General features: G+C 38.6%; 2 protein-coding genes across 3 annotated transcripts; one reads left to right on the forward strand and one right to left on the reverse strand.

The window, feature by feature from the left end:
- Positions 1-40,777: 40,777 nt before the first annotated feature.
- CYTL1 (cytokine like 1) lies at positions 40,778-42,576 on the reverse strand (the record flags this gene model as incomplete). Its single annotated transcript, XM_080343974.1, has 4 exons — positions 40,778-40,861; positions 41,024-41,152; positions 42,282-42,326; positions 42,433-42,576. The coding sequence occupies 4 exons, from the start codon at positions 42,574-42,576 to the stop codon at positions 40,778-40,780; spliced, it is 402 nt and encodes a 133-aa protein (XP_080200100.1).
- Positions 42,577-69,734: 27,158 nt separating this feature from the next.
- On the forward strand, positions 69,735-237,749 carry STK32B (serine/threonine kinase 32B; the record flags this gene model as incomplete). Of its 2 annotated transcripts, XM_080344188.1 has the most annotated exons (12): positions 69,735-69,810; positions 97,287-97,342; positions 105,474-105,625; positions 159,941-160,114; positions 186,332-186,369; positions 194,901-194,990; positions 208,722-208,825; positions 213,327-213,443; positions 214,561-214,686; positions 218,695-218,826; positions 219,603-219,667; positions 237,611-237,749. In XM_080344188.1, the coding sequence occupies 12 exons, from the start codon at positions 69,735-69,737 to the stop codon at positions 237,747-237,749; spliced, it is 1,269 nt and encodes a 422-aa protein (XP_080200314.1). The 2 variants fall into 2 exon arrangements, with proteins under 2 accessions (XP_080200314.1, XP_080200315.1); XM_080344189.1 differs by lacking the exon at positions 194,901-194,990 and having other exon boundaries at positions 69,759-69,810.
- Between the last annotated feature and the right edge of the window lie 6,321 nt (positions 237,750-244,070).

Consider the following 244,070-nt stretch of genomic DNA (forward strand, 5'->3'; position numbering starts at 1 on the left):
GTTAAGATTAGAAGAACACATACAAGATTAGAGGACAGTGAAAGATAAATGTAATATTTACTTTTCAGATTCTAAAAGTGGTTGTAAAATGTTATTTCTTAAGGAAAGAAAAATCATTAATCACTTCAGCATTATACAGACAGAATGTCCTGCACATCTCTGGAAAAGGCAGAGTTGATGTTAAGCCTTGAGTGGGGAGGAGGACTGCATGGGCAAGGCTGGTGCTCAGATACTGGGGTCAGTTCAGGAGCTTCCAGTGAGGCTGGTAACAGACCAGTGAAGATCAGAAAAGATGCACTTATCCAATGTAATTATATCCTCGCTATGCAAGGTAATTATAATTGCACCAGAAGAAAGGTCTCTGACAAAGCAATAATAACTGGCTGTCTGTTCTCCGGCTGCCCATGTCCACAAAACAGAGCAGAAAGTGCAAATACTGTTGTCCAGTATTTCTCTTGGTGCGGCCAGCAGGAGAGCAAGAAGCAGGTCCTCACTGAGGAGGGGACAGAAAACAAAAATGTGTGATGTCCAGCTCTAGCAAACCAGCCAGTGTTATGTGAAATCTGCTGAGTTTTAGCACATTATAGGAAACAACAGATTTTGAGGCTATAAATTTAGGAGTCTGGAGCACTCATACTGCTTAGATGCTTTCAGGCTTTTCTTCAGTCATTAAGAATAGTCATATACTTTTTAAGGAAGGAAAGTTGAAACTCAAGACCACATATTTGTGACAAGGCATGTCAAATTCCCAGGCCCTCGGAGGAGAGGGGGCCTTGCCCGTGTGTTTTAAAGTAAGTCCCCAAGATGGCTCTGATGAAATGTGTTGTCTGTAAAACGTAGAATGATCTCCCAGGAAGCCTGGCTGAAGAATCCCTGGAACACTGCAGAATTCCTGGCACACTCCTGCATGCTACACACATTTCTCCACAAAGTGACCCTTCAGCTCCATGGTTGTCTAAAAGTTGGAATTCTTCTCTTCTGAACTTACAAGGTCCACAACCCTTCTACCATTAAACAGGACTTCACTGGCTAAAAGTAAATAAATACATTATAACTTAGAGAAAACACAGTTCTTAGCAGCTGCTCCAGAGTTGACTTGTCTCCCAAGGGCTGGCTCCACCCTGGGAGCCTCCTCTGCCTCTTCCCCATCGAAGTCTGGTTTGGGGTGTGCCCTAAAACTGTATAATAAAAGTATGTATTATTGCTGGCAAATTCCCTGTGAACAAACAATAATAGCAGTGGAGAATTTTAACCGTGCATTAGCAATGGGAGCAATTAGCAGAATTCAGTAACTTTTAAACTATTCAAGCTGTTTCACTATGTGCTGACCTGAATACGCGTCTTTCTGGGCAATTAAAATTCTGTTGTAGAAATGTTGCCTTTCAAGTACCCCACTTTACTGCGATTTTTATTTGACTCATCATGTATGTAATGTATAAATGAAACTAGAAATGAAGTCTTTTTATAGCAGCATTTGTAAAACTATTAAAAATAAATACTGTATAAGATACACAGCTGAATGAATCTTGCACAGAAGTTATAATTATTTGGATTCATAATACCACATCGGGTTAGCCTGTTTTGCTGTTTCTTGTTTGTTTTCCACTCATGTTAATAATTTCAGTTTCTGGCAATTTGGCAGAAGTAAAAAAAAAAGTCTTGAAAGTTCTTTTATGAATGGACGTTTCTAAGAAGATCTGCAGTGGAGGCACTTCTGTGGCCATGATAAAAATCTCTCTGAAGTCTCTGATCCTGCATATGGGTGCTTAGACATTAATTTTTCCATATGACTTAAGCGATGTTTCTGATGCTGATGGTAACAGATATTTTTTCTAAATTACTAAAAACTAACTGAAGGTGTGCTAGAGCTCCATTGCAGCTTGTAGTTTAGAGTGATGAACTAAACTATGGTTAACTCCTGGTCCTCTTGTTCACCAAGATAAACCTGAAAATGTGTTCCTTCAAGTTACTGAAGTTCAAAGACCAGCTAAAATCTCCCCGTGTTTTTATCTTAAAATCACAGATTAATCCTATTTTTGCTTGGTCTATGAATATTTGAGTGCTTGAGGCTGACAATACAGCCTAAGTGACCAGTTTCTCACCACACTTATTGAAGAGGGAATAGCTGGGGGCACAAACTAAGCTAATAATGGTTTGGAAACAAACCGTGATTTAAGATACAATTACATCAAGGGTTCTGCACATAGTGGCTGCTGAGCTTGGGAAACATTTTTTTCTCCCTGAGAAGGAATGTCTCCTAGGGTTTCCCTGGAGCAATGTGGCTCAGTGAGCCCTTGAAGATGAGGGTGGTGAGCCGGGGACAGCAGCACTGACTACCTTTCTCTGCTGTGTGGTTTGAACTTGGTCAGTGACTGGAGCATTTCCTTGTCTCCATAATAACAGTAACAGCAATGAAAGAAATTGCCCCCTTAGTAATTTCTGAAGAATAGAAGATATTTCTGTCTTTTGCTTGTGCATGGCTATATATATATATATATATGCACTCATTTCTAAATATATTCTTATTTGTATTATTATTTCGATTAATGAGTGACAAATAGTGGTAGACACATCTACTATGGAGCTTAATAACATCATTAATAGTTTTTAGAACACTGACGCTTTCGCATTCAAAATAGTTTATTATGTTAACCTGCCATGTTATGTTTTCTTCACTGTTGCCTTCAGCTTTTCTTTATCTTCTAGTCTTTTTCACAACCTGTGGATTGCCCTTAAGTAAGGCTTTGATCTTGCAAATGTGTGCAGTGTATTTACCTACCATGAGTCACCCTCTTACATGCAACGAGACTATTATTGCATGCAGAAATACTTGCCTAAATATTTGCTGATTCATGTTTTAGATTCGCCTTGGGGACAGGACAGTGTCTCACTATGTGTTACAACATGACCAGTGCGGTTGGATTCAGTTGCTGATCCTGTGCTCTAGCTACGCATGCACAAGGTTGAACTAATAATAGTGTACTAATGATAAAATAATTTACCCATCCATTTAGTATTTATTCTGAAGTACAATTTTTTATTATCTTTAATAGTGTTTTTTTGTAATTGTGGAATATGCCTGATGTTTGCTTGAACAGTATTAAGCATTAATGTACATCAAATAAATAGTTAAATTTGCTATTAAAATCAAAGCTGTAGATTCTCCTTAGGGACTTCAGATAGGTCTGATTTATTGTGAGTAAACACCCACAGAAGGTTTTCACCACAATTTACCTTTCCTAGAGAATGTACAAGGTTCTCTTTACCTCTTTTTCTAAGGTTCACAATTTCAACTGTTGATTGCTCACCTCTGACATACTGTCCCTGAACTCTAGTTCACAAGTTCCCTTATCTTCCTTTTCTCTTTCCATTGCAACTGGTAACACCAGCAGGGGATGACTATTAGCAGCTAGAAGTCTGAGAACGATGTGTATTTGCTTGGTGCATTTATGTTGGCTGCCAGAGGAACTGAAATGATGCACGTCCTTTGATGCCTTATCTTTTCCACGGCTCTGAAGAGGAAAAGGTGCTCTTTCTGCTACTTGAAGCTATGTGACATACATCATGTACTTTGAAGGACAAACTATCTCTGCACATCTATGTTCTCCCCATGCATAAGGTTGCAAGGCTTCTTTGTACTCACACCAGAGGTTTTATAGGTACAGCAAAAACAGATAATGGGGACACAACTAATCCATCTTTGGAACTGAGATAACTAATAGCAACCAAACTTTGGTGCACATATCTGCTTTTAGTTCTGTAATTAAATGGAAATCAATCAATCAATCAATCAATCAATCAACCAAACTTGGAGGTGCCTATGAATATGTCTAAATTTCTGAAGACAATTTTTTTCAGTTTTGCTGCCCTGTGGACTGGGTTGCAGGAGGGGGGGATAAAAATGATCCCAGACACATTTTCCTCATGTTTATTTTGGGTGAGTGTGCTCAGAGGGTGAGCAAAGGTGCTGCAGCTAGTGTCCGCTCAGTCAGATCTGGAAATAACCATTGTTATTTGCTTGACTGATGGCAGTGCCTGGCCCTCCCTGTCATGGATTAGCACTCTGTGTTGGCTGCTACACAAATGCCAAACAAAGAGATGTTCCTTGCCTCAAGAGCTTATCCTGCAAATAATAACAGATAGGTGTCTGTCATCTCTCATGATTGAAAGCAATTCCATCCTTTGCCAGCTCACTCCGGTTACATATTTGGTGGGGCCCTCATGAAATTACATACACTAAATATTTTGAAAACTCTCTAAGCATGCAAAGTGGCTAAATAAGTGAATTTATTTGCAGCCTGCTAATCCCGTCTGCAAAAATCATTTTGAAAACATTCACCAAAGCTGCAGACCAAGTGCCACAAGCAGATACAGGCGGCCAGTTCATCTTCTCTGGGAGCAGTGGGTGTGAGCAGCAGCTCATGGCACTTCCTGAAGAATTTCAAGAGGGAATATAACAAACAGTCCAAGTATTCATACCAAGAGCTTTGTTTTCAGTTTCACTGCAATAACAATTAGCAGCCAGTTGGCTTTTGGCCATTGAAAATTATATAGCCAACTGGCAAAAAGTATAATTTTTTCCTGGCTTTATGCTTGCAAGCTGGGTGGCATAAGAGGATTTTGTGAGTATATATAACACTAACCTCTGCAAAATAAAGTACTAACTAGTCAAAAGTCCTTTCTTCACACAGCCAAAGGCTAATTGCCAACCAGCTTCATTGACCTTCATCAACACTGATCTTTGTTAAACAGTGACATTTGCCAGCAGTTAGTCTTCGTCTTCCTCTTTTTGTCTCCTTCTGTCATGTTCACTTACTTTCTCTCTTCTAACATTTTTTCATTCCACATATTTGCACAAAACTCTTGTTGGTTTCAGAAAAATGTTGCAGATAGCTACAAACCTCCAGCACGAGGGCACATTTTAACAGCTCAGTGGGATCTGTTCATGGTACTCATAGATGGGTGCTACAGGAGATACACAGATAACTCATTGGACTCCAAAGCAGCCCTATACTGACTACCTAGACCTAAAAAGTGCCCACAGCTGGATATTTCCACCCCCATGACTACCAGGTCACCAGAGAAGACACTTCAATTGCAGCTTCCTCCTTTTGTAGTTGTACCCCTTTGCCTAGATTTCTCTGCTCCCCAAGGCAAAGCCACCTCATTAGTAAGCTGGTAGGTTTCAATCCATCCTCCTCAGTTCCAGCCTGAAAGCTGAAAACATGTAACAAGCAAATAGTGTTTTACGACATTATAATTGCAAATATTTCTTCTTTGTTTTCATCTCAAGGAGGAGAGGTTTGGAATGAAAGGAGAGCAGAGGCTTGCCAGTGTGTGAAGTTTTATGGGCTTATGTCCCAAAATTATAGGATCTAAGTCAGTCAGCTGGGAGCTACATTAGTGCTTTGAATTCTGCTTAAAACCAAATGAATTTGAAAATAGAAAATAATGAGTTTCTTCCATAAATAACTAATACTAGAATATATAATATAAACATTGCTGTAATTAACATCCCTGTAAATTTAAGAAGTGACAAAAATGGAAATGGTATGCTATCCATACCTTAGTAGAAGTGTGACCATTTGTGTGAGTCTATAAGTGCAGTCAAAGATTTGTTAAATAAAACATCTGAAAAGGAAGAAAGTCAGGTTGCCTATGAGTTGTAAAATATTCTCTAACTTTTTCTGTTCAATTAGCTATAAAGATAACAGCTCAGAACTAGTTTCAGTAGTCCCTGAGGGAGACTGAGTTGTCAGCTCCCCTGCTTTTGTCCCAGTCTTCTTTTTTTCCTTTAAATTCCTCAGCTCACATCATCGAGGACTGTGGGAGACCTTAATTTTTCCTTTTTTCCCCTGCTATTGAATATGGACAAAATTTGGGGAGTTTGAACTCAAAAGTGTTAAGAAAACTTTGAAAATGTCTGAGTTCATTATTTCGAAGCATCTTATTTATAAGGCATTTTTTTGCAGGCATGGCTTATACCTTATAAGGATTAATATTGCCTTAAACACTAGGAAATGTAGGTACTAGATCCAGCAGGCCCTATGTAGACACCAAAATAAAAGTGCTGATTTTTCACAGTGATTTTTCAGTGTGGTGAGAATTTGTAACTTCAATTAAATCAGTAAGCTTGTAAAGGAGGCCTGAAGCTATGTTTTCATTTTAATGGAATACAGGTTGGTATCTTGATATAGCAAGGCACATTAGACCTGTTTAATACTGAGACTCTTTTAATACCAAGATATCAAGATAGTTAACCGGAGAGCACTAATCTTGCGAAAATAGACCCAATATTTGCAGCGAGTGCACATATGATAAGGTCAAGATGGGAACTGAAATCCCCTGAGGCACTAAACAAGGCTACTTGCCATCAATTCAGGCTAAAAATTCTATTCTTTTGTCACCAGCCCATGAGATGAAGCTTTGCAAACTGTCAGGTCAAATCTTTCCAAACAGGCAACAGATTAAGTTCAGAGGAACAGGAATGATCTGATACCTTCAATAACCTCAGAATAACTGAGCTTGCATTCTGGGATCACTTTTCTGCAGGGGGCAAAGCTGCAAACAATATAAATTAAAAGTGGTAAAAATATTTATTGGCAACCTAAGTTTTTAGGAGCACAATTTTATATGTCTCTGTTTGCATAGCTTCAGCATAAATAGGGTAATATTAATACCACAAGAAGGTCTGTTTACATGCTGCTCCAAGAATTTTCTTGCAAAGGAAAAAAACCCTTGCCTATGCCATTCTTCTTTATGACCACAAATCCTGGTTAGATTAAAAAAATTAAGTCTCTTTTCATGTTTATATGATTCTATTTTTTGATCATGGAAAGAAAAGATAATTACTTGGAACATCTGATAAAGCTGTTTGTTAGGATAATCACATTACTGGTTTTTTGCCTATAAAGCACATCCTATCTGAGCTTGTTTTGCTTTTATATCATGTCTTACTGTGCTCACAGTGTAGCTTTAGTGGTCCTCTCAGAAGAAAAGAGATGGGGCTGTCTCCATTTTGGACACAAACATCTATTTCTGCAAGCATTTCTCTCTGACTACCTAGAAACAGTCTATTCTGCCACTAAATAAGCTCTAAGACCAAAAGAAGTAATTTCTTTGGTTTTCCAGCAGCCCCAGTTCCTTCACTTACACTACAAGTGTTGTGCGTTCAGTTGTGTTCCTGTACAGTCCTTGCCGTGTACAAAGGCCACCCGCCCAGTGATCCTTGTTCCACCACAGACACTCCCTGTCTCGCGTCTTTGTCCCAACATCCAGTTGTCCCCAGTGGAGTTCATGTCTCCAGCCAGCCCCATGGCCCAGCAGAGCACAGCACTCATTGTACTACTGCCACTTCTTACCAAGTCTAACACAGGAATTGCTTGTGCTGAGGTAGTTTGCCATTCAACCTCTTCAGCAACACATGAGTTCAAAGTAAAATGAAAGCAAGGGAGAATCATCTGCAAAACTTTTAGTGACAGTTTTCCGTTCTGCGCAGGTCCAGACAAAAATATAACAAAGCAAAAATATATAACAAAGCAGGGCTGCTGGGTCAGGAAACAGGATTTTCTTCCTTCTGTTTCAGCATCTGTTTAGAAGTTGAAAGGATGGAAGAAGACAATTTAGTGGTTCTTCTAATAGGCATGCTACTGTCGCCTCTCACAACTGCTACCCAGTTTCCGTATATAAGGCTCTCTCTACTTGGATGGAAAATAAAAATGGTTTGATTTTGCAAAATGCTGAGAACCCATTTCTCTCACTCATTCATCTAAACACATTTATTGCAGGGCTAATAATTGAACACAGGCCTGCTACACTGACTGTTTTCAAGCTTTTTCCTTGCCCGTTTCACCAACACTGGGAAAAATCTTTCTTTATCGTACGCAATCATGCAACTTGAAGATAAAACTATTGAGTTAAAAGAGGTTAGTACATATTTAGGATAAAAAGTTGTGACAGACCTAGGAGAGAGAAGACAGAGAGAACAACTGAGGACAGGAAGAAAAAATGGGGTGAATACAGAAAGGAAGAACAGAAGTTTATGTAGCTGGAGAAAATATGGAGTGGAGAGGATACAATACCAACAGCCGAGAAACATCAGCTGAGAAAGTCTTTGGAGGAAATGCCTTTGAGATCAGGCTTCTTTTGTGTTAATACAGTGTCTACAACGGGGTTGTACAGCTTCAGCTAGATTGCAGTATTGCCCTTGTGCAGATGGAGGCAGAGAAGTAAAAGATGAGAAACTGGGACTGTATTGTCAGGGTAGATCTACCATGAAGTCCCACCCAACTCTAAATCCACAACTCCTTGTCCTCAATGTCTTGTGGTGAGCCAGGGAAGAAACACAAATTGCCTAGATACTTTCTTGGCTTTAAGAGTCCCTGGGTTATTGAAATAAGGACAGGGAAAGGGGTGTTAAGAACGAAAAAAAAAAAAATTCAGCTGGCTGGAAGCATGTAGGCAATGCTGTTTTTTGGATGAGATGACATTTACAAATGGCTGAGGTTTCTGAGGATCCTGGGAGTAATTCAGCCTGTGGGTGGAGGGCTGGTGCTTTGCTTATGGTCTTCCTTGGCCGTGTCATGGCCAAGAAGTGGGATGCTTGATTTTTGTGAGCAGTGAGGCCAGCACTGCCCAGGGTTGGGCTGATGGAAACAGAGCAATGGCATTTTCCTCACATGTGCAGATGTCTGGAAGGCGAGGTGGTAGGAAGCTGAAGTCTCTGAATCACAGGATGATGAAAAGCCTTAAGCTACATCTGACCTGGCTGCCAAGACCTGTGCTGATGAGAACAGAGCTCGAGTGTTCAAGAAATCCTGCTGTATATCAATTCAGATGTTTATGCGCTATAACAGCCATTTAACTTATTCAGTTTTAAGATTTTTGGTTGTGAGATTGCACAGCAAAGGGTGGCATAGGGAAGATTATAGTTTTGACCCAAATAAACCATGGTGTTTTCTGTTGGTCACAAGAAAAGATTTATCTATGATACAGTTAATTTAGTCTTGTCTTAATGTGAACTGTGTGGATTTTTCTTAGCATTTAGGAAGAAAAAGTAACGCTTTGCTTTGGTCAGGATTAATCAACGGCCTCAAAATTTGGAAACAATATATTCTCGACCACACAAACTAATAAGGCACCAGTGTTTTAGCAGACATTATAAAACATAAAATTAGATGGAAAATTGCCTTAAGCCCCTGTAAATAAAAATTGCTCTTTTTACAGAAAAAATGAGCTTTATATAGCAACAAACAATTTTGTGATCTTCATTTAACTAGCCAATTTCATATGGCAAACAGTATTTATTCATCCTGCTCCAGTGACCTAACCAACAATTTACAATGTGATGCCTTGCATATTTTCACAGCATTGTAAAAAAATGAGGTTCTGTACATTTATTTGATCCCCGTTGAAAAATTATTTTTTTACCTCCTCCTAACCAGTGTAAACTGGAAATTGTTCTTAATGTAATCCTTTTGCTTACCATCCACTCATTAATCAGGAAACTAATTAGAGCCAGTTTGCTTGCTCTAATTTGAAAAAGTGAAAGTAACATATGTTGACAGTTAATTTGGATTTTTTTTTGTTGTTTGTTAACAAGCATACAAGTTTTTATAATGAAATAATATTTGATACTGATACAGAAGAACATGGACTAATAAATTGCAAAAGGCTGGGAAAATGCAGTATGTTAATCACTATGGGAATAATAACATAGATCATTTAGTACTCTAGTTTTTCTGCTGACGATTTTCCATTTTAGCTATTTTTATACGGTATTACAATGACTTGATTTGGAATTTCTCAAACACACGTCAATACAAGTTTTCAGCATTTTGCGAGTTTGTACAGGCCCAATGCGATTTCTGAGACCAAGTTACAAGAAAAATGTTATGCATCTAGGCTTCCATTTCAAAAACTTCTGTTGTCTTGGCTTTTAAAAAATGTCAATATGCATAAAAGGGTGTCAGCTGACAGCCTGCAAGGCTCTCGGTTCAAGCTTGATCTGAAGCCCACCCAGATAATTTGCAGTCTTTGCTCTGAGCTGCCTTGTCACTAGGGCAGATCACTGTAAGTGGCAGCAGGAGCGTCCCCATCTGAGCCACTTGTGACCTTTCCCCAGCTGGGAGATCAGGAGATCTCAAGATCTGAATGACATGCTCCATGCACAGCGCCATGCTGGTCGCCTGTGCTTTAACTGCAACCAGACAGAAAGCAAACCAATACAGTAGGGAAAGAAACATTTAGCTCTTCAAATTGCCTTTTAGCATAAACTCTGTGTTCCTTATAGCTCCATTTTGAATCGGTATATTACAATGCCAAGTGGTAGACAAAAAGCAGAGACACTCTTGACTGCACCAGCTTATCAGCTGGTCTAATAATAATTTTTACCTTTCCCTAAAAGGTGTTGTTTATATGCTCAGACCATATAGCTGCACCACTGTGCTGTTTGTTGGTATGATTTATTTTGAAGAAGAAAGTGTAAAGATATAAAATCTCTAAGGTCAACATCTATTTAGAGAAAACATTAAATTGTATTTTCATTTCAGAAGACTGCTTTTTCAATGCAGAAGTTTTTCTAGTTATTTATACCAAAGTTGCTTATCTCTGCTGACCTAATGTGAAGAGAAGTCCCATGCCAGAGGTGGACACTGGGCTGAGCTGTCGCCCTCTGTGCTCACTTGGGTTTGAGAGTAGGGTGAATGGAGGCAGGTCCTGTGGTTTGAAGAGCTTCTCCAAGCTGAGCTGGCCTTTGGACTCCTTTAGTTAAATCTATCTTTCTTACTGCAAAGAGACCCATGACTGGCATAGCTTCTGCAGAACTAAAGTTCTCCACTTAAGTATTTTCCAAAGAACAAAGGAAGTTGTTACGAACAAAACCGTCCCATCTCCAGGAAGAATGCAAGTGCTTTAAGGCTTTGTTTTTAAACGAATGTGTGAACAGAGACGTCTCAGACACTCCCACATCAAACGTGGGATGGCTAACATGTTTGTGGAAGTCTCTTCTGCCTGGATTTGATGTGAGGAGTAAGAGGAATAAGGCCATGGAGGGGTGACCGCAGGGGATCTCACACTGTGGGACTCACACCCAGTGCTGCCCAGCAGGCAGCTGGAGGGGAGCAGAAAAGTGGGAGGTATAAGAGCCACTTTTGGACTGATTTGAGCAAGAAACTAAGCTGTTCCCAAAGTAATAAGGCAATCTGGGCTCCTCCTTCAGCAAAGCAGCTAAGTTGCTGTTCATACTGAGCCCTTCCAGCCCTATCCAGGAGACCTGAGTGGAGTAACAGGCTGGGAATTGGGACAGATCCTTAAAAAGACGTAACTCCGTCTCATTGTATGTTATATAAATGGGACTGTAACCACCTGATAGACTAGACACAGGGTAATACATGAAGGTAGCAATGTGTTACTAAATTAATTACAAGATTAATTATTCAGTACAAGTACTGAATAGTGCCAGTGTATTGCCAAGTTAAATTACAAAATCGTGGTGTGGTTTACATGTTCAGCTTTCAGAAAATGCTCCTTCAGCAGCAGACCTGGCAAGATGATGTGCTGCTACATGAGGGGTCTTGATGTTACTACAGGTTAGGTGAGGTAGCTATCAGGAGGAGAGACAGCTAGGCATTGAGGATCTATTGAGAATAGTTCATGAAAGTCTTTGAGTATACATGGATTTCTTGCCACATGGTCTTGGCTAGATTTGATGCAGGCTTTTTTTCAGCTTTCAAGATTTGGGGAAGAGAGGAAGTGCTGTAACTACAAATATTTGTATGCATATATGTATTTTTTTACCCCACTCAGTGATATACATATATTTTTCAAAGTTTTAATGGAAAAAAATATTACCACCTCCTTATAAAAAAACTCCTAGGCAAACAAACAATATTCATTCTCATAGCAAAAATTTTGATTTTTATTGAAAACTACTTTCTGATTACTCAATTCTATGCAATACTTGGTAAGGTTAAATTGTGTAAGACAAATTTATATTGAAAATCCAAATTGTTTTGAATGAAATGGAAGTTATTGTTTAAAAATATGTTTTGCAAAAACTAGAAACCTGCACTTAAAATTTGTTTGATAGCAACTGAAAACATTTGAGTTTATTATTTTGTTGCAAAACTCTTGGATGCCATCTGAGAAGGCCTGGAAAAGGAAGAGAAATGTGTGAGGAAAAGGAAAATAGCCACTTCCTAGAGAATGAGAGGAGTAAAAAATCTCTGAATCTGGACTAAGCACTTCATGAGATTTTTTTTTCCCCATGGAGTATTCAAACAACTTTAATTTTGACAAACAGCCACTAGAGGTCAGCTGTGTTTTTAATTTAACAAAATTATTGCTATGTTCCATTCTATTTTGTCTTGGGTTTGTGTCTATTTTTTTAGATCAAAATGAAAGTCGCAAATAAAATGAATGCTGGACTTTGCTTTTGAAAGTAAATTCAAGAATCTACCATATAGTGGAAGCGATAGCAGGAAAATGTAGCAGTAAAACAAGGTACTTGTGCAGAAGTAGTTTTCAACATTATAGATGAAAGTCTTCACGGCTGTATGGAACATTGATGTAACTATGTTTTCACCTGCAGATATTGGTATAGATCCATTCACTTAAAATTGGTGTCAGTATTTCAAACCATAATGTGCAACACTAGTCTATTATCTGCCAAGCATTTAGGTCTATTTGAGAGCAGTCTGAATCTGATAAACTTTCAAATTTCAAATCTTTACATTCTTACTTGAATTATGTTTTACTTTAGATTTGATGTTTTCAATGGCCAGGGCATGTCTGAATTTTTTAGGGCTTTCAGTTCAAATGACATAAACTAATCCCATCTCCTGCATTTCAAAGTTCAAGTGATTGCTTAACTGTTCCATGCGAATCCACAAACTGACCACACTTCCCCCCCACCCCCCAAAGGCTCTGTTGCATTCAAAAAGAGTTGCGATTCCTCTCTTCCTGAGTAGGGAAATCAGGTCAGTATTGGGATACCGGAGTGGTGTCTAGGTGATCTTTTTTCCATTATTTCTTCTAAAGATTTATTCTTTTAACAGTCCATTCTAAAATAATTTGGGCAGAGAAGCAATTTAGAAGTTTCTAATGAGCTGATAGTCTTTTTAGAGGGTGGAAATACTGACTCCTCTCTAAAATTTGGGGTTTTACTTCAGTGCATTATCAGAGTGACCACACACTGTACAGTGTAACACTACTGTAGCTGACAGTAGAATTTGGGCCAAAACCTGTAACTTTTTTTTTTTTTAGTATAATGTACTTTAATCCTGAATTATTTAGTCTTAACCACAGCAAGACAAAGACTCAGTGAGGATTTAATGGCTGGTCCCCCTGGGAAATGCATGCTAGCAGATACTGATTCATTTATATCGGACACTGCTGTGAAACATCTTGCAGACAAAACTCAGATGAATTACTGTGCTTCATATGGTTTATGTCGTTTATTCATTGCCCAGATGCATTACTCTGAACCTGCTCCCTGGCAGTTTTCCCAGTTAACTGGCATGGTAGTTAGCAGGGTACAGAAAACCACTTTCCTGCTTTTGTGCCTGCTCCAGCCAGAGGATTACCTGCGACTGCTGCCTTCATCCTCTGCTTCCTTATGCTGAGTGACAGATCCATGCTTTACGATGTACTCGCTTAATTTAATGACTTGGAAGGATAAGTGTTCAGCAGGACAAATATCTGTAACAGCACAGCAAATGAAGCAATGGCACCAAACAAACTTTCCAATTCAAATTATTCAAGCATGGAGTGCTGTGAAGGTTTTGGTACTACTTGTACTACTGTATATTTGATCGATGCAGATTTTCAATCCATTCTGCCGTGCCGGTAGACCAGTAGTATTTACAGTTTTGCTTCAGCCTCTCTCTAATGTTTTACCATCTTTTCTACTTTCAGTTCTCATTCCTTAGCTAGGCTGGAAACCCAAGTGCGTGTACCATGCATTTATGCAGTGCTAGCGCTGAGTACAGACAAAGCTTGTGGCTGCCTTCAATGGAGCCCGCCTGAGGAGAGCTTTCCTGAGCTGGGAATGGAACGGAGGTGAGGGGAGAGAGCTCTTATCCTGCTCCCATCAGTTGTGTAGGGTGGCAGGGCTGGCCAGCCCAGGAGACCAAGTCAGCTCCACAGAACAAGTGGGGGCAGAGCCACTCACCTGAGATTTTGGAGCAAAGCAAGCTCTCATCTGCCCTTGTTCAGTGAAGCAGGACTCTGCATATTCTTTTTAGCAGAAATTACTCCAATAACTCACTTGATTTATAGTCCCTTATTTCTTATCCTAATCAAAACTACTTTTATTTTATTTATGAAGCCACAAATGCTGGCTCAGGGACGGGGAAAGGGAAAACACCAACACAACAATAATGATAATGAAATGAAAAGTTCAGCAGCAGGAACAATCCTGCACCAGTGCGTTGATCAAAATGTTCAATTTAAGAAGTGCTATTAACAGCAGAATTGATTTTATGTCTCAAAATCGTGAAGGCAGAACAAAAAGAAGAGGCCTGGGAAAGAAGGGGAAAGAAAAGTAATCATTTGAGTTCCTGCCTTCTCTGTGCTCTTGTGTACAATACTACATCCAAAGGCAGGACACTGGACTAGATCCAAGATCCTTTAGGTCTTTTATGACAGTATTTTTGTCACACAAATTCAGGGCTGATTCTGTGGTGGTGCTTCAAGTATGTATGTAATGTGCTTTCCAGCCACATTCGTGGGATTTGCACAGAGTCTTAAGATGAAATGTGATTCTTTTTACCCTAGATGTACAGTGAATTGTATGGTAAAATAATATGGTAAATAGTGTGTTATTTTCATATGGTCAGCAGCAGCAGCACCTGATAAAACTCGTGGTCAAGGTTATCTCTAGCCTTGGTTAAAGAATGCCTGATAAAAGACAGCCCAGCACAATCAGACCGGGACCACTGCAGCAAGGGCTGGAAAGGTGAAAGCTGGATGTAAAAGGAAGATATGAATGGTTTTTTACCTGATAGATTTCGTAGAATCTACAACATAATTCATCGTAGCAAATTATTTTTTATCAACTCCTGTCTGACGTTTTCTGCCACTTCTTTTCAGTCTTCCAGGAGCTAAGCTTTCCCTTGCCAGAACTGCTTCCCACTCTTGCTGTCCCCTCCACTCTCCTGCTCTGTCCTGACCTGCTTTTCCATTTCCATCTGACATGGCTGTGATGCAAAGTGAAGGGTATGTTGATTTACTTGCCTCCAGAACAATCACTCAGATGCTCATTATCAAAACAGATGTTCATCCTAGACCTGAAATGTCTTTCTTTTGCTTAATTATATCTCATGGCAGAGCCAGTATTACACAGCAGTTCGCCTTCAGATGCACATTTTCAGCAGACTGATTAAGACACACTATGTTTCCAAACAATTTTCCTACCCAAGTGTTGAAGCAATGCAAAGAAAAGCAGTTTGTTTAATTTCCCAGTGAAGCCTGGATTTGTCTCACTTCACAGCTCTCCTTTCTTCATTCATTCATTTTTGCATTTTTTTTTTTTTTTAAGAGATAGTAATGAGAGAATTCAAATACCTGGCACACAAAGAGTGGAGTGAGTTTTGTGGAGAAGTACAGAGAAACTGAAGACATTGAGAGAGCAACAGTTAATAGAACAGGATTAGACTCCACAAATTCCATTGTTTCATAGAACTGTTTCCAAGCAAAAATTACATTCTCATCATGTACTACTACACAGTGGGAGAAAGAAGAGCTTGTGCCAAACAATGGTTCATGCAGTATATTTAATATCCAAGAAAAAAGCAGAAGTCTGTATTAAGACAGGTTGCAGGATAATGTCTCGCTGATGATTAGTGGTTGTTACAGTAATACAGATCAAGAGTCTGAACTCAGGTTTGAGAAATGACAGTGATCTAATTTTCTGACAGATAATTCAATTTAAGATGTCATTTTTAAGTCCGGAGTACTAACTTAGCTCGATTTATGTCTGGTGCATTTCAGATTATGTATGTGGGATGAGTTGTCCACAGGCAACTTTATTATTCTTTTTAGTGGAATGGAGATGAGGACCTCTGACTGAATTGCTTCCTGATTACAAACCTTTTTTTTCTCTCTGTCTCTGAGCTAGAGCACAGAAGGGCTGTTCAGACACTCTTGCTGTTGGTAATGATCAGGCCGTGTAGTCACACAATAGAAACCATCTCATGTAACATTAACATTTTTTACTGTGAGGGCGACCGAGCACTGGCACATGTTGCCCAGAGAGGCTGTGGATTGCCCATCCTTGGATGTGTTCAAAAGCCAAGAGATGGTCCTGGGTAAATGACTGCAGGTGACCCTGCTTGAGCAGAGGGATTGAATGTGATGATCTCCAGAGGTTCCTTCAACCTCATCCACTCTTTGATTCTTGCTCTGTGACACAGGTGACTCACAGTAGCCACAACTTAATAGGAGGCCACTGCACCTTGAAGGAGCAATACCCAAAGGAAGAAAGGTCTGTAACCCTCTTCTACCTTATAACCTTCTCCACCCTTCATTTATCTCTGCAAATTAGCTTCTCATTTCTTCTTCCTTAATCATATGGGGTTAGACTCTCACACTGGACAAAAGGAACAGATTTCCTTCATGAATAGTAAAATGTACGGTATATAAAGTACACGTTAAAATGGGCCTCTTTTCCTAAATATATTATTCTTACTTGTGCTGGCTATTTAAGGGGAATGAATGTTTATACGACCACAGATTCTGTTGTCACAGCAGGAATGTTTAGTGTACAAACCAGCTGCATCTGGGATGATACTTGGTAGCCCTTGATTCCCAGCACCAAACATCTGCAGTTTCACCACTAGATAGCAGTATGTAGCAATGAATGCTGTTTCCACAGGTGGCTTGAAATGGCTTGGTAACTAAATGCTTCACAGTCACCCGGATTTGGGGAGCAGACGTGGGAAAAATGGCAGAAGGAGAAAGCAGAGAAAATATTTTATTATTTTTAAATCTCAGCTGCTCTTCTCCTGTCACAATTTTTGATTCATGAGTGTTGAATTACCTGCACTTGCTGAAAAACCAAGCACTTTCAAAACCAAACCACAAGACAAAGGTAAAAAAAGGAGTCCTTTGTTCTCTGCTACATGAGTGGGCACAGGGGTGTAGAAGGACTTTTCAGGGTACCTCAGTGCTTGCCCCAAAGGACACAGGAGACTTAGCACTAGATACTGTTTCCTACAACAGCTTAGTGAAGGAACGGGTCAATGCTTGAGGTGGGAGAAACTGCAAATGCTGCTGGTAGTAGTGTTGGCCCCGCAGGCTGTGGTCATTGCCAGCATTGCCACTACGACATCATCATGTCCTTACACCTGCTGTGTCCCTGCTTTGCTGTTTCCTCTATGGTAGTCCATTAAAACTTAGTCCTTAGTGGAGGTAATTGAGTTGCTTTTTTAGAGAAATGCAGTGATTTGCAGCAGGTGTGCATCTGTCTTAATTTACTGGTGATTAATTCATCTCACCTTGGCTAGGGACCAGGTTAGATTGACTGGTGAAATTTATTTGTGTAGTGAAAATTGAGCAGGGATTTGAATTCAAAACTAATCTGGTCCAGCAAAAGTTGCCAGACAGAGTAACAACTAGTAAACACCAGCACTGCTGAGTTGAAAAGCAGGTCAGAAATCTAAGGAGAAGGAAAGAAAGTGTGATGCCTGTAAGGTGATTATATGCCTCTCTTTGCAGAGGAAAAAAATTATATGTTTATTCTATGTAATACTCACAGGAAAAAAAATTTCAGAACTGTACATGTTCTTTAAGCTCTCTTCCTGAGGATAACCCCATACAATATCTGGTATTTTGTCCCTTGATGTCAACTTTAAAAAAAAGAAAAAGGTTGTTAAGGTATTTTTTCTTAAATGCTTTTTTCTCTTCAAAGATTTTATGTTTCTACAGACCTCTCTGTCCTTTAGGTAAATGTGTTCAGAGAGGTATTGAAATTAGGAAGGAACAAAAACCATGTAAGAAGTGGGAAGAAGTTGAGTTACAGCACTTCTTTGCAGGTGTGGTGGCACTTTGCAGTGAACATACTCAGATTTCCTGGGAAGGGGCCTTTTCCTCCCCCTCCCTCCCCTGGAGGATCCCCTGTGCTGTTCCCTTGTCCTTCCAGACCCTGCTGTGAGTGCGACACTTTCATGTTCCTGTTCCTCGCTGTCATTGCAGCTGTCCCTGGCAGCCCATGAAGCGGCATGCCTGGATGTGACACAGACCTTGTGTTACAGTTTTACATCTCCTGCTTGTCTGTCAGCGTGTCTTGAGATACTTATCACTGTAAGATACCAGAGTGAATAACTCTGCTCGCTTGCAGCACACATGAGCACATTGGTGGTATTTTTTCCCTTGCCACAATGAGGTCATTATGACCATCATGCTCAGAGTGTACAAATACATTACTCCATTCTTTTTAATAAGGTTTTAAATTATGGTTGCAATAAACATTTTCTGCCTTTATCACCTCTCATTTCACATGAAAAAGCTTTGATAGAAAAGTTGTATGTTTTAGCACTTCCTGCAGGTACTACATGGTACTCATTGGGTTTTTGGGTTCCAACTGTCTTGCCATTATATTCCTAATTTCTCTAAGTACCTGAAAACTTGGCAGTGAATTTAATATTTTTCTCAATGGAGATTTTGCAGATTTTTTGAAGGAGCAGACCATTAGGATGCTCTGAGCTGGACTTAGAACCATATCACAGCTTATGCTCTGTATCTTTTCAAGAACATGTCAAAGCTGTTGCTAGATGCTGTCTTAAAAGGTGGCGTTAATTGCCCTGGCCCTGGAAAGATTTTGGCTACTTATCGTGTAAAAGCCTTCCTTGTTGTTGCTTGCTGCTTGCAGGGTGAGGGAAGACAAACAAGCTGCTTCCCAAAAGGCACAGTAAGGGTGACTGGTGAGGACTCCAGGTTGCAGTGAGAGTGAGCAGCATAGATGCTTCTTGTCTGAAGGCCAGCAAAACTTGTGCACTGCAAAAGGCACCTTCTCTTCAAAGTAAGCAGATGGCAGGAGTTGGAGGGAGAGGATGTAAGTCTCCATAGGTAGGCCAGGCTTGCTCTCCTTGTGCCACAGGTAGCATCCCCCATGGTGGGGAAGCCCTGATTAACCCTCCTTTTCTTGCATAACTCTGTGCTGCCTGTATCATAGGGAACTAGGAACAGTTCTTAGATATGTCATCTCATGTTATCTGCAAACTGTCATCCCACATTATCTGCAGACTCAAGGAGACATCTTGCTACTGCTTATACTTCTACATTTTTACTGGATACTAAGACCTGGGACTTTGCACCCATGTCTGTATTTAACCTTTAAATACAGTTGTATTGCTGTGTTTTCAGCCTCATCACAGACATTTGATCTATTTCTATCTATCCAAGGATGACAGTGGGTCATATTCTAATATTTGAAATTGGATTGAGGGGAAAGAAAATAGGAGCACTTCAAATTCCTGTAGTGCCCTCAAATCTGTGTCCCTTTGACTTCCCAGTCTCGCCATGGCTTGTTGGAGGTGGTTGCTAGCATGATAGAGCTGATATGGTGACACTGGTGTATTAAAAAAAACCCAGGGAATTTCACTTCTGTGGATACAGAAAACTTGAAATCCTCATGGAAAAAAAGATTCTGTCCTCAAAGAGAAAGGGATAAGAATGCCTTTCTGCTTTCTACACTAGAGTATGACTTGTAAAACAGAGGTACATCTCACCGGCGCAAATCAAAGTAGTTACAAAGTCTCGTCTGTCAGTTTGTTTCTGCAAAAGGCAGGAGAAGGATTGCAGGTCTGATGAAGAGGCTTTAAGAAGAAATATTACTTAAAGATACTTCTGAGAGGTAGATTGCCCTCCTACACCATGGAGAAATGGTGCCCCTTTGCTGCAGGCTGTGCTGATTGCCCTGACTCAGCTATATGTTGAAAATCGAAGATAAAGTGCAGGGAGAGACTCACCCAGTCATTACCAGCGGTCACTCTTCTGCCTGGGCAGGGGATTAATGACAGATCTTCTGCTTAGCCTGGCCAGGTTCTTGGTAGCTAGAACTTATTTATTTCACTTTATGTCCCCTTATGTCTCACTTTATGCATGAGATACCTTTTAACCTTACGTAGTTTTTGCCTCTCACTTACTGTCAATTTAGGAAAAATCTGATTTGTTGTTCCAAAGGTCATTCAATATCAAAAACATAAAATATACTTGCATTTGAAGACAGTAGGACAACTTCATGAATCAGGTTGCCTTTCCTCAGGAGCATGTCTTCTCAGATTGCAGCTGCCACGATGCATCAAAGAAAAGGAATTTCCCTAACTGAAGCAAAACTTTTCACTGCTTTATGTAGAACATTCACTGCTTTCAGCTCTGCTGTAGGAACCTGCTAGCTCTGAGTGCAAGGAAATGTACAGTTAGACTTCCCCCTAAACTCCTGTGCTTAAAAGCAGCAACAAAATTCTGCAGGTTTTAATTTATGTCTTTCATGTTTATTTCTCATTTCTCCTTCTTAATCCTGAATCATCCCTAATGATTACAAGGGATTTGCTGTACCACTGTTCCTGGAGCTTGACAGAAGTATATGGTATTGATGGTTCTCCCTGGCCATGTCTGGGGGTGCAGACAGGCTTGTAAATCATAAAATAATAGAATCATTTCGGTTGGAAGACACCATCAAGATCATCAAGTCCAACTGTTAATCTAACACTGTCGTTAAACCATGTCCCTAAGAACCTCATCTACAAGTCTTTTAAAGGCTTCCAGGGATGATGACTCCACCACTTCCCTGGACAGCCTGTTCCAATGCCTGACAACCCTTTTCATGGAGGAGTTTTTCCTAGTATCCAATCTAAACCTCCTCTGGCACATCTTGAGGCCATTTTCTTTCATCCTGTCACTTGTTACTTGGGAGAAGAGAACAACACGGCCCACACTACAACCTCCTTTCAGGTAGTTGCAGACAGCGAAAAGGTTTTCCCTCAGCCTCCTTTTCTGCAGGCCAAACAGCCTGCTGGGCATGGGAAGAAGAGGGGACCACTTTGCTGCAATAGCTTAAAAGTCATGGAGACTTTTCTAGATGGGAGCAGTTTTTATTATCAAATGCAATGCCATTAATGCCAAAGCAAATAAGGGCTTATAGGCACTGTCTCTAAAGCAACAAAAACCATTTTTTATCCAAGTGTTTGCCACATTGAAATCAACAGGCATTTAAGTGTCAATGGGAGCAATACCAGAGTGTCTGAGCATAAATTGATTGCTTCTGGGTCTCAAATCTCTGGAGGTCCCTTCTATTTACAACATTTTGGATGCCAGTTCCTCTGAAGCACAGGGTAAGAATTATTACCAAGCATGAGAGGCTAGGTCAGATGGACTAAAAGTTAAATTCAGTGTTCTAAAGATTTTGATTGAGGTTTGCTAGGAGTGCTAATAAACAGCTATAACAGTGACTCTGTTTCTTAAGCAGCGGACATCGGTGTTTAATTTGGGCCTCAAATATGTATTTGATTTTCTAATAACATATTATCCTCAAGCAAATTTGTAGACTTTGTTTGATGAGGTGAATTCCACTTTTCATTGCTGACAGTATGCATGTAGTAGACATGGTAGCAAAGCCAATATGTTGGCTGGAATACTCTTTTAAGCAGTTCTGTGGGGTTTTCTCTTGCTTGGTTTGATGAATGAAGCTATTGAGGAGAAAGGAAGTAAAAACCTTGGGTACAGAAAACAGAAATTTGTTTGCCTGTTTACTAGCTTTCAGCTAGAATATTAATGTGAGTTTACAGTTCAGCTGATATGGAATGGAGGAAATTCTTGGGGAAAAATGTAGTCATTGCTATTGGGGATTCAGATGGGCTTCATGTAGATATCTCATCCACATCTTCTGCATCCTTTTAGGGACTGTTTAACCCCAAAGTTATCTAAATTCATACCCATTCTAGCCTTGTTACTTTAGCCACTTTTTTGAAAGCTTCTTGCATGGAAAATGACCTGCTCTCAAAACAAAACTCCACTTATGGAAGAGAAGACCAAAACCAAGGAGTCCTCCTAAAAAACAGGGGACAGACACGTACAATGCTGAGGAGGCAATGCCTCAGCTACTTAAATTACAGTCACTATTTTCCAGCCATTGGGTTCATTTGAAAGAAGGAGAAATGAGGTTCCAAATGCACAATTGTTGAAAATTCCCATGGAAAAGTACATTTCAAAATTACAGTCAAAAAAGATTGGCTGATTTGTTTCCTAAGGGATCTTTTCCAGTTATTATCAAAGGCTTTTAAGTCAAGCCTAAGTTTAAAGCTCTGAAAAGCTGGGCTATGGACGGTCTGCTTCATGTACCAGAGAGAGCAACCGCTACTCTCTTGGATGATGCTTTCCATTCCTGTAGAGGCAGGAGGAAGGTGAGTGGTTGATTACTTATTCCTCAGTCTGATGGATTTCTCAGTACAACCCTGATAGGGTCAGTCTTCAGGTCTCGTTTTACTCAGAGGTCCTGTAGCCCTCAGAATCAGTCAGGGCAGGATGAATATGATAACGGTTTGTGTGCCACAGTGGGTGTAGTTTATACACATAGGGCTAGGGCATGACAGTGCTTGAAGAGCACAAGATATGCCGCAAAAAGAAGCTATGCTATGGGTATGTCTGCATCAGCTTTAGCAGAAAGCATGAGAGTGGTCTGCCAGAGTGGACACATTTGCCCTGACTGCATGTAAGTCATACATCCCCATTAGCTTGACCTCAGTCAAGCCCCATTCTATTCTACCTGTCATCAGGGCTTGCTGCTTCCATCTAAGTGCAGCTCCACATCTCCTGGACTGAGGCAGCTTCTAAGAGAGGCAAGAACCTGATTTCCCAGCAGCTGATGTCAATCTAAGCTGGACTCCTCTCCCCATCAGCTGTGTCATTTTGCCTCCCACCATGTTACTAACACACAGGCAATTGTGGGCTGAGGTACTGCAGGAAAGTTGTCTGAAAATGAGCATCTTTTTGCAAAGGATGGGGTGAGGATATTGGCCTAGGCGGGGAGCAGGAGTGCAGGAGCCCCACTAGATCAGGCAAAACTGCCATGAAGCCTCTCACTTGCCTGAAATAGATGGAGGAGATGGCTGCAGGGCATTGCTGTCTGCTCTGGCATGGATGGAGGAGCAGTCGTGTAAACCAACATGTCTGTCACCCCCATACCTAAACCTGGGGTGAGGAAGGTGAGGATCGTGTCTCTGGGACAGATGTATGAGGTGAGCCAGATGACTTACATGAGAGCCTGCTCTTTCAGTACTTGACTTACTGCATCAGTCTCTAAAATGTATGATGGGGAGGAGGAAATGGCTTAGGGAGCCTGGGAGTTGGCTGGTTGCCTAGAGGAGAGCCCTTGAACGAATACAATATGCTTACATTATAGCTTCAGCTTCTTGTTAAACACTGACCAGATGGTTCTAAGTGCTGGCCTGTAAACCCCTTCCCACAACAAAATCCACTGCATATGTGGGTACTTATTTGTAGTTTACAAGTCCTGTGGTGCTCAACTCCTGGACTGATGGGAAACATCAGAGCTGGGGTATTAAATCTCAGCTGTGGCAGCATTTCACCCACACTGCTGCTACCACTGAACCACGAGTGAAAGAGTTTGCTCCACCTGGTACCAGCAAGTAACCATCTACTAGTCATATTCACCTCGTATACACTTGTATTTTAATTGCAGGCATCTGTGCTATCACCTTATTCCCCGTAGTCTGACAAGGAGTTAAATTACTTCACATTGTAAAATAAGGCAAGGCATCATGTCCAAAGTTAATATGCTGTTCTTGCTTTAAGGTCTTGAGGTGGACTCACATTCCTGGGGAGGTACATACTCCATAAATGCTTCTGGAAAGCTTTTCTCAGCTGTGAGGCTTTGGATCAGACTTAGTCTGAGCTTCCTCTGGGTAATTCTCAGAGGGTTGCCTTGCATCTGTACTGATGTTTTTGGGAGTGTGATTTGCCCTACTTCACAAACTGGAGTGGTGTAGACTTGAAGCAATGCCTCCGTCCATTCCACTCAGGAAATCCTAATTCCTGAGTTCCTTATCTGAAAGAACAGATAGCTGAGCTTTGTAAAACTGAAGAGCCAGCTGCCCACGAGAGCATGAAAGAGAGATGAGAATTCAAGAAGATGAGAATCTTCTACCTGAAATGATGTATCCATCCTTTCTGACAGCATTCAATCTCCCTTTGTCCCCCACAAAAGGAGGAATAAAGAAACTTTCAGTTGCTAAAGCTTTAACAAGCAGGCTAGTGAGAAAAGAGGAAGGTTCCAGTGTTATGCCGCAAGCACTCCCATTGCACACCAGAATTTTTTTGCTGGGGCAAAACTCAGCAGACCTCCTTGAGGGAGGGCAAGGAGATAACAGAAAGCAAAATAATAGCTGCTTCACTTGTGTCTGCTTGCCTGCACTGCAACAAGTTGGAATGGGTCATTGGGTTCAAAGGGAAATGAAAATGTGGTGATTTTGTTTCAGAATATCAAGTTTTTAATGATCTATGCTAATGGATAATGTGAAGGGCTTAAATCCTAATTCCAAAGGAGGAATACATGACCTCTTTTAATCCACTGATGCCTAAATATCAAATCAACATTCAAGAATACTGGCGAATTACTTTATTGCAAAGACACTGGCCTCTTTGGATACATTTCAAATAGAGCAGCTATGTAGCACTGATCTCTCTTGAATCCCTTTCCAAAGAAATAAATTAAGGTAAAGCTTAAGTCCTTCCAATTTCAGATAATTTTCTCAATCAATTTATAATTTAAGGTTTAAGAGGAGTGGGAGAAGTAACAAGAACAGAGAACTCTGAGCATGTTTGAAGATAGATTCCATAGGATGTATTCATCAAAAGAAAAATAAACAGTGGTATGACTGAGGATGACATAGAATTTTTCTTTTTTAATATATAATCTGAAGACATCTTAGCAATTTGATAATGCAGAAAGGACTAGACGTTCTTTGCAAGAGCTGGATTAAACCACAAAACCAGGCTGGCTTGTGAATACAACTAAACCACCTTCTTTAAGATTTAATAGGATTCATTGCTTGTTTCCACATTTCTTTCTGACCTGAATCCATTTTGAGGAAATGCAGTCTGAAACTGATGATAACAGGAGGATATAAATCTATTTTAATTAAAAATAGAGTCACAATCCCCTAAAGCAAGGCAATAAACTATTCTCTTGCACTGAAAATAAGCTGACCAGATTTCTGGATGACAAATCCAGGGTATTGTGGAGCAGGTGCTGCTTATCAGCAGCACCTTATCAGAGATTTGAGGAAGAATGCTACATTGACAAGAGAAAAAGTTTTATTATGGCTTTACATACAAGTAAGCAGCAATATCTGAACACAGAATGGCTGTATGGTAAATAATTATGTATCTCAGATTCTGAAATCTAAGGGCAATGCTAAGAAACTCCAGTTTCCACGGATGTCTATCTGAACAGTTTTAGAGTCATAGCTCATTTAGAGATCTAATAATATTAATATGCTTGATAAAAATACCAAATAAAAATCATTGTGTAAGCCACCCATGGTGTTAGGTGATTTGGTGTACTAGGAATGTTTTGACAATGTCTCTCAAGATAGGATCCCTCTGGTCTTAAAACTTTTAACCATGAAAGGATGTGGCTGTTACCAAGTGTGACTGTGCCCAAACCTGAAATAATAATGTAACTTGGGTATGAATTATCCTTCACACAACTTGAAAGCATACATGTCTGCACAGTGAGGATGTTTCTGTGGGGAATACTCCTTTCACAAAAGTATTTGTGGGGGGGAAATGACAGGGAAAAATTGCCAATTCATGTGTTGAATGAGGGGGTGTGTGTGTGTAGAAAGAACTGTTTAACATCCTTCCCTGCCTACTTACTGCTTTCATTCTTGATGTTGCCACAACAGAACAAAGCCACCCCGTGGTTTTGTTCTCCCACCCTCAGACTCTGCCAACGTGTATTGCAGCCACAGCTGCTCCTTGGCTGTCTTCAGCAGCTCATGGAATTGGGACTTAATCTGTGACAGGATTGTATCTGTGTTTGCTCTGGATCCAGCGGGCATTTGCACATGTGCTGAAGTGTGGCTGGTGGGAAATCCCACCAAAGTCAATTGGATGTACGGGCTTAAAGTCCACCACATGCACCAGTGCTCTTCATTGGGACCGATGCCTACCGATAAATGAAATGCATTGATCCCCTTACTGCTCAACATCAGCATACAGAAGATCTCCTCCTGCCATTCTCAGACAACTGGATAACTTCTCTGTATGACGTTGTCATAGTCTATTAAATCACAGTCTCTTCTGCAGCAGTCTGCGTGAGCTGTGCTGCCCAGGGCACTGGTGGGAAGAGGAGAAGCATGTGGAGTGGCATGGGGATGTGCGGGAGACCTTGGTGGCTCACCAGACCACAGAGCACTTTTCCCACTGTTCTTGGAAAGAGGTGGAAAAAGTGGCCTGGCAAAGGAATTGCTGGAGGCCAAAATAAACAACAAGGAAAGAGATCTAGCTTTGGGAAAGATGGGGATAGTGGCAGGAAAAGTAAGGGAAATAGAATTGAAGAAAGTGGAGACAAACAGATGTGGAGGAAAGGATCACTGATGTGGGCTGGAAGGTGACCTGGCAAGAGAGACCATGACAGGAATGAGACTAAAGGGAGGGTGAGACAGAAATGAAGGGGATCTGTGTAAGAACTTTGAAGAGGGGTTCATGCTGACACTGCCTGAGGTTTCTCCTTGGTGCAGAAGAGAGCAGACCTTTGACTTGAAGGACAAGTCACAGAGAGATAGAGACTGGGTAGGACAGCAAAGCAGAATAACTTGCTTCAAGCCATACAAGAGCTGAGTGACAGCTGAATATCCTGAGTGCTTATAAACATGCATGTCCTGCCTCTCCTCTCCATAGGGGCAGTGGAAAGTTTTGATTCTCTCTATCAATAACACTTTGTTTCCTTGGCAGAAAAGGGATAACTAGAAAGGCAGGGAGCAGATGGAGACTTTTTGTTTCCCCCCTGATGGTTCTGAGCTACTAGAAATTTGTAGCTGGATGTAAAATCAGCTCCAAGGAAGCTTGGAAGGGAAATACTGTTGTGAGCTGTGTCTATGTGGGGTTTTTTTTGTTTGTTTGTTTGTTCTTAGATTTCATTTAAAATGGATGAGACAATGCTTTATGGGACCATGGAATTGGAGTCATCACATTCTAAGTGATTAAAGAACAGTAATTTTTTTGTCTGTTATTGTGAAGCTTTTGTTTTAGCCTACGTCCATGCCAGGTGCTTGAGACTAGGAAGAAGTACCGTACGGGACACAGCAACAGGGAGCAGAGCTGATGTATTGTATGTGAGGGAGTGAAGAGGTATGAAAAGGGAGTGGGGTGGCATTTGGAGGCAGGAAGATCTGCACAGACATGTTTGCCTGGTCCAGGCAGGAGTGACTCCTCAAAAGCTCTTCAGAATCTGGCTGATGTCCACAAGAAAATTCATCCACAGATCTTGCAGGCCTGAGCACTCTAAGGCGCACGAGGAGGACACTGGTGGTCCCCTACATGGAAATGCCTGTAAGGTCATCTTCTTTCTCCACAAACCACGAAGAGGAGGGTTGCAGACCCTTTTCCACCAGAACCTGGGAGTTTTCTAAGCTTAACACTGTCTTGTTGGACAGATGATTCTTGGAATTTGTTTCCTTCTCTCCTAAACTTTATTTTTAGATAAGCTTTCCCCCTTCCTGCTCTATAGTTATATCCAAATCATCCATTGCTTAGCAAAAGGATGCTGCTAACACAAGCTGCTCTTCTTTGTTTTGCCCAGTATTTAGTACCCTGAGCTAGCTATAAATTATACATATTTTCCTTTTCTGTCAGATCAGTGCATGGGCTTGCAAGTCCTGACAAATTTCCTCCAAATTGCTAAAGCAATAATTTCATAAATCAAGATATACAGCAAATTAAGTCCTTAGTAATATGTATGATTTCAATAATTCAGGACTGTTGTTTTGCACAGAACTCTGTGAACTGTAATCACTTCAGTTGTTGCAACTTAAGCTTTGCAAAGTTTATCTGTAATAATTACATCTGAAGTAGCTTCAAGTTACTCAGTTTTATGGATTACAGGTCAAGGTTTGTTTTGTTTTGTTTTTGAAAAATGGAGCCTTTAATTCTGTCCATCTAAATCATGCTCTTGCCAAATCCATTGAGAGTTTGACCTTGTCTTACTTTGGAGCTTTGAACATTGATCATACTCAAATGATACAGTAAGACTCCAGGCTATGCGAGTATAAGCATGATTCCCACAAAATGGCAGGTCTGAAAAGAACTAAAGCAAGAAGAAGCTGGGATCACCTCCTGGCTTTGACTTTCCATAGTTTGGCCTGGGCTGCTGTTACCTCCTGTGATTTTGAATAAAGCATGTGTGTTTTTTGTTTGCTGTGATATGACTTTATTTTTCTCTGTGGTCTCTAACTCTGGGATGCCTGACTCACTGAGGTCACTGGATGTTGTGTTTATAGTTGCAGTAACAGTCTGTAAGTTTGGGGAAAAATACTGGTGCTGTTGTTACTACTACTACTATTACTACTACTACTGCTGCTACCAGTACTACTACTACTAATATATACACGTTTATATGATACACATATGTGTGTATGTACATATGTGTCCTTCCAGAAGTTGGGCATTTATCAGCTCCAGTAGACTGAGAGGAGTGTCTGGCATGGGGAAGAGTAGAAGAGGGAGCTGTTGCACTTGTGTTGTAACAGCATTGAATTATCCTGTTCTTCTGGATGTGGCCATCCAGAGCTAGAATTTCTAATTTTCAGAAATCAAACCTGTCTCAGAAAGCTCTAAAGTGGGAGTCAATCCATCCATTATGTTTTTATTAGATATGCTGTTTAGACCACCAGTTAATTTGATAGGCTCAGTGGGACTCTCATCTCTGTTGGTGATTGTAGAAACTGACGAAATAACAGTTGTGCAAATGACCTATTTCTTGCCTCACATAATATTTTTAATGCTAGAACACAAAATATTCTCTAAAACTTGTTAAGCTGTTTCCATTCTATTATAGTGGATATCGATTTTATTCATGCTTTCCAGATAGTTTCTATCACTTGGATCCAATTTTTGAGATGTATGTGCCCAATCTTCAAGGTATTTGAGTGTTTAACCTTTGGAGAGTTTAGCGCTTAGGCATACTAGATAACTTTTCTGTTCAGAAAAAATGCTTGAATTCAGAGGGACTAATAAACTGGTGTTGTTTATGCCTATATATCTACAAGGTACGGTTCAGTTGCGTGATTCCTCTGGTGTATTAGTCTGCAAGATATTGCTAGTACTCATAAAGGTTAATTTATGAATATGTCCCCATATGATTCCAGTTAGTATTTACACACTTGAAGAAACAAGATTTTGACTTCCCTAGATATAAAAAAGATTCATATCCTTCAGGAGAACACTTTATGTAAGCTTGCTGATGTTATTCTCATACTGGAACAGCATGAACCATTGGTTTTAATATGGGGATTCAGTAAAGTAAGTACACTTTACTTGGGTACATTGCCTGGGAACACATTTCCATACAAAACTCTTCTGGAAGATCCACTTAGGAGCTCATTCTGTGGTGTGTGTTTAAATCCATTCCTACTCAGCATAACATTTAAATATAGACTTAACGAATGCCTACCTGATTTTTTGAACCAAGTCCACAGTCATTAAACAAGGTGGTGACAGGTGACAATAGTTTGTTTGATGGGCCATCAAACCCTTGTGTTTCCTATGGAACTGGGGAATACTTATTCACCATTAAACTGTTCCTCTTAGTGAGGGAAAAGATCCACTCTAGGTTTTAGGAGCTTCAGAAGGCTCTTTGCATCTCTTCACATGATCCCACACTGTCAAGAGGTGGTGATAGTTGTACTTTCGATATCTCAAATCTCTTCTTTGCAGAGATTCAATTAGGAATTTAATTAAAAAAGGAGACAAAAGGAAATAGCTTGTCTTCCCTAGAGGAATATTCCTAACACTGAGTGTGTGGTCACAGAAGAGAAAAGAAAGCAACTGAGCATGGGAAGGCAGCAACTGCTGGAACGTCTGCCAGGGTACGGGCTGTTCCATACTATCAAGTGCTACTCAGCTCTGTGCCTTGCACAATAGTTGGGGTTTTTTAATTTGTTTTTCTTTTCTCAAGGAAGATTACTTTTCTTCAAATAAAGATATTATTCAGGCTCTCCCTTCTCCCTTCTATGACAGAAACAACTGTTTCTGCTGTTGGAAGCTGGACTTAACGGAAAACTGTTTTACAAGTGTAAAAATTACCAAAGAGCTCTTGTAAATGGAAAATCCCAGCTGAGCTGCTTAAAAAGATTGTCCCTCCATACTACTGAAACTATTCTTCTGACTAAGTCTGTCTTTGATCATTCTGTCACAGAAACTAAAGTTTGGGAGAAAAAGTTGCAAGAAGAAAAACAACACTATTAGAGTCTGTTATATAGACTAGCTTTTAATAGAGACCTTTCCCTGCTGAGAATCAAATAAACCTTTCAGATAGCACTAACCTGTATTCCTTAGTGCCGCTCAATAGCAATATGTGCCTGCAAGAACACATGGGTGTAATTTCAGAATTAAAGAAAGGTTCAGATTGGGAGAAAGTCTAGTCCACCCTATAGGCTCAAAGCAGAATCAGCTAGAGCAAGTTGCTCAGGACCTTGTCCACTTGCATTTCAAGTGCCTACAAACATGGGAACTCTTCAACTTCTCTGGGTAACTTGTTCTGGTGTCTGGCCACCTTCACAGCGAGAGTGATTGGGGGAAACAGAAGGAAAAGATCACTTCCCTTGAACTGCTGGCAGAACTCTTTCTAATGTAGCCCATGACTACCGTTTTGCCACTAGGGTACATCGCTGGTTTATGTTCACTTTGGTGTCCACCAGGTCCTCCAGGTCCTTTTCTGCAAAGCTGCTTTCCAGCCTCTTGGACTCCAGTGTGTACTGGTGCCTGGGCTTACTCCTTTCCAGGTGCAGAACTTGTACAACAGGCAAAAACTATTGGCCCCAGTATCAACCCTTGAGGTACATAATGAGTGACTGGCCTCCATTCTGCTAATCACAATTTTTGACACTGGCATTTCATCCAGTTTTCAGTCCAGCTCTCTGCTCACTTCTCTATTCTGTACTTCAGTTTGTCTTTGATGATATTATGGGAAACAGTGTTGAAATCCTTTCTGAAATAGAGTTAAACAACATCCATTGCTCTCCTGTCATCCACTATGCTCATCATCTAGTTGTAGAAGTCTATCAGGTTGGTTAAGCATGATTTCCCCCTTCATAAGTCCATACCAACCACATCCAATCATCTTCTTGTCCTTCATATGTTTGGAAGTGATTTTCAGGAGGACTCACTCAGGGATGGAGGTGAGGCTGACCAGCCTGCAATTCCCCAAATCCTTCTTACACTATTTGAAAATAGGAGTGACCTTTGCATTCTTCTAGTCCTTGGGAGCCTCCCATAATCACCATGGCCTTTCAAAGATAATTGGGAGTGATGTCACAATGACAGCACTTGTGGGTGAAACCTCTCAGACCCCATGGACTTGCATATGTCCAGGTTGTTTAAATGGTCCTTAAATAATCCTTTTCCACCCAGGGTAAGTTTTCTTTGCTGCAGACTTTCCTACTAGTCTCTGGGTCTTGGGATTTCTGAAGGCAGTTCTTCTCATTAAAGATGGAGGTGAAAAATACAGTGAGTATCCTTGCTGTATCATCTGTCACCAGCTTCCTTTCCCCTTTGAAAATCCATGCTGCTGTGGATTGAAGGTCCTGTACAAGCATCCACAGGTGCTTGCCAGATCCAGCTACAGCTTTGGCTTGCCTAGCCCTGTCCCAGCATATTCAGTGTCTCTGTATTCCTCCTGGATCTTCTGACCCCTATTCTACCTCATGTGAGCTTTCTTCTTATATTTGTATTTTGTCAGGAGCTTCTTGGTCAACTGTGCAGGCCTTTTGGTCCTCTTGCTTTAGCACCAGTAGACATCCTCTTTGAAAGACATGAAGCACAGGGAATGAAATTTTAGAGGGAATGGATTTACCATCTGCAACTTCCATAATGTAATAGGATATTTATAAATTGTGTTTTAGGGGGTTGATTAGTGGGAAATAACTAAAAGGATAAATGAACACAGTTTTTATTAAGTGTACTGCTTTCTGCATGCTCGGGAGAAATTTATCTCTTAGAGTTCATGCATCTTCCAGCAAAGATAAATTAAACCCAGCAATAAACTTCTCATACTCTGGACTTACGGAGAAAAAGCTGGTCCTCTTACCTTCTTGTATTACAGCAGTCTGCCTCTAATTTATCCAAAACTATCTTCAGCATCAAGTAGCATCAAAATGTGTCTGGCTATTGTTAATAATAAACCCTGAGTCAGCTGTAGAGAGGCAGATTTCAAAATCAATGAAGCTAAGTGGAGTGGAGAAGAGAAAAATAGTCCACACAGCAGGTTTCTGACTTTCCAATCTGACTTGGTGAGTAGAAGTCATAAATTTGTGGACAGATGGAAAGCAAAAACGTTGAAATGCCAATAGCTTGACTGTGAAGCCTGTTTGGATCAACCAGCACAAAGTCTCTGAAGGGATAGCCTAGGTTCACAAAAACCCTAAGGCGAAAGGTATAAGTTACTGTTGCCAACTTTGCTATTTTTACTTTAAATGTGCTGTTAAAACTTACGTTGTACTCATCCAGTTTCAAAAGTTGATAGCTGTTTTTCTGCTGTTTTTCTTGTGGTCCAGCTCAATGACTCAGATGCTGAGATACAGTATTTGCTTTCCAGACTGAAGCAGTGAACAGGGGTTACTTAAAGCTTAAAACTTGTTTCAAATAGCAATAATAAAAGGCTACCTAGGGTTTGTTTGTTTGTTTATTTATTTATTTATTCATTCTATGACCTATGCAGACTCCATGTGTAGGTTTTAGCATGCTGCCAGCCCATGCAAGAGTGCCCATGAGGGGAAGTGCAGGAAGTTTGTGGGTATATCTTCTGCTGTGGGTCTCCTTTTGAGAGTAGAGCCCTGTGAGATGGAATGGCCTCCACCACAGCATCATGCTGTGGCTGTTCAGCTTCTCAGTGGATCTGTAGCTGGGTATCTGTGATCACTGGAGTCAAGGAACTGACAAGTTGCAGCACAGGAATGCTCATGGACAGCAGCATGCCCAAAATTGCCTGCATCTTGATTCTGATCACTTCCTATGGACATTGCAGTTTGGGATGATTTAAGGAAATTCTGTGCTCTGGCACAGTGCAGAAAAGGGTAGAATTTAACCTCTGCTTTGAGGAAATGAAGAGAAACCAGTGTTTATTTTCTCATATCCTTGGCAGCAAGGGAAGAAAGTTGGAAGAGAAATATTGTCCTTGCTTACATCAGATAGGTTTTACAACAGAAGGTAGTAAAAATGAAGCACCGGGAATGTCCAATGAGAACAGGCAATGTAAACTGCATGGCATAAAGGTATTTTACCGCACATGACTAGGTACCCAACCTGGACCTAGGCTGACACATGGCCAGTTCAGTGGGGGTTCTATTTAATTTTCCTTTAATATGTTTCTTTTATGAGAGTTCCCCAAAGAATGCATTCTACAATGCATCCAGCAATTGCACTATGGCAGAATATACCATTAACTGCTCTGCATATTCATGCAAAATGCTGGTATTGACTGTTCTATGTAGTTGCATAAAAGGAAATACTACTGCCTGCTAGAGCTTCCCATTTACTGGCATCTTGACAGCAAACCCTGACAGTCAGTACGAATCCCACTTAAAATACTCGAGTTTATAACACTACAGTTAACACTTTGTGGAAATATTGTTTCCTTTCCTTTTTGGCACTGTCATCAATTTGCTGTCGGATCCTAGGCAAGATGTTTATGCTGCAGTGTTCTTATGTAGATCCTCAAAACCGCATTTAAATAAATAAATATGCAGTCTGATTTAGAAGCATCAATGCCTAAAATAAATAATCTCTTTCTGAGTTGCTGGAGGTATTATGAGGTGTAATTAATGTACATAAAACACTTCATGATCTTTTCTTTACCTGTCTACATCTTTATCCAGATTTTTATATCATGCTGATGAATGATTCTAAGTTGAAAGTAATTACTGTATTTATGAAGAGATGACTGAGAAAGCCTAATAGCATAATTACCCTTATCAATAGATTTTCTTGAAAGCAACTCTTTGTTGTCCTCCTTTGACGATAGTGATGATTAAAAATTATTTAGTTTGCATAACTTCTCTTCTGAATAAGATTTTTTGTGAGGACTTAAGTGATAAAATGCCATTAAAGGATACTGGAACAAGTCTGATGCCTTTGCAGCTGATTGAGGAAAACAGTTTTGCAGAAACTGAACATCATTCTTTGAACAAACAAAGGTGCAGGATGCTCTTGCCTGGCCCTTCTTCCTTCCCATCCCCACTCTCTTACCTCGGTTCAGTCAAAGTGACTGAGGAACCTTTAGAATCAGCTAAAAACCTTTTTATGTCAGGCAATAAGCTCATTTTTTCTTATAAGTACTGAGCAGGGAGTTGCGGGGTGGGACAGGGGTATGATGTGGCTCTGACATGCTGCCTGTGCTTTGTGGCTGTGGTGGAAGTTCACCGGGCCTTGCCTCTCCTACAAACTCTCATGCTGTGTGATTCTTTCTTTTTCCTGTATCACTTCATGACATTTTTTACCTTTGATGCAGAGGATTTCAAGGATGGTGTATGTACCCTAGACTGGCTGTAGACTCTCTCCTTACGTCCATGCAAGGCCTGGCAAAGCTCAGGTTGCGGGCTTCTAGGACTCCTCCAAGCTTGCACATTCAGATCCTTAATAAAAATGAGATGGTAGTGCTTAAAGAGGATGAAAGTGCTGAGTGAAGAAAGATGCTATGTAAATGCAACTGTTTGCTGTACCCACAAGCTGTGTCTCAGCCCAGCTCTGAACTGCTCTAGTCAGTCATAGTCCAGGCACAGGCTATACAACCTGGTGCTGTGTAAAGGATAAACAAAAGATATACTCATAACATACTTTAGTCTAGAACTGACTTCGTAGATCTTCTTTAAAAAAAAAAAAAAAACAACAGAGGTTTGTTATTAAAATTTTAGAGGAGGACACTAAGGCAAGCAATGCACTTTACAGCAATTAAAAGACAAGCAGAACTGCTTGGGGGCAAAAAATAGTTCCCAGATGTATAGCTAGTGACTGGGGTTATAAACTCAGAAACAGTTCCTATTCACGAGAAGAGGGAAGCTATAGAACAGCCTGAACGTATTTCTTTGCTTCCTTGACCTGGCCTCTGTGTCCTGATCAAGGAAAATTTTTTTTATAAACAGTCTGCTTTACAAACTCACATCTTCTGGCTGTCTAGCTGTCTTAAGAAAGCAAAAACAGCCAAGCACTTATTTGACCTCAGAGAACTCACATTGGAGAAAAATAACTTAAATTCTGGAACTGCAGAGACAGATTTCTCTGTATGAAACAGTGGAAAACAAACAAGTGAAAATAGTTACAATCTCCAAATAACATTATTTCCCTTCCGAGGTCATTATAGGTGTTTCTGTCTGACCTTGGTTTACTAAAAATTACATTCTTGCTTCCCTTTCTCACGCAATAGGAATAACACCTTTCTGGCTCATTTACCCAGTACTTATCTTATGGGAAAGTCATATAGAAACTGGGCAGGTTTGAGGTCTGCTCCCTGGACTACTTCAGGGTCTGTATTTTAATTCAGTAATAATGTGGAATGTGTTAACAATCTGCAAAGCACGTCTTTTCTCCCAGGAGAACAAATGAACCACCACATTCCCGAATCAGTCTTTTATTTATTTGCTCAATGTTAGGAACATTTCCAAGTATTGAAACATGCCTGGCTATACTTGGAAATTCTTATAACAGTTCTGCATACAGTGTTGACCTGGGGCAGAAGCCACTATTCCAAACAAGTTTTAGATGTAGGCTTTGAGATCACATGGATCAGTGACCATTGTCAAAAGGCAACCTGGCCACAGCCACCCTGGTCAGGAGGGCAAGTGTTTAGTAGTTAGGACATGAACTGTTTCATGTCAGAATGCGCCAGAGAAAGGTACAAAGACGTTAATGTGAGGATCTAAAAGTAACCTTGTATCCTCAGTCATGCCACAGCTTGATACTGGCAGGATTTGACAGCCTGGGAGCTGGGACAGTGTCCTGGGAAGCAGGAGGTGTGGGTCACTTGGTGGAGTCCATATGAATTTAAAAAATGTGATTCTTCATTGCACAGAGTATTCAAAAACTGACACTGACTCCAGTAGGCTTTATAACGACCTGTACATTGAATGGAGACTCCATTGTACTTCAATTGTATTTCGGTATCTGTTGCTTTTTGTTGTTGTCGGTGGTGGTGGGTTTTTTTGTTTTGTTTTCTCCCAAACATTTTCTTCATTATAGAGTAGTGAGGCTAACTTGTAGTTTAGCTTTCTACATTCATCTTAAAATTTAAATTAAGAAGTCTAACAATGTCTCAAGATTAGTGAAGATGATTTTTTTATTTGTAATCCACTATTATCAGGACATTATTGATTAATCTTTCTTTCTACACTACTTGACACTGATAAAACCTTAGGTGGACATCCGTATTTAACTTTGAGCACTATGCTTCAAAAAGGAACCAAGTGGATTGAGCTAGAAGAAAGGCAACAAGAAGGGTCATGTTTTCTAAACATGATCAATGAAGAAAGATTGAGAGAGCTGGATTTGTAGAGTAGGGAGAAAGAGACAGAAGTCGTCAAATGTACTAACATCTGCTGCAAAGACAAAAAAGAACAATCCAGTCCCTATTTATTTGCTGAAAGCAATGGGCTCAAATTTTGGGAGGGCAAATTGAGTACCAGGTAAAATTTTGTAACAAAAGGAGAGTCTGGAATGGATTGATTTAAACTGCTGTAGGCTTTCTAGCATCAATTTTGTCTTAAAATCTTTCAGGTGAACTGCCATCAGGAATGACCTAGGATAGCCAGGCTAGTCTTGGGCTCACAGGATGTATTAGGAAGTCTTGAATTTCTTTCTTGTTCTATGACTCTGGCTTTTTTTTCCTCTGTAAGGTTTGAATATTAATGAAATGATGTCAATATATTTCAATCTATTGCAAAACACCTTTGGAGAGGTTTCTCTTCCATGCTCATGTCTGTTTGGCTTCAAAATACTCTTACCTGTCTGTACACATCCTCTTTACAGACACGTGAACACAAAATAAGATTTCAGTGTATATACGTATGTATTTATCTGTCTTCAAAAGATAGATATTTTAGTTGGTTTTCTGTTCATTGCTATATTATTTGTCTGAGAATATACACTTATCCTATGCTGAGGAAACATAAACTGTGAAAAATCTTATCATAATGAGATCATGGCCTTTCTCTGGACATTGTTTCTGAATTTTGACTTAGCTGCCAACAGCTCCCTTGCGGACTGTTTTTTTTTTTCACTCTGTTAGGTTCGTAGTAAAATCTCAAGTGGCACAGGGTTCCTGACCAGAGAAACACTAAAAGAAAAGTATTAATCTAAAAAGTTGCACAAATAAAGTTGGTGGAACTTATCCATTGTAATTTTCACTTGCATTGCTGTACACTCCGAAATATTTTAATATGGAAAAAATTGCTGGTTTAAGTACACTGGTTAAACATTTTAAGATAACTGGACTGAGTACAGTTTCTTAATTATATGCTTTTAGTAATATTCTCCACTAATTAGGCAAGATGCCAATTGACAGATTACAACAAATATGTCTTTCTTAATCCCTTCACAGTCTCCCTCTTGGTGGGGGCCCTAATGAGCACGGGCTGCTGTGTTGCAGGAATAAATGCTTGGCTGTGTGGATGGCTCCACTCCTCCTTAAATACCTGATATAATGGTACATTATAAACTTAGTAAACTTACTGTCTTTACTGAAAGAAATGAATGATTTCTTGGCAAACAACATGTGGATTTTATATATATATATGGACTATGGCAACCTGGGAAAAGATGGTGTACATAAAAAGGGTTCATCTAATCACAAATCTCATTAAGATAGTGTGAGTGACAGCAGGTTACTGTGAACTGAAATAGCATAGCTTAGTTTTCAGCAGACTTTCCATTAAATATGACAGACAAGATGTGAAGAGAGTCGCAGCATAAACCACAGGGAATACACTTGGTGTAAAAGCGCACCAATGACCAGACAAATCTGATTCTGGGAATAAAGTATAGAGCATCTGCAAATGGAGGATAAGCTTTTAAAGTCCATTCAAGTATGTACAGTCCCCAAAGCACCCACTTGCTTTTCTCAGCTTCTGCAGAAGTAGGATGTAACAGTACCAAACTGAGTTGTTGGTGAGTAACCATGCTAAGAGTGTATTGCAGACAATGTGTCCTTGTCAGTCATGAAAAGGCTAAAGTTACTAACTAAAGAAATGCAAATAAAGTAATGATTTGTATTCTATTTCCAATTCCAAAGACATCTTGCAACAAATTTTGTCACAGAGAAATTAGGCTACATGTAGTCAGCCTAAAGCAGGAGAAATATATTTAGAAGGTCATTGAAAGAATGGGAACTTTATGGGAGAAATCTGGAGTTAGGATCAAGAGTTCTATCAAAATGGTCTAGGGAAGGCTTGTTTACTTCAACAAAGCAGGATAAAGAGGAGTTATAAGAAGATCCACGCAAAAATCCTCATCAAATACTCAAATTCAGAAAATGTGTGCCCATGCATCAGAAAGAAGCAGGGGCAGAAGTGCCATGGTTACCTGCGCAGACTTTAACCAAAGTCCAGCTGTAGGGATGCAGCTGAGTGGGCTTCTGTGGGAAAGAAAATGCATCTTGCTCTGCAGTTTGCTTGCCAAGTCACAAAACAAACTTTACAACAGGTTTGTGTTAAAAACATGTGACATCTGGAGATAGAAAAAATGGCAAAAAATTAACAGGTTCAGCTGCCAGCTTCCAAGCACATGTACCACCCAAGTCCCAGGTTAGCTCTGCAAACACCATGGCCCATCATGACCATACCACACTTTCTTTTAAGGTACGTCTACAGTTTTCTTTGTATAAAGGTATGAATAGTAGGGGCTGTGGTGTGGTTTTGGTACTTGTATGGAAGTGTTTAGGCCTTGATATCATCTCAGTGCTATATGTTTCCCAGGTGGTGGCTGAGCCTCTGGTTAGTGGGAGGAAAAACTTGAATGTAGAGTCTGACAGCAAATGGTTCAACTTCACCTGCATTTCTCTTTGAGCCAGGGAGCTACCAGTGCTTACACACTTCCTGTGTGGTTATTAGGCTCCCTGCCAGCATGCTAGTAGGTGCCCTCATTCCAGAATATAGTTGCTGCTGGAGGAGTTGGCCTTGGGTATGTCTAGATGACACAGAAAATATAGTACATTTTTTTCCTTCAAATTAATGTTATGATTCACTTATTTCCATAATGGTTGTCAATCAGTTTGGTTGACACCTTCAGATATTCACTGGAATGGGAGGGTGACAGAGAAACTGTGATTGTCACTTAATCCCATGATTACAGAAGATGGGGATTTTATAAAACGTGGTGAGACCACTGAACAAGTCACCAGAATTGGCTGTGCTGCAGATGAACAACCAGTGAATGCTGTATAGGAGAGGAAGGAGCAACTTGTACAGAGGGAAGGAAGGGACTTCAGGGTAATAGCAGATACTTCCAAGGATATGGGGAAGATCCTTTCTTTATCGGCACCAAAGAGCTGCCAGGTGTGAAAGTCTCATGTCCTGCAGATGCTGAAGGGACCGATGGCTCTGGAACTGTTTTCTGGAAATTTTGTTAATCTCGGTAGCTCAGTGTATGGACTATTTCTTAGGAACACAATAATCCGTCCAAACATTTAATGGGCTTTCTGAGCCACTGCCTCACAGTTTACATTCTCACAACAAAGGAATGGTATTTTAAAAAAAATCCACTAATTTTGTCAAATAAATGTTTTGCAGTAAGGAAAAATTCTGCCAGTAGAAACTTACCTATTGTCAAATCATGCACACACACAGCAAAGTTTGCATTGCTACAGAAATAAAGCTGAATATGGTTTCTACAGTGAAAACAATCTGCAAGTGGCTGTGAAAAGTAAGTTTGTAAGAATAACACCTTTTGGGCTGATCTTGAAAGACATGATGTAACACAAGCATTTTGGATAAGAAGGTTGTTTTTATTTAGTTTTCCACAGAGACAGGTTACTTTCATCTCTATTCTTATAAGTCTGACATAAAAAACTATCAGCACACATATATGAGGTATGAAGAAAGACATCTGCCAGTACAGAGTTACACTTCTTTTATCAAACACTTTAAGAAAAATAAATGTGGTTCCTTCCAAGCCCATCTAATGAAAGAATAACTGCTAAGTCAGGATGAAATATTGATCATAATGTATTTTCTTTATATGAATCTAGATATTCACAAAAGAGTAAAAAAAAAAAAAAAATCTAATATCTAATATTTAAACAAAACTTACTTCATACATAACTTGCCAAATGAAAAAAATGCTCTCTGACCATAATTTCCCTGGCAGTTCAGTAGGTATGCAAGGCATGCAGTTCATTTCCTGCCACAGCAGAGAAAAATGAGTAGGTCTGAGATAATATTGCTAGTGTGCTTGAAAAAGATCTTAGTTGTTAACATTGTAGTTGACTGTGGATACATATTTTGACTGTTTGTCTCTTTGAAAATTTCCCAGGTACAACTTTTGGGTTGACTCCATTTTAGCTCTCAATGATGGAGGGCTCAATGGGAGGCAGAATAGGATTTTCCAGAGCGCTGCAGTCATCAGTGAGGAACACCAAGTCCTGGAGAAATAAAGGAGAAGGCTAACAGTTATGAGGAAGGCAGAAGATAGCACAATGTTGAGAAGCTGAGGCCCTGATCCAGTTTCACTCATTAGGGGATAGGGTGGAGACAGAGTGGGCGAAAAGCAGAGACTATGTCCCTGTTGGTGCATCTTGACCTACCCTTCTGCAGTAGGAGATCATGATGGTGTACAAGCTCCGGGCTTTTTCCTTCAGCTCACTCACTTCAAGCACTCTCTCACATCTGGGGTAAGCCACAAAATCACGGAGTTTTGCCAACACACAGTAATTCTGCAAAGCATGCGAAAGAGGTAAGTGTAACCCTGCACAAACACAGATTTATGTTTCTCGTCCACCACTTACAAAATTCTTACTGCTTCTGTGGGAACCTTGAATTCCTACTTCTATGCATGTGTAATCTATGTAACCTTCAGTTAGGAAAATTCAGCATCAATATTTCATAACGAAGATGTTTGGTCCAAATAAGTGCTTGGAAAGGTGCGGAGACAAGTTTTCATTTGCCAGCTTATTTCTTACATGCTTTAGGAAACAGCAGTGCCAATACAATCAAATCTGTTACTGTAGTTGGTGGAGTTACCTACAAAATAGTTGCACTGTTCCTCTGTTCCTGTACAATAGGCAAGTCTGTGAACACCAGGCGAATTTTTTTTCAGAGTAATTTTTCTGTAGGGTCCTGACTTGCAAGACTTGATGGTGTAGTTGCCTCTGACAAAATGTGTCAGACATCTCTTGGTTTGCCTGATATTTTCTGCTTTTTAGTTACTCAGTTGAGCACTGGGAACAGAAGCAAAATATGTTGGATATCCCAGGGCAGAACACAATGACCTAAACAATGTGTGCAGGAGGCTATTTCGTATTTGCTGGGAGATAACTACTGCTGTCTTTTCTCAGTATCACACTTCCATATCCTCAGGCATACTCTTCCTTTCTGGATTCAACAAGTGGTTATTTAAAACAGGAAAAGCCAGCAAGGTATTCCTGTACTTTGTATTAAAACTGCAGTGCCAGAAGCCACTCGTGATATAAAATGAAGTAGAATAATAAGTAAAGAAACTTTCTCCTGCATTTCTGCTTTTAAACTAGTATTAAACTTTCATTGTACACATCTAACTTCTGAAAAACCTCTGTCACAATAAATTAAATTCAAATTGTAATCACTTCAAAATATTGATTTCCTCATTTCTGATTTTTTAAATAAGTAAAATCTCAGAAGATCCATAGGGATTTTATTAAGGCTCAAAATAGGATTTGTGTGTTTGTTGTCACTAATCTTTCTAGTTAATTAAGCTTTAAAAATTAATTTAAAACCACTTTCCTGAGGTACAATCTTAAGAGTTATCCTCTCTTTCCGTTAGCTGCTTTTACTGTAGAGCAGTAAGAAAGAAGTGCGAAAACTTACATGTATGTCCAAGTACAGGCTGGGCAGCATCTCCACACATGAGTCCTGCAGGAAAGAAGAAAGACCCATTGCAATTTTGTTTAGAGATAAACTTTTATCAAAAGCAAGCAACTCAAAGCATCTTTGCAGGAGCAGTTTTAGGTAGACTCACCACAGCTTTAGATGTCTGTAACTCCTTAAAGGACTCCGTGATTTCTTTGCTCAGAGACAACACCCTCGAATAGCAAGTTGGAGGGGCTGCATTGGCTATCAGGGCAGCAGAGAGCAGAGCAATCAGGCTCAGCAGCATCTTCATTGTGGGGAGCTTGCCAAAAGGAGGAGAAAGGGAGGAAAAAAATTAGTTAGTGGTTAGGCAGCTACTGGTGAGCATCGACGAGTAAGTTTGACAAGTCAGCCCCCAAATAAATACTCTCCTTCATCAATGGGGAAAAAAAAAATAAAGTGTAGGAGTGGTCCGAGCAGCAGCTTGCTGCTGTTTTAAATTTCCTGCCAACCTATGAGGCAGAGCTGCTGGCGCTTTCCTGCCCAGGGCAGGGAAGGGAGGGAGGGAATGTAACAAAAACAAACACTGCTGGCACTTTTCATTCCAGAAGGAAAACAACCTAGTGAGCATCTAAAGCAACAGAAATATGTGTAAGAAACAACACAGAGTTATCAGGAGGTCATAGATCCTGATCCTATATCTGTTTTGGCATATACACCTCTTTCTTGAGAACATAATGCACAGCTGTGGGACTGCATAGACTGCAGACATGTTGGCAGTATTGACTTGCTTATCATCCTTAGCAGGTATGAAAGATTACAGCAGTAAAGGAAACCTCCCAGGTCCAGAGTAATTTTCTCTTTTCGACTTATGCAGATGCTCATAATTTCTTAATCAAAACAATAGTGCTTGTTATGGCTACTTGGGGACACCTGTGTTTTTACACATTAGTGGTCTCAAACAGAATGCACACATCTCTATATGGCTGTCATAAATGTATAAAAACCATTTTGCTTTCTGAGTTGAATTTATGAGACTCTGTTGTTTTATTAGATACCAGACGGAGCTGAGAAAACCAGATGCTGGGATGCAGGCATGGGGCTGAACATATGCTGTTCTTACATGTTAATTGTCCTGTGGAATGGAGGTACCCTTGAAGGAAGAACTGGTTATTTCACAAGGTATTCCTTCCCCACCAAAAAACCCCTCCACACCACCTTTCAAATTCAGATTGTAGCTAGGTATTAACCAAAATAATAAAGTATCTGATGAAGTACTGCAATGTCCTGGCGCTGAAATAGGCCAGGAAGGTTCATCTGAAGGTGGGAGAAGGGGAAATCGCTGAACATCTATACATGAAAGGGGCTTCTCCCCAGCCATTTTAGAGAGAAAATCAGAGTCTTGAAAACTAGCTTTGGGGAAAAGGAAGCATTTATGTGTTGCAGAGGACTCTGACTTAAATCCACCAAAACACCTGGAGAAAACAAGGAAAGAAAGTTTCATACTACTTCATACTACTACTTGGAATACAATTATTTGCTTTCATAAAGAATGATTGGTTTAGTAACATTAAGTGCCCCTGAAGATTAAAATGGTAGATGCTTGGACAGGAAAGAAAAGTTGGCTGTGGGGAATTTAGGACTGGCCTTGCAGAATGGGCTGCTGGGTCTTATCTTCAGGAAAGGGAGTTGCCTAGACAAGTGAATTGAAGAGGACAAGAAACCTTCTGAGATGGCCCCAAGCAACTGGATCAAAGATTTAAACACAACTGCCTACTGGCTGTCCAAGGAAAGGATGCTACTTACTGTGGGCCTTGCCGGTAAAGAAACAGACTCTTAATCACCATCTCATTACTGTAAAGAGTAGCTGTTGATAGGAGTGAAATATTATCCTTCTATCACATTCTTGTTTGGCAAACTGCTAAAATGTGGTTACTCTGTCACAAAAGCAGTCTTCTGAACAGCTTAAATGGTTTCCCAGTACAAGAAGTCAGCAATCCAGCTCCTGCAAAGGATGTCTTCAAAATGAAGCTTCTTTTTTTTAAAATGCAAGCAACATTCTCTTTTTTGGTGTTTTATCTATATTAAGCCTACAGTAATGACTCCATTTCAATCTGCAAATACTATGGATCATGTTCTAAAAGATAGTTAGATGTCAAAATGGCTGTGACATATGTGACCTCATGGTGACTCTGACATGAAACACCAGCAAAACAATGTCCTGTGTCCTGGCCATATTCAGGCAGCTGAAAGCTATTTAAAAATCTGTCTTTAGGAGAATGTTGAAGGTGTCAACACTGATTTGGAATGACATTATGAACTTTGGTTGCCTAGGGCCAGAGAAGCATGTGTGCAACTTCCTGTGGCCTAATGCAATCCCCTGTCTCCCAGGTCAGGGTGCAAGCCCCATGACACAGAAACCTCACCTAGTGGCATGTTTCAGAGAACCTGCCATAAGTGCTGAATACTACCTATTGCAGTCACAGCCCTCAGCTCTGAGAAGGCATTCAGAAGAGGAAATGCTCAGCACTTGCATAACACTGAGGGCTTACAATCTTTGCCCCAAAATTAGAAGACCTGGAATTAATTTCTTTCCCAGTTTCTGAAGGTGCAGGGTGTTGGGTTGGGCGGCCATATTCTGAGGTAGTGACAAAGGGAAGGGGGAGGAAGGGACTGGCACCCGCTGCTCATGTTTCTGCACTTGAAGTCTGCCTGGCCCCACACTTATATCCTGCAGAACCATGACTCTTGTCTGAAGAGGTGAGATTTGCTCTGTCCTACAAACTTGCAGAGATGCTTTGCCACTGAGAGGCAGGGAAATGATCCACACCTCGGGTTTATTCCACAGAACAGGGAAATGCAATGACTTACTGATCCGCCAAGCTGTTCATGACCCAGACGGCAAAGCAAAGGCTGGATCCAGGCCTCACCAAACATTTAAACAAATTCAAAAAAATGTCTCTCTGCTTTGTGAATGGGCAAAATTGCTGAAGTAAATTGCTCTGAAGTTTTTGCTCAGTTGCAGTATTCCTGCCTTGTGGTTTCTCTCTGATCCCATATAAACCAAGTCAAGGAAAGCCACCTGTGATGGATGTCTACTCAAATAGGTAAAAAAATGAGCTACCCTCAGAAATGCTCTGCTTTTTTAAAAATTCCTTGTTGTTGTTTTGTGTTGTTCTGTTGTTGTTGTTGTTGTTGTTGTTTTTTGTTGTTGTTGTTGGTTGTGTTTTTTTGGGGGGTGGGGGAGGGGAGGGGAAAAAAAGAAAAAAAATTAAAGGAAGGACCAGAGTTTCATTTCCTCACCTAAATCTCCTCCCTGGGCCAGATTACATGCATAGTTGACTCTGACACAGATGGATATTTTCCAATGTCTACTACCTCATCAGCACTTATGCACATCTCAGCATGCAGAGTATACAACTCAGTTCAAAAAAGACAAGTACTTTATTCTCAGTTGTTTTCTGTTTGTAGCTCATCAGCAAGATTACCCTTGAGCTCTGAACACATTCAATGTATGGTTGTGATATGAGCAAATAACTTCTTTTTCTCTGAGAAGCTCACTGGTGACTTCAGGAGAACTTGCTATTAACACCAGGCACTGGGAGTCCTTCCAGTCTATGGTAGCTGGCACAACTCTGAACCAGATACACAGTTACCAAAGCCCTTCAAACCTCAAACTCTCTTTTCTCTGACTGTTTTTGTCCAATGACTTATGCAAAGCCACTTATTAATTCTGGTGCATACTCTGCCTTGGGCAGAGAAGGTCTTTAACAGGGAGAAACAAGCAGTTCTTCACAAAGGCTAATAGCATCTTAGAGGCAATATTCAAAATGGACATGGAAATAGTCTTTAGAACTGGAGGAAGGGAAGGGGCAAAGATCAAATTAGCTAAAGTCAAAACTCGCCTAAGGATTGCCTCTATGGAGAAGCTGCTATTTACAGCCTTTCCAGACTGTGGGACAATGTTCAGGCTAGCATTAGAAGGGAGCACAGCAGAAGTCAATCAATATTACTATATTTGTGATGATCACCGTGACATGGACATCTCCACCACAGACACATCTTTACCATACTCCGCAATTCAGTGAGAGTATGACTGGCTCAGAACACATACTCTGAGTTTTACATCAACTCTTGAGGCTAATGATGTCACTACTGCCCTAAGTGCTATTTACAGTGCATTTATTTTCTCTTTTATAAGGAATATTCCACAGCAAAAGCAGACACATGGGCTGAGAAGAAAATAAGAAGACTGTCATGACATAACTCTGTATATATATTTTTAAATATTTTTGAGTTATGTTGTCCTTTTGCTTCTAAGTTGCTGAAAACTAAAACAATAATATTTTTCTAATAGTCAAAGGACTCACTATGCAGGCAGAAATTCCTCCCATGTTTGAACAGTCTACCAGGGCCTCCACCAACTTTTGACAAAAGCCCTTTCAAGTTACTGACTTCCTAATACCAAAATCCACTTGTTTAATGAAAATATTTATTTTAAAGTACTTGGGGGCTGCCATGTGACACCTCATGAAATGAGCTTCTGATTATATTGAAAAATAGGAAAAGTGAAATGGTGCTTTACAGAGAAAGCCCTGTGTATTTAAGATGCAATTCAAAGTCCTGCGACTCAGCTGGCTGTTGTAGCAAAGGTGCTTCTACTTGCTTCAGATTAGAGCTGAACTGCCCTGCAAGCTTCAATTCCAGCACAAAAGAGGTGTTCACAGGCTTTTTGGAAACCTTGGCTTTTTGGTTGAGGTCTTGTCTGGTTGTTTTTCCACACTCTGCAACAGTGAGTGGACTTTGTTGAGCCTTTTTGTAGACATCAGCGCTGAATTTTGGGACAGGAGTTGTACCGCCTCACACATTGCCCTGGGTTTTGGAGGAGCTGGTACGCGATGCTGCCAGCTGCCCCAATACAGAAGGGAAACTGGGTACAGCAGCATGGTGTGCCTGCATTTTAAGATGGGGTAATCCAACATGTCTCCTCTTTCATGCTAGCAATAAATTTCTGTTGGTGATCTGCACAGCTTGGCCAAGCTGTGGGCAATAGACAAAGCAGGCAGGACCTGCCACAAGCCTGGTGTTGCAATGCTGTGTCCTTGTGAGAGTTAAGCAAGAGTACTTTTTGCTTACTCAGTGGTATGGGCTTCTTTTTTTCTATAATACTGTTGTTATTTTTAAAGATTTACATATATATTGAGGAAACAGATGTTACTGCTCAAAAGCCTGTCCTTAGATAAAATGATTATTGAAGCAACTAAGCCATCTGGGTCAGAAAAATTAATGAGATGTTCTGAAATCCGGAGGTCTTGCCAGCACAAACCTGGCACCGGGCACTTTCCCTGTGGGAAAACATATGGAAATGGGGAATCCTGTGGTCCAGGACAGAGACAGGACAGCCCAGCACGGCTGAGGAACAGGAATAATTTCCTTGTGTTGCCTCGGATCAGTGACTGAATTGTGGACACTTGCTTTGCTTACCAGCCCTCTCCAGGGGTGGTGTGTCCAACCTGCCTTTGCAGTGGGACACCAGGCTTGGGTGGCAGGCTCCTGAGACCCATGGGGTATGTGGGGCTCAGCATGATGGCAGTGTTCAGGGTGGCTCAGAGATGTCCACACGAGCGTCTGTTGTTGTGGTGCAGACGTAGCCTGCCTTGTCTGTGTCTTGGCTGCTGCCAGTATAATGGGGGTAATGGCATTTCCCAGGGACACTGTGGGAATGCAGCCATCAACACCAGGGAGACGGGAGATTACGCGGTTTTAGCCCTGTCAGTGACACTCTTTTCAGTGACTGTAAGGCTTATTGATTCAAGTAATGCAGGATTTAGAGTCTTAAGCCTTCACTACCTTGCTAAGAAAAAGGCAATTTTACCTCAGAGTAACTCGCAGACGTCTCCAACGAAATAACAGCGAAGCTTTCAGCCCAAATCCCTGGCTGGGCATGGCCTCAAGCAGAGCTGCCTCCTTTCCTCCCAGTAGCACACAAGTGCTTTGTCTGCCTTCTGTCTGGGCTTCGAGACCACTCACGTGCGTGAGTTACCTTAAGGTAATACCAATCTTTATTAACACTGAAATCAGGGCCTCAATAGCAGGTTTTTGGGGACAGAGCCCTGTTCAGGTTTAAAGCAGTGCTCAGCAGTAAAAGCAAATTATTCACGCTTTCCTGCCCTCCTCTTGCCCTCCCTCCCCCTCTCTCTCCACATGCCCATGCAAATGTTGCTGATAGCTCTAGGTCTTACTATTGCTGGTCAGATTCCCAACCTCCCTAATTACTCTCACAATGAAAAATGACATCAGACAGCAAGGAATGCATCAGAAGTGATACAAATAAATTAATTCATCTACTAAATTTGTCCCTGATAAAAGCCCACTGTGGAATTCAAGGGCTGAAAAAGCACAGGGACTGAGTTACCTGCTCTCAGAGGTTGTCCGTCCAAGGAGCTTGTGTCCATGCTATGGTTAATCTTCAAGGAGGTAAGTGACTTAATTTTCTAGGACTGGTATTCCCACACCTTTCAAAAGCATTATATCAGTAAGAGAAAATAAATGGATGAGACTGGAAGTGCAGCTCTGTATAACAACCCATTCTAAGCCAAACATCATGTCTCCACATTTCTACTTTCTTTTCTGTACACTGTTTTTCATGTTTTATATTTACACATAGTGGAAGAAATCCTCTATCACTGAAATCAGTGACAGAAGATCCACAAATCCACATTCTTACTTCAGGTTAAAACTTGTGTTCAGTTCATTTGCCTTAGTAGCACAAAAGCCCTGAAGCCAAAGCAAGAATGAATCAGATGCATTATTTCTTGTTTCTCAGAGAGACCATTGTCTTTCTGAGTCCTGTCTGTGGGAGACACAACACAGGTTCAAAGCTGTCTTTGCCAGAGCCCTAAAACCAGACCGTGTGACAAATGTGTTGTACCAGGTGTAAGTACTCCTCTACAGATCAAAACTGTATAAAATAGAGTGGAATAGTTGATGATCTGCTCTCTTAGGTAAAATCCAGAATTGATTAAGACAAGTGGAGTTCCGTTCTGTTTAAGAAAATAAATAATCTTAATCATTATATTTTTCTTCTGTCAACTTGCCTTGAAATAAAGAAAAAAGAAATATCTCTCAGAAACTGGTGTCAATACCAGACTGTGTTTCAGATATAATTGTCATCCAAATTGGAATTTCATTTTTTATTTCAACTTTTCTGTTTTAAGTCCTTTTGATAAAAATAAAAAGGGAAAAAGAATCTCCTTCTGCTTCTGGACCACATGTAATGAATTCCCAGATAACCAAGCATCCTTAAAAGTGTGGGTTTAGTTTGTGTTTGTTTAATTCAGGTGACTAAGAAAGGAATTAGTTGAAGATATGTGAAATGTAGCGGCGTATGTACATGGTATAGTTGATGTCTCTCTATGGTAGATGGACCGCAGCTTGCATCAGGGTCTTGTCTATACCGGGAGGTTGCCCTGCTATCCCAGCAGAGGCAGAGCTGAGGTAGTGTTCCCCTCATCCATTTGGGTAGTTGCAGGCAGCTTTCAACAGGTAGTTTTGAGAATGTCTGTAAGGATGAGGTGCCAAACAGCCCCTCTCCTGCCTGCACGGCTGGTTCTCAGGTGGCTTCCTGGAGAGCACCCAATGGTGCATTAACCCAGCCCACCTTGGCATGGGGTGCCCAGGGCAGCTGCTGCAAGGCCAGGGATGGGTATTCCTGATCACTGGCTGGATGAAAGGTGAGCCAGACCCAAAGTTGGCTTGGATGACTTTCTCAGCAACAGTGTGTCTACTTACTCTCATGGTTTTAGAAAGTTTCGTTTTACCCTTATAGAGAAATAATGATACAAATCTGACACAACATTACAGTTGGGTAATGTACTGAGGAAAGCGCTGAGAGATGGCATGAAGATAAATATTTTGAGTGAAGAAACACCCCAGATGCTGTGTTATGCCTTTCATGTTTAGAACAAGGCAAGGTCTTTAATGTCTATACTTTTAATTTTGGACCATTAAGCTAATTTCCATTAGAAGACTAATCAATTAACATTTATTTTCCTCCTTTCTATTTGGCTGCAGCTTTTCTTGTTTTGTTTTGTTTGTTTGTTTGTTTGATGTTTTAGAAGTGTTGTGGCTGGGGAAGTGAGAACTTGGCTTGATTTAAAATGCAAATGCAATTCTATCAATCTTCGCCTTTGCTACTAGGCTGCCTGGGCATTTTAAGGGCATATAGTGAAAAGGAAACTCTGACTGCTAAAGAAAAGCCAGCCCCCTGCTGTTCCTGTTCATATTTATTTCACAATCAGCCCATTGAAATGGTGTGATTCACACTCTGATGCTGTCGTTGTCTAGCTGGCAAAGTCACTGGTGAATTTAAAGAAGTTTCCCAAGCTGAAAACCAGGCAAACTGTATTTGGGGCAAAAAGCAATCTTATCAGCAATGAGAGCTAGTGAGTCACTGTAGTAATCTCTCTTGCTGAGAGCTGAGGCCATCCTTGCAAATGAGCAGCTCTCTTGAAATAAGAAGCCAGCTTCAAAAAACTGTGAGAAGTGTGATGCTTTTGAAATGTAAAGTGTCTGACTGATATATACATAGAGTACACAAGAGTAAAGTCATGCTAAAGTTTGCAGAGGCAATTTAAATGTTCTTTGTTAAAACATTGTTCCTCAAACAAATAGCCCCCAAAGGGTAAAAGCATGTGTGAGTGCAAAGGAGTGAAAGAGGTTGCCCAATTCCCCAGTAATCTTGGGTAAATAGTAAAGGAAAACCCTGTCTTTTTACCCTGAATTATCTGGAGTTACTACATTCATCACCTACTTTATAATCAAGCAGTTTGTCTTAATTATATGACTTCCTGGTAACACAAAGATGCACAGGGCCAAAGCATTGTTTTTACTATATTCATCAAGATCTATCTTTGTGACAAGTATTACCATATACCTTTCCATTGACACAACTTAAAAACAAAAGTTTAAGAGCTAGTATCGACATAGAAGTAGATCAGAATAGCCTAAATAAATAAGTGAACATCATCAGAGACTGGATTAATGGAAATAATTAAATCCAACAGTATTATGTGTTTGGCTATGAGTTTTGCATAGAATTTCCACTGTACTGAGAGAGCTCATGATATGGCAATGACAGAGGATGCAAAAAAATATGCTAAGTTTATTACTACATATTTTCTGATTAATCATGAGGCAAATACTAGCCACTAGTCGGAATTGCCATGAAAAAGGTGAGTGTAATGTTAGAATGTGCAGAGGAGTTATAGCCAGCAAGGACAAGGAAATACTGACACTGGCGTAAAAGCAGAGGTCTGCTAATCTGGAATATTACATACACTTTTGGCCACTCATGGTTGAGGAGGGTGAATTTACTTCATGGGGTGCAGAAAGAACAGTGAGAATATTCAGTGATTGGGAGACATGCAACAATGTGGGCATTTTTCTCTTCTATCTCCCTTTACTCATCACCTCAGTTACTTTTCCAACAGCTGGGTCCTTCTCCTGCACTCCTGGCAAAGCCAGCTGTTGGCTCCATGGCTCAGGGCACTCCAGCCCCATCACAGCCTGCCTTATTCACAGTCCATTGTCCCATAATTGTCACTGGGAAATTCTGTAATAGGGATGGAAAGGGAGGTGATCCCATAAACAGTCTCCTGATGCATGTACATCCCAGTTGCTCAAAGTAGAGATCCAGGCACACAAGGATGCAGAACCCAGGCAAACTGGGAACTCTGCTTCTGTGCTGCCCTTTGGAATGGGCACTGCCTTGATTGCTGAGCAGTAAGTAGCCTTTGCTTTGGCTCATATGAGAACTGAGACTGCAGAAACATTGGGCAATGGTCCATGGCTGTCTAGAGGAGAGCCCATAGCTGCCTGAAAGAGAGGCTGGAGGCCTCAGTGTACAGCCCAGAGAAGGATATGGTAATACACTGACCAGAGAAATACAGTTGCTCCACTGGACCCTAGTTTGAATCCAATATTAAAACTGTGTGCAAGCAGTACTACACAGCTATGTGGTGCTCTCAGAAAGGCTGGGTGTGCTCCTGGGGAATGTGCAAAGCACATGTACAGGCAGCACATCAGCTGCCATGCTATTAACTGCACTCAGAACATCAGACTGTTTTATTCATTAATTGTACACTAACAAAAAAGGTTGGCATCAACTTTGTTCATGTCAAAAAGACATAGTTTCAATTCTTCCTATTGCATAATTTAGGTACATGAGCTTCTGTAATACAACAATGTGCTGGGCAGAGAATGATAGCATTGTCTACACCATTTTCCCTCTGACACCAAAGAGAAATGAAACAAATAGAATAAAAAAACCTGAAAAACATTCAGGAAAGTATCAAAGTGATCAAAGCAGACTCTTTGATTCTGCTTTACACATACTTTTCAAAAAGAAGAGTTATATTTGCAAACACAGTGCATCAGTTCTTCATGCCAATAAACCAGCTCTGTTTAGCTTCATACTTTGAGAGGAGTAGAAACAAAAAAACTTTAGTGAGATATATTTTCTAAGCCTTTCTATCAAGTGTTGAACTTGCTAGGAAAAGGCTAAATGTATTCGTTGCTCTCTGAGGATGCTGAGTCCTCATTGAGAGAGACCCAGTGTCAGATCTGAGCAGCCCTGAAGAGGAATAAGCATTTGCAAGTATGAGGAAAAGCACTGAGATGATTTTTTTTTATCAGTATTTAATACACCTCTTAGTTAACAGACCAAGCCTCAGGGGAAAAGAGCAACTTACAAAGCATGTGGAACACATTTAAAGAGCAGTTTGGGAAAGGTGCCTGGTCATACTTCTTTTATAGCTAGAAAATATTGATTATTTTCATGTATTTGTCTTCCATTCTTTTCGCAAAGAGATAGGCAAGGTTTCAGTGCTCCTGATCTAAATGCACTGGACTAAAATATGATTTTTTTATGTTATAATTTGACCATTAATGATGTCAAGCATGAAGCTTTTCTTATATCCTGGCAAGATGTACTCTATTTCTCTCTGTGTAAAATCTGATTTTCTTTCTGTGTTGCAGCAACTGTAAAGCACAAGCTGCCCCCAGGGAGGTATTTTGTTTAGCTGTGTGGCCACATTCCTCCAGGAAATACTGAAGCCAAACCACACACACAAATACGCACACACAGGAACTGTATTAGAAGAATTCAAACCTTGAACAGAAAGCAAAACAGTACTGGCTCTGGAGTCTGAACTTCAGTGCATGATAAATTGTGTTTTTCACATTTTTCTGTGTTTTTACCAGCTGAGGCAGTGAACCAATATAGGCACTTTCCAAAGGCAGAGAACACTGCCCAAGGACAGCTCTATATCTAAAACTTGTTTTTCTCACATGCCAGGCAGACATGAGCAGTGGCGATTGTTGTCGTGAGTCAGAATTCACTGCAATGTGAACATCCAGCATGTGAGTCTGGAGGAAAATCACATAAGATGGGAGGTAAGAGAAGACATAGACAGATGTTTACTTTGTTTGTGCATTCTTTTATTTTTGCTTACTGAAGTTGGAGCCATGAAAACAGTCAAGATCTATTTTCTTCTGAGATGGAACCAGATGATGGCACCTTCCTTGGCACCTAGTATCAGGAACAGGACAAGTGATAAAGTAATGTGATTAAAATTATCGAAGTCTTATCCTTGCATAGGACTTGGCTTCTGCCCTGAAATGGAGCTGTTGTTACATCAGAGCTGCTCTGAAATTGAATGACATTCTAGTGCTTTCTTTTTTTAGCTTTATTTATTTAACACATTTGTTTATCTATCATCTATCTATTTATCTATCTATCTATCTATCTATCAATCATCTTCTTTATTTATTGAGCTTTTATTCATTGAGGTTTTTATTTATGTAACTTTATTTATTTTGTGGGTTCTGACCACAAGACGGAAAGGCAACAGGGAATTGTGGGCTGGATGCAGACAGCTCAAATGAGCTAACGTGAGGCCAAAGCATGAGAGATGCTTTTGCAGCCAGCCTCAATGATGGGCGTTCCACCTCTGCTGCCCAAGCAAAGTCCCTGAGGATCACAGCCCCTCATGCCAGTGAGTGCAAGGACTGTCCATTTTGGAGCTCTCCCATTGCCAGCTGTCCCAAGGGGCAGCTGAGCAGAGGAAGAGCCAGAAGATGGATGGTACTGTCTTAAATGGACAAAGAGGCACAGAGGTGCCAGTATTTGATGGTGGAGTGATAGAGAAAAATGGCTGCACTCAGAGATAAAAACATCACCAGCATTGCAATGGATTTTGTAGCTCATTTTACTGAAAGGCACTGCTGGGTAGAGATCAAGTTTTTGTAAGTATTTTGGGCAGTTTTGAACATACCATAATTTCTTAGAAAATGATTCTAATAATTAGAACCCAAACACTTTAAAACTGGAATGAGACGAATATAAATGAGGGTGTTTCTTTCACCTTCAGATTGTTTTGCTGCTTAAGCCGACATTAAACAGTAGGTGTGACAATTATATTCTTGGAATATTTTGGATTAACTTTGGATAAGACTGCTGATGGTGATAGATTCTTCATTTAGAACTGCTGAATAAAATCCTTGAATTTCCAGTGCAATCCATGAAGGAGTTTCAGCTGTTCAGAGCTTACCATCTCATGCTGACCCTTTTTTATAAAGAAAGCACTTGTTAAAAGGAGAAGATGGTATTATTCTTGGAGGAAAACCCAAGATCCACATCCAGCAGAACATGTGAATTTAGGCGTACTATCGAATTCAATAAGAGCTCTCTTCTACTTGAAACTGTGTGTGCATGTGTGCCTACAGCATACATGGTAAGAAAAATGCCCAGAAAAAATTGTGGACAAATACCTCCGTGCAACTAGCTAGTCTAGTGAGCTGTGCTTTGGTTGACTCTCTGTTGCAGTTTTTACTGCATAATTCAGAATCATCTTTAATAAACCATGTGGCCATTGGTCCTTCTGAATCACAGATGCCTTAGGGAGTGTAACTATTTGTGTGTGTGTGTGGTTTTGTTGTTGTTGTTTTGTTGTTGTTGTTGTTGTTTTGTTTATGCATGTGTTATTTTCTTAATTTCTTTTTTATTTTTTCTTTTGGCTCACAGCCTCCAGCAAGGGAACAAAGTCTACTGTTAATGTAACTTACTGGAGGATGTTTGAAGCACAGAATGAGAAGACACTAGATGTGATTATCTACTATGCTGCTGAGAGCTGGAGACTAATTTCTATATGACATATGTTATTATCATTGCTATACAGATTACAGCTTCGGGGGCAAAGTCCTAGATCAAGGCTCCCACTGAGCTAAAAGCTGTGCAAACATGGTGAAAAAATGATCTCTGGGTCACAGAAGTTTGCTATAACCTCTGCACACTTCTACATTCAATCTACTGCCATTTTTCTCCCAAGATTATTTCCTTACAACCATTAATAACGTTGTATTTTCCTTGTCTGGCAATTTCATGCCTTGCTTAGTATTTGTTTCATGAAATCAATAAACGAAAAACATCTGTGTTAATATTGTAGATTCCTTGCTGTTTCGTCTACTGGCATCAATGAATCATTCCCGCTTGAGACAGCAGATCTAGAAGGTAATGAAATTTCTCTCCAAGACACTCTAACGTTTCTGGTGTTAACCAGTCACACAGGCAGAACACACACATACATCTGGAAAAGTGTATATCTGGTTTGGGTACTGTTGCTGACAGGTTTGGGATTTTTGCATCCATGGGATACTCACACTGGCCAGCTTTTCTTCCAACAGTTCGCTTAGAAGTGCAAATCCTACTTACGGAGTTTATTTTATCTAGCAATATTTAGGATGAATAGCACGTTCCCTGTGTTCCTTCTGAACAGTTTCTCCTGTTTGGGTCTAAACCTAAAATCAAATATCTCCTTCTTATTACCACTTTGCTACCCCATCCAGAGAAGAGAGAGCTGTCACAGCACTCAAGTGCAGAGCTTGGCTGTCCTGCTCCAGTTCGTGTATTCGGCTTCAGAAGGCTTCAGCTCAGTCCCTGCAGTGGGTGAGCTGTCATGTCAATGTCCGCAATTCTTCAACAGAGGCTCGTTTGGTGTTGGATAGACAAGTTTTATGCCAGCCAGTGGACTGTGTGTACCACATGCTTGAGAGATGTTATCTGCTCTGTGGCGGCTTCCATCTTGATGACACTGAGGAATAAAGATGAAATATTGTGAGCTGATGCTTTGCCAAGAGTTAAGCTGAAAAGCCTGAGGACATGGGGAAGTGGGAGAGCACGGAATGAACCAGGGGGGAGCAGTCGTGCTGGTAAATGACCAGCAAGTTGTGCACTGACATGAATAAAGCAAGCAAGAGCAAGCTGTATGTTCAATACTGCCTGAAGAAAATATGTTGTCTTTTTGGCAAGAAAGTAAATGATTGCACAAAATACAGGAAGAGAACACACATTCAGATATGTTTTAAGTATGCACAATGCCACTTCATTAGAATTTATCTATTCAGTAACTGGACATACCATATTTCTTTCAGTTCAGGTAGTATGGAAATAAAAAAAAAAAAAAGGTTTAATCATTTCACTATATTTTACTGTGATTTTCATGATTCTGACTTTTTTTTTTTTTTTTCCTGTCTAATATTCAGTTTCAAAATCAGTTTTTAAATACCTTTGAGTTGTATCCAGTGCTCTGGTAACAGGTATCTTGGTGGATACAGTCTACGTACCAGGACAGATATTGCTGGAGACTCAGATTTCACTTGGTCAGTGCAGCATAGGAGAAGTATTCTGACTCCTCTGGACATGTTACCTTCCAAACAGGCTCTGTGGTACCCTTCCTAAGAAAACCAGATGCTTTCTGGTGTATTAATTTTCGGAAGAGAAGTGAAACCAAACTGACTTGAAACTAGTTAAAAAGTCTGATTATCTGCCTTTTTGAAAAAGGGGAGATTTTGAATGCCTTTCTGCTGGATTTCAAGAGATGACATATTCTAGCATAACTGCTTGTATGGTTGTTGGTGGTGTATATGTAAGACAAGTGTCCAAGCATCTCAGTGAAGTAGGTACTGTGTAGTTAGTAATCTGAAGAGGAAAAGAAGAGGAACAGAACTGTTGAGCAGAAAGTAAGCGTATTTGTTTGTTCCCAAATTACTGCCATGCTTGTGAGCCATAGTAGATCAACATGGGCTGGCATGGCTTGGCCCTTCACACACTTGCTACCACCCAGTTCTCAAGAGGTGACTCAGATGGAAACTGCCAGGACTTCTGCAAAATCCTGCTTTGTGAGTACACTCATAATTACTTTCCTCACCTGGAATGAGCTCTACTGCCTTATGTGAGAAAAGGTCACTGTTGTGTTTGTAGTAGGAACAGTTTATATAAACAACAAGCTTCACCACCAACATAATTTTACCTTAACATTTTCCCTTCTGTGTTTTTTATCTCCCTCCAAGTGCTGTTGGTCGCTCTATTGAAGATTCCCGTAATTTCAGCAGTAAGCCACAGCAGGCTCCTTTCAATCAACAGCAGCAGCGTCACAGCAAGCAACACCAGTAACACATTTCCCTCTGAGCAAGCACACTCTGACTTCATTCAGGCATACAATTGTGCTCCAAATCCCAAATCACCACCTCTCAGCCCAGCAAGACAAAGGCTGCAAGCTGAGTTGAAACAAAACAGATAAGCAAGTTGAAACATTTTTTTTTTTCTGCAGAAAAATAACCCAGTTATTTGTACTTTGCCTACCTGTGGGAACCTTTCCTTTCCATGATCTTGCTGCAGCGTTTCTCCTCTCTGGGCTGAGGGCCCAAGTCCTTTGGGTGGGAAAGATGACCCTTCTTTGACCTGTAGTTGAAAATTGCCCATGTTTCTCAGGAGATGTGAAGGTGCTGCAACTTTTGGGAACCTTGGTACCAAATGAAATAGTTTTGAAAAGCTGTCTTCAGATTTCTGCTTCAGAGCAACAGAAGCAGGAACCGTGTTTTCTTCAGCTTTATTTATTTAATTTCCAATTCACCATTTGCATCACAACTTTAGCCTCATTTTCCAGCTTGAAGGCACAATGGAGCTTTTGTTATAGAAAAAACACCACACATAGGCAGAAGAACAGATGCTGCAGGTGGCAGTCACTACTGAGCATTCGCATTTCTTGAGCAATGAGACCATTTGTAAATCACTACTCATAAATGTTTGTTGATAAGCAGAATCATAAAATCATGGAACAGAATCAGAGAATACCAGGCTGTAAAGAACCTCAAGGATCATCTGGTCCAACCTTTCCTGATGAAAGCACAGGAGACAATCACCTTTATATGCACCCAAAATGATCCTACCAAAAACTGGTGCCATTTCTAGAGTTTTAGCATGATTTATAACTGTCTGTGAATGTCACCATTCTCACAAATTAAGTCTAAAGCTATTTTTAAAAATTATCCTTAAAGGGAGGTAAAAATCACAAAATTAATGTAAAAATCACACATTATGTTGTGTCAGCAGTTGTAGAAAATATTTGCAAACACAAGGATGTACTATAAGCACAACTGTGAAAGTTACAGTACATCTGAAAAATGTTAAAATCCTAACAATTTTGTCAGCTGTCTCATTTTTGTATTAGAGAAGGTGAAATTGGGCATGAGCCCATTCTGTGTTGAGTGCCTTTGTCTTCCTCTATCCTGGCTGATTGTTTCCTGAAGAACCAAAAGAACACCAGATATATAAAATGACAAGTCAATAGATTTATATTTATTTAAAAGTTTAATTGACTTTTAATTATAAAATTATTTAAAAAAATATTTAAAAATGTTAAAATTAAGATTTTGAACAAAAATTATTTAAATGTGAATTTAAACCATTACAGTAGTTTCCTTCCTAAATTAAAATACATCACCACACAGATTTCTCAAAGGAAAACAGTTATATATTATTTGCACAAAGGAAACACAGCAGAATGATGGGGAAATTCTTCCTATAATAAGGACTTACTTATGGCAGTGTCAAATCAACAACATTTACAGGGCTGCAAATACTAGAGATCACAGAAAAACACAGATGTGATGAACAGAACTGATTTTCCACTTCTGCACTGACTAGTCTGTGCAGAAAGAGTTCCTTCCCTTCCTAACCAAGCATGACTATTCTGAACTGGGTGTCCAATTGTACTCTAATAAGAAAAAAATTGCTGCTGTGAATGCGTGTTATCCTGCAGGTTTACCTCTGGGAGTCAGGCTCATTTCTCACAGCTGACTGGTTGCTAAGGACAGCTGATGTGTACGGCTATAGTCTGCTTATTGTCTGTACTTATGCACTGTATTCAGGACTTCAATAGGATGCTTCTCTTGCTACTTTTATATATTTTTCTGTTTAAATAATTGCTTGAATGTAAATTGAGATAAGCTGGAGTGTAATATAGAGCTAAATGCTGAGCTGTCTGTACATATGGGACTTTTCTTCACCAACTGCTTTTTCCATAACCTATGTTTTGGGATTTTTTTTTTTCTGAGAAGGAAGAATGAAAGAACAGGTAAATTCTAGAAATAAGCCTAATGATATGCTGCTTCTTGTCCATGATACAATGGCAGAATTTTCAGTGGGGGTCAAAAAAAGCATGAAAGAGGGGCAATAGCCTCTGTAGAGGCCAGGCAGTCAGAAGTCTGGAGACATCTCTGTATCTATATTAGCGATTGTTTCAGTGCCATAGAAGCAGATCTGGAATGGGAAAGAGCTGGTGCTGAGGCTGTAAAGTTCACACAACACCTCTTTTGGGGGTTTCAATCAGACTAGCTCTAGTCTGAGCCCATGGGCTGACTGCCTAACAGCAACCAGGGTGAATTAGGTGCACTCCTGCAGAACATCTTCTACTGTTGATTCATCCCAAAGGAATCCAGATTATGTTCTGAGACTGCTCCATAATGCAAAGCCCAGCACAATAAATTGTCTCAGCTGTGAGATTTACTTACAAGTGCTCTCCCATGTCAAACCAAATCAGTAATGCAGATGCAGCCGGTACTGGGAAAAAAAATCAATGATCTAGTCACAGTCCTAGGGGCCATATTTAGGAGTCTTTGCGGTAGTTTCACTCCAGGGAGATCCTAGAGCTGCAAAGATAAACATACCTTCATGGAAAACTTTATCAGTCTCATTTTTGCTTGAACTAATTCATGATCTGGGGGTATGGGAGCTTAATTTCTTCATGGAAACATAATTCATAGAGACTGGTGATGGTTTTGGCCATATAACAAGGTTCTGTCAGATAACTAGGCTCTTGCATTAGTTGCATATGATTCCAGTAAATTCAATACCAATGAGCAGCAGAATGCTTTTCCGTGCTTACCGAACATAAATTACAAGGTGCCAGATACATAAATGCTGCTATTTTTCACAAGGTGCAATTACATGTCTTTAACTTTCCAAAGCCATGTGGCTCTCAAGCACCATTAGGCATCACTCACAGAGCACATTTAAACCTATCCCTCCTACTTTGTCTCTTCAACCATCTTATTCCACTGATTGTGCTCTGGTATGCATGTAATAAATATATGTGCAGCAAATCTCTTTATACAGGAAAAGAGAGACTTTATTGAAATCGAAGAACAGCAAACCAAACAAAACAGAGGAAAATATCCAGTTATTAGACATGTTTCTTTGGATTGAACTCTAATTCTTGTAGCTTTTCCAGAGTGTTTTCTACACCCTAAGCAATTAAGGTAGTGGAAAAATTGTAAAATTACTAATTTCAAGAACACTTACATGGCAACCTTCAAACTCTGTCTATTGATTCTGTAAATTCAAATGTGAATTTTGCCTCTTTTGCTACAAACTTGAACAGTTCATGAACACAACTATCAAGGCTTCACTCTGATAGATTTTAGTTCACAGCTTGAATGGGATATTCAGCAAATAATGTTTTTCCTTATTTTACAGATCCAATTAATTTTGATAATAGTTCCTTCAGGTGCCACTTCTGTGAACAATTGATTTCTTTTCTTTCATTGCTCAGCTACGTGTGTACCAAATCATCATGGCTCCTTGAACAAAGCACAACTCACATGGGCTTAACTTGTGACCTTCGGCAGATGATTTCCGTTTTCAAACCAGGAGTTTATATTTTCTTATCTCTCAGATGAGAATACATTTCTTGAGCAGTTTTAGTGTTTTATGTCCAAATAAAAAGACAGAAAGAGAAAGTGTAGCTATACTCCTGAGAAGAAAAGAAACAAGAGAGCTGTAAATCACCCCAGCACCCCTATTTAGTGTTTTGCCTTAATAGCCCAAATGCAATAGCTCTAAAAGAGCAGCCTCTTAACTATACTGTGAAGTAGGGCTCTTCATCACTTGAGCTACTTTACGAGTTCTTGAAAGACACTCTGCAGGCTAGGAAAGATTGGGAAGTCTATAATTTTACATCAATCAATACTACTGATAAATTACCAGTCGCAAGAAAGGACGTGACAAAACACAATAGGACAAGCTATTAACAGAGAATACCCAGAGCTCCAGATACAACTACATTACATAAAGAAGAGGAGAAAAAAAAAATCATTAAGCAGTAAAGCTTATTAAACAGCTAAGATTGAAGGGAACATAAACCACACAGGGCCAGTACAGGCTGTGAAAGAGAACAGCTGGGCTGTTACACTGCAGGGCAATGGTAGCACCTCTGAGCAGCAGAGCACCCAGTGCAGGCCGCTTGAGGTCGCACAGATCTAGTCTGACCTCCTTTGGAATATCTACTGTGGGAAGGGGCAGGAGGTATGTTAGGTTACTGACAGGATCTTGTGGCATTTGTGCTGGGAAAAAAAAAAGCCAATGCTGCTGCTCAGGAGACATCCTGAGGCTGTATCTCCCTTACCTGCTCTTGCTTGGCCCTGCTCTTCTCCAGCAACGCTTACTCAGCCCTAGTGCTGGAACCAGTTTGTCTCTCTAAAGAAAGTGAAGCTACATCATATGTTTTTATTTGTCCCATCCTTAAGTTGTGAGAACTCTAAAAAAACCCATACTTTGTACATGAAAACACCTGATGGAAAGACAGAGGAATGTGCAGTGGTCACAGATCATGAGCAGCAGGAGTGGAACATGGGAATCCCTGATCTCAGTTTCATGTGCAAGGTGAACATTGCCATGCTCAAGTGCATGATCTTGTGGTAAGCTGACCACAACAAAGTCCCACGGCCTCTGAAATCTTTTCATCATATATGTTTTTTGATGCTCTCAGCTGGTTTAGAGAGATTCATGTCTCACATCCTAAGTATAAAACTAAAATCTGTGACCAAACCTGTACAGATAGAAGTTTACAGCTTCCTATCAACACAGTGAAGAACTATATATATATATATATATTTTTTTTTTTTTTTTTCTTTTTACCCTTACATTGCTAATGGCTTCACTCTGCTTCTATCACAGCAGTTTCACATCAAAGTACTGCCATTGACATGAAAGTCACATGTAATTTTGCAGGGGGCTGACACTGTAACCATAACCACAACCATTCGGTTTTGCTTTCTCATACATTGGACTTCAAAACTTCAGTCATACCACAGAAGGAACTTACAAAAATCTTTCACAAGTTTTCCATATTATTTCTGTGCTGAGAGAAATACACAATGCATGCCACGTTGAATTCCACAGAAACAAGTAAAAGCTACAAAGGAACAAAATGCTCTGTATTTTGAAGTGATTTCTGCTGCATACTGCAGTGAAAATCGCTTAGGATTTATCAATCTGAAATTTAGTGTAACAGCGTTAAATCACAAGACAGGCATAATGGACCTGATCAGGCTGTGACTGAAGCCAATTGCAAAAACATGACTCGGTAGTAATATGTCCAAGCCAGGACCATAAATTGTGCAGTTCTCATCATTGCTGATCTTGGATCCAGTAACTTCAGGGGTTTTTTTGGACTTCTTGAATAAGCAGAGGAAGCTGACTTCATTTCTACAGACAGTCACATATTGTGAGGGACTCCAGTGAGCTGCAGACTGCTTCTAGAGCCAGTTCTGTCTGGAATGGTGTTTGCTGTGCATATGGGCAATTTAATCTGTTTTGATTACTTGGGTGATATCACAGTTTTGTGCAGATAAAGGATATATGATAAATAAGACTGGAACCTAGCTAGAAGCCCAGACCCAAAGATATGGTAATTTGGACCACAATGTATTCAGTGTAATGCAGAACCCACTCTCTCTTCTTTATCAGTTTAGGGTTCTATTCAAAAAGGTAGTTCTAGTTTCTCTCTAATATATTACTTACACAGGCATCCTTACTCCTTGTGCCCTTTATGTCCAATATCTTTTAAAGATGTTGTGGTAAAGGCTTTCTATGACATACCAAGCTTAGCTGGGAACAAACACTTTCTCTCCTGAATCAAGGCTGAGCATGCAGCAGGTCTCTGAGTAAATGGCCACAGTTGTGCTGCATTCACACTGATGCAATGCAAGTGAAGCAACTGACTGGCAGCCTTTTAAAAACCTAGTTGAATGCTACTAGTCTCCCTGTAAAATGGAGGATGGGAAAAGACTCACTCCCAATTTAACTGTGAGGTTTGATTCTGCACAATTTACCTATGGGTCTGTTCCATACTCCATTAACTCTTTTAATGGGGAGGCTACAGACCCTTTTGTCCTCACACAAATCTATACCTGGATGATCCATACTGGGATTAGTTCAAAACTGCATTATGCTTTAAGTTTATGCCTTCGGGACTAGAGACAGGACCACTGGGGCAAAAGCACTTGTGAGAGCAGATTGAAACTAACCACTGCCTTCCAGCAAGGTCCCAACCCTGGCAAAGTAAATGAAATTTTAATCTATGCTCAGACCAATTCTTGCACCTGTCACTTGCCTGCATATGCCAGATGATGCCAATTAGAGTCACTGCTGCTCACAGTAAACCTCAATAAATGTCCAGGTTCCCAACATTATCTTGATAGAACCTTATCAGAAACAGTTTTCTGCAAATTAATCCAGGGATGAAATAGGACTCAGTCAATTTGCACAAGCTTTGACCTTCCTTGGGAACAGCAACTACTTCTGCCTGAAGAGTGGCTAGAAAACTGTGTTTCAGGTTCTTGTGCCTTGCTGCCTTCTTTAGGAAATGCTTCCAATGCATAAGTTCTCAAAAATACAAATAAAAAAGGGCGGAGAACATGTTCCAACAATGAACTACAGAAAGAAGAAAGTTTTTTTCTGATTTCAACATCATCTGCCTTTTATGGCATCTTTCTGATCTGAAGATGGTTGGGGAGGGAGAAGATGTGATTTGTAGAGTTTCAGCAGATTTACCACTGCCTCAGCTGACACAAGGTAAATGGCCATAGTGAGCCTACCGTGGTCCAGTGCAAAGTGAAAGAATAGAATAGAATAGAATAGAATAGAATAGAATAGAATAGAATAGAATAGAATAGAATAGAATAGAATAGAATAGAATAGAATAATTTCAGCTGGAAGGCACTTACAACTATCGTCTTGTCTGACTGCTTAATTTGAAGAGTTGTTTTAAACCACAGAGCACATTCTCATGTCTGAACTGAGAACTTGACTCCAACCAAAGGTTTCTAACTCATCCTGCTTGACCTTTCTCCTTTTAACAATTCTGACCACATCACCAGTGGGCACTTCTTGGCAAGTTGGAAAAACAGTAAGAATTGTGTTCCTCTCTTACTGGTGCTCCCTTTGAAAATCCCACTGCCTTTTGATGAACATGGTGTGCCCTATCCTTGTTTCTAATGGCTGGAAGAATACACAGCAGCAAACATGGCTCTTCCCAGGAAAGACACAAGCAGAAGTAACCACCTCCATGTGGGGACCCTATCAGTTTCCAATGAGGGGACTATTTTTAACCCATCATATTTCCTTTTAAAGTAGTCATAATCGTAAATGTAAGCGATATCATTTTAATATCTTGTTTGTTAACTCCTGAATAGTATTCAAACACAAAAATGTCGGTGTAAACACTATGCAATTTACAAAAATTAGCATATCAACAGAGTATGCTTTGAAATCAAGAACTGTAAGGTCACCCTGTAAGTGTCATCTGAAGCATTTTAATACAAAAGCTGTAATCACAGAACTACTGGCTTTCAACTACTGAATTTCCTAAGGGAAGTTTGATAATGCAAAGAAGTGCAATCATGTTTGATTTTCTTTATTGCTAACTCTGCATGGAGATCTGAAAAAAATCACTATTAATCTAAGTAAGATAACATAGGCCTTAAATGAAAATGTAAAACAATGCCTTAAAATGATGTTCATGCTGATTGCAGCTTCTCCTTTGCAGGGAAAAAAAAAACTCTACTAAACTGTCCTTTTCCCCTACAGTGATTTCTGCATGGGCTATGCAGTGCTTAACTGTTAAGAATAAAACATGTTTTTAAAGTTAGAACTGGATTTATCTCAAGCAAAATCTGATCATCTTTTAGAACAGATAAACATGAGAAGTTAGATTTAGTTCTGGTCTTGCAAGAATTACAAACTCTGACTGCTTGTAGCTTACAAATCTCTGTCCCAAAAGAGTAAATATTTAATTGTTCTGAAAATGCTCAGGCTTCAGAAAGCTTCATTGATACATAGGATGTTCTGATACAGAATTTCAGACTTATTTCTGATTTACAAAAGCAATTGAAAAAACACATGACTAATTCTTCCTGAAGAGTAATTACTGAATTCTGAGCAGATGTAGTGGAATCCATGTTGTTCCAGGTAGTGTTAAAAAAAAAGATACTAAAGTGTTGTGGTTTAACCTCAGCCAGCAAATAAGCACCACACTGGCATTTGCTCACTTCCCCCTGCGGCAGGATGGGGGCAAGAGAATTGGAAGAGTAAAAGTAAGAAAACTTGAGAGTTAAGAACAGTTTAATAACTGAAATGAAATAAAATAAAATATAACAACAACAACAACATAATAATAATAACCAATTGTATTGAAAAGGAAAATAACAAAGAGAGAGAAATAAACCCCAAGAAAGAAACGTGATGCAAATGAAAACAGTTGCTCATAACTAACCAATCTATGCCCAGCCAGTCCCCAAGCAGTGGTTACCTTGCCAATCTTCCCCCTAGTTTTATTGCTGAGCATGACATCACATGGTGTGGAATATCCCTTTGGTCAGCTGGGGTCAGCTGTCCTGGCTGTGTCCCCTCCAAAATCCTTGTGCTTCCCCAGTCTACTCTCTGGTGGGGTGGTGAGAGGAGCCAAAAAGGCCGTGACTCTGCGCAAGAGCTGCTAAGCAGTAACTAAAACATCCCTGTGTTATCAACACTGTTTCCAGCACAAATCCAAAACATAGCCCCTTACAAGCTACTCTGAAGAAAACAAACTCTACCTCAGTCAAAACCAGCACATGAAGTTATGTGTCTATCCAGTTTTTAGCATATATTCTGGGTTGCAAAGGGCAAAGAAGAGTCCAGGACCATGTGAATAAGTAGGCTATATATTCAAGGCTTGATATTGCTCATACTGAAGATACGGGAAAATTGTCACTGATTTCCTTGAGTTTTGCTGGACCTTGAGCCTTTGCTGGACCTTGAGCATGTATCTAGCCTCAATGTCCCCTGTTCCATTGGACACCTCTATGAAAACTGCATTTGATCAAACTGCAGAAATGTTGATGCTCCCAGGAAGCTCTTAAGTGCAGTACAAACAATTATTTGTTCAGAGCAAAGGCACTGGAGCAATGAATATATTGTATTGCCTTCAGAACAGCAAAACTGAAAATTCTTGTCAAATAATCATATATAGAAAACGAATTAAGGATAAAGACTGTCACTATTCAAGTGCAGGAATTATAGAGGAATATAATGTAAAAAATAAACAAATCATGAATGAATGGCTCATAAATACTTTATTAATGTATGTTATTTTTTCACATCTCACATTAACATAGCATGGAGTTTATCTTAACTTCCTAGCTATGCGGATGTTTAAACATGAGCTGGGAGTTTTCCCAAACCAAGGACAAATGACTTGAAAAGCTGTGATAATCCATATAGAAGTTAAAAAGACATTTCAGTCTAGTAGGACAGACTAATTAATGAAAAGAGACAATTCATTGCTCTCTAAATTGTTAGAACTTCTTCAGTTTGCAGTGGGCTTTATCGTATGAAATCATGAAAGATATCTTAGAAGACTCATTAGACTACTGATCTACATGGAGGGATTCAGATGTAAAAAAGAAACAGTAATTATTTGAGACAGTTTTGAGTGATCTTTTATGAATTTGTATTTTCTGCATGCAAAGCCATCCCAAACTGCTCCTGCTCATCCCACATTTCTATGGATGTGTTTCTTGTGTGTAAAATAATCAACCTGGGGGTTTACTGGCAAACAAATTCTTCTTCCCATTATTTGGAAGGTCACTTTAAAATACTTTCACATCAATTGAAGCAATCACATTAACATGATATAAGCCCTTAGCTCAGATAGAAGGTAACTCTTATCAGCTGAAATGTGTTAAACTGTTAAGTGCAGTACTCCTTTGCTAACATAAAAGCAAATGGTTTAACATAAAGCATGATGTTGGTCAGTTCACCCAAAAGAGAGCTCAAAGGCTATCATTTGTATGTTACTGCTATTTCTGGCTGAAGGAACATAACTCCAGTGACATTATATTGTTTCTGCTATTTACTGGATGAGTAAATCTTCGAATGGGTGAGTAATAAATAAAAATACCCACAACAAACAAAGAGCAAGTGATGCTTTCCAGACTACATTTTAGAGAAGTACTAATTTTGAAAGCTTCCATATTTTGCACAGGTAAATAGTGGCGACCCAAATAATTTAAGTGAGGGATATCGGTGGGTGATACAGTCTGTCCATGTCTACTTATGGAAAAATATCACTGTATCTGAATTTCTTAGCTCTCTGGATTTGTTTGCATAAAACTCCAAGCTCTTGGCCACACAGCACAGGATTATTATTATTAACCTTTTGGTTACCCTTACCAAACAGGATTATTATTATTAACCTTTTCCCAAAAGGGTTCAAAGACAGGTGCTGTTAGTAACTAAGGAAGGTAAAAATAAGGCAAGAAAGTTATCCTACTTTCTCAGAATTTTTTCTTCAGCTTTTCTAATCAGCTTTACTGAAAGAAGGGTGGTGGATATACAGGAAAATACATATACTCTGGCTTCAGGCTCCTATTCCTTCTACCTCTTATGCCCTTGTAACAGTGGAGAAGCTAAAAATGCAACTTCTATTTTCCATTTTGTTTGTTTGTTTGTTTTTAAAGCTTCAGGTTTTCCCTACAGGAACTGCACCAACTTTGACTTGGATATGATAATAATGTAGATACATTTCTGACCTGTTTCCCTTTCTGAAAGTTTCACAAGTAATTGTTTCTTTTTCACCTCAAAAGTTGCTAATGGCAGCATTTTTGGCAATGGGACAGCTATTTCTGTGTTTAAATATCAATAGCTACTCTAGACAGACTTCACAACTTGATGTTTAGCAGGTGATTTATATTCAACCTTAACAGTTGTGGTCGTTAGGACTCCCTAACACATTTTTACAGTGGAGTCACTCAAGATACAGACACTGATATATATCTATTTGTGCATATATATATATAGGCAGACACGCAGGCACATATACTATATACTTACTCAACATCCAGAAAGACCATGCCCGAGTCCTCCCCTCCCTTTCGCCGTGACCCTCTCGGGGCACATCCCCATGTGGCCGGCAGGTGGCGGTATGGGGCCGGGCTGGGGGCCCCGCCCGCCCCAGCGGCGCCCCCGCGTCCCCCGCCCCGTCGGCCCAGGGCAGCCCCCGTTCCCCCGCCGCCAAAGGGAGCCTCGCTGGGCCTGTCTCTCCCAGAGCGCCGGGGCTGGGGGGTGAGGGGGAGGGAAAAAAAAAAAGGAAGGGAATTTCTCTCTTTTTCTTCCCTTTCAGAAACTCAGTGAAGTTCGGTCAACTGGCCACGTCCCTCCGCACTGCTGGGGGTGACACCCCAGTTGGGAGACAAAAAAAAATAATATTTCGACTTAAAGCAGCGCTTACCTCTCCCAGCCCATCACCCCACTCGGGTCCCAGTTTCCCCGGGCGGCAGGAGCAGGCCCGTCCTCCCCCATCATGCCGGGGTGGCGGACAGTGCAGGGCGCGGGTGCTGGCCCCGCTACCGGGGCAGGAGTGAGGGCTTCGCGCTCCCCAGCGGAGGTCTGGAAGGAGGAAAAGCGGAGGGAGGATCCGCGAGGATCCAGGTAGATCCAGCTTTTACCGCTTACCAAAAGCCATCAGCAGCTGGACCTCCGCCTCTTCCCTCCCTCCATCCTTCCCTCCCTCCTCTCCTAACGGCCGCCCTCCCCTGCCCCTCCGCGATGAGAGTCGGGCCAATTCGGTGCGCGCCAGCCAGCAGCGATCTCTGCCAGGGGCAGACGGATCGCTTTCATGTCGCAGGGTGACTGCTAGCTCTGCGGAGGCTCCCCCGGCCGGGCCGGGCTGGGGCTGGGGAGTCGGCTGCGGGCGGGCAGCTGCCCCGGCGCCGGGGTGCCTGCCGGCGCGCCCCGCGGGATGCTGGCGGCGGGGGATGCGGAGCCGGCCGCGGACTAACATGGGGGGCAGCCACTCCCACAGGGCGCCCGTCTTCGACGAGAACGAGGACGGTGAGTGAGGAGCTGTCCACGGTACCGCGCCCCGCGCGTCGCCGTCGTGTCGCACCTCGGGGCCGCGGGCAACACCCTCTGCCCGGGCAGGTGTCTGCGCCGCCGCCCCCCCCGCGCTCCCTCCGCGGAGCGGTTTGGAATCGGTCCTGCAGTGGGCTGCCTGCTGTGGGGTGAGGTCCCCCGGGGGAGGAGGAGGGGAAATCCCACCTTTGTTCACAGCCATTGCGTGGGTATTTGCTTTCGGGAGGGCTCACCTGAAGGCTAGCACACCCTCGCGTGGGGTTTACGCACATGGCAGCCAACTCCATACACGCGTTTATGAACGGGCATCATTTTGGAGATGAACGCCCACTTTGTTGTTGTCGTTTATGTTTGACTCTTTGCCCACGTACCCATTTTAAGTGGTGATGTCTCTCTCAGGCAGTATACTTTTTTCCATCATGTCTACTTTCTGAAACTTTTTTTTAGCTTCTTCTATTACTCTGAGATTTTTCTCCCTGCCCAGATAATATATCATAAGAAAGTGTATCTTGTAAAATTTTTGGAAGGCAATGGAAAAGTTTAAATAAAATACAGTGTTTCTTCACTGTTTATGCATTTCCATGTAATTTTCATATGTAGACCATATTTTACTGAAATTCTGTGACTGCATTTCAGTTACAATCATTTTGGCTTTTGAAGCAAAGAGAACACTGCACTGTTAAGAAGAAGATATTTGTATATTATCACTTGAAGTGTTTTTAATGTTGCTTATGGGATAGAGGATGTTGCCTGTCTGGACAACTGATGCTTAATTTTGAGTATATTCCTTTCCCAGTAGTTTCCAATATATTATAATGTGATTGTGTCTCAATAGACTATCACATTGTTTTGGCTTTCTGAGGTTCATAACAAATAAAAAGCATGTAGTCTCTTCCCTGTGTGTTCAGAACACACAGAGATACTTGTTCTGTTTTGCTAATAGGGAGGAAATGTATTAAATGCATGTGAAGTGCTTAAAAGGGTGAATGCACATTTACGTGCATTTAAGACACAGTTATCACTCCCTGTTCCTTGACAAAGCTTGATGAGGTATTTGATGAAGTTCCATTTACAAGACTCTATTGTCTGTGTGGAGAATGGGACAGATTGTTTACTATTTGTGTATTGTGGTGCAATAGCTATGATTTTCTTGTGCTGATACAAAATTGCAGTCATTTACCATAGGTCATGCTTTGCAAACAAGTGAGAAAGATCCCTCTCCCCTCCCCTGCCACCTCCCTCTCCCCCACAGTAAAATCTCGGTCATGCACAATTAGTCCTGTAAACCTTGAGGTAACTCAAGAAATACCCAAGAGTGAACACACGGTGTTAATTTTATCTGGACACCCTAAGCTGAAAAATAGCCATGTCTTTGCCTTTGTAAGACTTTTGATTTGGCACTCTTGAGTTAGCAGTTTCCATGAGTTATTACAATATTTTTTTTCCCCCATTAGACAAGACTGTCAATAGTTCAAAAGTAAATTACTGCAGAGAAGACTTCATCCTACTTAGTTCTTTTTCCCTCACAAAAACATTTATATAATGCAGCAATTATTAATATGTAATAAAAAATTGCACATGAAGTATTTATGGATTTCTATTAGGTCACTATTTATTGTTAGCCTGATTTTGTTTTGTTTTGTTCTATTTTTTCCCCATTATGAATGCTCCTAATGTCATTTTTTTTTTCCCTCTTAAGATATTATGCTTAGCACAACAGTCTAGTTCAGAAGAGTCCATTGCTTTTGAAACTCTAACATATTTCCGATTCTACTTACAAATTATTACTCAGGATGGAATTTTCCCAAATAATATAGGAAAACATATCCTATTTGAAAACATATTTTACTAGGTTTAATCCAAATTCAAGCTGTATTTTGTATTCCCACTAGCAGCTACAGGAGTCACTATTTTCCATGATATTGGACTCAATATGAAATTTAAAAAAAAAAAAAAAAAAAAAAGTATAGCAAGAGAAACTACATTTTTTTTCTTGAGATAGTATGATTCTGCTCCGGAGTGACAATGCCTATCAGTTCAAAGCTAACTGGAATAAGTGAGTTGTGTATGACTACGCAGACATAGTAGAAATTAAGCTATTTAGTGTATTGTGTGTAGTGTCACAGCTGCCTCTTAAAATTAGGAAAAAATGAGAGCAGAAAAAAGTATTGTCATTTTATGTTTATACATGTTAATGATGGATGTAGAATAAAATACAAATTTTGCAATAAGAGATTTAAAACATGTCATTGTCACTTTTCAAATCACAGAAAAAGTTACTTATCCAGGTTACAACATAACAAAGAAAGATACGGAGATAGTACCTGAAGAGCACCCAGGTACTGCCTGACAAGCTTATAGAGGATCTGCTCTAGAGTTACAACTTCTGCTTTCTGTCTAATGAGAATAGGTGTTGAGTGTATCTAAAAGCTATAAGTTGTATGTAGACTCCCCGCTGTGCTTAGGATAACTAAAAATGATCCAGGCAGAAGGCTGACTGCATGCTGTAAATATCCAGTTATCACAGATAGCAAAACACATCATTATTACAAACTGATCTTTTTAAAAGCCATAACACATACCATTTCTAAACTAGCTAGATTTGTTCTCTATGCTTTATTTTTGTTAGAAAGATCTCCCACAGCTTCACTCTTTGAATGGTTAGAAGCATTTGTTTTCCTGATTAAAAAATTCTTAAGTTATTTATAAGATTTCTATTTCTTTCAACTTCTTTGTTAGCTTAAACAGCTCTCCACCTACCATGGTTACTCCAATGCCTTGATAGACAGAAAAAATGTCCCCTCTCACTCATTGTTTTGTAAGAAAACCTCTTCTAGTTTTATCTTATTTCCACTGATTTTTCATCTCCTGTGCCTCCGCCTGCATGCATCTGAATTTGTCTTTGTTGCACAGAGATAACCCAAATGATACACAGACTTGCAGGTGAGTTTTCACCAGGACCTTCTGCTGGAAAGTATATTTCCTGATTTCTACTAGAAATAATTTTCCTGGTACAGCCTATAACTACCTATGCCCTTTTCATGGACATGTCATGTGGGTAGTTCAGTCACCTCATGATGTGAGCCCACCAGTGTTCTGTTCAGTAATTTCCACTGAGGAGCTCCAATCTACAGTAGAAATTACGGTGTTCCTATGTGCATGACCATGCATTTTGCATGCATGAACTTCAGTTTATTTCTATTATTCATATTCTCAAAGATGATCACCCACTTCTTTCCTTGTGATGCTCTGATTCTCCATTATTTTACCAACGTATTGTATTATCACCGCTCTCATCAGCTCCATGCTAGTTATCAAGACCACTGAATATTTTGTGTAAACAATCAGCTGCATCATTTCCAGACTTCACCTCCTTTGCTGTCAACCCCCATCAGTCTCATAATTCCCATTTCAAAATAACATTTTTTCCTGTGTTACTCACCTTGCATTTTGCCAGTTAATTCTCACCTTGTTCAGCTTTGCTTATACTTTTTTACATATCACTTCACCAAAACTGAGAAAAATGAAATTTAAGTCAACTCTACCACCTACAAATAAGTTTCTCATCAAGTATCCAGTAAATCTTCTGCAAACAACTTTTGGAAAAATTCAAGCTATATTTATCTCATTTTTAGTTCTTAGCCTAGATTAAAGCACAAGAGCTAAGAAAATTCACTGAACACAGTCCTTTGTTTGCCTACAGTTTACACTCTGGCTAAAGAAGCTCAGTGGAAAATATGTTTCATTTCTTGATTTGTATTGCTGTACAAGTTGGATAGACAGCTAGAGCTGGTGTAGCAGCATCACTACCTCTAATTGAAGCTAGTTACTTTAATGTCTTAGAACTATAACTTTTTTCAGACCTTTAGAAAGAGTTTTCAAGCTACATACTACACTAATTGTGTAGTCAATTCAGCATGCAGATAAAAGAAAAAAGTTTCATTTTGGCTAATACTGCTGAAGCAAAGGAATGTTGACTCTCTTTACCTTGAATGTTTCCTGTTCTCACAACAACTATACTCTCCTGAATATATGTATTGAGTACTAATTCCAGGAAAGCAAAGGAGTACATCTTTCCTCATGTTTAGCTCTTTAGAAACAATAATAATTTTATGAGAATGGCAATAGAAGGACGAGAGGAATATTCACCATTGGTAAACATTGTTTGCAAATTCTCAGCAAATATCGTAAGTAACAAATATGTTACCGATAGCCTGGTGACTGTAAAGAGTATCTTTCATTCTGGATTTGCCTGACCGTGCTCTCTTATAACTTCAATTATATTTAACAAGTGAAAGTGAAATAGTAGAATAGAGCCATTTAGAAAAGAGCTGACTCAGAAGACATATTACTACTACCAAATAGTAATAACATATTTGCCTATATTATGGTGGAAGATATGGAGGAAAGGATAAGAAACAGAAGAGTTAGAGGCTAGAAGCTGGTCCTGTGAACTGATATGGCAGTTGTGTTTGGTTATTTGGGGCTTAAAAAGTCAGTTTTGCTACAGTTACTTTTAGAAACAAGTGCACTGAACTTTTTAAGAGCTTGGTTTTATTTTTATAGTACATGGTTTTACATTTAAAGCAAATGGATCTCCAAATAACATTTCACTGAGCATCCTGAAGCTACAGAGCTTCAACACTCCTTTACGAAGTTCAGTGTGACATGCTGTGCTACAGTACTGTGGTCTTGTATGCGGGAAATGAGGCACAGAAACATGCCACATCTTATTGCTACATGGCCAGTCCCTGACTCACTGTAGTGCTTATGGATCTACTTAACTCTGAGCAAGTGCTGAAGTCCCACTGCTTTCCCTGAGTTGTAAGGCTTCATTCTCTTGTAGTGTCATTACTACAGAGCTCAATGGAAATCCTTTGTACTCCACAATAAAGCATCCATCCTCTGAAGTTAAACTTTAGATTCTAAGTTGTAATTTAAAATTGATTTCAACCTCTTCTGTTTAGAAAAACATTCAGCTTAAATGAAAGATTTTCAGCTGTCGTCAAGTTGCAGAAAAAGTCATTATTAAACAACCTGCTGCTGAAAAGATCATCTTACACTTAAAGCACAAAAATTAAATATAGATCCTAACAAAAAAGTCCTGCAATTAATATGGATCCAGATAGCTAAATTTGGAGCATAATGGTTGAGTTTATATAAAATGCAGTGGAAGCTGAAGAACTGTGAAAGTGACATGGGGAAAAATGGCACACAAGGGTTTCACTTAGAATCAATTTAAAGCAATGGTTAAATGTCAAAATGAGTCAGATTCAAAATAGATCATGCAGTGTCCAGTTATTGTCAGCAATACGATGGGGCTCATCAGCCTGCTGCCACAAAGCTCTAAAGGATAATATCCGAGGCATTCATATAACAACTGTGAAGAGCTCAAATCATGAGGTGAATAACATATTTTTTTCAAACTAATTGTTTTGTAAAATATAGCCCTACATAACAGTTAAATAAAATGTTAAGAATCTAAATACGTTTTGTTAGTAAAGGTAACAAACATAGGATAGGATTAATGTTTCTGCTGGATTTTTGGTTTGTTCATACAATTTCTATGGCAGGTTATGTAGCATTTTACTTGTTCCTTTGCAAAGATGGATATTCCCTTTTAGAACTCGATTGGGTAGTAATACCACATTGTGAGTAAAAAATGCTCTAAGGCAATTCTGTGTCAAAAATATGGATAAAACACAGCTGTTGAAGGCATTTTTTTAATGCTGGATATCAAGGTTTTAGATAAATAAGATCCAGACTATTGGATTTTATTTTTTGTTTCATGGATGACCATGTTTAATCACACATGACTCTATTTTCCATTTCTTGAACTTTAGACACAAAGTCATCATTATGTGTAGTGCAGTACATTTCAGAAACCCTAATGCTGGTGTCTGTACAAACACAGAACACAACAGTGATCAGTGTTGAGCTTGCAGTTACAGCATGGTATGAGACAACAGGAGAATATGGACAGAAATTAGAAAACAGAGCAATATGATAATTCCAAGCAGTCACAGAGGTTCCAACTGCCAAACTGTTGCTTGGTCTGTGGCAAAGGAGATTCAGAAGGAATATTGCAACCACCGTCAAACACAATCTTCCTGACTCAGTCTTCTTAAAGCTTTGATACAATGTACACAAATAATCTGTATGTCTTCAGACGCTGGATGATTATAGGTGAAGTTTAATATTAGATCATGGACTTCTCTTTTCTATAGCGAACTCTGAAGAAATGCAAGATGAATCTGGCACTTCCATCTTAGCTTCTTGCTCCTTGTTCCTTCAAATGAACTTCATGTCCAGTCCCTCATATGATTGTCTTAAAAATTTTGTGCAATATCTGATTTACCTTACACTTTTAGGATTAGAACCAACACTCAAGAGACAGCCAAAGTATTGACCAATTTTATTTTATTTTACCATCATTCACATTCAACAAAATTTCTGTCAGCAATGGCTTAGAGATGAATCAGATGAATTTTGGAGATCCTTCCTAAACATGTTTTCTACAATTCCAAGATTTAATTTTCTGCTTTGGTGGAAATATCCTTTTCAGGACCTCTGTCTTAAGCAATGGCATCAAGTCAGCCTCTGTTGCTGCTTTTGTAGCTTTCCAGAATTTACACAAGTGGTTGGCACAACACCTACCTCTATGTCAAGTAATTTTTCAGTGGCTTGTTATCTAGAAGTGTAAGTGCTCAGGAGAGGTAACGTTTTACTCATATTGCCATGTGTACTGTGCCTGGAGACCAAGATAGGCTTTTTGGGTAACTAAGTATTAATAATTCATGACTAACCAAGCATCAAGCAAGATAAGCTTAGAGAATCCCATCCAAGATCAAGGGAAAATCTGAATGTGAAATAAACTGTGAGGAAACAAGATTGTTGTCTAAATATCTATACCATTGCTTTTGCGATCCTTTACAAATTCATAAATTGTCTCTCATCACTGCCCATAGATGCTTCTTGCAGTGGAATTTACAAATGGTGGAAGAAGCAGCACACTGGAGAAGTAAATGCTTGTTTTTTCCATGGAAAAATCTTATTTGAATGTACAGATATATTAAACTGGTTTATATATTTAGTTTCACTTCCAGTAGAGTTCAGAAGATCAATCTTCCACTTCTGTCAGGAAGATCACAAGGCTGGCTGCACTCACTCGTCTTTGACACCTTCCCATAGAGCAAGGGGGAACAAGTCTGTCTCCTCCCTTTGGGCTCCAGTGCAACATTCACTGGGTCATTGGTTCCATCTGGAACCAATGAAAGTGAAAGGATTCCTTGATTCAGATGCATGGATGTGGGTTACAAAGCCAGCAGTAATGTGGGAATGTTTTGGGGTTTGTTTGTGAACTTTGAGTAACGTGCTGTCCAGTGAATGGAGAAAGTTGAGCCCAGAATGAGATACTGCAACTAACTGAATTATAAAATGACTGAGAAAGTATTTGGAAGCAAAAATAATGAGGAATTCTTATCTTACTGATGGATGCTCAAATAAATTAGGTCCTATCCCACCAGGACTGTCTTTATACAGTCTATTTTGAATGTGGGCTTAAGAATAAAGAAGACAAGGTTTCTGTTGGCCAAGCATGAGACTCTTTTTTTTCTAGCTTCCTCATTAAATAACAAAGCTGGGAAAGCAGAAGCACAAACCTTCCTGAAACTAAACCTAGTGAGCAGTGACATCTGGGACCAGGAATTGAAGGGCAGGAAAGAGGATAAGATTATCAAATTCATTTTGGAGGTTTCACAGTATTTTGACTTAGCTGGAGTGAGCTAATGCTGAGGTGGTGGGAAAGGTGTGGAAAAGAAAAAGGCACTGCTGAGATCAGTCAATATAAAGAAAACATTTCTGAGAGGATATTCAAAGGAAAAGGACAACTTCAAGCTCAGCTTGATAGTGGAGCTTCACAGTATCTTGACACAGTAAAACATGTGAGGGGAAGGGACGAAAAGCAGGGACTTTCTGGTGAGGAGCAGCAGTACTAAGCAGTGTGCACATCATGTGACCTGATCTCTCTCGAGCACAGTTCTGCTTAATTTCATGAACTAGTTAAATTGATTACCTTAAACTACATGACTGACTTCCTAATGCAAGCCTATGTTGAGCTGCTGCTGAATTTGCCGCTATGCTTGTGAACATTGTATGTGTGTACATGTAAGCTTCCCCATAGCAGGAAAAAGATTATTATTCTGCAAAGATCAAAACCTTGTACTAGCAATAAATGAGACATGAGTTACTTTCATTCATTCCACAGTTAAAGAAATCTTATTTTTAAATTGAAGGAACACTTCTTAGAAAACATTACTAGAGCTCAGTAGCAGCCTGTTACACAGGCTTTTAAGAATTTAATAGTAACTAAACATAGTTGATGAGTCTGAAATTTATTTTCCACATTTTATATCCCCATAAATATTTTCTTTATGGTATCATATCATAATATAAAAGTCTGTATTTTATATTTCTTTAATCCTTTCCTAACTTCTTCTATTTTGAAGATGTTTGTTTTGGATATATTCATCAAATTTACTCTACAGTTTGGTTATCTTCTAAGTGAAATCTGTGCTTTTTACCTTCACACTTCTATCTGGTAGACATTTTCTTGCCTTTTAATTTATTTCCACTTTCCAATTTTCTCCCCGCCCCTCCCTTTTTTGTTTTTTTTTTTTTTTTAAATTCCAATTCTTTGAAGTTTAGAAACTTTTAGATAAGTTCTACAGCTGACGTACTTTTCTGCTTTGCCATTTTTAGCTTGGTTCCATAGTGAAAAAATAAAGCACTGGCTTTGTCATTGTATTGGTAACACTGTTCTGTGTAAGAGAGACTGTGGTATTAAGCAGGATAAATATACTAAGAGGCAACATACTGCAATGGGCAAAAAAGGTTTTCTTTCTTTTTCCTACTTTTGGTGTGATAAGGGAACACCTGCTGTTCCTTTATTTAAGATCTAAAAATGTAGACTGAGTTAATCCTTTCAGTAGTTTTTATTTCCTTATGATTTCGTTCTACCTCTCTTGCTGAGCAATGAAAACTGCTCTTAGTCACCTTATTAAAACAGGGATGTGATATAATCACAAAATCACCATTAGCCTCTTGAGTGTCCTTCACACATTTCTGAAACTATCCTCTGCTTCCCCTTGGACTGTTCTGACATTATCTTGTGAAGACGTATTTATGCCTTTTGGAGTTAGTTTCAGATAAATCTTTGTCCAAGCTGTAAAGCCTGCAAACCCTTTTGGGGCAATACCACATCTTAGGCACTGTGATCTGCTACACAGAGCTTGAAGTCAAAGAACAAAAGCTGTTTAAAAGATCATTTCTGAGAAGCAGCAAATGTTATTAATTTAAGTCCAGCTTCATATTTGACTGTTTTAGCCTATGAAAACTACAGAGATGGCTACACACTCTTATGCGCAGAGAATTGCTATAAAACAAAGTAAGCCTTTTCTGAGTTTGGTTTGGACACAACAGGAGGAAAAGATTAGCCAGAAGTCTTTTGCAGCTTCATGAGATTCTTGTCTGCTCAGCCTTGGCATGTAATTTTTCAGCAACGGGATACCAATAATGCCATAATTTCCAACTTTTTTCCAGCCCAGTGCATGTCTTTGAGGTCTTTTGCTTAAGTTTTTAAGCTAAAGTGTTAAATTAGATTGTTATATGGTGCAAATAATAATAGCGGATAAAAATACCTTAGAAAGAGAAATACATTTTTAATGTGAAATTCTCTGCAAATATCTCAGTGTTGAGAGACGTTCTTGCAGGTTTTTTTTGATCTTTTGCTAAACCAAAATATCATCACTAAGTACTGTGAGATTTTGCTGGAGAAGTTCCATAGAGTAGAGAATTTTCCCAGTGATCCAAATTTTCAGCAGGGCAATCCTTGTTCTTTTGGAGTTAGGGAGCTCTCTACTGATGAACAGGAGAAGAGAGCAGCTGGAGAAAGGCTGCCTGGGCAGTTGTAAGCGTTGGCTGTGGGAGGCAGGATGTGCAAGCGGAGCTTGTCTGGTGGCTATGTAAATTCTAGCTTTTGCTAGGATAGCGTCTTCTCTCTGAATGGCTTTTCACAAAGCTTTTCTGAGAGTGAGGAGAAGTGACATCTGCTGTTTAGAAAAGATTAAGTAATATGCAGCACTGAAAAAATACTGTGTTTTCAGTGTTTTCAAGCACTTATGCTGAGTGCTGCCCTGACTTCAGATCTTTCGTTCTCCTAAGCCAGAAGCCATCAGTCTATCTCACAGGTGTCAGGGAGAGCACAGGCATGGATTTTAAATGTATTAATAGAAAGTGACCCTTTCAGTGTAGTTGCTGTCCCTTACAGAGAAAAGCTACCACTTGTGACAGTCAGTTTGCCCACTGGTCCTAGTGAGATGCAGTGAATTTTGATTGCTTCCCTGAGCATATAAATGCAAATGACTAACTACAGTCTGGGATCTCAGCTTCCTAACCTTTCTCTCGTAGGTAGATCACACACATCTTTTGATCCACAGACATGTGTGGATTAACGACATCTTGATGTTTCTGGTGATGGGATATCCTGGATGTTGCAAAGAACCTCCTGCATTAAGGAAAAACTGCTGACTATTATCATATGCACTATGATTCTTCTACTCTTTAGTGATATTAAGCTGATTTCCAGTCATTTTTCCCACCTATATTTGCTGATTAACATAACACACACACACACAAAAAAAGGATAGACCTGGTAGTGGGAAATAATTTTTTTCTTGCTATTTTGAAGGTTTTTCCATTCTGTACTGTGAAGCAACCAAGGCTGTTTAATATCCTTTTTGGAAACATCCAGAGGAAGCTCATTTTACCCTAATTGAGAAAACATAGTACAGATACACATATATTTTTAGAGGATAGTTCTCTCTCTCTTTCTTTCTCTCTCTGAATACATAAATACATAGATATTTTTATACGTATTTTACTCTCGTCAAAACAAACCCAGTATATGTGGTAGGGAACTCTCGAACTGAGTCAATGATATTCATTATTTTAATCTAACATCTATAATTAGACTTATTTGAGATTCTATTTCTGTGATTATTCAGAATTGGCATAAGGGCATTTAATACCACCAAATGTTTCAGGCGTTAAGACTAACAAACCTTCTGCTACACTGAGCAATTTTATCCCCTGCAGTTCACTGTATATTTATGCCTTGCAGCTAATAAATTCTCTTGTTAAAATTAGAAGTTATTTTCTTTCCATTACTATCTGTCAGCTACCCACCCTCTACATCAAACAAATCTTTTTATTTGTTCTTGTTGGGTGGTGTTACAAGGTAAATCTTTGTAAGTTAAATCGTGGCTGAGAGAGTCTACTGTTCATGCCAACCCCCAGCCGTAACCTGGGAACTGTGTCTGGTCTGTAGCCCTCCTTGTCCCCTCAGTCACCTCTGTGCCAGCTGACGTGAAAGCCTAGGAATGGAAATGAGGTAGATTTGGTTTGCTTTAAATCTTTCATGTTTCACTCCTAATCTTAGTAGTGGATAGATAAGGCAAAAGTCCAGATTTCCTTATTCATATTTACTGTTTTCAGCAATGTGTGGTCCTATCAGCTTTCGTGTAATTGCTTCTGGTATATAAATAAGCATACTTTTATCAGACTGAAACTCTTTTTGCTTCATCACTGGAAGGATTTCCCAGAGGTAAGTAGTGCAGTGATCAACAAATAAGTTATCAGCTCCTGGTGAAAAAACTTCTACGGTTAGGTGACCACTGTATGTACAGTAGTCAACCCATTTTTTTTCAGTCTCAATTCCATCATTAAATATTTATCTATAAACCCTGAGATGAAGAAATCTGAGTTGCACTGACATTCTGCAAGGTCTTTATGAATTAAATGCAGTTGTTACTATCAGGCCTTTTTTTCTACCCTTCTATAGGCCCTGAAGGAAAACAGTCACAAAAAGTGAAATATCAAAATAGAAAGGTGTTTTAATGTTAACTAGTCACTTGGGATATTGCTTCAACTGAAGCTGGGAAAAATCGATCATGTTGGATCAACAAAAGCTTTATTTTGAACATATAGGTAAAAAAAAAAACAACTTTGTGAGACCTGCTTTTACTCCGAAATAGTAGACAAAGTGAACTGATTTTTATGAAAATAAATGATTCACATAGTGAAACAGTAAGAATTCTAGTTAGAATCAAAAAGAAGCCCCTTTTTTGCTCCTAATAACTCAAAACATCAGAACTGAAATGCTAGGTTCAGGTCAGTCCCTCCAGAATCTCAGAGGTTTGGATTTGAGGTTCCATCCCTAAAATAGATTTTTTTTTTTTTAGAAGTATAACTTAGTTTTAAAAATTTATGAGACTGGTGGGTGAGATACAACTTGAGTACTGAAGTACATAGTGAAAGTAATTTGATTGTGGAGGATAGATGATTATGAGTGGGCTAAAGGATGGGGTTAATGGAGGAGGTCAGCCCTCCTAAAGTAAGTTCTTTTATCTAACTAGTAGATGGAAGTCTTGCTAGCATAAGAGGCATCTAGCTTTTGCTGGACTCTGAGGTTCTTTGTGGCCAGGCAGGAATGGAATACTTGAAATTGTCTTTAGCTATTCTGTACTGGATCACCGGCACTCAAATGTGCTTATTATGTGTGTTGCGAATTTAATTAAACATTGTCTTTTTCCATAATGAGAGGCAGTTTTTCTTGTTTCCCATCCCCATACTACCCTCAGCTACTGCTTTTCAACCTTACTACCTGCAGCTGGATCCCACTGCTGTAAAGCCCAGACTGTAACTCTGTCCCCAAGCCAGGTGAACAGAGCATGTCAGTGACAGTAAATGCGATCAGCCAAGTGTCCCGAGGGTATGGCCAGGCCTAGATGTACCTACAGTCTAGCTTGGCTGAGGACTGAGAATGGCAGGTCTCCACTAGGCTCCTCATGGCTCTTTCTCATTTCACAGGGGCCTGATCTGCAATAGGGCTCCTGAGGCCATGAGCATGGTTGTAGTGGTGGGGCAGTGGAAGCTGGTCATGGCCAGCAAGGTCAGTTAGTGCCCTCAAAAACCTGACAGACACAGGTTGTTTGTCAAGTTTCCATTTGTGAGCTTTTTTTCTTTTTATGAGGAAGAGCCATGAGACACAAATACCTGGACATCTTCACAAATTATGCTCAAATATTCTTGAAATTCTTGCAGTTTCAATACTATTTTCAAATCCCAAAAGATAAACCAAACCTGGACAGTCAAATGTATAACCTGCAGGTTTGCCTACTTCTTTTGAAAAGTTTTTCCTGAGGGAACATTGCTTCTATCATACTGATGAGATTTAATATTACAATGACAAACGAAAAATAAGTGTATTGGTCTGCACTTCAGGTGCATTTCTACTGCAAGTTAGAACTGGCATCATTCATTTGAAGCCCATGAGGTTAGTTATGTTTAAAAATGCTGAATGGGAAGCAATCCCAATTGAAATGTGAATCTTTCTGACCCTTTAGTGTCATTATTTTCCTGCAGTGTTTCATTTGTAGTTGTGGTTAACAATAGAAGAGATAATTCCTCCAGATCCAGTTTTGAAAGCAGACTCCTCATCTTTTGGGATTTGGATTTAGAAAAAAAAGAGAATGACTCATACTTTTTCTAGGTGTTTGGGTAAAATCTTATTTACATGGCTTCCTAACCTCCTATGAACGTAGCACCAAGACTCATTTTCTGAAATCCTGCTCTGCAAGAGCAGTGATCTTAGAGACACCACCCAAAGAGCAAATAAGTTTCTCAGCATCCCCCTGGCCTGTTTGGCATTATAGAGGCCTCCATGTGGATAAGATTGACAGATGCCTCACTGAGGTTTTTGTTGGTACCTTCATTTAAAGAATTTTCCTTCACCTGAGGATCACTCTGGTAAATTTTATTGTGGGAGAAAACAGTTAAGTCCACTGAAATTTGACATTTTATTACCTTAGCAACTTTCTTCAGAGATCCTTTCAGTTCAGCTACTGAGGGTATTCTCAAAGTAACTCTGAGGAAAGTGAATGTTCCCACTGTCTAGCTGAAAAAGATGCTTCATAGTCTATTATGTGTTTCCTGATCTCACAGGGAAGTCCATTACAGTTAAAGTGGAATTTAAACTTTCTGTATTTTAGCAATACATTTTCTCAAGGAGTATCCTTTCTGTTGGAAATATGTGTCAGCCTATTTCTCCTTGCAATAGATTTCAGAGATTTTTTTTTGTCAGCTCATTCGTAAGTAACCAACATGGTTAACCAGACATCATCTTTTTCTCAACAAAAGATGATTATGTTTTATCACTTGCAAAAGGTCTTAAAGACACTTTACATTTGAACAAGTCTGAAACTTTTCTCCTTAGTCTCAATGTCAAATTTTCCTTTCGAAAGGGCTATGAACAGCATGGAGTCTCACAAAGACCTCCCTGCTATTCAAAGGCTGTGATAAGGTCTCGTACATCAGTTCAATTGTTCCTTGATGAATTTTCACGTTTCCAGTGTTGCCACTAAGTTAACAGGTTTTCTGAACCAAATCTCTGTCCTCTCACAAAACAAAACTGTTTGCAGAGCAAGAAAAATTAAATTAATTAAAACTTTCACTGATCTTAAAAAAATAGAAATTTGCTGACTTGTGAGTTTATGAAAGTGAAATTTTATCAGTTATTGCTTTATAATAGGATACATGCATGAGTGACTGAGATAATATCAGAAGTTCCAATTACTTTCCACTAAAACAGATTAGTGTACGCAAAAGAAGCCTTTCTACTATAAAATAGGTTACTTGAATGCTATAGGCTAACAATATAGATGCAGTTAAATCTGTGGCAAAGACCTTCTGTTATGGTAAACTAATGTGAAGGTTTGCCACTGTCTGACTAAATCCTAATGATTTTGATATGGCAATGAGGTTAGGGTTGTGGACTTAAGTCAATTGCATTTTTATCCAGTGCATCAAACCTAATAATAACCTAATAATTTAATTTCTTCATGTCATATACCTTTAGTGTCAGCTAACTGGGTAGGGAATCATGTGCTTTCGTGTGGCCAGTGTACAATGAATCCTGTGCACAAGAAGTGAACAACACTAATATATAACTGTTTCCAGCTACCACCAAATCTTTTCTGGCCTTTAGGCTTCTGAGGTTGCCCAGGATCTGGCCCTTGATGGACACCAATGATGAGTATGTAGCAAAGGTGAGATTTTTTACAAGATCATCCTAAGTAATATCTGACTTCTGATGATATTTTTTGTAGCACTGAGTTATACATCAGTACTTAAAATCTCTGATCAGTCATTACAGGCCTTTCACAACAATCTGTGGCTACTTGCTGCTTGTTGAAAAATACATTTAACAGTGCAAATTCCTTTCACTTTTCTGTTAAACCTTAAAGTAAACCCCCTGTATTTGAAGTGCAATTATCTTTTTAGCTTGATGTATAGATGATTAACCAGTCATCGTAACAGAAGACTAACAAGATGCTGAGAAGGTTTGTTTCAGAATAATGCTGCTGAAGGGTTACACTAAACCACATGGTCAAGACCACCTAGGCTGACGGCCCATCATCAGCATTCAAGATCTTGCTCTCAGCCTATGGTACCACATTACTATTTTCAGACTGATCACTCTGATCACCTCCATGGGTATGGAAGTAACATTAACAGAACATCTTGTTTGTGATTCCCCTGCAAGGGATCAGCTTACAGCAGATAGCTCTTCTTAGTCTGTCATGGTTTAACCCAAGCTACCAACGTACAATCATGATAGCTGCTTACTTTGCCCCTTTCCCCCCGCCCCCAGTAGGCAAAAGAATCGAAAGGGAAGGGCGAAACTTAGATTGAGATAAACACAATTTAATAAAGTAACAAAATACTACTGCACTACTAGTAAATATATGTATGTAATAAAAGATACTCAAGGCAATTCCTCACGAGCACGCTGAGCAGCCAGTCCCAGCAAACAACAACTGGTCCCACAGCCAATCACAGAGAGAGAAAAGAGAGGAAAAAGGCAGAAAGGCTCAGAGGCCTCTGTAAAATGGTAAAAAGCTGAACTAAACATCCTGCACGGAACTCCACCGGCTGTGCCCTGGAGGGAGAGTGAGAGAGAGAAGAGAAGAAAGCGGAAGGCCCACCCCTCCTTACATCTGAAGCATGACGCTAATGGGATGGAATACTCTCAATGATCAGTCTGAGTGTCAGTTAAGCTCTGCCTCATGCATGCCCCCCTTCCTTGATGCCTCACATCTGTTGGCAGAGCACTCAGAATGTCCTTGGCTCTCAGACCAGACCAATTAAAAACATTAGCTCTGTGCTGGATGTTATCTTCTTGTTCTCAAACTAAGTCCAAATAATGACCATGCTAGCTATGAAAAAGAAAGGTTTCTAACTGCATGAAGAAAATTAACTCATTCTCAGTCAAACCAGCATATAGTCACAATCTGAGTTTCTTCTCCACTTTGTGCCTGCACTACACTGTAGTTCTACCACTTTCTGAACTTGTTGATGCCTTTTAGTTTAGGTGATATCCTAGGGCAGGAATTATAAATTGAGTTGCCCTTTTGCAGTGTCAGCCTTCATTCATGCTTATCACTACTATATTTTGTGTCTCTCTCTTTTTTTTTTTTTTTTTTTTAAGATGTCTCAGCCACTGCTATTTTAAATCTTCAGTACCTGTCAAGGGAGATTCACATTAGTTATCGCCTACTAGTCATCGTCAGGTTTTCTGAAGGCCTTGCATTATCCCCCCAAAAGACAAGTAAAACATGTCATCCTTTGTGCTAATTTTTGCAGCTCACATTGTCAGTGGTGATGTTAAACAGATGATAGTAATTCTTTCTTGTTTTATACTACACTGCCCACAAGGACATGCTATCAACTTGGGCTTGATCCCTACTAGATTGTCCAGCTGACTTTTTGCAAAGGCAATACATTTCACATTCCTCATGTTTTCTGCCTGGCTCTGTCAGCTCTAGTTGACTTTTTTCCCCTTGTTTATTAATAAGAAACAATGTAAAATTAATTATCTTAAATGAGCAACTTAACCTTCAAATAATAGCAGTTGTACTTTAGATTACATTAGCTTAAATCTTTCTTGCATAGGATGTTTGTTATTATTCCTACCTATTTTCAGTAAGCTAATTAGTTGCCTTCTTGGGATAGCCATCTAAGGCAAAAGTCCAGCTTAGCACATCATTTTAAGTTTGTCTTTACCTTTATTGCCTATGTTCGCTTATATTTGAGAAGGAAAAGCAAGTATTAGAGTCAGTATATTTTAGTGGGACAGGGATTAGAGTTTGATCTCTATTTCTGTATAAAACAAACAATTTCTGTAAAATACATCAATTATGTACTAAAAAGTATTATAACTCTCCTGGGAAGGTGAATATCTCATTCTACTGCTCTTGAAATTAGACTTCTAACAAAACTAGCCTTGTAGGTTATCATAAGGTGTCATGATTAACTTAATCCCATCTAAAGGTCCATATGTTCACCAAAAGGGGTGCTCCTGCTCTGCGCCCTGCTCCTGCTGCCAGCAGTGTGCCAGAGATGGTGTCCGTGTGATTACCTCATTTTCTTGTAAGGTTTTCAAAGAGCAAATCTTTTACTTGGACAATCATATGCTCTTGTCATTGCATCACTTGACAAGGATGATAAAAATGGAAAAACAGTGCCAGTGAGGTAGTCTTAGAGATAAGTTCGTTGTGTGTGTAAGCCCTAAATGCTCCTGATGTTGGGAAATATAAGTATTTTCTGCTTCTCATTATTAGACTGTCTAAAAATAGAAGTCTTTCCCATGAAAAGCTAAAAGCAAAATGAAATGTAATATTTATAGAAATGTACTGATTTCAGAAAAACACACAAACAAAACAATCAGAAATGCACACGCTCTATACATGGACACAGATAGACAAGAATCAATAGTGAGGGATTTTTAATTTCAGCTGAGATCAGTGAAGACCTTTTGATTTTATAATTCTTTCACTTCCTCTCCAGTTGAAAAGAAGTAAAATGGAAAGAGGGCACAAAGAAAAAGATAATAAAACCCCAAGTCTAAATAACTTTGTTTGCTTTCATTGGAATTGAAATCAAAATCTTAATCAAAAGATCAGAACTTACATAATACTTTTTTTATCCTTCAGATTAACATTATTTATTTAAAAGAGTAATTTTTTCCTTCTCACCTCTTCCCACATTTGCTCAAGCAAATCACAGCTGGCTAAAACTTGCTTTTCAATTGCTCCCTCTTTTATAGCCACCTCAAAGTATCTGTGTATGCCTTCTGAAACAGAGTAACCTGCCTGAGGACTGTAGAGACAGCACACTAAACTCTCAGATTCTTAATTTTTATGGTTACATTTTGGACTAGTTTTAAAGAGGCATAAAGCCACTAAAATTGACTTTATTTTTTAATCTAATGCTCCCAGGAAGGACCGTGGGAGAGATATGCAGTCATAAGAATTTGTCTGATCAGTACAGTTAACCTATGCTCCTGAACACCTATTACTGCACAATCCTCCAGAAAGGAATAGCTGATTTCATCAGATCAGTGTTAAAATTTGTGTGGAGAAAAGCAACAGCCAAACATTTCCACACCTTCCACAGAGCAATAAACTTTTGTTTCTCCCCAGGATAACAGTAACAACAACCCCTGCAGTCCCCACAGCTTCTGGTGAAGCCCTTACTGAGGCCACTGTAAGGGCAACCGTTCAGGAAACTTTTGGCAAAAACTAATGACAGTGTCCTTAGATTAAAATCCTACTGCAATTTACAGCTATAAGACTTTTTGTGCTGACTTCAATGTTTTGTCTCTGCTGCAAGTAAATCCCTCCCAGTGGCTCACAGAAGATGACAACCACATCCCTCAAAGCATCAGAGTGACTTTTCTTAGTTTTGTTTTGGTGATGTATCTCAAATTTCTCAGAAGAGGTATTGAGATTGTAGGATGGCACTTAGTAGTTTCAGTTTAAACTTCTCTCAAAGAAAAGCTGCAATGATTTGAAGCTTATTCTATTTTCCCAAGGAACAAGCTTTGTTTTACAGGTTTCAGCTTGATATCCTTTTCAGATTAGATGTATTTAATGGCAGTATGATTTTGTTTTGGCTTATTAGAGATGTAAACAGCTCTGGGGAGAAATTTTAATTTAATCTTGGGTTCAAACAGATTCTTGTTTATGAAGGAGTCACAGTTTCCTTTCCTCTGTGATTCTGTGAATTCAGAATCACATCTTCATTTTTTTTTACAGCTTTTATAGAATAGCATTAGAAAAGAAATTATTTTCTCTGACAGAATTAAAAGGAAAGCAAAGTTTTGAGAATCAGTTCTATCATCTTTTTTTTTTTTTTTTAAACCAGTCTGGTAGTTTTCAAATGTTAGTTTTCTTTGGGATTTTGAATTTATTTCTGCTTGTGGCAACACACGCTTCTTTCTCTAACAGTGGAAATCATTAGCTGATTTGCCAAATTATTTTAGTCTGTTTTTATAATTATTAGATTGGAAATTGTTAGATTGTTGTGTGTACTAATTTTAACTAACATATTCAGAAAATTCCTCATCCCTTTAGGAAAAAACCACACTTTTAATGATACCATGTGAGGTAGATTTCACTCAATATTGTGTAGAACTCCATGATGTTGGCACTGTTTTTGATGAACAAATTGTGTGTCATCTAAATATTCTGTGAATTTGATGTATAGTTAAATTGTATGTGAATCATAGATTCGTTAAAAAAAGAGTACTATCTTGTAGGAGGATTAACATAAGGAAATAAGAATTCCTGTACTGTATCACAGCAGATATTATTTAGCTCTCTCTTTTACCTATGGTATCATATATTTACTGATAAAGCAATAAGAGAGGTATGAAATTATACTTTTCCAGTACTATAGTACCGAGTTTTTTTCCCCATTTCTGGCAATCTAGGGAAGAGGTTGCTTCTACTTCATCATGTTTGAAAGGTGACATAGATGCAAGATAAGAAGGAACTCTGTATATATATATATATATATATATATATGTATATATGTTTTACAGAGCATCATTGTTAATTTCAGTAAAACTCTATTTTTGGAACAGACTTTTCCTCTGAATAACTTTTTAATGGGTAATGAAACTTTTTGCCAAATCAAAATGCCATTATTTTCCTTTACAAAAATTAAGCCTTATGCTGGGAAAACCAAGCTTGTTTGGAAAGTTTGAATGGAATTCAAGTTTGCCTTCTCAAACTGATGTTATTTTTGAGTTAGTTCAAAGCTTCACTGCTTTTCTGTGGTACAACACCAAGGTGCTGGAATCTGATACTCCTAGTCACTTCTGTAGATCCAAATCTTGTGCTTGTTTACATATCTCCCACCACCACCTCAGAGTGAACAAAGTGTGTATCATGTAAGTGCTATGGGTAAACCTACGTAGTGGGAGATATAGTCCAGCCAATGACCTCATCTTGTAGATGGACGTAGCCATCATCTTAAGGAAGCACAGTATAGTACTGAACTACTGTGAGAGAAACCACTTTGGATCAATGAAAATGTCTGAAATGAAAGTCTTTTGATGATGCAGAAATGTTTCACTTTGACTAAGGAAACTGAAGGATGCATTTCCTTTTGTAATATGGAAATTATTCTGAAATTATTCTGGAGTAGCAGCAGGGTGGAAGCTGATTATTGTTGTAATCTGCTTGTGATATTTTAAAATGAAAAAAATGGTATCAGTTCAAAATGAAATACCCTAGTTCAACTGATAAAGTAGGAAAAGTACATTGTTTGAAATCAATAGTAGTAATCACTTGGCTCCATTAAAAACCACCTTTTTTTTTTTTTTTTTTTTTTAGTGTAAACTAATGCTTGAGTATCAGAACTTCCTAAGAGACAGGAAATACATTTTCCATACATCCAGTCTGCAAACATGATCAGACCGAAAGACGTTCTAAAGTTCAAAACAAAATTAGGTGAATTTTAAATAAAACTTGTTTGGCATACACAGATCTTCAGTTATTTCTAATTGCAAATAAACTTTGGATAATGATAAAAATTATTAACATAATAATTAGAAACAGTTTATATTGAGATGAAAACACTCAGCTTAAAGAATTGAGGCATTGTGATGTAATTTAAATGCAAAACCCCTAAATACACTGAAAGAAAACACCATGGTACATCATTAATGTTATAAAACCAGCTCTGAAACTGTTTTTTTTTCCTCATAATTTAGTTATGTAACTCTTTCTAATTAGTAGATTCCCCAATCAACTAATGTATAGAATGTACCATTCCATTCAGAAAGCTAATGAAGCTATGCAGATCTTGTATTCTTTGCTCACCTCAACGATAGGCCTGACTTTATCATTCTGTCAACAAAAATTCATTTCATGCTTAATTTGAACAGCATCTTTCTTCTCAAGCGCACTTGAAGAGCATGATGGAATGTGACTGCTTATGACTACTCTAACTTTTTTTTTGCCCCTTAATGTGATTTTTAAGCACTATTCATGTTTGTCCTGTCTATATCCGTTCCAGCTGGTGACTCCATCATGAGTGCTGAATATATATGACTATGTCTATTCTGTTATTCATCCTCATGTTTTTGTGTGGAAGTACAGTAGCAATTTTAACAAGCACTGATGGCTGCTGAGACGCAGTGAAGTTCTGGCAGCACAGCCTCTTGACATTCTCTGGAAAAAGCTGGAGAATCTGAAAAGCAGACAGGCATATAAAGAAGACTGCAGAAGTAGTTTGAAATCCTAATAGCAGTGCTGTCCAACAGGGTTTGGGTCAGATCATACAGGCCAAATATAGAAGGAAAATCTGATTTAGTTAGTGCTCTGTTTTTCTGATTCACACAGAAACAGGAAAGATTAAAACACCCTGAAAAAGACCTGCAACATCTAAGACAGTGCTCAGACCTAAATGAAATTCTATTTGCTTGGCTGATGGCCACATCTCATTTCACTGTTTCTGTTTCTGTTGGGATCAGTGAGAACAAAGTTAAATGTTCTGAAATGCTCATTGTGTTAGAAATATGGCTTTACTGTAGACCTCCTAGAGTCTCAGTAGTCATGTTCTGGTTTTGGCTACCACTAGACAGTCCAAGTTAATTAGTGGGAATCAGCTGGAGAAGGACAATGTCTGGATTTAACTCTGGATGTTTATCAAGATCTTACTTTTTTTTTTTTCTTTTAAACTGAAAGGGCCCTAATTTCTTTTCTGTGATACAAAACATGTGTATGTCTGTCTTTTGGCCATGTTGGATTGGATATTTTCTCTTGGAGATACTAAGGTTTTTCAGGTAATGGTTATTGACTGTATTTAGAATAATCACATATATATGCCATAAATATTCATCAGCTGCAGTAAGAACAACAGATGTCAGCTCTATGTAGAATCCACTCAAGATACATATTGCACTTGAGCAACATGTAATTTACACTTGGACAAATGATGGGTAACATGAGAATATTTTAGATTAGCAAAACTACAAATGAAAGAGCAGAAATTTTGTATTCTTGTGTGATGTCATAATTTAAACATGTAATGAACTGCATCGATGCAACAGTTCATTTGGGGGTTTATTTTGATTCAAATCACTGTACCACTCATGAATAATGCAGCAGAAGAGAATGCATATAGAATACTTTACTGTCTTAACGTATATCATTATGTACATAAAGCTGGTTCATTTGTGTAAAAAATAATAGGCATTTCCACTAAAATTATCAAGTGTTTTTGCAGTATGATTGTAAAAACTCAGTAGTCTGTAGTGTGCGTATTTTCCCCAAAGTATACTTTATCCATGGGGAGCGGTGTCGCAAGAAATGTTTATTTCATCTTTTGCTAGAAAGCTTTATATCAAATGTTTGCTTTGTCAGTACTCATGCAGTTGGAAAGATGTGACTGAGAAATGGTGTGGTCTGAAAGGGGAGTTAGGTTCTGCTCTCAGCTCTGTGGTAACTCATTATACGGGATTGGAATCAATTATCTACGGATTTCTGTACCTCCACTTCCACAGTGGTGTACACTTTTCATACTTTGAAAATTGATTTCACTCTTTATAGTGGTTTTATAAAGTACTATCATCCAAATTGGCTGTTGCTACTCTTCTGATTACTTGAGTTTATCAGTACTAAACTACTTCCTGTACCTATTGTTTCAGCTGCTTAGAGGTGTAATGATTCATGTTTCTAGAGAAAGGTGCAGAAGATATTGAAGCACTTTCCTAAGGTCACATGAGAAGGCTGTGGCAGAAAAAGGATTCTTGTGTCCAAGTTGGTCACAAACAGCTGTGCTATCCTTCTAGATATTCCTGATACTTTTTGAGTATACTGATATATTTAATGAAGTACCTGTAATGGCTAGGACCACACTTTTTGTGTTTTGAAGGCAAGCAGGGTGTAATCTTTCCTTTAGCTTGTGAATCTCATTACCATAATCCAAGCTTTTATTAGTTCAAGATCAAACTACTGGAAAATGCTCTACATGAGACTACTTCAGAGCCATGAAAATAATCAAAATAAGGTATACTTTCACCTCAAGTTATTAACAGAGACTTGAAGCTGTGCAATGGAGTTCATTTAAGATTTATTTGAGCACGACTAAACTGAAAGAAACAAGATACTTTGATTTATATGCATATATAGCTCATTACTGAAATTAACAGGCATCAGTCAATTTAATACCTAATATTCATGCAACAGATGCCATAAATGTTGATATTTTCTCCCTTAGTTAGCTAAATATCTCTTTTATTCCATAATCCTTCTCAGTTTTTAGTTAATAATGACTGTTTTTAGGGATGAAGGTGGGAGATTATAATACTTTTTAATTTTTCCAACTTGATGAGAAACAATGAAGCTGAAATGAATCTCTCTCATACTGTTGTTAATCCTCAGTTTCACTCTGTGAATTTGCCTGTGTAAAAAAATTAGATGAAGACACTATAAATTAGTTTTGATTTCTGAAAAATGTCTGGACTCTAAGATTCAAATTCAGAGCTGATATCTAAGATCTCCAAAGTATGGTGTAGTAGCAAAATGAAAGAAGTACTCAAAAAGTTGGAAAGTATTTCTTTTTCTTCTTGAGTAACGGATACCAAGAAAGCTATTTTTGAAAGAGTACTAGTCACATTACCGTTACTGAAGAAAGTCTCCATTATCTCAGTGGGATCCTTGAACTGGAAAAATGTCATTAGCTACAACACCAGGCTCCACAAAAGTTAGACACATCATGTTTTAGAGGACAAGAATACAATACTTGTGATATTGCACAGAGGAAATGGCAGTGGCTGATCTGATACTTTAAATATTGGAAATACCAGAGGTCATGGTGAGCTGTTATTCTTCTCAGAATAAGTGGTAACCCTGTCGTGCTGAATTTTCACCAAAAGGGAGAAAAAGCGAATACAGAACCTAAAAAAATAAGTGTGATGAGCAAAATAAGCCAAAAATTTTGAGAGTGTGAGATTAAAAACACCCAAGGAAAACACCTGAGGAGAATGACTAGTGTAATAATAAGGTGTCAGTGAACTGAGCTTGACTGTTCACTGTTTATCAGGGCCCTGGTGCTAACGTGACTTCTGCATGGCTGATTTGTTGTTGATGGGACTGTTGCCTAAAGCATATTAGTTTGACTAAGCTGAATTTGGTATTGGTCTCAACTGCAAAAGTCTCCCTTTTATTATCCTTTCCAACATATCAAGGGAGGAACTTACCAGTTTTTGAATCTACAATGTTGTGTGTTTGAATGATCAAAAGAGACCAAGTTATCTCATTTTAGTGGATTAATCACAGTGGCTGCAAGTCTAGCTTATTACAAACGTGTTTGCATACTTCCACAGTCGCTTAAAATTATCTTTCTTTCTCTCTTGCACAAAATGTGTTGCAATAATTGTCTCTTGATTTAAGAAAAGGCTTGTGGGACAGAAAACTAGAAGGAAAATACTCTCTTTTTCTGAAGATCTGAAAGCGTGACATCCCACTTTCTATTCATGTTAAATATAAACATTCAGACAATTTGATCAATTATTGTGGCTGAGTGTTTTAAACACCTATTTGTCTTACTAGTAATCCATCTTAAATTCCATGGCCTAATACCTCATTTAATCATTTATTTCCTACAAAAGTCCAATTTACAATTAAATCCAATTGAAAAAAGTTGTTTTAGTCATTCAGAGCAATAAGCACCATTAAAGAAGGAAGTAGAAAGAAACAGAAATTCTATGGACAATGAAATTGTCCCTCTTATAGCTAAAAATAGATGCTTAATGTTAGTTTTACAAAAACAAAATAATTCATCAAAGTGATGTATTTCAAAACCAGGCAGGCTTCAGGGCAAGCAAATAGTCCAGTCTTACTGAAATGTAGCTTGACTGAAATTTAGAGAATTACAGACTATATCAACAGTTTTCCAGTTGCTTTTGGGAACTGGCCTCAGCTGAATGACTGCAAGGTAAAGAACAAACTCAAACTAAGCTTTCTTCAAGGAACATTTTTGTTTAAACATGGTAAAATAAACAGGAAATATCAGGTTTGAAAAACAATGAGTGATACAGACAACATCTGCATGCTAGAGAGAAAAATTGCTGAGTTTTCCCTATCCAAGAAATGAATGAGGTTAACACATTGTTTTGAACCTTTTTCAATGCTGTGTTGAATTCCTACTTTGAATTCAACTTTAAAGATCCCAGTCATTAAGCTTTCAAGTCCCCTGGAAGATGTACTTGCAAAGGATGACTTGTGGGAACAAGATTTAAGTTGACGTAAGTCTGAGTGGAATGTGGTTTTGCTAAACTGACCATGTTGTCTACCACATCAGTACTGATCAGCAGGAATTACGAGATGATGCCCCACATGTAAAATCTGTGGGCAGAGACTCCAGCTGCAGATCATTGATGGACAGTCTTGGTTCTCAATCATATGTGTAACCCTAATGTACATGATTCAGCATAAAAATTGTTTTCCATTTTCCAAGTAGCTTATAAATCCTTTCCATTTTTGTATTCAAATCCTAAAACTGCTGTATTCGGAATTACCATCTTTGTTTGCTAGTGTCTGCTGCTTTCAGCTCTGTTAGCTCTGGATTTGATTTGGTCTCCAGCAATTAGCAGGAAGATGGTTGCTATAGCTGCACTAATGAAAGGAGCAACCATGTTTCCTTGAAGACAATGTAAGCAAGCATAAATAAACAAATGCTTAAATATAAGTGGCATTAATAGTTTAAATGAGATATTTCTGCCAAAAGGAAAATAATATTTTAGCTCTTTTCAGTGTCTTGATATATATCAACCTTGCAACTTCCTAGTCAATGCTTAGCTTAAGCTGACACAACTTTTTGACAGATATTTAAAGTGTTATTAGTGTTATAAGATTTTCTTCTTCATCATGATGTGAGTCACATTTTTGTTGTATTTTTTCATGTTACCACATTTTTCCAGTTGCAGCCTGTCTCTATAATCTTTTGATAACTCTTATGGCAATAACAGGCAAGATAAATAGAGATGCGTGACCAAAGGCAGGAACATAAGAAAGTTTTAATTTTAAAAAAACCCAAACAGTTAAGTCGCACCGAACTTTGTCAACTCTGGTTCACTGAGTTCAGCTCTAAGTGTGACTCTTTTCTGACAAGTGACTGTAAAAACTGCATCACACATTGTCATGTTTGCATTTCAGTGGCTCTGTATCAATTTTGTTCAGGATGTTTCTGAATTTTTTTTTAAACTCTCAGACCTACCAATGAGCCAGAGATTTTAAGGTCATGCTTTGTTCGGTCTCAGGCAACACCAACAATAATGACATTTCTAAGAAATGAAATCTCTCATTCGTCTTCACAGCAAACCGCTTCAGTGTCTAGGGCACAATGTACCTTCAGATTTTCATGAAGTATGAGGAAATCCATTCTACTGCCAAGTTAAAATGAAATCTCCAAAACCAACTTATGTTACATCTATGAAACAGTCTTACAATATTAGTGTTATGTATTGTATTAAGGCGGGAAAGTTCAGAGGGGCTGATCTTACTAGCTCATCATTGGATAAGCTTCCATCATTGTAACAGAATATAGAATTATCCTGCAGAGTGATTTCTGTAACAATACTATCCTTATATTATTACATGTGTGTAAGGAGACGGTGTTACTTACTTGAATTATTCAGTACCCTTTTAATAGATCTTAATCTTTCTGGAAAATGCTGAGCAGCTTTTGCTAATGGCTGCATAATGCTAACTTATTGTCTCCTTACTTGTTTAGGACAGAGATATGTTTCTTTTTGGAGATACTGGGCACTGGAAACATCGAAGATGGGTTGATGAATAAAATGAATGGAGCGTATTTTAAAGCAAACCTTTTCTTTGCTAGATATTAAATATGTTCGGTGCTTTAAGACAAGAAGTAAATAACACATGGTAAAATGGCAGTTGGAAATGTTACTTATTTGATTTCCAATTCTGACTTAGCACTCTACAAACTATTTTCCTTTTCTTCTCTCCTTTATTTTGCAGTTAACTTTGACCACTTTCAAATATTGCGGGCTATTGGGAAAGGGAGTTTTGGAAAGGTAAGAATCAATTTTTTTTAGCAGTTAAAAATCCAGTGGAGAATTTCTTTGTGTATTTCTGATGTGACCTGACTAGGATAAAGGAACGTAGGTTTTGTAGCCTTTTGCTTCTTGAAGACATCTGATCATCTCTATGAACTGACTCTGACTATTCATTAAATAATTTATAGTACAATACATTCACTAAAATTAATTGGGTAAAAATGATTATAATAATTACTCTCCTTAATGGGGTTTAGCAGAATTTTAAAAACAGTTCCCCAAACAAAAACAAAGAAAAAAGTAGAAACAGGCTACTTTTTTTAGGCAGTCTATTAGAACGATCTCGTTCTTAAATCTCTGGATTTATTTGTGTCTTTAAAATAATTGCAGTATTTTAAAGGCACTTTACATAGATTCAATACACTTGGGACTGTATAAACAGGCATACACTGTAATTATGATCATTGAGTAAATGTTTGTTCAATTCAACAGGCTTTTGCTGACACAGAGAAGATTAATGGTTTGTTTACACATGAGTAGATGACCTTTCTTTCCTATAATAAAGACTACAACAAGGTTTTAAATTTTTATATGGGTAAATACAAGGCCATGCAGTCAGAGAAAATCATATTATAAAAATATGAGAAACCATTGCTCACAGGAATACATTTGACGATGAAATATAACTTCAGTAACTGACCAAGCAATAGCTATCTAGATCTTGATTTCAATAATTCTGGAGTATATGCCTGCTGAGTGCTGGTGAGCTACTTCTGTAGTTATACATTGAGCTCACACACAGGATTTTGATGGCTCTTGGCCTTCCCTGCAGAAAAATGATTTTCGTTTTACAGAGGCCTGAAATACTTCGCACAGAACATCATGGTCATTCATAGCATGGTCCTTATTCGGTTCAGTAGTTTCCAAAAGAAATCCTCTTTAAGTTCAGTAGGAGAATACATTGCTAGTGCAGAATGGTGCTCAAGAATCCCTCAAAAATCAGGGCATCTAGAGATATGTGATCATTTATTATCACAATACAATGATGGACTGTCATGTCAAACTAAATGAAAGTCCAGGAGTACAAGTGAGGTATAGGATAAGCAGTTAAAGATACATCCAAATCATGCTGACCATCACAAAGATCACCTGCACTCCTTTCTTTAAAGCTTCCCCATTTAAACCTCTACTATCTTTGCCCTTTCAAAGGGGCTCTCACCCTTCCACATCATGCAGAAAAATAAAACAAGCCTACATGTTTTCCAAAGGTTTGTTGGATCCACTCTTCTCCATGGCATTCAGAAAACTGGTGAATGTTTCTATGATATTTCTAGAAACGTCTGACTTTCTTGTAAGTTCATATGGCTGCAGTGTTCCTGTGAACCTGCTTTGAAGATCTGTGTGGGTGACAATAGAGTTTCACAACCCTGAGAGAACATGTTTAATGCAAGACAGGACTCATGCGTAAGTCCTCTCTAAACTTAAATACTTATTTTGCAGCTGTCAAATGCAATGGAAGAGTCCTTGGCGTAACAGGCTTATTTTTTCCCAAATGAATGCAAACTTCTGACCAATCACCTTGTTTTTCCTTTCACAGACAGAGAAAGGAAGAAACCAATTTTAAAATGACTGATTATACCATAGCCAAAAGCACAACATGGTAAATCAGTCACCATTTCAAGTGTCTTCCTCTGTGAGTCAGTCTTGCTTTTACCATTCATTTAGAAGCCTTGTTGCTAGCGACTTTTCCTATTACTGTCCTTCTGGAAGTACCTGGCAGCAGAAACAGCAACAAATGATGCAAGACCTCTAATCTCTATTGACTTGCTGTTTACTGTTTGGGCTCTATTGTGCTCTATCATCCTGCAACATTTAACACCTTGTTCTGTATCACATCTTCCTTAAACTGTGTTGGGTATCATGCTTTCCTTAAACTGCCTACTTCCTTTATGGCTGCTCTGTGGCCTTTTCTGCTTTCTGAGAGCAGAAGGATGTTTTAAGATGTGCTCTACTTTTTTATTTTATTGCTGCTGGTACAATTGCTCTCTCTCAATATTTCTTAAATTGCTGTGGTTGCTACAGCAACCTTAGGCCTCTGTAGGGTGTTGCTGCAGGAGGTATCTGATATGGCAGAGACTCCATGCAGCTCAGCTTGCTCTTGTGCACAGAGCTCAAGGTGATTCTCAGCACCTTCTCTCTTCCATCAGGGCCAACTGCTTCAGTAGCTATGCTCTGTCCCTCCCAGCTAGCTTCAGAAAGCAGCTCCCTCTGCCTTTTCTTTTGGCATTTTGAATTCACAGTATCAATATTTGCTGTTACAGCAATTCCTAGGCCATTTGGTGTTAAATGCTTTTTATCTCATGAGCTTGTCTTTTTTGAGGAGCGGCCACCTGCTTTAAGTCAGTAGACTCTGTTTCTTAGGGCCATGTTGAGAGCAGGTGCGGTCTTTTACACACTGTAGCATCTTCCCCAGAAAAAGCGAAAATACATCACAGCAGTTGTGAGAAGGGTCGGAAATGGGTATGGAGGGAAGAGAAACAAGGAGCATGCTCTCATTTCCAGAAACAACCAGGGTTGCTTCTTTTTTCTACCTTCCTTTGCTAGGTAGATGAAGGGAGCACTTTGCTTATGCTTTGATGCCCTCATATGTAAAAGGAAACAGTGATTTATTTTTTTTTAAGACTTTTAAGCTAGTTATGCTCGGCATGGTCCAGGTATTAGTATTTCCAAATACACTTGAAGTTGGCCAGGTCAGTAATTTTGTCCAACAGCTGTTATTCATATATTGAGTATTTCCCTTCAAATGTTAATTCAGAAGCAGACACTTTAAAATACTCAAACAAAAAATGCCCAACACTACTCTAAATATTTATTTATGCTGTATGATATCTTAAAAATGCTCTATCATGTTTAATCTGGCTAATTTTTTCCATTTAGCTATATGTAGAGCCATCAAACGAAACATTTCAAAAAATTATTTATATGAGGATCACCCTATAAGTACAAAACTGACTAGGTGAAATACAAGAATTATCATTATTTTTTACTGCAACAGTAACCATATAATTGCAGGCTTACTGGTGCAAAATAATTTGTATTCAGATACAACAACTCATTTTCAGGGATATTATAATACCAATTTTCTTCAAGTTCTCTGTTCATGGGAGTAGGCATATTGAACAATCTGACCTCCTTAGATTAAATTCAAATTATGATTTCAATGTTCAAACACTTTCTCCTATTTGTCTAACATGCTGAGACACAGGACTTAGTTCTGATTAATTCGTTTGTATACAACAGTGACTTTCTCTGCCGAAGTAATTGAAATTACCCTGGGGCAAACCAGATGGGACCCCAGAACCACATCTGCACTCATTGAGGGTACTTTAGTAAATAATATGCAAAGTATTTCAGAAAAAATATACTACTATCCTAAAAGCAACGTAATGCACAACTGCAGAAAATTGATATTGCTTGACAGTATAAACACCTGTTTTTTCTTTTTTTTTTAGCTTGAGTTGATATGAAGCTATACTAAACAGAGGCTTAACCCCTGCTCCAGCTGTCGTGGTTTGCTCATGAGAATCTGAGAGTGAATCCTCATATTTCAAGGAAATTCCCTAGCAGTCTAAAGCCAAACTTATGACATCCATTCTCCAGCTTCTTTGTGTAAATTTCCAAGTCTGCTTGTAGGCTGAGACTATGGACATTAATTTTTCAGAGTATTTGGGGAAGAACAGACAAGGTAGTAGTATTTCAGGTAGACGCTTTATAGCAGATTTGTCAATTCCCACACTGAGTATGAAACATACAGCTGATTTTTGTCTTGTAGTCTCCTATGTCTAGGTGAGTATCTCAGCTCATGCAGTGCCACAGATCCTCTGGTGGGCTGTGATTACTCATGGCATCTATAGGTGCCACATCTGATCTTCTGACCTGACGTACTTGATGCGTAAGATTGTAACCCAGGAGCACAAATGAGGTGTGCACATCAGCTCTCAGCTCTTCACCTAACAGTGACCTTGCACAGAGGAGCTTTCCCTGACTGCAGTTTGTATCTTTTCTTTTTTATGACCTATCATGAAACCATATCATGAGAAGCCTAAGTACTCATCTGCCAAATTCAGACCAAAATGGCTTTATTGAAACTAAGTGCTCCCACTCCCCGCTGTCCTCACTTGACAAAGCACACGGCAATTAGAAGTCATCTGAAGTTGGTGGGAAACAGGAGAAATCTGTGTTTTGCAGCAAGTCAAACTTTTCAGCCATCCCCATCTTCTGCTCTGGGAAGAGCTTCCCTGAAGCTGCCTGTGGCTGCTTAGCCAATGTAGCTGTCTGCAGCAAACCTTTAGCAAATTCTGCCCAGTTTTACTCAGTGGAACTCTCTTGCTTCACTTACCTAGCTCTTCAATAGACCACAGGGCACTTTGTCACTCAAAGCACTCTCAGTGGCTGTGTGAGCCATTAATCTGCAGATAAAACTTGATCTGTAGGTGCTCTATTTTCTGCATATGAAATCAGAAGAAATCCAAGAAGGTAGATTAGAAGTGGACTATAGCATATTTTGCTCCTGAAAAATGAAGTTTAACCCCGCAGTCATAATCTAGTGGTTTTCTTCCCCTCACTCCGAAAGTGACTCCAAGTCACACTGTGGTCAAATTTGCTTTAATCTGATAGTTTTGAGGACATTTCACTGTTACTTTTTCCCAGATACAAAAAAGATAGTAACAGCGAAGACATGTAGAAAACTCCTCTTTAGAAAAGGAATATTTTCACAAGAGACTTTTAAAAATAAGAATCGTATAACTCCAAAGAAAATTAATGGGGATTCATATTGCCTGGCTATAATCATGCACAGCGCAGGTGCTTACATCCAAGCTAGTCATCTACAGTCTCTTTAGAGGGGCTTTAGTAGAGGAACCATCCCTCTAGAAATGGTCCCTGAACCTGTTTAGACCCATATCGTAGGTGGAGATGCATGTGCCTGTCTGTGCCTGCTCACTGTGAAGCTGGATAGCTGTTGGGTTTGTGACACATATTTGATTTGAAGCATCACCTATAGAGACTGCTGAAGCAGTGATATCAGTACAAGCAGGGCACTGTCTGGGCTTTGGTAAATGATAGTCACAGAAAAATTGAAAGAGGATGTTTCAGTAACATGAGTGTGACAGGCGTCCATACTGATACATGTAAATAAGGCAATTCTGCACGTACTTCCACACTGATGAGTCATCATGGAATTTGTTTGTTGAGATGCCAGAGCACCTGCTTGTCGCTGCTTAAAAATGACTCTTTTGGAAAGAATTTACACCATGAACAACAACAACAACAAATATAACATTTCCCATTTAGACTGCACATGTGAGAAAAGCTTGAGGGCTTTTTCTTTCTTTCTTGCAGTAGTGGAAAAGTTCAGCCCATTCATGTACTGCTCCAAAGAAGAGCTGACAGCCAGCGGCAAAAGTGTTATGAGGATCTCCACTACTATTCAGCACTGCCATAGCAATGTCAGGTGCTTTTCACAATAATATCCATATGGATGCAGCTTGGATTTCCTGATTTTTAGTAGGGAGTAGCTTTAGTATGTTCATTAAAATCCTGTTGATTCCGAAACCATAGTAAGAGATGTGCATAGTTACACATTGCTAGAATATGTTTACTATCATTCTGTTCTAAAGCTGTGTGCTAGGCAAGCTTCTACTAGCAACAGAAGGCCTGTTTTGGCTGTGCTGAGTACCCTTGTCTTTACTGGCAGAAGGAGAACTGAGTGCCTTCTGGAGTCACAGCGGTGTTTTAAAACCTTTTTACATTACATGTTTAGGTGCTGCATATGATTGTAGTTTGCCCCATTGTTCAAACCTGTAATTCTTAGCAGAATAAACCACATTGTCTCACCAGTCCCACTAGCCAACAGTTCAATAGAGAGGTTTTTCATGTAATGGAATAGGAGACTTCTTCAAACACCTCAGTCTCGGCCAAGATTCATATGAAAAACATGTTGCAAATTCATGTAAGAGAATGAACTTCTGGATTCAGTTTCTGAGCCAAAATTAATAAGCATACTTTATAATGTGAATCACTAAATTGAAGTGTCCATGTAATCTCAGACAGGATGTGAGGGATTGCCCCTGCAAATTCTGCTTATACTCTTGAAGTACATGTGAAAGCTTGAACAATTAATTTACTTCCCTTCATTTCAGTTCAAACCCAGCTGCTCCTCTTCTTCCCCCAAAAGGCCAGCCCCAGTTCCCCATTGTTCAATAGCCTGGGTCCTTTCCATATGAGTTTGAACCTTTAGTTATCTTAAGGGCATCACAACATTCAGACTTTCTGTAACAGCCCAAGGAGAAAAATTAACAGAACTTCAGTGCTCACCATTTTGCAACATTGATGGATTCAAACCAAAACATTGACATCCATATCTTTCTTAATTAACAAAACATCTCCTGACTTTAAGAAAGGTAATTAGAAACTCTGCTTAATCACACCTTATCCTTATAGGTTAAAAGTACTCTATTAACTCCTATCTTTGAAGTAGATTTGAGCTCAAGGACAAACTTCGTGGAAATAGAGTTGCAGAGAAATAAACATGGCTTGGTTTCACTGGCCCAGTTCCTCTTACAGAGACTGGAAAAAGTTAGGGGAATTAAAATATGCTGATGGTATATGCCAGGAGCGTTTCCTCTACAGATAAGAAATAAGTGACCACACAGTAGATCTTCCTAGGATCCTTACCCTGGTGCTGGTCATTCATGACCAGGTCCAGAATCCAGATGACACCTTGCTAAAGTCAGAGGTTTCAGCTGTGGGAAGTTCTCTTAGCTTCTTCAGACTATTTCTGAATTTTGAGCATGCAAGTTCCTTAAAATACAACTAAAAATGTAAGGATTTGTTTTCAGTTGACACCATGCTCTAATCTGATCCCTGAGTATACATATGTATATACTGTTAAATGGGAGTGTGTCTGTGTGTGCATGTATGTATGCACAACTATACATATAAAATAATAGTGCCCGTATCAACTGAATCCTTCAGAATACCCTTGAATTTCCACACTACAGAGTTTTGATATCTAAACCAGATGCTTCCAGTACATAGTCTGTATATATCCTAATGATGAAAGATTCTAATTGGAGCCTATAGCTGTATCAGTAATATAAATGTTGCACCAAAATATTTCCAGCTAGTATTCTCCTGGCTGTGAAGACACACACAGACTGTCACTTTAAAAAGTCCTGATCAATTAACAGGAAAAACCCTTCAGAACAAAAGTCTACTGGAGTTATAGTTTTGCTCTATGTGAGGAAGTAGGGCTGTTATGAGGATGAGATTTACACCACCTTTGAAGATGAGCTGTGGAACAATCTTATATTTCAGTGTTAGTAGAAATTGTATTTAAAATGATGTTTCTCAGATGTGGTGGTGGTGACACTCTCCAACTTCATTCGCAAGTCAAACTACCCTAAGCAAAAACTATTCAAGTCTTGCACAGGAGTTCTCTTGACTAAGATTTTCTTCCTGCACTTACAAAATTGTTTGATGTTTGTAAAAAAAAGAAAAAAAAAAAAGAAAGAAATTCACTGCCAGAGACTAAATCATTGTAATGGTCTCTTGCGAATTCAAAAGTATTATGATGAATCTCTGTACAAAAATTCTTTTTCTTTTCAACAATAATTAAGGGAGCATAATTCTGATATTCAGATGAAATACCGAGCCTTGTGAATGTAGACTATGTTTATGAGGCAGTAATCAAGATGTCTCTATTGACTTGAGGGAATGAGGACAATGATTGTGCATTTTCCTAGGCTAGAGGCAGTACTTTATGTGACTAATGAGATAGTCTGCAATTCGAGCCATTTGAGCATGTTTCTCCCAGCTTTACCATGTAACTTCTGATAGTTGTGCCACTTTTCTGGGTGCCCATTTCTCCTTATGCAGGAGTGGCATGTTCTTTTGTAAATTTGTTAATTACAATGTATTATAAAGAATCTTGCAGAGCTGTAAGGTGGGCTTTCTAGAGCTGTTCCTAGGTTGTGGCATTCAGATCTGGATTACTGAAATATTGTAAAAGGTTCCTTTTTTTCAAAGGCACAACTGAATTTGCTTTCCATAGGTGTCACACTTCTTGTTTTCCTTTGCTGTCAATTAGGTGTGCATTGTACAGAAGAGAGACACCAAGAAAATGTATGCCATGAAATACATGAATAAACAGAAGTGCATTGAGAGAGATGAAGTTCGAAATGTTTTCCGGGAGCTACAGATAATGCAAGGCCTTGAGCATCCCTTTCTAGTCAATCTATGGTAAGCAAATCTTTAAAATTCTATCGAGGATCTCTTGCTTCCCTCCTTATTGCTGAATCAGTTCAGGCTGTGGAAGGCTGAAGGGCACAAATAAATTTGGTGAACTCCTTTTTTTAACGTATTTACATTTTGCAGAGGGCTTTATTTTTCATGAATATTTTAAAGGTACCCTTTTGCATCAGAATATTTAAACATCACATTCGTCTTTTCATTTCTGGTTTGGTTTCTCTCCAGATTGTTACAATAGTGTGCAGAAATGTGTTGTTCTTTCTAGCTTTATCATTTGTTTTTGACAATACCTGGACTGTAAGTCTGCTGTAAGGCTGTGGAATATAAAACCCAACAATTCTGTTAATTTTTTTTTTCCTTTACTCAGAGAAAATTCAAAACTCAATTTCTCTTAAAAAATTGCTGACATGGAACAGCAGAAAAGTATCCTTCTGTCACCCGGAATTTCTCTTATTTTCCCTGTGCTAACCACCGCATGCTTTGATCACATAAGACTGTGAGAAAATGTTGGTCAAGTAATGACTAGATTCAGCTACACCACTGACTTAAAATATTTGCCGGCTTTTATGTAGTGATAGTAGCAATGGGATGCAGACTTTTTCTCCTCTATCTAAAAATGACCTATATAGCTCAAAAAAGGGGACATAAACCGTGATGATAAGAAAATTCTTTGGCTCATGAAGAGTTGGTTTTCTGTGGATGGCCACAGTGCAAATAGACCTTCTGTTTTGTGAGTTTTAGCTGTCCTACTAGAGGCCAATGCCTAACCTGCAGTATTTTGCCCACCCTTAAACTCACTCTTGACCTGTACATGTGAAAAATTTCTTGCTGCCTGTTTAGTACCTTTCATGAATTAAAAGCCAAATTATATTCTGGCTTGAGTGAACATAGCTTTAGGATAATTGCAATCACTTATACCAGCAAAGGATTTGATACCAAAATTATTTCAAAATGGACCGAGGATGATCAAACTTGAGCTATCCTAATATCCTCTTGGAGGTTTAAAGAAAATATGCAAACACTGACTGTAATACAAAACTTTTCCCATATATTTTTCAAGGTTCCAGCAACCTGTACTCTTGGGATTTTTTCACCAAAGATGTGGTATATCTGTGCTTAAGAGCTTGTAGATTTTTCTTTCCAGCACTTACCTAGTCTCTTTTGAACTCAGACAAACATTTGTTCTTTAACAAGAGGTAGTGAAGATTTCTGCTGTGTAACTAAACATTGTACAGAAACAGTCATAGGTTAACATGATTTACAAGATACTTCAGTAAACATAACAATGTTGAAGGACGAAAGATCAAATATTTATTGTGAAACAAAAAGTACGCTAAATTCCAATAACTGAATTTTGACCAGCTAGTAAATATTCTTTCTTGTTTTCTTTTTTTCAGGCCAAAGATTAAATTCAAAATAAGCAATACCTTAAAGTGTCTTGTGTGTGATGACAATTGTCATTGTAAATAATTAATTTATTCATTTTGTGCTTCTGAGATACTGTCACAAGGTCCTAAGACTAAAATGTCATACTATATGTGTGTATGAGAAATGTAGAAAATGAAAGAGTAATGTAGTATTCTGCAAAACATTTCAGGCAAAAAGGACACTATTTGAAATGTGCCAGTGCAATAACAATGTTCTGTATACAATGTTTCTAGTGATGCTTATAGTTCACCAGTCTTATTAGAGTAGATGACAGAATTTTTCTTTGAAGAGAAGGCACAGGGGGAGCCTACCTGCCCATTAGATCACGTAATAAATGGCAGGTCATCTCCCATTGATGGCGCCTGAAATTTCCTGCTTGCATTAAATCTTGTGACCCAGCTCAGCAGACAAGAGTCCTGTCTCCCTGTCACCAAGGTTAGTTTTCAGGTCTGTGGTATGAGACAGAAGAAAATGGAATAATCTGAACACTTACATCTGGGTTTAAAATCAGTGTCCACAGAGATAGTCCTGTGAACACATGCGTTTTGCTTATGCAACCATTCAGCTCCTGGTGCCTTAACACCTTAGTACTTTGCAGTCTGAAATGTCCATGTAGACAACATACTTTACTTCTCCTTAGGGCCAAAAGATGAATGTGTGAAGGTAAAGCTAGTAGGTAAAAGAGCATCCAGGAACATTCTTGGGTGCTGCCTGATGCAGCTGGACTGGCCCTTGGCACATGCCTGTCCCATGTGAGCCAGCCCCTTCCCAAACAGCTCCTGGGATAGTTCCAGAGTCACAGTGTCCCGCAGATCAATGTGGTGTGGCCAGCAGCCTTCAGCTGCAAGAACTTTGTTAGGGAACAGACAGACTTCCCAGCAGAGGCATAAGCTGCTCCTTGCCAGCTGGCCTGAATGCTTGGAAATGCTCCCCAGTGTGTTTCATCTACTACAGGAACTGTAGTGGCTAACTGAGATTAGGACATCCTACTCTAGGGACCTTCATCCTTCCTGTTGAAGGTAGGCAACTACGTAGTCAAACCCCACGTATATGAGACTCTACTGAGATTCAGTGACTTAGACACACACAGCTGAACTGTAGAAAATTTTCCAAAAATAATTTCATTGAAACTTAGTATTTTCAGCTGTAGTCTTCACCTCAAACATTACACATTCAAATGTCTGGTGATTCGAAGCTCTGATTCCAGATTGAGCTACTGAACTGCCAGAGTATCTATATTTCAACCTGGGCTAGCACAGCAAAGTCTTGAACCCAAGCCTCCCCAAAATTAATCTAGCCTACCCCAAATAACCCGTTCTTTGTAGTCAGCCCATAATATGTTTCTATAATTAGCCCTGCACAATCCTAAATGAATTTGAAATAATTTCAGATATATTTCTGCAGTGTCTATACTTGCAGACTGCACTAGCATGTTGCAGACTTTTGCATGAATTTCAAGGTGTTATACACATAGTGTTGAAATAATGACTTCTGTTATTGAACTACAACAAGGGCAAACCAAAAAAAATCACAAGTGACTCTTACTATTAACACTAAGGCATATAAAGCTCTTAAACATATTATGTACATGTATTTATTTAATAATTGAAACTACCTTTTATTTGTTTAATTACTACCATGAAAAAGGAACACTGCAAGTACAAATGGAATATTCCTTAAACATATTTTATGTGTTGCCAGCAACAATCCCTTAGAATAACACATTTTCTTTGATTGTTGGTGAACTAGCAATCTGTTTAATGTATTTTTGCTTGCCATTATATACAATAATAATTTGCATCACATACATTCGCATTGTAGCTGTAACTCACATTAGATTATTAGCAGAAATTCATGAGATTTCCTCTTACGAGTCAACTCCTGGCATACTAATGGAAGGGAACAGTTGGAGCTCCATTTCTTCCATAGTAATTACAGCTAGATTTGTGTTTCATTTTTCTGAGTTAGTTTTCTTTTCTGTTCATTTCGTTAATCATACTGTAAGTGTACAAATGGGCTGTAACAGGAACTCTACCTTGCTTCAAGAACTGGAATATTATTTTGACAAGGAATAGTTATGTCATGGTGTATGGGTAATAACACAGCTGTAGCTTCTGTAAATGTTGAGGGGTTTTTGATTTGGTTGTTTTGGACCGGTCTGTCTTTCTAGGCTCTATCACACTCTGTAAGGGTGTATATCAGTTTTCAGAAATCCTGCCTAAGGAAATATTTTGGTGATTAAAACTCAGAAATCCCGTTAGCTTCCTAATTTTAATTGTCATTTCCCTACTTAGCTGGGGTATCTAACATTGATTTCCCAAGGATATTCAGCAGTAATTATTCTGAGAAGGTAAGTACCAATCTGCCATGTCATGCTCTGCTGCAGCCCCCATGTCGGTAGCCAGACACTGACATTCTGTTCACTTAACTAAAAAAATCACTAACCCCTCTAGACAAAGTCAGAAATTCAGTTATAGGCAGGACCCAGACTAAGGTAAAGCGCAGTGCACAGGTTTTTCAGAATTGTTTAATTGTCGTGTATGTGTATTTTACATTGGATTGTGATTGGATAAAAACTGAAAACAAACTTTGGATGAGGAACTGTAGTAAAGCGTGTTTGCACAAAACACTTTGTGGGGTTGTGGCTAAACAGTTATGTAGTCTGGGAAAAACTGAAGATATGGCTGCCCACACTAAGGGAAGCCTAGAGCTCATGTCTCCTGCGTTCCAGATGAGCTGACTCCTAGTTTTTTGCACAAAACATGATGACAGTGCCAACAGTTTTGTTGATACAAATTAATCTGTTTTATTTGCACCTTGCAATCTCAGTGAAAAGTAATTATCTGGCTGGATCAGTCTGGATGGCATTTCAAAACTCTTCAGAAAAACCTGCATTTCTCCATTGATTTGAAAGCAAAATTAGGTACTTCTTTTGGTTGCATTGTCCATTCCCCTTGATTCCTCCCTCACCTAATCCCCAGTTATAAGAAACAAGATTTAAGCTTAGGAAGGTAGTCTGGATCTGATCTGGTGTACTTTTGTCTGGAAGGGATACGCACGATGAAAAAACTAGGGAATTTTATAAGTAAAATACTTTCATTTTTTTACAAAGTACCATCTTATATTAAAATAATGTAGGTGTTATAAATTTTTTTTTTTTTTTGGCTTTTCAATTAAACAAAATATTATGTCTTTTAATTCCATATATTAAATCCCAAATCCATACTGAAAAACATATTTGGAAGAAATTCTACTAATTACAACTTTTTCATGAGTTTGTGGAACTATCCCTGACCAGAAGTGCTGATTTTCAAATGTTAATCATCTGGACCTTAAAGATATATAAAAAAAATAATATATTGGTAAATCTCCCAACAGTTCCTTGAACCAAAAGGAATACTAACCAAGCACATTAATCTTTCTTTGAGGAATTACATCATGAAAGAGAAAAGTTGGCAACTCAAAAAACAACATGAGGACTAGAAAGCCCTTTTGTTTTACACGATAACTTCACAAAGAATAAATGAGGTATAGGTAAGCCATCTGTCATCAGTTAAATTCCTGTGGAAAGAAAGAGAAGAGGAAAGAAAGTAAACCTTCTGTAGTGGGTAATTCTGCTGCTCTCCATCAGTAACGCTAGCATACACAAGTATACAGAACAGCTAATATAAAACAAGGGTAGCATCTCAACTCCAAAAGATCTATATTAAAAAGCTTTTTGAGGTTCATGCATCTTCTCTGAGCTTTATTAAATTTAGCTTCACAATCTCAACTTATAAATCATATTATTTGAAGTATGAACTGTCTTTCATAACATCTCACAGAAAAGAGTCATTCTTCTGTAAATGCTCATAATAGCTTGGAGGATAACAGCATTTTTCAGGAAGAGCTTGGAGTTGATTTATAACCTTCATTTTAGAAATGAAATTGAATAAATGCTTAAAGATATGTGAGCCTTGTAGCCAGTTTTATCACCATTACAGGCATTTCTGATAATAGCAATTCCTTCTTAAAATGAAAAGCAGTCCTTTTTTTATCAGACCTTTCGTATGTCATGTGTCTTTCAAACACAGATGAATGAGCTGTAGAAATGTCAGCTTCTAACATGGTCCCACCTTGAGACTACAACATGCCCCTCTAAGATTCAGCATTTTATCCATGTTTATCCTTGCCCAAATATCTGAGCATCCTGTGGGCAAAAGGAGTAGTGTTCCTGAAATAATTCAGATTTTAAATATCTTTCTCACAACACACATTAGGGCTGAGCCAAGAGCCATGTTACCCCCTATCTACCAATGTGGCTAGACTTTTCATTACATGACTTGTCTTCAAATATGAGTAGATCTACTGGCTTCTCTGAAAATAATACAGCTTACCACAGAAGACAGAAGTTTTTTGAAAAAAAAGAAATAGATATATATATATCTATATATGTGTATTTATATATATATGGAAATGGTTTCCCTGCTGATGTGGAACAGAAAAATCTGAAAAATAATTTGGACCATTCCTCAAAGCTTTTGGAACACAGAAGTGATCTTATTTTTAATAGCCTTGCTTAAAGCTGTTATACCCCTTCCAAATTGTCAGAACAATTTCAAAGGCAACAGAGGGAGAAGGATGAAGATTTACTTTTGTCAGTTTATAGGTAATTTTTCTAGTATAGACAGAACTATATGTTTGATATATTCAACAACCCATAAAGAAGTGTTAGCTGCATTCTCGATGTGGCTTTATATTTTGATGTATTTTTCTTTCTACTCATCAGTCTTTAGAAATTATGTATTTCATAAGACAGACCTACAAAAGTACATTATTGCTACCAACTAGAGTAAGACTAAGTTTCAAATCCAGTGAAAACTGGAACAAGTGAAGAACACACATTGTAGCAAAAATGTTAATGCATTTCTGAATTCACCTAATACCCCAAACTGTCTTCAGGTGGAAGGGCTTGTAAAAAAGAGAAAAAGCAATGCTGGAGTGAATAAATTATTTGTTCAGTCTCAAGTGTTGGATGGGTTGTGTAATGTACACACACACACACACAGAAATGGAAATTATCACTTCTGTGTGAAGTTGCCCTTTCTAGAATAGGCTGGGAGTAGAACTGCCCCACAGCACAGCTCTTCTCAGACTGGTGTCAGAAATGTGCAGAAACCTATAAACTCAGGGAAGCAAGCACATCTCGCCAAGTGTACTGCTGGGTGGAGCTGAAAATAACCAGTCAAGGAGCATTAATTACTCATCAGAGATACCAAGTGGAGGTGATTCAGATTGCTCTTAGGTGAGTTTGCTTAATGGCTGTGGTGTTGTGGCTGTGTAACTCACCTTGACACAGTAGGCCTAATCTGGAGTGAAAATATTTCATAGGAGGTGGAAAATTTCTTTTCTGATAGATAATATGACCAGCTTTCTGAGCTTCATGACACTCCATGCTAAAGGCTGTGAGTAAACTCCATGATCTGACAAAAAAATTACATGACATTTTTGGAAGGGAGTAGAAGACTTGTGGTGTTTCCTGTTAGGATGCAGGTTAGGTGCTTGCCATTAGCCTGACTGCCTCTTCAGCAGTAAGGTGTCCTGCCAAAAAGGAAAGTCAGGCTGTAATAATCTCGATTTTAATAGTATGTGGTGGATCCTCAAAAGGTCATGAAACAACAGATCCTGACAAATGTTCAGTTTTCCTGGGGAGTGATAAAGAAGCTCGATGTTCTTAGCTCTCTTTGGTTATACCCAGCTGCTCTAAGCCTGGTTTATGGGAAGCAAGACTACGATGTTACTCTTTTTGGCTATGTCTATGCTAGTAATTTAAAACTGGATTTTCTTCCTGAACATTTCTCAAACCCAATCTTTGATGCTGCTAAACATTTTTAGACCCACTCCTAGCCTAGCTGTGGGCTGGGGCATGAGCACCATCTCAGAGAAACTCCAGGAGCAGCCCACTTGCTCTCAGTAGGCAGCTTGCATGCCATCACCCTGTTTTGAAGCTGACAGTTTAGAAGTCCAGGCATAGACTTTTCTGTGCCATTTGGTCTTGGTGCTGGAGAACAGCCACTGTTTATTAATAAAATTATCATTTATTACTTCTTTTGTGGATCTAACTGGGGTTGTGAACCCCAGACCATGTAATCCTGGGTCATTCTGGATATCTATTGGGCTCTAAGATTCCTTTCCAGGCAAGAAGAGACTGTAAATCGAGGGAGAAAGATATATTTATTGTATCTTGCACAGAGCAACTCTTTTTGCTATAGAGGGAGCAAAGGTGAGTACTTTCCTCAAATAGCTAGATCAATTCATCACTGCATTAATGTAAATTTGGAACTGGTAGAGATATAAAAGCTTTATATCTAAGACTGAAAAAGACGTCTGTTCTCCTGAGCCTTAGGAGAGATAATGATAGAGGAAAAAGGGCAAGAAAAGGTGATGAGAAAGCAGGAAGGGCGAGACAATTGGAAGAAGAGAATATAGGAAAGATTTGTCTTGAATTGTAAATATTCAGGATATTATTTCTGAAATTACATTGAACTCAACATTGCCAGTTGGTAACCTCTGCATGCTTGTGCTAAATGAGTGTTAGCTGTAACATCTTCACTGATTGATGAATGCATGATCCAAGAGTTCTTTATTTTTGTGCTGATTTTAATACCTTAAAATACTAATTTCCAGCATTGGAACACAGTCACAAGTCTGCCAATATTGAAATTTTTTCTGGTGATTAATTGTCTTCTGTGAGAAATTGCTGTCACCTTGAAATATATATCTTTGGACTTAACTTTAATGCTTTCTCCATAAAAGCAGAAATTGGCCTTTGGCATAGTTTAAGTTTTGATCTTTTTTGCATTAAAAACTGCTGCAATAGATATTTTATCTCACATATGTCTCATTGCATCCTGGGACCTTAGCAGCCTGTCTTCCACATCATTCTAACTGAAACAGAAACTTTATTTGCTGACCCATAATATACTTTTTTTTTTTTCATACAAAGCTTTCACTGCAAAAGGAATTTTATTATAAACACCAATAAATATCAAACTACTGGGAAAAATAATCCCTTTTGCTTTGAGAATGTGCTGTTTCGGTCAAGTTTCTCTTATGAATTCAGGATTGTTGCCTCATTCTGTAGTCACAGGGGGATAGCTGCTATCCAAAGCAGATCAAAATGATCTTGGGGTGAACCTCGGCCATGTCTCAGGCCTGTGGTGTAGTCACAATAATCCCCTGCACATTTGCGGCAGGGATAAGTATTGTTACTTTTTGGACAGAAGCAGAACTCCAATCCTGTGTCAGGGATATGCTCAGGAGAGCTTGCAGGGGAGCAGGGTTTCAGTGCTTTCAGCCCATTGAGATGGGAAAGAACAAAGAAAAGCCCTTAAACATTGTTTCAGACTACTCAGTTGCCAATTTAGGCAAGCAGTGGGGTTTTTTTCCTTGTCTTTTTAATTTTTTTTTCCCCATTTTCTGCTTTAAAGGTTATGAATGCCAAACATGATAGCTGGAGTGTGTAATTAAGCTGATAACCAAGGTCCTGTAGGTAGAGTGGTTCTCAGAATCCATGACAGAGTAATGAGTTCATCATGCAAATCTACTGTTTTCAGGCACGCATGAGCGATTCTTACCTATGCTATGGAAACTAGGACTGTAATTAACCTGCACTAAAAGTTCTGCTAAAGGTAAACTATACAAGATGCAGTTCAGCACTACCTTAACAAGGTCCAACAACTGTGGGACAGCCATCAGATTGTAAAACTGCCTTGGATATACTTGTAAAATCATCCGTAGACATTCAGACAGTGAATGTAAAGTAGGTGATAATTACAGAATAAAAATAAGTGCTTAAAAATTTCATTGCAAAATTTTGATACTAAACAGATCCTACAAACCTACATCTAGTCCAAAAATGTTAAAGGTATTCTTGGAGACTATTGGTAGTGTAATATGGCTTGGAAATTATTCCTAGTTTTGTATTGTAAGAATTGTATCAAATAGAGTGGATTTAAAATGGCAAATAGTGGGACTGAACCAAAGCAGGAAGTTCTGTAATGCATTATTATTTTGTCTGCTTAGGGGACCCTTTGCCTTGGTTCATTGAAATTTATTAAAGCTTTTATTATTTTAAAAGTTGACCACAGATTTTTACAGCATAAGTGTACACTTAATTCTATTTTATTGAACTAAAATTATATTTATTGTATTCGTAAAGTGTAGTGAGAAGCTGATACTAAGACTACAGAAAATGATTAATGGTATCTTGTTTATAAATTAATTATGGTTTTGCAGTGTGAAGTTCTCATTAGAAGAGACTAACTCTCATGTTTCATAAGTGCACACCATGTAAAGGAGGATTTAAGGTTCCTTTTCTACTGATGTTGTACTTTTTACCAACTATGTCCTGACTGAGGAAAGTTCACAGGCTATGAAGAAGACTATTTAAATTCCTCTCCACCCAGTTCAATACTGAAAAAACACTGAACTTTTCTGTCAATACTGCTCTGCCACTCAGTTTGTATTTAATTTTCCCTTGAGCCCTTAAATGACTCTATACTGCACCCATCTCCATTCCTGATCAATCATATTAAGCCATTTTTTTTGGTCGGCAAGGTCTGTCACTCACTTGTGACATACAGAGAAATGCTTCCTCAGGTGCAGTCTCCTGGGTTTCCTCTCCTGTTCCTCTCAGTCCCATTCATCTCTGGAGTCATCTGTCTGGCAGTCCATTTTGTTGTATGAAGGCTGTTGATGTCTGGTGAACTCTTTAAAATGGTTTAATTTTGTTTCCTGAAATGTGGCTGGATAAACTAAGATGTTTTTTAATGTCTCTCTCTTTCCTTTTTGCATTTTTTTTCTTTCCTTTTTATTTTTTTCTTTCTGTCAATAATTCAAAAGTATCTTACAACCTTTCTAACAGTGTTTTGATACATCAGCTTCAGGATGCCCCATCAATAAATATTGAGTTTCCTGTGGCTCCTTCTATTGCTGTCTATTTAGTACAACCAATGCCACATGTACATTAAGTGCAAAATTAGTGAGAATGGCTGATATTCCAGTTCAGATTAAGTAATATCTTTAATTAGTGTTATCAAGTATAGCCTGCTTTCATGACATCCTATATTTATTATTCTGCAACTGTTCTAATGAACATATTCGCTTCACGGTCTAGAAAGTCTTTTTTTGTTTGCTTTTCTCTCTCTTACTCACGAGATATCTGAAGGCTCTTGTAATCTCCTGAGTTGTCTGTGCTGTTTCTGAGTGACAGAAGAAAAATGGGACCTTTAAAACTGTTGTCCAGCCTCTGTTCAGGCAGGGAACCCTGGCTGTACAACATCTCTGGATACTGTCAGGAGCTTCAGAGTAATGGAGCTGCCAAGCACCATCACACTGGGGAGCAGTGCTATGCATAGTGTTTTCCAGCCCCATGCACAGATAAGGGCAGGAGTCATGGCCGAGGCTCCTGGCCACACTGAGGGCACGGGGCAGCTGCACTGGGATCCCATCACAACCAGTTCAGTGCTGCATCAGCAGAAATTGATACGCTCCCTGCTTAAACAATTTTTCCCCCTGTTTAATCAGTTATGTGTGAAGTGATTCAGTTTAACCTTGGGAATATGCTTTGCTTTATTCATTCATAACTCCCAGAAGTGGAGAATGTATAGTTATATTGAAATTAAATGACAGTGTCCAATAAGCATCTCCTTCACTGAAATGTTTTGGGTTTTTACACTCTAGAATCAATGGGAGAAACAAAATCCTATAAGCATCCATTGATTAACCTTGGAAAAAAAGTATTACTTTCAATCTCTTGTCTTACTTGCAGAACTGGATAGATCATAAAAAGAAACGTACCAATTAAGCTTACAAGACTTTTACTCATTATATCCTCTACCCTCTTCCACATTCTCCATGGATACTGAATTCTTAACCTGAAGCTGCAGCAGGAGCATAAAAGCATCATGTGTACCATCATGCCTTCAGAGTCTTCTTCTAAGGACTAGTCTAGAAAAGTAAGGTATGGTGCTTCCTACCTTTTCAAACACTGAGTCTTTGAGGAAAAATCAGATTTGGAAGTAAAGTATAGAGATATCAGAGTACGCAGATGAATTAAAGAAGGCAGGTGACAAAGTAGTGTTTAATGACGAGACATCCTTCTTTCTCAACTATTTCTTTAACATCCTCACATCACCATCTTGGTGTTTCCCCCATCTATCAGTGCCCACACTCTGACATCTCCTCTCAAGGCAACCTGACAGGCTTTTGCTTCTAATCCATATTGGTTCTCGCTCTTGTGGAGAAACTGCCAGGCTTCAAGTACTAAATGAAAGGGCAGTTCAAAATGGCCTTATCTCCTTTAAATCTACCCCTCAAAATATGTGAGCCTGGGGGAAGAAAGAAGAGAGGGAGTCTCTTCTATCCATCTTGTGCTTCTGACTTCTTTCTCTTCATACATATTTATAATTTTATATGAATACAATTTTTGTTTTAAGCAGTAATAATTTACCTATACATTTGAAAAGTGTGTTGCAGGTGGTACCAAAATGTTACAAATAATCACCCAATACTTCTGCTGTACAGAAGATGCATGAGACATTAATTAGGTTCCATTGTTTGTTTGCCTTTAATTTAATGTAGGTTTCCATGACAGCAAAGAGAGACAAATCAGTGAAAGCCAATAGTTAAAACTGACAATTTGCATTCTGGTCACTAAAAATGTGATGTATATTTAAATAATTAGATTGTCTGAGTCTTTGGTCACGTTACACCACTGTCTCTTCATTTACAGGAGTCTTTTGTAAAAATGTAAAGTATTATGGGATGCAGATCTGCAATTCTGACTCTTTTCTATTTACAGAGTAGTCTATTCAAATCCAATAATGGTTTTTATCCTAACTAATTCAGTAACAGTAGTAATAAAAACAGAGTGGGAGCTGTTATGCTGTAACCTAACAACATATTTATATGAAAGTTGTATATAGAGATGGTCAAAAGTAGTTTTAACAGAATATTTAACAGAAGATGGCATATTGACTAAAATCTCAATTTTGTCTTTCTTCTAAATGTCTTCTACTAGAAAAAATCAGAATATTCAGAAACATTTTGATTCTCTAATGTTGGTCTCAATCCTGCAAATTATAGTCTGATGTGTTTGCTCACTGTTTCATTCAAGAAGCAGAGATGAGAGGAGTTTAGGCAAACCCAACAACCTAGTTTACATATTTACATACTTTTTTTAGAGAAAGCTTGTTGCTTGCTATAAGAAATGTTTTTTAAAAAACATATTTAAATGCATGATTTATATTGCTGTTCTTAATCATTAATGCTGGCCTGTAGCATGGGTATTTAAGATAGTTGTTGGCTTTGCCATGTACGACTGTAAAGAGGGGAAATAAGAAGTCATTGTAAATTTTCCTAAATGCTGGCAGAGGAGAAATTTGGTTTGAATACTCTCTTGCTGTCAAATGGATCTGTTCTACAAAATATGGTAGCCTCCTCCAAAATGGTCAGCTGACTTTGTATGAACAGTGTCTCCCACTTTAAACTACTATTTAAGTTTAGTGTGATGGAAAGCACTGACGTATTTTGTTGAAATGCACACACAGAATACCTCCTACCTTTCTGGAGCATCAGGTCTGTGAGTATATCTCCGAAAATAGCTCCAAATGCATTTAAACATGAGGTGTTGCATCTGTGTCTCATTGGCACAAGCCAGAGAAGTTGCTGTTTTTCCTAAGATAAATTTCAAGGAGCAAAACCTTCAAAATACAAAATCACATTTTATGAAAAACTGGGCAAAAGTGACAAATTCAACTATTCAGCATGTTCAGCTGAAAAATACATAGCAGCAAATGGAGAGAGCTGACTGAATGGTAATTCTTGGTGGTACACAGAAGTTGATCAGATACTGAAAGTTGTGTGCTCCCCTTCCTCCATAAAGGAGAGATCACATTTCAAATGGTAGAAAACTCTGCACACCTTAAAAAAAGCCACTGAAGAGCACAAGGATATATATTCTGGAGGGAGTTTAAGTGGCAAAAGGAGGGCTTGCTTGTTTCTCTTCAGCTTAGTTTATTTTAGAGTAATTCTGCCTCTCCCTCTAATCTGTGTCAGAGAGAAATTTAAAGCAGAAATCATGACAATTAGAATGATAATGAGGCTTTCTGGAAATAAGTAAGTCTCAGAGATGAAAGATGCATTAACTTTTTGGTTATAAAGGTGTATGGAAAGAGTATCTGGAGCCCTGTTCTGCTGGATCCAGGAGACTTATCTCACAGCGAATATGCTTAGAGGCTCTAAAAGATGTGGTAGTCTGGTAAATCTATTGAACTACCACAGAGCACAGAAGCCTGTGTAGTCCAACCACTAACTTTCCACAAAATCACAGAACCACAGAATCACAGAATGTGAGGGATTGGAAGGGACCTCGAGAGACCATCTAGTCCAATCCCCCTGCCAGAGCAGGAACACCCAGGTGAGGTTACACAGGAAGGTGTCCAGGCAGGTCTTGAATGCCTCCAGAGTAGGAGACTCCACAACCTCCCTGGGCAGCCTGTTCCAGTGTTCTGTCATCTTCACCGAGAAGAAGTTTCTTCTCAAATTTAAGTGGAACCTTTTGTGTTCCAGTTTGTACCCATTGTCCCTTGTCCTATCATTGGTTGTCACAGAATGGTTGCGATTGAAAGGGACCTTTGGAGATCATCTAGTCCAACCTATCTGCTAAAGCAGGTTCACTTAGAGCAGACTGCATAGAAATGTGTCCAGGTTGATTTTAATTGTCTCCAGAGAAGGATACTCCACAACCTCCCTGGGCAGCCTGTTCCAGTGCTCTGTTACTCTCAAAGAAGTTTCTCCTCATATTTAGATGGAACCTTTTGTGCTTCATTGTGTGCCTGTTGCCCCTCATCCTATTGCTGGGCATGACTGAAAGGAGTCTGGTCCATCCTCTTGACACCCAGCCTCGAGATACTTATAAACATCGATGAGATCCCCTCAGCCTTCTCCAGGCTGAACAGACCCAGCTCTCTCAGTCTTTCCTCACAAGAAAGATGCTCCAGACTCCTAATCACCTTTGTAGCCCACTGCTGGACTCCTCCCAGTAATTCTTTGTTATTCTTAAACCAGGGAGCCCAGAACTGGACACAGTGCTCCAGATGCAGCCTCACCAGGGCAGAGTAGAGGCTGAGGATAATCTCTCTCGACCTGCTGGTCACTCTTCCTAATGCACCCTAGGATACTGTTGGCCTTCTTGGCCGCAAGGGGACATCGCTGACGCATGGTCAACCTATTGTCCACCAGAACTCTCAGGTTCTTCTCTGCAGTGTTGCTTTCCAGCAGATCAACCTGTAACAAAGGAACAACGATGAAAAGGTGCAATGGCACAGAAGCTTTTGTGAATAAGTAAATACAATTCTAACAACTTTCAAGGCAGACAAATTATAGCAGAGACCAGTGCTATAGGGGCCAGGGAAATGGGATTGCTTCATATGAAAGCCAGGAGTGTATTTACTATGAATAGTAAATATGATACACAAGGAAAAAACATATGCCCAAACAGTTGGGAAGCAGCAGATACTTAACCACTCTGCAAAAGAAGCCCTTTGCCCCTGAAATAACTGAAATTTTATGGTAACTTGAGAACAAGAACAATCATAATTCCAATAAGTGCTACCTTCCACTGCAGTAATGCTGGTTTGGCCTTTTGACATAAACTAGTGCAAATATCTCTTAAAGACTATTTTGTCTCTATTCCCTTCTTGTTTACCGAAAAGAAGAGAGAAAATAGGACAGCATAAAATGCTATGTGAAATGTACCCAAACCCATAACTTCAACAGCTCCTAATCCTTGCAGAGGCTGCTGGCAAGGAGCACTTCTGCAATACCCCATAATGCTGTCTGTGGTGGAGCAGGCAGGTAGGAGAGTTGAGAGAAGAGCTCTTGTGGGGGAAGAAAGAAGTTTCTGGATTGAGCTGATGAGGAGGGAAAGTTGTGTGATAAAGCGAGAAGGGTATAGCTGAAGTCTAACTCTTTGCTTTCTAAGGTATGTAGACCACCTCAACTTGTATGTCCCTCCTGAGATCTACCTATCAAAACACCTCACTAAATCACAGGAAAAGCCACCTTAGAAAACGAGGCTGGGTTTCATTTGGGTAAAATATAGAGAGGACTCCTATTTTAGGTGTAGTGGGGGTTTTGTGTTGTTTGTTTGTTTGTTTGTTTGTTTGTTTGTTTTCCTGAGAGTTGTTAGGTTTTTTTGTTTGACTGGAATTTTTTTTAAGGTACTTTTGCAAGGCAAAAGATCTTGTTAAGTTACCTTTTCTAATCTTCTGAATTCTTAGTTTAATAAATGCATTATATTCTGCACGCTGGAAAGAAAATTATTCTACCCAGATTGGCAATGCAAATATCTTTCTGCACTCAGGTAATCATAAACTTTCCTTCATGACCCTGAAAAAAAACTTAGGTAGCTGGAGTTCTTTCTTCTCTTTTCAGTTTGAAGTTGTCCTCCCATCTGATTTGCAATGGATTGTTTTGCATGATCAGCTTTTTTTGAACTGAGAATTGAACTGAAGCTATCATCTCTTCCCTAGGAAACTGTGAAGGGAAAAAATTTCCAGTCCTTGAAACTGCTGGAATAGCATATTTTTAGTACAGAGGCCAAAGATTCAAGGTTTTGGTTTCCTTTAGCTCAGTTAGTCTCCCAGAAATCACGGGCTCATTAGTTCAGATCAGTTTTGGTGGAGAATGAACTGAAATGACCCAAACTGGAATGTTTTGGTCCTTATTACAGAAATGTAAAGTGTTCATGAAGAGTGGGTAAAAAGTAAATGAACTTATCCATAGCACAGGAAGTGAATGCCAGCCCTTTTCAGAGAAAAAGGAAAAAATCTAGCAACCAACAGTCAATAACAAAGAGACAGCTAAAACATGTGACTGCATTTTGTTAAGTTCTCTAAACCTGTGCCTTTATTATCAAGGAGCACACTGCTTACCCTCTAGGAATGTGTTTCTAGAGTAATGCAGTTCCTGAGGTTCTAAGATCTATGTTATGTTCATTTCAGGGTGCTTTGCTTCAGACTAAATCTAGTTTGGGCCTGTGGGCTCAGTCCCTGGTGGTTGCACTAGGCACATCTCTAAAGCCCATCTTCCAGTTCCTTACAAAATTCATTGGCTCTGAGACTGCTCTGGAAAGCTTATTGGACCAGAGTAACTGGGGCTGTGTGGAAAATCACTGTAGAAGTGTGCTTCTCATCTAAACTAGAGAGTTAATTTAGACATATTTTGTGATATCTCCTGAACCTCAGTAGTTCTCAATACAATTACTGAACTTCAGGTTTATGCCAATTAGGAGGCACTCAAAGCACATATGTAACACCTTGCTTAGACACTGAAATCAACAGCCTATCATAACAAATGGAAATAGCAGAGGTCTTACAAAGGACAGTCCAATATCCAAAGGAACATCAATATGTTGCACAAAAGTTGATATAGACTTGTACGCACAAAGCTTTGCTGGCAGGGTCCATAACTGAAGCCATACATTGACTTCAAATTTACTGGAGAGAGCAGGGGTGTGAGAGGTGGGAGCGTGGGAAGAAAAAGGAGAGGAAAAATAGGGAAGCGGGAAAAAACTCAGTAGTGGTCAACAAAGAGAAGTTATAGGACTCCTAATGAGCACATTTACCAGTTCAGAGCTGTTTCTCAACACTGTTCTGTGGGAACAGATATATAAAGGGTGAGTGTCATGAGGATGGAGCCAGGCTCTTCTCGGTGACAACTAATGATAGGACAAGGGGTAATGGGTACAAACTGGAACACAAAAGGTTCCACTTAAATTTGAGAAGAAACTTCTTCTCAGTGAGGGTGACAGACACTGGAACAGGCTGCCCAGGGAGGTTGTGGAGTCTCCTATTCTGGAGGCATTCAAGACCTGCCTGGACGCCTTCCTGTGTAACCTCACCTGGGTGTTCCTGCTCTGGCAGGGGGATTGGACTGGATGATCTTTTGAGGTCCCTTCCAATCCCTCACATTCTGTGATTCTGTGAATTTCATAGCTTTTGTCAGGACTCCCTCAAACTCCCTGTCAGTTGCTCTTGCTTACAATGGCATAAGCACCTATTGCAGCACACTTCTTCAGGCGCATGTCTTATATGCTGACTGACTGCTAAGCTCTGTACATCCATACTGTTAGTTAATATTTTGGGGTATGTAAATTATGTACTATGTTATCTATGGGGATGTAAAGTTAAGAAATAGAAGCTGCAAGGAGAATGTAGAGGTTACAGACTAAAAGCTATAAGACCAGTCCACAAACACAGAGCTGTACAAGCTGGCAATGCAGTTCCATGAAGGCAAAGGCACTGGGAATGATTTCCCTTGTGGTGAAGGCACTGCCACAGTGCCTTGGGGGTGTGAAAGTGAAAGGCTGTAAATGAAGAGTGGGCAGCATAACTGGAAATGAAAGGTCCTTCCTCAGTAATACAGTAATTAAAACACCTAATGCACACTGTAACAAATATTTTGGAATCAGTCTCCAAGGAACTGGTTCAGAGCAGTGAAAACCTTTAACCCTTATTAAGTAAGCACCCTACAGTTCATACCATAAATAATTCTATCTTTGTCCTTTCAGACATACGCTACAGATGTAAATGACACTATATTCAGAAAAATCTCCTGCTAATTGCTAGTCTTAAACATCTGCATTATACTACTGTGTGTAAAAGTATTTGATCAATATTTTATGGTGGTGGCTTCTTTAGAGGCAGAACCATTGATTCTAATAGTTTGAATCAAAGATAGAGGACTGTCATAATTCAACAACAATAATTACCTCATCGTAATGAGAGTTAGGTGCTTAGTAATAAGAAATAATGGTAGAATACAAAAATGATAACTGGAGGCTTTTATAATTGAAATTACTAATAATGAGTCACAAACAGCAGCTGAAAGGGAAGAAATGAAAGCGTCTGTGTGGCACTTTCAGCAGCCTGACTTGTTTCTGCTACAACAGGAAGCAGTCAGGTTATCAGAACAGTGTTTACATTTCATAGAAATATGAAGCCAGAGAATGTAGAATGAACTGGTACCTGTCCTTCCTTCAGTGAAACGTGTGTCTGTCTGATGAAGCTGACTGTGCTTTCCATTCACTTAAGTTCTTATCATAGAAGAAAAGAGAAGATAGATCTGTAATGCCAAAATTATTTATCCCTGGTGTAAATAAAAGATCAGGAGCTGACTGTGAAGAAAATAATTTTTACTTGCCCTTCTTCTAGACTTTCCCCTACCCTTGAATTTCTTGAGTTTCAGGAGTCCATAGGCAAGTGCTATCACATGCGCTGTCTGTGCATCAGGGGCATTTGCCTTTCTTCTAGAGATATCCTCTTTGCTGGGAACATCACACTTTTCCCCAGCCTTCTGAAGAGTATTCCAAGGAAAGCGTACCCTAAGGGTTATTTAGTCTCAGCTTCTACAACACCGAAAGTTACATATATATGCAACAAGGATGAAAATTCTACCACTTCAGGAAGAGTTTCTTGAGATCCCATTAATTTACTACTAGCTGTTTAGTAACTGCAATTTTTGTCTTGTACTAAAGTTGTGAACAGCACAGAATTAATTTAAATATGACAGACTTTTTTTGGCTGAAATCTCTGCTGTTTCAAGTTCTATGTACATTTCCATAGAGGATGGATGTGAAATGCTTTCATTCAGTTGTGACAGCACTTTTGCAGTAATTAGCAACATTTTTGCCTTCTTTGCGCTGAAGGAAAAGATCACAGCAGGTTAAAGGCAAGTAAGTACCAGACATAGCTACTATACATTTTGGTTTTTGTTTTGTGTTCTACTTGTATGGATGAGAAGATTTTGATTAAGTCTGAGTTGCATCACCAGATTTATACCACTGTAATTTTCTGAGTTAATAAGGCTACTCCAATTTTGCTTAGTTCAGAATATTCTTTCCAGTCTCTCTTTCCTCAAAATCTGGAAGTACTACTTCCCCCAGAGACACGTTTTCTATATGTTTTAAAGCCTTCTCTTTCCTTATATTCGTTGTGGTTTTTTTGTTTGTTTGGATTTGTTTGTTTGTTTTTCCCTCCTAAAGTTTGGCTCGGACAGACGTTGGTAGCTGTCACTACCCAGCCTTTCTCTGTTTTCAAGTGGTCTCAAGATTTTTTGGCTAGGAATATATCTGAAGTTAGAAGTCACGAAAAGTACAAACCTCTCTTGTGTGCCATTACTTGGAGCAGTCTTCAGAGGAGCCTCGGGTCTTCCAAATGTAACTATATCGTGCTCTGGGACTGACAACTTTATGCCTTCCTTCTTCTCATCCTTTTTCTGTCCTCTTTCTGCCTACTCCTGCCTCCTCATCTCTTTGCTGGTCCTCATTTGTTTCTCTGTCAGCTGTTTGTTCATCTTACTCTCCATTTGTAGTAAAATATTTTTTTTTCTGCTTATTGACATCAACTGGTCAACTGGTCTTTTGAGGCAAATGAAAGCAGCACAGATAATACCCTCCATTCTTGCATCTATTTGTAGTTATTAATGAAATATTTTATAGAATACAGGAAATATGACCCAATGCTGCAAATATCTTGCCACCCACGTATCAGCCTGTCATGCATACTTCCTAAATATAGCTATCTGACATAAATGTTGTATGTGGTTAACAATCAGTTCTATTAATATCACTAGCAAAGAATCTATTGAATGTAGGTACAAGGAAAGACATTAAATATCTGAGAGATCATTATTTTTAAGGATCCATTACTGTTATTCCATCATAGTGGTTGTTTCAGCCTAGTTTTAATATGGTTGACTCCAAGGTACTGCGCATGTGTGTGGACCATTGTTTCTGACTGTCCTTGCCTTGTAGTCAACACATAGTCTTTGATAGCTACATATCTGTGGGGTTTTTTGTCCATTTGCAGCTCATTTACAACCTTAGAGCCCTTATTGATAGAAACATTCAGTACCAAAGCAAAAGTGAGTACTATAAGCAAAGCTTCACAGAAATTTATGTCTTTAGTGCAGACAGGTTTTATTACGGCTAAAATTTTCTGAAGATCTTTTTTTTCACATAGGCCAGAGCTGTGTCTCTCAGGAACCTGTGATTGTAATAAACAGGAGGGAAAACAGTTTATTCTGACATGAACGTAAGAGGAACTGTGGCCTGTAAGTGGAAAATGTAAGGATCCCTTTCTATTTAAATAGAAAACAACAACTGAAAGTCCTGATTGAGCGAAACAATGAATAAACTGACAAAATTAGTTTTCTCAGATTTGAGATTTACTGATACTCCACTGTATGCGTAAGGCTTTAAGGTTGTACAAGAGCTTCTGGGAATAAAATTTGGTCATTTGGGTTGTGCTGTCTGTAACACAGATTATGGTAAATGCGTGCAAGTTATTGAAATGTCTAAATGTTTTCCCTCTAGCAGACTGCACGCAGACTTGGATTTTAAAGCTGATGCATCATTGTTATTACCTATGTTTCATTCTGGAGTAGGATAGGATTAAAATGCCCACTAAAATCTTCAGATCAGTGACTAGTTGGCAGTGAAGTTTTAGATAATCTTTTTATGAGAAGAATTCATTGAAAAACCTTCCAATAATAAAGTGTTAGGTCAAAGATAATTTGAATGTTGCATACTGAGATGTCATTCTTTCCTTGCATCAACACTACACAGAGAACACAGCATGGCATTAAAGCAGCCTAATAATACAGGGTTGCATCCAAAGTGTCAGTAGTGCTCTCCTGTGATTCATTAAATTTCTGTTCCTGAGGGCTATTGCAACGATACTTTTCATTTTCCAATAGTAAGATCATGCTGGCTTTGGGACACTGTCATTTCTTCTTGTACAATCAAATCCCTGATTCTGAAGAATTCTTTGTTATGCAACTGGTTTGGGGTTCTTTTTGCACTTTTCAATAAATTTAATTTTTATTTAGTAATTATTTCTTTAGGTCTCTTGAACTCCACTAGAAATTGTAAACCAGTATCACTTTAAAAAACTTGTTGTTAATGTTATTACTATACTATAACAGAATACATAATAACATAATATGTAGTGTTCTATATCATACATATCTATATAATAGCATATATAGTATTCTGAAATATGATATATATTCAGTGAAGAAATTTTTTTTTTTAATATATAAGAATAAATATCTGTGCGTATATTTAGTTGTCTTTGTAAAAACAAACAAACAAAAACACCAAACAAAACCAAAAGCAAAACAAAGCAAAACAAACCGTGAGAAAAAATGAGCATGAAATACAGATGTTTCATCAGATTTTTGCTAGTTTATAATATACACAGGTTATAAAGAACTTCAATAATTTTAAAATTTTATACTAACAGCTGAAATGATTGATTTTAGTTGCTTCTCAAAGCATTTAACAAAATTCAGAGATGTCAACCTTTTCTTCAGATTTTCAAATAAGAGAAGACTTTAACATCTTAAGATTACATATTACATGGAAAGCCCATTTTTCAGAAGTCATACTGCTCAGTTATTCCTCAGAGCTTATTTATTTCTTCTATATTTAAAATTGTATCCTGACACCATTGACTCTAAAATTCACTTCCATCCAAAAAACCCCCAGCTTGTGTCCAAGACTGTTCTAATGCAATACATGGTCCTGAACCAAACTGAAAGGGTAATGTAATCATACCCTCCACTAGGAGCTTTTTCATTTGCCAGTCATTTAAATAGAAAAATAAAGCACGTGGGAGTGAAAGTCCCTTTATATGTATTTTAATTATAATTCTAGCTAAATACTGTGACAGGTTTGCTTTTCAGAAATGAAAAGCTAATGACCCATGTAATGAATAAATTAAATGGTTTTATTCACTTCGCACATGTTTTCTTACAAGATGAATCAGAAATATAGAAGCTTGTTTAATGATGGAATGTCTCATTGAAGCAGATATTATCAGTCTCCCAAATGTAATATTTGCTGTCAAAGCTTCCATGTAAAATGTTTGTATATTTGACTTTCAAAGGAAAGAGTTGTAACTAAGCAGCCCCTTAATTAGTAGTTCGTCTCCTTTCTTCTCAGGCAATGTTTTTCTGGAACTGTGTTATTGCTATGCAGAGTATGAGAGTCTCACAGTTAATATTTTTAAGAAAGACTGGGAATGTCATATTTTCATTGGGGAAATATGTTCTCTACAGATCACCACTCTCATGAAGGAAAGAGCAGTGGTTTGAAAGATGTTTACCGTTGATATTTCCTTTGTTTAACAACTACTTTTGTAAGAGTTGAGAGACTTTGATATTAGGCTTAAAAACTAGTTGGACAGTGTTACTTACTCCTGCTGTTACTGTCATTTCCATTTTTTCACTTTCCATTTTCTCAAGATTTGTGTTCTTTGGAGCAGCAGGAGGAAGAGAAGGGTAAAGTGAAACCTTATAGGTAACTCCATCAATGTCTGTTTTGCCTTCAAAAGTTGAGGGGTTGATCAGATCATCCCAGCTTGGACTTTTAGCATATGAAAATCATATGGTTACTTGGCCTGATGCAATGCAGTCTGACACGTGCACTTTTTATTGCAGTGAAAGTCAGTGGGTTTCTCAATGTTGCTGGTCAGTTACTCAATTATAGACTTAGGACATCCCTTTTTAGAACTCAGCTTTGGTCAGATTGGTCTAAATTTCCTGATGAAAAGCAGTTTCAGTGGTGGATTTGGAGAGAAAATTTAACTTTGCATAATAACTTCATATAATTCTCTGTTGATGTTGTTTGCTGTACATGCCTAAATTCAATTTGGCTGAAAAAATATTTGCTTTTTATCTTCTTTTTATAAAATGTATATTGATCTCAGAGTATCACATAATATAAACTATGGTTTCATTCCATATTGAGCGGGAGCTTTTTCTGAGGTCTTCAAAACTACAAATTCCAGGTGGGTAGAGAACAATATATTAAAAATTATCTATTCTTCTTTCACTATGGCAGCCAGAACACAAGAATAAACATTAGTGTGGTCCTTTTTGCTTTAGGTTATCTTGATTAAGTTTTTATTTATTTGTAATAGGTCAATGTTTTTGTGAAAAAAGCTATGAACCTTTTCAGGGCAGGATGAACTCCATTGTATTCAGTTTTCACATCCTGTAGCAGAGATGTGATACCACTGATAGTCCAGGAGGGAGGATTTTTTAAGAAACAAAATGAAACAGGATGCTTCTAATTATTAAGTAAATATTATAAACTCATTGCAAGAACTTCCATTGTAATTATAAGCTTGTTTGTATGCACCGGAGAACTTTCTGAATTTTTTCATTTATATCATCTAACAAGTGAGCCCAATTTGTTTAAATGCTTGGAAGATAGTTTATATAATCAAATACATATATTAGGCTCAGTATATGAAAGCTTGAATAAAATTCTTCTGACCTGTGTTGTGCAGTAGGCTAGGAGAGACAACCCACTGGTTATTTCTAAGTTTAAGATATATGCATAGTCCAAAAATAATATAGTACATACATAATGAATTATGGCAATGGTATTGGAGAAAGTAAGTAGCTAGGCATTTAGGATGTTCTGTTTTGCTCTTGCACAGTTCTTTTAATTGCAATGAATCTGGAAAGCAATTGCTTGTGGTCAGAATCAATTTAATTCTGAGATTTAATCCCCAAGATACTGTGAGAATGTATTTGTATAGGAAGTCTGACCATTTTTCTTGACTAGGGGCTTTAGGATGTAGGGAAACATTTTGTCTTGGAGACAAACTGAAATGCTTTAATGTCTTGCCCACAAAATTAAAGAATACTCTCACAAACATAATGTGGCATGCAGGAGTACCACAAATAGTTATTGTGTTGTGTTCTCTTGATTGAATCTGTCCTGTAAATGTGAAAAAGTAGAATTTCAACCCTGCTTTAAATGCAGATCAGCACAGCAAGAGAATCACTACTGACTCTGCCTCACTTGATATGCATGTGTTACTGGAGGGAACAGCTATAGCTAAGTAGCAACTGTGTCTGTTCCCTGAATGGTTTTGGGTCTAAGACACACAGTAAGTACTGGCTGTAGGTGCAGTACATATATTCTGCTGGTAAAGAGGATTTAGCTCATCTAAGCTTTTCAGTCAGAAAGCCCTGGGTTTTTCCTCACTGTTACATTATTTAGGAACTTAAGAACTTCTGGTAAATTGATAGTATCTCTGGTTGTGTCTCAGTCTGTGTTTTTCACAGGATCACAGAATGTTAGGGGTTGGAAAGCACCTCAAAAGATCATCTAGTCCAATCCCCCTGCTGGAGCAGGAGCACCCAGATGAGGTTACACAGGAAGGTGTCCAGGCCAGTTTTGAATGTCTCCAGAGCAGGAGACTCCACAACTCCCCTGAGCAGCCTGTTCCAGTGCTCTGTCACCATCACTGTGAAGAAGTTTCTTCTCATGTTTAAGTGGAACCTCCTGTGTTCCAGTTTGTACCCATTGCCCCTTGTCCTATCATTGGTCTTATCATTTTTGGTTCTTCGCAGAGAAATGGGGGCCCTCCGGGGTCCAGTGAATCTGTCATTGGTGAGGCACTTGGTTGTACTAGTGTTGGCTTTTCTCCTGTTGGAGACTCATGGCTTGGGCTTCCTGGAGGTGCTGGGACAGACTGACTGTTGCTTTGCCCATGCAGATTGTCTAGAGCAGGTGCCCCAGGGGCTGGCTGAGCCCTCCTGAGCACACAGCAGCCACTGAAAAGCAGCTCAGGTATGGGGCAGTCCTGGTGTCCCTGGTTTGGGAAAATCCTTGTGGAGCTGAGGACTTGGTCACCTGTTCAGTGAAATCAAAATGACTGGTTGCAGCACTTTTTTTTACTTGGCAGTGGTTGAGTAAGTACATGGTTTTGTATTATTAGGATTTAAATAAAATATTCAAATGACAGGTCTTCTCATCAGCAGAAAACTGTGGTTTTTATCTACTCCCTAGTAATGATACCACCTAGCTGCAAACGAGGCTGCAATCTTAGGTATGGCTCACACGTATAGTAAAGCATGGTCTTTGTATCAAGCAAGTAAGACAAAAGTCTCTCCTAGAGTCTAGGAGAAACAAAATGTTTTTCCAGTTGTATCACATGTTCAGATGCAGAAATAAAACCAAGTTTTCAAATTCCCCCTCAAGTACTTGACTTCTCAAGTTGACAGCTCGATTTCTAGTGCATGTTTTCCTTGATCTTCCCTAAGAATCCATTGTGTTGTCAATGCATTTATAAGATCAATACTCAGTACTTCACTTTTTTATTAATCTGATGCTAAGGCTGCTCATATCAGTTCCAGCTATGTGAGCTGCCAGTTTTCAGCTGGTGGTGATAGTAACATTTCTTCCATTTTCACAAGACAGATCTCTTTCTTATAACCAGTTTACCACCAAAATTATATGAATTGTTGTCTTGGTATCTGTCTGTGGCTGCCTTGTTTATAGTTTCTCATTGGTCCACCTGAGTAGTTAATTTAGCCTCAGGGACTTTCCATGAGAGTGACCAAAGAGCAAGGAAGACAAGGGGAAGCAAAATCGCAGCAGTCATCAATTGACTAATGCAGTTCTGTTGCTTCGTGCTCTGTTTGTTGGCTCAATGATTAGGTCTGTAACAAGCTTTCCTGAGATGCAGCCTGGTAAGGTCTTTCATAATTAGGAATCTCTGTTAGTTTAGGGGTATCCTGGTTAATCTTTGTACAGCTCAAGGGGCATTGTCCAGTCTCTTCTTGAACACTGTCAGGCTTGGGGCCGTGACACCTCCCTGGGGAACCTGTTCCAGTGTCCAGCACCCTCTGGGTGAAGAACATTTTCCTAATGTCCAACCTAAACCTCTCCTGGCACATCTTCCTGCCTTTCCCTCAGATTCTGCCATTGGTCACTAAAGAGAAGAGTTTGGCACCTGCCCCTGCTCCTTCCCTTGTGAGGAAGCTGTAGCTGCCATGAGTTCTCCCCTTAGTCTTCTCTGCTCCAAACTGAACAAATGAAGTTACTTTAGTCGCTCCTCATACGGCTTCCTCTCCAAACCCTTCACCAACTTTGTAGTCTCTTCTGGACACTCTCCAGTAGTTTAATATCTTTTTTATCTTGTGGTGCCCAGACCTGCACACAGTGCTCCAGGTGAGGCCTCATCAGTGCAGAGCAGAGCGGGACATTCACCTCCCTCACCCGGCTAGTGATGCTGTGCTGGATGCACCCAGGACACAGTTTGCCCTCTTGGTTGCCAGGACACACTGTTGGCTCATGTTCAACTTGCTGTCGATCAGAACTCCCAGATCCTTCTCCATGGAGCTGCTTTCCTGTATCTTGTTCCCCAGTCAGTATGTACAGCCAGGGTTGCTGTGTCCCAGATGCAAAATCCAGCATTTGCTCTTGTTGAACTTCATGTGGTTGGTGATGGCCCTGTTCTCCAGTTTGTTCAGATCCCTCTGCAGGGCCTCTCTGCCCTCAAGAGTGTCAACAGCTCCCCTCAATTTTGTGTTATCGGCAAACTTACTAAGTAATCCCTTAAGTCCTAAGTCTAAGTAATTTATAAAGACATTGAAGAGTGCTGGCCCTAAGATGGATCCCTGTGGAATCCCACTAGTGACTGGTCACCAGTCTGACATAACCCCATTAACTAGAACCCTTTGATCCTGACCCATCAGCCAATTGCTCACCCGCTGCACTGTGTGTTTACCCAGGTGTGTGCTGGACATCTTGTCCAGGAGGATACTGTGAGAGACAATATTAAAGGCTTTACTGAAATCCAAAAAGATCACATCAACAGGCTTCATTTGGTTGACTAGGTGGGTAACCTTCTCACAGAATGAAATTAAGTTGGCCAGGCAAGACTTTCCCCTCATGAACCCGTGCTGGCTGGGACCCATGACTGTGCTGCCATTCAGATGTTTTTCAATAACTCCTAGAACAATCTTCTCTTGTCCTACCACTTGCTACTTGGGAGACGTCAGCTCTTACAGAAAGGTCAAATACCACAGTAACACCATGAGCAGATAGGGGCTTTTTTGGGGTGGGATGTTGTGTATTTTTTTGTTTGTTTTCTTTGGGTTTTGTTTGTTTTGTCATTTGTTTTTTGCTGGGTTTTTGTTTGGGTTTTTTTTGATCGTGTTTTGCTTCTTTGTTTGTTTGTTTGTTTTTGTTTTTGTTTTTGAGAGAGAAAGAGGGATTGCTGAGCTTTTCTCTTTTCATTCATTTTCAGGAAAGAAATCCCGCTTAAAATTCTTTGCCTGTGGCTCCATGTTGGCCAGGACCTTCTTGAAACATCAGAAGGTTCAGAGCAGGCTTCGAGTAAACCTCAAAAGTCTCATAAGTGTCACCTTCCTCTTTTAAGCACTGAGTAGCCTACTAAGAGGATAATCTTTTTCGAGAGGAGAATCTTCTTAATCTCTTCAAGAGAATCTGTAAGAGTTTGGTATATTGGGCATGTCTGAAAGCATCAAAGAAAAGAACAGGAGCAATATTTCTGAGTTGAGGAGGAAATCCCAGAGGCTTCTCAAGCTCTTTTATATCTTATATATAAACTGAAACATTAGAAGTTCATTTGAACAAGTAGATTATGGCTGGTTCAACAATCTTGTGATATTGTTCTTCCAAAAACATTCTCCTTGTGCTTCATTCTTCATTTGGAAACATCTTCCAATTGTTAGGAAATAGTTGACTTGTTTTGTGTGGCACTGCCTGACTAGTTTTGACAAATAACTGAAGAATTCCTTGCAGATATATTGTTTGCCCTCATTGCTCTTCCTTTATGTATTTTCATGTGTTGTTTTTCTCTTCAAAGTACTCTTCTAATATATAAATTAAAGTAATCTTGCTTGGTAAGTTTTGTTTTCCAATCTTCTATAAGAATTGAAAAGTTTACAAATTAACTTTTCCTGTGTACTTCAATTCCATTGCAGATTATTAGCTGCTACTTTGCCTTTCTCTTCATGCAAAGATAACACAGACAGCCATAATTCAAACCCCAGAGTTGAGTTTGAATCACATTCCACCTCCTGCTATAATTCTCTTTCATTCCATTAGGTACATAGTCAAGTAGAAAAGTTCAGAAATAATAGTACAACTATAACTCTGCTACTCTGAAGTTAAGTATGAAACTCTGGGGTATATTCTTTCTTTGATTTATGTGTATATGTCCTCCAAATTAAGGGCTTAGATGTTCAGATCAAAGTCAGAATAGGCAGTACTTTGTAATGCATTTTCCACATCAAGCGGAAGCTGGGTTTCAGGAATCAGTGACTGGTAAAATCGTCATGTTGACTGCAAAACCTGCAACCATAAAATCAGCAACCGCTTCAGTCAAATATGGTTCAGGAATATTTCTGATGCTCTTTAAATAAAACACTAGTGTCCAGATGCATTTATTGGCTAAACTGTGTTTGGACAACTTTTTCACCAAAGGGGATAAATTGTTGAGCTTCATGGATCTTTCAGAAGCAGTTCTAAATGGTCAGAGTGTTCGTAAGAAAGGAAATTAAATACTGTGGAATAAGGAAGACTGAAGCCTGCTGAAGTATTTGAGAAAATTTGAAAGATGGTGTTTATTTTTCCCATGTGTTGTTTTTATCTATTTATAAGTTCCTGGAGCTGAGGAACTGCTGCAAACTAATTCGCATCTAAAGTACATCACTTAGTGTGTGACTATCATGTAGCTGTGAGGAGCTCAAATATTGTTTCCAAAAAATGGAAGAAAATGAAAAGCTCGAAAATGTTTGTTTATTTTTTAAATCACAATATTTTCATTCAAATATCATGTATCAGGAGAACATGTCTCTGGTTTATCAATATTGTCAGTATTACCTACTGCCCGAATCTTACTGTATCCCCTGTTGGCTTAACAGAGTAAAATATTGTGATTAATGAATAAAATGAACTTTGAAAAAATGTTTTTACTAAATTTTATTCCAGTAGTTAAATTTCCTTAGCAGTTTAAAACAGCTTAGTTCTGAGACACAGAGAGAGAGAGTAAAGACTGAACAGGCACCATCAACTATACCTTCCTAAATACAAAAATGGATTTTGGAATAATTTCTACCACAGGAAAGTTCAGCTAATTAATTGCTTTCCATCTCCTCCTTCTCCCCTCCAAAAGTATGCAAAATACTTTTGCCTTTGTTGGGCTGAAGAGGTTACATGTGTATTTGTGTATAAAACGGGTGGTTTATATCACTTGAAATATTTGTTCCTTTAGTCTACAGGCAAACAGACGGTTTATTTCTGTGACAGACACAGCCCCTTGTATACCTGACCTGAAAGCTTTTTGTAAAACTTTCAGATACTCTGTAAATTAAGTGAAACATGTTGTCATTGTGCCAAATACTCAATTGCTTATTTGTACTGGCTTGAGATAATTTTCCTAAGTAAATTCCTCTTTTTTGACACACTCACATTTTCTGTGCTATGAAATCACTTACACATGAGTTGAGTGGTAAGAAATAACACAAAGTGTTTGTTCAACTGAAGGCAAGTGCCAATCTTAATTAACCACTCATGATTCAAAATTAATATCCCAACACCCATAAGGAATTATATTTGCAGATGCAATAACCCATTCTGGCAGAACAATACTTACATTTCTATGAGCATTAGAGGACAATTATCAATTCTACTGATTAAAATATCTGGTAATTCAGCTAAAGAAGCAGCATATTTTTCCATTGTTAAGTCCAACACATCTCTGATACACTTTCAAAATCATTTGTCTCCTATACTGCTTCTTTCAGTCAGGAATTCCAGATGTCCTGGCTCTTACATTTCATCAGTCTTTTAGAAATTTGCCTTAATATGCACATTATAAGACCAGGGTATTACAGCACTGATTCATATAGTCTTTCTGAAAAAGTATCAAAGTCTGAGGTTTTGGTAATTAAATTTTACCCATTTTCTGTTGAATCACCTGAAATATCAATATCCCAATTTTCTGCCAGAGTTTTTAAGAAAGAACTACACTTATGACATACTAATGAGCTGGTCCCTAATTAAAACCAACCATTAGAGAGAAAGGCAATTACATTCACTGAGTATTTTACATAATCAAGTGACACACATCCAGACACTGAAGTGCATTTTATTTCATTTGATGCTGGAGCTAAGCTGAAGTCTTACGGCAGAGTGTACCTACTGATAGGAATTGGAGGTGAACAGTTCTCAGCAAGTTTAGGTTTCTTGTTGTTTTGAAATGTATGGATAGAATGGAGATGTGTTACCCACATAATACACAGGGATGCTATGAACACATTTAGAAGTGACTAATCAGCATTGCACTTGAGACTTATGAATTCTTTAATACATATCAATGTGATATTCTTTCTCTTTAATGACACTGAAGATTTTTCCCTTTCCTACATAAAGATGACTGAAAGAGATTTGTCTTTGCAAGGAGCTCATATCTTTTCTTTTGAAAAGCTCAGTGTGTTTGTGCTGTAGCTTATGACGCCTCAGGTACAGGAAGGAACTTCTCTACACAGAAAAAGAAGGACAAGGCAATCACAGGCAACTTTTTTTCCAATATCAAGTTGAGCCCTGAAAAAAATGGCATCTCTGATGATATTGTATGAATAAACTGCTCACACACCACCACAGGTTACCACAATGATGGTTGGAAAATTTAGGTATTTTAAAGTTTGGAACTAAACTAAAAGTGACCAGTGTGGTGATTTAGCAAAACCAGTTTATTATTACTTTAATGTGTCATTTAAAAATTGATATTTCTCACTAATTTGACTTCAGGAAACAACAATTCAGCTAATATTAGCTGTTTTTCTTTTGTTTCTTACTATGCTTCATTTTGGCACTTGTAGGAGTAGCAACTGACATGACCATGAAAAAGGGAAGAAATGGTGGCTGCTAGAAAGTTTTATCATTCAGAGTTCTCTGAAGTTACAAAACTCACTTTCGTCAACAATGTACACCTGTGGCCAAGAAGGCAACAGTATCTTGGGATGCATTAAAAAGAGTGTGACCAGCAGGTTGAGGGAGCTTCTCCTCCACTCTACTTTGCCCTGGTGAGGCTGCGTCTGGAGCACTGTGTCCAGTTCTGGGCTCTCCGGTTTAAGAAGGACAAGAAATTACTGGAGAGAGTCCAGCAGTGGGCTACAAAGATGATTAGGGTCCTAGAGCACCTTTCTTATGAGGAGAGACTGAGAGAGCTGGGTCTGTTCAGCCTGGAGAAGAGAAGGCTGAGGGGGGATCTCATCAATGTTTATAGGTATCTCAAGGGTGGATGTCAATAGGATGGGACCAGACTCCTTTCAGTGATGCCCAACGATAGGATAAGGGGCAACGGTCATAGAGTGAAGCACAGGAGGTTCCATCTAAATATGAGGAGAAACTACTTTGGGGGTGCCAGAGCACTGGAACAGGCTGCCCAGGGAGTTTGTGGAGTCTCCTTCTCTGGAGACATTCAAGACCTGCCTGGACACATTCCTGTGCAATATTCTAGGTGTACCTGCTTTAGCAGGTGAATTGGACTAGAGGATCTCCAGAGCTCCCTTCCAACCCCAACCATTCTGTGATTCTGTGATTTTGACCCACTATGTTGAAATGCAATAACAGACTAAAACCAATCAATGGCTTCCTGTGAACAACTGGCCAAATACACACAAATGAAAGAAGGCTTCTTCTGGGAATCAAACAAATAAATACCAGTATAGGGTAATTACATATAGGCAAAGTCATAAAAAGCAGAATTGGGTACTTATCACTTGTCCAAATGTATTTTTTTTTTTTTACACAGTATAAATGCCAAAAAAAGAGAGACTAATCCACTAATAAGGGAGGTGAAATTGCAGTCTAAAGCATTGCTTTATTCCTCCCCAAATCCTAACTGTGGATAACTAGAAAAATGAGAAACAGGCTTACTATAGATGGGGAAAATGCATTTCTCATCATATTTGAAAAATTCAGATGTACATATGTCAGCAGGTTTGACAAATGTCTGAGAAAACCATCAATGCAAAGAATTTGCTACACAGAATTCAGTCATGCCACTGAGTTGGAAAATGGCTGGGGACCTGTAGAAAGTAAAGAAAATATAACTTTCCCAGCTGTCAAACTGTTGATCTGGAAACATGAGGTGGAGATGTCCACTGGCCTTTTTGTGTGCTCTCTGATGCAGCCCTGGTACTTCAAAGGGCTTCCTTCCTTCCTTCCTTCCTAGCTTTTAAATATTAATTTCATACAAAATTTATGCCATTGACATGTAGACCAAACTTCAATACTGCTGATACCTTGATGACCTCCAGCTGCCACCAGCTGATTATGCAGTTTTTACCCTTTTAACATTTCACTAATTGCTGGTGTTCCTATTTCCTTGCCCATTCCCACCACATCATCTTTTTGAGAACTGCTACATCAGTGGTGCCAATGACAAAGCAAGCTAGTTATAACAGTAGCAAGGAAGGAAACAAATGGTTCATGATTTCTTATAGGTCTTTTAAAAAGATCTTTTAAAATCAGGAGTTTTTTTCTTTTGTAGTAATTGCTTTCATTGTTTTTATCAAGTTCTGTGGAGTTTTGTGCAGTGGGTGGGAAGGCAATGAATATTTTTATAGTTAATTATTTTTCTTCCGTATTGTGACCTAAGCCTTGAAGCTGTGAGATAAGGTGATTTACAGTCTGGTATTTGGGAAAATAATTGTATTAGCTCTACTTTTCTACTCAATATTGCTCCCTTGATGATTCATTTCAGGTGAATTTTTGATCTCATGCTCTGCCCTTATCTTCCTGAGAACAGACCATCAGTACATATGCTTCATTATAAATATTACATTACACATGTGATCACTGTTGAGTTTTTCTGATTAAATACTGATTTCCTTTTCCCATTTTATAAGTAACATTTTATAAGTAACTAAATGCCAAATACTCAAAAAGTATTTGGCTTCTTTTTGAAAGACCTGCCTATCAGCAGGTGAGAAGGCTTACCGTAATGATCTGCTTTTCTATACTAACTGATGCAAATAGTCAAGTCACTGTTCAGTGATTAAGTCAGAGATGGTTCATATGAAAGTAATTTGGATGGATGTGATCTGGTGCAGAGCCAAAATGGGAGGTGCTATAGTACAAAATAACTTGATGTAAATCTCTACAGGCAGAACTCTGGGGTGGGTATCTTGTGACCTGTGTTAATGCCAGCAGGGACAGGGAGGAGATGATTTGGACTCTGCAGGTGGGTGTGTAAGACTCAGCCAGGCAGTGTCACAGGTCAGACTCCTCACCTGCCTGTTGGCAACTGGATTATTTTTTTCAGAAGTGAAACAAGGATCACCTGGTCCTTTTTAGTGATGGTGGTGCAAAAATGGCACTTATTCTCCTCTTGCTATCTAATAAGCTGGTTGGTAAACCCAAGGAAATTTCAGATTGGTTTCCTCATAAATACCCATCTGAAGCAGACTTCTATCACAAACCAGTGTTGACTGATTGCTCCTCCACTGGGAAGCCAGACTGCAAAAATCTCTGACGCAGAGATCTGCTCCTGCATAGCAGAAGAGTTGCACTTGTGTTAAAATGAGATGTTGTTGACAAAAAAGACAGCAGTGACAGAAGGCCAGTGTTTGCCTTGCCCATGGTTACAAAGCCACCTCTTCGTTTCTTCCTTTTCATTTCTGTTTTGCAGAGCAGCCATACCTACAGCCTGCATTAAAATTTACTTGCCTGAGGCACAACCAGAAACCAGAATGGTAGGCTTATAGTCTCGATAAGATGTACAGGATGCTCTGCCCTCATCATTCCCTCCTCATGACAAGTCTGTGAGGCTGCCCAATATTGTCATTATTATGGAGAGAGGAGAGATGACAGAGAGATTTATCCCACTAATCTAATGATCAGGGTTGTATATAGATGACTCCATGTTTCCACACAAATGAATCTATAGACGTAAACAACTTCCTGATTGTTTAGATACCTATTTAAAGGTGTGGCCTAAGAATTACAGAAGAATATGAGATTAAGAAAGAAATTAAGATTTTATTCTTGCCAGTCTTGTATTTAGGTGGTTACCCAGCTTCATTCTCAAAATTTCAGCTTTCTTGGTTGCTTTCACTGTCTTTCTGAACCTGCTGTCAAGAAAATAGTTAACACATGCATTCACAAAAAGTTGATTTCTACAGCTACTTGCATCCTTCTGTCAAAGGATCAATTCACAGCTTCAGTCTACATACTTGTATGATAAAACTATCTTTCCATTCTCCTTTGCCACAGCATGTAAATTGCTCTCAGCCTCTGTTAGATGTTTTGGTTAATGTGAACAACAAAGCAGTGTTTCTTTCTTGATCCCAGTTCCAACCCAAGATGTTTTTCAGCCTCACACTAGCTTATTAAAGGAATGCATTGTTTCCATTTTCCTGTCCAATTTAGCTACAGCTGCCAGCCTTAGCACCAAGAGTCAGATCCACTGCAATTATTACTTCAAATAAAGACAAATACAACTTGGACAGACAGCTTATAATGATTTTCTCTTAATGTGCAGTAAGATAAATTTGATGTTTTTTGAGCTGGATTAAATTTTTCCAGGGGAACTATTTCCTATGGAGGAAACCTCAATTAAAGTGAATCAAATGTTCTGAAGATGTATGTCAATTAAGACAAAATTTTGTTAGAAAACGATCCCCTTCTCATCTTGCCTGGAGGACTGAGAGACAGCCAGACTCTGGACTCCTTTGCTAGTGGATTATGAAAAAGAAAGGGTTCCCAGGCTGACTTTCTGCCTCGTTCCCCCTTATGCAGACTTCTGGTTTGCCTGAGCCAGAAGATCTGCACTCACCTCAGTGTTCAGACTACCCAGTTCTGATGCTGCAATATCAGCAGGCTGTTGCTCCATAGCAGCATGGAAGCTCAGAAGCTCCAGCTGCAAGTTTTCTTCAGGAAATATTTTGGTTGCTATATGCCCTCCCTAGAAACCCTTTCCATTTTTCCCCTTGTGCCATGAGTTGTTTTTTGTTTTGGTTTGGCTTTTGTTTGTCTGGGTTTGTTTGTTTGTTTGTTTGTTTTGGTGTGTTTTTGTGTGTGTGTTTGTTTGTTTGTTTGGGTTTGTTTGTTGTTGTTGTTATGTGGGTTGTGGGTTTTTTTTCTTTTTAAGTGACAAAACTCTTGTACTCTGGCTGTGGTAGTATTTTTACTAGTATTTATAGTGGTTGAGCACAAGGATAAAAGGGAAAAGTATACAAACTTCGAATTTGCAAGGATGTTTTGAGCATCAGTGAACCAGATTTTGAAGCACTGTTACTTAAATTTCCTTCCCTGTCCTATTTTCTTTATAAAGAAACAGATTAAGAGACCTTCATGGTAAGATCAGGCCATATATGTGCCAACGCAGGACAGGTCAGGAAAGGAAGCAGCACTAGATCCCGTCCTGCTGAGACGCTGGAAAAAGCACCTGTTCAGCCATCAGCTCAGCAATATAGACAAAGTCCTGTAGCTCTTCAGCTGTAGATTTGAGTATTCACAACAATTGCATTCAACTTAGTCCTTGTCTCACCTTCTTGACCAATAACACAACCTATGTCTGGCAGGAGGCCTCTAGTAGCGCACGGCATGCAGCCGGAGAAATCCTCCTGAAAGACACCAGGAAGACCATTGATAGCTACTGTATATGATATTTTGTTGTATTCTTAACATATAAATAGTGAGTCAGGAAGCCCTACACTTGGAAGCTGGGAAATAGTGCATGAGAGGGAAGTATGTGTGCTTTCAGTATTCCTCCTTCACATCTGCTCCAGTTTGCATCAGGAGGCAAGATGCCTGATAACATAGGATCTGAGTGCAGACCTGAAGTTAATGATCCATCCTTAGTGCAATGTTGTTTTCGAAGGTGATCTTTGCTGCCATTGGGGTTTCTTCCTTGCTCCTGACAGTTTGACATGCTCCTTCTCCCTGCACCTCCATTAAGCTAAGCACTATTACCACAAATAACATCACTCTGCAATATTAAAATTAAAAGAAGAAGAGTAAACATTGAAGACTTGACAGACAATTTTGCAGAATAAATGTAAATGTCTGGGGTGACATAGAACAACAGTAGCTGACAACTGAATCTCCTTCTTTGCACTTTCTCTGAATCAACTTGATAAACTCAACTGTAAACTAAAAAGGCAGGAGTTATCTCAATTTTATTATAAATCTTAACATTTATTGTGACTAAAATTTGAACTAGGAAAACAAGATACTGAATCTAAGAGTGACAAGGAGGTCTGATTACTCATATCCTGAAATAAAATTCTGCCATGACAAAAATATTGCTCTTTGATGGTAGTTGCAATGAATAAAGAACAGTGAGTCATTGACAGTAGTTTCCAGAAAATTTAAACAAGGAGAAAACTGACAGAATTAGACTTTGTCATTGTTTTCACATGATGAGATCATAAAGTCCCATTTTTGGGACTCAAGGCCCAAGAAGCACATCTTCCCTTGGCAGGCATATTTGTGCCAGGTGCTCTGCCTGGAGGATGGGGTGAGGAAGACCTACCCTATCAGTGGCTTCTTTTCTAAAACCTGGGCTGCCATACAGTGCACTGACTTACTCAGAGCTTTGGTTAATTCATGGCACTGAACTTGGGCAAAGAAATGCAGTAAAAGGGTTTTTCCCCCTTTTTTCTTTAGAGACATAGCCTTTCCCAGGATCTGGAATTTGTATCAAACCTATTTCTGCTGATATCATGGGAGAACTTTTCTAACATTGTGCTCACAGTGCTGCGCATTTCAGAAAACAAAAAGATCCAAAAGCTCTCCTAAGGGAAGATGTTCCACTTGACATGCTAAGAAAAGGGGGGGCCATTAACATGTGACACAAAGACAAAACACCAGTGAAAGCTGCTCAGTTCCTGTGGTGATGAGTGTGGCACAAAAACTGCCATGAAACAGAACATTAAGAATCTTGAGTTTTGGTTAGCTGACTGCTTGTATTCAAATTAATTCAGTTTAAAAAGCTGCCATCTTAGAATTTGCTGTAGGTATGTCCTAGCCCGCATCCTTACGGTGATGTGAGCCAATGCAGGTTACGCTGTGACTAGCTGTGTGTGTCTCATCACTGCACTATGAGTACCAACAGAATTGTTTACCAATATATGAGAGTAAGAAGTGTTGAACAGAAGAGATTTTTTGAGCAACATTTGTTCCTTTAGGTTTCACTGATATGCTCATATTAACTTAGAGACAGCAATTAAAAAAAAAAAAAGATTAAAAAAATGCACAGGGAAAGTTCTTATGGCTATTTAATTTTACCTTGCCCTATATTTATAACTACCTTAAAGAATCTTCTTACTTCAGGGTCCATAATCTAAAGGGTTCCTCCCTCTTTCTGTGCCTTCTTGCAGTAAATCTTGTTCCTGTTAAAGAAAGAAGGTGTCATTTACATGAAACTGAACATTAACCAAAAGTTTCTTCAGAAGGGGCTGAGGAACAGAAGCAGAAATTTAGGGAAGTTTTCATTGTTTTTTTTTCCTGGATTATGCATTATAACATATTGCATTTGCAACTTAATACCTTTTCTCTCTTTTTAATGTGAATAGATGAAGGTCTGTTTTCCTGGAGCTAAATGTAAAATCAATTAAGTGATCAGAAGCAAGATATACGCCACAGTTACAGGAAGGAACTCAGCACTTTTAAGACCAGCATAAGTCAGAAATGCTATTGAATATTTGCATTGGCTGATCAAACAGAAACGTTCACTGTCAGTCATATTTATCAGTCCTTCTGTAGCAGTCAAAATTTATGTGTGAATGTGATGCCCTGATCATATTAGCAACTTCCTGAAACAGAAAACACAAGCTCTAGAGGACTTGAAGACTTGAACTCTTCCCAGCTGACATGAGACATCAGCCTTGTCCCCTCAGGCTACCTCTGTAATCAATGGGAAAAAGAATCTCTCGAGTGGTTTGCACTCCTATGATTAGGACTGTCTATTTACTAAACAGTGATCCTACAAAAAATACTCTTCTAACTCAAAGCACTTTAATAACACATCTGAAGGTAGTCAGGGCAAAACTAGGGCTATGAATCTCACTACTAGAAAGTTGTTGAGTTCTTGTCCAGTTTGATTTATGAATAATGCTCTAGAAAGCAACCCAAACCTTCATTTCTATGTTTTCCAAGGTTTCTCTTAGATTTGGTGTATGAGTGAGAAACAACAGTAAAAATAAAAGGTTGTTTCATGTATGTTCATGCTGCTTGAAGAATCACTTAAATAACACTCCTATCTTATGTTCCTTATGGAGTATTACATTCAGCTCTGAGGCCCCAACATAATGGCATGGACTTGTTGGAGTGAGTCCAGAGGAGAGCCATGAAGAAGATCAGAGGGCTGGAACAGCTCTCCTATGAAGACAGGCTGAGAAAGTTGGGGTTGTTCAGCCTGGAGAAGGCTTCGGGAGATCTTATAGCAGCCTTACAGTATCTAAAGGGACCTACAAGAAAGCTGGAGAGAGACTTTTTACAAGAGTGTGTAGTGATAGGACAAGGCGTAATGGCTTTAAACAGAAAGAAGGTAGATATATATTAGATACAAGGAAGAAATTATTCACCATGTGGTTGGTGGGACTGTGGAACCACTTGCTCAGAGAAGTTTCAGGTGCCCCCTCCCTGAAGTGTTCAAGGCCAGGCCGGATGGGGCTTTGGGCAACCTGGTCTAGAGCAACGTGTCTCTAGACAACCTTCTCATAGCAGGAAGGTTGGAAGTAGATTATCTTTAAGGTCTCTTTCAACCCAAACCATTCTATTATTCTATGGAAATCTATTATTATATGGAATTTTTTTGTGAGGAAAAAATGAGCTTTAAGTTGAAACCGAAAACAGCTTTCTATCCTCAGTTAAAATGACAGTGAGACAATAAGCTTGATTTGCTCTGCACTATGTTCCTCACATTAGTACTCAGATTTTTTTTCCATCTTTTATGCCCAAAAAGCTTGCGAAATAACTTGTATGCCAATTAAGAAGGTAAGCCTGAAATGAGCTAGTAAACATTCACAGAGTGAGAAGGGTTTCGGTCCAGCTTGTTTCATTTACATTTTAGAAATGTTCACAAAAAATGGTTTCACTCAAAATGTTAGTAGGCAACTATATGTGATTGAAAGCTTTATGCAGTTTTACATTAACTAATTAATTTACAGAAAATAGGAGGAGCTGCTTGGCTGAAAACTTTTGAGTGGCTGCTTTTGTTCACCAGGAATAGTATCAGAGTGGTTGACATTCTGTAGAAAACTGGCTGAAAAGTGTTTGGGTATTTCTAACAAAAACTAAGGAGATGAACCACTCATTGCAGTTAACAGAGGGGTTTTAGTCTACAGCAAAATCAGACAGAGGGAAGGGTGTAATTTGAAATCTGTCAAATTCCAGCAAGACAATTAGCTGCAGAAGGTGCATGTGTGAAAGGTAAGCTTGTCCCACTTTTTCTAGGTCACATACAAGGAAAAATGAAGGTTTTCATGTAGTTTAGAGGAAAACTATTCAAAACTTGTCTAAATAAATAGCAAAGAAAAGCGCTATTTTAAGCCTCTCAACCCATTCAGAGCACCTCACACACAGATACATGTACACAATCACTGCAGGTTATATTCACCAAAGACTTATTCTTAACTCCAAAATGTGTTCCTTTGTTTTTCATTCAGTAAAGATTTTTATGTGTTGAAGGTTAAATTTTGTTATGCTTGAGGCTTAATGGTGAGTGCTGCAACTTTGATGTTTCTTTGCTTCATAAACCTGAAAAATGCCTCTTATAAAGTTGTGTCTAAAACAGAACATTGTTTGAAGTCAAAAATAGAAGGGATTTGGAGATAATTTGTTGTAATGTGTAACAAGTTTGACTGCTGAGTTTTGTGTTCCACCAAAGTGTGAGTCCAGACCTACAACAGCCTTTTTCCAATAGCTGCTATTGCCCCAGAAAAACCTTATTGTTAAATACTATCAAATTTTAGTTTATTTGGTCTGGTTGAAATTCTCATTTAGTAATTAGTGCTTATCTCTATTTAGGAAGGTTGGTAATTTATTTTTTTTTTTAATCTTACACTAAATGAATTACTGTGAACCTCAAATACTGAGGTTGTGAGAAAGAGTGATAGAAAACAGAGGAATGTCTCCATGAGACAAATATCTGTTCAAAATTTGGTTTTCAACACTCTTTTTATTGTACATAACACCAGTTCAGAGCACCAATCAATTAGCTGCTGTAATGGAAAGATCACAGAATCACGGAACTGTTTAGTTTTTAAGTTACTTCTTCTGTTTATCTCATCCAAACCCCCAGTACAAGCAAAGTCACCTAAAGCAGGTTGCCCAATTGGGATTTTACTGTCTCCCCAAATGAAGACTCCACAGCCTCTCCAAGCAACCTGTTCCAATGTTTGACAACCATCACAGTGCTGAAGTATTTCCTTGTGTTCAGATGGAATTCATGTATTTTAATTTGTGTCCATTGCCTCTTGCCCTGTCACTGGGCACCAGTGAGAAGAGTCTGTGTCCCTCTTCTTCATTCCTGCCCATCAGGTATTTATACACATTGATAAGAGTCCCCTGGAGACTTCTCTTCTCAAGACTGAACAGTCCCAGCTCTCCCAGCCTCTTCTCATATGAAAAAATGCTCCAGTCCTTTATTCATCTTTGTGGACCTACACTGGACTAATTCTTGTTACTGGGAAGTCCAAAACTGGATTCAGTACTCCAGATGTGGACTCACCAGTGCTAAGAAGAGAGGAAGAATCACCTCACTTGGGCTGCTGGCAACGCTACTCCTAATGCAGCTCAGGATGCAGTTAGCGTACTTTGCCGCAGGGGCACATTGCTGGCTTATGGTCAAACTGGTGTTCATCAGGAACTCATGATCCTTTTCTGCAAAGCTGCTTTCCAGTCAGCCAACCCAAGCATGTACTGGTGCATGGGTTTGTTCCTCCTCAGGTGTAAATTGCACCTTGTGGAACTTCAGGAGATTCCCCCTTTGTATGTCTGTGCTAACTACTCTCAATTACGTTCTTGTTCTTCATGTGTTTGGAAATGATTTCTGAGATTAGTTGCTTCCTCACCTTCCTAGGGATTGAGGTGTGGCTGACCAGCCTGTGGTTCACCAGATGTTCCTTCTTGCCCTTCTTGAGGATAGGAGGGACATTTGCCTTTCTCTAGTCTTCAGCCACCTGCCATAGACTTCCAAAGATGTTTGGCAGCAGCCTTGAAATGAATTCAGCCAACTCCCACAGCGTTCATGGGTGCAATCTATAAGGGCCCACAGATTTATATATGTCTGGTTTGCCTGGAATTCCTGAAGTCTGGTCTTACCGGTGGACACTGAGGTGAAGAAGGCACTGAGCACCTTGGCCTTTTCCATGTCATCTGTTACCAGTACTCCTGCCCCATTCACCAATGGGTTCATATTTTCCCTACTCTTCCTTTTGCTGACTTATTGAATCCTTTCTTGTTGCTTTGTACATCCTTTGTCAGACTCAACTCCAGGTCAGTCCTGGCTTTCCTAACCCTATCCCTGCAAGACTGGATAGCAACTTTGTGTTCCTCCTGGATCACCTGTCCCCACTTCCACCTCTTGTATACTTCTTTATTCTCTTTGAGTTCAGTCAGGTTCTCTTTGCTCATACATGCCATCTTCCTGCTGCTTTTGCTTGATTTTCTAATCATTGAGATAGACCATAAGTTACAAATATCCCAGGTTTTGCAAGTTGAAGGCTGAGCTGTGGACTTGCATCTCAAATTTGGTCCATGTTTTCACTCCACTGTTTCCAATGAACTTTTTTTTTTTTTTTTGGTCCACATCTTTCACATCTTTCCCAAGATACTACCTTTCTTGGTGAGCTGTTTCCTGTATTGGTAGTGGGGTACTTGTTTGTGTGTGAGTGGTTTCCCTGAATTCTTCACCTACACTGTCTATTGCTTTGTTTGGATGTGTTTGAGACAAGCAGGGGACAAGGGAGACTAGTTGGCACTACACAGATAATTGCTACTGCTGCAGTGTCACATGCATATTAAATGATATAAATTGGCAATAATCATAGCACAAAATGATAATGCAGAATTTGGTGAACATTTGATAAGTACAAGTATAGCCAATCACAGCACATCTCCAAGACAGCCGAATGGATTTTAGACACTGTATTCAGATGAGAATAAAAGCAAATTCCATGTGCCTTCTATATGTGTTTTTATTCAGTCAACCAGAATAGACCTCTCGCTTAATTGTGATGTACTTACTGTAAAGAAGGCTATACACACAACAGGAGACAGGAGACAGTAGAGACTTTTCTACAAACCCCTCGACAAAATATATGAAAGATAAAACACTTGGGAAAAAAAATGATGAGGAATGAAGCCGACTTTGAACTCACAGATTGAAAATGAGTGAACTTGGTGAAAGCTATTGTACTTTTTGTGATAACAAAACAATTAAAATGAGCTTTGATGATATTGCACCCAAGTCTGCTAAAAAATCCTGAACAAATAGACTGAGACATGAGCATTTTTTGCATGCATTTGCAAATCTTACTTTATCATTGGTTTAATAATATTTGAGGAAACGCAGACTCCATGATGAGACTGTGCCATTAAGTCTGCAAGTATATGAGCAAATGAGCCAGAAAAGTAATTAATTTTCTCCTGAAAAACAGATTATCAAAAAGAACTTTTAGAGATGGACCACTTGGAAAAAATAGATAACTTAATATAGGGGAATAAAAATGTTTTTTTACTTTCAGTCATTCATAGTGGACCAAAAATTAATCTTATTTGTCTGAAATTTTCTAGACCTCACACAAATGTTTGTGAAGGTTTCAACTAATGTCAAAAGTTGCCTCCTGCAGTGGTCTTTCTTGGAATAAGTTCATCAAACCTTTGTCTACAAGACTATGAAGTTTTGGAGAAGTATGCTTGCTCCTGGTTTAGAGAGCAGAGCTGGGCCATGATGCTGCTGAGCTCAGGAAGGGAACTAATCACAGTCTTCCACTACCCAAGGGTGTGGTGGTGATGACATAAAGATGGCAATATCTGTGGATGGTGAAAAACTCTTTTGAGACATATGCACTGAAAAAATGAGTGACAAGAGTGACATGGTGCAACAAGAGAAATCCCAACCGGATTTAAGGAAAAATCCCTTCAAAACTCAAAGGGTGGTTGAAACAGGCTTCTTGGAGAGACTGGAATTTCCATCCTTCGAGATTTTCAAAAGTGACCTGGACAAGACCCTGGGCAACCAGACCTAAGTTTGAAATTAGCCCTGCTTCAAGGAAGAGGTTGGACCTGTTGACCTACAGAGGGCCATCCCACCTTAACTTGTTCTATGAAAGTCTTAATGTTCAGTGAACACTACTCAATGACAATGTAAAAGACATATATGTCACATTACTGTGGGCCATATACCAACCCTGGCTCTAAGCTCTTCACTCACAGTTGTATTTCAAATCAGAGAGGGTTTGTGGCCTTCTCTCCTCAACCTCCTGGAGGAAGAGAAAGATTTTTCTTCCATGTGTGGATGAATACTAAACTGTCTCTAATTTCCTAGCCTTAGCTGCTTGGGATCTAATATTAATGAGTGTTGGTAATATGAATATATGTGAATATATATGTCTGTAACATGTCTTTTATTATCTTTCTTGAGAGAGAAATTCTTGACATCTTTCAAATTCATGTCAAGCTATTTTTTATTTAGTAATTATTCTTAGCTCTCCTTTGTCCTTTGTTCACATCAGAGCTAAATAGAATTTGAGAAGTTATTTCAAATAAGCATAAATAACCTAATTCTTCATAGGAGAGTTTTCCTCTTTTTATATATTTATACAGAAATAAAGGAATTAAACGTCCTCTGTTCTTAAAAGCATTTGGAGAAATGGCTCTCATCTTTCTGTGTTCGGTAATAAATGTATTTCCATTTCTTTGCAACACTAGACTTCTACTAAATATTTGCAAACACAAATTGCAAATCCCAATGACTAATGCTTATCAATTTTTTAAAAGGACAAGAGAAACCTATAGATATGTAAGCCAAACAGACATCACAGAGGAGCATTTCCAATATTCCTTCATAACACTTGCATACTTACATTCACAAAGTTCATAAATCTTGGGGGTTTGTCTCTGGAGGCTTTTCCTTGGCTGGGAGAACACACAGACTTGACATTACTTTGATTAGCTTGAACATCTCATGTTATAAAATACATAATTCAAAGATAAATATTTGCTGTTCCCAGTCACAGTGGGTATAATAGTTTTCAGCGTACCTTTTCAACACAGGACAGTTTGTAACAACTCGATGTATGAATGACTTTGCTATTTTTGGCTACTATGCTATACTATACTATACTATGCTATGCTATGCTATGCTATGCTATGCTATGCTATGCTATGCTATGCTATGCTATGCTATGCTATGCTATGCTATGCTATACCCTATACCTACACAAATCTATACTATGCATATATTTTATTCTACCATACCTATTCCAGGGAGTTTTGAACCTCTATTTTTGTTCTCTACCTAGCTGTTCAGTGTAAATTTCTTTGGCAGATGCCAAATTATCCAAGCCTTTAAGTGATATGTTCTTTTTCAATACAACAAGTCTTAGGTGAACTTGTTGCTGCTTTACAGAGGATGAGAATTCTGCAACATAGTTACACAAATTGGACTACTGAAAAACCAAAGCAAGGCAAGTATATCAAGAAATAATGATTTCAGGATTAGTAACTACGTACACAGGGATTTTATTGCAGAATCTTCTTAATTGCAGGATATGCCTTACCTGTACGTGATAATGATGGAAGTTACCTATAACCTCATAAATTCATTGGTAATATCTTTGAATTTTAAGTACTGTACACTATGTTATATTTTAGTGGCATACAGTTTTAATTTTTCTTTAACAATTGAATATTTCTGTATAGTATAATCTATAGCATATAAGCATTAATAATTTTGTTAACTTTTAATGTACTTTTTTACTAATTCCAAGCACAAAATTCCTTAGATTTAGAGGCTAAGCAGTGAATTTTTACTGATTCTGCAATTGCTTTTTTACTGTCTATTCAAGAAAGTCCTGCTTATATTTCTCTGATACCTAATACATACTGCTTGTCATAAGTTATGTACAGACTATCAACTGATCTTTTTTTTTTGTTCAGTTGTTTGTTTCTTTCAGGTAAATAAATGCAATAAGGCTGTGTGTTATACTTTTACAGTATGTTTTACTTTGTAAAGAAAAGATGAAATGCTCATGTTCTATCTCAGCAAAATATAAACCCCTTTGTATATAAACTGCTGGTACATATTGCAAGACAGCTAGATGTGGGATCCTAGTTATTTGGAACATTAATCTGAGTAAATTTTATTTTATTATCAGCACTTAGATACCTGATGACTTCTTTATGCTATGTGTCATGCAGATGGTACAAAAGTGTTTTCCCTGCCCACAAGATCTTTGAGTACAAGCAGAAGAATTAGGAAAGCTCCTGGAGCAGTGCTTGCATTGGGAGGTTGGGAGGGCAGTGCAGCTGGGCAGCCACATCCCCATCTCACCCTCCTCCACCTGCAGCTGCATTTGATGTGCCTTGTCTAGTCTTGGAGTCTGCTGCCCTGATCATTTCACCCCATATTTCCTAGAGAGACTCTAATAGCAATTTCCATTGTTCTCTTTCCGCAGGCAGTTTTGATGTATTCTTATTCTATGCAAGCCTTAAGAGCTCTGCAGAAACTAATCTTACCTCTGTATGCTCATGACGTTCACTGGGCATCTTTATTATGCAAATACAGCTGCAGCATCGAATTCCTTTGTTTAGTAACGCAGCAACATGACTCCTTCAAATTAGGAGTCGTACAACTATACCTAATGTAAAACCAGAGTAAGTCAGTACATATTTTGCTGGTAAAGTTATTTCATTTATATGAAAGCCATGTAGAATCAGCTGCGGTAACACGATATTTCACATTGGTTTTCCAGCATAAATCAGGTCTTCCTTCAAAAGCTTGTCGTTAAGTAAAGGTCCTAGTTTTCACCTTTGCTGCATGTTCCAAAAAGGGTCCCTCAACTTTTGGGTTTCACACCTTACTGGCATAATTTTGTAGGAGGTTACTGTAGGATTGACAATATCTACTGCTTTTGGAAATTTTGTTGTGAGACAAAGGCTCTAGAAGATCTGGAGATCCCTGGAAATGTCAGAGCTTCAAGCCATGAGAGCCTGGTTTAGGGTAAGGACTCTGGCATTTCACAGTATCACAGTATCACAGTATGTTCTGGATTGGAAGGGACCTCAAAAGATCATCTAGTCCAATCCCCCTGCTGGAGCAGGAACGCCTAAGTGAGGTTGCACAGGAACATGTCCAGGTGGGTCTTGAATGTCTCCAGAGAAGGAGACTCCACAACCTCCCTGGGCAGCCTGTTCCAGTGCTCTGTCACCCTTACTGAGAAGAAGTTTTTTCTCAAATTTAAGTGGAACCTCTTGTGTTCCAGCTTGATCCCATTGCCCCTTGTCCTATCATTGTTTGCCAACGAGAAGAGCCTGGCTCCATCCTCATGGCACTCACCCTTTATATATTTATAAACATTAATAAGGTCACCCCTCAGTCTCCTCTTCTCCAAACTAAAGAGACCCAGCTCCCTCAGCCTTTCCTCATAAGGGAGGTGCTCCACTCCCTTCATCATCTTGGTTGCCCTACGCTGGACCCTCTCCAGCAGTTCCTCGTCCTTCTTGAACTGAGGGGCCCAGTAATGGACACAATATTCCAGATGGGGTCTCACCAGGGCAGAGTAGAGGGGAAGGAGGACCTCTCTTGATCTACTAACCACCCCCCTTCTAATACATCCCAGGATGCCATTGGCCTTCCTGGCCACAAGGGCACAGTGCTGGCTCATGGTCATCCTGTTGTCCACCAGGATCCCCAGGTCCCTTTCCCCTACACTGCTCTCTAATATGTAATTTCCCAACCGATACTGGAACCTGGGGTTGTTCCTGCCCAGATGCAGGACTCTACACTTTTCCTTGTTAAATTTCATTAGGTTATTCCCCGCCCAACTCTCCAGCCTGTCTAGGTCTCGCTGGATGGCAGCACAGCCTTCTGGCGTGTCAGCCACTCCTCCCAGCTTAGTGTCATCAGCAAACTTGCTGATAGTACACTCTATTCCCTCGTCTAAGTCATTAATGAATATATTGAATAATACTGGCCCCAGTACTGACCCCTGAGGTACTCCACTAGATACTGGTCTCCAACTAGACTCCGCACCATTGACTACCACTCTCTGGCTTCTCTCCTTAAGCCAGTTTGTAACCCACCTCACTACTCTATTGTCTAGACCACACCTCTGCAACTTAGCAACTAGGATGCTGTGGGAGACTGTGTCAAAGGCTTTACTGAAGTCAAGGTAGACCACATCCACGGCTCTGCCATCATCCATCCACCTTGTAACATTCTCATAAAAGGCTATGAGGTTGGTCAAGCATGACTTACCCTTGGTAAAGCCATGCTGACTGCCCCTAATAACCTTCTTATCCTTGATATGCCTTGAGATAGCACCAAGGATAAGTTGTTGCATTACTTTCCCAGGGACAGAGGTGAGGCTGACCGGTCTATAGTTACCCGGGTCCTCCTTCTTGCCCTTTTTGAAGATTGGAGTGACATTTGCTTTCCTCCAATCCTCGGGCACCTCTCCCATTTCCCAAGACTTGGCAAAGATGATGGAGAGCGGTCCAGCAATGACCTCAGCCAGCTCCCTCAGCACCCGCGGATGCATCCCATCTGGACCCATGGATTTATGGATGTCCAGTCTATTTAATTGCTCCTTAACCCAGTCCTCATCAACTAAAGCAAGCTCCTCCATTGACCTGGCTTCACCTGGGGTCTCAGGGGTACAGGGCTCCCCAGCACAGCCTCCGGCAGAGTAGACAGAGACAAAGAAGGCATTCAGTAATTCTGCCTTCTCTGTATCTTCCGCCACCAGGGCACCCACCCCATTCCTCAGTGGGCCTACATTGCCTCTGGTATTAGTTTTATCCGCTATGTATTTGAAAAAGTTCTTTTTGCTGTCCTTGACCCCTCTCGCCAGCTGTAATTCTAAGGAGGCCTTGGCTATCCTAGCTGCCTTCCTACATCCTCTAACAGCAGCCTTATATTCTTCCCAAGTGGCCAGCCCCTGCTTCCATGACCTGTAAACTCTCCTCTTCTGCTTGAGCATACCCAATAGATTCTTATTCAACCACGCAGGCCTCCTGGCTCCCTTCCTTGACTTCCTACGTGTGGGGATGCTCTGATCCTGAGCGCGGAAGAAGCAATCTCTGAATGTAATCCAGCTCTCTTGGGCTCCTTTTCCTTCAAGCAGTCTTGCCCATGGGATTTCCCCCAGCAATTGCTTGAAAAGGCCAAAGTTAGCCCTGCTAAAGTCCAGGGTTGCAATTCTACTTGCTATTCTGTTCCTGCCACACAAGATGCTGAACTCCACCATCTCGTGGTCACTGCAACCCAGGCAGCCCTCAACCTTTAATGCTTCGACCAGACCCTCCTTGTTAGTGAGGATGAGATCCAGCAGTGCTTTGTGAAGTTTTAAGTCTACTTTTGAAAAATGTTTCCTACAGAGAGGAAATTCTCATTGACCAACAGGGTTAGTGTTAACACAAGTAATTTGAACCCTGTATGAATATTCAGGAAGAATATTCACCTCCCTGAGATTGCATTAGGCAGTCCAGATGCAGCCATCGGATTTCTCCGAAGTACACCAGTCAGACCAGTTAAAGAGGGCCAGACCATTACCTGCCTACTCTCTCTTGGACAAGCTGAATTTGCTTGTGGAAGTTTTCCCTGTTGGGATCTGTCGGTGTTTGAAAAGTTCCTCAAAGCATTGTTCATCCAGGCCAGTGCTGAGCAGCTCTTCAACAAGAATTGACAAGGGCTCCCAGAGGGAACCCACAAAGTGCTGAGACAGAAGGCCAGTTCTTCCCAAGCCCTTGCCATTCCTTGTTTTGACTGCAAATGCAAGAACCAATACACTGCTACAGTTCTCTGTTCTGGGACATCTACACTGGAAAAATCTACTCTCAATAGTGGCTTCATGTCACTGCAAAAATTACTTCCTCCCTTTAATGCTACCAGAGGAAAACTGGAAAAAGAACCTTATTTAATTTTATAATTAGGAGCTACCAAGTCTTAATCATTTATCATATTCAGTAGAGAGCAGAGATGTTATCTGAATGTCTAAACTGCGTGTATCTTGCTTTAACTGCTTACCTCAGATTTATGAAGGTCAGTCTGGGCCTAATGATGAAAATTTTGTAGTGTGTTTTTACTCTTAAAGTCATATATAAAATATGCACTATGATGTCCTTTCCCCCAGGTAATATATACAAAACAAGAACTTTGGATAGCGACTGCCTCACCTGGCAAGATTTCAATGAAAAATGACCCTAGTTAAGTAAGATGAAGGAATGCAAAGGGGAAAAAATATCTTTAAACTCATCTGTAACTGCTTTTGTGAAGAGACAGAGATACAAATAATAAATAAAAATACGATAAAAATACAAACAAAAATATATTATTGAAAAAATATACAGTTATAAATATGGAAATAGACTATCATGTATTCAGAAAGTCCTTTGTTTAACTTTGTTTCCATGGATGATTTTGTTTGATGGTAGTTTATCTTCCAGTCTGAAGATAAAAAAATCCAATTCATTGTTACTAGAGACATTATTATTTTATCTTAATTTGGAGAAAGCTGATTCTAATGCATTAAAACCTTTCTTCAAGCAAGAGAAAGCAGAGACTAGCTCTGTAATTAGAACAGTTTTCCTACAACTGGTTCATGACACTATTAAAAAAACCCAAACAAACAAAATAAACAAAAAATTTATTCCAAGGGAATATCTTTACAGTAACTTAGTAATGTATTATTAGTATTCAATATCAGTCACAATGCTATGATAAATTCAGCAGATATTTCTCAGTTACCTGGTTAACACAAAAATCCCAAACAACTTCTGATTTTACTTCAAAAACCAATCAGCTCTTTTGTATGTCATTTGCCTTTGAGCAGATAAGAAGATTACAAAACTGAAATTACAATGCTTGTTCAAAAAACTAATCTCCACTGGGCTGATTTGCCACCACCCCCTCCCCAACCCACAACAATATTTCATTTTTCACGTGGAAAATACTTCACTTGCTGTCAATTTTAATTCTTAGACCAATAAATCAAACCCACTTATTTCTTGAAATATTGAAAAAAACAAGAAGCTGAAAAGGGAATACTTCATTTCTTGTGTAAAGAAATAATACTGGATTTGTATGAAGGAGAGAGACAGAGGACACAACTGCTTGTGACCACGACAAACAACACAGGTCAGAAGCTGATGCACCACATCCTGTGAGTTCTTAACGTAGAACAGGAGCAAGAACATTTGGTATAAAGATGAAGAGCAGGAGTTGCAGCAAGTCCTGCTCTGCGTTCAGTAGCTTAAAAAATTGTAGCTGCAGGAGCTGCTTAAAGGAGTGGCCATCAGCTTCAGAGATCTTCTGCTATTTGCCGTGTCCAAGCTCCCCTCTAGGCACATAATTTCACCGGGACAAACTCATTTACCCTCATTACCTCATTCATTACCCATGGAATGGTTTTGTTTACAGCACCTTTAATCACACTGTAGTCTGATCCAGATAGTTGGAGAAATGCCATCCACATGGGTTTGACCCAACTGGTTTGACTGTGCAGGGAAAACACCATTGTGCATGGCTCTATGTCTATGATTAGCACAAAGATGTGTGTCAGGTGCATTATAATTTAGAGTGGGTGAAAAACTCTGCTGATATACCAAACATACCAATCCACAGCATCTATTATTTCAAATTGTACCTATACAGCCCGTATCTTAACTACACCAGTATACACAACACTTCTGACATGAGCAGCAGAGTTACCACTGATGTATATCAATATAAACAAAAGAAAAATATGACTCCAAGTGAAAGAGGAGAACATTAGAGAAGTTATACAGACCTCTTCAAGAGTTGTGTGTCAGTCTGCATCATTCTAGCTTCAATGTCTAAAAAAAACTGGCCTATGCTCCACTCACAGGTCATGACAGATTCACCAAGGCAAACATGAGCCATACTTCTGAATGTCTGTAGCTTTGACAGTTTTTTTGTCTGTTTTGGTTCAAAACATTTTATTCTAGGAGTAGAGTCATTCCTGAAAGCTTTGGACTTCCATTTGTAGGATTGCACTTACATTAATTTGTTTATCTTAGAGGCAAGGTAGTAGCAGGAGACCAGTCATTCACTAATAGGTGTGAGAGGTCCCAGGATAAAATCCGTCTTTCATCATCCCAGCCTAGATTCCCAAAGATGACAAGTGGAGTCCTAGAAAGTCCTGGAGAACTGAATGGGTGGAGGTCAGTTGAGTCCTGAAGGAAAGCTTTATATACCTCCATACTGTTCTTTGCTCCTCCCTGTCTGCTTTGTGGTGAGTTCCAAGCTAGATAGATGTCTAGTCTGACCTAGTGCAGTTGCTCTTATGTTGTTACAGTGTGTGAGCAGAAATAACTTGCAACCCTTCCTACCTGACTGTAGACATGCACTTCTATGTATTATTTCTTGAGTATTATTTCTTGAGATAATTAAATGGTATAGAGTGCCAGCTCTTTCCAGTTCAAATTCTTGATGGTTCTTTTAAATATCCATGATTCACAGTTGCACCAAGAGCTTCCTCACAAGAACAAGAAACCTGACATCAGCAGAAAAGATACACGCTTGGGGTAAAAACCTAGTTCCATCAAATGTTATCATTCGCCTGGATGTGGGCAAGTTTTCACATTTATTTCTGAATTGTTCTGATGGCTCTTTTATGTAGACTAAACAGTCATGTGTACACTTTGAAACACTCATTAGTTTCCCAGAAATGGGAATAGTCATTGAATTGAAAAGCCAGGTCACAGCAGTCACTCTTTACCCTGTCTTTACCCTCTGCCTCACGGTGGCTGAATCACTGAAGAAATGACTCATTTTCCTTCTCAAGACCAGAGTTGCATCAGAACCACTTTTATTGACATGCAATCGTAAGATTACATATGAGGCCTTTAGTCCCAGATTAGACAAAAAATTTCCCTTATAGACTTAAGTTGAGTTTTCGATCTGTAACTTTTCATTTGGGATTTTTTTTTTTTTTTTAATATAAAAAGGAACCAGACAAGATCTGTAGTTTGTTTTAGCAGTAACTAAAGGAAAAATTAACATCTCTCATTACATCTGCTCAAGACTACAACTACTTCATTTAAAATAACAACAGTGTCAAAAAAGAAAAGAAAATATCTTAAACATAGCTAAGTGTTTAAGCTTTCCTTTTGGAATTGCTCCAGGCTCAGTAATGCAAAACATTCAGAGTAATTTGAATATAATTGAAGCCTTCTCTTTTTTAACACGTGAATTATAAAATTCTGAATCTCTGGAGGTGAGCAGATACCATGTGCCACCTATTATACTATTTTTGCTTCAGAGATTTGACTTATTGAGAAGTAAGCTTAATGCAAATAAAATGGCTTTCCCCTCCTGGCATTTGGCAGGCATACAGAAATGCAACAGAAGAGCAGAGTACCTAGAGACACTCGCTTCTCAGAACTGCGTTTAGAAAGAATAGAAAGCATTTGAATTCAAAACGAACTGTCTGTGACAAGCCCTGAGCAGTGCCTCATTTCAGAAAGTTCAAGCCTGGGAATGAAAGTGAAACTGTACATAACTGTCAATTAAATTAATCTAATATAGACTTTTCTACCTTTGGGGGAAGGGTGAGCACAGATTTTCTGGAAACCCATTCTATTTAATTTCTTTAGCATGTATTTTACTGTTCAGAAGCATTGAATCACATCTGCAGCCATCATATATTACACACCTCATGGGAGAAAAAGTGATGGAAGAGGCACTATCATTGTAGATGACCTCTCAGTGGTTCATATCCACAATTGGTATAAGCTAATAAAACTTCACATCCAAATTAATTCTAAAACAATTTCTAAGAGAAGAGTGACTTCATATTAGAAATAAGGTATTCACCATTCCCCATCTGGGAATTCTAAAATGCTGTATCTTAGTCGCATACAGAAATTAAAAACAGAGTTTCTGTCAGTTTATTCAGATCAGGAAAATAACAGAGCAATGGTAGCATAGCCAAGGTAAGTAGAAACACATGGAAATTCCCGCTTGCCCAAGCACTATATATACAGCATACACTGGCTGGCTACACCTTTGGATTTACAGGATTTAAATCAGATCAGAGTTTGGTCCTCAGAGTATTCAACAGGCAGTTCTGGGAAAGAATCCAGAAGAATTCAGTCAGAAACTGTGAAAACTATAATTTATAAGATATAAGTTGGAGGCTGAAAAAATATGTATTGTGAGGCAGTAAAATTACAGTTTTATTTCTTATTGAATTTGGAGCTACACTGCAAGCTATAGAAAGTGCTCAGCTAATAGAACATTGCACTTATTTACTGAATCTGGAAAATATCCCCAGGAAAGAAGCTCTCGATCCTTCCAAGATACTTTCCATAGGCACTGAGCTACAGTTGTACGTGTGTGAACAAAAAGTGTGTTTCAAAGTCTTCCATTTTATCACTGCTATTTAGCAAGCCACTTTGTCAACTGAACAAATATATGGATATTTAAAAATGTAAAAACATGAAAGCTATTTTAAATCCTATTTTAGCAGCATTCAGGTGTTAAACTACAGTTAAAAGAATCACAATAGTAGCATAGCAATAGTTCAAGCTCTGCTTGCCTTGGACATGCAGGGAGTCACACGACAGTCGAAGTCTGGTCTTGGGGTTGAGCCACAGCAGTGAGAAATCAGTGTATTCCTTCTGAGCAAATCACGGGGTTGCTGTGAACACATCTGCTTCCAGAGAGTGACCCCAGGGCATGGCTGTGGCTGTGTCACCAACCCTGCAATCTCATCTGTAACTCTTTCTTCCAGGTATTCCTTTCAAGACGAAGAAGACATGTTCATGGTGGTTGATCTCTTACTTGGAGGTGATCTGCGTTACCATTTGCAGCAGAATGTTCACTTTAATGAAGGAACTGTTAAGCTGTACATTTGTGAGCTGGCACTTTCCCTGGATTATTTGCAGAGATACCACATAATTCACAGGTGAGTGAATTCCATTTGAAGGAAGGGCTGCTTTCTTTTGGCAGAGTAATTTTATCATTACATGGTTCTGTTTATTCAAAACCTCTGAAAATTCTAAGGGTAGAATTTAGCTCTGAAAATGTTTTTGCTTTAATTTTTTTTTCAAATGTTTTCTTTATGCCCTCAGCCATTCAGTAACCTCATATCCTTCTCATACTACCCTTTTCTTGTTTTTATCTCATACTACGATGTATCTTTTTACTATGGTCTTTAGACACTAAATGCAACCTATAATGGCATCCTGTCTGCTTTTAATTTATTTTTAGTTCTCCAGAGCCCCAATGTTCCTGAATACAAAAAAGTTGTAATCCAGTACCACTTCACACAACATCAAGGAAAAGTCACAAAACAAAAGGCTGAGAATAAATAATAATTTGTTTACTTGCACAATATGCATGAAGGTCAAAAAGAGGAAGAGAGGTGAGGAAATAAAAGAAAAAGTAGAATTAAATTGGAACGGTGATAGTTAGTGCCTCCTTTTTGCGCTTCATATATTTCAACAATGGGTATTTTTACTGCCTTACAGCTGGCAATCATAGTATTAACATTCTGGGATTCTGGGATTCATGTTAAAGGAGGTGTCAAGCATCAAGGTCTGTTTGTTTTCCTCAAACAATCTGGCATTTAACTGAAGCAACAGGGTAACTTATCTTTTTATGTTGATATAGCAACTGTGAAATTATAAAATTATGGACTTGAGCCTCTATTTTACTCTTTTTTAGGCTAAATTCAGGATACTCCTCTGTGATTTACAGTGGTCTGAACAGAAAAATTAGTTTTCTGTTTTAACGAAGCTGGATGCAAGTTTCAGAGACAAAACTAAATTAAGCTGTGCCATAGCTGTTCTGGTGTATGGTATAAACAAATTCCTCCAAATATTTTAATTGAGAGTTTTCATCCCATCCACCTACCAGAGCTGCCTTATGATTTTGCAATAAAGAACCAATAAAGAGTATGATTTGACTTTCTGAAGAGGGAGAGTCTATGCAAAATCTTTCTGAGACGTGGTGGTAGATGAATGATCTGTACAAGACAAAATTCAAACAAACACTGCAAAAGTTGTTTTGCTGGAAATTAAAACTCCCACAAATGTTGCAAGCAATTTCTGAAAATTTGTATCTGTAGCACACTACCGTTATTTTAGTATATTTCCATGTATTTTGCATACGTTTTCCTTTCTCAGTGAATATTTTAAAAATAGAGCTCAGAATTCTGGCTGACCTTTGCTTCTATGCCTTAAGGAATGTTCTTAGTGAAAAACAAATTGATGAGCATTTTTCTCACCCTCATTTTAATAATGAGACATTTTATGCAAATAGGCTGTCAAAACATTCATGAGAGAATCAAGTTCATAATCCAAACTTGTATTTTGCTAGAAGCCCGTGACTTAAAAATGCTTCACAGAAAAACCTGTGAAAGGTGGCAGATATCTGGAGAGAATGAAGGACTGGATTGAAGTAAATGTGGTTGTTTACAGTTTTTTGTGACAGTGTCTGCATTGCCATGGTCCAACTGTGAAATTGGGCAAGACACTTTGTTCTCTTCTGTATTACTTGACCAGGACTAGTAAGCACTTGATATTGATTTTACTTAATTTTCCTGTTTGTACTGATTGTAGTACAGAGAAATGCCAATGGCTTAAACGCTTGTTGATTTGCACCAAGACAGGGGAATGTGTGAGCATCTGTAGCTGGTTGTTGGCTCTATTTAGGAGCAAGTTCTAGGGTTTGCTTTTTGCTTTCCCACAGCCCCAAAAGTTTTCACAAAATGAAATTTGTCAAAATACCTGTTTTTTAGCGTGTATGAGGGGTCTCACTGGCTGGTTAACTGGGATTGTTGCTTAGTATATAAAGGATCTGGTTCAGGACTCTGCAGTGTTATGGAAGAGATGTTTATTTTGAAGCTGGCAGACTTGAGATCTGAGCGTGGTTCTCCCACTTCACTGCTTACTGCCCAAATCACCGAACTGTGACACAAGGAACCTTTCATCTCTCATCTTGCCACTGTGAAATCCCAAATGATCCATGTCCCCATGAGCATTTTATTTAGACAGGAGAGTCCCAGCACATTCTGTCTTCTGCCTCCCTGCCACCTGGAACCGCACTCTGCAGTGCAGGCCTTCAGCTGATGTAAATCTCTCTAGCAGGGCTGGCATCAAGAGTACAATGCCAATTTAAATTGGCTCAGGAGCTGAGCCAGCAGTGATGCTCAGTGGGGAGACTTGTATCCATTGCTTCATGTTGCAAACACACCATCTCAGTCAGAGATGAAAACTATGAGCTGGTTGGTGTTTATACCTCGTGGTAGCAGACCTCAGCAAATCCACTGTGACTGAGTACTTCCAGTTAGTATTTGCCTGATAACCTAAAAACCTGTATTAGATCTTCCACTTTTAAATGAGTGCATTGGCAGCAAAAGGGAAATAAAAAGGTTAGTGAGTCACAGAGTCATTGAGAGAGCCCCCTACTAAATTTTGTCTTTGCTACAAAGAAAGAATAGTTGAATGATTCATCGGACTAAGTAGGTGGATTTTCAAATTGCAGTATTATATATGATGCGCGAGTCAGGAACTTAACTCCTCCTCAGTATTTACAGATGTGTATGAAATGTGTTCAGGTTTTCATTACTGTTACATCCGGTGACATGATAGAATGCTTTTTCAAGATTACTCTGCAGCCCAGGAGTTTGCTATAAAAGGAAGTGGTAATGGAGCAGACAAGAATTATCAGGCATGTATGAATGGATGTACAAGTGTCGAGATCAATGCTATGCCAGTTCCCCTTGGAGATGCCATACAATGCCTCTGCATTTGCTGATGTGGTTAGTGTTGTGTATGTACTATGAATGTGGCAATCATTTCAGCAATAGAAGTATTGTTTCCGGCAGGACAAAAAACCACTACTGTTCTGGTATGTTTGTGAAACTTGTCATTTTTATTAACCACATTCATGTGTATAAATCCATATTTGTCATGCACAATCCTGAAATAGTGGATTTATTTATTACGACACAATAATGAGTGCTGTACAATGTGTCTCATACCTCTATTGTACATGTGTGCATTTACATAGATGTCCAGACAGAATTATAAAAAAAAAATAAAATTTAAGAAAGCTCTTAGTTTCAAGCTATGATCTGAAGACTATTCAGGGCAAATTTTTCATGCAAATTACACAACAGTTAATGATATTGCTAAATTGTTGGTCACAGGTAATGGTTACATCACAAAAAAATATTTCCCCATGGCCTTGGTATAATAACATTTTATCCACATTTCTTAAACAAAATAATAATTCTTTCAGGGTTGTGTGAGCAGTGTTTGTTATAGAACCTTGGATCCAGTACACACAAAAAGGCTTTTAACAATTCACATGATCTCATTCATACTCAAATGTTGGATTGAATCTGGCATTCTGCATTAGCCGACGTCAAGTTTCAAGACATTATGACTAAACACATTCTTTCCAGTTCTGCTTGTATAATACCAATGAATAACCAGTTGGACAAAAGCTTTCCTATCAAAGGCTGAATAAACTTATTTCAGCCATGAGTAACTCAACCCCCTCTTTTCACAAATGTTGCCGTTCATATATTTCAATAAAACCACCTGCTTCCTCACCAAAGCAGACTGCCCATTTTCATTCAGCTTGTTCTTCCAGCAGTAGCTTCAGTGCTGTCTCTTCCAGGATGCTCTTGCAGGTAGAGTTTTGGCTTGGAGCAGCACTGGCCCTGGGGTGCTGCGGCTGCTGCCCAAGTAACACTCATAGTGATAAAATCACATTTTCTCTTTTGAAGGGGACAAGTGTTAACTGCATTGCCCTTACAACTTTTCATTGTTCGGCTCCATCGGTTTTCATCTGCTCAGGCAAGAGGCTGGATGTGACAGGTGTCTGGAAAGGAAATTGCAGTAACCTTCAAGCACAGTTTTAGGATATTGGACCAGTTGTTTCATCTACATACCCAGGGCTTTTTATTTCAGTGGGTATTTTTAATGCAAAACCATTTGTGTGTGTATGTGTACATATATAAACACATATAAACCTCTGGTTGAAGCACAATATTACTGGAAGCAATCTGGCTTGTTGGGTCTGTACTGTGTGGTTGCTATGATAATCACTGTTTTCCATTCCTGCAAGTTCTGCTTCTAAGAGAGAGTAGCACCAGCAGCTATTCCAGCTCCAAACAGCTACTAAGCAGCAGTTCAGGGTGGGCAAAAGCTAATGAAAATGGTGACAAATGAAGCATTATATTTTCCTCTACCAGCCGATCCACTGCACCAAGCTAGATAAGATGCACTCATCGTTCAGCACTGCTGGGCTGGCCTATGGTGTAGGAGATTCTTGTTTATTCATTACTGTTGAGCCTTTCAAGGTGTCCAGCAGTCTGGTGAAACTAGATAATATGTCTAAATGATTAGACTCTTCTTTAAAATGGACATTCCCAGTCTCACTTATAACATCATATACCAAAAGAAGAAACTCTAATTTTAAATGTTCCCTTCATAACACTGTCCATTTAGAATGTAAGCAGTAAATAGGTTTGGAAATTATTTGAAAATGGAGAATTTGCCCTTCGTTTTTTTTTCTCACCGGTGTTACAGGCAGAATAGTGCCAGCCTGAGCTTTACCAGGACATACTAAAAGGACAGAGTTCCTTATGGATTTCAGCAAATATCTGTAGTCTTTTTCTTGCTGGTAAACATGTGCTGATGAAGAAGAAAATGTAGTAGAGTCTGAAGTAGGTGAAATGGGAAAAAATAACCATCATTCGACCACTATTCATAAGCACTACCAATGATCATGACAGGTCAAGAGGCCTGTCCATTGAATTTTCTTAATTTGTCTTCCCATGTTTCTTCGATGTTTTTGTAGCATGTTCTTTAAACAAGCGCAAGCCCACATTATTTCCAAAAATTGCAGAAACTGAGCAATGAGTTATGTAAGAGAAGTAAATTGGAAAGCACACAAAAAGAAGCCAATAAAAAGAAATACCATGCAAACCATAAAACATGGAAAACATGCTGAATGCTTACGAACCAGCACTGATAAAAAAGAAAGTGATTGACAAATTCTAGGCACAAAAGGTATTTAAATTTCAGTTGTATCCTAAAAAAAAAAAAAAAAGAATTAGATATCACAAGATATGAATATGTAGACAACAACCCTTTCAAATTTTGAACAGAGCTCTATATCTACATGAACAAATTAATTTGACTTCTGTTTGGCAACAGTAAAAGAAAGAGTTATTTAATATACCAGATGACATACTGCAAATAAGTTGGTTTGGAAACACACTGAGATTTCAATAACCAGAGACTAGATTACTAATCAAGTAAAACTACCTGTACTGGGGAAGAGACACAGGGAACACCCTGAGATGTGTGATGCTCCATTGGGTGCTCCAATCCTGCCACTGACACTGATAAAATCTTTTATTGTGGGCACACTGCACTCTCATCACTCAGGTGAAATACCAGGAGACACCTACCACATCCTTACTCCTTTTGTATGTATCCCATGGCTGAAGGATTCTCGTTAGTCAGCAGGGCATGGCTTGGTTCCTCAAACTTTTCAAGTGAGCAGGTGAAGTCAATCCTTGATCCTTACTTTCATCCTCATTATTCTCATTATTGCAAAGTTGTAAAGAATGTACTTACATGAAATATTTTTTCTTTAAACAAGGAAAACTCATCTCACAAGCTCTACATCATTTAAAATTTAGATGTCTGGTCAACATTGGGAGAAGGAAGACCTGAACTGTTTTGTAGATTGAGCTTGGCCAACTATTTTGCATTAGGTGACACCGCCAATGGTCAAAGATAATCTAAATTGACCCCATCCTAGGTATTTGTTTGTGTTGTATAGATCTCTATAGAACGAGTGTCCTTCACTAAAAATTAAGTTCTGTGATTGTAGTTGGTTATCTTATTGCTTGCTTCTTTGTTTAAAAACAGACACCCAAACTAGTGTAGATATCATCTAGACAGAAGAGTTTACAACATGCATCTAGAAGAAAAAGTTATGTATTAATTATTACTAATTCTTCTATAACACAATTAGAAAGAATTTCTAACAATTTTATCTGAATTCTAATTTTTACATACTGATTTAAACGTTTTCCTGAATCCTTTCTCACCTCACTGTCATTTAGCTGCAACCAGCAAACTAAACATGAAAAATTGTTTTCTCCAAAAGTCTAAAACTCCAAAATTCAAAATACCACTAGGGATCAGAGTCACTGGGAATTGTGGACTTATATGTGTCTGACTTGCTCCTACTAGTTGTAGCTTCATACTCCTCACTACCTGCTCAGTTGGATCAAGATCAAGCATTTCCACAGAGGGAATCAGCACTTCATGCTATTCACAGCTAAGTATGCAGGAACAGGAAACGGTGTAGAGAAACTGAGAATCAGGCAAATTCTCACTCTGCCACATCAGGATGTACAAATCTTTTCAAAAGTAGGCAACAAAAAGCCACTGTGAAATCACCTTGCCTAAAGCTCATTGCTACAGTGAGCATGACAACCAGCATCCTGGAGATGCCAGAAGGTCCACTGATGCCCAGGCTCAGCATACTCTTTTCTGTGAAGTGTGCTCAAAGGGAACATATAAAGTCCATGTAGATATTACACAGCACTTTGCCAGTTCCATGCTCTGCATTTCCCACTTTCCAATCACTGTAGCAAGGAGCATAGCATTGTTTTGGCTTTTTCATCTCCATCTGTCTTCCAGAGGGCTTTCTTAAAGACCATTCTTATGTCTGTTTTGAGGTTACAATGACTTGCTTCCATGAATTGCTTCTAGATTCTACAGAGTGCATCCTCACCTAAATGAGTTGTCATCAACTGTGTTACAGTTTTTCCTCTCCTTCTGGTTTCTTTAATAATACTTTTATATTAACTTACCTTTTAGGAAAAAGGTCTTATACAAGCAGTCTACAAGGCACATCATATATTCTAAAATACTACATGTCTCTCATCTCCACAATTTATTACCCTATTGATGGATAATGAAATTAAATGGCTTTCTTCCTCCCATCTCCCACTCAGTATTGGAGATTTGATCATGAATCATTTTCAGAGTTTCAGACACTGAAGCTGAAGATGCTGACAGAATAGAAGCTGAGCTCTATGTTCAAGATTATCTCAGGTCTCCATCCACAAAACTGATTTGGTTTGTGCTAGTTTTCGCTTCAGTGTATTGATAGTTTATTTGTGGCCAATGCAGTGAGTCTGTTATCAGAGACATCTTTTCTTTCATATAAATCCATCACAAATTTCTTGGTGTTGCTTTAAATCTTCAAGTTATTTTACTGTACACATCTGCTCCCAACTTATGTACACTAGCAAAGACCACAGTACTATTAGCATGTTGATATTATAATATAATAATCAAGAGCAATAAGAACTACATTTAAATAATTTTGAATAAGTAATTGAAATGATTAGGCACTCCTTCAAGAGAGGCATAACAGTACCCACAGTAATGATTGCCTGGCTCATACAGCAATGCTTGCTTCACCCTTGTTTTGTGATCCTCCGCCTGCCATCTCAGGGTGGTGCTGCTGTCCCAACATCCCAATGCCAGCTGGGAGCAAAGGAGAGGCTGAACAAAAGCTTCTTTCACAAGCAAGATCAAATTAGCAAAGACGTCTTATTCAACAGGGGAGAGAACAAGAGCTGACACCCTCTGATACAACACTGACCCTTTTTTCCAGAGCTTTAGTGTTAATGTTATATTAAAAATATTGTGATATGTTTGCATCTTAGAAATTTCACAAAATCATGAATATATGCAAGCATATTCTCTGCCGAAATGGCAGATTTGCATGAAATGTGCTTGAGTCATTTTTTTTGTTCGTAGTCAGGGAAGAAACCTAAAATATTTGATTAAAATATGTAGATGCTGAAAGGGAATATGGAAAAAGACTAAGGATGAGCGAAGTATAAACCAAGAGCAGCATATGGACAATTGCTTCATTCTCCTGTTTCTGCTTTAATAGCTGCAACTCTTTCTCAGCTTGGGTGAGCAATACATGCATAGAGTATTCTATCATTCCCTTGGAGATTTCCTTGCAACAAAAGTTTTGGTTTAATATATGGAAAAATAACAGACTTAAGGCAAAACAATGCACATTTACATTATTTCCTCATGAATGCAATAATCTTCTGTGTCTCAGGGACTGAGCAGATTGTCCATGGTGTGATAGAAGGCATTTCTTTAAAGGATATTGCAATTTAAGCTTCCTTCTTGCCTTAGAAATGCATTCAGGAGCTTTCAGTACAGCTTTGATATTTCAGGTGAGATGTGGTTTGTTTTGTACAATTTTTTTAACACTGGTCATCTGATGGAGCTTCATCTTTCAAAACAAATCATCTAGTGAGCAGGGACTGTAATTAAGATACAGATCACCATGACATTTGTTCTGCTGAAGTTGCCTTCTGGTCTTGTTTTGTTTTGTATTTATACTCTATATCCTTTTTTGGGAGCTACTCAGGGCATTTCCTCAACATTATTTCCAAACTTTTCTATATCCTCTGTGTGTCCCAACTCTCCTGGATGGGTTTTACTGAAGAGAAAGCACAGCAGATCAAATCTTTGATGCTGTATGACAGTCAGTCCTACTGATGAGCCTCTGCTTCTTCCCACTAGTGTGCACAGCTTACTCTCATCCCTCTGGGCATTTCCTACTGACCCAATGGGGATAAATGCACTTTTTGCAGCAGAGAAGGCAAGGCAAGCCTGAGAGTCAGCAACTGTGGTGCCCTTGCACGTGCAGAACTGCTGTCGGCAGGGAAGACCTTAAAATATCATGACAAACTGGGACCTTGCAAGGTAGGAACAGCACCTGGTAGACAGTACACTTTTCGTGAACCAAAACTTATTAAATTGGTGAATTTACTCATTCTTTACACTGATGATCAAAATCATCTTTACAGTCAGACTAACAAAAAAGAGAAATAACCTCTCACCAGTAGCTACCAGTTTTTATTTAGCCATTTATCTGTTCATCTTGTTATACACATGAAAATTTGATGCTGTTCTGAATGCAGAGGAGTTGCTTTCTAGTCTAATGATAAAAATATAAAAGGCTGGAGTCTTTTTTTTTTTGTTTTCACCGTGACTATTCTGTGTCTAATCATGTTATAGTCTCACAGTTTATTTCAGTGATATTCTTATTGCACATTTCACACTTCTTTTTTTTTTTTTTAAAGTTTGGGGGTTTAATTATGAACACAGATAATTTAGAATATAAATATGAGTTTCTTATGATAAAACTGTTGGCTCTCTTTCTGCACACTGGCACTGTCTCTACCCTGCTGTCAGGTTTAGTTCAGATTGTAAGCATTTTGAGATTCAAACTGTATTTTGCTCTAGCTTTATTCAGCCCTCAAACTTTGTTAGTTTTTATTAAAAACCAACACTGCTTAGAGTCTCATCTGTCTCTGTAGTTGTTATCATTCAACATCAAATGATGTGTGATGGAACTGGAATGATAAAAGACTTCGTGGATGATCAAACACACCACCAAAAAAATAACAGCACAGAAAGTATCCATTTTTTAACAGTGTCATAAAAACAAACTGGTCGGGCACTGAACTCTGAATGTCTGGCCCATGAGTTCACAGTTTGAACCTTCAGTGAACGTGGCTGATTTTTCAGCCAGCTGAGCAGCTACACCTCAGAGAGCCAGTAGCAAGAATAAAAGGAAGTAGTGTTAAGATAGATGGCGCTGAGGCTACCAAGAAGAGAAAGGACATCATGTCCTTGCACAAAGTGCAGACGAGATGCCCAGAAGGGTGCTAGGAGGGCTGAAGAAGAGATCAGAGATTGAAGAGTGTGGGGTGGGGTGTGGGCAAAGGAAACCTGCTGTGGAGAGGACCAGATTCTGAAAACCAAAATCTGGAGTGAACAGAGAGGGTGGAGAACATGGGAGAGAGGTACCATGAAGTGTTGGGGGTGAAGTAACAGGGGGAAGTGGGAGTCAATGCCAGTGTATGAATTCTGGGTGAGAGGGCTAAGGCTAACTGAAGGCTGAGTGGTTTCAAGTATGTCTCTCTTGGTCATTGTTGGGGTCAAAAAACTTTATTCACTAATTGTCAAAAACCTTGCTCTGAGTTCTGCAGATAAATAGGAATTAATACACCAGCATTAAAATGAATTTCTCTGTGTGTTCCTAGAAAAGGGGCTGATGTGGGGAATTGCTGTCTTTTGTTATGTTGCTCTCTCAGTTTTCTACAAAATTTAAGACATGGTCCTCTTTAAAAATATCAGATAAGTAGGTCTACTCAACAAGTGTTAAAGGTCTGTTTTGAATGCAAGCCAATAACCAATGACTTATTGTCGATAATCAACAATAATTTCTAAAAACTCATTTAGCAAGAGCTGCTAAGTGGAAACCTGATTGCCAGAATGCTGTATTTCTCAGCTTTTATGCTAATTACATATATTAGTTATCTAGGCTTCTGCCTTTAGAATCTATAGAGACTCACATCTTGCCTCTTGAGGTGCTGCAGAATTTTCCTCTGATGGTGCTCCTTCAACTCTCTTCTGGAAACCTACTCACACACAGAAATGCTCCACAGATGGATTCCAATGCAGACATGTGCACTTACATATGTATAGAGAACTGAATACTAATTAAAGTACCAGCCTATTTCCCTGAGTCCCAGAGTACCTCTACTGCTGAAAATAAGAATTATGAACATATAGGCAAGAATGTCCATTTCCAGACAAAAGTCTTTTATCCTATCATTATTGTTTAATGTTTGATTTTGGAAGATACAGTCTCAAAAAGAATAGCACATGAGCTCTAAAGCTGAGAAATTGGATTATTAAGCCTTAGTTGTCTAGATTTTTGAGCATATACATCAAACAGGTGTAACTCTTTAGTTAAAGGGAAGAATGGTGGTGCTCAGTCATTGCCTGCTCTTCCCTTCTAAGAAATACTTAGTAGCCAATTTCCTTACGTAAGACAGGATTTTATCCCCCTGAGACTAAATGTGGCTCCAGTTGGGCAAAAGCAGCTATGTGTGGCAGTGCCAGGTTCCCTGGATGCCCCGGACAGCTGGGCTTGTGATGGCCGCCTGTCTGGAGTGGAGCAAGGAACCCCTGGGCTCCTTTTGCAGGCATCCTTCTCTGAACCTCACCCAGCTAGAATACCATACAGAGCCTCAGAGGATTTGATGCCACAAATGAGGAGGATGATTTATTTGATGGCATCAAGAAAATTCTTAAGACTGCATGGTATTTTAACTACAGCACAATTTATCATGTATGAAAGACTGCGCCCTTCGTGCTGTGAGATGACGTCAAAAAAGATAATGAGCACCAGAAGCGTGACTCCTGCAAGAGGCTTAAATACCTGCCTGTGCTTCTGTGATAACGCATTACAATAATTTGACTCAAGAACATACCCAGTTGTTTTCATAATTTCACACAGCATGCAAGATATCTCTTATGTTTTAAAAAACTTATTCTACAGTTCATCAAGATCTAAATGCAGAAGTCTATATTTATTTCAGTTGGCTGTCCAAGGAAGGGGATACTTTGTCAACACAGCCAATAGAATCGAAAAAGATATTCAGCTCATCCAAAAATAGACATTTGGTCTTCTGAATGGCTTCTTGCAGTCCAATTACTTTGTTGTTTATTGAATGGAAATACAGACACATAATTTACAAACAAACCTAATCCAAGTATCTTAATGAGAGATGAATCCCATATCTATTTTCAGTTGAATAAGTAGCAAGATTAATGCTTATAATAATTTCAGTGCAAGTTGTTATTGTAACAACAGTTTCTCTGCACAGTCTAGTTTAAGCACACCTTTCCCTGTACTACATTCTTGCCAAGTGAGCTTAATGAGGATGTTGCTGCTACAGTCCGTGGACTCAACTAATATTGCCAGTCTTTTGTTCCTTATCCAGGTTCACCAAGAGTAGTTGGAATACTTGGCTTTTTGATTCCAAGCAATATGTTGTTGACACCTCTTAGAGTAGGAAGATTTAAAAAGGTGGAATATGAGTTGTAGTTTGGGTTAAATGTATTTTGTCACATCTCATCTATCTTAAACAGCAGTCTCCAGGAATACATGAATGTATTGATCTGGGAGTTTCTTTGTAAATGTTCTTCTTAAAAGCATTGAAAGTTATCCTTCCCAGGATGGGTGAGGCTAGAGGTAGAAAATTGTTATGAGCTTTCTGTTCAAAACATTAAAGATTGGTTGGAGGGAACCAATGCAGCATAAAATCAGATATTTACCCCTCTATTTCATAGAATTAATCCATCTGTTGGTGGATTTCATAAGACCTGCCAACTGTTACTGACATTTAAAGTAGTACAACGTCAGGTTTTTTAATAATCTACCATTTTCTTGTAAGGCATAGACTTTGCAACTCCCAGGCTGGTCTACTGCAGCTCACTTTTACATATATTAAATCTATAAAACCACCCAGAAGGGGAAGAATATGCAGGACATCAAAGCTCATTTGCCTGTGGAACATAATCAGCCTCCTCTCTGTCCTGGCTGTGTATAGCGTAGGGCCTGAGGTGGTCAATTTGAGGAATAAAGGCCCAATAATTATACCTATGGTTGTCATGACATAGGTATGATCCAATAGGAGATGATGGCAGTGGTAAGGGTGATGGGGAATCTGACATTCATGCTAGCATGGGGGGTTTCAGCTCAGAGTGAACAAGAAAGCATGGCATGCTTGTTTTCTGCTTGCTGGTCTACAGCACTTCTCCCTGCTACACTGCACTGCTGAAACGGGGATCAGCAAAAAATGTGCTTAATGGGAAACTCCAGCGCTGCATTGGAGGGATGACTGCCCAGGCACTTGCTGAAAACCTGAAACCTTTGGAAGTTGTTGTCATCTTCCTTGGCCTGCACATGAAGTCCATCATGCTGTACTGTACTTTAATTGCCAGCTCTGTCAGCTGTAATTAATTGTGCTGTGGTATGGATGAAGAAAACAGTTGTTAAACAATATTATCATTGTGTATACTGCTGTTTTGACAAGTGTCTGATGAACTTTTATGTCTAGAAGTTGCCAGGGCCTTTAAGGCAAATTTTAGAGATATTTTACAGTGGCTGACTTACGCACACGTGTGTTTGGAGTCCTGTATATTTTCTTTTTGAGTCTGATAAACCGAGCAAACTCTTGGAGAGGTGATACATCTGAATGGATCTATTCTGTATTTCCTGCAGTGAAAAACAAAGAAGCAGTGATATGAATTTCGGCCTTTGCAAAACACACTTTCGATGCTATTTCGATGTTTTTACAACAGATAAATCCAAAGCTGCTTATCAATAACAACACTCTCCTGATTTGTCTTTAGGCAGAGGACAAATGTCATTAATTTATCTCATTTAGTTTCATACATGGATTTCTGCCTGTGTAAACTGGAAGAGGCCCTGTGCCTTTTACTGTGAGGAGACTTATATGCAGTTGCTGGCAGTGCACACACACAGTACATTCTTCCCCTTACTCCCAGTCAAATGCTCTCACATGGTATCTCTGAGGAAAGAAGCATCACCATTGCACTGCGTATGCTTTCCTGTTGGAGCATCTAATGAGTTGTGCCCTTCCTGTGGTTATCAGAGATATCACCCATTCTTGAAAGCTGATGCACATGTAGCAGTATGATCCTTGTACTCATATGCACAGAAGGTCTCAGCAATACTTGACACTGCATCACAGAAAAGATTAGAGTCAATGGCTGTGAGATTATCAACAAATCACTGCTATGTGGTGATTCTGCATGACTCCTGCATGTGCTCTGGAGACAAGTTTTTCTTTGAAATGTGATGATGTTTTGGCATCATCACAGTGTTGACAGTTGTTCAAGGTTCCCCCTCAGAGCTACCCAAAAGTACAACAGCTGTAGTCATGTCTAGCATTAGCTCTGGAAAGCAATTCTAGCAAAGGGAGTGGCATGTTTGTCATTACTTTGAGTCCTCCAGGCAGGATGAAAACCAGCTGTCAGATTGGGTGCAAGTCACTTTTGCTGGTTAATACTCACTTGGAAAAGAACCTCTGTGTCCACAAGAGGAATCCTGGATTACATAGTCTGGACTTTGTTATGCAAAAGCATATTTTATATGGTCATAGTGGTACTTTCTAATCCCACTCTCTGAGATGTTATACAATATCACACAGAGGAGACAAAGCACAGGTTCATGTTCTCCTTTGGACAATCCTTCTAGCTTTTACAGCATATAAGAATCTTCACCTACTTTTCTTGCTAGTGCAGTATATAATTACCTCTATGATAAAGTCATATTGGATCTTCAGGAAGAACAATATAGTGAAATATTCTGTGTTTAATATTTTTGTCTTACTTCAGCACCTATGCAACTTCAGGACCTGAACCTAGACAAAGAAGACTATTAGCTGCCTACATATACCCAGAAATATGAAAGGCTCAGTATAGGACTCCTGTTTTTAAAAAGGTCATTTCCCTCAGCCTGGGATAATATCTACTACAATTATTTCTCTAGGCTAAAGTTGACACTGTTTCCAAAGACAACTGGCCATTCAGACAAATGTAGATATCATTACTGCCACCTATTGTTACAAGTAGAGAATTGAAGATATTTTCATGAATTTTTCCAAATGGAGATAACATTGGAAAATAACAAGCTTGTTCCAGTTGAAGCATTAGTAAATAAACATATTTTGGTACTTTCTTTGACAGCTTTATTTTCAGAGCTATGTAAAATTGGCTAGTACAAGTGCTAAGAAAATCCAAGATCTTCATGGACACCTGGTAAAAAATAGTACTAAACTAAATAGGAACCGCAGGGAAGGAACTAAAAAGGAACCATAATGCTCAGCATCACAGTAACATATTTTTATGTATCTAGGTGCTATTATACAATCCCAAGCTGTGAGCCAGGTGTCCAGACACTCTTTAGAGGTACATAGGAAGAGGTAGGGCCTTCAGAGGCTTTAGTTAGTGAGAGCTTTTTCACTTGACATAATTATTACAGCAGTTATGTCTTGCATAGATACTAGAAAATGGTCTTGTTACTACACAGGTTGCCATACAGAAGGAAAAAGTTCCAAAGTGGGATAATGGGCGGGGTGATAGGATTCTGATCAGTATGATATGAATGCATGGTACCAGATCACTAGTTGGAAGTTGTTATGGATTTTTTGTTTCTACATTAAAGCCCCAGGAGCGGGAATTGCAGAGGAAACAAAAGATTTCAAATAAAAGATTTTGAATAGGAAGACCCAATAAAAACAGTTATATGTTTGTGGATTGTGGGTTTGGGTGTTTTTTTGGGTGTTGTGTTTGGTTGGTTGTTTTTTTTTTCCTTTGTGTGTGTGTGGAGGGGAGGGTTTGCTTGTTTGGTTTTTTGTTTGTTTCGGTTTTTTGTTTTCCTTTTTTTGCGTGTGTGTGTTGTGTTTTTGTTTTGTTTTGTTTTGGTTTGGTTTTTGGTTTTTGGTTTTTTTTCCAAGGGCTACTGACTGTTGAGTACCTCAGGTTCATGAATAATGCACCACAGACGGTCTAATAACAAAATTATATATTTCTGGCTGGTGATAAATACATTATTTGTGATTGCATGTTTATGGAATGATTTTCAAATCCCAAAGCCTTTATTCATTTTTTTTTACACAGAATTCTGTGGAATTCTATTGATTTCTAGATTTAGAAGTTGCCTTAATGAGTACTGTGAGATTTTAACATATAATTAAAATATCATAAAACTATTAAAACACTGTGACACTGTGATATTATAAAACCAGATTATATTTCAAGGTCTGATATTTGCTAGTCTGACCCTTTCTTGAAGGGAAGTTAATTTTTTTAAGACGTCTGATATCTATGCACATACATATACTTATTTGGAAAAAATCTTCTACTGCAAATTGATTACTCTGAAACTGTATCTGGTAAATCACTGTAAAACCACAAATTTGGCTCCATGCCTTATTTGCAGTTTGAAATGCAGATTTTTTTTTTTTTCTGGATGGAGATGGAGCTGACTAAGTAATTTCCTCTAGATGGAACTTAGACCAATTAATATTTTAGGCTTTTTGACATTTCAGACTAGAGCAGGACACTGGAAGTGATGCCCTTTGACATTGCAAGTCCTTGGTGTATAACAAGCTTCAGAAAGTGCAATAGGAAATGTCTGAGTTGATTGAATTAATAATTGTACCCTTTGTTTCTCAGAAGATAAATTTATGCATGGACATTCTGATACAAAATAGCAGTTGATTCTGTTTTCAAGCTGAATTAGTGGATCTCAGCTCTCCTGGATTTTTCTCCTTACTCAAGAGAGAAATGGCTATAAAAGACGCATTCCTTTTAAATTATTCCTATCGAAAGCTCAGCAAAAGCTATGCAACAACAAATTACCTTTTGTAACTCGTCTCTGGTTTTCAGTGAATTAGCCCAGTTTAAATATGTGAAGATCAGGACCAGTACTTTAATTTTTCATCATCCCAATCACTTGTTTCTGCATTTGCTGGCCCCACCTATGACCACAGGATTTTATTAAGAGATGTTGCTTCCTCATTCGTGTCTTAGTCAGACACTACTGTGAAAGTCTATTTCTGAACTTAATTATTCTGGTGGCTTAAGTGTCAGATGTGATGCCTTGTGGAAACACAGCTGGATTCATATAAACAAGCATTCACAAGATGTTACTTTCTTTACAGATCTCTCATAATCTAATACCACATCTTCTCAGCTAATTTCCAATTTTACTGAAGCCTTGCAATTTCAAAATTACAGTGATTCACCAGGTCATGTCATGTCATGGCATTCTTTAGAGCAGGAACAGAAGGCTCTGAAGGTCTTTTTATGTAATGACAGTAAGTGGCAGCACCTACTGGTGAGATCTAAGTGAGGGTTGTGTGAACTGGTGATCAGAGGTATAGAGTAGTTAGAAGTCTTTCATTCCCATTCATCTGATATGAAAAAACAGTAAAGAACTCTGAGATTCCTACTGTGATTTTGTTTTAATACCATTGAACACTTCATGAAAGTAGGAAGGATGTTGATCAGGAACAAGAAACTAAAAAGATAAATTAGCGATGAGGTGCTGATGAAGAGAATGTATCAAACTTCACTAAGGCTATTTCTTGAGCAAGTGTTCTTGGTAGGTACTCAGCACAGTTCAGCTCTGGGGGATACATCATTTCTGTGCTGCCCTATAGAAGCAAAATACCTCTGACCAAATTAATCTCATGTTTGTACAGTGGCCAGTATACATTGATTCTTCCTTCATCCAAATCTTCAACAAATTTGCCATAAGAAAACCTTACTGTGTGTGCACTCTCTTTATGAACTGCATGCCTTGGACCTGTATTATTCGTGAATATAAATACAAAATAGGAAGGAAATAAGGTCCCTATCTGTGAAAATCAGAATTTGTTCACATTTCTGTTGAAAACTGGAAGAAATTGCTTTAGGATGTGTGATATGGTTCACTTTAGTGCTCTAATATAGTGATAAATCTCAGGTGAACTTGCATAATCCATAGCTGAAACTTGTATTTTCCAACTCATTGCCATTTTTATGGCTGTTAAAAACTGTGATACAGCTAATATTAATCTTAATGGAAATGGTCCAGAACTACGCATGTCATATTAGTTTATTATTTTGTGGCAGGTATATGTTTGTGATTTAATGTGAAACATCGGTGTGACCAACTAGACCTAAAAAAAAACCCAATAAAAGGCTCTAGTCAGGTATATTCTGTAGTATATAAATGGGTTATGAGCAAATAACTGAGAATAATTTAATAATTGAGAGAATCATGTACTCAGTAAACTGAGGTTATTTGAATTATCCCTGCATGATTTCAAGTTGTTAGCCAGAAGCTGTTGCTTTTTGCTGTGCTTTTTTAAATGGTAGCAGCTGTCTTCTAGACTTTACCACTTGCATCTACTGGTCAATGGAGACTCCTAGTCTCTGTATAGCATCACCTATGTCCAAGAATACAACCATCACTTTCAGTCATAACTGTTTGGACTATTTTGTCAAAGAGAAGGCAAACAGGATCATGAAGGTCATTGTAGGTAAAAACTAGTTAATGTGACTTTCTGTGATCTCAATAGAATTTCTTTTCCCAGTGAAAACAGTGATTTCAAATGCTTATTTCTGCATGAGGAAAAAAAAAACCAAAACACACAAACAAACAAAAACAACAACAAAAAAAACCAAACAAGAAACAAGCTGCATAATTAAGAAAAAGCCTTTAAGCTCAGTATTTCAAGGTTTCTCTTACACAGCATACAGTTAGGTCATCAGTACTAAAGAGAAAAGAGTATGAAAAAAACTTTATTAAAGCTGAAACAATATCTGCAGGAGCCAATGTAATCCTTCCATTGAAGTCAAGGCCTTTGTCTGGATCTTGTTTCTTCTGCATCCTTACGAGAACACTGAATTAATCTAATTTAATTTCTGTTTTGGCTATTTTGAAACAATCTCTGAGAGAAACAAAACAAAACATCTTTAGCATTCTGCAAGGCAATAGTCTGCCTTAACTGTAACCCAATTAATTTTAGTGATACACATGTAAATATGGGCTGACAACATCCAGACTGAGAGAAGCATATCTTGTCACCCATGGAGTTTGATTGCCAACAGGGTCTAGGCGTTACCATGACCCTGGAGGAGGTTTGTTATGGGCTGTAGTGCCAAGTGTGGTTTAGAGGAAGCTACTCATTTGCTGCTCCTGACCTGAATGGTGGAGAAAACCTTCTTTGTTCCCTGTGGAACTTGCCTACACATAAAAGATCATGGGAAAAATTCATATAAGAAGGGACCTCAGGAGGTCTCTAGTCCAACCTTCTGCTTAAAGCATGGTTGGTCATGACATCAGACCAGGCTTCCCAGGGATTTATGTAGTCATATCTTGAAAAACTCCAGGGATGGTGACTACAAATCCCCTCTGGGCAGCCTGTTCCACTGCTTGTCTGTCCTCACAGTGAAAGTTTTCCTTTATACTCAGACCGAATCTCTCTTGTTTCAGCTTACACCTGCTGTTCGTTTGATAGAGTCTATCTTTTGAATGAAATTGAGTACATGTCTTCTGTCCATTCGAATAAAATCAGTTAAGAGCTGCTTTTAAAAAAGTAAGACTTCAGGAGTCTGTACACAAATGAGTTTACTCTGTAAGTTACTTTTGGTTAACAGAGAATTGGAATCTCAACCATCCTCATTCAGAGAAAAAGAATCATCATTAAAAAATGGAAATATGCCTAATAAGTCATGTTGATAAAACTGCTGTCAACTGAAATGCTTATAGATGTTACTGTGGGATTTTAGAAACTCAAGAGAAGGGAAATGTGACAACACATTAAATCCTGCTCTCAGTCAGCAAGGCAAAGAGTGAAATTCATCAGACATAAAGTTGAAAGAATGTACTTCGGATTTTGTCTCATACCAAATAAAGATTTAGGGATTATTTCACATGTGAATTCAGAGTCATCCAGAACTGTTATAACAAATATATTTCCTTTAAGTAACATTAAAAAGCAGCTTGGACTGGCAAAGAACAGTGGTCCTTGTGTTGGAAACACATGAAAGCTTTCGATAAAATAAGGAGACAATACAGGTAAAAGCAAAAAATCACAGACTTAAACATGATAGAAACCAAGTCTGTGTTGTTTGTTTGCTGCAAAATATGGAAGAAGAATAGAATAGATGGGCAGTGTTAGTTTTTCAGTTCTCACAGGTTTGAGGAAAAGCATGGATCTTCTGTTTGACATTATTATTTATGTTATTTGAAAAGGCGAATGGAAGACAGCATCCATACTTGCTGTTGAAGTACTTTCCTAAATCAATTAGATTAATCTTAGCTGGAGGAACTCCAGTTAGTAGTTCTGTTGTTTGTATCAATGCCTAAATCTTAGTTTAAACCTCTGAAGCATTTTTACACAACTATGTCTTGTAATAATCAATGCGAGTTTATTTTGTAGTCAAAATAAAACCCTGTTTGTATAGTTCACTTCATTTTTATGAAATATGAACCTTGATTTCCTGTTCCAAAAGCAAATAGAAAAGTTCTATTGACCATCTAGATACTATTTATTATTTGATATGCCTGTCTTGTAGATCTGTTAACTAAACAACCCCAATCTATTTGTTCTTTACTCTCTGGGATTTTTTTTGTTCAGCCTTTCCCAGATATTTTCTTTTTTGACTGTTTTCTTTCAGGTGCTGTGAAATCAGGTAAGGCAAAGCATCTACTTTTGTTTTAAATTACAGTAGAATACCTTTTAAACAATATTTTTCCACAATCTACTTAGAATTAGTTGTTATTAATGTGAAGTGGTAGTCAATGAACCAGACATTGCTTTTTTTGACTTGAGAAAACTGGGTAATTCATGGTTGACCTCACCAACCACACAGCTTTCATTTCTAGATTAATGTTTCAAGTCCAGTTGATATCAATAGAGATCAAAAGTTATAATGTCCTGGTTGCTGATTTGTAGCAGCACACATGAAACTTTTTTGGAGATTGTTCTGGATTTCAAGCTTTAGAGCAAATGGTGTCATCACATGCTTTTCAGTATTCCTTTCTGTGACTCTTTGACCCACATACAGGACATAAAAGTGTGACCTCTGGAGGTTTATTAATGTTTAGTATTCCTGAAAAGTAATTAAGATTTTCCCCTTCTAATGTATATATTTAATTTTTGTCTATTCTTCATTTTATCTCATACTGACAATATAATCACCTAGTTTTGCTCACTCTTACTGAGATTTCTCAAATTCCTCTTTAGCTGAAATAATCTTCTATCTTTTACCATTTCACATAGCTCATAAATATTGTGCTACACCTCTCCAGTACTGAACTGCAGAACATTTCAATTTTAATCTCCTTTCAAGCTGAAGATAGGCTATTTATTCCTACTATTTTCTTGTGAGCATTCAAGCCCCATGATAGAATTTAACATGTGAAAGCTCTGACTAGCTTCCAACTGCAATGGATGATACCAAAGACTCACTAAATTCCACATATACAGCTCTCTCCCAGGTCTCTCAATCTTGCATGAACTTCCTTGTATCCAAAAGGTGGGGAAATAAGAATGATGGACTTTGAACTTCCGTACATTATTTTTCATAGACTGACAGTCCGATTTAGGATGGAAGGAATATCCAGAGGCCTCTAGTCTAATGTTCTACCCAAAGTAGGGTTAACCTTAAGATCAGACCAGGTTGCTTGGGGTTTTTCCAATCAGGTCTTGAAAACCTCCAAGGATTAAGACTGCACAGCCTTCTTATTTTAGAAATCTGCTTCTACCCACTTAGCAACATGAGAAAAAAACATTGCTGAAAGTGCTACTTAAAACTGCAGATAATTGAACCTGAGTCCTTTATAACCATTGAGAACCTTTCCAGTGAGTTCGGGGGACTCTGCCACATGCAGTGGGCATGAGTCAAGCCACGCTCACGGTTTTCCTCCATGCAGAGGGAATAAATATCTTTAAGCATTGGATGTCCACTCAGCCTAGATATTACAGAAGATACAAACAGATCATTAATCATTCTTTTCTATTTGAAAATTATATGCAGCACCTTCTTACTGTACTTTCATCCTTCAGGCAGCTTTAGTTTGACATTTGTAGCTCGGGTGACTGAAGAAATCTAGAAATGATTTCACAGGCAACTGTGAATCAACTGCCATCAACACGTGGCAGTTAAACTTTGATCTTTTCCAACTCTTTTCTCCTTTGTCTGCACCTCTGAGTTTCTTGAGTCCATTGTTGTATTAGTTATGCCTGGTCCTATCACTGAGCAAAACCTTTGAAGGTTTCTCCAGTCCCCTTTCTATGTTGCTCTGATTTTTTGTGTGTAAAAATAGGTGGAGCAGCAATGCTACAGACTGATAAAGTTGTGTTTATGAAATCAGTGCCAAGAACACTGTCACAGCTCTGCTGGTCCTTGCTTGGTGAATGGCTAGAGGGCAGCCCAGGGCTCTTCTGAATCCAAACTGTGAGTTTGCTCCTTGTAAAAGTCCTTTAATTTCTTCTGTGAGCTGATTTGAGATACTTATAGTATGAAATAGGTGTTTCATCTAATCCTCATAGCTAGGAATATGCATAATAGGGAAACCCTGAAGTTAAGGTGCTGAATTTCACACCCTTTTGTTTGAACATGCCTGCTAAGTGGAAAACTGTTTTCTGAAAAATTGATGTGTAGTCATAACAGAATTTCACTTACTTAACAAGTTTGAACTTAAACTGCTTCAGTAAAGAGTTTTTATCTTTTAAATCCACCTTCTTACATAAACAGCATTTTTACTATTTAAATGAATTTAATTAGAGTATTTTTTTTAAACAACCTTTATATAAAAGATGCTGGAAGCCCTGCATTCTGAATATACCTGGTAACTTTAATTGTAATGCTCCTAGACCTGCCAAGTCTTCTGCTTGACTGTGTTGAAACTTCTCCACCCAGGCAGCAGCCAGTGCAAGGGCAGAGCAGTGGCCTCGTTCCTCCACAGTCCATGGAGCTTTCAAGAAGCTGCCTCTGGAGAGGAGAGCTTCTAGTGCCACGATGTAAGCTGGGGATAACCATATTACAGAGTGCTGCTGGAAGGCACACTCCTTACAGTGACTCCCTACTTTGCTTTCTCACTGGCCATGTGGATCTATGCATCGTGCACACCTTCAGGCGTGTGATCCCAAAACAGCACCATCTTACTTACGAAACTTGTTCACCTTCTGGCTTAAGTTGGCCCATGACTTTTACTTCTTACAAAAGCAGTTTAAAATAGCCTGGTTTGAAATTTGAAGCTGAGTTATGAGTCTATCACATTGCCTCAGGGATGGAGTTGGGCTGCTCTGTGCATGGCCAATACACCCTGTTGTACCTGCCCCCAGCTACAGTCATGCCTCTGAGCCAAATGAGCAAGGTTCTTAGAACCCACAATAAGGAAGATCCCTTGGGTAGGAAAGGCTTTATGGTCTGTGTGCATCTGCATCAAGTGTCAGCTACAGTCTGAATTAGTCATAGAAAGATAAGCACAGATCTAATTTTACCACTTAAGTTTCTGAACATTACAGATGCAACTGCACAAAGAATATATTTGATGATACATACAGCTGTCAAGTGAATTTGTCAATGCTTTTCTGGTGGTAATAAAAACATATAGTATATTTAATGGTGCAATACCATAGCAGATATTTAAATTGTTTAAACTCATCTTCTTAAAAAAAATATATATATATACATATATAAATATATATATATATATTTAAAGACACAGTCTTATAATGAGCAATCCCTGGGTGCTGCACTGTTATGCACATAGCAGTAGTTCATAAAGCTGAACTTCTGATTCTGATCAGTTTTATTCTCAGTGAAGTACCAGTGATTGTACCATTCCAATTCTCAATTTTTATTTTCTTAAACTGGGGAAAGCAGTTTGGAGTGACGTTGAATGTATCACCGAAAGGCCCTAATGTACTTGGATGTGAACCCCATCTTTTTACCCACTCAAGAAGTGCATAGTCAGAATGTGCTTGTTAAACTTTGTGAACAAGTTTAAAACTTTGAATTCAGCAGTCAAAACTATGGTGTGCCTATTTTCATTGAAATATGCTGCTGCATTTTTGAGTAATGGATCAATCACAAAGACTATTCAATGTGAAATCACAATCCCAACTCTTTTCAGAAAACAGTTATCAAAACCAAAAGATTATTTTGTTACTAGTAAATATGTTTGATACCAGCTGAATAGTAGCTCTTCCAAAAAGTCTCATCAATTGAGAGATTACATGTAACATTACATATTAAAATTATAGAATTTCCTATGATATTTCAACCAAAGAGACATTTTATAATACAAGCAAAGATATTGAATCCTACAGTTCACCTGTAGCTCACACCTTCATTCACATGAAATCAGGGGAAGGAATGTTTTTGATATGCTAGATGATATGACAGGTGACTATAGGGCAGAGGAAAGAGAGAAGTCAGACTTTGGAGGTTTGCAGATGACATGGGCTCCAGGAGAGATTTCCCCATTTATTACATATGTAACTAGAACTGCTGCTGAATCAGGCAATCATAAATAGCCTGTAAGTTGTGCAGAAGAAATACAGTATTTCACACTGAAATACTGGTATAATTTTAAATTTCCATTCCAGACAGTAATTCACAGTGAGATCCTTTTCCACACACAGACACATCCTAAATTATTTCTAAATGTGCAAGGAATGATTCAAAGTAATTTCTTATTTATCCTACGTTTCCCCAGCTGCTGCTGCACAAATCGTAAACACAATCTTAGTATACTTCATAATTTCATATGATTCTCAGGAAAGGGCAGAAAGTGTGGAATTCAGATTGCTAAGCTGTAAACTTTCTTCTTTTATCAGTAAGGATATGGAGTTTGGGTGATGACTAAACTCATACTACACAAGCAATATACATATTCTAATTGCTATTGGTATCTTATTCCTGTATGATGTTTCCTTTAGAAGTCATTTGTGGAGGGGTTTTGATAGATAAAGACTTTGTTGCTGAATTAGTCTGGCTCAAAGGAATCTCAAGGCCATTTCGAGAAGCTGAGAACAGAATCTGCTGTGAGAAAGAGGGGCGTTACTCAAACAGCGGGGTCCTGGCGTGGCGTGAATCATCGGATGTATCATCAGTGAGACTCCAGTGCATGGACAGCCCATGATACTCATTTAGCAAATCCATGCTTGGAATGTGGAAACGTGATTAGAATATAGTTGCATATATAAGGAGGCTTGTTTCTGTAATAAATGGCTTTAGCGTGATTCACATGGAATCGAATTGTTTGCTGAGTCCTTTATCGCTCCAACAGTCATTCTCTAATTTAAAAAAAAAATTAAAAATAAATTAAAAAAAAAAAAGAAAATAAGGTGGTTTGGTTTTGTTTGGTTTTGTTTTGTTTTGTTTTGTTTTAAGGTGTTCTGGCGTAATACATCTTTCTTTTGCAACATTTTACTTTTTTCATTATTTTATTTATGGGCACACCAGAAAAATCTTGTTATTGAAATCTAAGAATGTATTAATACATATTTCAGTCAGGATAAAATTTTCTGAGAAATGTTTAAATTGCAACAATCAAGTAATCCCTTGGCTAAAAAAATTGCACAGTTGGAAGTTCTTTGGAGTTCAGATTCATCCAACAGCTTATTTTGACATCAGTGGAAAATTCAGCCCAAGGAGCAAATGTTTTGTTCAAGGTGGACTGATGCATCTCCCACTCCAGCAATGCCAACCAACAACATGGCTTCAAAATTGCATGAAGCACAATCTGGCAGCGAAAAGGCAGTGCCACCTAACAGTGCTGCATCACACTCACTGAGGTGCAGGGGCTGCCAAAACAGGGACCGATCCAGGCTGGCAAAGGGAAAAGATGAGTTTCTTCCAGGACAGATCTGCACCATGAGTAATGAGTCTGGACCAAGAAAAGCGTGGGAATGCCCAGCAATGGTAGGGAAAAGCTGTCTCCATTTGTCCTGACAGCAGCCTGAGTGTAGGTCAACATAAAATCACATTGAAAGTACAGATCTCTGGGGCAGTGTTGTTACCTTGTGCTAAGGACACCAGAGTTGAGCTGATGCTTCAGCACATCATAATCTCCAGTCTTCCTTATCCCTGCTCCTTTCCTCAGCATGCTACATGCTGATACAGAGAGCCTAGGCGGGGTTAGTGGCTAAAAGGAGAGCTGCCAGGCTTGCCTTGTTAGTGTAAGATAGATAGTAGAACGACAACATAGGAGTGATCATGCGTGTGAGCATGGCAGATGAGTGGGGTCTGGCAGAAAGGGCAGATCACCAGTGTTTCCAATTAAATGATTTATTTGTTCTGTCAAATGCAGAGCCCTTTGGCAGCCAGGGACCTCCTAGATGCAAATGTTCCATCTCATTGTTCCCGCGACTATAAAGAATAAAGTACATAATCTTGAAAACAAATCCATGTCAGTGCTAGCCGTATGAAAATAAAACCACATGAAATGGATACCTAGAGAATGCCTTTATGCATGTTTTCTCAGGGAAGTAAAAAGATGTAGACAAAAATAATTTGCCTTTGTGTATGATATAGTTTTCTTTGGGTTTGTAATGATCTAAGTGACTTGGACCCCACACACAGATAAGGAGAACAGGTGGCAGGTTTTCTTTGGTTATGAAATGTAAAGCATGCCTTTTCTTGTTTTACAGAGACATCAAACCTGACAACATACTACTGGATGAGCATGGTAAGTGAATATTGAACACTTTTTCATCAGATGTCTCTAATTCTTCAGCTCTCAGTGACATGCTCATGCCCTGCTTTGTAAATCAGCCTCAGATATTGGATTCCTACCTAAATTTGGAGTTTCTCTTTGAAATGTCTCTGTCCACCTTGTGGATTTTGTAAATTCTCCAGAGATCACTAGGGGTACCTGATATAATCAAATTAATATTTTATTCACAGGATTACTGTGAATCACCATAATCCCTTTTTTAGGGATCTACCAGTGGAACAGTATATCAAGCACTTAATTTCTCTCCTAAAATTTCTGAAGAGCTAAGAAATGTCATATAGCAAATTATTTCTCATGTAGGTATCTGAAATCACTTTCCTAAATTCAGGTATGGTATTTGGAAATTTGCCTCTAAGTATGCAAAATTTAAATGGCTCTACATGTAATTCTGGCTCAAATGACTTAAAAAGGCTAGACAACATCATCAGCTTTGAACTTTCAGTACTAATTCCATGATCACAAACAAAAAAGGTGTGCTCTGAAAAAAAAAAAAAAAAGCCAATTTCTTTAAATGTAAATTTAAATGTAAATGAAGTACTTTACTAAAACCTCATGCATCTTTTTACAACTATTAATATTAAAAATGTGAGAAAATACAGGTAAGAGATGGCATTAATCTTAGAACAGAAATATGTACAAGAGTAAAAAGAAATGGAAAAAAGTAACATGCGTTTGCTGCTGTGCGAAAATCATCTTGTGCTTTGTTGACCTCAGAAACTGATTGCAAGCAGTTAACCTTTGAGAAAATATAAGATAGAAATTATGCCAAAGTTACCATTACTTTTCAAAATCCATTGCAGAGCTGCTAGGTATTATAGTTAAAGTTGATTAAAGAGGTATCATTGCAAATAGCTAGAGTTTGTCTCTAGGAATACTGAAACCAACAAAGCTAAGTAATGTTGGAGTTTTAAACTACCTAAAACTTCAGAAATTTAATGCTTCAAACCCGTAAGTATTAATGTTCCTTAGATACGCATGAAATAGAAGTCTCTTGTCTTTAAGTCCTGGGCGAATTAAAGATGTCAAAGCAACATGAATGGACTATGAATGTACTAAATCTCTGATTGACAGCCTTTGAAGTATGGTTGCCCTTATCTCTCCATGCCCCTCGTCAAGGTTAATTACTGCACAAAATCAGCCTCTTACAAGAGGTTTCCTATGGGGGCTCAAGTATTGCGGAGAAGTTACACCAGAGTGAGCAATATGCTGCAAAATGAAGGTTTTTTGGTGATTGATAAGCAGCTCAGTAAGAAAGTTATCTATGGCCAGCTTGGAAATTTTGGGATGGATAGCCCATTGTCTGCACAGTAGCAGCATACTACTCCCTCTACAGGTAACTGACAGACATAAACATGTTCTAGACTATCTGATCTATTTTGTATGTCTACACTATACATTAGTATCTGTTTCTCTTTAGTGACTGACACCTAGAAGTTTTGAGTAAAGATAGAGATATCGACCTTATAGATGTACATTTTGCCAGATTAATGCTATCCCTGAAGTCCATAAAAGCTTTGATTAAGCCACGACAGAGTATCAATAACTTCATTTTTACAGAATCATCAGATTTCACTTAATGGAAAAATGTGCTGAATATATGCACTATATGCTGTAGAAGAAGCATAACATATTCACCTAATATAACTCTAACTAGGCACACAGGAAGGAACTTTATTTTAGCCTGTGGCCCTAAGATGGCACAACAGTGTCCTGTAAGCTTGACTTTTAGCCCTGGGTCTTTCCTATAATTCATTAAACAAACTGTGTTTACACAAAGTGCTATGGAATTGGAAATGCACAATATTTAGGTCAGAGAGTTTGTCTCAGTGAGTTAGATTTCTTTTACCTCACTGAAGAAACCTATTTTCGCTGAAGTCAAAATATAGTGTTACCACCACTCAGATTGCCTTACATCTTCAAACAATTAAACTGATTGGCTTCCATAACATATATAAAGACTGTAGATATTTCTGCTCATTAAAACTAGTTTCACTACAGTTTATCCGTATGCTTTAGGGAACATACGTCAGGAATACAGAAGTAGTGAAAACTGGAGATTTTTCTTAAACCATAAAAATGATCAATCTAATTTACAAAGAAAAAGCACACAAATGTATACAACATATTCAAAATCATTCTAGCAGAGGAAGCCTGAATTTTCTCATATACTTTTCAGCAAAGCTACATCTCGAGGCTGCTGAGAACAGGTTCTGATGCATCAGTGGAAATAAATGTTTCATGATCATGAGAAGCATAATGCTACAAGAAAATGGGGTAATCAGCTGCTTAAAATAGTGTTTAGCCCCTACCAGAGGATGATTTCTTGGTCTCCTGGAAAGACTCTCCATCCCATGGAAGAGTCTCCTCTGAAGAGACAAAGTAGGAATGGTTTCAGGTTTCACTCTCCAAACCAGAATAAGACGTCTCTAAGATAGTGAATGCTGTCTATAAAGCTCTCTTGTTATCTTTCCTTCTCAGATTTCTCAGAAAGCTCTTCCTCTTATGACTAACATTTAGTTATTCCACATTTAGTAGTAGTGATCAGTTCTGCCAACATGCATCTGAAACAGAATTATTCCAGTGATAGCTGACGGGGCTACCTGGTCATTCAGGAGAGCTATTGTTATTGTATTATACAGAGAAAAGCATTATAGAATTATCTTAATAACAGTATTCTGCTTCCTCTACTATTCCTTTCATTTTAGTAGTTTAGAACAATATAGCTAAAGTGATAGAGTTTAGAATAGAAACCTGGCAAGTCTGGTCCATGCCATATTTTTTTCTGAAATAACAAAGAAATTAAGTATGTCTTTAAATCTTTCCATGATCTATTAGCTGTGATGGCTAAGGAGATATGAAATGCCTGAAATGCAGAAAAACAAACCAACAGATTAGTATATTGCCTTATTTTTTTCAGAGATGATAATGTTATTTCTATATCTATTTGGTAGTTTCTTGTTATTAACATTTCTGGTCATTCTGCAGAAATTATAAGGCTCTACTTTGGCACCCAGGCTTTTCATTGTGCAGAGTGGCCACACCATTATAACACTCTAGTGACAGGAAATCTGCAGGGGCTTGATTTCCTCTCAGGCAAGCTTTTAATAGGACCCAGCAAGGTCACTGCTTTTTTTAACAAGGAAGACCTCCCTGCTGGGTCAGGCCTTCAGCTGGTATTTTGTCACAACCAGTAGCAAGAAGAGACATTATTCTGGAATGTGCTCTTGGCCACTTAGTCATCAAATGCCTCAGTGCTTCCTAGCACCTCCAATTTTTTTATTAGAGTATTAGATTATCTCTGTATATTCCCTTTAGAATCTGGATGAATCTTTGTTCATGAGTTTGTCCACTGCCTCATTGAAGCTGAAGCTGATATTGGCCTCTACAACCTCCTGAAGCAACAACTTGTAGTTTACCATCCTTCATCCTTCATGGCGTTTTATGTGTTTTTAAACATTCTTGTTTCAAAAAAACCCATCTTCTATTTCCAAAATTGAAAGATTTGGTGAATAATAGCTTAAAGTCACAATCTTCTTGATATTCAAAACCTCCTTCAGCATTCTCCTATCAGATGAAGAGCCTCAACCTTTTACATTTCTCTTTATAAGCCACTGCTGTCCATTCATCCCTCCCCCTTGCCATAGATAGTATTACAGATATGCAGGCTTTCATTTTAAGAGCAGAGGAGCAACCACATTGGATCAAAGACCCATCTAGTTGAGTTTCTTGTCCCTGAGAGTCTCCAAAAACTGAATGACAGAGAAGGATATAAAACAAGTTTTTGTGGTACTTCCCTTACATACTCACCCAGCCTCCAGCCTTTTGTGACTGAGGCATTTCCTGAGCTGGATATGTTTTTTTCACATTTAATAACTTTCAGTGGTCTTTTCCATGATCTTTCCTGGTACTTCCTTGAGTGGAAGGAACTTTTAGCATCCTTAATATCTTCTGGCAAAGCAGTCTTTGTCTTAAACACAGATTATGTGAAGACTCGCTGCCTGTTTGTTCGTTTTGAAAGAGTTACTTTCTAACAGCACTTGAAGACTACTTCTAGTCTTCAAACTGTTTCGTGGTGGTTTTCCATATTGAAACCACAAACCTTATATTTCACTCTTAGACTTCACAGGACTAGCTATATTTTATTAGGTTTGGGATTTTTTTAAAAACTGGATTTTCGCTTCTGTTAGTGGCACTTTTACTCAGTAATTATTTCTCTTACAAGAGAACAAGGCAGATTTAAGCTGGCATTCATAAGTGTCTTATTATATATTATTATACTGGTTTATGATCATAAAAGTTATCCCTAGCTTATATGAGAATCTCAGTTCTCATTTGAAAACTAACAGCAAAATTGAAAGAGCCAGCTTATGAGCAATCTTGGTCTTAAAAACAAAAATAGGATTAAAAAACCCACACACAAATTCAATATTTTGAACTCTGATATTAACTTCCAAACAACAGAACTGTCAACATTATTACTGTATAGTGATGTCTTGGAGATATAAAGTCTCCACTAAAGATGTAGCTGGTGTGTCTGCACTAAGGCTGGTCCTTATCATACTCACAGACAATTTTCTGGGACTCTCTCTCATTTAACCCTCTGACGTGGATTAACAACATGACTGTTCTCAGCACCATTCATCCACCTGAAGCTATCCACATTTTGAATACAAATTTGCAATAAGCAGCCTACCCTTTTGAAATGCGCAGCCTTGCTGAACCCATCTACCATAGTACAATAGGGTTTCTAACAATCATCTCTCTGATGATAAGTGGCAGACTGCCAGGTCATGCCAGTTCCACGTGAATGTGAGCTTACGTTCTTGTACATAGCACAGATGAACCCAGAGAGACACTTTTGAAGCTGTTCATAGGGTTTGACCTTGTGAGGGCAAACCAAATCCGAATTTGCTCCAGAATGTTACTGTGTTGAGATTTCCTGTCAGCTCTCATGCGTGCTGAGTTGGTGGCATTAACTCCGGTCTGGTATTTCTTTTCTCTGCCCTCACCTTCCCCCCTATGGATTCAGACTCTGAGAAATTCAATGAGCTTTGAGGTCATGTACATTTTCCTCTGATAAATGTCAGTCAGCCAGCCTCAGCTACCTTTCAGGACTTTTTAAATTTTCATTATGATTTGTTAAAAAATTAAATATTAGTCCAATGAAAACTGTTTACCTCAGATACTGGGATTTCAGGCCATGTATAAAAGTGAGGCATAAAAGCCATACAGCACTTCTGAAGTACATGCATATAGCTTCTCAAAGTCATATACTGTACTGTACTGTAGCTATTAATTTAAAAAATTCCCTATTAAAACTTTAACTAGAAGCTGACTGGAGGAATGCAATTTTAAAAATAATGTCCACTAAAATACTTTCTGCTTGCAATGTATGTGTTGGCATATGTGAAATCTGTGCAGTTTGGAATTATTTGAAAAAGCACTCTGCAAGAGAGCCTGGTCTCCACCATCCTTTTATTATCATAGGGGGTCATGAACCCATGGGGTTTAGCAATGGGCTGTTTCCCTGTGATACTTGAATTTATTTAGACACTGCGGAATCCATTGTGTGCTGGTCTGCTTCATAGCTCTTAAAGGCTAAACCTGAATGGCACTGCTGCTTAGATCAATATTGTACCTGACACCTTAGAAGGGAGCCAGTGTACAGACTTGGTTTTGACTTTTAGTTGTTCATGATAAAATCCAGAAATGGAGATCAAGTACAAGGTGTGAAGCTCAGCAAGAAAAAAGTCCCCATTAATTGAAATTTTGGAAACAGCGTGAAGTAGCTAGTATCCCAACATATTTACTGCAGTAATAGCAACCTTTCCTTTTTCTATATGCAGCAGTTGCGGTAAAAAGGTGTCTTAGAGGATTATTAGAAAGAAACTTGTAGAAAGTTTGGGTCTAACTGTCCCTTGAAATACCCACACTATGAATGAAAAACTTAAAAAAAGTCACTAGGCTTAAAAGAGTTGAAACCAGTGCATAGGCAGGCAGAGATCTGCCTCGATATCCCTCCTGTCCTCCTATATTGCTGACAGGCACAGGGGGTTCACTCCTGTTGCCTCCTGCTTGAACTTAAGCCCAGACACAGCCTCTCCCCACACCCTCAGCTCCCACCAAGCACTGTGTGGGGTCCTGTAGCAGCACAGCCGTCCTGCCTATGGGACACCTGGCTTTCCCCCCCTAGCCCATTAGCAGCACTCTACACAACAGGCAGAAGCAAAGATGGAGTTTTTCCAGTGGTACAGACACAGCTCTGCTGTGCCCTGCTGCATCTTCCCAGTCCATCCCTTACCTTGCAGAAAGGCATTTTTAAGGAAGACCATCAATCAGCAAATACAACATTTCACATATGCTATTTTTGTTTTGTTAAATGAAATCTAATAAAAGGCGGAGAAAACAATGCACTGCAGGAGAGGCAATTTTCATTGGAAATCAACTATTTGGATCAGTCTGAACGATAATATACGATAGGTGTTTTGCAACAGGCTATCATGCTGGTACTCTAATAGAGAGCATCACTTACAATGCTGTCATTTAAATGACAGAACTTTATTTGTCAAAAAAAAAGAAAAAGTATTACTCTGCCAAGATGCTTGCAGCTTTTCAATCTACAGAATATATGGAATTGCTTAAAACTACTGCTATGAGGTGTCTGTATGTGATTCAATTTTCATTTTAAAGAAGCCTTCTGCCATTTTGGTTTGTTATTGTAAAGATGAACTGCAAACATGCTATGGTCCGGCCACCAAGAAGGAGCAATATCACCTTGAAATCGGATGGCGGGCTGGGCTGTGAACACTAATGCTTGTTGTAGCAGCCTAACACCTTCCACCCTTATAAAGTGATTGCTTTCATTTGATCACAGTTTTTGTTTGCCACATGCAGATACCTTCCTGGTCTGAGTGTCTTAGCAGTAAAATGTCTAAAATGTAAGCAAGGTTGTGGTTTGTGGTTTGTTTTGGGTTTGTTTGTTTTTTTGAGAAAACTACACCAAGCAGGCAAACCATTTCATTGAAAACTTCTAATGTGTCTTGAATTAGGAGAAAGAGCTTTAAGTTTGGCAGTGGGATGTGCCTTCTTCCTTTTGCCCTTCGAAAACAACTCACATCCGGATAAATCTGGGGACACTCAGAATTTCAGTTCACACATGCATGGCTGCAGACTTGTTAGAGGTTGACAGATACGTTTCCTGGGGACTTCGAACAGGATCTAGGTTAGACTGAAATTGAGAGTGCTGTTTCTCCTTCAGGCACTACAGCAACTTTCAGCATCAGTCATTTGTTACATTCTTTTCATCTTTGGCAGCAAACATGATAACAACCTCCCTCGCTTAATAACTGCATCATGCCCAAAGCCTGCTCCCTTCTGCAGACTGAATGAGGTTGAGATCTTGATTAAAAACAAACAAACAAGCAAAAATCACAGGAACCTGTCATTCAAGACTCTAGTTCAACATATGGTATATGAATCCTGATCTGAGTGCAGGGCTAAGCCAGGGAAAGGAGTACTTTTTCCTTTTTCCTGTACTCTGTCCTCCACATTGGCATTGCCAGATGTAATCACAGAGAGCATAATACCTGCATCACTCCATCATATAAAACTAGTCCTTAAGCAGACATGCAAAATCTAACAGTAGACTTATTGAATTAAAAGTCTGCAGATTTTCAGGCTGGATTTGCATTCAGTTTACCTGCATACAGCAAGCCAGGATTAACAACTATTGCTATGCTGTGGTAGAGCAATTTAGCCTATGCTTGTTGTAAACTACCCCAGAAAAAAGTAGTGACAGCAGGTTTGGGCCATCCAGCCTCATTAGTTCAGTTAAAATCAGCTGTCTGACTGGCCAGGCAGTAAATCCACTAGCTGACTTGTGTCACTTTCATCTTGCAACCTGCTGTCAATTGAGTGATTGTTTGGAGGAACTTCCTGCTGTTACATACACACTCTTCTGCTAACATAGAATTAATTTTATAGTTTTTGTACGAAAAAAATACCCTTTTTCTTCTCTGCTCCCTTTTTGCCCTGAGGAGACCCAGAAAAAGCCAGGCTGATGGTAACCTAAAGGGGATGTGATAGCAAGCAGGTGTCATGGTACCTGAGAGTGCGAGGTGTGGCTCTAGTTGGAGATAAGGAGAGGTAGATTTCACACAGCTTCACAAAATTCACCATTGCCCCTGTTATTATCCAGTTACTGTCCCTATCATTCACAGCAGGAGGACGTTCAGGGGTGTCTAGCAAAAAAGGTTCAGTACTGCAGGCAGATAGCAGATGCAACCATACAGGAAAAGTATTCCATCATTTTGCTGCCAATATGATTTTTCTAGTTATGGGACATTTAATAGTAGGTTTCCATTGATTGTTATTAATAGTTCCAGTTTAATTTTCTTTCCATTATCACTTAAATATTAAACAAAGGAAAGAGTATTTTTATGATGTGCTATTTTAACTTCTGTTTTTACTTTGTGTAATTGCAGGACATGTTCATATCACTGACTTTAACATAGCAACCATAGTGAAAGGCTCAGAAAAAGCTTCTTCTATGGCTGGCACAAAACCCTATATGGGTAAGTTTTCAAGACCATTTATAAATGTAAGAAAACTCACACATTAGAGTTGACTAATGGTATATTTAAATGATTATAAGTTGTTAAAGAATACAATAAAGGTGATCAACTTATTTTTCTTGAAAGTATATATGTGTTAGCAATGGAAAACATTGAAGATGGGAGGACTTGGCAGGAGCTTGGTCTCCACATTGTTTCTAGTCGGGTTCTGTTTGGTTTTGTGTAACAAATTCAGGAGAGTTTCAACTGTGTTACTTGCTGCGAACCCCCACATCTGGAGACAGGAATATACCATCATATTTGCAGCACCGTGTCTATGATCTAGCACAGAACATGCAATGTCAGTTTTAAAGTGTCCAGCCACATCCTTAATTGCTTTGTTATGCTGACTTCCTCAAAAATGTGTCTGTTAGAGTCCTATGTAACTAATCCCTTACATGGTTTGTCTATGGCTCTTAGGGGCACTTTGTGTGTTTTAATCATGTAATTTAAATGCATAGATAGACTGAAGGCTGGGTGAATAAAATTCAGTTCACCTCTTCTCATTTGTCTAAAAGCTAAGCATCTTGGCTAAATTAATAATTCAAACTTCACTTAAAGTTGAAGGACAGAAGGCAACCCCTGAAGGTCATTTGTCCCACTAAAGTTAGGCAAACTTCCATGACTAAGAATAGGTGTGATTTGTCCTATTTGTGGCTTCCTACACAGCTACTGTCTTAATTCTCTCTGTATATGGAATTGTCATTGTCTGAGGAGATGACTAGCTTAAGACTAAACATACTTGGCTTCTGGAAACTATACTAACAGATATTTGTGTCTCCAAGAGACTTTCTCCAGCAGAAATGCTCAGAGCACAATGAACATCCATGCAGTGGTAAAATATTTGTAAACAATCACATTTTGAAAGTATCATTGGGTGAACCAAAGGCCAATGTTTTACTACATTTCTGTATATTAGCATAGAATTAAAAGCATTTTCCCAAGAAATAGGAATTATTACCTATGTTTTTCGTGGCACAAAGATCAGCCTATCAACCTGCACAAGCAGCAGGCAGGTGTCTTCAGGGTGCCTCCATACCAACTGAGAGACTGTCAGAGCAGTACCAGGCACTGGAGCAGAGTTGTATTTTCAGATATGTTGTGATATGAAGCTGATTAGTTTACCCTTAGAAATGTACTCAGACCAAGAAACATTTTATGTGGTCCTGCCTCAAGCATTTAAGTTACACAGAGGAATGAGGTTTTAGATTAAAATTTTCTCAGCATTTCACATTGGTCAACTTTAACTGAGTGTCTAGTTCACTGTCTCTAGTAAGGTGATATGACCAACACTGCATAGGCGTGGGATACACAGCATAAGGAGGTAAGTAAGTCTGGGTACTGAGCTTCCCCTCAGTGTTGGATATTGCACCACAGGTTCCCTATCTATTGTAATGAAGAGAAGGAAAGGGATGCTGCAACCTTACTTACAACAGCAGTTTTCATTTAAAAAAGAACTTGCTTGAGCATTTTTGCCAATATGTAGTTGATTTATTTATGAAAATAAAACAAAACAAAAAAAATCAGGGAAAAGGCATTTTTTGTCTACAACAATTTGACTTCCCCCAACACATATAGACAAGTAGCTGTACAACTGACATGTGAAATAATTACATTCACAGAAGCACCCTTACAGACCTAATAACTGAAATGTTAAAAGATTCCAGCATTTTTGATATGGTGGTTTTGAATTCCTGTGAAAAGCTTCTTTTTCAGAGCTCACACATTTTGCTTAAAAAGCTGCCAAGAATCTTCTAGAAGCCATTGTCATTAGATGTGCAAATTCTTATTACATGAGTTGTTCAAAACCATCCTTGAAGAGCAGCCATTTTGCAGAATCTGAAACAAGTTCAGAACAGACATTTTCCATATTTAATTGTGATGATGACAGTAGACATAACAATAGAGTCTTTTCTGAGATTTAATTAGGTAGTTTTAACTGTTTTGATGGCCTTACATTTTTAATCTTGAAGCAGTTTCACAGTTTTACATTAGAAAGGATAATTATTACGAAAGCAGAAAAAAGCTAAGTACTTGCTTAGGGGTTAGTTAGCATTTTACCATCTGTCATAGTCTGAATGTATGTAATGAAGAGATCATCTGACAACTAATGATCAGAAGCAGATTAGTTAAAACAACTGTACAAAAATGTGAATATTCTTCAAATATTTTTCTGAGATTTAACAGGAAACTTAGCGTCCTTTGGAGCATATTTCAGCCCATCTATACACATCAGCGGACCACCACATTCTTGGTTTGTCAGGTCTCTGTTGGCAGGCTTTTCTCACAAGAAAAAAACTCTAGCTTTTAACAACAGAAAGCACAAAAATCTGTAGCAAGTGCTAAGTACCATGATTTTGTATTTGAAGGATAAAATTCTGGAAAGTGGTTCTGTCCTTTTGAATTTCCTACCCTTCACCCCCACCCTAAGGAGGAGGAGTAACTTGTTCTTTGTGTAAGTGATGTTTGCCAGCAGATAGTACAAAGAGGGAAATGCTGAGATATATCTTAGAAAACCTGCCTATTTAATGCAGAGACGCTTAAGTCCAGTCCATCCTGCCTAAACTCTGCTTGTGTCCCTTTTCGCGGTGTTTTCTAGTTGCTAGGAATTTCTGGAGTCCTTGTACCCTGTAGGAAAATAACTAATTCATGGGACAGATGCATCCTTATAACTGCATTGTTTTGTAATTGCTCTTCAGCTTAACATCATGGCAAATAGTTTCTCTGACCTAAGTCTGGAGTACCATAGACAGCTGAGCCTCCTTGCCTTCCCAGGGAGCTAAACCAGATCCTGGAGGGTTCCTGTGGAAGCCCAGGCTGACCCAGGGAAGGAGGTAAACTATAGACATGGAGTGAAGGAAACAGAGGAGATTTTAATTTGCACATCAGAAAACTATTGTCCTGGTTTACCTTGCAGAGCTGTTCTGCCTCTGAACCCTTCTCCCCACACATCATGTCTCCCCCATAACCAACAATCTCACAACAAGAAGGAACAAGACAAGAAAACTCCTCTTTTTCCTCTATGAAGAGACTATGGCACCATCCCCCAGCTCACTTTCCAGCATGCTTTCCTCACCTCTTGGAAAAGAAAAACCACTGTGAAAGCCATGTATTCAGTCTTCTCTACTCGGAGTCGGAAAACTCATCCCTGCATTTATTTGGAGCTGTAAGAAGACAGAAAAGCTTTTAGAGCTATAAAAATCTTCTGTTTCAGGTCAAAACTGTGGCACAGTCTGGGCATCAAATATTCAGCAAACCTCAAATATTAAGTTTGACAGATATGGCCATACATTCATTGTTGGTACTTGTTCCTCTAAGTGTATTCATTTCTCTTCCTTACCTCTTTTAGTTTACAGCTTTAATTTTGTGAAGGATCATATCTTCAGAGAAATGTTACACAGACTTTCAGTTGCAGTGCTCATGTTAAGAAAATTTGGGGTTAATTCCTGGTAGTTCTTGAAGTCTGGCTTTAAGGCTGTATCATAGACTTTCTATGTGGCTTCACCTAAGACATTTAGACAATGACCAAAACAGCAAAAAAGACTTGAGGAGTTTGGCTCTGTGTTTGGTAGTAAGCTTTCATTACCAGAAATTTAGGCCACATTTTAATCTTGATGTAACAAGACAGAATCACCTCCAAGCAAGTCCCTTGCTGAGCACCAGAACCAAGGAAATTTTTTTCCTATAGGGCATGCCTTGTGCAACGCTCGTTTTCATGATGATGAAGGTATGAGATGTAATGAAAGCTGTTTCCACCTCTGGGATATTTATAAAAGCTCACTCCCATGTGGATCCTGTAATGTTTAATCAGATATGAGGACACTCTTCAGCCTTTCCCTTGGTAGGAGGCACTTAGAGGATTTCTCAGTTCTTCCTTTGGCCAAATTATGGAAATATACAGAAGCAATGTTATCTCTAAAGACTCAATCTCTATTTGAAATCTGATTGAAATAGGGTGAGAAATTGCTAGGGAGCAATTTGCTCACATGCAGCAGGACTGCATCAAACTGATATCCAGGAAAAAACAGAACAAATTGATATTATGTTGTAAAAATGCACTAGCTGTTCTGATTGAGATACCTATCTTGTAATGCTAAGCATGACATGAGTCAGCTCCTGCAGCCTTTGCTTAATCCCACTTTATATTAGCTTTTTTTGCCTCTCAATCTTCCTCAGCCTGAAATTTTCCCTGCCTATTTTCGTAATTCTTAAATGGCTACACTGAATGAAATGTATTAGAACCTCAACATTTCTCCAGAAACCATATTTATTTTTCTATATTCGCCCTTACCGGTTGATTCATTCAGACAAGTAAAATACCTGTCACACATGGGCAACAAAGCATGGACAATGGTGAATCTGAAAGGAATGAGACCAACAGCCTGGCAGAACAAGCTACTTCCAGCTGCTTCTGCAGTTTTACTTCTCAAAGCCATTGACCTGAAATGATGAAGTGAAATCAGCTTCTTAGTGTTCAAGGGTCTTCAGAATTTCCATCTCATGCTGCTCAGATGGCTGCAGCTGTGAAATACAATGTGTGCCTTAAGCTGGTTTAAGAAACTTGTGTGTGTCACCCATGCCTGATTTTATCATTACAAATTCACCACTGAAACCATCTACAGCTCCTGTGATTGAGGGTATTGTCAAAGGTTTTATTGTATGAACACCCTTTTGAAAGGCCATAGGCTTTCAGGCTGCCATCCTAGGCTGGCAAGCAATGCAAAGTGTCCTTTCAGACCTAGCTGACTTTTGGCAGGCATGCCTGCTGCCAACAAATGAACACAAGCATGTTTGTTTAAGGAAAGTCTGCATTTGCCTGGCTGGAAGCACCTGTGTGTTTGCCATTTTCAGCACTGCTCCATGTTTATGAGTTGGGGCAAAACAAAAATATTTCTTATATTGGTCCCTCATGCAGGCTGCAAGAAATATTCTTGTGTCTCGGAGAATGTGCTCTGAGCTGGGCACCCATTTGCAGTAAAGGCTCTTTTCCCTGCAATAGGCTGGTCAGCTGCAAAACAAAATGTTAAACACTAAAATATGTCTAGAAAACATTAAAGATATTGCCTTTTTAAATTCTTAACTCTTGCATAATTTAGATGTATTTAAATCCTATAGTACATGCTTTTTACTCACTGAAATGTCTCCTTTTTGAATGATGGAACTTTCATGCATCTGTATATTATTTGTGAGTGTTGTAAAAACTTTCCATTCACAGGTTACAAATGTCGGGGTTTTAGGGTTTGTTTGGGTTTGTTTTCTTCTTCTGACAGTAGGATTTTTAACAGGTTTAGGTAGAGGCTTTGTGGTTTTTTTTTTTTTTCAACAGAGGCTAAAGTTATCCAAATAATGCACTTGACTTTACTTCAAATCAAACCAATAAAATATGTTTTATGATATAAATACACCTGACAAAAATCCAAAGCCAAAAAAATCAGAGTAAACTACATGAAAATTTTCAGCTCCCCCTTCCTATCCTACAGACTTGTTATCTCAGATTTTCACAGCTTCCTTCATAGCTTGTTGTCACAGTGAATCATGGCTGTACGCCTGAGATTACCAGACAAGTGTGGATATACAGAGGCACACTGAACTTGTAAAATGTATGAATCATCCATATTTATTGTTAATACTGTGGGAGAGTACTATTGGAGTTAGAGGAAAGCTAGCAGATATCCTAATATCAGCCTTACAGGTAAAGTAAAAATATCCTGTAGGCCTAAATTTGTTCCTGAGTTAGGTACAGTATAGCAGGGACAAATTTGGAATTGGGTTTTCAAAGGTGTTTGAACTCGGTCTTCCTTGCACTCATACTAAACAGTGCTCTGAAATCAATTAGTGTTTTGCAGCTCATTGCTTTTTGAGTGCAGTTAAGGCACTGTTTAGGTTTTTCAAAATCCCAACCTTTTCCTACCAAGGGTTTGACTGCCTATCTACATGTTTCACTGGATATCTCTACCTGCCCTTTTGATCCCAGGGAAATATCACGATGGTGGCATCAGCTGGAAGGCTTCTGTTTGTTCTGATGAGCAAGAACCAAGAGCGTATGAGTGAGGCTTTGGGGTGCTGACATAAATACTTGCTGTACTGATGGAGTTTTCAGCTTGCACTGGGAGCACTATGGATAAGGGGATTAAGCACTGAGATGCAAGAGTGTATTCAAGTTTTGGCTCTGCTCTGACTTTAACAAGTAGGCATCCAAGCAGCTGAAAACCCTCAGGAGATCGGGAAAGAAGTTACTATCTCCAGTTTTCCACCTCTCCGCTCTTCAACCTCCTACATTCTTTGAGATCTTCCAGCAAAACTGCCAATATAATAATTTCTTTTACTATTTCAGTCAAAAAACCCCACACCGAGTTCAAGTGGTAGTTTTGGGTTGGGCTTCTTTTTTTATTATTATTATTACCCTGCCTGAAAAGCCTGATACGATGTGGAGCTCTGCAGGCAGATCTGAGGAGACAGAAACCTCCCGCAGAGGTGGCACACAGGGCAACGAGTGCAGACTTCCAGCAGCCCAATGGGGTGTTTCTGCCCCGCAAAATAACTCTTGTCCTTTGCTCAGGCCACACTACACCCTCAGGTTTTTGTGTGCATAAACTGATGAAAATACATTTCACAGGATCACAGAGAATCACAGAATGATTGGAGTTGGAAGGGAGCTCTGGAAATCATCTAGTCCAACCCACCTGCTGAAGCAGGTACACCCAGAATAGATTGCATGGGAATGTGTCCAGGCGGGTTTTGAATGTCTCCAGAGAAGGAGACTCCACAACACCTCTGGGAAGGCTGTTCCAGGGCTCAGGCACCTTCAAAGTAAAAAGGTTTCTCTGCATATTCAAATGGAAACTCCTGTGCTTCAGCCTGTGCCTGTTGCCCCTCATCCTCTCGTTGAGCACCATGGAGAAGAGTCTGGTCCCATCCTCTTGACATTACCCTTGAGATATTAATAAGAATAAATAAGAACCCCTCTCAGCCTTCTCTAAGCTGAACAGACTCAGCTCTCTCAGTCTTTCCTCATAAGAAAGGTGCTCCAGATGTCTGCTAATGTTGTTAGAAGTATGTGAGGCAGGTGAACTCTATAGTCCTTTGGATGTTTGAGGTGCACAGTCTGTCCTGTGAATCCCCAGTTACACAGACCAGTTCATTTCAGCAGTGGGGCAGAACTGCTGCTGTCTATACACTGAGTTGATCTTCCAAGTAGCAAATGGATATTTTTGGACACAATCCCTTCAACAAGATACTAGAAAAAGTGGCACTGCAGCCACTGTGAACTTTTGGATGGAGTAAGGAAGGTACTTCTCTATAATTTCAAATTCAGTAGTAGGAGACCATGTCACGTCCACTGCTGCTGGGCTTTCTTTCAATGGGGTTAGCAACTTGGATCTATTTCTCTGAGGTTGATCTGGATGTTCAACCAGTAAGGGCTTTTCTGTGCAAACACAAGGGCAAGAAGTGGTTTCTGTTCAGTGTTTGAGTAATGCAGAGGGTTTTATGAGGACAGCACTCTGTATAAGGGCAGGAAAGGTTGTAAAGCCACATGGCAAACTAATAAGGCATTCTAAATGCAGTGTATGTGTTCAGGTAACGGTATCTAAAATATTTACTTTGATTGAATAATAGCATTAAATATGAGTATTAAAACTATTGAGGTGTATTATGTGAATAATGGTACAGAATCAGTTACATTGCTGTAACGAGTCTAGACCTCATAGTAGAAAATTGCGTGCCCAGCATGGTCAGGCTTTAAGCAGCACTTTGCCTTATACAATATCTGTTGGCAGCTGACTAATCTAAAGCTCTGAGTCAGAAAGCTGTCCATTATAATTTAGATCCTTTTAGCACATGAGAAAGTAAACACTAGGAGGTAAATTGATAGTTTACCAATTCTACATTTATATTCAGGGAGAGAGAAGTTGTTTTCTTTCATTTTGCTCTTAAAACAGCTTCTCCTCTACATAGAAAATCACTTGTCATCACTGTAGTTTGATTTCTGTTTTCTATTTAAAACATGACCTAAAAGAATTACTGACCTCTGAATTTACTTTTCAGAGAAAAGTGAAAATTATTATTTTTTCATTACAGTGCTGAGAAAGTAGTTAATATTTCACTGAACCTTTTCAGTCCAAGGTTCTTGGAATATTATTTCGAAAATCAAGTTCATTTTTTATTCAGCTCAGTCTGTCATCCATTAAGCCTATTTCAGCAAGGCAAAACTATGAATGTGTTATATACATCAGGTGATTCACACATTTAAAATTTGGAAAGGACCAACTTTTAACAGTTTATCCTGTGTAGTGAACCAAAATATTGTTTGTACTGTGTGCATCATATATGTGTGTGTATATCCATTTATATATATATATTATATATATGTGTGTGTGTGTGTGTGTTTTCTTTTTGCTTGGTTTTTTTTTTTTGCAAGATCAGGGACTAATATGAGAAAGGAGAATGATCATGCTGAACTTCAGTTAATGACACTGAAATCTATTTTCCTATCTATGAAATCTCAGGTATTACAATAATAAGTATACCACTGAGGTGTATTTTGCTACACAATGAGCAGAGCATGTCTCTTTGCAACCCCTGATGTACACCACAAACCTCTGATTCCCCTTACTGATGTGCAGGGTCTCTGCTGAGATCGAGATAGACTACAGAGAGCTCTAGCTAGCCAAATGGATGATTAATGTTGGGGTTTTCATTCTTGAGATATGTTTTGGACATGGCCATGTGAACTTGGTAATAAAAAAAAAATTGAGGCTAAGCCACTATGGTTTTATTTTTTATTTTATTCACAGTTTATAATATTAATAACACTGGTATAGGGCATTTTCTCTCATTGGCAACATTTAGCTACACATGGACAATCAGTTCCTTACAGCTAATTGATCTTGCAAGACTCATTCGCAAGTTATTTCTTAAATATACTGATTTATTAGTATGCAGTAAAGGCCACTTGAAGATGGGTCTAATGCATTGATCTCACTGCACTTTCCCTCTCACCAATTTTGCAAAGTTTCAAAGAAGCCTATGGAAGTCAGTAATGCTTCAAAGCAAGGAATAGCTCTGTAAGCTGCTTAATCAACACTCAGCAGTCTCCCAGGTAGTGGTAGGCAAGTACATCAGGCACTCTTTGATTAGCTTCTTGCTAAGGAAGTGAAACCTAAATCAGTTCATCAAAAAAGAAATGCCACATTGTGTTATTGGGGATTCATATCAGAGCCACTCCAAGCTCTGTATTTTATGATTTAGTCTGATGAATTATCTTTATGATTAAACCAGTATGCTTCATCAAATATAATAATACTATTCTTTGTGCCAACCATTCCAAGTGATAGGCCTCAAATTGACTATTTTATCATGGACAGCCATTTCAAACTCACCATTGGGCACCAAATTAAAATGGCCTGAATTTCAGAGACCTGGAGCACTTATAGTGTAACTAGAGTTAAGCAATACCTATGAATACTCAGCAGATTCTCAGGAATCCTACTTAGAAGCATTTTATCATATGTAAAAAATGTCCTTTTACAACAGCAAAAACCAGTGAAAATTGAGTTCTTTGTTATTTGCACTTACATTGATATTCTCTTTTATTTTAAGCTCATAAATCATATTGTTAGATACTGATAATATTGCACATATAGAGTTCAGAATTACCAACCAGATAAGTAAGTTTTGAACTTCATTTTTTAGCAGATATATAGGAAAATATGCATATGATATGAGATGCATCCTCTACATCATTTACAATGTTCATCATCTGACTACTGTGACAATTGCAGTGGGCAGCTATACATATGAATCAATTTGTCAAAAATTACTCTCTATTTCACAAAATTACTTGGAGCTCCAAGTGTGGCTAAACCCACTGAATGGGAGTATGGATATTCCAGGAAGCCACTGCATCTGAGATGGATGACCCTCCAGATTTGCTTTCATGTTCAACTTTTTCTAGCTGTTCTTCTATATGGTTTTACTTTAAAGCAAAACAACCGTTTATTTACTTCCTTGGAATCTTTCTCTTGATATAGAAACAGTCTGTAATGATATGGTATTGCTAGACAGATAAAGTGCAAAAGTATCAAAGGACACAGCTCTGAAGAGGATTTATTTTCATTTAGTAGTTGGAAAAACCCCATTAACTGGAAATACATAATAGGGACAACCAAGGAATGCACTGAAGCACACTTAATTCAGTGCAAAGGTGGGTTCATTTTATGTAATTTTTCAAGAAAGCAGAGTAGATAAACAGTGAAAATATGAAAGTATGTTATTAAGATAAAAATACACATGTAGAAAAAAAAACTACCCCTGCATTTAAACAGTCCTAAAATTACATTGAGCCCTTTGAAGGTAACTGTGATGCTGATGTGGCCCCTGGTGAAAATGAGTGTGACACCCCTGATTTAAAAGCTGTGCTTCCACCATGCAAAATTCTACTGTCTTCACTCTGACTCTATGTGATAGTACCTACAGCCCTCAACAAAAAGAATCTGCAGGGTCAGACTCTGTATATTTTCCTGAAAAGCCTTTGTTCAGTAGAATTCTCTAGAGGAAAAAAAATCTGCAAGTCCTGTTCTTACATGCACTTTCTCACTTTTGTTCATGTGAATCAACTTTTCTAGGCAAAATGCTTGCATTTAGGTAGATGCATGGGGGTAAAAAATGTAAGTATTCATCTCATCCTAAAGCTTGTATGATAAAGGAGAGTGTTTGCAGAACGGGTGCATGCAGCAGACCTGCTGACCTTACTCCAAGGTGGCAAGCTCAAATCCTATTATCTTTTGAAAAATCCTACTCACAGGAGTCTGCAGGACGGCTGTCCAAGCTGAACCTGAGATCAAATTCAAATTTTAAAAGATTACAGATAGTCTATGTCAATAACAACCCTAAAGAAAATCAGTGTAGAATTTTAACTTTCAGATTTTTTATTTGCTTTTATCCTAGGCAGGTTGCATTCACATCATTCTCCTGATATAATTATTTCTTACAGCAAAAGACAACGTTATGTTCTGTATTTCACAGCTCTAGTTCTTCAGAGCTTGGCTAACCCTATCACTTGGAAGATCTGCTGTCTTTCTATAAAACGATGCTATGTTTCTGAATGAGTGGGCAAACTCCAGAAGTCTGCTGAACAGGCTGGAGGCTTTAGTTTGCACCTAATGTCTCAGTTCAAGAAGGCTTTTAGACACATTGAGTATAAGCTTAGTGTGAGATTGGTATTTAATAGCCTTGCCAAACTGTGGGAAGGTCTTTTGGCTTCAGCAGGTTTGAGATTTCTCTCTGAGAAAAAAACTTGTACGTAGGATACTGTAAACCATATTGCAGCTTCTGTCAGTCCCTCCTCATCTTGCAAAGCGGGTGCTTTCAGCTGCTTCACTGGAGCTGGGTGAAGGCAGAGATGCAGGTCAGCTGGACTGCAAATCATCCTGCTAAAGCAGGAGGAAAGGGGCTATCTGCATTAAAAATCAGGAGGCTAACTCTCTGTTTTCCGATCTAAGGATGCCTTTAGCTTAAGGTGAGAAAACAGAGCTTCAAAAACCAGGGCCAGTGGGCAAAAGAAAACATTTTCTGCTGATCTGCTTATTATGGTGGGATGAGTTGACCTTCAAGCTTTTAGAACAAGCAAATAAAATGAAAGTGGATAACTCAGTCACTGAATTAACAAAACAGCTACACCATTCTGGTAATGTTGTAGGTTATATCAATAATGTATTTTCATCTCTACCTCACAGAAATCAGACAGTGGTCCACTGCATCATTACCATGTTAAAGCTATAAAAGAAAGAGTGAAACCAATATTATACTTATATAGCTCATTAAAAAGTCGACACAGGCTATTTTCTGTAACGAGATACTCTACATCATCCAGGTACGGTGGGCAAAACCCATAACAAATGTGGTTAAATAAAGCAAACCTTCACTACAAGGTGCTTATGGCGATATTCCAAACATGACTTCAGTGCCTGGTGTGCAGTTTGAGTGCATCGATCCACTAAAGTAACACAAAAAAACATGCCTACCCTTTTAGCATCTATCTATATGATAGACAACAGACCTGTAAGTTGTGCCTACACAGATCCCATCCAAAAAAGATCTGAAGTACATATGAAGATATAGCATTCCAAGTGAAGCCATATTATCTGGAGGTGAGACAGAGCTAACTCAGTGTGATGAATTTTATGCCATTGTTGATTCGTGCCATACTGAATTACAGCACAAGTTTATCTATGCCAGACATCCACTGGTCAGCTACTCTCCAAACTCACATATTCTGGCAAAAATGTTTCTTTAGCTGCCTGCGGTTCTCCTACCAAGTTATTTAGATACGGTCCTGCTGGGTAAAGAGTATAGGACCACTTTAATTTATTGCTTTTTATTCTACAGATTAGGGTTTTGCCATATCTAAGTCACGGAATAAAAAAATCCTCTATTAGGTTTGGCCCTTCAGAACTTTCTGAAGTCAGGTCTGAAGTTGTGAACTGTTAGGTTGTCATCCATAATGCAAGGACTGGAAAAACTCCTCTGAAAGGAATGCCTTTCCTTTAATTAAAGGTTCTTCTCTAAATGCCACACATAGTCAAATCCCAAACTGTGAGTCAGTAGTAAGTGTGACCAGATTACATTATTCATTGCAGCATGCCCATTAGCAAGCGGTGCAACGGTAATCAGGTGGTAATGTGGTGCATTAGACTCGGTATTGGGGCCAGAAGAGGCTCACACGGCAATTGCAGTCTAGCATGATATTACAGTTGGTGATAGTGTTGTTTAGAAAATCCTCAGGGAAAGTGTTGTTTTGACAAAGTGTACCGAGATTCTACTGTGAAATAATTAGAAAAGCATGACTGACTTCTCATATCGTCTCTCATTTATAAATGGGTTTCTGAAGAAAGTACAGTGGCTTTATTTAGTATGTTTTTCTTGCTGAAATTAGCCAACTGGATCCTTGTTTTGAAAAGATTTTTCTTTCCCCATGAACTTCACTACTTTATTGACAGTGTGTTTATTTCCATTCGTGACAGTTTCTTATAGCATACAATCAGTGTCAGGATTTGTATTTAATTACCATTTTCCTATATTGAATACCTTTAAAACCCATCTGACTAATTTTTCCAAATGTAGAACAAGGATCAGATTTACCATATTCAACACCTGTATCAATTAAACTTACACTTCAGTTCAGGAATTCCTCTCCTATTATTTATTTTTATTTACATAAGATATAAGGAACAAATTGTTCACCATGAGGGTGGTGAGGCCCTGGAACAGGCTATCCAGAGAAGTTGTGATGCCCCACCCCTGAAAGTGTTGAAGGCCAGGCTGGACTGGGTTTTGAGCAACCTGGTCTAGTGGAAGGTGTCCCTTCCCATGGCAGGGGGGTTGGAAGATGATCTTGAAGGTCCCTTACAACCCAAACTCTTCTGTGATTCTATGAATCTATGAAAACCTAAATGGACCAGGTAAGAATTAATGTATAAAGTCATTGACTTTTGAAGAAACCTGACCAGTGAAGGTCACTTGTGACCAGCAAATCAAAGCACTGAAACTGCATCCTGAAAATTCTGTGCTTACAAATGTATTTCATTCCAGTTAATTGCATCCTTATTCATTTTTTTAGCTGTAAACATTAATGATGCATCATCTAACCTTGGTATAATGCTTTTTGGTTGATTTTATTGATTTTTTTGTTAGCTCCGGAAGTGTTCCAGGCATTTATGGATGGAGGTCCAGGATACTCATACCCAGTAGACTGGTGGTCATTAGGAATTACAGCATATGAACTACTGAGAGGCTGGGTAAGAATAATGAAGTTTTTTTGTTATTTAACTAATTGACTGACAAAAGTGCCAAAGTTCGTAATGCCCCTGAGTGCACCATTCATGATAAAATTTGAGTGGACAAGGCTGTGGTTGAGGTTAGGAATGCTGTCCTGGGTCTTTCCCAAATGGAAATGTTTTTTGGGAAAGTTTCATCCCATTCTCAAATATGTCATGAAAGTTTTCCTAAGTTTGTCTAAGGAAAGGCATACTGGTTTAATGTTTTCTCCACAATGCTGAATTTGAAACAATGGTATTTTTTTCCAAATAGAAGTTGAGTTATTTCAGACCTTATTATGTCTTTTATTCTTTTGGCTAATACCTTAGGAGTCTTAATGTAATATCCTAAGATGCTTGGCCTAACTTCAGAAAATGCTTATCTGCCAGTGCAGTTATTACTTATCTAATCAATTATGTGAATAAGCTTAATGAAAAATCTTCCTGAGCATGGTCAAACGTCACAGAAGATAATGGAAAATTCTTTTCCATTTTGGTTCAAAGAATTGAAGTTAGTTGCTTGAATATTTGCTATTCCCTATGGAAAACAATAATTTAGATACTATTTCAGGATAATGATGTAGCTAAAGTAGCTGGTTGTTGCTGTTTTGTTTTGCTTTAATTTTTTATTCTTCTTTTGGAAAGAGGAATTTTATTGCAATCCAGTATGCTGGTTTTAAGGAGAGAATATTTGTTTTCCTATGACATTAACACAGTATCACTACACTGTCCTGCTAGGCACTTTATAATGTGAGACAATCCATCTCACAAAGATCTCACAGTTTCCTGTAAGATGACAGACATAGGAAACTAGAAAAAAGAACAATTATTATTCCCATTTTTAGATTGAAAACTACATTTCAGAGTGTCTGCACATTGTTATTTCAGAAGCTACATTTTTCAAAGGCCTAAACCTTGGCCAATCTATTTTTTATTTCCAGAGAAATGGCAAAAGTCATGCTCCTGATACAAAGATCTCTCCCATGCCAAATCTCAATCTCTGCTCACAAAATCTTTAAAAAAACAGAAAAAAAAAACTTTCCAATTTTTCTCTACCATCATTCTCAAAAATTACTGAGTTTTTAAGCTGACATTCTTTTCAGGATGGAAAATTTAAACCTGAATGGTTAAGATCTGGCAGTGATAAGCATATTACATTCTCAACAGTAGTCATAGACGGTAGTATGAGCTGCACATATAAAAAATTAAAATAACATCCTGCTGGTTTTGTATCAATCCTTTTACCAATGAGTATCTCCAAGAAAGAAGCAGAATGAAGGAAAGCTGAACCCCCAAGAAAATCACAAAAGATATCTAGTCATTTTCATAAACGAAAAACTGTATAGAGTGGTATCTATTTGCCCAGATCCATAGTCTTATTTTCTAAATAAGTCTATCTGGCTACAGACAAACCAAAGCTGAGATGGAATCAAATTTTTTTTGAGATTAAAACATTGCCATCTGTCCATGCTCCAGTCAACCAACCCAGGTGCATGTTTTGTCCTGAAGAGCAGCTCTTGCCTTTTGAGCAAGCCAAAGGGTGGTTTGGCAGCCCATGACTTTGTATGGGCTGAGAAAAGTGATATCCTTTTCCTGAATTGTATCCCTAAATTTTTCTAGTCTAGATAAGGCCTAAACTGGCAGAAGTGATGACAAGAGAAGTAGTGGTGGGTTGAGGAAACATATTTAACCCGAGGCATGTAGCTGTCTGCAACAGCCACGAGCTTTGAAGCTCCATCTGCTGCTGCAATCCTGTGCAGATGGCTGCAAATCAGCAGCTTGTGCCTACAAGGCTGCAAACTAAGCCTGCAGGCAGGCAGCCCCTTGCTCCTCTGTGCTCCCACAAAGCTTTGTTCCATGGTGAGAAGAGAGCCCCACTGTCCCAGAGCAGAGGGGTGGGTGCTTAGTGTAGCCCAGCGCTCCTCCTGCAGCAGCCCTGGGGAAAGAGGTGAATTTTGCACTGGGCAGAGCGTGCCAGAGATGTGACTTTCTGCAGCTGGAGCACGGTGCATAGTCATGCGTGGTAGTGCATGGAGAAGGCAGGAGGCAAGGAAGGAAGGAACAATAAAAATGAAGAGCATTACAAATTTCCATCATTTTCCACCTCTGAGCTGTGCATAGCGTTGTGGCACTGCCTGCCTGAATTCAAGAGGAGCTAAGTAAAAATGAGTTGCTTTTTGTTTAGCTGAAATTTTGTTTTTATTTGCCTCTACTGTTATCAGATGGAAGAGTCCTCAGAGGAGGCTCAGGGTGCTCAAGGCATTGCAGCCATTCTCATGCCTTGCTCTCTACTGCCAAGGCGCTGTTGGAAACAGAGCTGGAGCTACACAAGCAGGTTGCATCCAGTACAGAGCTGTATGGATCACCTTTTGGTTATGCACAGTAGTGCTAGCATTTCCCACTATGTTGCAGGCACTTTTCTCTCCTCAGCCAGTTGCTAATAAAGGACCTAACAACCAAAAAAAAGTAAATTTATGAAGCACTGCATCAAACACTGATCTTTTCCCCAAGCCCATGAAATTAAACTGTATGATGCAAACCATAACATGTCAGTCTGTTCCTAAGCTACACACAATTGCTAAAATGTTCTAATAACTGCATATATCACCCCGTTAACAGAGATAAGGTGAAAGAATGAGGTAGTATGTGGGAAACCTGTATTCTGACTTTCACTGTGATATGAACAGTTTACAACAAATTTTGGTAAAACATCATGAATAAGAGCAAAGCAGATTTTTTTTCCTTTCTCACAAAATAAAACAGATGGGATCTCACCATCAAGCGGATTGAATAGCTGAAAAAACATGGGAGAAATTAGTGTGAAGGACCTCAGAAGACCAAGCTTTATAATTTCTTTGATATTTACAGTTCAAAATAACTAAGTACAATATTAAAAATCTCTGCAAATCTCAATTTAAAAAACAAAAACAAAACACAACACAACACAACCAAAAAAACCAAACCTGTAGAATGTTAATAAACTTTAAAATAAAGGATTTTTTTTAAGGATTCTTCAAGTGAGGAAAAAGATATGTACAGAAGCATCTTTAACAGCAAAACTTCCTTATTTTTATTCTCATTTTTCACTTCTCTCAAAGATCCATTATTCATTAAAGTTGCTGTTTTTAGAGCTAAATCGTAATTTCCAATGATTGGTGTAAATTCTGTCTCTATTATCATGTTGGTCACATTATTATATCAAGTCTAAATCAGCAGCAGGTTACTTTGTGATAACAGACCAAATGTTAACCTTTCATTTTTAATAGCTGTTTATGGCAGCATTACCACAGGTAGGGAAAAGCATAAAGCAGACCATTTCAAATGACAGTTTTGAACCTGATTCAAGAAAATTATGGATTCAGAGCTTACATTTAGGTCCTGTTCAATTCATACAGACATCATATAACTGAATGACAATAGACTAAGTGACTGTGAATCAAAGCAAAAAGATTTAAGCAATTCTTGGATTTATTTTTAGAGCATCCCAGTGCCTTGGAATGGACTTGATTTCATACAAATGTTCAAAGTTAAACAAGTACAACAATCTTCTTGCAATAAGGATATTTTCTAGACTTTTATCAAGAGTGGTTGTAATTTACTATCAGATTAGATAGTAACACTCAGAAATATTCTTAGATTATAATCTTGTACCAGTACACAGTAGCAGGAGTCAAGGGATGAGTCAGTTCTTACTGAAGGCAACATGTGCGTGCCCTTTGCTGTTGAGGATACTGGATTAGAAGGTAAATCTGTATTGTGAATGAATTATTTGCATCAGTTTTCATAGTGCTGCTATGATGGCATTTGGCTGCAGATCTCACACCACATATCACAGATCTGTCACCTGCTGGGTACAATTTACTTCACAAGCACTCCTCACTCTATTCTTGTCTAAAATACACCAACACAGAGTTTCATTCTCAAAGCTTGCTTCACAAATACAAGTCTTTAAAAATATGTGCACAATAATTAACAAGAATATAAATGAGTAAATTTTAGATTTCAAAAAGGGCAAAGGAGAAGGAGTGGGATGTGGAGTCTACTGTGCTTCTTACACAGATTTTTGGTAAGCATTTTTTAATTTCTCTGTCTACTACTCAGTAACATCAGGATGACAAAGCTCCTTTCAACCTCTACTTTTCCATTTTCTCAGTTTACATCACAAGAACATTCTAGTATTAGAAGTAAAAAATAGTAAATAATTCACATTTCATATAGAATGCCCTAGAAATAAAATTATTCAGACATCTCATTTGAACTGATATTTCTTTTCATGAGAGAAAAAATTGCAGAGGAAATACATCTGTGATTAACTACATTACTTATAACCAAAGAAAAGCACATGCAGAAAGAAGGATTAGCCTCAAAATTGTTATGGTGGGTTTGATTTTTCCATCCGAAATACTGAGCTCAGGAAAATATGAATTGCCTACACTGTTTTATCTATCCTTACTGACTTGATATTGATTTAATTTTATCCCAGAGGCCCTATGAAATTCATTCAGCCACCCCCATTGATGAGATACTCAACATGTTCAAGATAGAAAGAGTTCACTACTCATCTGCATGGTGCAAGGGCATGACAGCATTACTTAAAAAGGTAAGAAATTACAAACACCTTCTGTCCTCACTTTTCTCCTCTTCCAGGAGACACTCCAACAATGCAGAGGCATCAGGTAAGCACACAATTAGATAGTCAAAATTTCAAGAATAAGAACACAGTGCTTATTCTTAGGCTTTTCTGAACGTGAGCAGTGTAGTATTTTCTCTTGAGAAGATGGATAATCCTTAGTCTTAGACTCAGATTTTTTGTGGCCTCAAAGAAACAGAAATCTAGTGTTTTTCTTTATTTTAAAGCTGATTCACTAGTGATACCAAAATTTTGGGGATCAATAATCCCCATTTGGTGCCCTGGTCCCATTCTCTCCAGCTCTGGTTGTGCGTGTGGGAGAGAAAAGAAAGGATCACTCTGCCCTCTGAATTTCTGCTGCAGTTTCCAGCCAGGGAGCTTAGAAATTAAAAGCTCTGTATCTCTACCTGTCCCATGTTGCTATAGTTGCAACAATAAAAGCCGAGCCACTTTGCTGTAAATGTCACTAAGCTATAAGACAGAGTTCTTTCTGAATATAGACCCTAGAATTCCCCTTCTTCCTAAAATCCCAGTTATTTGTTTGGTTTCATTTTCTGGTCGTACTGCAAGTATCATATACCTCTTTTAGGTATTTCAGGTCCCTAGTACTGATATTTGAGCAGGAAATGTTTGTGAATATGTGAATAGAGCAACAGAAGATCAATATCCTTTGCAGCAATGAGTAACCTATTTTTGATAGATGGAGCAATGAGGTGGTTAATTTTAATTGCTGCCAGGATGTTTCCAATAAATTAAAGACAAAATACAAATTGTTGGGTGGCATTGAGCTGTGATGTTTCATGTCATTTGGACTCTTGTGCATTTGTAAACAGACTTTTGTTATTAATACAATAGACGAACTAATACAGTTCATGCCTGCAACAGCCATCTGGTGGCAATTAAATTATAGTCATATCCTACGAGTTATTACTTTTATTTTTTTAGATTGGGACTTCCAGGAGTTGTTAGAGGGTTCCCTAGCCATTTTCTTCTTCTAAATTGTGTATCATACAATTTATGCATGTGATACCTGTACTCTTTTATGTGGCACCTGATCCCTTAGAAAATGTCTTGTGCTTGATCACAGCTCCTCACTAAGGACCCAGAGTGCCGACTTTCAAGCCTTACAGACATCCAAAGCTCTCCATACCTAGCTGATGTCAACTGGGATGCTGTTCTAGAGAAGGCTGTGACCCCAGGCTTTGTTCCTAACGTAAGTCAATATGCCAGGTGAACGGTGTTTGCAAATTCTGACTTTAATTATCACTGGCATTTTACTTGTTTATGCTTGCATTTGTTGCTCTTCAGTGATTTATTTTTCACAGGAGTTTTACTTTGGATTCTGCTTTTATTTACTCAGTCACAGCTAAGAGAAAATTTGGCCCATTTCATTAGATCACAACAAAAACTAATTAACTTTGGTTCACTTTCTGTTCCCTTTCAAATGAAAAACATTTTCCAGACTTTGCGTTTCAGCTATTAGAGCAAATGATTGTCAGAGTTAATTCTGAGCCAAAGAATATCAAGATTGTTGCTGCTCTGAACGTTAGGCATCCGAGTAACATTTGCAAGACTCTTTAACAACATCCCAGTGTGCTGTTCCTTTCTCATTTTAAAAATACTTTTTCAAAAGATTGACCTATTTCCTTTGTGATAATTTCCTACACTAAAACATTCAGATTATGTGAAGGAATCTGGTGTGTTCTCTTTTTTGTGGTTCCATTTTGTTGTTATTTGTGGGGTATTTCTGTTTTGATCATTTTTAAGTTGAATGGATTTGAGAGCCATGCATAAAAAGCAATGACTCTGGTATTAACATGTTTCTCCACTTTGTTCAGTCATACCGCACCAAACAATAAATTCGTAGCATACTAAAGATTGTTTATATACTTTAACCCAATTGTGAATAAAGATGAGGAAGGGGGAATAACAAGACCCTGTCCTCATCTATGTGCACATTAGAGTTCTTGCTAAATCTGATGGAGACAGGATCCAGCCCTGCAAAAGGGGAGAAAGGGAAGGCATTTCCTAATGGAGCAAAGGCAGCCAGACGGGTTGCCAAGACAGCAGTATTTGCTGTGCTTCTTGGCACCTAACCAGAGCCTTTCCTGGAAGCAACATCCCACAGGAGAAGAAAGCTGTGTGTGAGCAGGCTGGACTTCCCTCAGGGAGCTTGTGGAAAGACCAGGAAAGCAGCAGGCAACTAGCACAACAGGTTAAGAAAAAGACAGCACCTCTTGGGCACTTCACAGCAACATTCACTAGGAATGAAATGCCTTCTTTTCACATTTTATCTTAATGTTGGTGGAAGCTGGAAGCATCTACCAAACTGAGGCCAGTACTCCTTCCCTCTTACATACCCAACTAATGTGATGTGTGCCACTCTCATAGCACTGTCGCCTGAGCAGCGAGCTACAGTAGTCTGGCTGTAGTAACAGGACTGAATAATGGGACTACAAGTTTTCCACCTCCTGCTGGCTTACATCCAGCCTTTCTAAAGCTGGGACACAAGAGTGTGATGGTCTGCATTAGGCCATAGACCAATATAACCTAGTCCTTAAATCACAGTTCCCATGTGGCTGTTTGATTCTTTCCACCTGGACTTAAATTGATTTGAGGGTATCTTACTCCTCAGAGAGTATAGGTAAGTTTGCTGACTTCCTAAGGACAGAGAAGGAAGTAAATTTAAATGTAATTTCAAATGTCATTTGAAACCTATGTGTCTTGTACCAGCTCTGCTAGCCAAGTGGCCTGTCTCTGTGGCTGATGTTGACAATAGTGAAAGTAATGGAAAGTATGTAATGGGGAAGTTCTCCTGAAATACTTTGAACTGTCTACCATTAAACATGTGTCCAAAGACAGCTATTCTTGTCACATTTGGTTTCACCTCATTCATATTTTGGAGGAAGTATATTTTTAGGAGGATTTACAAAAATATGACTGAAGAGAGTTAATTAGCTCAAATAAAATTGTGGTGTTAAACACATGGAAAAGGAGTCAAACCATAAGACATCTTGATATCCTAATTTTCCTCATTTTACAACTGAAGAAGGATTATGAGAGGGAAAACCAGTAAATCTAACAGCCAAAACAGTACAGAAATTCAAAGATTATGATTGCGGTTGGAAGGGTCTGTTTCCCAGGTGTTGCTGGGAAAATAATATTCTAGGTTTAAGAGAAAATAGGAGTAAAAAGTTCATTTTTTTTCTACTTGGATGTGAAAGTCCCATTACAAGTTCTACATTTCAGGGCAGAAGCCTACACTGCAGGGTTTGTTCCACCAGGTCGATCAAGCACGTTAGGAAAAGCAGTGACAAGGTGAGAGGCAAAGCACCTTTTCTAGCACAACACTTCTCTATATAATAAACTTTGATGTTTCATGACACCAGGTTTGACCAGGCAAAGAACTTTTCTCTCTGTTGCCTGTAGAAAAAACTTTCACTTACTAACTTCCTGGATTTCTGGCTTTGGGTGAGAGGGTGAGTTCAGAACAACATGCGCTGTCATCTGGGGAGAGTTTTATAACTACAGAGTTTTATAACTTTTTGACAGCTTGTTGTTACTGTCAGGAGCTTGCCTGACTTCTGCAGGCGAGAAGGCACAAGGGAGGGCTGTGGTAGGAAGGTCCCATTGTTTACTTTCTCCCTGTGTATTTTGATTCCATAAACATCATTTTTACTTAGCTAGTACATGTGTTTCTTTATGGCTTAGCTGGTTGCTTTATATTCATCTTGAAGTTAGCTGCTTTTTTGTACTGTTAAATATTTTATAAAGAAAGCAAGAAATTAATTAAAATAATTTGATTTCATTTTTATAGCCTCTGAATTAAATTGATGTATCTTTTAAGTGCTCAAACAAATCTTAAAATTCTACATGCTCAAGAAAGGAGCTGATATTGATCAAACATAAAGAATTCTTTATTTATAAATAAACTATAAACCTCCATTAATAAAAAACAAATTTTACTGAAACTGTCTGGAATGCAGGAAAAGGCATCAGAGAGCTTATTATACCTAGAGTATACAGACTTTTCTAGGAATAAAAATGACTAAATCTAATGTTTAATTTTAGGACACCACAAGTTATACAAGTGGTTTCTGCTGTGGCTTTAGTGCTTAGTGTCTTTGGTTACTAAATAATATCTGCCATTTGTATATGACTTCATCTTAGTACTTTCACCTTGATGGTGATAATAGTGTGATCAAACCCTCAGAAGTTCCAGAGGAAAACGGGATGCTTTTAAGATCTTCCACCACACAATTCAAATTGTTTGCAATTTTTTTTTTAAATACTTTGAGAGAATGAGAAGGAGAAAGGAATTAATGTTATTCTGACTACAGGAGCAGCAAAACACTGATCCAGTAATTAGGATGCGAAGTAGTGACTTTCTAAAGATGTATTAGGTGCAGCTGAACCATAGATTTTCTGGTCATGCTCTTACTCTTAGCCCTAAATAGCAGAGGAACAGTTCATCCTAAATGTTGTCATTAAATGTTTTTACTGTACTAATAAATATAAGTAAAGAAAAAAAAAATCTCAAGGCATAAAGTATGTTTCTGTAAACTTTTATGCTGAAAAGATCTGAAAGAATCAAGAACCTGAAAAGAATTAAGGAAGAGTCTGAAAAGAATCAAGGAAGGAAATGACCATATAGAACTGGTGTTTCCAATCATCCTACTTAAAAAGAACTTCCTGAAACAATAAAGAATCTTAAGGTTTGGCTCAAGCATCACAAATTGAAATAAAAATGGAGAATCCAGGATATTTAAGTAACATAAGTAATGGGTAAGAAAAAAGTATAATAGATCTATTTTTTGATATAAACCCTGCTAATCTAAAAAGGCCTGCTCCTTCCTTTGTTATCCTAGATAGGAGCCAGGTAACTGAACCCACCTGCAACTCTTCAGAAAATCAGATTTTAACAAGTAAGATCTTAGAGCTATTTCCCATCTCTCCTGCACTATTCCAGTTACCACTTAGGTTTCACAGCACTAACCAATATTCTGATAAAGTCCCTAGGCTGGACTAATGTCACTCACTGGGTCACTCTAGGAATACATATGTATATAAGTAGGAAGAGGATCCTGGCCTAAAAAGGCATTTTTGATTTTATTGATGTGGTTGGGAAGCTGCATCTTTATTAATGTTATTAACACTTGTCAGGGAAACTAAAAAACCACAATGATGCTTCAAAGCGTAACTTTGAATCCTTTTGTACCAGAAAGGAAGACTGAACTGTGACCCAACATTTGAACTTGAAGAAATGATTTTAGAGTCAAAGCCCCTCCATAAAAAGAAAAAGCGACTTGCCAAAAACAAATCCAAAGATGGAGCAAAGGAAACCTGCCCACTGGTAAGTTGGGGACTATGGCTGAAGTCAGTGACGCTTCATTTACACTCTTTAATAGAAAAACTCAGTTAAGTTCAGTTTTATCATTTCTGAAAAGAGATTTGACCTGTACATCTGTCATTTTACGTATAGCAGAAACCTTTTCCAAAGCAAGATGAAAATATTTGTTTCAGTCAAATAGTAACGGCATGTTTAAGTTGTAGTCATTTTTAAGATTCTTACAGATGCTCATTTAATTTAATTAAATGAAAAAGTGAAAAAGTGTTGTCACTTGACAAATATGCTTCCTATACATGGACAGACAGCTATAAGGAGTATTTATCTGCTGCTATTACCAAAAATGAAAAGTATGTAGTGAAAAGCTTATCTTTTATAAATGTTTTAAAGTTGTCTCTTGCAATCTTGACTAATATGTCCCACATAGAAAGACACGTTGTTTAAACAGTCTAAACTTCTGAGAAGATTAAGAAATAATCATTTTCCAGACTTGAATTTTCATTTCAGTGAGGTTTTATAAACTTTGCTTCTACTCCTAATTATTTTGAATGCTTATGCAAAATTTTTTTCTTAGAGCTATCAGATGTAAAAATCCTCAGGAATTCTTTGTGGGTGACTTCTTCCAAAAAGAAAAGATTAATTGCCCACTTTTGAAGAGTTTTCAAATCACTTTTTGATAGTATTCATTCATGTTCCTTTTTGTTCAGTATCATTCCTGTTGTGATTGTTGTCTATGATTTTCCATCTTTTTTTAATCAACCTATTCATGCTGTTTTTCAAAGAACGTACACCTGCAGCAGTGCTTGGAAACCGTTAGGAAAGAATTCATCATATTCAACAGAGAGAAGTAAGTGCATTTCTTAATGTCTGTTTAGCATTTACTACTGAAATTAATTTGAGAACTGTGGTTTTTTCTTTCCTCCCACTGTAAGGAAAAGTGATTAATGATCATAGCAGCAGGGTCTAAAATGCTGGATTTCCATTGATCTTTCTCCCCCTTACAGTCTCTGGTGTGACGGTTTTGTAGTTCTTCCACCTCTGAAAGCAAACAGAATTGTTTGTGGTGAAAGTATGTTAGAGAGATAGGGTAAATGTCACCAAGGCTCTCCAGAGAAATTGTTAGCAATTAAGCAAAGCGAATACAATAAAAGGGGCTGCTTTTTCACTATTCAAACAAAACCAAGAGAAGCACTAACTTATGAAATTGTAATGGCATGAACTAAAGTGTTCTGACTTGGAAACTCTGTTCATACTTAACTGCCATAAAAGAGTTTATTTCAACAATAGTTATTTTAACAAAGCTAAATATTGAGACTATTATCAGACATGAAGCAAGTGCTTCATAGTCTAAGCCTCTGTCAAATTCCTTAGAAACACAAGTCTGAATCCCAAGGATGTCAATAATCTTCCTGATACAATTAACACACTGCATTCTGCATAGTTTACAGTGTGGGAGTTGCAGCCACTATGGGCTCATTAGTATTAATACATATATCTCATAACGGGGAAGCTTTTTTGTCTTTGATCAAATTATTGCTTTTCATCCCAGTATATTCAGTGGTTTTATTTGACCTAATTATAGCTGTAAGCCTTTCTAATGGAGTTGTGAAATGTTAGAAAATAATTAATAAGTTGTGACTATCTTAATGCTTACAATGCAGGTAATTACTTTCTTCTGTAATTAAAACTGGGAAAGGGATTATCAAGTTTGCACAGCTGACATGATGTCATGAAGGAAACAATGCCATGGATAACCCCATTTGCCTGCTACAATCTGTGGGATATGTCTATGCCCCATACCAACTGCTCACAGAAACTACAATGAGGATTTAAAAAGAAGAAAAGGAAGGTTCTACAGATTTTTCATGTCATTTTGCATGATCTCTAGCAGAAGAGAGACATATTTATATAAGAGCTATAAACAAGAAAAGCCAGACTAAGTCAGCTTATAAAAGGTTTTTAGAAGGGCTTGGTGGACTGCGCTGAATCAGTTCTAGTATCAGTGAACTAAAAAACCCCTAAATTTTATGAGTTTTATTAAACCACAAAAATCAAAATTATTAAGATTGTAATAACAAGCTTAGAAAACTATTATGTTGATAAATCAATATAATGTATTTCAAATAAGTAGTTCATGCCACTAGTAAATTTCTAGATATGACCCTCTCATCTACTCCAGAATCATGTGTCAAGGAAACCCAATATACAGCAATTTTTGAAAGATAAAATATACTAACAGACTTAGTTAAAATACTTTCAAAATCTCATTATGTGTGCTCACCAGCATAGAAGAGTTTGTTTTGACATGATTTTACTGTGTTATTCTCAACTCTTTTTTAGCAGTGCATAGGAAGTGTTTTCCTTTTTTTTTCATATTGCATAGCTACGGTGACAACACAAGCTATAAAGAGCTCTGAGAGGCTGATGAAGGAGAAGTTTAAACAGCATATAAGGAAAACTGAAGCAAAAGATAAAACACATGCACATCATTCAGAACAGCATGTGTTTTTGTCATTGCTTAATTGGCTTCAACAAGGTAAAGGAAAAATATTTAGTATAGACTTAAAATAGATCCTGCATTGTCTAAAGCCAGATCACAATCATTTCTTGTTTAAATTGTATTGGAGTGGGAGAACATGGAAAGCCTTCTGCAATGCTTTTTCAAAGACAAAAAAAGTTAATAAGGGGGGAAGCAAAAATGGTCTATGTACTGGGTTTTACCTGAAGAATATGATCTGAAGTTGATTTTGGGGACTTGTTTGGCTCCTCTGCTTTGGAAGCAGAAGTCAAATTTTTGAAGTGAAATGTGAATTCGAGTTAGTGGGAACAAAATAAGAGCAATGACAGTCGCAGATTTCCAAAGCCACTTTGCCGATCAAGCTCATAGGAACAGCTGCAGATGCTGAAAGACAAGAACTGTCCTATGAACACAATATCCAATAATATGTGATTGTATCATTGGGTGAAGAGTCAGGCTCAAGTAGGGCTTTAAAGCAGTCTCAGATTAATGCAGCCAGATGTTTTGATGTTCCTCTACATACAGCAGAATTGCTTATGTAGTCTAGCTGTCCAAAACTATCTGCATACTTCCATAGATAGTCATTACTTCAAGCTACAAAATGCTGCATTTTATTGTGATTTAAGCCTTCTGCTGAGCTTACTTAAGTCACACAGAACACTATAAAACTCCTAAGAGGTTGTGAATCAAAAGATGTAGCCCATCTTTCAAGGGAAAAGATGGGAATCTCCGAACTAAAAGAATTCTAGGTAAAATTAAATGGTTTTAATTGAGCAACAGAAAGTCAAGTAGTAATGTGTAGTTAGTGCAATGTTAGCTGCACCAGTTCAACAACATCTTGCAGTCCAATACAGAATCTGTTTTGATTGAATGTCTTGCTGATACTTCCAGGCTGTGTCTCTCTTTTATTATGTATCTTCCTTCCTGCAACAAAGACTGCAAATCTTGAAATATGGCATATTTATTTTCTTTTCAAGAAGCTCAGGAGACTATCAGAAACTCTTAGCCTGCAGTTAAGGGAGGGGTCAGGGACAAGTGGGTGGGATAGAGAAAAGGCTTACCAGGCTAATTATAAAATAATTCAAATAACTGAATGAAGTAACTTAACAGCGTAAGTTAATGCTGCCAAAGACAGAATGTGCACGTTTTCACTTTTCTATTACTTTCTACAGTTACGTAACTGGCAACTGCTATTTATAGGAAGGTTTTAAGCAAGATGAGTACGTGACAAAGAGTCTGTTTTAGCTAATCCAATCTTTCAAACAAGTAGGCTCAGTTAAAAAGGCTGATGTTTTTTCCATACCTTTTCAGTAAGTCTTACATTATTCTTGAATGTAATTTATTTTGTTGGACCATAGTTTAACTATGTAGTTGATAGCTATGGGTTGAACCATAACTATGAGATAGGATGAAAGATTTGAAGAATCAAAAAGTGCTTCAGATAGCAGAGTGGCTGAAGTGTCATTGGATGGAAGGCTTTATTCTTACTTACACCAATATTTCAGTGGATGCAAGCTACAAATTAAAATATATGTCTCTTTTGACATGATACAGGTAGACGTCATCTGCCCATATCAACATTATCTTGCCTTTAAGAGAGGGGGTTACACACTGTCCTGATCTGATGTAAAATAAAATAGGAAAGTTATTTTGCAATCCAAGTTTGAATGTGGTGCAGGAAATGTTTTATGTTCTTCTTAAGAGTGTCAGTAAAATCTCTTACTTTTCAACACACTAAATAAACTGTGATGTAAAAATGGTCTGTGTATTGGGTCTTACCTGAAGAATATGATCTGAAGGTGATTTTGGGGACCTGTTTGGCTCAATTTTATGAAAAATGATTATTTTTTTTTTTCTGATTTTAAATCTATTTCTGTGGATAGATGCTTTTTTATATCTAGAAATGCAGCACCAAATGTTCTGTGGTATCTGAATATGACTTGACAGTAATTTTTCAACAATTTAATCTTATTTAGAAGATGTAAGTTATATTTTCTATTGGGTAGGGGACAGGGAGGGGAAGAAAGATTGTACAGGTAAAGTCACACTGTTTATTTATAGTTTTATTTAAAAGCTGGGCACAGATTATTTTGCTATTTTTTCGTGCCATTATCACTAATAAAATCTTCAAGTCCATCTACATCTGTTTACGAATGTCAAAAAACTGAAACAGCCGAAAAATGAAGAAATAAGATTCAATATTTGCTTGTAGTGGAATCACATTTCTTACCCTTTGTGGTTCCTCAGCTTCTTCCTCTCCCGGAAAGATGTCTTAAGATTAAAGATGTGACCCAACAAAGAACAAAGGGAGAACGCAGGAAATATCTGCTTCTCAGGCAGAATAATCCTTCAGTTAGAAGCTTCACAAACTTGTCATAACAATTGTCAGCCTACTAATAAAAGTAAAATAATACAGCCACATTTTACTGAGCAGAATGTATATTTCATATATACAATGTATCTGAAAATGGGTTAGAATTCTGCAGAGCTAGTTTAATAAATGAGATTGAAGGATAAAGAAAGCATCAATTTTTTTAATAGTCTAATAGAAACTTTAAAAATCTTACCAATTATTTTGAAGTTGGAGGGCTTTTTACTTAATACTAATATCCTATAATAGCATTGCTATGATATTCAGCTGTCTAGTCCCCACTGATCTGGACAGGCTTACTCCTTTCCTAAGCTACTGGTACACCTTATTTCTCAGTATTTGTTCAATGCAACCAAACTAAAGTATTCTTCCACAAAATAAAGCAGTCAGATAGATGCTGCACATTTCCCTCTCTTTTCCTAGTAAAATTCTAACGGTTTGACCACATTTGACACCTCTAGGTGAATAGACGGCTTTCTGTTCTCAGAATAAACAGCAAAATTTGAGGGAGCATCTTGTAAACATGTCTAATTTTGTCCATATCATAGGTGCAAAGCTTACTTAATGTTCCCTGCATTTTTTTGTAAGATCAAATTTATTATCTCTTTCTTTGTAGTTCCTTTTCTTCCCTTTTAGTTGTCTTTTCAGATTCAAATTCAGAGTCCCTGAGTGTTCTCTCTCATTTCAGTTTGATTGGAATTGAATATTCATAATGATTTGCAGTATACCTCATTGAATGTACTTTTCTTAACAGGTATTTTATGTCACTTAGTGTCTCTGGAGATATTTATGTTATCATAATCCCCATAATATCTGAATGCTTTTTGGATGAGGTTATAGCACAACTTTTCTTGCCACTTTTGCTGACTTTAATTCACTTTAAATCCACCTTTTTTGGAGCATTTCAAGTGATTGTACTGCTCTTCACTGATCTCTTTCTTATCCCTTTTGTAATGGATATGATTGCTTTTGGAGATTGCTCCTTCAATCTCTCTTAATCAGAAAGATGCCGTTCTGAATATAATGGAACTCAGCTTGGTTTTGGGCACTAATAACTGCTGCTTGGTCATACAAGTCCTTTCACTTCTACCTTTGATTTCTGTTCATTGCTACTGACTTAGAATTACCGGTCCAAATGTGACTCTCAGTGACTCAAGTTGATGAAAGGTTTGAGTATAGCATGTCCAAGCTGGTCATTTTTCTGCAAGCATATCTTCAAATTAACTTTTTTTTTTTTTTTTTGAGAAAGGAGTGGTCATATAGAAGCCATGGTTTCAATAATGTGTTCCCTTCACAGCTTCATGAAAAGAAAAAAAGACCAATGAGTATCTAGAATGTTATTTTTCAAAGCCTTCCATGAAAAATGGTCTGAGTTTTCACAAGCAAGCAACTATATCATTGTAGTGGTTACACTTCACCAAATGAACATATAAATTCAGGAATGAAAGTTTGTGTGGGGGTACGTATACCAGAGCATTCTCTGTGCTGAAATGTGATCCTAGAAGGATTAAGATAACAGACGCATATCCTCAGCACCTCAGATCAGCAATCCTTTTCCATTTACAGAAAACTAAACACAAATATATCTTATGAAAGCTATTCAAAAGTCAATTCATAGGCAGAGAAAAGAAAGATACATCTTTATTTGTGCATCTCAGAATTTGAAGAGGAACCAAAACTGTATCATTCTAGGATCGTATAAGATTTCTTTTTAATAGCTTACCTTGGACGAATGAGATCTGTTATAAATGAAGACTGCATAACAGGTCCTGACTATTTAATGACCGTAAGGGATTACCTTAATGATTTCTCTTCATCTCTCTTCATATCCTAAACTAGCATAAATTCTCACTTGTTAGGAGTTTCCATAAATAAAGAATGAGTCACGAAGACTGAACTCCTTGTCTTGTTTCAGGAAACCATTTTGGGGCCAGTTCCTGAAGCAATGCAGAAACAAGCCAGAAACACCACTATGGCCAGTCATTCTGATACTTTGTGTATCTGTTGAATGTATTCATAAATGAGTTGGAAAGGGAGATGAATGGTGATGTGACAAAGTCCATTTCTGATACCAGAGTAGTCAAAACTCAATCTGACTGCAAAGACCTGCAGTAGATTATGGTAGTTACGGTGTTGAGTTGCAAGGTATTAAAAAACTGGCAGCTGAAATTCAGTAGTGATAAAAGCAAACATGTGGGGCAGAAAATAACCTAAACTTTACCTTTAGGACAATAGACTCTAAATTAGCTTCAGTTATGAGGGACAGAGAGATTTTGAAATGACTGTGGACAGCACAATGTTCAGTAGACAACTAAAAGGTGTTAGTATGCTCAAAATTGCAAAGAAAGCTATACAGAAAGGAACATCAGGATGTTAGTGTGTATATAAATATAGTGTACAAGTCTGCTTCCTTATCACAAAAAAAGACACAGAGGCCTTAGAATGGTTACAAAAAGAAAACCAGGACTGACCAGAGGTGTGGCATAGCTCACATTAAATGATTTCATAGACTTGAACTAGTTTGAACTCAGAAGCAACTGAAAAGGCAGAAACAGGCTAAACAAAAATATTTCATTTGGGCTTGACCCAAAGAGTCATTTTACCTTGAAACTTTCACCAGAAGAATAAAGGAAGGGAATATTTCAAAGCAAATCCTACGATCTATCCATCTGCTGACAGCTAAACAAAAGGGTGAGACTGCATTCTTCAGCATACGCACTCAAGGGGCTAGGAAATGTGTCTTTCTTGAGAATGAGTTTTGGTCCAAACTGCTGAGAAATATCCTTATTCGTGGGCAAATGCCTGTAATTTATAAGCTGGATTCTGGCTAACTAGAAAGAGAATTTTCTCTCTGTGGTTCCACAGAGTATAAAATTATACATTATGGGGAAATTCCATAGCTTCTTTCCTGTTCCTTGTACATGTGCATCTACAGATGTATCTAAACTAGAAAAACTAGTTCACATTTTAAAATGTGGCTGAACAAGGCAGATGTTGTTTAGGATGCACCTGGTCTTGGATGGACGATAACCCACTTCTAGTTGACACTTACTTTACTAGTTTGAACATGGCTTTAATGTTAGTGTTAATTGGTTGGTTTAGTCTCATTTTCTTAAGTGGCTGTACATCATTTGATGTTTTAATTTATTTATTTAATCTCTTTAGTCTTATTTTGCTTTATCAATTCCCAGGGTAAACCTGAGATCTCAAGACATTGCAGGTCAACATGTTACAGCATCCAGTAAAATTAGTCACTTGACTTGCACATACTGGTATTTCACATGTCACTCACACTGCATGTGCACCTGAACCCATTATGCTTGATTATAAATTGCTGGCTGGTAGAAAATTATATTCACAGGCATTTACCGAACGTAATTACTCAGTAGGATCCATCAACCTGAATCAATTACCCATGGTGTAAGCATATTTCCCCAAGGTTTTTTGGAAAGGGTGGGAGTAAATGTCATGAGTATCAATGGTACAAGAAGACATCTGTGCTACATGAGGATACTAACTCAAAAATTTTACTTTCCACATTCAGCTGAAATAGAGCATATCTTTTAGTCTGTGCCTCAGTCATTTAAATTTAAATGGAGTTAAAACAGAGTTATTTGAATGATTACATAGTAATCTACTGAGCTATCAAAACACATAAGTCACAGCATATTAGGAAAACAGACCTGAGATTATGACTATTTCTATCAAAGCAATCAGTACCAAGAGTACATGTTTGGGGTCAAAGACAGACTGAGTTAAATATTAGTTAGATGCAGAACATTTCCTATCCCAAAGGGTGTACACAAGACTTTCAAAGGTATCTGAAATACATAGGAATTAGATGACAAAGTATTTTCCAAGATACAATCCAAGTCATGCAAAAAAGCCATTGCTGGCAGACTCAGAGCATGAGTCTGTTACAGGCACATCCGCATGGATGAACAGACAATCACACCCCTCTGCTCCTTGGTGACTTCATTACCCCCTCTTGGCAGTGTTTATCGGTGTGTGCGGTGTACCAGGCTGATGGGACTATTCAGTTTCTGCACGTCTGAACAATATAGGTGTAAATTAGCTCCAATCCAGAAGCAAATTGGCTCTGCTAAGCAGTGCAGTGTGTGGTGAGCTTACACAGCTGCTAGAAAGGGAGGGCCTGGAATCTGGTTCAGAGAGGAAAGGTATCTCTATTTTTCTAGAGATGCAACAAAACTATATTCCTTTAAACTAATCAATTTAGAAATAATTTATTATTTTAAGCTCCTTTAGTAGTCAGTGGCAAGAGACTTGTATCTCCCAAGGTTGGTCTGTGACACATAAATTAGACTGGAACTAATTAATCTATGTTAGTGCCTCTGTTTATCCTGTAGAGAGAACCTAAACTAATCTTTCTGTTGTCTACAGTTAGCTGGCATAAAATCCATCCCACAGTTGTCGGCTCAGTTAATTTCTGCAAAACTGAACACTTAGCTGCCAGTCCAACCGGCACAGCTCATCTGTGATCTGCTGTTGTGTTTGCCTGTGCTCTCTGAGTGTCACATAAACAAGGGCATCTCATGGGGCACCAAGCACCACTTGTGGGGCAGCTGCATTTGAGCCATATGTACCTCCTGTGGGCAGTAGGCCAAGAGCAAGCAAGTTTTAAGTGTGAAAATTATCAAGGAAGAGCTGAAGACTCATGACATTTACTCTTGCTAGTGATTTGATGAGGTTACTACTTGGACCCAGGTCTCCCAAAATACGTACCTGCTATTACACAAACACACAGTAGCACTGCATTTCATTTAAAGCTGCTCAGCACATGTTGGTTCTCTAGGCAAAGTCTAGAGCGACGAGCAATTATTTGAGCCTACAGATGATAATTTTCAGTTTGGAGTTGTGTGACTCAGCACTGATGTGTTTCTGAGTGATGAGTGTTGACTCTGCTCCAGTCAGTTGTTAAGTACACCCTGGTCTGGCCCAAGCCTCCTCTGGCACAGAGCAAGGTTGTGCCTTCCTTGTTTGTTTGAAAATGCTTAGCAAATTCATACACTTATCAGTGTTTTCTGTTTTCTTGAAAGCACTACCAAGATCACTCTATGCACAAGCTAAAGAAAAGCAAACTATTAACTCTGCCATTGTTACTGCTCCTCTGTCAGGTGTAAAGAAGATTTTTTTAACAAAAAAATAATGTTAGCTATATACAGCTGTCTTTTGAGATAGTTTTATTAGCTACATAATTAGTTAGCTTAACTAATTATATCTCTACGGTTGGCATTCTTTTGAATCCTTCCTCATTTTTCAGGTGTTTAACTCTTCTTCCATTTGTACTCTTTTTTTTTTTTTTTTTTCCTCTTATCCTGCATTTTCTACCTTCATTGTTGTTTACTGCCCGTTTTTTAAAGGCAGAATACAGGCAGTCTTTCATAGTGCTCAGTTGTTAGCATGGTCCCTAGTGTAATTTTTCCCAGGCCAAAATCACTGTCTGAAGCAATTCCCTTCATGCTTCAGAGGTTAACAGAGACCAAAGGCTGCCTAACAGGCAGCTGGAATGCAATAGCCCTGGTTTGAAGATTAGAGAGTTTAGCCATAAGGATGCAAGCCAGCCTGCGCCACTTAGCTTCAGGCATCAATCTCTGCACCATTTTATCTTTTATCTTAGGCATGTAACCGATGCCTAAAATACAGAAATTACATTCCCAAGCAAAACTCTGTTTGCTGCCTGTCATGAGAGCTCTCCTGTGTATCGCTGGGGAATGGGAAAGGGATGAATACTTTAGCAGGAGTTCAGCTTACCAGGTAACTTAATCTTATGCAGGATTGTTATACCAATTAATTCTGATATATGTTGCTATGAAACCAGAGCATTTCTTTTCAAATTGGGGAATTTTGCAGAATCTGGCCAGAGATTGACCACTGTCCGTGTGTCCTAACCGTGTGCCAACTCCTCACCCTGCACCCTGGTTTCCTTGGAAAGCAAAACTGAGCATGATAGAGCAAGACAGGATCTGCAGCTCACACAAACAGGGTGCAGACAATCTATGAATATCATATTTATTCTTTTTGTTAGCATGTTTCCTTAAGATTTACACTGAACAAAGGTTAGTGTTTTCTTCTTTATATATAAACAAATTTCCTAAACTTCTGATCAACTCATTGGCTTATTTTTCTTTTTTATCTTTTTAAAAAATAAAGCAAATGCAAAAAATTTCACTCCTCTCTGATATATTTGGTGGCTATTTTGTTCTGAAAAGTAAAAATACTGTTCCCACATATGCTTATTCAGTTAAAAATAACCTGATCAGGATGCTTTGCTCACTTCTTTCTTCTATTTTTTTATTTTAACTTTTCACTGAAAAATGTAGTTGAATGAAAACCTGGCAGATGAGAATCAGTAAGCAGAATAACGGAGATATAAGAGTAACACTCACTTACAACTGTAAAATGCTGCCAGCTTCTTCAATTTTTACAAAAATAGAACACAGCAAGAACCAATTTATAAGAGAAACCTTTGAAAATGCAGGAAGAAAATAATCAAGTGTCCATGTATCAAACTCAATTCTTGTTCCCCACAGTGGCAGCCAGGTGACATGCCAAGCTCCTTATTGTCTCAGAAATCATTCTCAGTTATCAATACCTCTACAATCTTTGCCTACAATTGATGTTAAAATGATGGCAGAAAAATAATGGGGAAGTTTTCAAAGAGGAGTTTAAGACGCACATGCATATAACTCATTATTTTTGAGAAGTCATGTGCACACTGCAGGACCTACATATTATTGCCAAAAAATTGGCCTGATTTTGTAGTGTGTGCACTTTTACTAATGTGCACAAGCTCCTACGAAGTTTAAATAAGGGATTTTATGAAAGATAAAGTTTTACATGAGCTTGGGGAAGTGACTTTTTCTGGCTAAAGCATGAAAGATTGCGGGTGCCACAAACATTTTTACTTGATGTCAAACCAAGGCAACAGAGTCTTTTTGGGGCTGCTGGGAGAGTTGATGCAGAAAACAAACTGATGTGACCAATATTGTTAGTTTTCACTTGTCTACCACCCACTTACCACTGAACACTCATTATTCAGATTGGAGAGGTAAACCAAAACATGCCTTCTCATGATGGTTATGCAGATATGTAAAGTTCGAGCTACCCAGCAGCTTTCTGTTTATACTTTCTATCAGATTCCAGGTTGCCAATACCAGGGGTGATGCTGGACTTTCAGGTGACAGTATGAGTCCTTTTGGGTCTTCACAGTCCAAATCCTTCTGTTATTTTTCACAATAAGTTTCTCTGAATAAGCCACTCCAAAATGTGAGGAACACAAGGACATAATCTGCACTTATTCTATAGGAAGGAAAGAAGAAAGTCTTATTACCACAGTTAGACTTCAAAGTCCCACTAAGTCTATTTTTTTACACCTTTTGACTGGAAAGAAATGCTCTATGGTGCCACAAATTTACCAGAGTGTTTAAGTTGAAAGTTTCATCTTTGTTTTATATGTAACTGAGCAGGGAACCCAGTTCTGGTGAGGAATACAACCAGCCACTAATCATCTCCATCTCTTTAGAAAGCAAATTCTGGGCCATTTGGTAAAATAGTGCTTAGTTATCATCAATGCAGATTAGATGTCATCAGTTACAGGCAGTGGAGGTATGGGGACAGTCAGAGCACCATCACCAGCACCATGAAGAAGTAATTGTGTTGACCACATCTGATTTGTTCACCCAGGTGTTTTTTGCTTGTGTTCATATACAAATTTTGATGCATCATTACCACACTGAAGAAAAACTAAAATTATAAACAAGCAGTGGGCACCAAACTGACACCTTGCCTGCCCTCAGTGCCGGAATGTCTCATTCCAGCCTTGGCTATTTACAACTAGCCACTATCTTGGCTGGACATGTTGGGTATTTCCAGCTCTGCAAGTAACCCTGTGAGACATTGCTAGGGTAGGCCTCCTCATGCTTTATTGAGCTCACCTTCATGGCCTTGTAACACTTTGTAAATCTTATTTTCCATTTGACTGGAATTTTTACAACTTCAGCATATCCAGCAAATTTAGTTATAACTTCCACACTTTTATTTTCTGTGACCGGGATATAACCAAACAATGCTTGTGTCTGTCAATTTCTGGCTTCTTCTAACCCCTTTTCAAAGCTTCATTGAGAGATCTTTTCTACTGTGAATGAAAAGTCTTTAGTGTAGTATTTTGAGATAATATTATCTTTCGAAGAGTCCATGTTTATCAACCGATATTCTAAATATATGGTATTTGGACATAAGGTTTTTCTGAAATCCCTTTTCTAACTTCTGTTTCTGTGCTCCAATAGACAACCCACAGTGACATGCACAGAGATCTGTAGCTGAAATAGTTAATTTCTGAGCACAGTCATTCTTCATGATAGATTAGGGTTTTTTTTTTCTCCTGATTCAGACATGTTCGTAATTACCCTTCTAGCAACGCCATCTGGACAAGACATCAGCATTACTTATGTATAGCTGCTAAATCATAGAACTGAAGTGGGTTTCTAACTATTTAGTGAGCTGTCCCCCAGGATTCATGAGTTTGAAAAGCTAGCATAGACATGCTTGGTCTGTTCTGACCTCAGACCCCCCTTCTTTGTGAAGAATTACTAGGATAAATGTTGCATAGATTTATCTGCTCCTTGAGGCTTCTTTCAAGGGATGTAAAAGTTTCCATTAATAAAACTTCTTTTTCTTAAATAAAACTGCTGTTTCTAAAGCTCATCTTACTATGCCAAGCTTTTCCCCAGAGCAAGAGCACCTGTTTTCTGCAGCAAAGTATTTGAAATATCAATAGGCCAAGGTAAAATGCTAAATCTAGAAATGAGAAAGTAAATTCTACTGCCCTTTAGACTACTTTATTTCCTCCACATTCAGGACAGTGAGTTTGCAACACTAGCAAACTCACCAGCAGATTTTCTGTGATAAAGAGTGTCTTGTAGGACCTGGTACATGTGGCAATCTCAGAAGAGTGGTAGTTCTGCCCAGCTTCAATTATCTTTTAGTCAGTATAAATTCTGTTCTAAAGAGTTGCCAAGTGTGTGCCCATTGCTTGAAACATCTCCCATTTCTGAGGCTTCAGTTTCACACTGACAGCCTGGCAAGACCCATTGGTTAGTACATCGTCTGCACAAAGGTGTTATCATGCACAGAGGTATTGTTCAGCAAAAACAAACAGACAAGAGTGACAGGCAATGTAGCAGCCTCCATACAGCTCTCAGAGTAACTACATTACGTTAACCTGACACCACTGCTCTATGTTACTTCGGGGTTTTTTTGAACTAACAATTTTTCCATCCTTTGAATGCCCTTCCACTGAGCAATATCTGATTCAAGATCCAGCATTGGAAATCAATACTGCAGGAACTCTGCTATAATATCTGAGTATCAAGATAATAAGAATCTTTAAAACCTTTCCATAGCTCACATGGACACTTTCTGTTTACCAGAAACACTGTTGAAGCCCAAGGCTTCACTAAAGGCTCAGTTACTTTTCTTGATGCATTCCTGTAGTGGTTGGCACAGCCTCTTTCTTCCTTGCTGCTGGAGAGGAGGTTGTTCAACACTCAGTGTCATGCACTGTCAATATTTCATGGATCAATGGTGAAGGGAAGCAAAACTCAGCTTATCTCTTTGTTGGTTCAGGAGAACCACTCTTAATTCCCAGCATAACTGCCTCAGGGACTCTATGTATTTGTACAGAATTGTCATGGAATAAATGTAACAGAGACTGTTTTTTTCATCTTCTTTTCCCTTCAGGATATATTTTTTCCATATGATTGCCCACTAGAACCACTTGTTCACTTTTTTCCTCTGCAGTTGGCTATTTTACCACTTACTCTCAGTCAATAGCATTCAGCAAAGGAGCAGCTACATGGTTCAGGTCCAAGACTAAGTTCTCATATAAGCCATTCATTCTCCCTGGGCCTTTATCAAGTTATCAGAGCCTGTAGCTACATCAGCTTAAAGGCAAGATAACTCATTCACTGGAAAGCAGTTTTCTACAAATGATTTCTTGCACTAGTGCCATTTTTAAACAAAATGTCCCAGACTGCATTTATTTTGTCATGGTTACAAGAAGCATGTTGGGGTACCTATGTTTTTGAAAAGCTGAGGATGTGTGATGGAAAAGTACTCCAGCTCTGGCACCAAGGAATCAAGAATTTATGAATATGAGATAAATTTCACTTCTGTAACTGTCTAACATTTTAACTGAAGAAACTGCTTGTTCACAGATGCTGTGGTGAGATTTGTTTAAGTCTTGACCCAAGCTGATTTGTAGTTTGGAGCTAGATTGAAATACAGACCAATTGCTGTATTTTATTTTTTGCTGAAATTGTGGTGGTTTGGGGGGAGGCCTTAGTCTCTTAGCAAATCTGAAATTTTGATAGCCGTGTTGAATCTGCAACTTTTCATCCTTTTCACTGAACTTATCCTACTAAGCAGCCTAATGACAAACTTCCAATACTTTTCTTCATCTAGTGAAAAAAGCTGAGCTGTAAGCTCTTCCCTGGTGGTCCCAAAGTTTGCTACTGGGTTCCATTAGATGTTTGTGATTTTCAGTTTGGCCTGCCATAGTCGTAGCAGTATTTTTTTTTTTCTGCAGTATTATATTTAGCCAGTCTACTCTCTTTACTTTTGTATTTTTATATATTCAATAATGCATATATGCGTAATTACATATGCAGTATAATTACATTTTGCTTCATCATATATGCCACCTTCCTTTTTTAATCATCCCAGACACCAGACTCTAATTCCACATTTCATTCAGGCCTGTGAGGCAGTGAGCAGTACTTAGAGGCACAAAGCTCTCAGTTTCCAGCGTTCTCAGCAGCAGCTGCCTCAACAGCTGATGCGCAACTATGAGTAAAGTCCCACATTGCTTGGCACGTTCCTGCTCTTTGCATCCTTTGCCTAAATGAGAGTGGCAAGCACAAGTCTGTAACATGCTGTGTCACCATTTTATCCAGAAAAACCTCCTGAGGGCATGGATTTGATAAGAACACAAGTTTTCATCAGTCCAGGCATGGCTGAAATGTCCTTTTTGTTTCTATTTCTCAGCCACAACTTATCCAGCTCAGAATTATGACTAGCTCCAAGCCATATGAGAGTTTTGACAAATGTAATTCCCCCTCAGCTTCATCTCTCCCCATTATCTTCACTTGTCAAGAAAGAAGCTGAGGCACAGAAAATGGCCCAAAGGGTGACAGAAGTAGAAACAGAATCAGCATCTCCTGATTCTTAGTCCAGTTCCCCAGTCCCCAGGAAACATTGGTAAGTAGGTGTCAGCTTGCCCATTTAAACCCCCTATAATGAAGTCTTTAACATAATTTTAATAACTGGATAAAGTGGTTGATAAATTATTAAACATTTAAATAACAGTTAAATTTTTACTACATATCAGGTTACTAACCGATTTTTTATTTGTATAGTTTGTAAATATGGGTAGTGAATCTAGATACAGAAATAGAATTGTCTGAAAAGAGAATACAATGAAGAAATGCTAAAACAATGTATTTCTTTAGCAATTCCAAACCCCCATAAAATAGCTATGGTTAAATAACAGACCTGAGGAGTATGGACAGGATAAAAGAAAATAAATGAAAATCAACAATATAAACCATTGCTGTAGAGAGTGAGAAGTTCGCCTCTGGTCAGTGGTAACTTTTGAACTCAGCATGGGCTTCATTTCTGCTCTTTCACACTGTCCTCCTCACATGCTGCCTTTGTGCCAGTTTGAGTGGTTTGAAAAGAAAAATAATTGATGTTTTCCTGTTTTATGTTGTTTTCAAGAGACTTCTTATTTCTCCATTAATTTAGCAGTACAATAAATGCCTTCTTTTTCAGCATTTTATGAACCAAATAAACATTAAACAAATTCAGGGAGAAAAACACTTAGACCAGTGCAATGATTCCTCAGATCTCCATAGAGTGAAAATTTGTGTCACTCCACTATTGAGCAGTTTGCACAGTTTTGCAACCCAGAGTTTGTGACATGAGTTTCCAAGCACTGTAGCTTGTACTTTAGTCTTGCAAGGGCCAGTAGCTCTGATCCTAAGGCAACTCAAGATTTTGTATCTTTCAATTACTCTCGTGGTAGTCCCTGAATCTCTTTTGAAACCTGTATTAAAAGGGCTGTGCAGAAATGATGTATTTCCATTTTCTTAGAACCCTTGGGTGAAAATTCATTGTCTTGTTCCTTTGTCAACATTTGTTTGAACGACTGGTTCTAAAGCTGATGGTTTGACTGGGATGGTGGACCAATTTCTCATAATGAAAGGAATGTCCCTAAGCTTGTTTGTCATGAACATCAGTGAAGATAGTTCATCGGCTTTTCAATGAGGGACTGTAATATCTTGGTCATCCATCGGTCTATAGACTCACTGGTAGCCACTGCATTTCTGGTGCACTAGAAAAAAATCACTTTTAGGGTAAATGCTTTTTAGCAATTTGTTACTCTAATCTGTTTTTTTATTGTTTTGTTTGTTTGGTGGTTTGTTTGTTTGTTTGTTTGTTTTGCTATTGTTGGGGTCTTTTGGGTTTTTGGGGGGTTTGTTTGGTTCTGTGGGTTTTTTTGGATTTTTTTGTTTGTTTTTTTGTTGTGTTGTGTTTGGGTTGGTTTTTTTCCACTATACCTTCTAGTTTTTTATTTAAGTGTTTGTGCTCTTTCAAACCTAACTTATTTGGATAGTGTTTTCATTGTTTTTATTTCTAAAAGTGTCCTTTAGTCCTCTCTTTAGCTACAACAGAATTTTCATGTCCTTTCACATTATTTTATGAGTCTTCAGTATGATATCTCTATAGACTTCATGACACCTGGAAGCATTTCACCCTTAAACTGACCCTTTAAATTTCATTTTTGTATGCTTTTTCATTATTGAATATTTTCTATGTATTCAATGTTACTTGCAAAGGTTTTTTTTTTGGAGTGTATCATATATACCACTATTACAAACAGTTTCTTCTATAGTGTCTCTGGTGCCAGCTCTCAGTGCCTTTTTTGGGACTACATCAACAGCTGTTTCTCATTTTGAGAAAACAAATAGTCAGGGAAAAATTCCTCCAAAACAGCAGCTGTTCATGTTTTCAAAAAAAATTGGTCTCTACCTCATTGCTTCTACATGAATCTTTACATCCTTCTTGAAAGTACTTACATTCTGTCTGTGTTTGGAGGAGAACACTGAATATCACATGAATCACAGTAAAATCGTAGATGTTGATACTATTGTTGAACAGAAATGCTGAGAAGCTTGATGATAAAATGATTGTTGGGGACTGCAGGTACTACTAGGGTTCCTGCTGATGTCTAGGCAATTATTTCAAAAGAAGATAACTTTAGAGTTTTTAAACAGTGTAAAATTTTTTTGTTGTTGTTCTTGTTCTTGTTCCTTGAAACCACCCAGGAGATTTTGACATATACTAAGTAATAACAAGAAGAATGGTTAATATAATTTAATCTCATGGGGTTTTTTCTATTGTGCTGATGGAGGTTACTGATAATTTTGTAGGACAGCAGAGAGGAGCAGCTGCTTACTGCTGTTATGTACCCAGTCAGCTACTCTCATCAGGTTTGACCTACCTGGAGGTTTTTTCAAGGTACAATCTTAGCAGAGGTGCTAAAGCCAGAGAAAGCACCCTCCTCTGCTGGCTGTGTATGATAAGCTTTAATGGGAGAGGTAATTGACCAAAACCCAATGGCACATGTTTAGGAGGAAGCTACAATCAGTGTTTAAAAGAAATGACAGCTATAAAGCTCAAGGAGTTAATAGAGATTGAATGGTACAGGAATCGGTTTTGCACGCAAGTGTATGTGGCTACCCACAGGGCAGGTGATGGCTGTCATTCTGATACACTTATCTGCACACAATAGCTATATCAATATTTTTAACCTCCGGCAGATTGAGAAGACAGCAAGATCAAAGTGGACAGACTTCCAGCCTGGGCAGCAGAGCAGCCCTTCAGAGCCATGAGAAACTCCAAGACGGACGTAACAACAATTTACTGGGACATGGCTGCACACGAGGCTGCAGCAGCTAGTGAGGGACGGCCCTGCAGACACCGTCACCCTGGCAGGGTGAGGAAAGGTCCTCTCTGCACATGCCTTCATCTTCACCCCTTGCACCCCAGGACATCTGACTTCTCCAAAAGCAGCATCCCCAGCCCAGTACAAACCCACAGAGCACACCAGCTGAGACTTTCCATGTACAGCCCCTCTCTTCTTTGGACTCTGCCACTAGAAAAATGACCATCAGCAACAAAATACTGTTCTGTAAGTAAGTGTGATTACCCTTTTCAAAATCCTGGAAGAAAACTTGAAACAATTCATTAGGCAGTCTCTCAAAGATTGTCATGTTTCTGGCTACTTGCAAGAGACAAAGTCATGTTGGGGTCAGGTTTATATTGAAGGCTTTATGTTACCCTCTCTGTCTCCATTAATTAAAGTGGTCCAGTTTGGAATTTTATGAAACTGCCGGACACAGCTGTTTCTGAGCACCTGCTGTTGAGTTTATTAGAGATGTATATAATGTAAATATATGAATGTGGTGTCAAAAAGGCCAAACACTGATAATTTCATTTAAATACCTGAAGCCCATTGGAAAAGTTACAGCATGAATGTATTCACATTGTTCTTTAACTTCATGCATTCTGCTTTGTAGTAAAAGATGTGACCCTGGCCAAGTTAAAGTTTTGATAGTGACTTTAGTGGATGCAGGATCAGACATATCAGTAGTCTGTGATCATCATGACAAAGAAGGATCTTTGTAACAATAGGCTGATTGAACCAGAGTTGAAAAACAGCTTAGTAAGGAGAAGTAAAATAATTAGGAATTTGCTAGGATTCATAGTTAGATGTTGTAAAATGTGAAGAAGTTACATGTGTCTCTTTTTTCATGGATCTATTCTGGATGATAACCATTTTGAATAGAAAGAAACACGCTTTATCCAAAGTATTGCTAACATGAAAGCCTTTTTTATTTTTTAAATTTTCTTAAGTAGCATTCACAATTCCAGACATATATGGCATTTTACAACTTGTACATCCACATTTTGATAATAAATGCATGCTCGTTCTGTGCTATTGTGCTTTTATTTTTAAAAGTTACCATCCGTATGCAAATTTCATTTCAACTTTTTTAAATAAATCAGTTAGGCTTTTGGAAGTGGAAAACATTTTATTTGTAACAATCTATTTTTACTGTATTGTTTCCATTCTATCTTCTACTAAACAAAATTCTTTGTAATTGAATCTATTTTTAGATTTGGTTTCACATTATATGTAATTTTTGTCACAAATTTTTCATAAAATACAGATTTTTATTGCTCCATGAAATGATATGGTGTTCCTATCAACAACAGATCAGTTTACAAATGTAGTAAGGTAAAGATTTCACATGTGTAACGAAGATGGTGTTGGTCTACTTGCTTAATTTGGACATTCTAATTCAGGCTGGGAAGGCACTTTTGAAGTTAATGTCTACCACTTTACAGTCCTACTGCATTTTGGTTCATATTGTAGCACCCAGATTCTTTTTGGATGATATAAAACTGGAAAACGTGCTCCAAGAGGGCACTTAATGTCATCTTCCCAGCTTTGGGGCTGTAGAGCACAGGAACAGGTTGTAGCAAACATGAAATTAAACATCCCAAAAAGTGCCTCGGGTGGATGTCAGGTTGGCATTGCTGAGCGTTCTCCTTCCAGAACCCCCTGTCGGGCTGCACTGCCTGCTAATGCATACAGAACCATGAAGAAGCCTGGGTTTATGGAATTAAGATCCACAGCCTTTAGAGTACAGTTTCATCAATGACTGCATTAAAAATTCGGGGAGTTTCTTGCAGGCAGAATTTAATTAGCAGCAGGATTCTACCAAATATTTGCAGTTTGATCTGACAGGATGCTGAGTGTCTTTTCCAATGCTCTACTGAGTTGTTTTTGAGCAAAGCCTGGTTGTTTGATAGATGACATCTACTCAAATGTTTGCACAGAGTATTGTGCATGAATGTAAGCTCACTCAGACACTTTAATTTCACGCTTGTTGCCACACAATCATTTCTCAAACAACTCTACTGATTTCAAAAAGAAAAAGAAATCATGGTACCAATCAGCTTAACCCAGAGTCCATGGCACTTCCACTGACTGCAATTTGAACCTTGTGCTGCATCTTTGTCTACTTATTACACAGGTCAAAGAATACCCTCAGCTATACTGTGGAGAGCAAATATAGTCTTAGTTCATCTTTCCTGTTGAGCAACATAGCTGTAAGGAGCTGGCCTGTCATGGGAGGCCCTCAAAATGGTGCAGAAGAAGAGAGGTCATTCTCTATACTACATGCTTTGTGAGGACAGAACAAATACTACAAGAGAAGTTACACAGTCTGGGAATAAGCCTGAGAAATGCTTGGCTGGGACTTGTCCCCCCTAGCTTCAAGCATAAGAAAAATATACATCTGCAGCCGAGTTAGCCAGATTTAGGCTTAAAAATAAAGAGGGGGTGGGGAGGGAGGCAGGGGAGAGGCACTTACTCTGTCTTGATTGTCTCTTTTAAGAGATTGTTCTCCCTTAGCTCTACCTTCGTGGATTACGAAGTCAGTGTACACAGCTCAGATGTGGACATGCACATTTTGCACCGACATTTGGATGAATCTTGTTTATGACGGAACAGAAAATTTGTGGAGATGCAGTCTAATCCTTATGAAAAAAATTCTGATTGTTTCAACAGAACTAAGAGCTGTTTAAACAATTTTTATCTTTACATGCAAAAGTTGTACTAGAAGGATGAGAAATTACACAAAATCAGACTCGTGCACTGAATACCGCCTTGTTTTTCAGCAGAAATGAAAATGAGGAAAGCAACCTAAATAAGATATGGAAGGTTTTTACAAAATACTCAGTGAGGTGGAGAGGAAAAATAAAGTGAGACAGTCATAAAACCAAAAGAAACTCCTTGGGACTAATCTATTCTATACAGCTTTATTACCTTGCAAAAGCAGCCAGTGATCTTAACTCCTGAAGTCTCATCTGGTTTCTTCAAACTATTTCAAGGGTAAAATATTTTTTCCCATTTCTGTTCCAGGGAAGAAAGTAGGAAGTCTAACACAGCTGGAAAAGCAGTTTGCTGATACAACGTTTTATTGCAATGCCACTTGCTCTGTGGTGTTATAGCTCTGATTACATATGCACATTCCCACAGCATCAGTCTGTGTTAAACTCTGCCAGATTTGCCTTCTGTTCAGTTTGCTCCTTCTACATTGTGTATTAAATATTGGAACCATACTGTAAATGTTTAATTACTAACTGTCATAAAATACAAATGGCTCCTTTCATTTATAATCTTGATAAAAATGATTAATGAAATATTTCCAGAAGTTTTTCCTCTGGTGTTGGGGCATGGAAGGGTTGGTTATAGATCTTGGCACACTACTCAAAGTGGCATAAAAGTCCATAATAGAGGAAATACTAGGCACCAATCCCTCAATCTGTTCCTTTCATTTAGATGTTTTCTGCTTGCAGAAATATGCGATCACAATTTCAAACTGTTTTCTGACAGTTTAAACTAAACCTAAATATTGGTACTGAGGTACTGTGGTAGGCTGAATAAAACCCAAAGCATTTTTCCATTTTCCAGTTCAGTAGCTATACCAACACTTCTGCTATGAAAAAGGGTCTGCCAACATAGGAGAAGCTTAGATGGTTTGGACAGATACATTTACAGTTTTAGTGGGAGATGAAAAGCAAGCAGATATTAAAAATGCATTTAATTAAACTAAAACGCCACAGGTATAGGCTTGAACCTCCAGTGCTCTAGCACCTACCTCAAGAAGAGACCTGGAACAAACCACTGTGCTGCAAATAAACCCCATTATTTCTATATCATCTGTGGCTAAATAGGTTGATGTATGTGTGCTTTGAATCAGAAGCAAACAAAAGGAAGATCCCACTTGTTTGCAGTGCTGGGCTGCTCAGGCTCTGCCTTATTGTAACAGCAAAAGGAACAACTTATAGCAGCCACTGGAGCCAAAGTCATCAGCTCTGCTAGGAAAAGCAGAAATTATTTTTTCCTACACAGCAGTTGCAGTTCAGTCCCTAAACAAAACGCTGCCAACAGGCCTTGTGGTAAATTTTGAATGAGTTGTAGTATAAACTTTAAAGATCCTTCTAGTGCTGCACTAAAACCTCCATGACAGATTGGTGAGATTCTTAAACAAGAGCTTTCCAGTTCTTCTTCTGGAGAGCATACTAGTAGCTAAGTAACTAATTTCTCGTGCATATTGTGCTTAATCATCTTAGCTTCCATTAGAGTAGTTACTTCTGTATTTTAATGACTAGACCAGCTACTCTCTGACCAGCACAGGAAAATGTTTTGATACTTTTAGCATTCATTTAGCAATGCAAATTAGATTGCTATAATCATGTTTGTGAGAAAATACACAGTACAATCAGGACCTTAATAATGACTGATATTAGCTATGCTCTATACATCAAGGATTTTGGCTCAGAGTCACAAACTCCCTTTTTTTTTTGTAATCTTTAACTGGGAAGGAGGAATGTATCTACTCAATTACACTGTTTTTCACAAAATAGCCAAACCATCCTCAGGAGTCCTCCCAGAGACTCAAAATCATAATGTAGAATAGAAAGCTTTGTTGTTTGATGTTTGAAGTTTCTTTAAGTCCATTATAAACAACAAAGTCAGCATAATAAAACCTCTGTAGCTTTCAGTACCCATTAAGAGAAATAAAACTAAGAACAACCCTGGAGTCCAAGTCCTTCTAAACTTCATGTCTACGAATACAGAATTGTGTAAAATCAGTGTCCTTTGAGTGGAATTATCTGAATAGATTTAGTCATAGACACTTTCAAGGCCAAAAATATGTTGGAACTAGCAGTCTTAAAATTTTTTTGCATCTTACATTTTCACTGTTTTGATGTGTGCTATATTACATCCCTGGAATTTTCCCACAGTGATTATTTTGTATTTGAAAAAATCCCTCTTGGAGGACTACTATACAATTTAATTAGTGGTTATAACTTTTCTGTACAATTCTATAGCGAAGATAATATTCTCCAGTCAATGTGTTAAGATATTGAGGCAATTTAAGTTTGGTTAATTAGTAATGAGAGAATGTTTTACGTCTTGAGCCCTATGATGACAAATAATATATCCACACATTAAGGTAAGTCAAGCCAGACATTACTGTAAGGAACTTACAGTTTGAACTAGCTTTATAAGATATAGCTTGAAGCTGGAGATGAACCAGAGAAAGTGTTCAGGGAAGCAGGTAACGGTGAAATCAGCTTATTAAATGTAATGAGCAACCATATAATGTAGATTTATGGATTTTTTTCTGCATTAAATTACATGCGACATCTCCTTTAAGGCCATAAATTTCTCATTTATATTTGAAAGCTCAAGCTACATAATCTTGGAGAGTAGAGAAAGGGATGGGAGAGTGAAAGCAGAGCTGGCTGCAGTGACGTCAGTAGCTGCCATCAGTGCCTTGTCCTCTGCCCACCTTAGGCCAGCTATAGCACAAGAGGATAGTTTCATTGAGTGGAAAACCTCTGCAACTGCTGAATCAAACCAAAGAGAAGTGTTCAAATGAAGAAGTATGCAAAGAGGATGAGAGCTGTCATCACAGCTGGCTTGTTGCTTCCGCACCACCTCACAAGAACCAACACGTTCACCAAAGCAAAGCGCACAGCAAAGCCTGTCACCTTCAGCAGGGAAGTACTCCTTGTGAAGGGTCATTCCTTGAGTTTTGACTTTCCTTCCCTCCTTGAACATGTTGCCTGATGGAAGGACACCAGCAGATATGGTGCATTTGACTTGCTTCCTCCTGGTATGACTCAAACGGCTCCTCCCCTCCCCTCCCCTCCCCTCCTCTCCCTTCTCCCCTCCCTTCTCCACTCCCCTCCCCTCCCCATCACAATTCCTAAGCACTGTAACACATCAAAACACCCATGCCTTAGTGCTATAACCTCTCAGAAGGCAATTAGTTATTTTCTGAACAGATTATATCTATAAATCCTGTCTTTCTCATGGTCTGGCAAGGGCATTTGCTCCACCAGGCTGTGGTGTGCAAACATCCACATGTTAACACTGCAGCATAGAAATCAGTCTATACTGAACACAGTTTTACTGACACAAATCAATCACTTTTCTCCCGAAGTCCTGCCAAACACCACCCACAGACATACATCCCCACCTCCTCTCAGAAATGGACCCATCAGACAAGAGACCCAGTTTTTCACCCACACTGTTACTGTTAACACAAGTCACAAACTCCAGGAATCAAAGGTCTTGGAAATGCTTAGAACCTGTGGAAAACCCACAAGCCCACTGGTCAAAGTGTTTCAGAG

This window comes from Nesoenas mayeri, assembly GCF_963082525.1.
Source record: "Nesoenas mayeri genome assembly, chromosome: 4".
Classification (NCBI taxonomy): Eukaryota; Metazoa; Chordata; class Aves; order Columbiformes; family Columbidae; genus Nesoenas; species Nesoenas mayeri.